Source organism: Pseudophryne corroboree, chromosome 2, assembly GCF_028390025.1.
Source record: "Pseudophryne corroboree isolate aPseCor3 chromosome 2, aPseCor3.hap2, whole genome shotgun sequence".
NCBI lineage: Eukaryota > Metazoa > Chordata > Amphibia > Anura > Myobatrachidae > Pseudophryne > Pseudophryne corroboree.
The window spans coordinates 609,457,062-609,744,785 of NC_086445.1; the positions used below are offsets into that span (position 1 = coordinate 609,457,062).

The 287,724-nt window shown below is 45.5% G+C and overlaps 1 protein-coding gene and 1 pseudogene across 3 annotated transcripts; one reads left to right on the top strand and one right to left on the bottom strand.

The window, feature by feature from the left end:
* Window positions 1-18,302: 18,302 nt before the first annotated feature.
* Window positions 18,303-171,405, bottom strand: CNKSR1 (connector enhancer of kinase suppressor of Ras 1). 3 transcript variants are annotated; one of them, XM_063954744.1, is made up of 21 exons: window positions 171,222-171,405; window positions 170,743-170,900; window positions 156,554-156,756; window positions 156,215-156,299; window positions 144,187-144,228; window positions 143,297-143,413; window positions 139,465-139,524; window positions 138,909-138,977; window positions 124,932-125,561; window positions 74,500-74,552; window positions 74,308-74,426; window positions 73,219-73,322; window positions 72,956-72,986; window positions 67,532-67,701; window positions 57,888-57,967; window positions 57,739-57,810; window positions 57,428-57,501; window positions 36,695-36,750; window positions 34,098-34,218; window positions 27,468-27,640; window positions 18,303-18,738 (listed from the first exon to the last, which is right to left on the bottom strand). In XM_063954744.1, exons 1-21 carry the CDS (start codon window positions 171,271-171,273, stop codon window positions 18,517-18,519), a joined length of 2,691 nt encoding a protein of 896 aa, XP_063810814.1. In that variant the 5' UTR covers window positions 171,274-171,405; the 3' UTR covers window positions 18,303-18,516. The 3 variants fall into 3 exon arrangements, with proteins under 3 accessions (XP_063810814.1, XP_063810813.1, XP_063810815.1); XM_063954743.1 differs by having other exon boundaries at window positions 27,468-27,643; window positions 171,222-171,403; XM_063954745.1 differs by lacking the exons at window positions 156,215-156,299; window positions 156,554-156,756; window positions 170,743-170,900; window positions 171,222-171,405 and adding an exon at window positions 144,493-144,690 and having other exon boundaries at window positions 27,468-27,643.
* LOC135051366 (5S ribosomal RNA) lies at window positions 95,785-95,903 on the top strand (annotated as a pseudogene).
* Window positions 171,406-287,724: the final 116,319 nt, after the last annotated feature.

Consider the following 287,724-nt stretch of genomic DNA (forward strand, 5'->3'; position numbering starts at 1 on the left):
GAGCAGATGTTTTAAGGGCCGATATGGGGAAGAAGTGGTAGCTACGCATGTTATTTGCATTGATACCACTTTTCCCCCACGTATTAATGCAGCATTTTAGTTCACTCGCCCGCTCCGGTGGACAAGATGTTAATACATCTTGTTGGTGTTCATTCCTACTTCTCCTAAGTAATTAGGCAAAGCAGGAAGTGCTATAGTGGCACGATATGTGCGGCTATAATAAATGTCCCCAAGTGCTCTAGCTGAGGTCCGTTAGGCATGTAGGTTTATTCTGACGCCTTGGGGAATTGGGGGAATATTTTTTACCGTCATATGCTAAACAAGGGCAACGCTGTGTATGTTTCAGAGCATAAATGTTATTCTTGGAATTACTGTAAATAAATTCATGACTGGTACAGTAACTGAGTGAGGCAAATGTGGTAGCTGAGCCCTCAGTGGTGCCACCAAAGGGGATCCGGTCAGGACGGCTGTCGAAATACCGATGCTGGACTCCCAACACTGATCAAAATGCCAGCACCAGCATCCCGACTGCCGGGATCCCGATCAAGTGACTGGTGTGCTGCCAGAAAGGTAAGCTGGGAAGAGGGGGGGGGGGAGGAGGAGGTGTTGGCAAAGGTTAGGTTTAAGCTGCAGTAGAAGGTGGGGGTTAGGTTTAGACTGCGGGGAGGGGTGGTTATGTTTTCGGCAACCCCAGGGAGGGTTAGGGTTAAGCTGCGGGGAGGGGAGGGAGGATAGGTTTAGGCTGCAGGGAGAAGGGGTTAGGTTTACCCACCACCAGGGAGGGTTAGGATGCTACAGAGCTGAATGCCACGGTCAGTATTGTGACCGCCAGCATTTCAGTCCCAACTTCACTAGTTGAGAGTCCAGCACCAGTCCACAGGGCTCCTTGTCGCCCAGAGCCTCTTTTCACCTTATCAACCCTATACACCTTAACCACTTGACTGATTATTTTTTTACCCTAAGAAATTGTTGTTATTTTTTTTATTACTTAGTAAAGTTTAAAAAGTATTTAATAAAATATTAAATAAAAATAATATATATATATATATATATATATATATATATAGCATTTAGTGGCTGTTTTGCACCTCCCCCCCCCCCCATACCATCCGTAGACCCCCATTATAAAATAACTTTCCCCCCCCACTGACAATAGACCCACAGTGGTCTTAATTTCTAACAATAGAAACCCTCCACGGGATCCGGTAAGGAATCCTGGCAGACAAAATATCGACACCAGAGTCCCGACACAACTCGGAATGCTGACACCGAAATCCCGAACGCCTGAATCCCGAACAAGCTTGTGCCGACCTGTCTGAGGTAGGCCGTGGGGAAGGGGAGGTTAGGTTTAGGCTGCGGGGGAGGGTTAGGGTTAGGCTGTAGGAAGGATGGGGGGGGGGGGGGGGTTAGGTTTAGTTTAAGATTGTGGGAAGGGGAGGGGGGGGTTAGGTTTAGGCACCCCAGTGGAGGGTTAGGCTGGGGGAGGGGTGGGGGGAGATAGGGGTTAGGTTTAGGCTGCTGAGGGTTAGGGGCCATAAGTATACTTACTTTCCCCTTGTCGGGATTCTCAACATCTGGATGCCGCGGTCGGTATTCTGACCGCCGGAATATCAATCCCAACCCCCCTCCGTACCTCCTTAGTAGTAAAAAAAAAAAACTCATGTCCCCCCTGCTGCAGCTGATCACTGCATCATTGCTGCACCATCGATTTAAAAACAAAACAACAAAAAAACACTTACCTTTGGCCATAGACCATCAATGGTCATCCATACTCCTAATTTTAAACAGTTTTTAGTACATATAGAAATTGCCCATCCCTAATCAGTGGTCCCATCTTGATATACTGTACTTGACTGACCAGGAATCGTGAAATTAGCTCAATTATAAGTACAAATTTTTATAAAATATCAGTACATTTTCGATATAGCAGTATGCCAATATTAATCGCTGATCAGGGCACACTGGGGGATAGCGCTGCATTTACATTTCCCATGTGGCTGCTCTTCTCTTAGCCAAAGGGTGGGAGTGCCGCCGGGCTGCCAATAACTCTGCAACTAGCAGTGATCAGTACACACTGGGGGGAGGATCCAAAAGTGCAGAGGGGCCAGGAGGTCCCTCTGAAATTCGTGGCTAGAGGAATATTCCTGCAGCTGCCCAGTGGGCATTTCTGACCAGTTGCATCAGACGCGATTGTTTCAGGGAATGCGCAGTCAGACGGGGTCGTATCTGATGTGACCACACCAGGCAAGTGGTTAAATCACAGTGGACTAAGTCATAACAAGCCAGAGACGAGGGAACATGTGACTTAATCTAGGGTTATAGCTTTTTTTTTTTTTTTTTAACCAATTGGTAACCAGTTTCATTGCTATTACCTTAATAAGGCAGTAGAATGTTTATTTTATTTTTATAGAGGCAACATTTTATTACTTTAGTTGGGGGCATTAGAGTTTTTTTTTTTTTTTTTGTTTGTTTTTTAAATAGGACAGATCCCAAATCCTGATGTATGGAAGATGGGAATTAATATTATCACTCTGCAATTTACATGATAGGTACAGTAAGTATCTATATCACCCAGTACATTGACGCCACCTGTGAAAAACCAGGCCCCCTATCATATGTTTTTAGTTACAGTCACACAGTTTATGTGACATAAACGGTCACTGAGGTAAGTATTCCCACAATAACATTTACAGTATCAATAATAGTTGTACAGTAATGAAAATAATGAAAATGTTACAAAAATAGATACCACATGTATAGTGATTCAAAATAAATAAACAGGGTTATGTCTTCCACCAGCTTGTGTGTCAGCCGCAGTTTCCTAATATGTAATTGATCACCAAAAGCTAACACAGAGCACGCAATGGCAACACCTTTTAAAACCTACACAACACCTCTATAGCAGCGTCATCCCCAACTCTCCAGTGACTGGCTGGTTGATGAGATGCTCTTATGACGACTTGGAATGCCCACCTTGTTTCTACCTTAAATCCAGAAAATTATACAGCCTGCATTGTGTAGGGGGAGACTTGGAAAATTGTATTTTTAAACTATTTCTCATAAATGAATCTCTAAAACGATACCAATAATTGCTGTATGGAGAGAATGAGGGCAGACATGCACAATTTATTTCATCCTTCAGGTGCTATAGGCTCCCCTATTTGCATCATTTTAGCACATAAGCTTGCTACAAATTTCAATTAGAAATTTTTAGCTACATTATAATCCAAAAATAGATTAAACATTTGCTGCCTTTGGTTCTCTCAAGATAGTTTTGACACATGCCCTTTGGGGTTCAGTTGTGTCTGGAAACAGGCATTCCTGTTAAGTTTGTGCAAAGTAAAGGCCCGTACACACTGGTCGATATATCGGCCGTTCTACTGAACGGCCGATATATCGCGGGACCGTCGGCCAGTGTGTACGGCCGATACGTCTGTGAACTCCGTCGTTCACAGACATATCGCGTCGGCCCCGCAGCACAGCCGACGGCCAATATATCTACCGATATATATTGGCGCGTCGCTGTGTGTGTACGGGGCGGTCGGCTGACCGCCCGTACACATGCTGCGGTGGCTGGCGGTGATTGACAGCTGAACTGAGTTCATGACGTCAGTCCCCGACGGATCGGGCAGTATGTATGCTGAACACACTGCTCGATCCGTCCATAGATATATCTGCAGATCAATTGATATGCAGATATATCTACTAGTGTGTACCCACCTTAAGTGAAAAGAATCTATATGTGGAACCTGGGCAAATATAAGATATTAAGGATTGATGGTCTATTTCAGTTTCCTTATACCTGGCGTAAATTAGTCTGTATACTTAATTATTTATTTATCCCTAGTAACACAAGATACAAAACATAAGTTATATTCTAATAGAATACCTATAAAAAGCTCTACCACTTCATTGCTTTTACTGTGGGTACTTGCAATGTAATTGACATACCATTATACTTTGGTATGTGCAGATGATTATATATATCTCCTATATAATAGCCCAGATCTGTGACTTTGTGCTTGTGTGTATAACGCTGGGCGTGGCTAGGAGCTCTCATTGGGTTAGCAGGATGTCTATTACACCCAGTCCACAGCTGATTGGGCGAGAAACGCCCTCCCACAGAGGTTACATCCAATGGGAGGCTCTGCCCTTTGGCTGCTGTTTTCCCAGAGCAGGATTAACAATGGGGCTGATGTAGCTGCAGCTCAGGACCACACCACAAAATAGACCCACTGCATCTGCAGCAACATACCCTCCAACAATTTACACCTAAAAATTGCTACGATAGCGAAAAGGGGCGTGGCCACGGGTACAGTGCCATGGCCACGCCCCTTTACCTATACTTTCAATGGAAGCTTGGAGAGACAAAAATCGGTACAGACCATAAAAAAAAAAGGGACTGTACGTGCCAAAAAGGTACCGCTGGAGGGTATGCCACTGCATCTGCAGCAAGTCTCTGCGCTGTAGATAGGGGAAAAAATCCCTTTATTGCAGCGTCCTAGGGATCATTCCGACCCATTCGCACGCTGAACTTTTTCGCAGACGTGTGAATGGGTCAGAACTGCGCATGCACAAGGGCGGAAATGCGCAGACGCATCGCTGCCTGGCGACGCCCGTTGCCGGGCAGCTACAAGAATAACGAAGAAAGCGTTCACACCAGCAAACACAAGAAGATTGACAGGCAGAGGCGTCAACTGACCATTTTCAGGGAGTGTCCGTCCGAACGCAGGCGTGCCCAGCCGTTTCCAGGGAGGGATCCTGACGTCAGCTCCATCCTGGATGATTGTAGCAGGTGAATAAGTCCTGAGCTGTGCAGAGACTGCAAAAACTTTTGTTTGTGCAGCTCTCTGCACAAGCGTTTGCAGCACTGCACAGCGATTCCCCCCTCCCCTGTAGGCGGCGACTACCTGATCGCAGCAGTGCTAAAAGTAGCCTGCTAGCGATCAGGTCGGAATGACCCCCTATGTCTTGCTGCAAGTCCACCTGCCCCCTCTGGCATCAATAATCCCCAATCTCTAGCCACGGCGCTGGTGGAACAAAAGCTGCTGCGGCCACCGGCATAGATGTATATGAAAGCGGTGCAGCGGGAGGCTTTCAGAGGCCTCCCTGCGCCGCATACTCTCTAAGCCCCGGAGCCTACTATGCGCGTGATGTCACAGAAGTGCCTCCCAGCCACAGCCCGCCCAGAGCCCCAGAGGCCCTGACTCCGCAACATAGCACCTGGGATGCTGGCCTGGAAGCCCAGAGATGGCTAATGTAACAGATAGAGTGGGTAATATTGCGGAGGGTAATGTCTGGATGCTGAATTAATATAAAATGTGGCAGTGCTGTGCAGTGCAGTGCAGTGCAGTGGGTGTGCAGTGTCACTGACACTGCACAGCACTCTCACCTTTTACATTGATTCAGCGAGTCAGTCAGTTCTGCCAGCCAGTCACTATTGTTAGCACCAGTGTCCCAATGCACCGCATTACGGGGAAGTAGAAGCACTAAATAAACTACAACTGCGGCGCTAAGGGCTGCTGGGAGCTGTAGTTTATTGAGTGCATCTTTTTCCCTGTAATGCAGTGCGTTGGGACACCGGCGCTAACAATAGTCACTGGCTGCTTGGCTGCTGTGCGAGTCTCCGGGAGAGCCACTGCCAAAGGGAGGACAGCAGCTTAGCTGCTTCCAGGAGGAGAAGCAGGAGAAGCATTACCCGCCCCTCCCCCACTCGCAGAACCTCCAGGCCCCATCTGTGGCACCCCCACACCCCCCCTCCACCACCCACGGTGGCTCTGGTCCCTCTCCCCCACCCGCAGCACCCCCGCAACAGCCCCTTCCCCATCCGCGGCACCACCGCACCTGCCCCTCCCCCACCCACGACACCCCCGCAACCGCTCCTTCCCCACCTGCGGTGGCTCCAAACCCCCTCCCCCACCCACAGCATCCACGCACCCGCCTCTCCCCCACCCGCACCAACACCGCATCTGCCCCACCCACGGCACCACCGCAACCACCCCTCCCCCACCCGTGGCTCCCCTGGACCCCCTTCACCATCGCGACACCCCCAGACCCCCACCCCCATCTGCGCCTCCCTCGCATCCACCACTCTCCCGACCACAGCACCTACTAGGTGATTAATCAGGCCCTGCATGCGCTGTTCACGCCGTTGCAAGGGGCTACAACCCCTTAACCATCGCACGCCCTTTGTCCATGCAATATTTAACCACTCACACAATTATGATTGGAGGTAATACTCCATATAATACAAATATTGCATGCCACAATGGCGTGCAAGGGTTAAAGGGGCGTAGCCCCTTACGGCGGTGTGAAAAGCGCCCGTAGGGCGCGATGAATCACCTAGTATATATATATATATATATATATATATAGGAAAGAAAAACTGCGGCACTCGGGGACTGAGGAAAAGATGATGTATTCAGCAATACATGATTTACATCAACGTTTCGGGGATTTTAACCCCTTTTTCAAGATGTACCTGTGTGAAAAAAGAAGGAGAACCCACTCACCTTTTATGCAGAGACAGAGACCCGCCACAACACCCGTGCACGTGAAGTCCCGAGCGTCCCCGTCCGGCGTGTGCGGAGGCGCCAGGGGATGACGTGGCCCGACGTCCGTGCTACGCTCGTCCGTCAGTTGCCCGGCAACGCCTGACGCTAAACCCGCAGTCCGGAAGCTGGGGAGAGGGGACACAGATACCACAGACACCAATGTTAAAGATATCCACAGAACATGTAAATAGCAAACAATGAAATTAGAAGTAAAAAATGAAATTAGAAGTAAAAAAGACTCCCAACAGACCTAGCATGCAAAGGAAAGACACCATGTAGGTGTCTCAGGGAAAAGACAGAACAGTCCCCATCATGTAAAGAAATAGGGGAAGCAGCAATTATTGTAGATAGCCAGTTGTGTCAGTATGACCCAAAGGGTGGACAGAAGAAATAGAGCAAAACAGTAAAGAAATAAAAAATAATAATAAAAATAAATATAAAGAAAAAAGAAAATATATGAAACAAGAGGCGACATATTGTGTCACATGATGTCAAGTCCCTGGTCTTGGTTATCCGAAGGTACTCCACACAATTCTTTCATTAAGGCCAGTTGGATGGATGGTATTAAGCCTGAAGATCCAGGACGCCTCTTTGCGGAGGAGAGCTCCATCACGGTCGCCCCCTCGGGCAGATTTTGGAATGTGATCAATGATAATATGTTTCAAATCGCCCAACAGGTGTTTGGCCTCCTGGAAGTGCCTGGCTACTGGCTGATCAGAGGGGGACCCCGCAATGGCGGCCTTTATGGATGACCGGTGGAGGGCCATACGTTCTCTCAAAGTTCTGATCGTTTTCCCTACATAACAAAGATTGCAGGGACAAATAATGAGGTATATGATATGCGTAGATGTACAGGAAACAACATGCCTGATGGTGATTCTCGTTCCCGTAATGGGGATAATAAAGGAGGACCCGGTGATCATATGGCTACAGGTGGTACATCCCAAGCAGCGGTAACATCCTGGTTTCCTTGACAAAAAGGTCCCTTTGGTTGAATTAGAGAAATTTGAAATATCAGTCCGGACCACTAGGTCCTTGATGTTGCGTCCCCTCCTATAGCACATCATAGGAGTGGAATGTTTAAATGGGAGGGAAGGGTCAGTGGACACTATAGGCCAAAGTGCACGACTTGCTCTATTCAACACCGGGCTGGAGGTGTCGAATGTCGTGATCCATGGGATTCTGTCGCCCATAGATCTCGCCGAGGGGCGTAAGAGCTCATCTCGCTTCTGTGCCAGAACCTCTTTTTTGATGCATACCAGAGCTGACCTGTCGTATCCTCTTTCGGTAAATTTGGTGACCATCTTGTCCAATTCGCCCTCAATCTTGTCTGGCTGGTTACAAATGCGTGCCACTCTCAGCATCTGGGATCTGGGTAAACCCTGTTTCAAGGGACGGGGATGATGGCTATTAGCCCGCAGCAGGGTGTTCTTGTCTGTTGGTTTGCTGTAGATATTGGTCAATAATTTCCCTGCATCCAAGGACACCAGGACATCTAGGTAATTAATGGATGACGGGGACCACTGATAAGTGATCCTGATGGGGGAAGCTCTGGTGTTGATGGACTCAAGTAAATTTGTCAGAGCTTGTTCACCCCCGGTCCAAAGGATGAAGATGTCATCAATATACCTGGTGAAGAGAGCGATGGACTGGGCAACAGTGGGGTCTTGAAAAAACATCGACTTCTCTTCTTGCAACATAAAAATGTTGGCATACGAGGGTGCTACGTTGCTTCCCATAGCACAGCCCGATTTTTGTACATAAAATCTGCCGTCAAACAAGAAATAGTTTCTAGTTAAGGTTAACTCCAGCAAGGTCATAAAAAAGTCCAGGTCCACATCCTGCATGCCCTCCCTAAGTAAAAATGATCTCATGGCACCCAGGCCTCCATCATGGGGGATGCTGGTGTACAAACTGCAGATGTCGATCGTACATAGGAGGGTCCCATCGGGTACACTCCCTATGGAATCCAAGAGCAGCAAAAAAGACGTAGTGTCTTTTAGACAACTAGGTTGCCTTGGAACAAGTGGTTGTAGAACACAGTCCAAGAATTGGGACACAGGTTGGTATAAGGATTGGCGTGCGGAAATGATTGGACGACCAGGGGGTTTACTGAGATCTTTATGTATTTTTGGGACTGTGAAAAAGATGGGGACCAGAGGAAAATCCTGTGTCAATGCCTTGTGTATCTTGTCGGATATAATGCCGGAATCCTTGGCTTCAGCTAAAATCCCATCCAACTCTAGTTTGTATTCTAAGGATGGATCTGTGTCCAATTGACCGTACGTGTCAAGATCTGAAAGTTGAGCCAAGATTTCCGTTCTATAGTAGGCCAAGTCGAGGATAACAATCCCGCCCCCCTTATCCGCGGGGCGGATAACAACATCAGTGTATGATCCTAAGTCCTTAAGAGCCGTCAGCTGTTGTTTGGAAAGATTCTGATGTTGTATTTTAGATGCTTTAGTGTATTTATTCATTGATTCGTCCATCAGTCTGATAAACGATTTGATGGACGAATTAGACGACTGGGGGTCGAACATGGAACTGCTTCTTTTATTGAGAAAAGGTTGAAAAATAGTAGGGGTAGTAGTAACATTGGTAGAAGTGGGGTGTAATGAAAAAAATTCTTGTCTCCTCAGTTTACGAGAAAATTGATATAGGTCGATCTTCCAGTCCAGCTCCTTGTGCTGATTGGTAGGGACGAAAGAAAGTCCGTGCCCCAAGACCTCCAATTCTGCTGGAGAGAAAGTGCGCTTGGACAAGTTGTAGACTGTTTTGTTTTTTGCGGCCCGATCGAAGGAGTCGCGTGTTCTGACCGGCCCTGCGGGTGGCCGACCTCTTCCTTTTGGTGCCGCAGCTGGTAAGGTCCCTAAAGGGGCCGAGGGACTGTCCAGAGCTCCATCTGAATCACCCATCGCAAATTCACTGTCACTATTAGAGGAGGCTCCAGATCTTTGCTTGTTCTCTCTGCGTCTTCGCCATCCTTGTCTGGGTTTGGGCTGAGCTGTGTGTTGATTACCGGGGTTGCCCCCCATCAGCCAGCGGTGTACCCTGTTGGTATCGTAGTCCTCCTGAACAGTGTGGAGCTTGTTTTTCTTAAATTTGATCAGGTCCCGGCGGTATGCATCACACTGTGATTGCAATTTCTGCTGTAAGCTGTGGAACCCCTCCTGTGATAGCGCAGCAGCATGTGTTGTTTCAAATGCATAGATCTTTTCTTTGGTGGCTGACAGTTCCTTACCAGCCTCCTCTATTACCAGCAACATGAGATCTAAACTGCATTTGTTAGTGATACCAATCCATTTCTTGCAGAACTCTGGATTGTATCTGCCAATTATGGGGGTGTTCCTTACCCTGAATCCCCTGGGGATCATGCATTCCCGGTGGTAGTCGGAGAGGGAAATGCCGTGAAGCATGAAGTCTATTTCCCTGCGCTTCATTTTAAATAGCTGTTGAAAAAGATCCTCTGCACTATATTGTTGGTCTGCGGATGACAATTGCTCTTTAAAACGTAGACGTTCAGCGTCGTCATCTGTAAATCCAAACACTTCCCATCTGTTGATATTCAAATGTGCATATCCTTTAGTGCCATCGGAGGTAAAAGTGGAGGGGTGGACATCCATATTGATTGGCGCTGTGTTGCTGTGTCTCCCCGTAAAGTGCAGATGCTGAAGTGTGCACTGTCTTTTCCCTGAGACACCTACATGGTGTCTTTCCTTTGCATGCTAGGTCTGTTGGGAGTCTTTTTTACTTCTAATTTCATTTTTTACTTCTAATTTCATTGTTTGCTATTTACATGTTCTGTGGACATCTTTAACATTGGTGTCTGTGGTATCTGTGTCCCCTCTCCCCAGCTTCCGGACTGCGGGTTTAGCGTCAGGCGTTGCCGGGCAACTGACGGACGAGCGTAGCACGGACGTCGGGCCACGTCATCCCCTGGCGCCTCCGCACACGCCGGACGGGGACGCTCGGGACTTCACGTGCACGGGTGTTGTGGCGGGTCTCTGTCTCTGCATAAAAGGTGAGTGGGTTCTCCATCTTTTTTCACACAGGTACATCTTGAAAAAGGGGTTAAAATCCCCGAAACGTTGAGGTAAATCATGTATTGCTGAATACATCATCTTTTCCTCAGTCCCCGAGTGCCGCAGTTTTTCTTTCCTATGTTAGTCGTTCCTGAGGGCACCGGGGCAAGTTGATATTTTTTGTGGGAGTGCCGGGCTTTTTGTTCCAATATCCTTTTAGGAGTTGTCGCATCTGGACATCACCTACCTGAGTCAGAGCACCCCTTCTGTTCAACTCTACATTTTTTCAGGCTTAAGCCTTTTGCTTCCGACCTTCTTTTTAAAGAGACAGTGTGCCGGCCGAACTTTACTGCAGTGTTCCACTTGGGACACTATTTTGATTTTAGCACACCAGCACTAAGCACTTTACACTGCAGTCTTTGGGGAGACACAGCAACACAGCGCCAATCAATATGGATGTCCACCCCTCCACTTCTACCTCCGATGGCACTAAAGGATATGCACATTTGAATATCAACAGACGGGAAGTGTTTGGATTTACAGATGACGACGCTGAACGTCTACGTTTTAAAGAGCAATTGTCATCCGCAGACCAACAATATAGTGCAGAGGATCTTTTTCAACAGCTATTTAAAATGAAGCGCAGGGAAATAGACTTCATGCTTCACGGCATTTCCCTCTCCGACTACCATCGGGAATGCATGATCCCCAGGGGATTCAGGGTAAGGAACACCCCCATAATTGGCAGATACAATCCAGAGTTCTGCAAGAAATGGATTGGTATCACTAACAAATGCAGTTTAGATCTCATGTTGCTGGTAATAGAGGAGGCTTGTAAGGAACTGTCAGCCACCAAAGAAAAGATCTATGCATTTGAAACAACACATGCTGCTGCGCTATCACAGGAGGGGTTCCACAGCTTACAGCAGAAATTGCAATCACAGTGTGATGCATACCGCCGGGACCTGATCAAATTTAAGAAAAACAAGCTCCACACTGTTCAGGAGGACTACGATACCAACAGGGTACACCGCTGGCTGATGGGGGGCAACCCCGGTAATCAACACACAGCTCAGCCCAAACCCAGACAAGGATGGCGAAGACGCAGAGAGAACAAGCAAAGATCTGGAGCCTCCTCTAATAGTGACAGTGAATTTGCGATGGGTGATTCAGATGGAGCTCTGGACAGTCCCTCGGCCCCTTTAGGGACCTTACCAGCTGCGGCACCAAAAGGAAGAGGTCGGCCACCCGCAGGGCCGGTCAGAACACGCGACTCCTTCGATCGGGCCGCAAAAAAACAAAACTTAGTCTACAACTTGTCCAAGCGCACTTTCTCTCCAGCAGAATTGGAGGTCTTGGGGCACGGACTTTCTTTCGTCCCTACCAATCAGCACAATGAGCTGGACTGGAAGATCGACCTATATCAATTTTCTCGTAAACTGAGGAGACAAGAATTTTTTTCATTACATCCCACTTCTACCAATGTTACTACTACCCCTACTATTTTTCAACCTTTTCTCAATAAAAGAAGCAGTTCCATGTTCGACCCCCAGTCGTCTAATTCGTCCATCAAATCGTTTATCAGACTGATGGACGAATCAATGAATAAATACACTAAAGCATCTAAAATACAACATCAGAATCTTTCCAAACAACAGCTGACGGCTCTTAAGGACTTAGGATCATACACTGATGTTGTTATCCGCCCCGCGGATAAGGGGGGCGGGATTGTTATCCTCGACTTGGCCTACTATAGAACGGAAATCTTGGCTCAACTTTCAGATCTTGACACGTACGGTCAATTGGACACAGATCCATCCTTAGAATACAAACTAGAGTTGGATGGGATTTTAGCTGAAGCCAAGGATTCCGGCATTATATCCGACAAGATACACAAGGCATTGACACAGGATTTTCCTCTGGTCCCCATCTTTTTCACAGTCCCAAAAATACATAAAGATCTCAGTAAACCCCCTGGTCGTCCAATCATTTCCGCACGCCAATCCTTATACCAACCTGTGTCCCAATTCTTGGACTGTGTTCTACAACCACTTGTTCTAAGGCAACCTAGTTGTCTAAAAGACACTACGTCTTTTTTGCTGCTCTTGGATTCCATAGGGAGTGTACCCGACGGGACCCTCCTATGTACGATCGACATCTGCAGTTTGTACACCAGCATCCCCCATGATGGAGGCCTGGGTGCCATGAGATCATTTTTACTTAGGGAGGGCATGCAGGATGTGGACCTGGACTTTTTTATGACCTTGCTGGAGTTAACCTTAACTAGAAACTATTTCTTGTTTGACGGCAGATTTTATGTACAAAAATCGGGCTGTGCTATGGGAAGCAACGTAGCACCCTCGTATGCCAACATTTTTATGTTGCAAGAAGAGAAGTCGATGTTTTTTCAAGACCCCACGGTTGCCCAGTCCATCGCTCTCTTCACCAGGTATATTGATGACATCTTCATCCTTTGGACCGGGGGTGAACAAGCTCTGACAAATTTACTTGAGTCCATCAACACCAGAGCTTCCCCCATCAGGATCACTTATCAGTGGTCCCCGTCATCCATTAATTACCTAGATGTCCTGGTGTCCTTGGATGCAGGGAAATTATTGACCAATATCTACAGCAAACCAACAGACAAGAACACCCTGCTGCGGGCTAATAGCCATCATCCCCGTCCCTTGAAACAGGGTTTACCCAGATCCCAGATGCTGAGAGTGGCACGCATTTGTAACCAGCCAGACAAGATTGAGGGCGAATTGGACAAGATGGTCACCAAATTTACCGAAAGAGGATACGACAGGTCAGCTCTGGTATGCATCAAAAAAGAGGTTCTGGCACAGAAGCGAGATGAGCTCTTACGCCCCTCGGCGAGATCTATGGGCGACAGAATCCCTTGGATCATGACATTCGACACCTCCAGCCCGGTGTTGAATAGAGCAAGTCGTGCACTTTGGCCTATAGTGTCCACTGACCCTTCCCTCCCGTTTAAACATTCCACTCCTATGATGTGCTATAGGAGGGGACGCAACATCAAGGACCTAGTGGTCCGGACTGATATTTCAAATTTCTCTAATTCAACCAAAGGGACCTTTTTGTCAAGGAAACCAGGATGTTACCGCTGCTTGGGATGTACCACCTGTAGCCATATGATCACCGGGTCCTCCTTTATTATCCCCATTACGGGAACGAGAATCACCATCAGGCATGTTGTTTCCTGTACATCTACGCATATCATATACCTCATTATTTGTCCCTGCAATCTTTGTTATGTAGGGAAAACGATCAGAACTTTGAGAGAACGTATGGCCCTCCACCGGTCAGCCATAAAGGCCGCCATTGCGGGGTCCCCCTCTGATCAGCCAGTAGCCAGGCACTTCCAGGAGGCCAAACACCTGTTGGACGATTTGAAACATATTATCATTGATCACATTCCAAAATCTGCCCGAGGGGGGCGACCGTGATGGAGCTCTCCTCCGCAAAGAGGCGTCCTGGATCTTCAGGCTTAATACCATCCATCCAACTGGCCTTAATGAAAGAATTGTGTGGAGTACCTTCGGATAACCAAGACCAGGGACTTGACATCATGTGACACAATATGTCGCCTCTTGTTTCATATATTTTCTTTTTTCTTTATATTTATTTTTATTATTATTTTTTATTTCTTTACTGTTTTGCTCTATTTCTTCTGTCCACCCTTTGGGTCATACTGACACAACTGGCTATCTACAATAATTGCTGCTTCCCCTATTTCTTTACATGATGGGGACTGTTCTGTCTTTTCCCTGAGACACCTACATGGTGTCTTCCCTTTGCATGCTAGGTCTGTTGGGAGTCTTTTTTACTTCTAATTTCATTTTTTACTTCTAATTTCATTGTTTGCTATTTACATGTTCTGTGGATATCTTTAACATTGGTGTCTGTGGTATCTGTGTCCCCTCTCCCCAGCTTCCGGACTGCGGGTTTAGCGTCAGGCGTTGCCGGGCAACTGACGGACGAGCGTAGCACGGACGTCGGGCCACGTCATCCCCTGGCGCCTCCGCACACGCCGGACGGGGACGCTCGGGACTTCACGTGCACGGGTGTTGTGGCGGGTCTCTGTCTCTGCATAAAAGGTGAGTGGGTTCTCCTTTTTTCACACAGGTACATCTTGAAAAAGGGGTTAAAATCCCCGAAACGTTGATGTAAATCATGTATTGCTGAATACATCATCTTTTCCTCAGTCCCCGAGTGCCGCAGTTTTTCTTTCCTATGTTAGTCGTTCCTGAGGGCACCGGGGCAAGTTGATATTTTTTGTGGGAGTGCCGGGCTTTTTGTTCCAATATATATATATATATATATATATATATATATATATATATATATATATATATATACAAAAAGTCCATGGCAGCCGGCACTCCGCAGTAAATGGAAAACTTCTCTCCGTGCCAGATAAACAGCAGTTACACAATGTCCAAAAGTAACGGCACTGGAGACTGTCAGCGAATATAAATGCTGTATTTAGCAGGTAAACGAACGTTTCGGAGTATAGACTCCGTCCTCAGTACCACATACAATGTGATTGTATGTGGTACTGAGGACGGAGTCTATACTCCGAAACGTTCGTTTACCTGCTAAATACAGCATTTATATTCGCTGACAGTCTCCAGTGCCGTTACTTTTGGACATTATATATATATATATATATATATATATATATATATATATATATATATATATATATAATGCTCAAAAAAAATAAAGGGAACACTAAAATAACACATCCTAGATCTGAATGAATGAAATATTCTTATTAAATACTTTGTTCTTTACATAGTTGAATGTGCTGACAACAAAATCACACAAAAATGATCAATGGAAATCAAATTTATTAACCCATGGAGGTCTGGATTTGGAGTCACACTCAAAATTAAAGTTGAAAAACACACTACAGGCTGATCCAACTTTGATGTAATGTCCTTAAAACAAGTCAAAATGAGGCTCAGTAGTGTGTGTGGCCTCCACGTGCCTGTATGACCTCCCTACAACGCCTGGGCATACTCCTGATGAGGTGGCGGATGGTCTCCTGAGGGATCTCCTCCCAGACCTGGACTAAAGCATCCGCCAACTCCTGGATAGTCTGTGGTGCAACGTGGAGTTGGTGGATGGAGCGAGACATGATGTCCCAGATGTGCTCAATTGGATTCAGGTCTGGGGAACGGGCGGGCCAGTCCATAGCATCAATGCCTTCGTCTTGCAGGAACTGCTGACACACTCCAGCCTCATGAGGTCTAGCACTGTCTTGCATTAGGAGGAACCCAGGGCCAACCGCACCAGCATATGGTCTCACAAGGGGTCTGAGGATCTCATCTTGGTACCTAATGGCAGTCAGGCTACCTCTGGCGAGCACATGGAGGGCTGTGCGGCCCCCCCAAAGAAATGCCACCCCACACCATTACTGACCCACTGCCAAACCGGTCATGCTGGAGGATGTTGCAGGCAGCAGAACGTTCTCCTTGGCATCTCCAGACTCTGTCACATGTGCTCAGTGAGAACCTGCTTTCATCTGTGAAGAGCACAGGGCGCCAGTGGCAAATTTGCCAATCTTGGTGTTCTCTGGCAAATGCCAAACGTCCTGCACAGTGTTGGGCTGTAAGCACAACCCCCACCTGTGGACGTCGGGCCCTCATACCACCCTCATGGAGCCTGTTTCTGATTGTTTGAGTAGACACATGCACATTTGTGGCTTGCTGGAGGTCATTTTGCAGGGCTCTGGCAGTGCTCCTCCTGTTCCTCCTTGCACAAAGGCAGAGGAAGCGGTCCTGCTGCTGGGTTGTTGCCCTCCTACGGCCTCCTCCATGTCTCCTGATGTACTGGCCTGTCTCCTGGTAGCCCCTCCATGCTCTGGACACTACGCTGACAGACACAGCAAACCTTCTTGCCACAGCTCGCATTGATGTGCCATCCTAGATGAGCTGCACTACCTGAGCCACTTGTGTGGGTTGTAGACTCCGTCTCATGCTACCACTAGAGTGAAAGCACCGCCAGCTTTCAAAAGTGACCAAAACATCAGCCAGAAAGCATAGGAGCTGAGAAGTGGTCTGTGGTCACCACCTGCAGAACAACTCCTTTATTGAGGGTGTCTTGCTAATTGCCTATAATTTCCACCTGTTGTCTATTCCATTTGCACAACAGTATGTGAAATTGATTGTCAATCATTGTTGCTTCCTAAGTGGACAGTTTGATTTCACAGAAGTGTGATTGACTTGGAGTTACATTGTGTTGTTTAAGTGTTCCCTTTATTTTTTTGGGCAGTGCGTGTGTATATGTATGTATATACATATATATATATATATATATATATATAATTATTTTAAATGAAGCACAATTGTTTTAATGTCCTGGCACCCACATGGGTACTAGGAAGCACTTATAACAACCAATAATTTGAATAAAGAACACTGAAGAAACTGCAATCGCAGGCAACCCTTTAATTGGCCATGCTGCCTAGTTTCGGCTAGGTACTGTATGAATGTGTATATAAGTTGTATTCTGAATAAATTTATCATAAAAGCTGTTAATTAAAATAAATGGAGTCAAATATAGCAGCATTATGTGATTTTATTAAAGAAAATAAATACTTTAACATTATAAATCCTGCAATTGTACTTATGCAAAATTCAAGCGCTTCTTTTTCTTTTTATCAGGTAGTTTATTATAACTAATCATTTGCTTTCCTTATTAAACGTGAGTCTCTGATGCTAAATGATGTATTAATATGATTTGTGCCAATGCAGTTATCTGTCACAGAAATTTCTTACCGAACACGCTCCATTTCCAGTTATTTAGTGAACAGTTTGAAAATACAAGGTTTCCTATTCTGAGTCACACATGAAGTGTCCGCAAATGCGGCAGTCAGAAATACTGCCTTATGCTAATGTATCTGTCTGTCTATACGAGTGTCCGTGTGGTTATTCAGGATGACTGGGGAATTTACGGTGCTGGCTTCAACATGCACAGAAAACAGGTGCGACATGCCCCTGTTTGCTGTAACGCTGCCTGTTGCCACTCCCACGCGACCCCCAAAGAGGCGCAACCTGTAAATCAGGCTGTGGTGTTCAGGGGGGTGTAGTATGTCTGACCGGCGGTCAGGAGACTGCCGGTCAGAATACCGACGCCGGGATCCCGGCAGCATACCGACGCCGGGATCCCGGCGGGGAGGGGCGAGTGCAGCAAGTCCCTTGCGGGCTCGCTGCGCTTGCCACGGGCTCGGTCCACGGGTTCTATTCCCACTCTATGGGTGTCGTGGACACCCACAAGTGGAAATAGTCCCTGTTGGTCGGCATGCCGACCATCGGGATAGTGAGGGGGCGGGATGTTGGTGGAGGTCATGTGACCGCCGGTCTCCCGACCGCCGGTCACATGAATACCACCCGTTCAGGGCACTGCAAGCGATTTTGCAGTGCTGCATATGTGCTTGTGCAGATTCCACACCATCGGAGGTGTACATAAACCATTGGGTTTGTGTACATCTCTGAATTAGGCCCTTATGTCGAACTCCGAATCAGACCCAATGGGCAATAAAGTACAGTCATTGTTTTCTAATATATCCAATCATCTGCAGCCACAAAGTGTGGTTTCTCTGACCTTAATGGTCCAAATTAGACTACTTAAAGAAAACAAAGGCCTCTTAGCTGGATTTAAAGCAATAATGATATGCAATATACAAAAATGGAAGTTAGATAAACTGGGGTATATGCAAGTCCCACAGGGAAATTACATATTTTTTTATTTTTTTTAAAAAGTGGTACAATATACAATAAACAACTTACAATATATCAGTTCTTGATAAAAAGTTATACCACTATGGTCATCAATCTCTTCAGTTAAGTACGAGTTTTGATTAAGAGCCTTATAAATCACTGAACAGTACATTATCAATGGATCATATTTCAGTCACTTGCTTCACTTTCCTCACTGTCCTGTTTGCTTTTGAGGTTATCGGTTGCTCCTTCTTGATGCATGTCACCCCCACTCTTTCTTGGTGCCTGAGGGCTACTTCCTATAGTACCATAGAGTTGCTCATGCTCAGACTTCCACTTCTGAAATGTTGCAGAGTTTAAGTTTGGACTCTCCAGAATTTGGTTCAGTGCCTGTAGTTCTATCAGTTTTGCCTTAAGAAAACCAAAAGATTATTAAGGATATGTCACAATAAAAGGAACAGCTATGACCCAATCTTAAATATGCTATTGGTAATGCTGGTCATATACTGTGTGCCAAAACACTTCATTAGACAGATAGTCATACACTGTTTGGTAATCGGTCTGTCCGTTTAATGGTGAGTATATCCACCCTCAGATCCGAGCACCAATTTTTGCATTGTTATGATGGGTACACACTGGCTGATATATCGTTCAATTAAGCGGATTGGCCGTTTAACTGAGCGGTCGATATACCATGGGCAATCGGCAGGTGTGTAACAACGATATGTCTGTGAACAAAGTGATTCATAGGCATATCGCGTCTGCCCTGCAGCACAGATAAGGCCCGTACACACTGGTCGATGTATCGGCCGTTCTCTTGAACGGCCGATACATCGCGGGACCGTCGGCCAGTGTGTACGGGCGATACGTCTGTTAACTCCGTCGTTCACAGACGTATCGCGTCGGCCGCGCAGCACAGCCGACAGCCAATATATCTAACGATATATTGGCGCGTCGCTGTGTGTGTACGGGGAGGTCGCCCGACCGCCCGTACACATGCTGCGGCGGCCGGCGGTGATTGACAGGTGAACTGGGCGGGCGCGAGCGCCCGCCCAGTTCATGACGTCAGTCCCCCGACGGATCGGGCTGTGTGTATGCACAGCACACTGCCCGATCAGTACATAGATATATCTGCAGATCAATTGATCTGCAGATATATCTAATAGTGTGTACCCACCTATAGTCGATATATCTGCAGATATATCTTTATTTATTTATTTATTTATTAGCAGTTTCTTATATAGCGCAGCATATGCCGTTGCGCTTTACAATTAGAACAACAGTTATAGAACAAAACTGGGCAAATACAGACAGACATAGAGGTAGGAAGGCCCTGCTCACAAGCTTACAATCTATAGGACATATATATCGGCACATTGTGCTGTGTGTACTTTGCTACGGGTGGCGACGTCACAGTTGGTCGGGCAAATTCAAATGCCCGTCTAGCTGCATGACAGGGACCGACATATCAAGCGGCCAATCTGTAAGTATACACACTTACCTTGATCAGCAAAATGGTGGGTCCACCAATATATGTGTCATGTCTGTGCCCAACAGCTATAATCTGTGCTCAGTCGCAGCCATACACTGTACAATTATCAGTCTGATCAGCTGATATTAGCTGGTTGGACTGATAATTTCAGTTTATGGCTGCCTTCACATTTGGAGAGCGAAATGACTGCATAGGAATAGAGAGAGTTAAACCTCCTGTGAGGGGTGGACCTAGCTGTGAGGAAAGTACAGCCCATGGTGAGAGGGGAGGGTCAATATATATAGGGAATGCTAGGCCAGCTTGGTCTCTCTTGTTGCTGAATTGCCTTTGGTGAGTGCTGCATAGCAGAGTTTCCACATTGTTAGCCTTGTTTGCTATAGCTTCGTTATTACCACTTCCCTTCAAAGTTATACTCTGTCAGTGATGGCCGCATCTCGACCTCGCCGTACCGCCGGGACCCCAGCCCGTTACCGCTCATCAGGTGGTGGGTCTGGGCCCGAGGACGGGCTGGCTGGCGCTGCTGTCGGCTTCCCGTCTTCTTGGGCCTACGCGGGCGCTGGTGCGGACGGGGCGCGGCGGACCCGGTACTCATTGCCGCTGGGTTCCGGGCCGGTCTTGCCGGCCAGGCGCGGGCGGCGGGGAGGGCTGGGGGCATAGGCAGGACGCCCGGAGGTGGACGGGCATCGGCCCTCACCTCCGGGTGCAGTGTTGGCGGCTTCGGTGCTGCGTTCGGGCGCCCGCGGGCCACGTTGGGCGGCCAACGGAGGCTGCCGTTTCGTCCCCCTTTTCTTCCCCCTTGTCGCGGCCGAGAGGCGGTGCCAGGCGAGGGGGGCAGAGCGGGCGGGCGGCGGTGGCGGCAAGTCGGACGAGGCCTGTCGCGGGGTCTCGTCCGACAGTTATCCCTGCAGACACTGACGGAGGGGTAGTGGCGGGAAGCGGCGGGCCGCGCGCGCAGGGTGCGCGCACGCCCGCGCTCTCCACAGGTGGTGCCGTTCGCGCACGTGTCCTTGTCTCCCCTGCTGCCTCCCTTGCAGCCGGAGTCCGGCGGGAAGCGGTGGCAGGGGGGGGCGCAGCAGAAGCGAGCAGGGCAGCAGGGAGTCCCGCCGCGGCACCCTCCCAGCGGGCGGAGGGAGCTCCGGCCTGTGGGGGGAGGGCGCGCGCGGGGGGTCAGACAGTGGAAGCAGCGCTGGCGGCGAAAGGCAGGCACTGGTGGGGAGCAGTGACTGGTGGGGGACCGGGCCGCTGATGGTCAGGGGCGCTGCCGGTTCCCCATCGGGCCAGTCTGGGCTTCGGGCATCGGGCCCCCTGTTGGCGCCTGTTGGGCGACGGGCAGGGAGGCACGCGCTGGCATCTTCGGGGGCTCCCGCGGGTGCCGGCAGTGAGTTTTGGGGTGGTCAGGACCCCTCCGGAGAACTGGCGTCGGCCCGGTCAACGGTGGTGGCGGCATTGGGTCCGCTGGCCGCTGCCGCATCCCCGGGGGTGGCAAGGCATTCCGGCACGCACGCAGTAGCAAGCGGGTCCGGTGCGCGGCCGGGGTCGGCGGCGCAGCAAGTTGCTCGTGCTTGCCGCGAGCTGGGGGCGGCAGCGGCGCAGCTAAGTCGTCGTTCCGTGTGGAATGAGCAAGGGCGCGAAGTGGGGACGCCTTCGCCCCGGGGTGCTAGACATACGCCTCGATTGGTTTCTGGGTCCTTTGCTCCGTCTTCTACTACAGGTGATCGCGGCGAAGTTGAGATGGTGGGGAGCGAGTAAGAGGATGTCGCAGTGGCCACACCGGAGGATTCCCTGTCCGAGCAGTCGACAGCATCAGGTGAGGTTGAGCAGTCGGTGTCGAGCTCCAGCACGCGCTCTAGTTCTCGCAGCTCTTCCTCTTCTTCTTCCCTGTCGTCGCCGGCGTCCGAAGTCAGTAGCACGACTAGGGCAAAAAAGCGCGCGACAAAATATGCCAAGAGGGCGGCGGGTCAGCAGGAGAGGCGGAAGAGATGTAAGCGGCTTAGCGAGGACGCTCGCAGGGCCAAGAAGCGCTGCGATTTGCCTGGGGTAGTCCACTGCGATTACACTGCCGTGATGCGGGGACTGCGGGATAGCTGCCGTAGGAAAATCTGCAGGGGCGATTACGTTGATATGTTCGTCTTGACGAAGGACGCAAAGAAGGACTATAAGTCGGCGTCAGCGAAGAAGGGCATCGGGGCCGAGGGTTTCCGTACCTTCGACAACTGGCTGGCCGGTTTTTGCGTCTTCGCGGCTTGTTACCTAGAAGATAGGCCTGACGAACATATGAACGTCATTAGATACCTGCATTTAATACACGTTATGCAGCGCACATAGTCAGGCATCGAATGGCGGATGTATGACGAGAAATTCCGGGAAAAACAGGACTGCTTGCAGGTGATTGACTTTGGTTGCAAGGACGTGGAAGTCTGGCTCCAAGTCACCCGGGCTTCTCAACCTGCTAGGGAGCCCCTGAATCCGGGGGCGGACGGGCACCGCGCAGGGTCGTCCGCCCAAGGGACCGGCGCGGACGGCGGATCGGGCAAGACAGGTAGGTTGGCCGTCCGTGGGGGGGGCAGGCCGCCGCAAAAGGGAAGTGCTTCGCATTTAACAATGCGTCCTGTTCCTTTGGCAAGCAGTGTCGGTTTCGACATTTGTGCTTGCAATGTGGCGGCTCCCACCCAGCCTCTACCTGTTTTAAAGGCATTCGCCAGGGTGCGCAGGGTAAGCAAAGTTACCCAAGACCTGGCGCGAGCGGGAGCGCTCTGCAGGGCGCCAACGCCAATTAATTTGGATACAATGGCCAAGTGGTTGGATTGGTATCCAAATAAGGCGGACGCTCAGTTTTTGTTTCACGGTTTTCAGTTTGGGTTTCGCTTGCCTGTTGCGAGCAAGGTTTCGGTCCGGGCCCAACGGAATCTCCAGTCTGCTCGTGCCTTGCCATCGGTTCTGCGGGAGAAAGTGGATAAGGAGGTACGGCTGGGTAGGATGGAGGGACCGTTTATCTCACCCCCGGTGGATGACTTGGTCATCTCCCCAGTGGGGGTAGTTCCCAAGAAGACTCCAGGTGCTTTTAGGCTCATTCAGCATCTTTCTTACCCGTCGGGGTCGTCGGTCAACGACGCGATACCGCCGGCTCATTGCTCGGTGGTGTATCAGTCGTTTGACGAGGCGCTAGAGTTGGTCCGTAGTTACGGCCCTGGGGCCCTGATGGCTAAGATCGATGTGGAATCCGCGTTTCGGTTGCTGCCGTTGCATCCGGACTCATTCCGTTTTATGGGTTTTCGGATTGGAGCGGAGTATTTCATCGACAAATGTTTGCCGATGGGATGTTCCGTTTCCTGCTCGTTTTTCGAACAGTTTAGCACATTCTTACATTGGTGCGTGGAGTCTTCATCAGGGGGTCACGGAGTCGCCCATTACCTCGATGACTTCCTGTGTGTGGGTCCAGCGAATTCGCCACGCTGCGGCGACTTGCTGTTCAGCATCCGAGCTCTGTTTTTTCACTTTGGCGTTCCTGTGGCCGAGGATAAAACGGAGGGGCCGGTCTCCTGTTTGTCATTCTTGGGGATAGAAATTGACATGGTGGCGGGATTGTGTCGACTGCCTCCGGACAAGGTTGCGAAGCTCCGCGAGGCTATCTGCCGGTTCGTAAGGTCGCGCAAAGTCACGCTGCGGCAGGCGCAGTCCTTGCTGGGCCTTTTTAACTTTGCTTGTCGGGTAATCCCAATGGGCAGGGTTTTCTGCCGGAAGCTGGAGAGGACGACTGCGGGGTGTGCCAGGCCGCATTATTTCGTATGCTTGTCCTCCGAGATTAAGAGGGATTTGGCCGTATGGGCCTCGTTCCTGGAGGACTTCAACGGGGTGTGTATCTGGCAGGCCCCAACAGTCGACAGCGCTGGGCTGCAGCTGTTTACCGACGCGGCGGGTTCCTCTGGGTTCGGTTGCTACCTTGAGGGATCTTGGTGCGCGGCCTTGTGGCCGGCGGAATGGCATCGCGAGGGTTTAACTAAGGACCTTTTGCTGCTGGAGCTTTTCCCCATTATGGTGGCGCTGGAGGTTTGGGGCGATCGTCTGGCGCATCGCAGCATCTTGTTTAGATGTGACAATCTGGGCGTGGTGCATGCGATAAATAACCAGAGGGCGAAGTCGCTGGTGGTCCTGAGGGTGCTGGGGCAGTTGCTGTTGACATGCTTGCATAGGAATGTGTGGTTCCGCGCGCAGCATGTGCCTGGTCTGGAGAACGGAATTGCCGACGCGTTGTCACGAGGTCAATGGGAGAGGTTTTGTTTGTTGGCACCCGAGGCCGATGAGCAAGGGTTTCAATGTCCCGGTTATGTCTGGCAGGTGATCGGGCCGGACTGGAGGGTCTAGCGATGCGGTCAGTCGCTCCGAACACGCTCAAGGCTTACGGACAAGCTTGGAGCGAGTAGGAGGAGTTTGTCCGAGGACGAAGTCAACAAGGTAAGAACGGGCATCGGATGATGCTTTCTTTTATTTGGCAGCTGCTTGTTACGGGTAGGTCCAGAGCGGTGGTATCCCGGTACTTAGCTGGTATTTCGTTCTTTAACAAAATCAAGGGTGTCCCTGACGTGACAAAGAGCGAGATTCTGCTTAAGGCGATGAAGGGGTGGGCGCGCGTGGCGCCAACGCCGCCTGATAGGAGGCGGCCCATTGATGCGGCCTTGCTTCCGGCTGTCATCATGGCGGTTGGCAGTATCGCGTCGTCTATTTTTGAGTCGCTGCTGTTCCGTTTGGCGTTCTCAATGGCTTACCACGGTGCCTTTCGGGTTTCGGAGCTGGTGGCGCCATCTAAGCGAGCAGATTCGCGCATGCTTCTCGAGGACGTGGTGGTTGGTGAGAGGTCCTTGCTGTGCAGATTGCGTCGCTCTAAGACGGACCAAGTAGGTAGAGGTCGATGGGTCACCTTGGTTTCGGCGCTGGAGGAGAGCATTTGCCCAGTGAGGTTGGCAGTACAATATGCGGCAGTGCGGCCCGATGGTCGGGGGTCGTGGTTGCTGCATTATGACGGTCTGCCAGTGACGAAATATCAGTTTCGTTGGATGCTGGGTCGCTGTCTGACGAGCTTCGGCCTTCCACCCGCTGCTTTCGGGACTCATTCCTTCCGCATCGGGGCTGCGACGTCGGCTGCGTCGGCAGGGTTTTCCGTGGCTGAAATCCAGGCGGTGGGGCGATGGAAGTCGTTGAGTTACAGACGATATATTCGCCCCGTTGCATGATATGTTTGCTTGAATATGGTTTTGTTTATTTGTAGTTGTATAAGTCCTGTTGTAAAGTTCAGTACGTCCTTGTGTGGTGTATCTGTTTGTCTCCCCTGTTTATCCTACTCAGGGATTAGCCACTCGCTGCTGCTGGCAGCGGGGGTCTGGAGTTCTTTTACGATTTTTTGCCTGACTTGACGGACTGAATTCTAATCTACAATTCGGCTGATCAGTTCTAATCAAAGTCCCTCAGCAGGTTTTTACGCTTTCACCTCCAGCTGAGTTCTTACATGTTTTTCCCATTTTATACCCCCCTCCCCCCCCCATTTATTTTCTTAATTTAATTTTTATTTTTCTCATTGTGTGTTTATGTTCTGCTTCAATTGGCTGGAAGCTTGTGCAGATCGGCTAGGCCGTTACTTCTGCAAGACACGAAAATCCATTTTTTCTTTTGGCAGATCCTTCAGGTTAATGCATTTAATAAATTCTGCTTTAGATTCTTATTAACCGAATTTTTACCCCTTTCCTTCTCTTCAGGTTGGGTAGACGATGATTTGGCAGTCTGGGTGGTTGGCCACTCTTATGTGTACTGGGCAGCCAGGTTTTTGGCCTCGGAGGGGGCGCAGATGTTTCCTAGGGCTCATGGCGTTTGTTGGCTTGGTTGGCGGGGGATGATGTGGAAAGATATGAAGAGTAGATTAGTCAGTCAGGTCAGCGAGCATGGAGCCCCTAGGGTGCTGGTTGTCCATTTAGGTGGCAACGACCTGGGGAAGAGGACATCTTTGGAGCTGCGGTGGGCCATGATGAAGGATCTGGCCAGTGTGGCCGCAGCGTGGACCAATTGTGTTTTGGTGTTCTCTATGATGGTGCCAAGGTTGAGTTGGCGAGGTGTGGTGGACGGTCGCCTGATTGATGAGGCCAGGCAAAAGGTGAATGGGGCGGTGGCGAAGTGGGTGTTGTCCCACGGAGGCAAAGTGGTTCGCCACCCTAGGATTCGGTTTCGAGACAGTCACCTTTTTCGGCCTGATGGTGTGCATCTGTCCAATGAGAGGATGATGTTTTTCCTGGAGGATCTGTTTCTAGTGTTGCAGGAGTTAGGTTGAGATTATGGTGGCGGTGCGAAGACTCTGGGGAGGAGTCTTTCGCTGTTGGCGGAAAAGAACGGCAGGTTGTAGTTTGTCTTGTTAGTTGTAGTGATTTACAGTTTGGTGTGGTTTAGGTGCACTCACCTCCATTTACTTTTAAGGCCGCTCGACCACCCGCCCGGGGGCAGCGGCATCACCCATCCGGGTGGGTATGAGTCGGGCACCTATTACCTATTTTATAGTTTGTGTTTAAATTAGGATAGTTTTGAATTTTAATGTTTTAAGGTTAGCGTTAGTTGAATAGAGCCGTTCTTTTTTCTGCCACCATATGCCGGCTGAATCGGCATGTTAACTAAAATTTTCAATTTACAGGTTTGCTAATGGTTAGGGTACAATAAATAGCTAACAATTTTCTGCCAAATTCAAGTCTCCGTGTCATTATTTCTTGGTATTAAAGGTACTGAATGCTTTACTTTTGAATAAGGGGTTCACACATTATCATTAGGAGGTTAAGGAGAGCGAAATGACTGCATAGGAATAGAGAGAGTTAAACCTCCTGTGAGGGGTGGACCTAGCTGTGAGGAAAGTACAGCCCATGGCGAGAGGGGAGGGTCAATATATATAGGGAATGCTAGGCCAGCTTGGTCTCTCTTGCTGCTGAATTGCCTTCCCGCCCTCCCACCCTGTTTGGTAGAGGTTCTGGCACGGAGTGCCTTGGCTTTGAATTGTTAGTCTGGTGTTATCGTTGGCTATTTGTTGGCGGAAAAGAACGGCAGGTTGTAGTTTGTCTTGTTAGTTGTAGTGATTTACAGTTTGGTGTGGTTTAGCTGCACTCACCTCCATTGACTTTTAAGGCCACTCGACCACCTGTCCGGGGGCAGCGGCATCACCCATCCGGGTGGGTAGTCACCGTGGGGGTATGAGTCGGGCACCTATTACCTATTTTATAGTTTGTGTTTAAATTAGGATAGTTTTGAATTTTAATGTTTTAAGGTTAGCGTCAGTTGAATAGAGCCATTCTTTTTTCTGCCACCATATGCCGGCTGAATCGGCATGTTAACTAAAATTTTCAATTTACAGGTTTGCTAATGGTTAGGGTACAATAAATAGCTAACAATTTTCTGCCAAATTCAAGTCTCCGTGTCATTATTTCTTGGTATTAAAGGTACTGAATGCTTTACTTTTGAATAAGGGGTCCACACATTATCATTAGGAGGTTTAATTTATATTCTCTGTATACCTTGTATACTGGTACACACAACCAGTAACCATTTCTTGCATGAAGGGTTGCATAAATTTGTCCATACAATAACAAGGTGTTGCAGGCACCTGTTCTGAAATGATCCTGCTCACCTTTAGTGTGCTGTGCATAACCCGTAAAGTGTGCGCTTTTTGGTTTATTTCTGGATTTTTGTTGCGACGGATGAAGGATTTACGATATTCATCTTGTGTCATTGCAGTTTTCTTTCCAATAAGTGAAACGCCTCCTTGTTTCAGGCAAGACATCATTATGTGAAGATCATCGACTACTTTAAGTACAAAGAAAAATTGCTTAGAATTACACGTTTTTCAATATTTTACATTAAGAGTAAACAGGAAATTACGGATAGTACATAAATTATTCTACAAACTTTACTTATGGGAACGGAAAAAAAGGCTCATTTAGGTGCAAAATTTACAGTGAATAATAGCAGTAAATTGCATTACTTGCTTGTAATACCTATCATTCATAATACAGATAAAAGCTAAATCATGAATTTGTAGTCTGACGCAAATTTTGAAAATAAATGCAATGCTAATGAGATTTCTCTCCTGTTTGTCATATGCAGTCTCTTCCAGATAAGTCCGTGCTCACCTGAAAGAGCACTTTAATGAACTCCAGTAATGCCAGATTTTATGAATGTGTGGAAATGAAGCTGCTAACAGTCTCAAGGTTACAAGGATAAGAACGGATTCGGTATGAAATACCAAATGTCAGGATTTTGTATATAATGGGCCATATGCAATTGCGGTTGAATTGCCGCAAATGTCGAAAAACGGGGCATTTGACACAAAAAAATGATTCGACAATAAAACGGACGTTTCAGATTCGACTTTTTGCAATTCGACAGTTGTCAAATTCGACATGTCTGCAATAGTAAAAATGCGGCTTTTCGACAAAAGTATATTCAATTGAAGAATGTCGATTCGACAACAGTGCTTTTCGACAGTCATTTCGTCAATTTCAGTCCGCCTCATTTTGCTGGCGGGATCAAATAAAAAATTTTAAAAACATGTTTTTTTGTTGTTGTTAATAGCATATCTATTTATATTAGAAGGGGTTATCTACTTGGTTTGTCTATTAGGAGTCACAAGTATTATTTAATATATTTAAAAAAAAAATTTTTTTTTTTACTGACTAAAATAATATGGAGAGATCAGAGCATGTTTTTCAGTGGGAAGGGGTGGGAATGGGTTAAAAACCCTGAAAAAAAATGCGTGGGGTCCCCCCTCCTAAGCATAACCAGCCTCGGGCTCTTCGAGCTGGTCCTGGTTGTAAAAATACGTGGAAAAAATTGACAGGGGATCCCCCGTATTTGAACAACCAGCACCAGGCTCTGTGTCCGGTCCTGGTGCAAAAAATATGGGGGACAAAAGACGTAGGGCTCCCCCGTATTTTTCACACCAGCACCGGGCTCTACTAGCTGGAGAGATAATGCCACAGCCGGGGGACACTTTTATATCGGTCCCTGCGGCCGTGGCATTAAATCCCCAACTAGTCACCCCTGGCCGGGGTATCCTGGAGGAGTGGGGACCCCTTAAATCAAGGGGTCCCCCCCTCCGGCTACCCAAGGGCCAGGGGTGAAGCCCGAGGCTGTCCCCCCCCCCCCCCATCCAAGGGCGGCGGATGGGAGGCTGATAGCCTTGGGTCAGAATAAAGAATATTGTTTTTTGTAGCAGAACTATAAGTCCCAGCAAGCCTCCCCCGCAAGCTGGTACTTGGAGAACCACAAGTACCAGCATGCGGGGGGGGAAACGGGCCCGCTGGTACCTGCAGTTCTACTGCAAAAAAAATACCCAAATAAAAACAGTACACACACACCGTGATAGTAAAACTTTCTTACATACATGCACACCGACACACACATACTTACCTATGTTGACACGCCGACTCGGTCCCCTTCACCAGTAGAATCCACGGTTGTACCTGTAAATATAATTATACTCACAAAAATCCAGTGTAGATAGGTCCTCTTCTGCTTGTAATCTACGTACTTGGAAAAATAATAAAACGCAAAACCCGATCCACGCACTGAAAGGGGTCCCATGTTTACACATGGGACCCCTTAAACATGGGACCCCTTTCAGTGCGTGGTCCGGGTTTTGCGTTTTATTATTTTGCCAAGTACGTGAATTACAAGCAGAAGAGGACAGATCTACACTGGATTTTTGTGAGTATAATTTTATTTACAGGTACACCGTGGATTCTACTGGTGAAGGGGACAGAGTCGGCGTGTCAACATAGGTAAGTGTGTCTGTGTGCATGTACGTAATAAAGTTTTACTATCACGGTGTGTGTGTGTACTGTTTTTATTTGGGTATTTTTTTTGCAGTAGAACTACAGGTACCGGCAGGCCCGTTTCCCCCCCGCTTGCTGGTACTTGTAGTTCTGCTACAAAAAACAATATTCTTTATTTTGACACAAGGCTATCAGCCCTCCATCCGCCGCCCTTGGATGGGGGGGGGGGCAGCCTCGGGCTTCACCCCTGGTCCTTGGGTGGCTGGAGGGCGGGACCCCTTGATTTAAGGGGTCCTCACTCCTCCAGGGTACCCCGGCCAGGGGTGACTAGTTGGGGATTTAATGCCACGGCCGCAGGGACCTGTATTAAAAGTGTCCCCCGGCTGTGGCATTATCTCTCCAGCTAGTGGAGCCCGGTGCTGGTGTGAAAAATACGGGGGAGCAGAGCCGGCCTTAGGCATAGGCAAACGAGGCAAATGCCTAGGGCATTTGGTATGCTTAGGGGCACCAGCAGCTTCTGCTGATTAAAATGATATGCGACATGCCTATATTCTGTGTGTGACTGCGGCTGTATCTGCATACGAAATGCTACGTTGCAGTGTATTCCTGGAAATCACTGTAATGTAGCATTTCGTATGCACATACAGCCACAGTTGCACACAGAATATAGGCATGCAACATATCATTTTAATCAGCAGAAGCTGCTTGTGCATCCTAGCCACATAGTAATGCAAATAATATGATGCATTTTCATAAACAAAAGGCACCCGACGTTAGCAGAGCTGCCAGCTGACTCATGCCAGGCATCTCCTGCAGAATTAGCGGCTGTGCTAGGGGGCACCAGCCAAAATCTTGCCTAGGGCATCATATTGGTTAGGGCTGGCTCTGCGGGGGAGCCCTACGTCTTTTGTCCCCCGTATTTTTTGCACCAGGACCGGACGCAGAGGCCGGTGCTGGTTGTTCAAATACGGGGGATCCCCTGTCAATTTTCCCCCCGTATTTTTACAACCAGGACCGGCTCGAAGAGCCCGAGGCTGGTTATGCTTAGGAGGGGGGACCCCACGCATTTTTTTTCTTGATTTTTTTTAAACACTTTTGTGCTGTCCATGAAGTCGAATCCAGAACGCGCACTATCGTCCATTGGTCCATTTTTCGACAGCGGGACTGTCGAATCCGTTTTTTATTGAATATGTCGAATTCGGGTCCCGGCGGGAGGGTATGTGACTGTCGAATTGTGTCGAATTTTAAAACGGTCGAATTCCAGCTGGAATTTGACCTCAATTGCATATACCTAAATGTCTCTTGTAAATCTATATGCTATTAAATAATAATAGGATTTTATACATTTAGAACAATTATTCCACCAATCATTGTATTACCATACAGTGCTCGAAGTTGTCCGGTATACAATGGTATGGTATACATACTGGCACTCCAGCGAGCACTGTCCCCCTCCGGGTTGCCGCCGCATCGAGCTGACCGCAGTGCTACTATTTCAAATCTGCTGCGGACCAGCAGCCAATCAGGAGCGGCCGCTCCTGATTGGCTGCCGGTCCACGGCAGATTTGAAATAGTACAGTGCCTGGCTCCTGTCCCTTGGCCATGACAAGTACGGCTGCAAGGCTCAGCTCCTGCATGATTACACCACGGCTCCACTCTACAGCGCAGCTGCCTGGCTCCAGCTCCCGTATGCTGTTACCCGGCAAAACTGGTGAGCAGAGGGGAACTGATGGAGAAGAGTGTCAGGGTGGGGACAGTGTCTACGTGTGTGTGTGTGTGTGTGTGTGTGTGTGTGTGTGTGTGAGTATATATATATATATATATATATATATGTGACTGTGTGTGTGTGTGTGTGTATGTATGTGTGTGTGTGTATGTGTATATATATATATATATATATATATGCATTTGTGTATATATGTGTGTGTGTATACTGTAAGTGGCTGTGAGTATGTAGATATGTGGCTATGTCTGTGATGTAATGTGTGTGCGCGTGTGTGTACGTATGTGGGGTTGGGTGTGTATTTGTATATGTGAGTGTGTATGTGTGTGTATACCCTAAACTGGGGGGGGTCATTATAATCTTTTTTTTTTTGCCAAAGGCCGTCGATCACAGCCTCCTCCTCTGTTGTACCACCGCCGCCCCCAGCCACCTTCAGTCCTTCTTTGCACCTCCGCACCATCTCCAAAGCCAACAGCCTCCTCATGCACCACAGTTGCTAAATAGGTGATATTACCCTGCTGCCTTTCTCTCTCCCTATGTCCCTGCTGTCACTTCCCCTGTCACTCTCCCTATGTCCCTGCTGTCACTTTCCCCTGTCACTCTCCCTATGTCCCTGCTGTCATCTTCCCCTGTCACTCTCCCTATGTCCCTGCTGTCACTTTCCCCTGTCACTCTCCCTATGTCCCTGCTATCATCTTCCCCTGTCACTTTCCCTATGTCCTTGCTGTCACTTTCCCTATGTCCCTGCTGTCACTCTCCCCTGTCACTCGCCCTATGTCCCTGCTGTCACCTTCCCCTGTCACTCTCCCTGAATTTTGTCTCATACCATGTGGCATAATGTGAATTTCGGCTCATACCGTGTGCTATAATGTGAAAGGGGCACCAGTACTAGATAGGATAAGGGGTCCTTCTATTGTGGTGCAAAATGTGTATAAGGGGTGGTAAACTACACTGAAGGACGCGCCCCCTTGAGTGGACACCCCCCCTTTGTGAGCGCATAATTACAACCTTCACTTTTCCATACCCCCACTTCAACCACCGTTACCATAGAGATATCTTGTTACTGCTTAAAAAGGGGTAGTTTTATTGGCATGTGATGCATGTGACATTTATTGCTTACACATGAGAAACACAGGGCAATCATAGGATGTTCATGCATTAGATGGCTCATGCATTTTGATATCTATATAATAATCAGCTACGGCATGTCCTGAGATTTATTTCCTATTTATTCTGTGACAAACGACTATTTTTTAATTCTTTTGGAAGATAATTTTTTGTTTTCTTAAGATGGATACACACTACACGATGTGTAAACCCAGCAGCATCACGGGTGATGGGATCCGGTAGGGGAGTCTGCATCGGCAAGTGGGTACACACTTGCTGATGCCTGCAGATACGGGACAACGGCCTTGCTGCATTCGGCAGCATGTCGCTCGCTAGGGATGTCTTTCGCCGGCCCTGCATGCAAGGCTGACGGAGGATGTTATTGTTGGCAACAAGGTGCATACACACTTGACGATTTGAACATTGTGTCTTTCAGATCCGTTGGAATGTCGCACATAATTCACAGTATCGTCTAGTGTGTACCCAGCATTAGAGTTTATTGGATTCTTTCTGGTTCTTTTGGTCATACCCAAACCTCTCCTATTGCTCTCGACACTTGAAAAGGGCATATACCTAGAGTTCTAATGAATGCATATGAGTCATAACTGCGGACAAAAAAAAAGGTGAAAATTAAAATGAAATAAAAATATTAACATCAAAAGTGGTTTGGCACACATCAGTGATGGCAAGTTGTCCTGGTCCCATGACAGGAAAATAGCCTCAAACCATACTGCCACGTTTCACAGTTCAGATGAGGTCAATGGTTTTCTCCAAACATAACATCTCTCATTTAAGTCAAGTTCTAGTTTAGACTCATCAATCCATATAGTATTCTTCCAGTAGTCTACTCGTGGTCTCTAGCAAGCTGTATATGAGCAGATATGTTCTCCTTGTAGAGTAGTGGCTTCCTCATTGCTATCAACACTATAATTCAGTGTATGCCTGCTGCAGCAACAAAGCAGTGTGTATGCATATGTCTGAAATGACTTGTATTTTATACTGTATGTTCTACAACTGGTAGCACCATTGTGCTTATATTCTTTATGCATTTATAGTACTGTGGATGTAGCCTGTCCAGCTGTCAAAATAGAGATCAGGATGTGCGTTGTTAATACAGGTTGAGTATCCCATATCCAAATATTCCGAAATACGGAATATTCCGAAATACGGACTTTTCTGAGTGAGAGTGAGATAGTGAAACCTTTGTTTTCTGATGGCTCAATGTACACAAACTTTGTTTAATACACAAAGTTATTAAAAATATGTATTAAATGACCTTCAGGCTGTGTGTATAAGGTGTATATGAAACATAAATGAATTGTGTGAATGTACACACACTTTGTTTAATGCACAAAGTTATAAAAAAATATTGGCTAAAATGATCTTCAGGCTGTGTGTATAAGGTGTATATGAAACATAAATGCATTCTATGCTTAGATTTAGGTCCCATCACCATGATATCTCATTATGGTATGCAATTATTCCAAAATACGGAAAAATCCGATATCCAAAATACCTCTGGTCCCAAGCATTTTAGATAAGGGATACTCAACCTGTATACTCTAGAGCCATACTGTGATCATAATTGGCAATTAAAAATGTGGACATTATGTGGAAAATGCAGAAAATTCCTGTGTCATTATTTGCATTATACCTTGACTTTGGGCATTACTGGATTTAGGCAACTGTCCCCCTTCTGCCCCCTCTTCACTTGCCGATGGTGACCATGCTCCCGGAATGTTCTTATTAGGTGACTGTACCAACTGTTTCTTTATCTGAAACATGGAGTTAGGGGAATATGTTAGACTAATAACCTGCCACAGTTTGCATGCAATTTACAGGACATGGAGATATACAGATGTGTCCCTTTAGTGCGCATCATAGGCTTAACGGTGCAGAAGATACCAGGGGAGCCAGCGGAGGTAGCGATGCTCCCGCTACCCTTAATAGCAAGGGGGGAGAAAGGGTCATTCAGTGTCAAATCAACACACTTAGTTTACCTCATCTCAGAATTTTATAAAATTTTGGTATATGGAGAGTATATATGTAGTCTACGAAAAATATTAAATATTATTTAAATATCTCATGCCGTTTCGGAAATATGGCTATGTAAAGTTTTCAAAAATCTGTCAAAAACGCACAACCAGCATATTTTCATATCGCCATAGCAGCTCCCCTAATTAAGATAGAGAGGTTGGAGTGGTGTCATTTTACGGGTTTTTTTTTTTGTGCCCTTTTTCTACGATATATATGCTTTTTGAGGAAAAACTTTTCTAAATTGAAACTGAAATTTTTGATCATGATTAGCTCAAAAAGTGTTTCAACAAAAAAATTCTAAAAATTTCAGGAAATAGTCTAATAGTTAAATGTTTGACAAAAATTAAAAGTGGGAAGATAATGGGTTCATAGTTAAAAAAAATTATTTTAATTAAAGCAAAATAGTTTATTAAAAAAAAACGTCTATGTTACAAGTAGTAATATGTAATAATAGATTTGATGGCCTGCCGTCCATCTAATGGAGGTCTTATGCAAAGTTGACCCTATAACTCCAACTGGAAGAATTTATGTTATGTCTTCTGATAACACTGTTGACTGACTAATAAAATGTCAAGTATTTCTATTCAACTTGATTTATATTATTAAAGTAATGAAGCCATCAAATCTATTATACCTATTACTACTTGTAATATACCTGGCTTTTTTTAATAAACTACTTTGCTTTAAAATTATTTTTAACTATGAAATCATTACCCTCCCAGTTTAAAATTTTGAAAAACATTTAACATTAGTATAGCCTATAGCAGGCTCCAAAAGGTGGTCAGAACGGCAGAGAAGATCATCGGGGCCGACCTTCCCTCAGTCCAGGACCTGTACCTGTCCAGAGCTAAAAAGCGGTAAACGAAGATAGTAAAGGACCAGCTACACTCCGGCCACAGCATGTTTAACTTGCTTCCTTCAGGCAGGCGTTACAGGGCCGTCCCCGCCAGGTCCACCAGAAGCCTCAAAAGTTTCTTTCCCCAAGCGGTCCGCCTGCTGAACTCCTGAACATTGACTGACTAGACGTACATGTAACTAACTTGTGTCCCTACGGTATACCTATCTGTGTGACTAAATCCCCCCCCCCCAACCACCACCACCTGCTTATCTGTCACCTACTTGGCTGTTGTATAGCAAACCGAAGACAAATTCCTAGTATACGCAAGTATACCTGGCCAATAAAGCTGATTTCTGAATTTTTTAAAAACTTTTTTTTATCGACGCACTTTTGAGCTGATCATGATCAAAAATTTCAGTTTAAATTTGGAAAGATTTTCCTCAAAAAGCCTGTATATCGTAGGAAAGGGCACAACAAACACAGTAAAATGACACCACTCCCATCTCTCTAGCTTAATTAGAAAAGCCGCTATGGTGATTTGAAAATATGCTAGTTGAGCGTTTGACAGATTTTTGAAACGTTACATAGCCATAATTTGGAAACTGCATAAGATATTTAAATAAAATTTTGTATTTTTCTTAGACTACATATATACTCTCCATTTACCAAATTTGAACAAAATCTGAGCTGGTGAGGTAAAATTTTTACCAAAAAGTGTGTTGATTTGACACAGAATGACCCACAAGTAAAGGGGTCTCCAGTGGGAGTATGCTCCAGCTGCCCTTAGATTTTTCACCCAGTGGTGGCGGCAGTCGTGGGGAGCATGTGTAAGCACGCTCCCGCTAACACAGTATTGTATGGGGAGCTAGACGCTGCAGGACGATATGCTGCCTCCCACAGCAACATTATAATAGGATACATCTGTAATAACACCTATAGATATGTCTTCATACAATTGTCAAGCACCATCTTTTTTTTTTTTTTTGTCAAAAATTATTCTTAGTCCCAACACTAGGAAGCACAAGGAGACTCTGCTGATTAATTTGATAATATATGACTTTTGTATCTTGTAAGTGACTGAGACTGTATACAGAGTAGAGCAGAACAGAACTTGTATTACAAAAAAGTTACGGCTCCTACATTGAACGAAGCACACATATCAAATTCATCTGCACAGTCTCCCTGTGCATCCTAGTAAGATTATCAGCAAAAAGGACACAAAAAAGACACCCGACGGTAGAAAATTCTCACGCGACCTGGCATGTCAATATGGGCTGTTTGGCGCGAATGCAGCAATAATGTATTAGGACACATCTGTATTTTACAAATGAGGGAACACACATAGAAGTGAATGGTAAGGATCATAGTGGACTTACCACATCTTGTGCTTTCATGTGATCATCATCCTCTGCCTCGGTCTCACTGTAACAATCTGAGAACAACAATATACAGCTCTGTGAAAATATAACAGATGTTACCTAGAACAATATTGTGTAGATAGTTGTTTAATGCTGTGGTTCCCAAACTTGGTGTTCAAGGCACAGTCCAGGTTTTAAATATATCCATAGCTCAGCACAGATGGTAAATTCAAACCGCGCCCCCCCCACCCCACCCCACACACACACACACACACACACACACACATACCGGAAGCTAACGCTAACCCCCCACCCCAAAGCCTAACCATACTCTCCTGCACCTCCCCGCAGCCTAACCCTAACCCTCCCAGGCATACTTATGTACGGGATTCCGGTTGTCGAGATTCCGGCGTCAGCATTCTGACAGCTGTCGGGATTACAGCGCCACAAATCTGACCTTTGGAATCCTGTCCGCTGGCATGTCAACTACATCCCTTTCCCAGTCTATTCGCATCACGCTTAATTGAATTGCTTGCACCCTAGGACCAATGGATGGTGCAGAATATACGTAGTTATGGTAGACTTACCGTCGATAACTCTATTTCTTCTAACTCCACGGTATCCACAGGATAAACATTTAGATATAAAGTAGCATCAGTGGAATGGCACCAATCGATCAAAACTTTCGGCCTCCCAGAATGCAAAGGGCCAGTCTCCTATAACCCTGCCTCCTGGCTCAGGCAATTCAGTTATTTTCCAAAGCTCAAGGCAGGAGACATAGGTGGTCATTCCGAGTTGATCGCTAGCTGCATTCGTTCGCTGTGCAGCGATGAGGCTAAAATAATTGCACTTCTGCGCATGCGTAGCAATGCGCACAAACAACGTACTATTACAACGAACGATGTAGTTTCACACAGGGTCTAGCGAAGCTTTTCAGTCTCACTGCTGGCTGCAGAGTGATTGACATGAAGTGGGCGTTTGTGGGTGTCAACTGACCGTTTTCAGGGAGTGTTCGGAAAAATGCAGGCGTGCCAGAAAAAACGCAGGCGTGGCTGGGCGAACGCAGGGTGTGTTTGTGACGTCAAAACAGGAACTAAACAGTCTGAAGTGATCGCAAGCGCTGACTAGGTTTAGGGCTACTCAGAAACTACACAAAATAACTTTGTAGCCGCTCTGCAATCCATTTGTTCGCACTTCTGCTAAGCTAAAATACACTCCCAGTGGGCGGCGGCATAGCGTTTGCACGGCTGCTAAAAACTGCTAGCGAGCGAACAACTCGGAATGACCCGCATTAGCTCTACGAGTAAAGTAAGCAGAGACATTGGGCCTAATTCAGAGTTGATCGCAGCAGCAAATTTGTTAGCAGTTGGGCAAAACCATGTGCACTGCAGGGGGGGGGGCGGCAGATATTACATTTGCAGAGAGAGAGTTAGATTTGGGTAGGTTATTTTGTTCCTGTGCAGGGTAAATACTGGCTGCTTTATTTTGACACTAGCAGAGATGTACTGGATCGCACAGACACAATATAATAAAGTAAATACGTTGTATAGAATTGACTCTTCCTCATTTAGAAAAAATAATTATATGTATAAATAATACATCTATTGGGGGGTGCTCCTAGGAATAAAGTTTTAGTACATAGTATTAATCAAGAAGAAGAAAAGCATTCCTTGGTTAGGGCACACTTGGTTATTTTTACACTGCAATTTAGATTTCAGTTTGAACTCACCCCACCCAAATCTAACTCTCTCTGCACATGTTATATCTGCCCCCCCTTGAGTGCACATGGTTTTGCCCAACTGCTAACAAATTTGCTGCTGCGATCAATGCTGAATTAGGCCCATTAGCTGGAATAGGGAGATCAGCTTGAAAGTATGCTTCTGAAATAGTCATCCGAAGCCACCTCGCCAGTGTCTGCTTGTCAGCAGACCATCCTCTCTTGTGAAATCTGTAGAGAACGAAGAGTGTGTCTGTCTTTCTGATGGCACTGGTACGATCCACGTAGATCCTTAACGCATGGACTACGTTCAATGATGCATCTCCCGCAGAGAAGTCTGGTTCCTGTAAAGCCGGAACAACAATCTCTTCATTAAGGTGTAATTTAGAGATAACCATAGGAAGATAACCAGATCTAGTTAGAGCAGTTCTCCTATCTGGATGAAATATCAGAAAAGGAGGGCGACATGATAATGTCCCTAAATCTGAGACTCTTCTAGCTGAGGCAATTGCCAGTAGAAAGAAAAAACTTTTGCTGTCAATCATTTCAAATCCACTTTATTCAGTGGTTCAAATGGGGCAACTTGAAACGCCCTAAGGACAATTTCTAGATCCCAAGGGGCTGAAGGAGGAACAAAAGGAGGTTGGATGTGAAGCATTCCTTGGAAAAAAGTGCGAACATCCTGTAGGCTAGCAATTTTCTTTTGAAACCATACAGTCAATGCTGACACCTGAACTCTCAAGGAAGCCACCCGTAAACCTTTATCCATTCCTGCCTGAAGGAATGCTAAAACTCTTGAATCTCTGAAAGACCTTGGGTCATAATTTCTGGAAGTACACCACTGAATATAAGCATGCAATAACCAATAATACATGCGAGCCGAGGATGGATTCCTTGCCCTAAGCATTGTTTAAATTACCTGTTGTGAAAATAGTTTTGTTTTCAGGATGGATGTCTCAAAAGCCACGCCGTCAAAGACGGCCAATCCAGGTGTTTGTAATGACAAGGACCCCGAGACAATAGATCTGGACGTTGAAGCAGTAGAAACGGAATATCCCCAGACAGCCTCTGCAGATCTGTGTACTAATGTCTTCTTGGCCACACCGGAGCTATTAGTATCACAGCGCCCTTTCCTTGTTTGATTTTCCAAATCACCCTGGGCAACAGGTAATTGTCTCACTGACAGAGCATCCACGAAGATCGCTTTGGGATCCTTTGTCCTTGACCCGTATGTGGGAACTTTGTTGTTCTGACGAGAAGCCATGAGGTCTATGGCAGCCGCCACTTGTCTACCAGAATCTGGAAGACTTCTGGGTGTAAAGCCCACTTGATAACATGAATGGCATGTCGACTGCAAAAATCTTCTTCCCAGTTTTGGACTCCCGGAACGAACACTGCGGACAATGCCGGATGATGAAGTTCTGCCCACCTTAACTTGCGGCTTACTTCCTTCATTGCCTTTGGCTGCGAGTTCCTCCCTAATTATTGAAATACGCTACTGCCGTTGTATTGTCCCAGCAAATCTAAACCGGTTTTCCTTGAAGTATGTCATTTACCTGAGTGAATGCCATACATATGGCCCGAAGTTCCAATATATTTATTGGCAGGCAACTTTATTCCTTGGTCCACTGCCCCTGGAAGCAACACTTTTCTGACACTGCTCCCCAGCCCTGAAGACTTGCGTCCATTGTCAGAATCTCCCACTCTGAGATCCAAAAGGGTTGGCCTTTGTCCAGATGGGATGTCTGTAGTCACCAGGCCAATGACCTCTGTACTTCCTGAGAAAGGACCATAGTTTGGGTTTTTATCGTCTGATGCAGTTCATTCCATCTAAAAAGAATTAGACGTCGAAGGGGCCTCGAGAGGTTAAGCCTGCTTTGCATGACAACCGTGATATCAATGTAGGTACAGCTGTGGAGAGTGTATCCTCCTCACCCTTGCCTCTCTTTGACATGATAAACAAATCAAACATCTGACTGGTGTTAACTACACAATTTGTGACTGAAATCACTTTAATGCTTGCTAAAGTGATATACAATACGACCCCTCCACGCTTTGCACAAACAGTAATCCCAAGCACAAGGCCATAGAGTGGTTGAACAATGGCAATGTTAAAGTCCAGATCTCAATCCAATTGACAATCTGTGGCACTATTTGAACACTGCAGTCCACAAGTGTCACCCAAAAAACCTGAATATACTGGAGCAGGTCTGCATGCCAGATTTATTATTATTACTATTATCATCATCATCATCATCCTTTATTTATATGGTACCACAAGGGTTCCACAGCACCTAACAAAGTGTATAAACAAATGAGCAGCACATGAAAAGAGCAATATACGGTTCAAGACAATGTAGGACAAGTACATGGTATATAAACATTTCTGTATCAGCAGACATGACACTGAAATAAGCATAAGGGTGGCAGAAGATAGTCTAAGAGACAGAAAAGAACATGAGGGTAGAGGGCGCTGCTCGTGAGAGCTTACAGACTAAGGGGGAGGGGCAGACAAACATGGGTGACACAGTCTGGAATACACATTGAACAGAAGGTTAGGATGAGATGGCTGGGTTTGATGAAGAAGTGGGCCTTGAGAGCCCGTCTGAAGTTTTGTAGAGAGATGGAGAGTCTGACAGGGGGAGAGAGAGAGAGAATTCCAGAGATACAGATGTACCCTCATACTTCTAGCTTCAATACGCAAGGCACTGCGAGATGCCTTGCGTTAGTGAGCTGGCATCTCCCATGCAACTCTGCTAACGATGGGCATCTTTTTTTGGCCAAAAACATGTCTTATTCGCATCACTGTTTTCCAGGAAAACATTGTAACGTAGCATTTTAGATGCACATACAGTCGCACACAAACTATAGGAATATCAAATATTATTTTAAACAGCCGCGTCTGCTTGTGCATCTTATTCACATAACAATGCAAATAGGATTTTAGTTACATACCGGTAAATCCTTTTCTCGTAGTCCGTAGGGGATACTGGGAATCCATTTAGTACCATGGGGTATAGACGGTTCCACTAGGAGCCATGGGCACTTTAAGAAATTGATAGCGTGCTCTGGCCCCTCCCTCTATGCCCCTCCTACCAGACTAGGAAACTGTGCCCGAAGAGACGGACATACTTTGAGAGAAGGATTGATAAGGAAAGTGGTGAGATTATGAACCAACACACACAAACAAGAGGAAAGCCATGCTAACCAAACTTGAAACATGATCAGCAACAGCTGAACAAACCAGAATACTTAACCAAGAAACAATGCAGGAAGAACGAAGTACCGGGCAGGTGCCCAGTATCCCCTACGGACTGCGAGAAATGGATTTACCGGTAGGTAACTAAAATCTTATTTTCTCTTACGTCCTAGGGGATACTGGGAATCCATTTAGTACCATGGGGAAGTACCAAAGGTCCTCAGAAGCCAAAGTATCGAACTTGTAAAACTTAGCAAACGTGTTCGAACCAGACCAAGTAGCTCCTCGGCTGTAAAGCCGAGACACCCTGGGCGGCCGCCCAAAGAGAACCCACTGACCTAGCAGAGTGGGCTTTTACAGATTTTGGAACCGGCAAGCCTTCCGTGGAATAAGCAAGCTGGATAGTGAGCTTGATCCAGCATGCAACAGACTGCTTTGAAGCAGGACACCCAATTTTATTGGGATCATAGAGAACGAACAGCAAGTCCGATTTTCTATGACAAGCTGTTCTCTTTACATACACCTTCAAAGCCCTTACAACATCCAAAGACTTTGATGTAGCAGAGGTGTCTGTAACAACCGGAACCACAATAGGTTGGTTGATGTGAAACGCAGACACCACCTTAGGAAGTAATTGCTGATGAGTTCTGAGTTCAGCTCTGTCCTCATGGAAAATTAAGTAGGGGCTCTTGTGAGACAACGCCCCTAGCTCCGACACACGTCCTGCTGAAGCCAAGGCCAAAAGTGTGTCCATGTAAGGTACTTAACATCAACCTCCTGTAATGGTTCAAACTAGTCCGATTGGAGGAACTGCAGCACCAAATTGAGATCCCAAGGTGCCGTGGGAGGCACAAAGGGAGGTTGGATGTGCAGAACACCTTTCAAGAACGTCAGAACTTCAGGGAAAGAAGCCATATGTTTCTGAAAGAAAACAGACAAGGCCGAAATCTGGACTTTTATGGAGCCTAGACGTAGGCCCACGTCCACTCCCGACTGAAGAAAAAACAGGTAACGTCCCAGATTAAATTCTACCACAGAATATTGTATGCTCTCACACAAGAAAAATATTTCCTCCAGATACGGTGGTAATGTTTAGATGTTGCACCCTTCCTGGCTTGGATCATAGTCGGGATGACCTTGTCAGGAATCCCTCTCCTGGCTAGAATCAGCCGTTCAACTTCCATGCCGTTAAACGTAGCCACGGTAAGTCTTGAAAGATGAACAGGCCCTGTTGCAGAAGATCCTCGCGAAGAGGTAGAGGCCACGGATCTTCGAGCAGCATCTCGAGAAGATCCGCGTACCAGGCACTTCGTTTCCAGTCCGGAGCAATGAGGATTGCTTGAACCTTTTCCCTTTATATTCTTTTTTAGAATTCTTGGTATCAGAGGAAGTGGAGGAAACATGTACACCAGCTGGTAGACCCACTGTTTGTGGGTCCCTTGACGTGGAACAATACCGCTTGAGCTTCTTGTTGAGTCGAAAGGCCATCACATCGATTTGTGGATATCCCCGCCAACGTGTCAACCACCGGAACACCTCCGGGTGAAGGCCCCACTTTCCCGGGTGCAGGTTGTGTGCTGAGGAAATCTGCTTCCCAGTTGTCTACTACTGGAATGAAGACCGCCGACAACATCACGGCGTGTTTTTCCGCCCAGATGAGAATTCTCGACACCTCTGACATTGCTGCTATGCTTTTTGTTCTGCCCTGTCGGTTTATGTACGTTACCGCCATCACATTGTCCGACTGGATTTGAATGGCCTGATTCCGAAGTAGAGATGAGGCCTGCAGAAGGGCGTTGTAGATAGCCCTGAGTTCCAGGATGTTTATCGGAAGGACGACTTCCTGACTTGACCATCTTCCTTGAAACTGCACCCACTTGGTGACTGCTCCCCAACCTCTGAGGCTTGTGTCTGTGGTTAGCAGGATCCAATTCTGAATCCCGACCCTCGATGAGCTGAGACGTCTGAAGCCACCACAGAAGGGAGGTCCTGGCTTTTGGTGACAGACGGATCCTCTGGTGCATGTGAAGATGCGATCCATACCATTTATCCAATAGATCTAGTTGGAAGGGCCTCGCATGAAACCTTTTCATACTGAAGCACCTCGTAAGAGGCCACCATTTTCCCCAGAAGACGAATGCACAGATGCGCCGAGATCCGGGTTGGCTTCAGGACAGCCCGAACCATCGACTGGATTACCATAGCCTTTTCCAAGGGAAGGAACACTCTCTGAGACTCTGTGTCCAGTATCATTACCAGGAAAGAAAGCCTCTGTGTCGGTTCCAGGTGAGATTTTGGTAGGTTCAGAATCCACCCGTGATCCAGGAGTAGTCTGGTTGAGAGGCCAATCCTGTCCAACAACCGCTCCCTGGACGGTGCCTTTATCAGAAGATCGTCCAGGTACGGAATAATGTTCACTCCCTGTTTGCGAAGTAGCAACATCATCTCTGCCATCACTTTGGTGATCACTCTCGGTACCGCGGAGAGACCAAATGGCAGGGCCTGGAACTGGTAGTGACAGTCCTGCAGTGCAAACTGTAGACAAGCCTGATGAGGCGGCCAGATCGGAATGTGAAGGTACGCATCCTTGATATCCAGAGACACTAGGAATTCCCCCTCCACCAAACCTGAGATCACCGCTCTCAGAGACTCCATCTTGAATTTGAACACTCATAAGTACAGGTTCAACAACTTGAGGTTCAGAATTGGCCTCACTGACCGTCCGGTTTCTGTACTACATACAAGTTGGAATAGTACCCCTTGTTTTGCAGATGAGGTGGAACTGGAACAATGACATGGGTCTGTACTTGCCTCTGGTGAAACTGGTAAGCCTGATTTGAAGAATCTGTGAGGTGGGAGCTCCTGGAACTCCAGTCTGTAGCCCTGGGAAATCCTGGCACAATGTTGTCCAGATGTGACTGAAGATTTTTAGACGGGCTCTCACCTGCCAGTCTTCCAGGCATCTCGGTCCACCGCCATGCTGAAGGTTTTGAGGAAGCAGAGCTTGAGCCCTGTTCCTGTGTTGCCGGTTTGCGTGATTTCCCTCTAGCGCCTCTGGTGGTGGTAGAAGAACCTCTGGACTTGCCCCTAAACTTGGCAGTCCAAAAGGACTGTAAATTGGGTCCTGAGTAGGCCATCCTAGCTGGGGGAGCTGCATAAGGAAGGTATGTGGACTTACCCGCATTAGCTTTGGAGATCCATTTGTCTAGTTAATCTCCAAATAAGGCCTCGCCTGTGAAAGGTAGGTCTTCCATGCCTTTCCTGGAGTCTGCATTCACTGTCCACTGGCATAGCCATAGACCCCTGCGTGCAGACACTGCCATGGCTATTTCTTTTATGGCTTCCACCATAAAGTTTGCAGAGTCCTGTATATGTTGCAGGAGCAAAACAATCTCCCCTTGAGGTAAGGTATCTAACCCCTAAATTAGGTTACCCCGAACATTTAGCAATGGCTCGCGTAATCCACCCACATGACATAGTGGGTCTCTGGGCCACCCCCACAGCTGTATAAAGATTTGAGCGTAGTCTCAATCTTGCGGTCAGCCGTCTCTTTCAGGGAGGCTGCACCTGGGACAGGCAACACAATTTTCAGAGAGAGCCTGGATACTGATGCATCCACTATTGGTGGATTTTCCCATTTCTTCCTATCCTCAGGAGGAAAAGGAAAGGATGATAATAACCGTTTAGGGATTTGAAATTTCCTATCAGGGATTTGAAATTTCAAACAGGGTATTGAATTTCTTTGACACAGGAAAAGTGGCTGAGGATTTCTTTTTTGTATTAAAATAAGATTCCTCACTCTCCTCTGTCAATTTATCAGGGATATTCGGAACTTCTCTGATTGCCTCAATAAGAGCCTCTATTCCCTGCGACAGAGTACCCTCCCCCACCTCACCTTCCTCCATGTCTGACCCTTCATCATCCGAGTCAGACTGCAGGATATGGGCCAAAGTGCGTTTTTGCGGACAAATGGCTGGTTTGGGTACTGAGTTTCTTTTCATAAAATCAGTCATAGATTGTCTTAAATATTGCGTCTCTTTCTCATTCCTAGATAACTTGGATTGTGGAAATCATTGCCCTAATGAAGTCCAGCCATGCTGGTTCTGCCCCACTAGCCTGGGAAGGGACACTACATTCAGTACACACTAGTGAACCCCCTGGGGAAGAGGAACACTGTGCTTTACATGAGCCTGACATACTGTATAGTGACAGCACACACACACACACACACACACACACACACACACAGAGGAAAAGGTTAAATGCACAATTCACCCACAAAGAGCCCTTCCAGGGAGACACAGAGAGAGTATATGAACCAACACACGGCACCCTTAACGCTAATGCCAAGCTTAGCCGATTCACAGACTAAGGGGTAGATTTATTAAAATGCACATAAGGTTCTTTATAAGCAGGGTCCCGCTTCACCGCATTATCGTGGTGAAGCGGGACCTCTTTTCCAGTGAATTTACTAACCCTGCCTTGTTCGTTATGGGAGCACGTTATCTCACCCTTCTGGTGATACGTGTCCTCCCATAACATGCGTCCGCTTCGGCTGCAGTATCTACTTCCACGCCTGCGCCGTCCAGTAACTCCCAGCGTGCCTTTCGGGAGTTAAGCTGGCGCATGCGCACTTTCATTCTGTGGATGCCGGAGCTTGTCGTGTGTGTAGTGGGAGGAACTGCTTGTACACCCACAGCGCTGGATCTGGGAGGCGAAGAGGAACAGGGTAGGAGTGACTAACGTTCGGGCACACCGAACGTTCATAAGTTAGCAAGCTTATCGGTGTTCTATCTAACAGATAGAGGCGCCGATAAGGCAGCGGGCGCATAGCGCCCCAGCCTTCTATACCGCATTGCCGGGATACTACATCAGGGGATGCGCTATCTGCGGCACATAACGTGTGCAGATAGCGCTTTAACCCCTAAAGAACTTTAATAAATCTACCACTAAGAACCTAGATTAGGGACACTAACAATGCTCCCCCCCTGCTATGACCCCCTGGTACCGCTGAGGTAATCTGGAGTCTCTCCGGAGGAGCTGCACATCCCTGTCAGTCAGTATCTGTGTCAGCTGCAGAGAGAAAATGGCGCTGGTGAGCTGGTGGATCCGCTCATAGTGAAGCCCCGCCCCTTCAATGGCGCGTGGTCTTCCCGCACTTTTTTATACTTGCTGTATGTGTCTAAGTACATAAAATGGAGACAGACTCCTTTTATGGCTTTGTTGCCAGTCTGGGTACTATGTCCGCTGTTCAGCGTCTGTGTCCGTACAAAGCGAGAGACGCAGTCCGCCCCGTTTAGAAGATATGCGTCTCCGTGCCATCATGCCGCCATAATGGCTGGTGACCCGCTAACCGGGACGCCGGCTTAGTACTCACCACTCTTCATTCTTCTGGCTCTGTTAGGGGTGGCTGCGTGCTGCGGGAATGGTGGGGCTTGCGAATAGTTCCCTCAGGAGCTAGTGTCCTGTCAGCAGGGAATGGGACCATTAACCCTTCAAGAGGTTGGGCCTTTTCCCCCCTTAAGTCCTACGAAGAAGGCAGGCTGGTGCCATCCAGTCCTGCCTGAAAATAACAAACACATAAAATAAATGCAGAAACCTCTTCAGGAGCTTCCATAGACGTGACCGGCACCTCCAGACAAATCTTCTAAACTGAGTCTGGTAGGAGGGGCATAGAGGGAGGAGCCAGCGCACACTATCAATTTCTTAAAGTGCCTATGGCTCCAAATGGACCAGTCTATACCCCATAGTACTAAATGGATTCCCAGCATCCCCTAGGACATAAGAGAAAAATGCACAAAAAGACGCCCAGCGTTAGTAAACGCAATAACGACTAGGTGCGGCTAGAAGTGCTGTTTAACGTGACTACAGCAATGATGAGACACATCTGTAGGGAGCAGCACGTGCACGGTGGGAGTGGGAGAAAGTAATCAGTAGGCAAAAGAGGTAGATGGGCAAAACATCACTCCCAAGTAGTGTGCAACAGTAGAAACTTACCCAAACACACTTAAACTGGGTACACACTGGTGCGACAGGCATTCAAACAAATGACTGTCAGCCCAGACTGTGTGTACATACTGGAGCAATGATAATAAAGGACTGAGGGTCATGCTCAGTCCCCCAGTAGCATATCAAAGGACGCTACTGTAGCAAGAGCGTTAGGTTTGTTGTGCAGTACATCAAACCTGATAATGTCGCTAGCAACCGCGGGAGTGTGCATATTGAGCGTACACACTGAGCAATGTAGGCGATTTGTCTTTACGAAACGACAAATTGACCCAACATCGCTTCAGTGTGTACCCAGCTAGTGTTTAATATGTATGTAAGCAGCATTTAAATTTATTTTATTTTTTTTTAAATCTGCAGACAAATAATAAATTCAGAGTTTGAAAATGTACTTTAACAGCTTACTGGTTAACGTTAAAAATACTATCTGGAACAATATGTGCAAGTGTAATTTGTACTACAAACAAATCTATTGACTTTCTAGAGAGTTGAATACTTTGAAAGCCACTGTATATGCAGTGTATTAGGGATTTCTTACAAATAACCACATAACTGGAGCAGTCGCATTGGATGTGACTACAACCAGATGGGCATTCTCTGCAACCGTAACCTATTTTCTTATATTCCCCAGTAGTGATGTAGTGGTCGCTGATTGCCAACATCACATGATGATTTTGAAATCCAGAATGCCATGCAATCTGTGCATCTTACAAAAGTGCAAAGAGGACTATTAGGCTGATCTCTGCGGGCAGAGATGGACTGGGGCTCTAAACCAGCCCTGGCATTGCAGTCTGCACGCAACGGGGCCTGACCTTGCGCCACTCCCCATCTCACTGTACGCCAGGCGACGAGCAGATCACCAAGAGGAGGAGCTGCTTGGCCAGCCCGTGTCTCTCTGGGTACCATGCGCCCGATCACAGCTGCTTGGCCAGGCTTTTAGGTAGCACCAGCCCATCAGGCAATTGGCCCTTCTGGCATTTGCCAGAAGTGCCAGATGGCCAGTCTGGCCTTGTCTGTGAGTGCAGAGATCAGCTGCAGCATAGGGCATTGCAAGAGATATGTTCTACATTAAGGGAAGAGGAAGGGGTTTATTCTATCCACTTCTTCTCCCCTCTACACAGTGCACACAAAATGTGCATGTGTTCTTTTGCAAAATGCTGTAGAACTGCCACTAGGGGGAGGGAGGTAATGCTTCAGTAAAGACATATGGACACTAGCAGATTTTTTTTTTTGCTAAGATATTTAAATACAGGTTGAGTATCCCTTATCCAAAATGGTTGGGACCAGAGGTATTTTGGATATCAGATTTTTCTGTATTTTGGAATAATTGCATACCATAATGAGATATCATGGCGATGGGACCTAAATCGAAGCACAGAATGCATTTATGCTACATATACACCTTATACACACAGACTGAAGGTAATTTTAGCCAATATTTTTTTATAACTTTTTGCATTTAACAAAGTGTGTGTACATTCACACAATTCATTTATGTTTCATATACACCTTATACTAGGGGTGGGCAACATGGGCCCGCGGGCCTGATGCGGCCCGCGGACCGATCCTGCCTGGCCCGCTGTGCCCCATCAGAGTGCAATGACACGCGGCCCGTCAGGCTGAGCCGCTTGTCATTGCGCTACACTGCTCCCAGATGCAGCGCCGCTGAGGAAATCCCGGTCACGTCACAGGGTCAGCTGACCGGGATTTCCTCTGTTATGCGCTGGGCGGCACGGGGGAACAGGCAGTGAGCAGTAGCGGCGGCCAGGCCCCAAGCCCCAAGGTCCAGCGGCGGCAGCAGCATGGCATAGATTTAAATAATTGTATAGGTCACGGCATTGCGCCAGCCGCGAACCGCCCGCTGTGTAATTGAAAGCATTTAGTAGTATCTGCAGGCCCGTGGTCGCCCCTCACTACCCCCAGCTGAGAGCTCAGCCTCAGGTCAGTGTGTGGAGGGGGTGTTGGATGCCGGCTGCTGTGTGTATAGGGGGGTGTCGGATGCTGGCTGCTGTGTGTGGAGTGGGGGAGGGGGTGTCGGATGCTGGCTGTTGTATGTGGAGTGGGAGAGGGGGCTGTCAAATGCAGTGGGTGGGGGGTCTCTCTGGCTGCAGCTATACTGAAAGGGGGTATCTCTTTGGCCACTGTTATGCACTGGAGGGATGATGGATTGGGGTGCTGGATGCTGCCTGTTGTGTGCTGTGGGGGAGAGGAAGGGGGGTGTATTGTGATTGTGACTCCAGCCACTGCTCTGTACTGGAGGGGGAGGTAATGTTGGCCACTGCTGTGAGTTTGGAAGACGGGGGTTGTGTAGGACGGCTGCTGTGTGTGATGGTGGGGTGTGCTTACCGCTAAGGTTGGGGGTCAAGGGTAAGGGGGGGTATGACAAGGGGGCCCCCAGAGACATCAGTGTATCGGGCCCCAATATTTCTGTTGCCAGCCCTGGCAGCGGTCAGTGACTGAGGAGAAGAGCGCACGGGGGAGAAGGAGGAGGGAGCCGCAGCAGCACTGTGTAATTGGTAGAGGCGCTGCTGCTGCTGTCCCTCTGCTTCACCATAGGCTGCCCTCCGCCGCTGTGAATGCTGGGAAGCGCATCCCAGCATTCGCAGCGGCGGAGAACAGCCTATGGTGAAGCAGAGGGACAGCAGCAGCAGCGCCTCCACCAATTACACAGCGCTGCTGCGGCTCCCTCCTCCCCTTCCCTCCTTGCCCGGGATCTCTGCAGAAGCTGCACCGAGGAGCCTGAGCCAGCGGAAAGAGTAAGTATAATTCTTTCTCTTTCTTTCCTGTCTGCCGTAATGTGTAAAAACGGGGGCGCTGTCTGCTGTAATGTGCAAAAAGGGCACGCTGTCTGCCGTAATGTGTAAAAAAGGGCACGCTGTCTGGCGTAACGTGTAAAAAAAGGGCACGCTGTCTGCCGTAATGTGTAAAAAAGGGGGACGCTGTCTGCCGTAATGTGTAAAAAGGGGGACGCTGTCTGCCGTAACGTGTAAAAAAGGGCACGCTGTCTGCCGTAATGTGTAAAAAAGGGGGACGCTGTCTGCCGTAATGTGTAAAAAGGGGGACGCTGTCTGCCGTAATGTGTAAAAAAGGGGACGCTGTCTGCCGTATTGTGTAAAAAAGGGGACGCTGTCTGCCGTAATGTGTAAAAAGGGGGACGCTGTCTGCCGTAATGTGTAAAAAGGGGGACACTGTCTGCCGTAATGTGTAAAAAGGGGACGCTGTCTGCCGTAATGTGTAAAAAGGGGGACGCTGTCTGCTGTAATGTGTAAAAAGTAGTGATGAGCGGGTTCGGTTCCTCGGAAACCGAACCCCCCCCGAACTTCACCCATTTTACACGGGTCAGAGGCATACTCGGATTCTCCCGTATGGCTCGGTTAACCCGAGCGCGCCCGAACGTCATCATCCCGCTGTCAGATTCTCGCGAGATTCGGATTCTATATAAGGAGCCGCACGTCGCCGCCATTTTCACTCGTGCATTGGAAATGTTAGGGAGAGGACGTGGCTGGCGTCCTCTCCGTTTATTAATGTTGATGCAAATATTTGTGCTTATTGCTAAATTGTGGGGACTGGGGAGCAGCTGTATTATATAGGAGGAGTACAGTGCAGAGTTTTGCTGACAGTGACCACCAGTATATGTTGTCTGCCTGAAAAACACTCCATATCTGTGCTCAGTGTGCTGCATATATCTGTGCTCACACTGCTTAATTGTGGTGACTGGGGAGCAGCTGTATTATATAGGAGGAGTACAGTGCAGAGTTTTGCTGACAGTGACCACCAGTATACGTTGTCTGCCTGAAAAACACTCCATATCTGTGCTCAGTGTGCTGCATATATCTGTGCTCACACTGCTTAATTGTGGGGACTGTGGAGCAGCTGTATTATATAGGAGGAGTACAGTGCAGAGTTTTGCTGACAGTGACCACCAGTATACGTTGTCTGCCTGAAAAACACTCCATGGGGGTCATTCCGAGTTGTTCGCTCGGTATTTTTTTCTCGCAACGGAGCGATTAGTCGCTAATGCGCATGCGCAATGCCCGCAGTGCGACTGCGCCAAGTAAATTTGCTATGCAGTTAGGTATTTTACTCACGGCATTACGAGGTTTTTTCTTCGTTCTGGTGATCGTAATGTGATTGACAGGAAGTGGGTGTTTCTGGGCGGAAACTGGCCGTTTTATGGGAGTGTGCGAAAAAAACGCTACCGTTTCTGGGAAAAACGCGGGAGTGGCTGGAGAAACGGAGGAGTGTCTGGGCGAACGCTGGGTGTGTTTGTGACGTCAAACCAGGAACGACAAGCACTGAACTGATCGCAGATGCCGAGTAAGTGTGGAGCTACTCAGAAACTGCTAAGAAGTGTCTATTCGCTATTTTGCTAATCTTTCCTTCGCAATTTTGATAAGCTAAGATTCACTCCCAGTAGGCGGCGGCTTAGCGTGTGCAAAGCTGCTAAAAGCAGCTTGCAAGCTAACAACTCGGAATGACCCCCCATATCTGTGCTCAGTGTGCTGCATATATCTGTGCTCACACTGCTTTATTGTGGGGACTGGGGACCAGCAGTATTATATAGGAGGAGTACAGTGCAGAGTTTTGCTGCAGTATACGTTGTCTGCCTGAAAAACACTCCATATCTGTGCTCAGTGTGCTGCATATATCTGTGCTCACACTGCTTTATTGTGGGGACTGGGGACCACCAGTATATTATATAGGAGGAGTACAGTGCAGAGTTTTGCTGACCAGTGACCACCAGTATACGTTGTCTCTCTGAAAAACACTCCATATCTGTGCTCAGTGTGCTGCATATATCTGTGCTCACACTGCTTTATTGTGGGGACTGGAGACCAGCAGTATTATATAGGAGGAGTACAGTGCAGAGTTTTGCGGACAGTGACCACCAGTATATATAGCAGTACGGTACGGAAGGCCACTGCTCTACCTACCTCTGTGTCGTCAAGTATACTATCCATCTAGATTCTACACCTGTGGTGCATTTTAGTTTTGCAGTTTGCGGACAGTGACCACCAGTATATATAGCAGTACAGTACGGAAGGCCACTGCTCTACCTACCTCTGTGTCGTCAAGTATACTATCCATCCATACCTGTGGTGCATTTCAGTTGTGCGCAGTATATATAGTAGTAGGCCATTGCTATTGATACTGGCATATAATTCCACACATTAAAAAATGGAGAACAAAAATGTGGAGGTTAAAATAGGGAAAGATCAAGATCCACTTCCACCTCGTGCTGAAGCTGCTGCCACTAGTCATGGCCGAGATGATGAAATGCCATCAATGTCGTCTGCCAAGGCCGATGCCCAATGTCATAGTAGAGAGCATGTAAAATCCCAAAAAAAAAAGTTCAGTAAAATGACCCAAAAATCAAAATTGAAAGCGTCTGATGAGAAGCGTAAACTTGCCAATATGCCATTTACGACACGGAGTGGCAAGGAACGGCTGGGGCCCTGGCCTATGTTCATGGCTAGTGGTTCAGATTCACATGAGGATGGAAGCACTCATCCTCTCGCTAGAAAAATGAAAAGACTTAAACTGGCAAAAGCACAGCAAAGAACTGTGCGTTCTTCGAAATCACAAATCCCCAAGGAGAGTCCAATTGTGTCGGTTGCGATGCCTGACCTTCCCAACACTGGACGGGAAGAGCTTGCACCTTCCACCATTTGCACGCCCCCTGCAAGTGCTGGAAGGAGCACCCGCAGTACAGTTCCTGATAGTCAAATTGAAGATGTCACTGTTGAAATACACCAGGATGAGGATATGGGTGTAGCTGGCGCTGGGGAGGAAATTGACAAGGAGGATTCTGATGGTGAGGTGGTTTGTTTAAGTCAGGCACCTGGGGAGACACCTGTTGTCCGTGGGACGAATATGGCCATTGACATGCCTGGTCAAAATACAAAAAAAATCACCTCTTCGGTGTGGAATTATTTCAACACAAATGCGGACAATAGGTGTCAAGCCATGTGTTGCCTTTGTCAAGCTGTAATAAGTAGGGGTAAGGATGTTAACCACCTAGGAACATCCTCCCTTATACGTCACCTGGTCCGCATTCATCAGAAGTCAGTGACAAGTTCAAAAACTTGGGATGACAGCAGAAGCAGTCCACTGACCACTAAATCCCTTCCTCTTGTAACCAAGCTCCTGCAAACCACACCACCAACTCCCTCAGTGTCAATTTCCACCTTACACAGGAAAGCCAATAGTCCTGCAGGGCATGTCACTGGCAAGTCTGACGAGTCCTCTCCTGCCTGGGATTCCTCCGATGCATCCTTGAGTGTAACGCCTACTGCTGCTGGCGCTGCTGTTGTTGCTGCTGGGAGTCGATCGTCATCCCAGAGGGGAAGTCGGAAGACCACTTGTACTACTTCCAGTAAGCAATTGACTGTCCAACAGTCCTTTCCGAGGAAGATGAAATATCACAGCAATCATCCTGCTGCAAAGCGGATAACTCAGGTCTTGTCAGCCTGGGTGGTGAGAAACGTGGTTCCGGTATCCACCGTTAATTCACAGGCAACTAGAGACTTGTTTGAGGTACTGTGTCCCCGGTACCAAATACCATCTAGGTTCCATTTCTCTAGGCAGGCGATACCGAAAATGTACATAGACCTCAGAAAAAGAGTCACCAGTGTCCTAAAAAATGCAGTTGTACCCAATGTCCACTTAACCACGGACATGTGGACAAGTGGAGCAGGGCAGACTCAGGACTATATGACTGTGACAGCCCACTGGGTAGATGTATTGCCTCCCGCAGCAAGAACAGCAGCGGCGGCACCAGTAGCAGCATCTCGCAAACGCCAACTCGTTCCTAGGCAGGCTACGCTTTGTATCACCGCTTTCCATAAGAGGCACACAGCTGACAACCTCTTACGGAAACTGCGGAGCAAAATGGCTTACCCAAATTGGACTCTCCTGGGGATTTGTGACATCGGACAACGCCACCAATATTGTGCGTGCATTACATGTGGGCAAATTCCAGCACGTCCCATGTTTTGCACATACATTGAATTTGGTGGTGCAGAATTATTTAAAAAACGACATGGGCGTGCAAAAGATGCTGTCGGTGGCCCGAAGAATTGCGGGCCACTTTCGGCATTCAGCCACTGCGTGCCGAAAACTGGAGCACCACCAAACAGTCCTGAACCTGCCCTGCCCTCATCTGAAGCAAGAGGTGGTAACAAGGTGGATTTCAACCCTCTATATGCTTCAGAGGATGGAGGAGCAGCAAAAGGCCATTCAAGCCTATACATCTGCCCACGATATAGGCAAAGGAGGGGGAATGCACCTGACTCAAGCGCAGTGGAGAATGATTTCAACGTTGTGCAAGGTTCTGCAACCCTTTGAACTTGCCACACGTGAAGTCAGTTCAGACACTGCCAGCCTGAGTCAGGTCATTCCCCTCATCAGGCTTTTGCAGAAGAAGCTGGAGACATTGAAGGAGGAGCTAAAACAGAGCGATTCCGCTAGGCATGTAGGACTTGTGGATGGAGCCCTTAAATCGCTTAACCAGGATTCACGGGTGGTCAATCTGTTGAAATAAGACCACTACATTTTGGCCACCGTGCTCGATCCTAGATTTAAAACCTACGTTGTATCTCTCTTTCCGGCAGACACAAGTCTGCAGAGGTTCAAAGACCTGCTGGTGAGAAAATTGTCAAGTCAAGCGGAATGTGACCCGTCAACAGCTCCTCCTTCACATTCTCCCGCAACTGGGGGTGCGAGGAAAAGGCTAAGAATTCAGAGCCCACCCGCTGGCGGTGATGCAGGGCAGTCTGGAGCGAGTGCTGACATCTGCTCCGAACTGAAGGACCTGGCAACGATTACTGACATGTCGTCTACTGTCACTGCATATGATTCTCTCACCATTGAAAGAATGGTGGAGGATTATATGAGTGACCGCATCCAAGTAGGCACGTCAGACAGTCCGTACGTATACTGGCAGGAAAAAGAGGCAATTTGGAGGCCCTTGCACAAACTGGCTTTATCCTACCTAAGTTGCCCTCCCTCCAGTGTGTACTCCGAAAGAGTGTTTAGTGCAGTCGCTCACCTTGTCAGCAATCGGCGTACGAGGTTACTTCCAGAAAATGTGGAGAAGATGATGTTCATCAAAATTAATTATAATCAATTCCTCCATGGAGACATTCACCAGCAATTGCCTCCAGAAAGTACACAGGGACCTGAGATGGTGGATTCCAGTGGGGATGAATTAATAACCTGTGAGGAGGGGGATGTACACAGTGAAAGGGGTGAGGAATCAGACGATGAGGAGGAGGTGGACATCTTGCCTCTGTAGAGCCAGTTTGTGCAAGGAGAGATTGATTGCTTCTTTTTTGGTGAGGGCCCAAACCAACCAGTCATTTCAGTCACAGTTGTGTGGCAGACCCTGTCGCTGAAATGATGGGTTTGTTAAAGTGTGCATGTCCTGTTTATACAACATAACGGTGGGTGGGAGGGCCCAAGGACAATTCCATCTTGCACCTCTTTTTTCTTTCATTTTTCTTTGCATCATGTGCTGTTTGGGGACTATTTTTTTAAGTGCCATCCTGTCTGACACTGCAGTGCCACTCCTAGATGGGCCAGGTGTTTGTGTCGGCCACTTGTGTCGCTTAGCTTAGTCACACAGCGACCTTGGTGCGCCTCTTTTTTTCTTTGCATCATGTGCTGTTTGGGGACAATTTTTTTGAAGTGCCATCCTGTCTGACACTGCAGTGCCACTCCTAGATGGGCCAGGTGTTTGTGTCGGCCACTTGTGTCGCTTAGCTTAGCCATCCGGCGACCTCGGTGCAAATTTTAGGACTAAAAATAATATTGTGAGGTGTTCAGAATAGACTGAAAATGAGTGGAAATTATGGTTATTGAGGTTAATAATACTATGGGATCAAAATGACCCCCAAATTCTATGATTTAAGATGTTTTTGAGGGTTTTTTGTAAAAAAACACCAGAATCAAAAACACACCCGAATCCGCCCAAAAATTTTCAGGGAGGTTTTGCCAAAACGCGTCCGAATCCAAAACACGGCCGCGGAACCGAATCCAAAACCAAAACACAAAACCCGAAAAATTTCCGGTGCACATCACTAGTAAAAAGGGGATTATTTTTGTGTATTTTGTGTGTGGCCCTCGAATATTCGCTGGAAGTGTTAAGCGGCCCCCCAGCTGAAATAATTGCCCACCCCTGCCTTATACACACAGCCTGAAGGTCATTTAATACAATATGTATAATAACTTTGTGTATTAAACAAAGTTTGTGTACATTGAGCCATCAAAAAACAAAGGTTTCACTATCTCACTTTCACTCAAAAAAGTCCATATTTCGGAAATATTCCGTATTTCGGAATATTTGGATATGGGATACTCAACCTGTACATATTTAAAAAGATGGTTTTAACTTAATTAAATCAAGACTAACATTTTTTATGGTTTCTCTCGATTAAGCTACATATGTTCCAGAGCATGGAAATGAGACAGTGATCATGTTCCTTACAGTGTGTGTGTGTGTGTGTGTGTGTGTGTGTGTATATATATATATATATATATATATATATATATATGTATATGTGTATATATATATGTGTGTGTATATATATATATTTTATCTTTTAAAATAAAAATGCTCATAAGCATTTCAGCATTTAGTTTTCAGATAACTATTGAAGTGTAAGTAAAGAATTTCAAGAGTAATTTAAGAGCACCTAAAGCTTTTAAATACTGAAAAAATGGGTATCTGAATGCAATGTTGCTAAAATATAATCCTGTACAGAGCAATTATTTTAATAGTTGCCAAATATATCAACAGTGGGCCAATCGGCACTAGGGACATAAATACCTTCCTCTTTTGAATGGTTGGAGTTTGGCGGAGCTTTAAATTTCTGCAGAGCTTTGATCAGACAGGTCACCCACCTGTGCAAGGACACAATGAGTAACACACAGGCTAAGAAAAATCACTGTACTGAGTATAATATAACAATAGGAAGAATGTGTTGAAGTATACAGATTTTATAGTGTAACAGCTAAATACATGAGCTATAAAGAAAGAATGGCAATGAAGAAGGGCAGTCTATATAGTATTATCTATTTAAAAAAATATTAAAAGGTTGATTAAAAAAAATATAGCTTAGAAGAATAAGTTCCACTCACTTTTTCATGTCAGTCAAATTATCTGCAGCAAAGACAAATGGTTTGTATGTGGGATGAGTCAGCTGAAATTCACTGGAAGACAGAATAAAATCTGATCACTCATACTTTCTCAGTTTATTGATCCTTGCATACCTCTTTCACATACTCACTATTTCTTTTTGGGCTTCGCTTCCAATGGACTCTCGAGTTTATATAAAGACATGTTAAGTAGTCCCAGGGCTTTCTCATCCTACAGGATAGTTTTAAATATAGGAGGAAGTGAAACACCATTATAATAGCATATTTTCTATATACACATGCATGTAAAGAAAAGTAACTGGACACCCCCGCACAAGCGAAATGGTGTGCTCCTGCAGCAGACACATGTTTGTGAAGGTACTGTATATATATGTTATGGTAAGAACTTACCGTTGATAACGGTATTTCACAGGATAACATTGGGATATGATGACGCGACAGCGGATTTGCACGAAACAGTCAAAGCTTTCGGACCCCCAGCATGCAAAGGGGTGTGGTATAGCTCATAGACAGTTAAAAGATAGACAGTCATTAGTTAGACACTATATGGTCGACAGTCAAAAGTCAGACAGGGTCAAAAGTCAGACAGTCAAAAGTCAGTCAAAAGTCAGACAGGGTCAAAAGTCAGACACACACAAAAATATTTTTTTTTTTGTGTTTTTAAACATTTTTAACCCAAAATTGGTGAAATTTGTCCGCTCGCCATGCTTCGGGCTCGGTGTCTCATTCCGCTCCGCTTCGCTCACCACAACTTTACTAAAAGATAATAGTTTGTGTGACATGGATAGTAAATGAGGCAAAAGTTGTAAAAAACAGAAAAATCAAACATTTTTTTTTGTGTCTGACTTTTGACCCTGTCTGACTTTTGACTGTCGACCATATAGTGTCTAACTAATGACTGTCTATCTTTTAACTATCTGTCTATAGACAGGAACCCCATGCAAAGGGCCCGTCCATACATCCCTGCCTCCTGGCTCAGGCAAATCAGTTGTTTTCTCAGAAGCTCAAGGCAGGAGCATCATAGAGAGCCCTAATCAGGCGAGAAGAACACACATGCACACCCTTCCGTACAAAAAGGAAGATGTTAGTGAGTAAAAGGATCCTCAAATCAGGTGCGTCAGGGTGGGATCGCTGTGGACTTAGGAGAAATACCGCTATCAATGGTAAGTTCTTACCATAACGTATATTTCTCCGTCAGGGTCCACAGGTTATCCACAGGATAACATTGGGATGTCCAAAGCAATTTAGTGGTTGGGGCGCTCCTGATTGGACAGGAGAATCCTTTGCCCGAATTAAGCGTCCTGAGAGGCAAAGGTATCCAAGGCATAATGTCTAATGAATGTGTTAATGGAAGACCATGTGGCTGCCTTACATATCTGTTCTGCTGAAGCACCACATTGTGCTTCCCATGATGGACCTACCTTACGAGTAGAGTGAGCAGAGACATTAGCCGGAATAGGGACATCAGCTTGAGAATATGCTTCTGAAATAGTCATCCGAAGACACCTCGCCAGAGTCTGCTTATCAGATGGCCCTCCTCTCTTGTGAAATCCATAGAGAACGAAGCGAGAATCTGTCTTTTTGATGGCACTGGTACGATGTATGTAGATCCTTAAGGCACGGACTACGCCCAATGATGCATCTCCCGCCGAAAGGTCCGGCCCCTGGAAGGCCGGGACTACAATTTCTTCGTTAAGGTGGAACTTAGACACCACCTTAGGAAGATACCCAGATTTAGTTCTGAGAACTGCTCTATCTGGATAATAAAAAAATAATCAGAAATGGAGGATGACACAACAATGCCCCTAAATCTGAAGCTCTTCTAGTTGAAGCAATGGCCAGTAGAAAGAACTTTTGCTGTCAACCATTTAAGATCCACTCTTTTAAGTGTTTTAAATGGGGCATCCTGAAGGGCCTTTAGGACTAAATTTAAATCGCAAGGCACTGTAGGAGAAACAAAAGGAGGTTGAATGTGCAGAATTCCCTGGAAAAAAGTGCTCACATCCTGTAGGTTAGCCATTTTCTTTAGGAGGCATACAGTCAATGCTGACACTTGCACTCTCAAGCAAGCCACCATTAAACAGTTATCCATTCCTGCCTGAAGGAATGCTAAGACCCTGGAAACACTGAAAGACCTAGGGTTAAATTTCCGATCACTGCAACATTGAATATAGGCTTGCCATATTTGGTGATAAATGAGGAAGGTTTCCTTGCTCTGAGCATTGTTTGAATTACCTGTTGTGAAAATCCTCTTGACTTCAGGATGGTAGTCTCAAGAGCCACGCTGTCAAAGACAGTCGATCCAGGTGTCTGTGATAACAAGGGCCCTGAGACAGTAGATCTGGATGTTGAGGGAGTAGGAATGGAGCATCCATCGACATCCTCTGCAGATCTGTGTACCAATGTCTTCTGGGCCAAGTCGGAGCTATTAGTATCACGGCACCCTTTCCATGTTTTGCCTTTCTCATCACCCTGGGTAATAGGGCGATTGGTGGAAACACATAGACCAGATGAAAGTCGCATCTAACTGACAGGGCATCCACAAAGATCGATTTGGGATCCTTTGCTCTTGACCCGTATGCGGGAACTTTGTTGTTCTGAAGGGACACCATGAGATCTATCTCCGGCAACCCCCACCTGTCAACCAGGGTCTGGAAGACCTCGGTGTGTAAAGCCCATTCGTTTGCATGAATGGCGTGTCAACTGAGAAAATCTGCTTCCCAGTTTAGGACTCCCGGAACGAAAACTGAGGACATGACTGGATGATGAAATTCTGCCCAGTTTAATGTGTGACTTACCTCCTTCATTGCTTTCTGGCTGCTAGTTCCTTCCTGATGGTTGAGGTACACTACTGCCGTCGCATTGTCTGAGCAGATCTGAACTGGTTTCCCCTGAAGGATTTCCTTTGCCTGAATCAGTGCCATGTATATGGCCCGAAGTTCCAATATATTTATTGGCAGGCAACTTTCTTGCTTGGTCTACTGCCCCTAGAAACAAACCCTTCCTGACACTGCTCCCCAGCCCTGAAGGCTGGCATCCGTTGTCAGAATTTCCCAATCTGATATCCAAAAGGGTCTGCCTGTGTCCAGATGAGATGTCTGTAGCCACCAGCCTAATGACCTCCGTACTTCCAGAGTAAGGACTATTGTCTGCGTTTTTATTGTCTAATGAAAACCATTCCATTTGGTAAGGAAACTGTGCATACTCTACCATGTCGACTGTTGACACCATCATTCCCATCACATGCATTGCTGTGTGAATGGATACCTTTCGACTGTGTAGCAGCTCCTGAATCTTTGACTGAACTTTGGATATTTTGTTCAGAGGTAAAGTTGCTCTCTGAAGACCTGAACCCAATACAGCCACCAAGTGAGTCATCCGCTGTGACGGAACCAGAGACGACTTTGCCCAATTTATGAGCTAACCGTGCTTCTGCAGACAAGCCATTGTCTGTTGCAGATGACACAGATGCAATTCCTGAGACTGTGCTAGGATTAAAAGATCATCAAGGTATGGAAAAATTCTTATCCCCTGCTGGCGGAGATTAGCTGCTACTACCACCATAATCTTAGTAAATACTCTGGGGGCTGTGGCCAATCCAAATGGAAGGGCCTGGAACTGAAAATGCTGTTGGAGGATAGCAAACCTGAGATAGCGCTGATGGGACAGGCTATAGGAACATGATGGTAAGCATCATGGATATCCAGGATACCATAAAATCCCCTGGCTCCATGGCCAAAATGATGGAACGTAAAGTCTCCATATGAAACCGAGGCACCTAAATATACTTGTTCAGCACTTTGAGATTGAGTATGGGCTGGAACGACCCATTTGGCATCTGGACTAGAAACAGGTTAGAGTAAAAACCCTGTCCTCGTTGTGCAGGAGGAACTGGAATGATTACTCCTGACTGAAGCAATTTCTGAACTGCCTCTTGCAAAGCCCTGGCCTTCGTTTCCACTGAAGACTGGGTGGTACAAAAAAACCTTTGAGGAGGGTGTTTCTTGAAAGCAAATGCATAACCATGAGATACCGCTTCTTGCACCCAGTCACCTGTGGTAGACTGCCGCCAGATCTATGCAAATTGAAGAAGTCCGCCTCCCACCCTGGGATCCCCCAGGTGGAGGCCCGCACCAGGCTGATGGCTTATCTTCTGATTTAGAAGCCGGTCCTCTGGTAGCCCAATGCTTTTTAGTCTTACCAGACTTGTTGTATTGGGACTGTTTGCCATCACCTTTTTCTTTTGCTTTCCCTTGAGACCGAAAGGGCCGAAAAGCTGGAAATTTAGACTTGAATTTGTGGAAGGAAACTTCACTTTCCTGGAGTCTGCTTCTGACTCCAAAATACTGGTTAATTCTTTACCAAAAAGAATATCTACAGTAAATGGTTAAGCCTACAAAACCTTTTTGGATTCCGAATTAGCTTTCCATGTACATAGCCAAACTGCACTGCGAGCAGCTACTGCTAAAGCTGATGTCTGAGAGGGAATTGTACCCATATCCAAGGCTGCTTCTTCCCAAAACATTGCAGCCTGTTTGATATGTGCAACATGGGATTTTTGCTCTCTAGATGCCATTGAAAGATCCCCTTCCAATGCACCAGACCAGGCAGCCACTGCTTTTGCCATCCAGGCTGAAGCCATGGCTGGTCTTATGATTGCCCCCAGACAGGGAAAAAATGTTTTCTTAGAAAACCATCAACTCTCCTGTCTGTGACATCATTTAAAGGCAGAGTTAATGTAGATTTTCGCACTAATCGAATGACATGCGTATCTACTTTGGGACCTACCTCCCTCTTTAAACAGTCCCCAGCCGGAAGAGGATAATTGGAATTCCATGTTCTTGGAATTCTAAACTTCTTACTGGGCGTAACCCAAGCCTCTTGCATAATTTCCGTCAGCTGTTCAGACCCAGGAAACTCAGTCCTACTGTAACTGTTTTGGGATGTTTAAACACAGGTGCCTTAGATTTTAAGACAGGCTCTGCTGATTCTTCTAAGGATAGAATGGCTTTCATCACATTAACTCAGATATGTCTACTGGGCTGAGACCTTCCTCCTCGTCTCCGTATGCAGAACCGGAGTATAATGAGTCTTCATCCTCTGACGAATCCTCATCTGAAACATGTGTAGACTGTGAAGATGTTGTTTCATGTCTATGTGATTTACTTACCACTGGCCTTTCAGCCTGTTTTTGTTGAGAGGCTGCAGCTTCCCCTGCTGGAAGTAATAAACCCCAGGTGGAATACTGCATGTAAGGGTTAATAGTGTAATCTATCCCTGGTACAGAAGTTGGAATTATCCGCTCAGCTGTACTGGATAATGTCTGTGCAAACGCAGCCAATGGGAGTTCAACTTACACCTGTGTCTGCCTTGGATTTTTCAAGAGACTTTGGTGAAAGCTAAAACAATTTACTCAGAGACCATTCTGAACCAGATCCTGAGAGGTTAAACAAGCTTTGCAAGACAAACATGAGTGTTGGTGCAGCTGTGAGTGTATTTTCCTCACCCTTGCCGCTCTTAAACATGATAAATAATCACACACTTGCACAGTGTAACTACACAATTTGTGACTGTAATCACTTTAAATTTTGTTAAAGTGACATACAATCCAACCCTACCCTGCTTTGCACCAGCATTGAGGATCAGAATAGACAGAAAAACTGACAGAATTATAGTAAAGTCAGCAATCACACTAGCAATATATCACAGGTTATACATTAGTATAATAAGCAATATGAGCACATAATCAACTACAAATACATTTCAAGTACATAGGAGAAATATATTACTGCATTACCTTATATAGGATTTACCCTTATTCAGTCGCACAGAGAAAGAAAACAACATTAATAATTATCAGACTCATATGCATTAGGCACTTATCCAACTCATCGTACTCAAAAGGCAGATAGAGACTGTGGGGGTAATTCAGAGATGATCACAGCAGCAAATTTGTTAGCAGTTGGGCAAAACCATGGCCCTCATTCCGAGTTGTTCGCTCGTTCTTTTTCATCGCATCGCAGTGAAAATCCGCTTAGTACGCATGCGCAAAGTTCGCACTGCGACTGCGCCAAGTAACTTTACTATGAAGAAAGTATTTTTACTCACGGCTTTTTCTTCGCTCCGGCGATCGTAATGTGATTGACAGGAAATGGGTGTTACTGGGCAGAAACACGGCGTTTCAGGGGCGTGTGGCTGAAAACGCTACCGTTTCCGGAAAAAACGCAGGAGTGGCCGGAGAAACGGTGGGAGTGCCTGGGCGAACGCTGGGTGTGTTTGTGACGTCAACCAGGAACGACAAGCACTGAACTGATCGCACAGGCAGAGTAAGTCTGGAGCTACTCTGAAACTGCTAAGTAGTTAGTAATCGCAATATTGCGAATACATCGGTCGCAATTTTAAGAAGCTAAGATTCACTCCCAGTAGGCGGCGGCTTAGCGTGTGTAACTCTGCTAAATTCGCCTTGCGACCGATCAACTCGGAATGAGGGCCCATGTGCACTGCAGGTGTGGCAGATATAACATTTGCAGAGAGAAATACATTTGGGTGGGTTATTTTGTTTCTGTGCGGGGTAAATACTGGCTGCTTTAAACTGCAATTTATATTTCAGTTTGAACACACCCCACCCAAATCTAACTCTCTCTGCACATGTTACATCTGCCCCCCTGCAGTGCACATGGTTTTGCCCAACTGCTAACAAATTTGCTACTGCGATCAACTCTGAATTACCCCCTTAGTGCTGTATTACTTGTGCTCAGTAGAGTGGGATACAGGGAGACTCACCCCGCTTCCAGGATCGATCATTATGTTAGCGAACGCTGAGTGGATCCAGACGCTAATAGTGTACACACTCGCCCTGTGAACCTACGGTGAACACAGACGCCCAAGTGAATACATACGCACCAGTCACACAGCTGCCTATGCTGCGACTGGGTCCCCTTATCTACACAGCGTCTCAGACGGAAGCAGGAAAACAGTTCATGGCGGGAGAATTAGAAGAAACTGTTCATGAACCGCGGGGAGGGGTGACAAGGAGAGCGTCTGACTCCCTACTGCTGACATCAACCCTAGGGATCGCGGCCTCATACTAGCCCCCCTGGAGCCTATGATCCCTAGGGCCTAGCGCTAGTGCACCCTAGGTGGCAGCCGCATCAGTGACTGTTTAGTAGTCTCCTCCCAAAACAGTGCAGCTGTGTCCGTGTTCCCCCTCTAAGCAGAACCGATGCCTTACCTTCTCCTCGTGCTCCAGCCACAACCTGGTAACGTCTACTAGACTTGCTAGTACATCCAACACAGATGCCCGCCGAAACAGCACTGTACTCGTGGGTAAGCATTGTCGCGACCTGGCAGGGAATTGTTGGAGCAACTATCTCTCTAAGGTATGTATAAGATGCTTTTTAGAAAGATCACTCCAAAAAATAGTAAGACTATAAAAATAAAATAAAAAAGCTTATGGCTGCTAAAAAACAACAGCCCTCTTGACCATAGACCGGCTCCTGCCGCACAAAACAAAAACTGATTTGCCTGAGCCACAAGGCAGGGATAAATGGACGAGCCCGTTGCATGCTGGGAGGCCGAAAACTTTGACCGTTTGGTGCAAATCTGCTGTCGTGTCATCATATCCCAATGTTATCCTGTGGATAACCTGTGGACACTGCCGGAGAAAATACGGGTGGAGGGGCACTGATACGATCATTTGCTAACAAACTGGCTTGCCGGAAGGAGCTAGCAGAGTTTGAGAGGGGGATCATCGTAGGCTGCTCAATCTGAGTTATGAGTGTGAGAAGCATTGCCGATGTTAGAAAGGTTCCTAAATCCACTGTATCTGTTGTCATTAATGCAAAGAACGGTCATTGCAGGAATGCACTTAACCCTGGAAAACCCTCAAAACTGCAACTCAGGAACCAGAATGCTAACCAGAGAGCTGCGAAAGAACAGGGGTCATCCCATGCATACCACTGCACATAAGTTCCAAATGGCCTCTAATGACCCGGTTTCAACGAGAACACTTTGTAGGAAGGCCCATGTTCTTGGATATTATGTGTGAGCAGCTGCTCATAAACCTCTAATCATGAAGAATACAGCCCATCGCTAACAATGGTTTACAGAGCTCAAAAACTGGACAGTGGAACAATGGTGGAGAGTGTTATGTAGTGATAAATCACAGTTTACACTGTTCAGATCAGATGGACGTTTTGGGATTTGGCAATTGACAGGAGAATGTGTGATGCCAGAGTGTACAGTACCTACAGCAAAGCATGGTGGTGGTGGCATTATGCTGTGGGTCTGTTTCTGCTAGTTTGGCATGGGTCCACTAGTTGCAATGCATGGTCACATTAACTCTGAGAAGTATAGAAATGTTCTCTCGATAACTCTGTGTCCTTACATTGTGCCAGTTCTAAGTAAACTACAAATGTTTTTATCAGGATGAAAATGCCACCTGCTGTTGTCCAGGAACTTGTGCACAGTTTGCCAAGAAGGGTGTAATCACTGCACGTGGTGGACCTTCAAAGTACTAATGTCAATAAAATCTTGTTGATCTCTTTGTCGTTAGTATCCAATCACTGTTATCAACATACTGTAGTGTACAAACACACATTTATGAAAAGTTTGGAATTACCAAGATATGTATATACAAAAATGCAGGAATGTGGAGGAATTATATTATGACAGTTATAAAGAACAGTAGAGGAAAGAGAGAAATACGTGGACATTTAATATTTGTAATGGGCATATAGTTTTTAGAGAAATAATATAGATAAAACAATTGGTTAACAAGTGTCTGAAGGCCTTAAGAACTAAATATTTGATAGAAAAAGGTTTATGCATACTGTACAGTATACCAGGCATGTCCAAACTGTGGCCCTCCAGCTGTTGAGAAACTACACATCCCAGCATGCCCTGACACAGCTTTAGCATTCTCTGACAGCAAAACTGTGTCAGGGCATGCTGGGATATGTAGTTTCACAACAGCTGGAGGGCCGCAGTTTGGACATTCCTGCTGTATACAGATATCTCCACTCACATCTAGCCTCCAGGCACATTAAACAGCCCTTTTAGTCAGGCCATGCTGTGATGTGACTTGTAGGACTTTTTGTTTAAAATGCTTCTTACAGTATTCGCAAACAGCTAATAGACTCTGATTAAAATTATATGCAGCATGCCTATATTCTGTGTGTGACCAAGCCTGTGTCTGAATACTAAATGCTAAGCTAAAGTGTTTTCCTAGAAAAATATAATTGTAGCATACAATTTCGTATGCAGATAAAGCAGCAGTCGCAAACAGAATATAGGCATGCCGCATAGTATTTTAATCAGAAGAGTCTCCTTGTGCATCTTATTCACATAGGAATGCAAATAAGAAGCATTTTCTGCCAAAAAAAAAAAAAGATGCTAACAGGGCCTGTCAGCTCACTCATGCCAGGTACAGTATCTCCTGCTGCACTGTGTATTGAGACAAGATGTATAAGGACACATCTGTAAGTTAAGGTCTGCACATCAATTAGGAGAAGTAACACAACACAGCTACAGTAAGTGTATAATGAAAGCAAGAAGATTAACTTTAAATATAATCTCTGCTCAAGAATAAACTAGGCAATTGATATTTTAAATTACTTACAATTCATAATACAAATATTCACTTATCATGTAAAGAGGCAGTCCTATGGATAGAATGTAGTCATTATAATGCTAAAATATTATATGACAGTTGTTTAACAATTATAAATACTGCAGAGTATATAAAATCTAAACACTTAATAAATATATAACATACTTGTGGTGCATTGTACCAGAAAAATCTATCTTTCTTCAGGACACACCAGCAACGTTTCCACTTCTGGGACATGAAACCAACATTTTCTTTTTTCTTCCAGAGCCAGCCATCACAATCTGGACTAGCCAAATCGCGGCAGGATACCCGTCTACGACTCAGCTTGTTTACCCCTGGATGCAAAACAGATAGAGAATGGAAGCTAATTGAAGATTAAAAAGGAAAGAAATGCTGGAAAAAAGGCACAATTATTTATTTCGTTTTAGTGTATAGGAAACCTCCCTCACACAACAAGGCTTTCTTCTAGCATCCAAAACTTCAAGCATACCCTGGGAACCTACCCCTTCAAACAAAACGATCAAATTCCTGAGCTACCCACAAAAGAAATTCTATCCAATTACCTCCCCTCTATACAGTTCACACAAAACCTATATGTATTCTCTTTTTTGACAAAGCTCTGACCTGAGGACAACACTGCAGTGTGACTGGATCATACAGCCCCACCAAGCACTTTTTATCCTTGCAATCTGACTGGGCCAATATGCAATATGAAGCACTTATCCTCATGTATCAAATTCCTATTCCCCTATAGATTGTAAGCTTGCAAGCTAGACCCTCTTACCCCTCTGACTAAAAATAATAATGTCTTATTCCCAATTGTAAATTACAAAGGAATATGCTGACACTCAGGGGCGTCAAAACCTTTTTCAGTTGAGGGGGAACAAGATAAAATCTCAGTTTGGCACCCCTAATTTATGGCCACCTTAGACGGGTCACTTGTACCTGTACGGAACTCTATGGAGCAGCTGGGAGTGAGTGACCCCTTATATACATTATGTCTGGTAGAGCTCCCTTACACACAATATGCCTGGTAAAGCCCCTTATATACATTATGACTGGTAGAGCCTCTTACACACATTATGCCTAACAGAGAGCATTATATAAATTGTAGAGCACCCCCTCCTCCTCCTCATTACTCTCTCCTCTCTCCTTCTCATTCCTGTGCTCCACTTCCATACCCCTTCGCCATGGTCAGCAACTATGCAGCTGAGAAAAAATTATGTTTTCTCTGGCGCGCAAAATGGGGTCAGCCTTAACAATTAGTACACTTGTGGGGCGCTTCCCACACCCCAGTGAGCAGTAACAAAAAGAAATTGTGCATCAATTGTTCCAGGCGCTCCATTCTAAGATACATCCACAATATTGCATCAATAATACAGATCAATTGGGCAAACTTATTCAGGTATAAACAGATATAATGCAGTAATTATATACGTTCCTGTCATAGGCTTTTTCCTTTGCATGTAATTACAACTTTAGGTGCTGCTCCTGCAAATCCCTTTTTCCCTTGCGATGTCACTCAAAGTCATCATACAAAAAACAAGAATATATAGAGATCTTATGCAATACGTTTTTTAATTTGGACGATCAAACAGACAAATTCCATACGTCACATAAAAAAAATGACACAAACAACAGTGTACAAATTCTATAAAAAGGGTCTTCTAGACCATATAATCACAAAGCACACATCGCACAGGTGAGGTCCCAGTATTGGACCAAGAGGTGGAAATTACCAAAAGGGTTGAGAACTGAACCAGTCCTCAAACAGATGTAAAACAATGACTCCAGATGGCCTCCCGTATAAGCTACATTATGGATTTCGATACAGAGCCCCTCTGGATCCAAATGTGGTAGTCTCCTGTGCATCACCAACACGTTTCAAGCCTTACTAGGCCATTTTCAAGACAATTTGACGCCAATTTTCACCTGTGCAATGTGTGTTTTGTGATTATATGGTCTAGAGCAGTGGTTCTCAAACTCTATCCTCAGGACACCACACAGTGCATGTTTTGCAGGTAACCCAGCAAGTGCACAGGTGTATTCATTATTCACTGACACATTTTAAAAGGTCCATAGGTGGAGCAAATTATTTAACTTGTGATTCTGTGAGGAGACCTGCAAAACATGCACTGTGTGGGGTCCTGAGGACCGAGTTTGAGAACCTGTGGTCTAGAGGACCATTTTTATAGAATTGTTACACTGTTTGTTACGTGATACACATATGTGCCTGGATAGTACCAGATACACATATACCTCCAGTGCCAGATACACATATGCCCCCAGAGTGCCAGATACGCATATGCCTCACAATGCTAGATACACATATGGCCCCAGTGCCAGATACGCATATGCCCCCACAGTGCCAGATACGCATATGCCCCCACAGTGCTAGATATGCATATGCCCCATAGTGCTAGACACACACATGATCCCAGTGCCAGATACACATATGATCCCAGTGCCAGATACACACATGGTCCCAGTGCCAGATACACACATGGTCCCAGTGCCAGATACACACATGGTCCCAGTGCCAGATACACATATGATCCCAGTGCCAGATACACATATGCCCCCACAGTGCCAGATACGCATATGCCCCCACAGTGCCAGATACGCATATGCCCCCACAGTGCCGGATACGCATATACCCCCAGTGCTGGATACGCATATGACCCCACAGTGCTGAATACACATATGTCCCCACAGTGCCAGATACACATATGCCCCACCCCAGTGCCAGATACACATATGCCCCCCCAGTGCCAGATACACATATGCCCCCACAGCGCCAGATACACATATGCCCCCCACAGTGCCAGATTCACATATACCCCCACAGTGCTACATACACATATACCCCCACAGTGCTACATACATATATACCCCCACAGTGATACATACACATATAACCCCAGTGCAAACATAAATGCACACTTCTCGTACTTACCTCCACCTCCCCTCTCTCCAGCATCTCAGCTCCATTATTACTTACCTATGCTAACAGAATGCACCTTCTTCACCCTCCTCACTTTCTGGACTACCCTCACACCCACATATACAGAGGAGTCCTCATACATCTTTGTTGCAGTCAAGCAAAACAACCTCACTTGGCAGACCAGGTACATTTTTGTCGAAAATACATTTCAGTCACAACACAATGCAACTAGGACGCACAAGGAACCTGTGCTGATTAATTTGATATGCGATACTTTTATATCTGTGTGCGACTGAGTCTCTGAATCTGCATATGAAGTGCTACGATGCATCAGCCATGGTTTTTTTTTCATCCCAAGTTCTGTTGTGCTTCACATACAGACTCTTTTGCACACATATGCACAGGACCTGTCAGCTCACTCGTACAAGGCGTCTGCAGCTGTGTGGGGTATTGAGGCTAGATATACGAGGAGGACACATCTGTAACAGTTCCTGGTCATCTTTTCCACCCACATCCTTGTCATGGCTGCTTGGTACATTCCCCACAAGCATGGAACTATGAAATCTCCTCTATTCCTTTATGCTCCTCCTTACATTTTGCATTCACCATGTACCAAACTCCATCACTTTTCTTCCACACTCTGGAATGATTGATCTGTCTGTAATAAACATTTACCTATGACCTACTTCTCTCTAAGGATCCCATTTATCAATAAATATTTGCGGCTTATTCCCCGAAAAGAGGGACTGCGCATGAACACTACAGTAGCCCCAGCAGCACGCTGAGCACATCTCAGGGACGGGCTCCTTTAGGTTCAATGATACATCCCACCAGAAGAATTGTATCCTGCAATGCGATCTTCGTTGCTAACACTGCAAATTTTTAATAAACATCCCCTGTCAGCTCCACCTTTTGCAATTACCGATACATGCCACTCCCCACAGTAAAGTATATGAAGAGGAGAGACAGAAAGAAAACTCCTTTGTGAAGCACACGTGTTAAAATATAAATATTAAGTTATAACTTTTTTAGCTTCAAAAATGAAAAAGTTTTCAAATACAACAAACAACATAAACACATCTATTAAATATTAAAATAATACATGAGTTTTTCTCTGGCAGAGTGGCTCTGCTACAATGTATATCAATAATGATATTCATATAAATTAGATGATCTTTTATAATTCCAATATACATACTAAAACAAATTTGGACGCTGCATAGCAAGAACTTTTTGGGCCCCTTAGCAATAATTTGAAAGGATCCTAGTTCATTTTATGCCCCAGAGTAGTGCCCTAGTTCACATTATACCATACAGTTTCACTAGTGCATATTATGTCACATTGTAATGCCCCAAATTAACAATATGCTACATTGTACTGGTGCCAATATACAGGCCACACTGTGCCCTCAGTTCACTCTATACACACAGTGCTTAGGGACAACATTATGACCCTGGGCAACGCATAGCTACCATAGGTGCAGGAGTGCTGCTGCTGTGGGGCCAAGACTTGAGAAGGGCCACCTTCCCTGTCACAGTTAGATGTGTTATATACATTTTGACCATTGGGTGGTACATGGGAGCCATTCTAAACTTTTGCCTGGGTGCCTACAATATATCTAGTTACGCCCTGATCTGCTCATTGTAAATGTGGTACAAAATTAACTTGAGGGCATTATTATGTTATATTACATAATATGAAATGGGTCACTGCAATGGGGCACAGTGTGAAGTGGGTAAACTGTACTGTGGCATAATATGAACTGGGGACACTAATGAACCAGGAGAATTGTGTTGCAAAATGTGTACTGGCAGCCATGCAACGTGACTTAGGGGGTAATTCAAATGTTTAAAAAGTTGGTTGGGTGTCTGTTTTTTCCTGTCTATTAGATAGGAAAAAGCAGACACCCAACTGACTTTTCAAACATTTGAATTCCACCCTTAATGTGAACTAGAGCACTACTATGGCTCATAAAATAAACTAGGGCACTAGTATGGGGCATAACATGGTACTACTACGCAGAAAATGAACTAGGGCACTGGGACAATAGTTGCTATGGTGCAGGGGTGTGCAGTGAGGTAAATGGCTCAGGAGGCACTGGCTTATACCAGAGTCGAAGTTACACACAATATATGAGCCCATGGGTATATACTGCTAGAAATTTGGTGAGCTTTGATCAGAGATGTGCGGAAAAGATAGGCAGGGGAAGCACTGCCTCACCAGCCATAGATTTTTTGCTCCAGAGTTTTGACTATAAAAATGATCCGAATAATACAAAGAAGATATTTATAATATATTCTTTGTATTTTTCATATATTTTATATAGTCAAAACTCATATACGTATATTAGTATTACAGGAAAGGTTCTGCCTCACCTCACCACACACCACTGCTGTAGGGCCCACAAAATTCTTGCTATGCCCCTGGACCTGAGTGCAGTTGATTCAGGCGGCCACCTAAGCCTACTGTATGTGCCCCATAGCAAAGGCACCCCCTGCACCCACTATAGTTACGCCCATCTTAAAAGAGGTTGTTGAGGACACCTTCTTCCTACATAACACTTATTGTTAGAGTTTATGAAAAGTATGCAAAATACTTCACACCGACAAAAAATGTGAAAGACATGTTAACAAAATATAATTACGTTTCTGATGTTGGCGAGATCCAGATGTTGTCTGTAATAAAATTGGAGGAAAATACAAATTAACAATAAAATTAAGTCCGAAACATAACTACAGCTGATCATCCTAATATACATACAAAGAGAAACCATACACAGCTGGAATAGACACAGTAACAAAAACATTTTGTTGTTTTGCAGGGAAAACACAATAGCAGTCACCTAAAGGTAATAATCCCTATGCCAAATAGGTTGTTCATCAAATATTAAAATATTTACAGAGGTACCTCTTTATCAGTCTTTGGCCGACTGTTGCTCTGTGAATCTTGTCTCTTATCACTATGTTGATCTTTGGAGCTCACAATCCCCTCTTCTAAACTCTTGTAAACATCTAGGAGGTAAGAAAACATCGGCTTCATATCAAGTTAACAGCATCGTGCCATGCTGGATTTATACTATCTGCAAGCCAAAAGCTGCACAGCACAACCCTATATGCACAGAGTGGATACTTACAGGCACATATACCTAAGCAAGCTATTATATACAGTAGTTTTATCATTTTTATATTTTATTCCGCTTTTGATTAATTAAGCAGAATGTCTGTCACAAGAGGTTTTCTCTTTTTGTGGAATTTTGGGAAGTGGACATTCTTGGATTGAGGTCTGGTAACAGAAGAAGACACTGCATTAAGGTAAATTCACTGTTATGTCCTCAGAATCATACCAGAACTCTCCTACCTTGATGCATGGAACATTATACTGCTGCCATAAAAGGAAGCACATGATCATCCAGGTTAAGATATCATGTAGCATTTAAACTTTGCATTGTTCATATTAAGCATCCGATTGAGGCACATGAAAACACACTGCACCCCATTACAGTACCAAAAAACGGCATTGTTGAGACAGCAGCATAGATTCATGGAGTCATGTGGTTTTCTAAACATCCTGGTCTGTGATAAGAGTAATACCCCATTCAGACATAAGACCTGGAAAATTCCAGGGTTTATCAAGCCAGGAAAATCCTGAGTCTCAGCCTGACCCTGGTCACAAGCAGAGAAAAGCTCTGGGCTTACGACCAGTGCTGGTCATCTTTAGGGAGGCAACTCCACTTGAGTGTGGATTCCAGACTTAGGCCCATACTGCAAAAAAACTCTCTCTCACTCATCGTAAAGAGGAAAGGCACTCCCTCAAGTATTAGTATGAATATACTATTTAAGTTCTGAAATACTCTATTTCCCATTGACATTCTAATGTTCCAGTGCGTCCTAACCCCACCAACCTTGGGAACAGACACGGAGAAGATGAGCAACAAATACTGTAGATCCCTGACTAGTCAAGCAGCTAATTATATCCACATTAAAGGTTACTTCTTACCTTCTTTCCTCTCTTCAAGCTGAAATTTTGGAATGGCTTTCAGATTTGTTGGAGTAACCAAATTACTGTCAGAGATTGAAGGCCTCAGGACCCCAGGAGACAATGGAACAGAGAGCAGACTATAAATAAGAAATAAATTAGAAAGTGTAGAGATAGTGAGAGGCAGGCAGCATATGGTGCAACTGTGTGTACCTGATTGTAGGAGCAGATGAAGAATCCGAGTCACTTCTTGGACGTATAGTGTACTGAAATATATGAAAGAAGAGATATGCAAGTAATATATACAATTTCACAAATGAAGTTGATTTTGGTATATGCCAAATGTAAAATATGGGAGAAGTCTAACACACGCACCAAAAGTAATAAGGCAAATGTATGCTGCTACTAGTAATTCTATTTTCCAAAATTCTCCATGGTACCGCAGGCAACAAAATATATCCCTACTAGGGTGGCCAATCCCGGGATCAGTATCGGAAGGAATCCGGCCTAAAATTGTCCGGGATTCAATCCCAAGGATTTCGGGACTGGCCAGCAACCTATTTTTGGATATGTTGGGCAGCGTTGACGTAACCTCTGACTTTACTTCACGCTGTGCTGCTGCACTGTCTGCCCAGCTGCCAGAACGTGATGGAAGTGTCCCTCCTGCCCACCCAGTGAGATTGTTGTGATTTATCTGGCCTGGGCAGAGCGGGGGTGGGACACTGAAATGCAACCAATCACGGGATTGAACATTTTTCAATCCTGATTCCCGGGATTGAAAAAATGGCCCGGGATTGGCCACCCTAATCCCTACTGCCTAAGGTAATTTTTCCATTCACATCCTTTGTAAATTGTCACTGCCTTGGACACAGTTGGCTATCCTCTCCTTTTCCAAACCCTGTACACCTCCTTCTCTCTCTACTGTATATATCAAGCGACCGCGGAGGAAGTCATGCTCTAATGCAGACTTTCAAATGCCATTTCAAATGTATGTTCTCGGCCTACAGTGCATCCCAAATAACGAAATTGAGAGAGGTAAGGTTATCTATTGACAGCACAACCATCTCTTCAAGCCTGCAAGTATGATGTCTCGGAGTTATTCAGTTTCCCAGTCCTGCCGTTTCCATCTCAAAAATATGTCCAGGACCAGACCCTCTCTCAGCCTGGAGCCAATTAACTCACTGGTCATCTCTAGACTGGACTGCTGTAACCTCCTCTTAACTGGCCTTGCTGTCTCCTATCTCTCTCCAATCTGTCCTCAATGCAGCTGCCCAGTTTATCTTCCTCAACAAAAGTACGTTTGCCTCCCCTCTCCTACAAGCCCTACACTGGTCCCCCCTCCCCTTCAGAACCCAATTCCAACTGCTTACACTCGCTTACAAATCAGTTATCTAATCTTCTTCTCCAATACCAACCACAGCACTAAACTTTTGGGTTTGGACTAGAGATGAGCGCCTGAAATTTTTCGGGTTTTGTGTTTTGGTTTTGGGTTCGGTTCCGCGGCCGTGTTTTGGGTTCGAACGCGTTTTGGCAAAACCTCACCGAATTTTTTTTGTCGGATTCGGGTGTGTTTTGGATTCGGGTGTTTTTTTCAAAAAACACTAAAAAACAGCTTAAATCATAGAATTTGGGGGTCATTTTGATCCCAAAGTATTATTAACCTCAAAAACCATAATTTACACTCATTTTCAGTCTATTCTGAATACCTCACACCTCACAATATTATTTTTAGTCCTAAAATTTGCACCGAGGTCGCTGTGTAAGATAAGCGACCCTAGTGGCCGACACAAACACCGGGCCCATCTAGGAGTGGCACTGCAGTGTCACGCAGGATGTCCCTTCCAAAAAACCCTCCCCAAACAGCACATGACGCAAAGAAAAAAAGAGGCGCAATGAGGTAGCTGTGTGAGTAAGATTAGCGACCCTAGTGGCCGACACAAACACCGGGCCCATCTAGGAGTGGCACTGCAGTGTCACGCAGGATGGCCCTTCCAAAAAACCCTCCCCAAACAGCACATGACGCAAAGAAAAAAAGAGGCGCAATGAGGTAGCTGTGTGAGTAAGATTAGCGACCCTAGTGGCCGACACAAACACCGGGCCCATCTAGGAGTGGCACTGCAGTGTCACGCAGGATGGCCCTTCCAAAAAACCCTCCCCAAACAGCACATGACGCAAAGAAAAAAAGAGGCGCAATGAGGTAGCTGTGTGAGTAAGATTAGCGACCCTAGTGGCCGACACAAACACCGGGCCCATCTAGGAGTGGCACTGCAGTGTCACGCAGGATGGCCCTTCCAAAAAACCCTCCCCAAACAGCACATGACGCAAAGAAAAAAAGAGGCGCAATGAGGTAGCTGTGTGAGTAAGATTAGCGACCCTAGTGGCCGACACAAACACCGGGCCCATCTAGGAGTGGCACTGCAGTGTCACGCAGGATGTCCCTTCCAAAAAACCCTCCCCAAACAGCACATGACGCAAAGAAAAAAAGAGGCGCAATGAGGTAGCTGTGTGAGTAAGATTAGCGACCCTAGTGGCCGACACAAACACCGGGCCCATCTAGGAGTGGCACTGCAGTGTCACGCAGGATGTCCCTTCCAAAAAACCCTCCCCAAACAGCACATGACGCAAAGAAAAAAAGAGGCGCAATGAGGTAGCTGTGTGAGTAAGATTAGCGACCCTAGTGGCCGACACAAACACCGGGCCCATCTAGGAGTGGCACTGCAGTGTCACGCAGGATGTCCCTTCCAAAAACCCTCCCCAAACAGCACATGACGCAAAGAAAAAAAGAGGCGCAATGAGGTAGCTGACTGTGTGAGTAAGATTAGCGACCCTAGTGGCCGACACAAACACCGGGCCCATCTAGGAGTGGCACTGCAGTGTCACGCAGGATGTCCCTTCCAAAAAAAACCTCCCCAATCAGCACATGATGCAAAGAAAAAGAAAAGAAAAAAGAGGTGCAAGATGGAATTGTCCTTGGGCCCTCCCACCCACCCTTATGTTGTATAAACAAAACAGGACATGCACACTTTAACCAACCCATCATTTCAGTGACAGGGTCTGCCACACGACTGTGACTGATATGACGGGTTGGTTTGGACCCCCCCCCAAAAAAGAAGCAATTAATCTCTCCTTGCACAAACTGGCTCTACAGAGGCAAGATGTCCACCTCATCTTCACCCTCCGATATATCACCGTGTACATCCCCCTCCTCACAGATTATCAATTCGTCCCCACTGGAATCCACCATCTCAGCTCCCTGTGTACTTTGTGGAGGCAATTGCTGCTGGTCAATGTCTCCGCGGAGGAATTGATTATAATTCATTTTAATGAACATCATCTTCTCCACATTTTCTGGATGTAACCTCGTACGCCGATTGCTGACAAGGTGAGCGGCGGCACTAAACACTCTTTCGGAGTACACACTTGTGGGAGGGCAACTTAGGTAGAATAAAGCCAGTTTGTGCAAGGGCCTCCAAATTGCCTCTTTTTCCTGCCAGTATAAGTACGGACTGTGTGACGTGCCTACTTGGATGCGGTCACTCATATAATCCTCCACCATTCTATCAATGTTGAGAGAATCATATGCAGTGACAGTAGACGACATGTCCGTAATCGTTGTCAGGTCCTTCAGTCCGGACCAGATGTCAGCATCAGCAGTCGCTCCAGACTGCCCTGCATCACCGCCAGCGGGTGGGCTCGGAATTCTGAGCCTTTTCCTCGCACCCCCAGTTGCGGGAGAATGTGAAGGAGGAGATGTTGACAGGTCGCGTTCCGCTTGACTTGACAATTTTGTCACCAGCAGGTCTTTCAACCCCAGCAGACCTGTGTCTGCCGGAAAGAGAGATCCAAGGTAGGCTTTAAATCTAGGATCGAGCACGGTGGCCAAAATGTAGTGCTCTGATTTCAACAGATTGACCACCCGTGAATCCTTGTTAAGCGAATTAAGGGCTGCATCCACAAGTCCCACATGCCTAGCGGAATCGCTCCCTTTTAGCTCCTTCTTCAATGCCTCCAGCTTCTTCTGCAAAAGCCTGATGAGGGGAATGACCTGACTCAGGCTGGCAGTGTCTGAACTGACTTCACGTGTGGCAAGTTCAAAGGGCATCAGAACCTTGCACAACGTTGAAATCATTCTCCACTGCACTTGAGACAGGTGCATTCCACCTACTATATCGTGCTCAATTGTATAGGCTTGAATGGCCTTTTGCTGCTCCTCCAACCTCTGAAGCATATAGAGGGTTGAATTCCACCTCGTTACCACTTCTTGCTTCAGATGATGGCAGGGCAGGTTCAGTAGTTTTTGGTGGTGCTCCAGTTTTCTGTACGTGGTGCCTGTACGCCGAAAGTGTCCCGCAATTCTTCTGGCCACCGACAGCATCTCTTGCACGCCCCTGTCGTTTTTTAAAAAATTCTGCACCACCAAATTCAAGGTATGTGCAAAACATGGGACGTGCTGGAATTGGCCCAGATTTAATGCACACACAATATTGCTGGCGTTGTCCGATGCCACAAATCCACAGGAGAGTCCAATTGGGGTAAGCCATTCCGCGATGATCTTCCTCAGTTGCCGTAAGAGGTTTTCAGCTGTGTGCGTATTCTGGAAAGCGGTGATACAAAGCGTAGCCTGCCTAGGAAAGAGTTGGCGTTTGCGAGATGCTGCTACTGGTGCCGCCGCTGCTGTTCTTGCGGCGGGAGTCCATACATCTACCCAGTGGGCTGTCACAGTCATATAGTCCTGACCCTGCCCTGCTCCACTTGTCCACATGTCCGTGGTTAAGTGGACATTGGGTACAGCTGCATTTTTTAGGACACTGGTGACTCTTTTTCTGAGGTCTGTGTACATTTTCGGTATCGCCTGCCTAGAGAAATGGAACCTAGATGGTATTTGGTACCGGGGACACAGTACCTCCAACAAGTCTCTAGTTGGCTCTGCAGTAATGATGGATACCGGAACCACGTTTCTCACCACCCAGGATGCCAAGGCCTCAGTTATCCGCTTTGCAGTAGGATGACTGCTGTGATATTTCATCTTCCTCGCAAAGGACTGTTGAACAGTCAATTGCTTACTGGAAGTAGTACAAGTGGGCTTACGACTTCCCCTCTGGGATGACCATCGACTCCCAGCGGCAACAACAGCAGCGCCAGCAGCAGTAGGCGTTACACGCAAGGATGCATCGGAGGAATCCCAGGCAGGAGAGGACTCGTCAGAATTGCCAGTGACATGGCCTGCAGGACTATTGGCATTCCTGGGGAAGGAGGAAATTGACACTGAGGGAGTTGGTGGGGTGGTTTGCGTGAGCTTGGTTACAAGAGGAAGGGATTTACTGGTCAGTGGACTGCTTCCGCTGTCACCCAAAGTTTTTGAACTTGTCACTGACTTATTATGAATGCGCTGCAGGTGACGTATAAGGGAGGATGTTCCGAGGTGGTTAACGTCCTTACCCCTACTTATTACAGCTTGACAAAGGGAACACACGGCTTGACACCTGTTGTCCGCATTTCTGGTGAAATACCTCCACACCGAAGAGCTGATTTTTTTGGTATTTTCACCTGGCATGTCAACGGCCATATTCCTCCCACGGACAACAGGTGTCTCCCCGGGTGCCTGACTTAAACAAACCACCTCACCATCAGAATCCTCCTGGTCAATTTCCTCCCCAGCGCCAGCAACACCCATATCCTCCTCATCCTGGTGTACTTCAACACTGACATCTTCAATCTGACTATCAGGAACTGGACTGCGGGTGCTCCTTCCAGCACTTGCAGGGGGCGTGCAAATGGTGGAAGGCGCATGCTCTTCACGTCCAGTGTTGGGAAGGTCAGGCATCGCAACCGACACAATTGGACTCTCCTTGTGGATTTGGGATTTCAAAGAACGCACAGTTCTTTGCGGTGCTTTGCCTTTTGCCAGCTTGAGTCTTTTCAGTTTTCTAGCGAGAGGCTGAGTGCTTCCATCCTCATGTGAAGCTGAACCACTAGCCATGAACATAGGCCAGGGCCTCAGCCGTTCCTTGCCACTCCGTGTGGTAAATGGCATATTGGCAAGTTTACGCTTCTCCTCCGACAATTTTATTTTAGGTTTTGGAGTCCTTTTTTTACTGATATTTGGTGTTTTGGTTTTGACATGCTCTGTACTATGCCATTGGGCATCGGCCTTGGCAGACGACGTTGCTGGCATTTCATCGTCTCGGCCATGACTAGTGGCAGCAGCTTCAGCACGAGGTGGAAGTGGATCTTGATCTTTCCCTAATTTTGGAACCTCAACATTTTTGTTCTCCATATTTTAATAGGCACAACTAAAAGGCACCTCAGGTAAACAATGGAGATGGATGGATTGGATACTAGTATACAATTATGGACGGGCTGCCGAGTGCCGACACAGAGGTAGCCACAGCCGTGAACTACCGCACTGTACTGTGTCTGCTGCTAATATATAGACTGGTTGATAAAGAGATAGTATACTCGTAACTAGTATGTATGTATAAAGAAAGAAAAAAAAACCACGGTTAGGTGGTATATACAATTATGGACGGGCTGCCGAGTGCCGACACAGAGGTAGCCACAGCCGTGAACTACCGCACTGTACTGTGTCTGCTGCTAATATATAGACTGGTTGATAAAGAGATAGTATACTCGTAACTAGTATGTATGTATAAAGAAAGAAAAAAAAACCACGGTTAGGTGGTATATACAATTATGGACGGGCTGCCGAGTGCCGACACAGAGGTAGCCACAGCCGTGAACTACCGCACTGTACTGTGTCTGCTGCTAATATATAGACTGGTTGATAAAGAGATAGTATACTCGTAACTAGTATGTATGTATAAAGAAAGAAAAAAAAAACACGGTTAGGTGGTATATACAATTATGGACGGGCTGCCGAGTGCCGACACAGAGGTAGCCACAGCCGTGAACTACCGCACTGTACTGTGTCTGCTGCTAATATATAGACTGGTTGATAAAGAGATAGTATACTCGTAACTAGTATGTATGTATAAAGAAAAAAAAAAAACCACGGTTAGGTGGTATATACAATTATGGACGGGCTGCCGAGTGCCGACACAGAGGTAGCCACAGCCGTGAACTACCGCACTGTACTGTGTCTGCTGCTAATATATAGACTGGTTGATAAAGAGATAGTATACTCGTAACTAGTATGTATGTATAAAGAAAGAAAAAAAAACCACGGTTAGGTGGTATATACAATTATGGACGGGCTGCCGAGTGCCGACACAGAGGTAGCCACAGCCGTGAACTACCGCACTGTACTGTGTCTGCTGCTAATATATAGACTGGTTGATAAAGAGATAGTATACTCGTAACTAGTATGTATGTATAAAGAAAGAAAAAAAAAACACGGTTAGGTGGTATATACAATTATGGACGGGCTGCCGAGTGCCGACACAGAGGTAGCCACAGCCGTGAACTACCGCACTGTACTGTGTCTGCTGCTAATATATAGACTGGTTGATAAAGAGATAGTATACTCGTAACTAGTATGTATGTATAAAGAAAGAAAAAAAAACCACGGTTAGGTGGTATATACAATTATGGACGGGCTGCCGAGTGCCGACACAGAGGTAGCCACAGCCGTGAACTACCGCACTGTACTGTGTCTGCTGCTAATATAGACTGGTTGATAAAGAGATAGTATACTCGTAACTAGTATGTATGTATAAAGAAAGAAAAAAAAACCACGGTTAGGTGGTATATACAATTATGGACGGGCTGCCGAGTGCCGACACAGAGGTAGCCACAGCCGTGAACTACCGCACTGTACTGTGTCTGCTGCTAATATATAGACTGGTTGATAAAGAGATAGTATACTCGTAACTAGTATGTATGTATAAAGAAAGAAAAAAAAACCACGGTTAGGTGGTATATACAATTATGGACGGGCTGCCGAGTGCCGACACAGAGGTAGCCACAGCCGTGAACTACCGCACTGTACTGTGTCTGCTGCTAATATATAGACTGGTTGATAAAGAGATAGTATACTCGTAACTAGTATGTATGTATAAAGAAAGAAAAAAAAAAACACGGTTAGGTGGTATATACAATTATGGACGGGCTGCCGAGTGCCGACACAGAGGTAGCCACAGCCGTGAACTACCGCACTGTACTGTGTCTGCTGCTAATATAGACTGGTTGATAAAGAGATAGTATACTACTAATATTATATACTGGTGGTCAGGTCACTGGTCACTAGTCACACTGGCAGTGGCACTCCTGCAGCAAAAGTGTGCACTGTTTAATTTTAATATAATATTATGTACTCCTGGCTCCTGCTATAACCTATAACTGGCACTGCAGTAGTGCTCCCCAGTCTCCCCCACAATTATAAGCTGTGTGAGCTGAGCAGTCAGACAGATATATAATATATATAGTAGAGATGAGCGGGTTCGGTTTCTCTGAATCCGAACCCGCCAGAACTTCATGTTTTTTTTCACGGGTCCGAGCGATCTTCCCGCCTTGCTCGGTTAACCCGAGCGCGCCCGAACGTCATCATGACGCTGTCGGATTCTCGCGAGGCTCGGATTCTATCGCGAGACTCGGATTCTATATAAGGAGCCGCGCGTCGCCGCCATTTTCACACGTGCATTGAGATTGATAGGGAGAGGACGTGGCTGGCGTCCTCTCCGTTTAGACACTTGATTTACTAATTTTGGGGAGCATTAGGAGTACTCAGTAGTGTACAGTGCAGAGTTTTGCTGATAGTGACCAGTGACCACCACTTTTATTTATAATCCGTTCTCTGCCTGAAAAAAGCGATACACAGCACACAGTGACTCAGTCACATACCATATCTGTGTGCACTGCTCAGGCTCAGGCCAGTGTGCTGCATCATCTATTATCTATATATAATATTATATATCTGTCTGACTGCTCAGCTCACACAGCTTATAATTGTGGGGGAGACTGGGGAGCACTACTGCAGTGCCAGTTATAGGTTATAGCAGGAGCCAGGAGTACATAATATATTATATAGTGAGTATACGAGTATACTATCTCTTTATCAACCAGTCTATATATTAGCAGCAGACACAGTACAGTGCGGTAGTTCACGGCTGTGGCTACCTCTGTGTCGGCACTCGGCAGCCCGTCCATAATTGTATATACCACCTAACCGTGGTTTTTTTTTCTTTCTTTATACATACATACTAGTTACGAGTATACTATCTCTTTATCAACCAGTCTATATATTAGCAGCAGACACAGTACAGTGCGGTAGTTCACGGCTGTGGCTACCTCTGTGTCGGCACTCGGCAGCCCGTCCATAATTGTATATACCACCTAACCGTGGTTTTTTTTTCTTTCTTTATACATACATACTAGTTACGAGTATACTATCTCTTTATCAACCAGTCAATATATTAGCAGCAGACACAGTACAGTGCGGTAGTTCACGGCTGTGGCTACCTCTGTGTCGGCACTCGGCAGCCCGTCCATAATTGTATACTAGTATCCAATCCATCCATCTCCATTGTTTACCTGAGGTGCCTTTTAGTTGTGCCTATTAAAATATGGAGAACAAAAATGTTGAGGTTCCAAAATTAGGGAAAGATCAAGATCCACTTCCACCTCGTGCTGAAGCTGCTGCCACTAGTCATGGCCGAGACGATGAAATGCCAGCAACGTCGTCTGCCAAGGCCGATGCCCAATGGCATAGTACAGAGCATGTCAAAACCAAAACACCAAATATCAGTAAAAAAAGGACTCCAAAACCTAAAATAAAATTGTCGGAGGAGATGCGTAAACTTGCCAATATGCCATTTACCACACGGAGTGGCAAGGAACGGCTGAGGCCCTGGCCTATGTTCATGGCTAGTGGTTCAGCTTCACATGAGGATGGAAGCACTCAGCCTCTCGCTAGAAAACTGAAAAGACTCAAGCTGGCAAAAGGCAAAGCACCGCAAAGAACTGTGCGTTCTTTGAAATCCCAAATCCACAAGGAGAGTCCAATTGTGTCGGTTGCGATGCCTGACCTTCCCAACACTGGACGTGAAGAGCATGCGCCTTCCACCATTTGCACGCCCCCTGCAAGTGCTGGAAGGAGCACCCGCAGTCCAGTTCCTGATAGTCAGATTGAAGATGTCAGTGTTGAAGTACACCAGGATGAGGAGGATATGGGTGTTGCTGGCGCTGGGGAGGAAATTGACCAGGAGGATTCTGATGGTGAGGTGGTTTGTTTAAGTCAGGCACCCGGGGAGACACCTGTTGTCCGTGGGAGGAATATGGCCGTTGACATGCCAGGTGAAAATACCAAAAAAATCAGCTCTTCGGTGTGGAGGTATTTCACCAGAAATGCGGACAACAGGTGTCAAGCCGTGTGTTCCCTTTGTCAAGCTGTAATAAGTAGGGGTAAGGACGTTAACCACCTCGGAACATCCTCCCTTATACGTCACCTGCAGCGCATTCATAATAAGTCAGTGACAAGTTCAAAAACTTTGGGTGACAGCGGAAGCAGTCCACTGACCAGTAAATCCCTTCCTCTTGTAACCAAGCTCACGCAAACCACCCCACCAACTCCCTCAGTGTCAATTTCCTCCTTCCCCAGGAATGCCAATAGTCCTGCAGGCCATGTCACTGGCAATTCTGACGAGTCCTCTCCTGCCTGGGATTCCTCCGATGCATCCTTGCGTGTAACGCCTACTGCTGCTGGCGCTGCTGTTGTTGCCGCTGGGAGTCGATGGTCATCCCAGAGGGGAAGTCGTAAGCCCACTTGTACTACTTCCAGTAAGCAATTGACTGTTCAACAGTCCTTTGCGAGGAAGATGAAATATCACAGCAGTCATCCTACTGCAAAGCGGATAACTGAGGCCTTGGCATCCTGGGTGGTGAGAAACGTGGTTCCGGTATCCATCATTACTGCAGAGCCAACTAGAGACTTGTTGGAGGTACTGTGTCCCCGGTACCAAATACCATCTAGGTTCCATTTCTCTAGGCAGGCGATACCGAAAATGTACACAGACCTCAGAAAAAGAGTCACCAGTGTCCTAAAAAATGCAGCTGTACCCAATGTCCACTTAACCACGGACATGTGGACAAGTGGAGCAGGGCAGGGTCAGGACTATATGACTGTGACAGCCCACTGGGTAGATGTATGGACTCCCGCCGCAAGAACAGCAGCGGCGGCACCAGTAGCAGCATCTCGCAAACGCCAACTCTTTCCTAGGCAGGCTACGCTTTGTATCACCGCTTTCCAGAATACGCACACAGCTGAAAACCTCTTACGGCAACTGAGGAAGATCATCGCGGAATGGCTTACCCCAATTGGACTCTCCTGTGGATTTGTGGCATCGGACAACGCCAGCAATATTGTGTGTGCATTAAATCTGGGCCAATTCCAGCACGTCCCATGTTTTGCACATACCTTGAATTTGGTGGTGCAGAATTTTTTAAAAAACGACAGGGGCGTGCAAGAGATGCTGTCGGTGGCCAGAAGAATTGCGGGACACTTTCGGCGTACAGGCACCACGTACAGAAAACTGGAGCACCACCAAAAACTACTGAACCTGCCCTGCCATCATCTGAAGCAAGAAGTGGTAACGAGGTGGAATTCAACCCTCTATATGCTTCAGAGGTTGGAGGAGCAGCAAAAGGCCATTCAAGCCTATACAATTGAGCACGATATAGTAGGTGGAATGCACCTGTCTCAAGTGCAGTGGAGAATGATTTCAACGTTGTGCAAGGTTCTGATGCCCTTTGAACTTGCCACACGTGAAGTCAGTTCAGACACTGCCAGCCTGAGTCAGGTCATTCCCCTCATCAGGCTTTTGCAGAAGAAGCTGGAGGCATTGAAGAAGGAGCTAAAAGGGAGCGATTCCGCTAGGCATGTGGGACTTGTGGATGCAGCCCTTAATTCGCTTAACAAGGATTCACGGGTGGTCAATCTGTTGAAATCAGAGCACTACATTTTGGCCACCGTGCTCGATCCTAGATTTAAAGCCTACCTTGGATCTCTCTTTCCGGCAGACACAGGTCTGCTGGGGTTGAAAGACCTGCTGGTGACAAAATTGTCAAGTCAAGCGGAACGCGACCTGTCAACATCTCCTCCTTCACATTCTCCCGCAACTGGGGGTGCGAGGAAAAGGCTCAGAATTCCGAGCCCACCCGCTGGCGGTGATGCAGGGCAGTCTGGAGCGACTGCTGATGCTGACATCTGGTCCGGACTGAAGGACCTGACAACGATTACGGACATGTCGTCTACTGTCACTGCATATGATTCTCTCAACATTGATAGAATGGTGGAGGATTATATGAGTGACCGCATCCAAGTAGGCACGTCACACAGTCCGTACTTATACTGGCAGGAAAAAGAGGCAATTTGGAGGCCCTTGCACAAACTGGCTTTATTCTACCTAAGTTGCCCTCCCACAAGTGTGTACTCCGAAAGAGTGTTTAGTGCCGCCGCTCACCTTGTCAGCAATCGGCGTACGAGGTTACATCCAGAAAATGTGGAGAAGATGATGTTCATTAAAATGAATTATAATCAATTCCTCCGCGGAGACATTGACCAGCAGCAATTGCCTCCACAAAGTACACAGGGAGCTGAGATGGTGGATTCCAGTGGGGACGAATTGATAATCTGTGAGGAGGGGGATGTACACGGTGATATATCGGAGGGTGAAGATGAGGTGGACATCTTGCCTCTGTAGAGCCAGTTTGTGCAAGGAGAGATTAATTGCTTCTTTTTTGGGGGGGGGGTCCAAACCAACCCGTCATATCAGTCACAGTCGTGTGGCAGACCCTGTCACTGAAATGATGGGTTGGTTAAAGTGTGCATGTCCTGTTTTGTTTATACAACATAAGGGTGGGTGGGAGGGCCCAAGGACAATTCCATCTTGCACCTCTTTTTTCTTTTCTTTTTCTTTGCATCATGTGCTGATTGGGGAGGGTTTTTTTGGAAGGGACATCCTGCGTGACACTGCAGTGCCACTCCTAGATGGGCCCGGTGTTTGTGTCGGCCACTAGGGTCGCTAATCTTACTCACACAGTCAGCTACCTCATTGCGCCTCTTTTTTTCTTTGCGTCATGTGCTGTTTGGGGAGGGTTTTTTGGAAGGGACATCCTGCGTGACACTGCAGTGCCACTCCTAGATGGGCCCGGTGTTTGTGTCGGCCACTAGGGTCGCTAATCTTACTCACACAGCTACCTCATTGCGCCTCTTTTTTCTTTGCGTCATGTGCTGTTTGGGGAGGGTTTTTTGGAAGGGACATCCTGCGTGACACTGCAGTGCCACTCCTAGATGGGCCCGGTGTTTGTGTCGGCCACTAGGGTCGCTAATCTTACTCACACAGCTACCTCATTGCGCCTCTTTTTTTCTTTGCGTCATGTGCTGTTTGGGGAGGGTTTTTTGGAAGGGACATCCTGCGTGACACTGCAGTGCCACTCCTAGATGGGCCCGGTGTTTGTGTCGGCCACTAGGGTCGCTAATCTTACTCACACAGCTACCTCATTGCGCCTCTTTTTTTCTTTGCGTCATGTGCTGTTTGGGGAGGGTTTTTTGGAAGGGCCATCCTGCGTGACACTGCAGTGCCACTCCTAGATGGGCCCGGTGTTTGTGTCGGCCACTAGGGTCGCTAATCTTACTCACACAGCTACCTCATTGCGCCTCTTTTTTTCTTTGCGTCATGTGCTGTTTGGGGAGGGTTTTTTGGAAGGGCCATCCTGCGTGACACTGCAGTGCCACTCCTAGATGGGCCCGGTGTTTGTGTCGGCCACTAGGGTCGCTAATCTTACTCACACAGCTACCTCATTGCGCCTCTTTTTTTCTTTGCGTCATGTGCTGTTTGGGGAGGGTTTTTTGGAAGGGCCATCCTGCGTGACACTGCAGTGCCACTCCTAGATGGGCCCGGTGTTTGTGTCGGCCACTAGGGTCGCTAATCTTACTCACACAGCTACCTCATTGCGCCTCTTTTTTTCTTTGCGTCATGTGCTGTTTGGGGAGGGTTTTTTGGAAGGGACATCCTGCGTGACACTGCAGTGCCACTCCTAGATGGGCCCGGCGTTTGTGTCGGCCACTAGGGTCGCTTATCTTACTCACACAGCGACCTCGGTGCAAATTTTAGGACTAAAAATAATATTGTGAGGTGTGAGGTATTCAGAATAGACTGAAAATGAGTGTAAATTATGGTTTTTGAGGTTAATAATACTTTGGGATCAAAATGACCCCCAAATTCTATGATTTAAGCTGTTTTTTAGTGTTTTTTGAAAAAAACACCCGAATCCAAAACACACCCGAATCCGACAAAAAAAATTCGGTGAGGTTTTGCCAAAACGCGTTCGAACCCAAAACACGGCCGCGGAACCGAACCCAAAACCAAAACACAAAACCCGAAAAATTTCAGGCGCTCATCTCTAATATATAGATGATGCAGCACACTGGCCTGAGCCTGAGCAGTGCACACAGATATGGTATGTGACTGACTGAGTCACTGTGTGTATCGCTTTTTTCAGGCAGAGAACGGATATATTAAATAAACTGCACTGTGTGTCTGGTGGTCACTCACTATATAATATATTATGTACTCCTGGCTCCTGCTATAACCTATAACTGGCACTGCAGTAGTGCTCCCCAGTCTCCCCCACAATTATAAGCTGTGTGAGCTGAGCAGTCAGACAGATATATAATATTATATATAGATAATAGATGATGCAGCACACTGGCCTGAGCCTGAGCAGTGCACACAGATATGGTATGTGACTGAGTCACTGTGTGCTGTGTATCGCTTTTTTCAGGCAGAGAACGGATTATAAATAAAAGTGGTGGTCACTGGTCACTATCAGCAAAACTCTGCACTGTACACTACTGAGTACTCCTAATGCTCCCCAAAATTAGTAAATCAAGTGTCTAAACGGAGAGGACGCCAGCCACGTCCTTTCCCTATCAATCTCAATGCACGTGTGAAAATGGCGGCGACGCGCGGCTCCTTATATAGAATCCGAGTCTCGCGATAGAATCCGAGCCTCGCGAGAATCCGACAGCGTCATGATGACGTTCGGGCGCGCTCGGGTTAACCGAGCAAGGCGGGAAGATCCGAGTCGCTCGGACCCGTGAAAAAAAACATGAAGTTCAGAGAAACCGAACCCGCTCATCTCTAGTTTGGACACACTTCTGCTTAATTGAGTACTGTATTTTGACTGCTGATGTAGCAAAGTTTATGAACCCTGTCCATATTCTTCAATGTTTTGCGCTGTAAGACATTTTGGTCAGGATATAAAGAGAGACGGTAATGGCAAAATGTCAAATGGCTATTGCCGCAAACATTGGGCATTTTGCAAAGTCAGCTAATGTATTAACGTCCGCAAAATGGCTTTGTCTGATGCTTTCGACTCGGATAAAAAGTCGGATCCAGATGTTTTGCCCATGTTAAGTATACAACTTGGCCAATGTCAAAAGTCTGCTATTGCAAGTCATACACAAAACAGCTCTAAAACTCTCAAATAATTGAGATGGGTTGTTTTTGGCTGAGTTTGTTATAAAAAAAAGGATTTTAATTACCTACCAGTAAATCCTTTCCTCATAGTCCGTAGGGGATACTGGGAATCCATTCAGTACCATGGGGTATAGACGGGTCCACTAGGAGCCATGGGCACTTTAAGAAATTGATAGTTTAGGAAACTGTGCCCGAGGAGACGGAAATACTTTGAGAGAGGCTAGATAAGGAAAGTGGTGAGATTACGAACCAGCACACACAAAACAAGAGGAAAGCCATGCTAACCAAACTTGAAAACGGGAACAGCAACAGCTGAACCAAACAACAGTAGTTAAACATGTAACCGGGCAGAAAGAACGAAGCACCGGGCGGGCATCCAGTATCCCCTACGGACTACAAGAAAAGGATTTACCGGTAGGTAATTAAAATCCTATTTTCTCTTACATCCTAGGGGATACTGGGAATCCATTTAGTACCATGGGGAAGTACCAAAGCTCCCAAACCAGGTGGGAGAGTGCTGAGGTTCCTGCAGAACTGACTGACCAAACTGAAGGTCCTCAGAGGCCAAGGTTTCGAACTTGTAAAACTTGGCAAATGTGTTTGAACCTGACCAAGTAGCTGCTCAGAAGAGCTGTAAAGCCGAGACACCCCGGGCAGCCGCCCAGGAAGAACCCACCGACCTACTAGAGTGGGCCTGTACAGATTTTGGAACCGGCAAACCTGTCGTGGAATAAGCATGCTGGATAGTGAGCCTGATCCAGCGCATAACTGACTGCTTTGAAGCAGGACACCCAATTTTATTGGGATCATAAAGAACGAACCGCGAATCCAATTTCCTGTGGTGAGCTGTTCTCTTTACATACACCTTCAAAGCCCTCATAACATCCAAAAACTTTTTTGAAATAGCAGAAGTGTCCGTAACAACGGGAACCACAATAGGTTGTTTGATGTGAATCGTGGACACCACATTAGGAAGAAACTGCTGACGAGTCCTGAGCTCAGCTCTGTCCTCATGGAAAATGAGGTAGGGGCTCTTGTAAAACAACTCCCCCCAACTCAGACTAACGTCTCGCTGAAGCCAAGGCCAATAGTGTGATGGTCTTCCATGTAAGGTACTTTACGTCTACCTCCTGTAACGGTTCAAACCAGTCCGACTGGAGGAACTGTAGCACCAAATTGAGATCCCAAGGTGCCGTGGGAGGCACAAAGGGAGGTTGGATGTGCAGAACGCCTTCCAAGAATGTCTGGAGCTCAGGGAGAGAAGCCAATTGTTTCTGAAAGAAAATAGACAAGGCCAAAATCTGGACTTTTAAAGAGCCTAGACGTAGGCCCACATCCACTCCCGACTGCAGAAAAAGCAGGAAACGTCCCAGATGGAATTCTACCGCAGAATATTGTCTACTCTCACACCAAGAGACATATTTCTTCCAAATACGATGGTAATGTTTAAACGTTACTTGGATCATAGTTGGGATGACCTTGTCAGGAATCTCTCTCCTGGCTAGAATCAGCCGTTCAACTTCCATGCCATTAAACGTAGCCGCGGTAAGTTTTGATAGACGAACGGGCCCTGTTGCAGAAGATCCTCGCAAAGAGGCAGGGGCCACGGATCTTCGATCAGCATTTCGAGGCCAGTCCAGAGCAATGAGGAATGCTTGAACCTTTTCCCTTTTTATTCTTTTTAGAATTCTTGGGATCAGAGGAAGTGGAGGAAACACGTACACCAGCTGGTAGACCCACGGAGTTGTCAGAGCGTCTACCGCTACTGCTTGTGGGTCTCTCGACCTGGAACAACACCGCTTGAGTTTCTTGTTGAGTCGAGAGGCCATCATGTCGATCTGTGGCTATCCCCACCGACGTGTCAACCACCGGAAAGCCTCCGGGTGAAGGCCCCACTCCCCTGGGTGAAGGTAGTGTCTGCTGAGGAAGTCTGCTTCCCAGTTGTCTACTCCCGGAATGAAGACCGCCGACAATACCACGGCGTGTTTTTCCGCCCAGAGGAGAATTCTGGCCACCTCTGACATTGCTGCTCTGCTTTTCGTTCTGCCCTGTTGGTTTATGTATGTTACCGCCATCACATCGTCCGACTGGACTTGAATGGCCTGATTGCGAAGTAGAGATGAGGGCTGCAGAAGGGCGTTGTAGATAGCCCTGAGCTCCAGGATGTTTATTGGAAAGACGACTTCCTGACTTGACCATCTTCCCTGAAACTGCACCTCCTGAGTGACTGCTCCCCAACCTCTGAGGCTTGCGTCTGTGGTTAGCAGAATCCAATTCTGAATCCCGAACCTCCGACCCTCGACGAGGTGAGAAGTCTGAAGCCACCACAGAAGGGAGATCCTGGCTATTGGCGACAGACGGATCCTCTGGTGCATGAAAAGATGCGATCCGGACCATTTGTCTAATAGATCTAGCTGGAAGGGACTCGCATGAAATCTTCCATACTGAAGAGCCTTGTAAGAGGCCATTTTTCCCAGAAGGCGAATGCTCAGATGCACCGAGATCCAGGTTGGCTTCAGGACAGCCCAAACCCTCAACTGGATTACCATAGCCTTTTCCAAGGGAAGAAACACTCTCTGAGACTCTGTGTCCAGTATCATTCCCAGGAAAGGAAGCCTGTGTGTCGGTTCCAGGTGAGATTTTGGTAGGTTCAGAATCCACCCGTGATCCAGGAGTAGTCTGGTTGAGAGGCCAACAGTGTCCAACAACCACTCCCTGGACGGTGCCTTTATCAGAAGATCGTCCAGGTACGAATTTATGTTCACATCCTGTTTGCGGAGTAGAAACATCATCTCTGCCATCACTTTGGTGAACACTCTCGGTGCCGTGGAGAGACCAAATGGCAGGGCCTGGAACTGGTAGTGACAGTCCTGCAGTGCAAACTGTAGATAAGAAAAAGAAGGAAAAGTATATCTGCACACTTGGTGATCTGAAATAGAGATTTAATTTGTAAATGACTCAATGGAGCCCCAATATACGTGTGTCTGAATTAGACTTCAAGCCTCTCTGGTGGTGCGACCCTGTTACAACCAAGATATGGCAACGTGTAAGAAGAACTAGAAAAGCGGTTGTTAAGTTGGGTGCACACTATCTATTTGTTGATTTAGTTGTCAAATTTAAAACGTAGCTTTTATTGCTTATATTAATATCAAGAAGGTCCTTGTCATGGGACACATACAGCAAAATATAGGGGTTAAAAACATGACATTTACAAACATATACGTGATAAAGAGAGAAAGGTTGTGTAAGACAGATTCTTAAAAAGTGGGGTCACCACAGTAACTCCTGCAACTTGTATAATTGTTTATTTCTGTGTGGAACAGAAACCACTCAGGACACAAACTGGATAGGGTTTTCACGTCCCTAAATATACTTAATGTCATGTGGGGAATTAAATATAGCCACCATTGAATAAATATTATATTGGGACTGTGAACCTACCTGTACGTTATACCCCTATCTCTGAGTATCTGTCACCTAAAGCTAACTTTAATGTTGGTACTGCCACTGATACATAGATGCAGTGAGATATATTAAATACCACAGTTGGGACTCCTTTCCTACCTAAAAGCATTGCAGGTAAGTTATTTTTTAATAGATGACAAGGACTACATTAGCATTGGTGGTTAGGGCATGAAGGGAAATGTGCCACTAGTGCCCTATATTGCACTAAGCTGTGTAAAAGAAAATCTAGTTTGATACTGCGGTTATAGCTGTTTATAAATATGGGCACAGAATATATCCACTTTAGTCCACACTGTTGAAATGTGAGGAAAGGGATGTTACAAAATGTCCTTGGACTGATGTTACTAAAGAGCAACAATTGTTGCAATACAGATTCATGAGATAGGGTGAGAGTTTGTAATGTGATACTTCACTAGTGTGTCTAGTATTAGAATCGTTCTTAGTGATTAATATCTTGCTGTGTAAATCTATAACACACTATTATCTTTGTGGATCATACACATATATGTTTATTGAGAAGTCAATCGCTTACGTTATATATACGTGACACACTATTAACTTGCAGATCATACAAGTAAATACTAGTACATTGTGGTATTAAAGTAATAATCCTATCAGCCTTAGTGGTCAGTAGTCCCTAATATAAGGAGACGCAGAGCCGGCCCTAGCCAATTTGATGCCCTAGGCAAAATTTTGTCTGGTGCCCCCTAGCTCCGCCGCTAGTTCTGCATCTGTACCTGCAACGCTCAGGTAGTGGGGCCCACCGGGGGGTTACCCTGTGGGCCAGTTCAACTCTGCACAATGCCACACAGTAATGACCATAATACATATAATTCCACACAGTAAAGGAACCTTACACATATGCCCCACATTAGTAATGCCCATAATACACATAATGCCACACAGTAATGCACCTTACACATATGCCCCACATTAGTAATGCCCATAATACACATATACTGCCACAGATACTGCCACACTTGCTGGTTATACAAAAAGACCAGTATCAAACATGTAGAAACTGTCCATTCTCTTCACTATTCAGTGTGTTTGCTGGTGTCTGTTACTGCATGCCCTTTACTTTATACTGTGGGAGTGATATGCTCTGCCCTCCAGTCTGATGTGTCCGAAAGTCATGCTGCACTGATGTTTCATATAGAAAAGCACAACGCAACTTACTGACCACGTTACAGTGCTGGGTGGCAGGGGAATTTTAAAGGCATGGACTGACTAGGAAATAAAGTATGGGGAGAACATTGCCCATGTTATGTCCCTGCAGACACCTGGGAATTGCACAGGGATAAGGGACACAGGATAACAGGGTCCCCCTCCCCTATGTTACATAAGCAGTATAGGTGATGTCAGGTTTCTGTGAAGCAGTCTTCCAAAATACACATGTGTTATTATAGAAGCCATCCAGTAATAACCTTATATAGTCAGTGAAAATGTCACAGGTCCAGGAATTGCATTTACTTGGCTTCTGCTGTCTGAGGTCTCACAAGTCAGGGGCATTCAAGCATGTCAGAGGAAGTTTAAGGCCCAGTGTGCATTTTTTTTTTACAAATGTAAACAGCAGTGTATACAAGTACTGATTGAATACATTTGGAAAGTAACAGTTAGTTTGCGGACTGTCCCTCCCAGCATGAGATACTGCAGGGACATGCTTGGATGCCCCTAGACATGCTTGGATGCCCTAGGCAAATGCCTAGCCTGCCTATAGCTAAGGCCGGCTCTGAGGAGACGGGTCCCCTCTATAAGGATTGTTGTGCTGGTTAATTCCGCTGCTGCTGACTAGAAATGACCCCTAGAATGTAGTGTAGCTTTAATCCAATAACTGCTGTGAGATTCCTGATCCCTGCAGTTTTCTTCTGGGTAATGCGATTGCTGTTTAACACAGGTTAAATATCTCTGTATAAGGTGCTTCACTATGCTAAATTGCCATTGTAGATGATATTATGCTTCAGCAACTGATTAAATAATCGAGTTATCCACAAATGTGTGCTATATAATACAACAGATGATTGATTCCTCTAATACAAAAGTCATCTTGGGTAATCCCCTTTGCTACTATCTTGAGTGGTTTTTGCAGAATTTCCTAAACTCCTGCACACAGCCTGCTGAGCGGATCCTGAAAGCTATCTTGAGATCGGTGCTGGTGCTGGTGCTGGTGAAAACAAATATATATTACACGAGATACAACATTGCTATAACTTTCAAGGAGTGTGGTGGCCCACTGAAAGGCCGACATGCATGTTTCGCTGTACGGGCAGCTTTTATTAGCTGGAATTTGGGTATGTATTAGGGAACTTTAAGATATCTGTGTAATTCCACACTTATTTTTCAATAAGCCCAGGTAACCTGCCCCTCTCATCCACTGTCCGCTATACTTCATATGACAGTGGACAGTAGAAGGCAGGCCCTGTACTTATCTGTTTCCTATATCTTACTTACTCAGTACTCTCTCATCCGAATGCCAGTCATATAATTTCTCTGCAATACATCAGTAACAGAGAGACTGTGCACACCAATGGACAGCAGAGGTACTCTTTTGGTATGTGCCAATAACCACACACTCTCTCATTCACAACCCATGTGACATTACTGCCATATCCCACTGGTTACGCCCAACCTCGCCTGATCTTGGAAGCTAAGCAGTGATGAGCCTGAATAGTACCTAGATGGGAGACCACTAGGGAATCTCAGGTGCAGTAACCAATACCTTGATTTTCGTGTGAAAAGCAGAAGTGTTGGAGCAACCTTTGACCCTACTGATTTCATATCCTTTTTCTTCTTTAAAATTTGTCTGATCTTAGACCTGCACTTAGCTCTTATCCTTCATCTCACCTACTGACTAGAAACCCAGAAATAGCAGCCTAACCTCAACCAAGATACCAGGACACACCATCACAATTGGCATTGGTTAATGAACCTAAACTCCTAATCGAAATTTTCATATTGAATGCCATTGTGACATATATTGGAAATTTTCCTTTCTATGTAGAAATATAATCTCTGATATTTTCATCTCAGGTGTCACTGTTACCTCATTTATTATATTGTTTGAGAATATTTACTCATAACTTTAATCTGTTTCCAGATTCTTAAGATATGAGTGGAGAGAGGTTAAAATTCCTTTTGTCCTCCTCCTAAAATACTATATGTGTGTTTGTCGGTGTACTACAGTCTTATCTTATTCTAATTAAAAGTTAAGGTTTATTTAAACGTGCCCCAGCACAGAGTCTCTCTTTTCTCTTTCAAATATTGCTACGTATTCTTGACTCTGGGTGCACCACCAACAACAATAACTCCTTGAATACCGAATACAGGCATCTCTTATACAAATGCACTGTTGGTTACAAGGGACAAATTCATTAAGAGCCCTTCCTAAAAAGATTATTTTAGTCCTGTGCGGCACCAAACCAATCCCTTTTTCATCTATAAAAGTAACAGAACACTCAGCTAGGGTTCTGCTCTCATTAGCTCAAAAGTATCACTATGCATCAAAACTTACAGATGATTAGCGGTACTCTGTCTTGCTTTATGTAGTACTTTGGATTAATACAGCATTAGCATTTCATAACTTTATTCCATACTTATATAACTAATTTATATGCAGTTCCTTAATTATACATATGGATTAATGTCCCCAGGTGCTTATACCATACATTAATGCACTTATGATTAAAGGACTGAGTGATGACTTAAGCTTTGATATCTTTACTTTTGAGACCATAGATATGACTACTTTCTGTTTTCTTTCTATTTCTGGACCAACCATACATACTTTACCATTTAAGTGAAAAGAAACATGCATACAGTAGGTTAAGAGTTTCACAGATCAGTGCAGGTTCAAAGAGGGATATAGGATAGGAGAAATGCAAGGGATATAAGAACAGGAGGAAGTAAGAGGAGCATGAATGAGAAATACAAGGAGAGGTGTAGGGGTGATAGAGGAAAGAAGGCAGTAAGAGGTACAGGGGGGAAGAGATGGAAGGAGGAAGTAAGGTGTATGGGGGAGGGATGGAAGGAGGGAGTAAGAGGAGCAGGGGTGATAGAGGGAAGGAGGGAGTGAGATGTGCTGGAGGGAGAGACGGAAGAAGGGAGTGAGAATTACAGGGGGAAGGTGAAAGCAGGGAGGTGAAGGGGGTGGAGACGGAGACTGAAGGAGGGAGTCAGAGGTGCAAGTATGGCGGCCAATCCCGGGATCGGCGGGATCCCGGCCTAAAATTGTCCGGCTTCCAATCCCGGGGATTTCGGGATTGGCCAGCAACCTATTTTTGGATATGTTGGGCAGCATTGCTCCCTCTGCTCACCTCCTCTAGCTCCAGCGGTGAGATCCGGCAGCTGCGCAGCGTGACCTCTGACTTTACTTCATGCTGCGCAGCCACAGGACCTCACCGCAGCACGGCCTGCCCAGCCGCCAGAACGTGACTGAAGTGTCCCTCCCTCCCGCCGATAGTTGTGATTTATCTGACCTGGGCAGAGCGGGTGGGACACTGAAATGCAGCCAATTCCGGGTATCCCGCGATTCCCAGGATTGAACATTTTTAAATCCCGATTCCCAGGACTGAAAAAATGGCCCGGGATTGGCCACCCTAGGTGCAGGGCTAAAGAGGGATAAAGGGTATGAGAGGCTCAGAGGGTAATTAAGGGAATGGGGCAGTAAAAGGAGGGTGACAGTGTAAGACATTAAAGAAGGGGGAAATAAAACAGATATGGGGAGGAAGATGATGGACACAGCTCCCCACACAGGGAACACAGGTTGGATAACGTTATATCATATAATATGGTTTCTTTTATACTATATAGTGTTAAAAAATAACTAAAATTGCTTTTACAGTATCAAAATCCCTACAGTTTCTGGTGTACCCTAAATCCCAGGCCATTCTATTACATTTTCCATACCATTACCCACACTTCTAAATTCCCACTTCGACCACTGTGGCTGATCGTAAGTCATCATGAGGAGTGAATATACATGGGTACAGTCAAGGATTTGTAGCACAGGGATAACCACTAGTTTTATTTCTATATTTCCATTGCAGCACCAAAAATATAAAGAAAAACAAAATAATGTGGGAAATTAGCCTGTAAAAGGTTTACCAAAGAAAGCTCAAGATCAATTTGACTATCCACAGCACTGTGTTTATAGAAAAATAACCCTGCAATATGCTTAAATACGTCACGGATGTATAGACCATGAGAATGGTACAGGTTAAGTCAGTGGTTCTCAAACTGTGTGCAGTGGCATCCTGGGGGGCCTCAGGACACTTGCAGGGGTGCCCTGGGTTGGTGGTCCAAGACCAATTAAAATTATTTATGGTCAATGTAATAGGCAAAACCAGTGCTGGTGGCTGCCAATCATAAAATATGTGGACAAACAGAAGAAAATCTTGTCCCGCACCACACAATTGAACCTAAGGATGACATGTAAACACAATTTACTTAATTAAATATTTATTTCTAAATTTCTCAGTAAGAAAGTTTTGGCCTAGGGGTGACGTGAAAAAAATTCTGATACTCTAGGGCACCATGATTCAAAAAACTTTGTGAACCACTGGGTTAAGCACATTAAGATAATCTATTTACAGTCAAAATAACCTATTAATATCAATAATAAAGCAATTTAGTGATTAAGAGGCTTTAAAACTTTAGACTAACTTTGGAAAATATAGTTTTTCCAAGCTTGAAGAACAAGAGACCAAAAAGATTGCATATTAAAAATGGGTTACAATTTACACAGAAAGATAAATCATAAAGCACAAGTGAGGCATAAACTTAACATTCATTAGAAACCATCACATGGTTAGACTAATGGCCCAGAAACCCACAGCTGTCCCTGGCCAGTAGGCCAGAGAAATCTCCGGCTGACTCATTATCCTAATATAGAACAGTTAGACCAACTGGAAAATTCCTCATAATATCATAATATGGGTGTGGTCAGACTTGTTTACAGTCATCAGGTCGACATAAGAACATCGAAAAGGACCAAACTGTCGACATACAACATGACAGCATTTTAGATGTTGACACTGTAAACCTGTCGACAGTTTGAAGAGGTCAACCTCGTGCACGTTGACAGTTTGAACCATGACAACGTTCTGATCTCACTGTGGTGCTGACATTATGAACGACAACATGGCTACTGGATACCAATATCAATGACAATACAATGGCCAAAATACAGTGAACCATAGGTATAGTTAAAATAACAAAGTAGCAAGCATGATAGGGCTTGCTGGAACCTGTAGCACGCCAGTAAAAAAAAAAATTTTTAACAATACTTATATCAATAATTAGTACTCAGCACCCACAGCTCAGGTGGTGTGAATGGCCTTAGTGCTAACAGCATAAGTCTTGCTTTTCCTAGGAGGGTGGCCTACATTTTTTTCCTTGGACCAATCTCCTTAGAGAATACAGACTCATTCTGACAGGCCTAACACTGGTATGCACATCAGACAGTCTTACGCTACCAGAGGAATTCAATTAGCCATAAAAAGGCAGTAATTTACCGCAAACAGACTTTTCACGAACATCACCAAAAATATGACAGCGAAAAGCAGCTTATCGAGGGTTTGCATGCTCCCGCAACTTACAAAATAGGAATATTGTGATAATTCTTGCCATCAATACCAGAGAAACGAGTAGAAGGAAATGGGGAAATCTGCTTGTACCCCCAAAAAAGCAGTATAGAAGTCTATTAGCGGTCATGATAAAAAGACTTAAGGTACTTGAATTGGGTCAAACGGCTGTTATATGCATTGGGGATCAGTACGAGATACCGCTGGACGGGATCCCGACGGTCGGAATACCGACACCGGAATCCCGACCGGCACAATCCCGACAGGGGGGGCCAGCGCAATGCAGCCCCTTGCGGGCTCGCTGCGCTTGCCACACTAATTTATTCTCCCTCTGTGGGTGTCGTGGACACCCACAGGGGGAGAACATGTCGGGATTGTGCCAGTCGGAATTCTGGTGTTGGTATTCCGACCACTGGGATTCCGTCCGGCGGGATCTTGACCGCATTCCATGCATTGTTCTAAAAAAGTAAAAAAATGATAGAAAGCAAGTGTTTTTTCACAAAATAATTGCTTGAACTGAATTGGATGGTACATAATAAGGGGTACGTATAACTGTATATTTGGGTCATTTAAGACACTTTTAAAAAACTTCCAAAAAAAATAAAACCCCACTTGACCCACTTACAAATCTCCCCAATAAACCTGTCCATCACCTTGTACCCAAATTTCCATAATTTTGCATTTTTTTACCCCAGGAATTACATTACTGGCTAATTAATAATACTGAAAACCAGGGACGTGCAGTCAGGGGAGGCAGTGCTTCCCCTGTCATTAATGATTAAAATAATACAAAGAAGATACTTATGACACATTCTGTGTCATAAGTATCTCCTTTATATTAAACTAATCATTACTACTGTTTAAATGTGTTTGTGAGGCACCGATAGTGGTGCTTCCCGTTGTGAATGGCAAAGGGGCCGGAGCGGGGGACGGGCACGGGCGGGGCCAAGCCATGGGCATTAAAATAAGATCTTACTTACCGGTAAATCTATTTCTCGTAGTCCGTAGTGGATGCTGGGGACTCCGTAAGGACCATGGGGAATAGACGGGCTCCGCAGGAGACATGGGCACTTTAAGAAAGAATTTAGATTCTGGTGTGCTCTGGCTCCTCCCTCTATGTCCCTCCTCCAGACCTCAGTTAGAGAAACTGTGCCCGGAAGAGCTGACAGTACAAGGAAAGGATTTTGGAAATCCAGGGCAAGACTCATACCAGCCACACCAATCACACCGTATAACTTGTGATAAACTTACCCAGTCAACAGTATGAACAACAACAGAGCATCAGTTCAACCCTGATGCAACAATAACATAGCCCTTATTGCAGCAATAACTATATACAAGTATTGCAGAAGAAGTCCGCACTTGGGACGGGCGCCCAGCATCCACTACGGACTACGAGAAATAGATTTACCGGTAAGTAAAATCTTATTTTCTCTAACGTCCTAGTGGATGCTGGGGACTCCGTAAGGACCATGGGGATTATACCAAAGCTCCCAAACGGGCGGGAGAGTGCGGATGACTCTGCAGCACCGAATGAGCAAACACAAGGTCCTCCTCAGCCAGGGTATCAAACTTGTAGAACTTTGCAAACGTGTTTGCACCTGACCAAGTAGCCGCTGAAGGGGTTAACCCTCAGTGACCGGCGCCATATTCAAGGACAATGGGTGCTTGGCGCCACTTTTAAACTGTGCACTGGTGCTAAGCGCCATCTTTAAATGTAGTGTGGGTGCTAGGCACCGGGTATTTAAAAATATATTTAATACTGTGTTTTCACCAATGTTATATTTAATGCAATAGGCACAGTTGTAGGATTGCACATTTGCATTGCATGCAAATGCCAGCACTTATAATGAATGTGTAAACTGTGTTGGTTTTAAAATGCATTTACGTTTGTGGACAAATGGCTTGGAAGCTTCTCACCTAGGAATTGAGATGCTGATGACCCTGGCACCTGGAAAGGGGTGTATGGACAAGCCATTTCTTTGAGATTGAGATGTGTCTCTGTGTAACTTTATAGACACATGCAGGTGAAAGGATTTGTTTGCTGTCTTCTCTGAATATTGTGTGAACTGGGTTTGCATGGAGATGTTAGAGAAGACAGGAACATGTTAATCAGATTGTGTTTTACAAATGCAAACTAGTGAGTTTCATTTAACAACAGTTTGATGTAACATTTCTTAGGCTGCATTATGTGTGATGCAGATTATGTTTAATTTACAGTATAAGAACGTTGTCTATGTGTGAGAGGGTGAATGCAATTGAAATGCAAGTTACATTTACATTTGTGAAAGAGACAGGAACATGATAATCAGATTGTGTTTGGGAAAGCACACTGGTTTGGTTATATATGAAGAGGAGCAGGAATGTGCTTTATCTAATTCTTAACTTTTGAAATGTAACTTGTATTTATTTATATTTTCTGCGATAACCTGATTGGTTGGAGAAGACAGGGAGGGCTTACCCCCCTGTGGTACTGTGTGTAGAACTGAGATAAAAAGAGGATGCCTGTGAGCCTCCAGGTTGTAATTGTACCATCTTATTCTGCTGGAACATCTTGCTGTATGCTGTTGCCCCTAGCAATAGGGATGAGTCTTTTTTAAGGCTATTATTGAGCAAATAAACATCTCATCTACCTCAAGAAGATTGCTTCATCTTGTGACCTACAGGGTTATGCCAAACATAGCCGCGTCCTACGAGCTGTCCAGGGAAGCACCTAACGTCTCCAAGTTCCACCTTCCGCCAGCTACCGGTAGAGGCCTAGCAAGTGGCTAGTGGGGATTCGTCAACACCACACAGGTGTGGTAAGGCAGTGCGTCAGCACATACAGAGCAGAACCGTGGTTCCAAACGCCACGGCAGGTTAGGAGTTTGGTGGTGGCAGCATAAACCCGCCCACAGCGCAGTGGGTGGAGTCAGTAACAGGCGGTTACTGATGGTAAGCGGGAATCCCCTATGTGGTCAGGCCTCGTGTGACCTAACCTTCCATTCTGTGCACAGGGGACGGGACGCGAAAGCGGTGAGTGCTTTCGTACGGAACCGTCCTGTCACACTGACCCTAGCCGTTCTGGCTACATAAACCTTCAAAGCCCTGACCACATCAAGTAACTCGGAATCCTCCAAAGTCAGTAGTAGCCACTGGCACCACAATAGGTTGGTTTATATGAAAGGTTGAAAACACTTTTGGCAGAAATTGTGGACGGGTCCGCAATTCTGCTCCATCCGCATGGAAAACCAGATAGGGGCTTTTATGTGACAAAGCCGCTAATTCTGACACACGCCTAGCCGAAGCCAATGCTAGTAGCATGACCACCTTCCACGTGAGATATTTCAATTCCACTGTTTTGAGTGGTTCAAACCAGTGGGATTTCAGGAAACTCAACACCACGTTAAGATCCCAAGGTGCCACCGGGGGCACAAAAGGGGGCTAAATACGCAGCACTCCCTTCACAAACGTCTGAACTTCAGGTAGAGAAGCCAGCTCTTTTTGAAAGAAAATGGATAGGGCCGAAATCTGGACCTTAATGGAACCCAATTTTAGGTCCAAAGTCACTCCTGACTGTAGGAAGTGAAGGAAACAGCCCAGCTGGAATTCCTCTGTAGGGGCATTCCTGGCCTCACACCAAGCAACATATTTTCGCCATATACGGTGATAATGTTGAGCTGTCACGTCCTTCCTAGCCTTTATCAGCGTAGGAATGACCTCATCTGGAATGCCTTTTTTCCGCTAGGATCCGGTGTTCAACCGCCATGCCGTCAAACGCAGCCGCGGTAAGTCTTGGAACAGACAGGGCCCTTGTTGCAACAAGTCCTGTCTTAGAGGAAGAGGCCACGGGTCCTCTGTGAGCATTTCTTGCAGATCTGGATACTAAGTCCTTCTTGGCCAAACCGGAACAATGAGTATTGTTCTCACTCCTCTTTTTCTTATGGGTATGAGAGGAAGAGGAGAAAATACATAGACCGACTGGAACACCCACGGTGTCACCAGTGCGTCCACAGCTATCGCCTGAGGGTCTCATGACCTGGCGCAATACCTCTGTAGCTTTTTGTTGAGGCGGGATGCCATCATGTCCACCTGTGGCAGTTCCCACCGACTTGCAATCTGCGTGAAGACTTCTTGATGAAGTCCCCACTCTCCCGGGTGGAGGTCGTGCCTGCTGAGGAAGTCTGCTTCCCAGTTGTCCACTCCTGGGATGAAAACTGCTGACAGTGCGCTTACGTGCTTCTCCGCCCAGCGAAGAATTCTGGTGGCTTCTGACTGAATCAGAACCGGTTGGTCGCGAAGCAGGGTCTCCGCTTGACGTAGGGCTTTGTATACGGCCCTTAGTTCCAGGATGTTGATGTGAAGGCAAGTCTCCTGACTTGACCACAAACCTTGGAAATTTCTTCCCTGTGTGACTGCTCCCCACCCTCGGAGGCTTGCATCCGTGGTCACCAGGACCCAGTCCTGAATGCCGAATCTGCGGCCCTCGAGAAGGTGAGCACTCTGCAGCCACCACAGGTGAGACACCCTGGCCCTGGGGGATAGGGTGATTAACCGATGCATCTGAAGATGTGATCCGGACCACTTGTCCAGTAAGTCCCATTGAAAGGTCCTCGCATGGAACCTGCCGAAGGGAATGGCCTCGTATGATGCTTAGAGATGAGCGGGTTCGGTTTCTCTGAATCCGAACCCGCCAGAACTTCATGTTTTTTTTCACGGGTCCGAGCGACTCGGATCTTCCCGCCTTGCTCGGTTAACCCGAGCGCGCCCGAACGTCATCATGACGCTGTCGGATTCTCGCGAGGCTCGGATTCTATCGCGAGACTCGGATTCTATATAAGGAGCCGCGCGTCGCCGCCATTTTCACACGTGCATTGAGATTGATAGGGAGAGGACGTGGCTGGCGTCCTCTCCGTTTAGAATAGATTAGAGAGACACTTGATTTACTAATTTTGGGGAGCATTAGGAGTACTCAGTACAGTGCAGAGTTTTGCTGATAGTGACCAGTGACCACCAGTTTTATTTATAATCCGTTCTCTGCCTGAAAAAAGCGATACACAGCACACAGTGACTCAGTCACATACCATATCTGTGTGCACTGCTCAGGCTCAGGCCAGTGTGCTGCATCATCTATTATCTATATATAATATTATATATATCTGTCTGACTGCTCAGCTCACACAGCTTATAATTGTGGGGGAGACTGGGGAGCACTACTGCAGTGCCAGTTATAGGTTATAGCAGGAGCCAGGAGTACATAATATATTATATAGTGAGTGACCACCAGACACACAGTGCAGTTTATTTAATATATCCGTTCTCTGCCTGAAAAAAGCGATACACACAGTGACTCAGTCAGTCACATACCATATCTGTGTGCACTGCTCAGGCTCAGGCCAGTGTGCTGCATCATCTATATATATTATATATCTGTCTGACTGCTCAGCTCACACAGCTTATAATTGTGGGGGAGACTGGGGAGCACTACTGCAGTGCCAGTTATAGGTTATAGCAGGAGCCAGGAGTACATAATATTATATTAAAATTAAACAGTGCACACTTTTGCTGCAGGAGTGCCACTGCCAGTGTGACTAGTGACCAGTGACCTGACCACCAGTATATATAATATTAGTAGTATACTATCTCTTTATCAACCAGTCTATATTAGCAGCAGACACAGTACAGTGCGGTAGTTCACGGCTGTGGCTACCTCTGTGTCGGCACTCGGCAGCCCGTCCATAATTGTATATACCACCTAACCGTGGTTTTTTTTTCTTTCTTTATACATACATACTAGTTACGAGTATACTATCTCTTTATCAACCAGTCTATATATTAGCAGCAGACACAGTACAGTGCGGTAGTTCACGGCTGTGGCTTCCTCTGTGTCGGCACTCGGCAGCCCGTCCATAATTGTATATACCACCTAACCGTGTTTTTTTTTTCTTTCTTTATACATACATACTAGTTACGAGTATACTATCTCTTTATCAACCAGTCTATATATTAGCAGCAGACACAGTACAGTGCGGTAGTTCACGGCTGTGGCTACCTCTGTGTCGGCACTCGGCAGCCCGTCCATAATTGTATATACCACCTAACCGTGGTTTTTTTTTCTTTCTTTATACATACATACTAGTTACGAGTATACTATCTCTTTATCAACCAGTCTATATATTAGCAGCAGACACAGTACAGTGCGGTAGTTCACGGCTGTGGCTACCTCTGTGTCGGCACTCGGCAGCCCGTCCATAATTGTATATACCACCTAACCGTGGTTTTTTTTTCTTTCTTTATACATACATACTAGTTACGAGTATACTATCTCTTTATCAACCAGTCTATATATTAGCAGCAGACACAGTACAGTGCGGTAGTTCACGGCTGTGGCTACCTCTGTGTCGGCACTCGGCAGCCCGTCCATAATTGTATATACCACCTAACCGTGGTTTTTTTTTCTTTCTTTATACATACATACTAGTTACGAGTATACTATCTCTTTATCAACCAGTCTATATATTAGCAGCAGACACAGTACAGTGCGGTAGTTCACGGCTGTGGCTACCTCTGTGTCGGCACTCGGCAGCCCGTCCATAATTGTATATACCACCTAACCGTGGTTTTTTTTTCTTTCTTTATACATACATACTAGTTACGAGTATACTATCTCTTTATCAACCAGTCTATATATTAGCAGCAGACACAGTACAGTGCGGTAGTTCACGGCTGTGGCTACCTCTGTGTCGGCACTCGGCAGCCCGTCCATAATTGTATATACCACCTAACCGTGGTTTTTTTTTCTTTCTTTATACATACATACTAGTTACGAGTATACTATCTCTTTATCAACCAGTCTATATATTAGCAGCAGACACAGTACAGTGCGGTAGTTCACGGCTGTGGCTACCTCTGTGTCGGCACTCGGCAGCCCGTCCATAATTGTATATACCACCTAACCGTGGTTTTTTTTTCTTTCTTTATACATACATACTAGTTACGAGTATACTATCTCTTTATCAACCAGTCTATATATTAGCAGCAGACACAGTACAGTGCGGTAGTTCACGGCTGTGGCTACCTCTGTGTCGGCACTCGGCAGCCCGTCCATAATTGTATATACCACCTAACCGTGGTTTTTTTTTCTTTCTTTATACATACATACTAGTTACGAGTATACTATCTCTTTATCAACCAGTCTATATATTAGCAGCAGACACAGTACAGTGCGGTAGTTCACGGCTGTGGCTACCTCTGTGTCGGCACTCGGCAGCCCGTCCATAATTGTATATACCACCTAACCGTGTTTTTTTTTTCTTTCTTTATACATACATACTAGTTACGAGTATACTATCTCTTTATCAACCAGTCTATATATTAGCAGCAGACACAGTACAGTGCGGTAGTTCACGGCTGTGGCTACCTCTGTGTCGGCACTCGGCAGCCCGTCCATAATTGTATATACCACCTAACCGTGGTTTTTTTTTCTTTCTTTATACATACATACTAGTTACGAGTATACTATCTCTTTATCAACCAGTCTATATATTAGCAGCAGACACAGTACAGTGCGGTAGTTCACGGCTTTGGCTACCTCTGTGTCGGCACTCGGCAGCCCGTCCATAATTGTATACTAGTATCCAATCCATCCATCTCCATTGTTTACCTGAGGTGCCTTTTAGTTGTGCCTATTAAAATATGGAGAACAAAAATGTTGAGGTTCCAAAATTAGGGAAAGATCAAGATCCACTTCCACCTCGTGCTGAAGCTGCTGCCACTAGTCATGGCCGAGACGATGAAATGCCAGCAACGTCGTCTGCCAAGGCCGATGCCCAATGTCATAGTACAGAGCATGTCAAATCCAAAACACCAAATATCAGTAAAAAAAGGACTCCAAAACCTAAAATAAAATTGTCGGAGGAGAAGCGTAAACTTGCCAATATGCCATTTACCACACGGAGTGGCAAGGAACGGCTGAGGCCCTGGCCTATGTTCATGGCTAGTGGTTCAGCTTCACATGAGGATGGAAGCACTCAGCCTCTCGCTAGAAAAATGAAAAGACTCAAGCTGGCAAAAGCAGCACAGCAAAGAACTGTGCATTCTTCGAAATCCCAAATCCACAAGGAGAGTCCAATTGTGTCGGTTGCGATGCCTGACCTTCCCAACACTGGACGTGAAGAGCATGCGCCTTCCACCATTTGCACGCCCCCTGCAAGTGCTGGAAGGAGCACCCGCAGTCCAGTTCCTGATAGTCAGATTGAAGATGTCAGTGTTGAAGTACACCAGGATGAGGAGGATATGGGTGTTGCTGGCGCTGGGGAGGAAATTGACCAGGAGGATTCTGATGGTGAGGTGGTTTGTTTAAGTCAGGCACCCGGGGAGACACCTGTTGTCCGTGGGAGGAATATGGCCGTTGACATGCCAGGTGAAAATACCAAAAAAATCAGCTCTTCGGTGTGGAGGTATTTCACCAGAAATGCGGACAACAGGTGTCAAGCCGTGTGTTCCCTTTGTCAAGCTGTAATAAGTAGGGGTAAGGACGTTAACCACCTCGGAACATCCTCCCTTATACGTCACCTGCAGCGCATTCATAATAAGTCAGTGACAAGTTCAAAAACTTTGGGTGACAGCGGAAGCAGTCCACTGACCAGTAAATCCCTTCCTCTTGTAACCAAGCTCACGCAAACCACCCCACCAACTCCCTCAGTGTCAATTTCCTCCTTCCCCAGGAATGCCAATAGTCCTGCAGGCCATGTCACTGGCAATTCTGACGAGTCCTCTCCTGCCTGGGATTCCTCCGATGCATCCTTGCGTGTAACGCCTACTGCTGCTGGCGCTGCTGTTGTTGCCGCTGGGAGTCGATGGTCATCCCAGAGGGGAAGTCGTAAGCCCACTTGTACTACTTCCAGTAAGCAATTGACTGTTCAACAGTCCTTTGCGAGGAAGATGAAATATCACAGCAGTCATCCTACTGCAAAGCGGATAACTGAGTCCTTGACAACTATGTTGGTGTTAGACGTGCGTCCGGTATCCGCCGTTAGTTCACAGGGAACTAGACAATTTATTGAGGCAGTGTGCCCCCGTTACCAAATACCATCTAGGTTCCACTTCTGTAGGCAGGCGATACCGAGAATGTACACGGACGTCAGAAAAAGACTCACCAGTGTCCTAAAAAATGCAGTTGTACCCAATGTCCACTTAACCACGGACATGTGGACAAGTGGAGCAGGGCAGGGTCAGGACTATATGACTGTGACAGCCCACTGGGTAGATGTATGGACTCCCGCCGCAAGAACAGCAGCGGCGGCACCAGTAGCAGCATCTCGCAAACGCCAACTCTTTCCTAGGCAGGCTACGCTTTGTATCACCGCTTTCCAGAATACGCACACAGCTGAAAACCTCTTACGGCAACTGAGGAAGATCATCGCGGAATGGCTTACCCCAATTGGACTCTCCTGTGGATTTGTGGCATCGGACAACGCCAGCAATATTGTGTGTGCATTAAATATGGGCAAATTCCAGCACGTCCCATGTTTTGCACATACCTTGAATTTGGTGGTGCAGAATTTTTTAAAAAACGACAGGGGCGTGCAAGAGATGCTGTCGGTGGCCAGAAAAATTGCGGGACACTTTCGGCGTACAGGCACCACGTACAGAAGACTGGAGCACCACCAAAAACTACTGAACCTGCCCTGCCATCATCTGAAGCAAGAAGTGGTAACGAGGTGGAATTCAACCCTCTATATGCTTCAGAGGTTGGAGGAGCAGCAAAAGGCCATTCAAGCCTATACAATTGAGCACGATATAGTAGGTGGAATGCACCTGTCTCAAGTGCAGTGGAGAATGATTTCAACGTTGTGCAAGGTTCTGATGCCCTTTGAACTTGCCACACGTGAAGTCAGTTCAGACACTGCCAGCCTGAGTCAGGTCATTCCCCTCATCAGGCTTTTGCAGAAGAAGCTGGAGGCATTGAAGAAGGAGCTAAAAGGGAGCGATTCCGCTAGGCATGTGGGACTTGTGGATGCAGCCCTTAATTCGCTTAACAAGGATTCACGGGTGGTCAATCTGTTGAAATCAGAGCACTACATTTTGGCCACCGTGCTCGATCCTAGATTTAAAGCCTACCTTGGATCTCTCTTTCCGGCAGACACAGGTCTGCTGGGGTTGAAAGACCTGCTGGTGACAAAATTGTCAAGTCAAGCGGAACGCGACCTGTCAACATCTCCTCCTTCACATTCTCCCGCAACTGGGGGTGCGAGGAAAAGGCTCAGAATTCCGAGCCCACCCGCTGGCGGTGATGCAGGGCAGTCTGGAGCGACTGCTGATGCTGACATCTGGTCCGGACTGAAGGACCTGACAACGATTACGGACATGTCGTCTACTGTCACTGCATATGATTCTCTCAACATTGATAGAATGGTGGAGGATTATATGAGTGACCGCATCCAAGTAGGCACGTCACACAGTCCGTACTTATACTGGCAGGAAAAAGAGGCAATTTGGAGGCCCTTGCACAAACTGGCTTTATTCTACCTAAGTTGCCCTCCCACAAGTGTGTACTCCGAAAGAGTGTTTAGTGCCGCCGCTCACCTTGTCAGCAATCGGCGTACGAGGTTACATCCAGAAAATGTGGAGAAGTTGATGTTCATTAAAATGAATTATAATCAATTCCTCCGCGGAGACATTGACCAGCAGCAATTGCCTCCACAAAGTACACAGGGAGCTGAGATGGTGGATTCCAGTGGGGACGAATTGATAATCTGTGAGGAGGGGGATGTACACGGTGATATATCGGAGGGTGAAGATGAGGTGGACATCTTGCCTCTGTAGAGCCAGTTTGTGCAAGGAGAGATTAATTGCTTCTTTTTTGGGGGGGGTCCAAACCAACCCGTCATATCAGTCACAGTCGTGTGGCAGACCCTGTCACTGAAATGATGGGTTGGTTAAAGTGTGCATGTCCTGTTTTGTTTATACAACATAAGGGTGGGTGGGAGGGCCCAAGGACAATTCCATCTTGCACCTCTTTTTTCTTTTCTTTTTCTTTGCATCATGTGCTGATTGGGGAGGGTTTTTTGGAAGGGACATCCTGCGTGACACTGCAGTGCCACTCCTAGATGGGCCCGGTGTTTGTGTCGGCCACTAGGGTCGCTAATCTTACTCACACAGTCAGCTACCTCATTGCGCCTCTTTTTTTCTTTGCGTCATGTGCTGTTTGGGGAGGGTTTTTTGGAAGGGACATCCTGCGTGACACTGCAGTGCCACTCCTAGATGGGCCCGGTGTTTGTGTCGGCCACTAGGGTCGCTAATCTTACTCACACAGCTACCTCATTGCGCCTCTTTTTTTCTTTGCGTCATGTGCTGTTTGGGGAGGGTTTTTTGGAAGGGACATCCTGCGTGACACTGCAGTGCCACTCCTAGATGGGCCCGGTGTTTGTGTCGGCCACTAGGGTCGCTAATCTTACTCACACAGCTACCTCATTGCGCCTCTTTTTTTCTTTGCGTCATGTGCTGTTTGGGGAGGGTTTTTTGGAAGGGCCATCCTGCGTGACACTGCAGTGCCACTCCTAGATGGGCCCGGTGTTTGTGTCGGCCACTAGGGTCGCTAATCTTACTCACACAGCTACCTCATTGCGCCTCTTTTTTTCTTTGCGTCATGTGCTGTTTGGGGAGGGTTTTTTGGAAGGGACATCCTGCGTGACACTGCAGTGCCACTCCTAGATGGGCCCGGTGTTTGTGTCGGCCACTAGGGTCGCTTATCTTACTCACACAGCGACCTCGGTGCAAATTTTAGGACTAAAAATAATATTGTGAGGTGTGAGGTATTCAGAATAGACTGAAAATGAGTGTAAATTATGGCTTTTGAGGTTAATAATACTTTGGGATCAAAATGACCCCCAAATTCTATGATTTAAGCTGTTTTTTAGTGTTTTTTGAAAAAAACACCCGAATCCAAAACACACCCGAATCCGACAAAAAAAATTCGGTGAGGTTTTGCCAAAACGCGTTCGAACCCAAAACACGGCCGCGGAACCGAACCCAAAACCAAAACCCGAAAAATTTCAGGCGCTCATCTCTAATGATGCTGCCATCCTTCCCAGGACTCGAGTGCAGTGATGCACTGACACCTGTTTTGGTTTTAATAGGTTCCTGACCAGTGTCATGAGCTCCTGAGCTCTCTCTATCGGGAGATAAACCCTTTTCTGGTCTGTGTCTAGAATCATGCCTAGGAAAGGCAGATGAGCCGTAGGAACCAACTGCGACTTTGGAATATTTAGAATCCAGCCGTGTTGCCGTTACACTTCCAGAGAAAGTGATACGCTGTTCAGCAACTGCTCTCTTGATCTCGCTTTTATGAGGAGATCGTCCAAGTACGGGATAATTGTGACACCTTGCTTCCGCAGGAGCACCATCATTTCCGCCATTACCTTGGTGAAGATTCTCGGGGCCGTGGAGAGACCAAACGGCAACGTCTGAAATTGGTAATGACAATCCTGTACCGCAAATCTGAGGTACGCCTGATGAGGTGGATAAATGGGGACATGAAGGTATGCATCCTTTATGTCCAGAGACACCATAAATTCTCCCCCTTTCAGGCTTGCGATGACCGCTCTTAGCGATTCCATCTTGAACTTGAACCTTTTCAGGTATATGTTCAGGGATTTTAATTCAATATGGGTCTGACCGAACCGTCCGGTTTCGGGACTACAACATGGTCGAATAATAACCCCCTCCTTGTTGAAGGAGGGGAACCTTGACCACCACCTGTTGAAGATACAATTTGTGTATTGCAGTTAACACTATTTCCCTCTCGTGGGGGGAAGCCGGCAGGGCCGTTGGTGAGGGGGCATCTCATCAAAGTCCAGCTTGTATCCCTGAGACACAATATCAATTGCCCAGGGATCCAACAGGGAGTGAACCCACTTGTGGCTGAAATTACGAAGACGTGCCCCCACCGGGCCTAGCTCCGCCTGTGGAGCTCCAGTGACATGCGGTGGATTTTGTAGAGGCCGGGGAGGACTTCTGTTCCTGGGAACTAGCTGTGTTGTGCAGCTTCTTTCCTCTGCCCCTGCCTCTGGCAAGAAAGGACGCACCTCGGACTTTGTTTCTTTGTGATCGAAAGGCTGCATTTGATATTGTCGTGCTTTCCTAGGCTGTGCAAGAATATAAGGCAAAAGATCAGAATTACCAGCTATAGCTGTGGAGACCAGGTCCGAGATCCCTTCTCCACACAATCCTCAGCCTTCCATATGCCTCTTAAGTCGGCATCACCTGTCCATTGCATATTCAACAGGACACGTCAAGCAGAAATCGACATAGCGTTGACTCTAGAAACCAGTAGAGTAATGTCTCTTTGGGCATGTTTTATATATATATATATATATATATATCTTAAGACAGCATCTTTAATATATATATCTATATATATATACATATATATATATATATATATATATATACATACTAGGGTCTCAATCTCTGCTGATAAGGTACCTGTCCACGCTGCTACAGCGCTATAAACCCATGCCGACACAATCGCCGGTCTGAGTAGTGTACCAGAATGTGCACGCTATCTGCAGGATCCCTGAGGATAGCTGTTAAGTCATGGCTACCTTTTGGGCAAACGTGACACCCTAGGGGAAGATTCCCATCGTATCCTGGCCCTAGTAGGGAAAGGATACTCCCTGAGAAATCTTTGTGGGAAACTGCAGTCTCTTGTCTGGAGATTCCCGCTCTTTTTCATCATGAGAGGAGGGAAAATTACCTCAGCTTTCTTCCCCTTAAACATGTGTACCCTTGTGTCAGGGACAGATGAGTCATCAGTGATATGCAAATCATCTTTTATTACAATAATCATATATTGAATACTTTCCTGCCATTTTGGCTGTAACTTTGCATTATCGTAGTCGACACTGGAGTCAGACTCCGTGTCGATATCAGTGTCTATTATTTTGGATAGTGAGCATTGAGAGACTCTGAAGGTCTCTGCGACATAGGGACAAACATGGGTAGATTCCCTGTCTGTTCTCTAATCTTTTGTGCAATACATTTACCTTAGCACTTAATTACACATATCCAAATAGGTGTCGGCGTTGTCGACGGAGACACCCCTCACACACACATTTGCTCCATCTCCTCCTTAGGGGAGCCTTTTACCTCAAACATGTCGACACCCACGTACCGACACACCACACACTCAGGGAATGCTCATCTGAAGACAATTCCTCCACTAGGCCCTTTGGAGAGACAGAGAGAGAGAGTATGCCAGCACACACCCCAGCGCTATTAACCCAGTAATAACACAGTAACTTAGTGTTAACCCAGTAGCTGCTGTTTATATTGATTTTTGCGCCTAATTATGTGCCCCCCCTCTCTTTTTACCCTCTTCTACCGTGTATCTGCAGGGGAGAGGCTGGGGAGCTTCCTCTCAGTGGTGCTGTGGAGAAAAAACATGGCGCTGGTGAGTGCTGAGGAAGAAGCCCCGCCCCCTCGATGGCGGGCTTCTGTCCAGCTTAAATATACATTTTCTTGGCGGGTGCTCATACATATATACAGTGCCCAACTGTATATATGTGTACTTTTGCCAAAAGAGGTCCATATGCTGCCCAGGGCGCCCCCCCCCCCCCCCCTGCGCCCTACACCCTTACAGTGACCGGAGTATGTGAGGTGTGTTTGGAGCAATGGCGCACAGCTGCAGTGAAGTACGGAGTCTTCTGCCGCCGATTTCGAAGTCTTCTTGCTTCTCATACTCACCCGGCTTCTGTCTTCCGGCTCTGCGAGGGGGACGGCGGCGCGGCTCTGGGATCGGACGACGAGGGTGAGATCCTGTGTATGATCCCTCTGGAGCTAATGGTGTCCAGTAGCCTAAGAAGCAGGACCTAGCTTCAGAGAGTAGGGCTGATTCTCACCCCTCAGTCCCACGATGCAGGGAGTCTGTTGCCAGCAGAGCTCCCTGAAAATAAAAAACCTAACAAAATACTTTCTTACAGCAAGCTCAGGAGAGCTCACTGAACAGCACCCAGCTCGTCCGGGCACAGATTCAAACTGAGGTCTGGAGGAGGAACATAGAGGGAGGAGCCAGAGCACACCAGAATCTAAATTCTTTCTTAAAGTGCCCATGTCTCCTGCGGAGCCCGTCTATTCCCCATGGTCCTTACGGAGTACCCAGCATCCACTAGGACGTTAGAGAAAGCCCATTGAAAATACATAGGAAAGCGGCACCATTAGACGTGCCGCTTTCATACAGGGACGTGCTTTCAACCAATGAAAGCATGCCCTTGTCAGTGAGGCCACAGTGATTGGCCAGAGGATCCGTCACTGGATCCGCTGGCATCGCTGTATGGGCGCGGCGGAGGTGCGGGCAGCAAAGTCAGCGGGATGCGGCGGAGGTGCGGGCGGGCAGCGGCGGAGGGGAGAGTTTTAGCGGCAGGCATCAGAGATCCCTGCCTGCCATTCTACAGAGTTTGGCAGCGGAGCGGTACCAATTTCAAAAATGGCACCTCAGCGTCATTTTTGAAATTCAAGATGGCCGCGCCAAATCCCCACATATTTACCTGAAAATTGTCATATGCCCCACGTTTATCACCTGCTCAGAGATGGTGAAGCAAACTTTGCGGTAAACCTATAGAGAATTATCACCGCTAATTTTTTTAAGGACAAATGAACAGGGGCTTATCGCGGACTGCGATAAAATCTCAGTTTTTAATGCAAAAATATTATGCAGCTAATAGAATTCTCCCCTGTGGGTGTCACACTATGTGGCATCAGCCCTGTATAGTAATACCTAGTGCTGATAACTGAACTTTTAGGCAGACACCATACTCTTTGTATCCCATATTTTAACATTACCAGCTTAGGATGAAGCTCTGCTGCTGGTTTAATATTTGAAGGGCCCACATTTTATTTTTAAATACTTTTTCTATTTTTAAACACACACAGAAAGGATTAGTGCAGCACTAACAAAACACTGTGTTTTGCATCTGCTGTTTGGTAACCGGCAGAGATCAGTGGCAAGTTCAGTTAAGAAGGTCAAAATGACCTTTAGTAAACACTGTGATGTTGAGCTGTAACCTGGTGTCGATCTACTCTGTATCCCATCGGATTCCTACCCCTGCCAACATGCTGCTGTTCAGTATTCTGTTAAGTTACATGTCCATACAAATGTGTCCTTATATCTGCTTACATAAACCATAGTATTTGGTATGACAAAGGGGAAATCACTGCTGTGCATATTTATATGCATGGGCGTGCCCACAGGGGGTGCCTTCTGCTGCTGCCGCCAAGTCCCGTCTCTGACACTGAAGGAAGGAAAGTGCAGCGTGCGTCTCTCCTGCCCCTCACTGTGTAGCCGTCTCCTTCAGTCATTTAAAATGTCTCTCGACTGTCAGCCAATCAGAATTCGCGGACGGGCTCTTGACTGGTTGCCAGCCCGTGAGCTTTGATTGGCTGACAGCCAGAGACACAGTGAGTGAGGTGAGGCACAGGAGAGATGCGCGCTGCGCTCTCCTCCCCTCAGCGTCAGAGACGGGAATTGGCGGCAGCAGAGGAGGGTGAGCACCGCAGGGGGCATTTGTGTATCTGGCAGCACTGAGGGCATATGTATCTGGCACCGCTGGGGGCATATATGTATCTGGCAGCACTGGGGGCATTTATGTATCTGGCAGCACTGGGGACATTTATGTATCTGGCAGCTTGGGGGCATTTATGTATCTGGTAGCTTGCAGGCTTTTATGTATCTAGCACCGCTGGGGGCATACAGTATGTGTACCTGGCACCGCTGGGGGCATATGTGTATCAGGCACCGCTGGGGGCATTTATGTATCCGGCACAGCTGGGGGCATATATGTATCTGGCAGCTTGATGGCCTATATGTGTCTGGCAGCACTCGGGGCATATATGTATTTGGCAGCACTGGGGGCATATGTGTATCTGGTACTATGAGGGCATATGTTTATCTGGCACCACTGGGGGCATATGTGTATATAGCACCACACTGGGGGGCATATGTATATCTGGCATTACTGGGGGCATATGTGTAAGGGGCACTAGACACAGAATGAAGGGAGGTGAAGGCTAATAGACACAGAGTGCAGAGGGCAGGCTGAGTGGCAGAGTGCAGGGTGGGAGGCTGAGAGGCACAGAGTGAAGGAGGAGACAGAGATACAAAGTGAGGTGGATTGAAAGAGATGTGTGACAGAGATGCAGGCAGGAGATGAACGTGGTTGAAAGACAACGCTGGGAGGGGATGATGATGGGGGTGAAAGACAACGCAGGGAGAGGAGGAGATGTTGTGGCTGGGAGGTGAGGGTGTGGCTGAAAGACACAGGGAGGAGATGAGGGTGTAGCTTAGAGACACAGGGGGTAGGAGATGACACGAGTCTGGTTGAACCTCTGTTGCATGATGATGATTTTGGTTATATTCCTACACAAACATGCATCTTCTGGACCATGTAATTTCCTACATGAATAACGAGATTTATGGTAAGAACTTACCGTTGTTAAATCTCTTTCTGCGAGGTACACTGGGCTCCACAGGGAATAACATCGGGGTGTAGAGTAGGATCTTGATCCGAGGCACCAACAGGCTCAAAGCTTTGACTATTCCCAAGATGCATAGCGCAGCCTCCTCTATTACCCCGCCTCCGTGCACAGGAGCTCAGTTTTTGTTAACCAGTCCAATGCAGTAGCAGGTAAAAGACGAGAATCGTTAGTAGCCACATACACCACAAACTCACGACAGGAGAGGGTGTCAGCGGCTAATGCCATACCAACCCAAAGAAGCTAAATGCGTGAGGGTGGGCGCCCTGTGGAGCCCAGTGTACCTCGCAGAAAGAGATTTAACAACAGTAAGTTCTTACCATAAATCTTGTTTTCTGCTGCGGGGTACACTGGGCTTCACAAGGAATATCATCGGGGATGTCCTAAAGCAGTTCCTTATGGGAGAGAACACACTGTAGCGGGCACAAGAACCCGGCGTCCAAAGGAAGCATCCTGGGAGGCGGACGTATCGAAGGCATGGAACCTTATGAACGTGTTCACTGAGGACCACGGAGCCGCCTTGCACAATTGTTCAAGGGTCACACCACGGCGGGCCCCCCAAGAAGGTCCAACAGACCGAGCAGAATGGGCCTTAATGGTAGCAGGAGCTGGAAGACCAGCCTGCACATAAGAATGTGCAATCACCATTCTAATCCAACTGGCCAAGGTCTGCTTATTAGCAGGCCAGCCACGTTTGTGAAAACCAAATAGTACAAAGAGAGAATCAGACTTCCTAAGGGACGCAGTACTCTTCACATAGATAGAGAGAGCCCGTACCACATCCAAAGATCGCTCTTTGGTAGACAAGTCAGGAGAGGCAAAGGCCGGAACCATGATCTCCTGATTAAGGTGGAAAGAAGGCACCTTAGGTAAGTACCCGGGACGTGTTCTAAGAACCACCCAGTCACGGTGAAAAATCAGATATGGGGACCTACAAGACAAGGCACCCAGATCCGACACCCGTCTAGCAGAGGCAATAGCCAGCAGAAACAATACCTTAAGAGAAAGCCACTTAAGGTCTGCAGATTCAAGAGACTCAAATGGAGACCCTTGAAATGCCTCTAGAACCACCGACAAGTTCCAAGGAGCCACAGGCGGAACATAAGGAGGTTGAATCCGCAACACACCCTGAGTGAACGTATGAACATCAGGTAAAGTTGCAATTTTTCTCTGAAACCATACCGACAAGGCAGAAATATGTACCTTGAGGGAGGCAAGACGAAAACCTAAGTCCAGGCCTTGCTGTAGAAAAGCCAAAAGTGTGGCTGTACAAAGCTTGTAAGCGTCATGATTGTTATTTGCGCACCAAGCAAAGTAAAAATTCTAGACCATATGGTAAATCCGAGCAGAAGCCGGCTTACGGGCCTTCAACATAGTTTGAATGACCGCCTCCGAAAAACCTTTGGCCCTCAGTACGGAAGCTTCAAGAGCCATGCCGTCAAAGCCAGTCGGGCCAGATCCTGGTAGACACAAGGGCCCTGAACGAGGAGGTCTGGTCATTGTGGAAGTAGAAGGGGACGCCCTAGTGAGAGGCCCTGGAGGTCTGAGAACCAATGCCACCTGGGCCATGCGGGAGCAATCAGAAGTAGTATGCCTCCTTCTTGTTTGAGCTTCCTTATCACTCTGGGCAGTAGAGACACTGGAGGGAACACATATGGCAACCGAAAGTTCCACGGGATTGCCAGTGCGTCCGCGAATGCTGCTTGAGGATCCCTTGTTCTTGCTCCGAAGACCGGAACCTTGTGGTTGTGTCGAGACGCCATCAGATCTACATCCGGAGTGCCCCACTTGTCCACGAGGAGTTGAAATACTTCTGGATGGAGGCTCCACTCTCCGGCGTGCACGTCGTGACGACTGAGAAAGTCCGCTTCCCAGTTGAGGACCCCCGGAATGAACACCGCCGATATGGCTGGTAGATGGCATTCCGCCCATTCAAGAATCCTTGATACTTCCCTCATTGCCATGCGGATGCGGAGATCCAGAAGGGACGACCCCCGCTCAAACATTGGTCCTGCAGCCACCAGCTCAGTGACAGACGGACCTCCAGAAACAAGTAGATTATGTGAGACCTGATCCGGTGAGGCAGGCCGTCCCATTTGGCAAGAATCCGTTTCTGCAGATGGCGTGAATGGAATTGAGCATACTCCACCATGTCAAAAGCCAACACCATGAGACCTAGCACTTGCATCGCCGAATGTATTGACACTTGCAGATGAGATAGGAAGTATCAAATCTTGTCCTGAAGCTTCAGGACCTTCTCCTGAGACAAGAACAACCACTGGTTGTGGGTGTCCAGCAACGCTCCCAGGTGTACCATGCTCTGCGCAAGGACCAGGGAAGATTTCTTCCAGTTGATGAGCCACCCGTGGGCTTGCAGAAACTGGATAGTCAGATCCAGATGGCATAGGAGAACTTCAGGAGAATTTGCCAGGATCAACAAGTCGTCCAGATACGGTAGGATCCTGATCTCTTGACGGCGGAGTACAGCCGTCATTACCGCCATGACCTTGGTGAAGACTCGCGGAGCTATGGTCAAACCAAAAGGTAACGCCCGAAATTGGTAATGGAGGTTGCTCACAGTAAACCTCAGGTACTGCTGATGTGACATTGCAATAGGAATATGCAGGTGAGCATCCTGTATGTCCAGGGAGACCATATAATCCCCAGGTTTCAAGGCCAGAACAATAGAGCAAAGGGTTTCCATACGAAACTTGGAAACCCAGACAAATTTGTTCAAGGACTTGAAGTTGAGAATGGGCCGGAAAGACCCATTCAGTTTCGGGACTAGGAACACCGGTGAATAGTACCCCTTGCCTCTCTGAGCCAGAGGCACTGTACTAACACTCCTGTGTCCAGGAGGGACCGTACCACCAAATGAAGAGTTTTTGCCCTCACCTGATCCGAAGGGACGTCTGTCAGGCAAAATCGATGAGGGGGACGTTTCTTGAAGGATACGGCGTAACCTCGAATGACGACTTCCCGTACCCAGGCATCGGAAGTGGTCTTCAACCATTCCTGGGTTAACCCTAGAAGTCAGCCCCCCACCCTGGGATCCCCCAGGGGGAGGACCGCCCCGTCATGCGGCAGGCTTGTCAGTTTTGTTAGCAGGCTGATGGGCTGCCCAAGCCCGCTTGGGTTTGGGCTTAGTAGGTTTGGAAGTGCGACCGTGTTTCTGGTCCTCCTGACCTTTTGCTTTTCCCGGAGGACGAAAGGAACGAGAGGAAGTACTCTTAGCCTTCGGCGCCAAAGAAGCAGTACTAGGCAGACATGCCGTTTTAGCAGAGGCTAAGTCAGCCACTATCTTATTGAGGTCTTTCCCAAAAAGAATGTCTCCCTTAAAAGGGAGCACCTCCAGGGTTTTCTTGGAGTCCAGATCAACGGACCAGGACCACAACCAAAGAATCCGCCGAGCCAGAATAGATGTAGTAGAAGCCTTGGCCGCAAGAATACCGGCATCAGAAGCCGCCTCCTTCACATAATGTGAAGCTGTGAGAATATACAATAAGCATTGTCTAGCGTTATCAGAAGCATTGGAAGGCAACTCTGCCTCCAACTCCTGGGCCCACGCCTCAATGGCCTCTGCAGCCCAAGTTGCTGCAATAGTGGGCCTATGCGCAGCACCAGTTAGGGTATAAATTGCCTTTAAACCCTCCACACGCTTATCCGTCGGTTCCTTCAGAGATGTGACGGTAGTCACAGGCAGAGCTGAGGATACTATCAGCAGCGTCACTTGCGAATCCACTGGCGGGGGTGTTTCCCAATTTTTACTTAGCTCCGCATCAAGAGGATAGCGAGCCAGCATCTTCTTGTGAGGTGTGAATTTCTTACCTGGAGTTTCCCAGAATTCCTGACGTATGTCCACTAATTGGTCAGAGTGAGGTAAAACTTGCTTAACCACTTTCTTACATTTGAACCTGTCCGGTTTCTCAGGAACGGCATCAGGCTCTGCGTCATCAGTGATCTGAAGAATCATCCTGATCGCCTCCAACAAGTCAGGAACATCTACCTGCGAACCAGCCTCCCCATCAGAACTATCAGGATCAGAATCTGAGGGGCCAGTATAAATACCAGCCTCATCAGATGGAGGTGTCTGGGACAGTGGTAGACTGTGAGGAAGTCTTAGATGACCCCTTGGTCTTAGGCGGGCGAGTCAGATTTCTTTTTAGTCAGTGACTGGTTTAATTGCTGTAACTGACTGGAGATTTGATCTGCCCAGGGCGGATTAACTGCAGGGACCATAATTGGTTGTACCGGCACAGGAGGTCCCACAGGAGGCGTAAGTTTAGTTACAAGCGTAGTTAATAAAGAGGAAAATGTAGCCCAAGGTGGGTCATTTTGAAAGCCATTGCCACTATTCCACTGGGGAGTAGTGAACCCCCAGAACCCGAACTCTCTGCTGCCAAGTTTTCCTCAAACATGCCTGCAGCGTCACCTCCGCACACTGTGGGATCAGCTCCAGCCCTGTTGCCCCCTGTAGCTGACATAGCCAAAAGCACAATCTCAGGTAACACAGTACAATATCAGTACAATATCAGCTGCAATATACCTGACAAGCACCCCCTGTGCAGCTTATATATTCCGCAAACAGGGAATTCAAGAGGTATATGGTGACTAAAGATCACAAAGAAATATACACAATGAGCCCCCTCAGGTCATAGAATATAGGGATAGCAATCCGAGTAAGAGACACAAAACGGAGGTCACACAGCAGCTACATGCACACACATATAGTCACAATGTACAATGCAGAAATTATGACATGCAATAAAACTACACAGGACTAGTAATACAAAGTAATAGTATAGCTATATAATTATTAGATACATCAATGCACAGTAAAGACTGGATGTATATCACAGGGTACTTGTACTATATAACCCTGACCAAATGCAGTATTTCTTAACTAACACTGTCAACAGAAATGTAGAATACTTAAGTGTCTTGTAAAATGCACAGCGCTGACATGCAGGCGGCTTTATAAAGGAGGATTTGCCCAAACAGTCCCAGGAACAGTGCTGCTCTGTGTAATGGCGCCCAAACACTGACTGGGAGTGAGGGAGAGAGAGATATGCAGCTCCAGGGCGGGAACATTACTGTAAATGGCGCCCTGGGGCTGGAGGAGGGGCTACAGGTCTAAGCCTTATCCCCCTGCTGGACCTCACCACTGGTACTATGGGCTGTAATAAAAACGTTTTTTATGAGGAAAAAAACGACCTGTGCCCTTGCCCTGGTGGTTTAGTGGAGTCCCTGCTCGACCACAGTGTCCACGCCAGCGTGCGCAGCCCGCCTCCCACTGGCCGTGCCGGACCACGATTTCAGCAGGACCCGCCTAGGGTACCCACTTACCTCCTCCCTGAGTGCAGCCACGCGATCCAGGAAAACTGCGGCGAGTGTGTGACTAACGGGGAGCAAACCAGAGCCTCCGCTGTAAGTACCCAGCAACCAGGGCGCGGGAGTATACAGCGCCGCTGGGGGGAGGTGATGGAGCTGCAGCAGGAGATGTGAGACTGACTTCTATCACTGCTGCAGCCCTTTAAGTCTTCTATTCTTCACTTAGAAAAGCTCTCTCTGGGCTGCTGGAGCAGCCCACCTGTTGTATGCCTGCTTACTGCATCAACTGAGCTCCTGTGCATGGAGGCGGGGTTATAGAGGAGGCGGCGCTATGCATCTTGGGAACAGTCAAAGCTTTGAGCCTGTTGGTGCCTCGGATCAAGATCCTACTCTACACCCCAATGTTATTCCCTGTGGAGCCTAGTGTACGCCGCAGCAGAAAGTGATTAATGATAGAAGATGCTGTCTGCCCAGGGAGGACATTTCTTCAGAGGTTCCCCATTGTGAGAAACCACCATATTCTGTAAGTACGGTGCATATGGAATGGAAAGGAATGCTCCCAGAGTAATGAGAAACAGGTGGTGTGTCATGCTGACATGCTCACATGTGCAGCGGCCACGCCCCTTGTGGTATGTGATTTATATTGCTTTGAGCGCCAATAGGCGGTGATAGACACGCCCAATAGGTGGTGCTAAACACCCCCCTCCGACGGTGCACCCCCTAATAAAATGTTCTGCGCACGCCTATGTTTATATGTGAGCTACATATTACACTAAATATGGACTTAATAGATGGCCTCTACAGCCACAATTCAATAGAAAGCATGATAACTGGTTATAATGCCATTGTGGTAATGGGAACAGAAAAGTAATGCGATTAGGTCAGGGCTCAACAAATACTTTGGCCTCTACAGTAGGTGTCAGCTTAAAAATGTAGGCGCAAGTCAAAGTTTTAACACATTATTATGTGGTATCCATTAGAGGACCATGGGGGTCATTCCGAGTTGATCGCTTGCTGCCGATTTTTGCAGCGCAGCGATCAGGTGAAAAAAACAGCATTTCTGTGCATGCGTATGCTCCGCAATGCGCACGCGCGACGTATGGGTACAAAGCCCTTTGTGGTTGTGCTCAGGTTCTAGAAAAGTTTTCAGTCGCACTGACGGCCGCAAGAAGATTGCCAGGAAGGGTGCGTTTCTGGGTGTCAACTGACCGTTTTCAGGGAGTGTTTGCAAAAACGCAGGCGTGTCTGAAAAAACGCAGGTGTGGCTGGGCGTTCGCTGGGCGGGTGTATGACGTCAAATCCGGACACGAATAGGCTGAAGTGATCGCAAGCGCTGAGTAGGTTCAGAGCTACTCTGAAACTGCACAAACTGTTTTTGCAAAGCTCGGCTGCACATGCATTCGCACTTCTGCTAAGCTAAAATACACTCCCCAGTGGGCGGCGGCATAGCGTTTGCATGGCTGCTAAAAACTGCTAGCGAGCGATCAACTCGGAATGACCCCCCATATACATAGCCCTCCCACCCACCTAGACATTATGCCACTTTCAATCTACTTTATTACATTGTTCTTTTAATTCCAGCATTCACTTAATTTTATGCAATTATACTCTTCTCAAATCCACTCTCTCTGTTCCCTCTCTTTCCTCAAACCCATTTCCTCAGCATCACCACTGCCAAATACATTTCCTTCTGCATCCCACTGTCCCGCTTATTATCCTTTGATTTGCCTTGTCAAGACGTCAGGCAAAATGTAATAGCCTGCAATGTGGGCTGTGCGGGAAGTTTTGACAGTCTGCCCATATTCGTAAAGAGGCAAAACCAGTAAGGGCAGACTTGCAGAACTTCCCAAATTGCCCTTCATCTCAATTATTATTTCCACACTGTCCTGACATCACTATAATCATGATCATTAACACACAGCCACACACTTCCAACCCCTGCATCAATCAATATTACACCATCTCCTTCACCAACCATCCTATAATAAACATCACTCGTTATATTAACCCACCCTCAATGAGGAAAAGAAGAAATGCCCTGATTAATGCGGGCGGGGCATGAATCCCCAGGGGTAATTGTTGGCTTAATTTTTAGGCACCTGGACAACCAACTATCTGGGGCATGTCCAGCCTTGGACTAAGTACAGGCTAAATTTGATTAAAACAAAAAGCCAACATAAACATCTACCCATATAATCAGACACAAAACATGTTACAAATAACAATTCTGGCAATGCAGAGACTGATGGCAAACCACACATCTGAATTTGGCAATACAAGCAAAAATAAAATATGCAATAAATAAAAAAATAATACCAACCTTTAAATCTTGTGGATCAACCACTGGAGAAAGTTGTGCAACTGGAGTCAGCGTTTTGGCATATATAGTTGAGGACATATTCTGGAGACTTGTTGGGTCAGAAGAGCATGGAGAAATGGACAATGAGGAAAAAACGGAGGATGCGTGAGGTTTGCAATGTGATGGAGCACCAGGAAACGGCCAGGTGTTATGCATTGGTGAAGAAGACTCACTAGGCTGATTATGCTTTTCTTCAGCAAGGTTTTTACCTGAAGAAGAGACTGTACCAGAATGTTCTAGTGAAGCATAAACTCCACTCTCTGACTTTAAAACAAGTGAGTAATTGTCTGTCAGGATGGTGGGTGCACTTTGTGTTGGCAGAAGTTTTTCGTGCTTTATCAGCAAATTGGGAACGCTGTTTGCTTTCAGTATGGAAACAGTTTTATGTTCTGAAGATGAAGAAAGTACACTGTAAGTTGGCGAGACTGGAGCACTGTGTGCTGACACTGAACTGAATATTCCGTGCACAGTCTTTTTGTTTGGTGAAACAGGCGTTTTGGACGGGAATATAGAGACTTTCTTTAATACAAGAGTCACAAAATTTGATCTTTCCTGTAGTTTCAACACAAGATTTTTCTGTGGCCAGCCAACCTAAAAAAATGCAAATCGAATGAACTTGAATGTAAAATTCCATGATATGTTACACATATGTACTTAGCATATATCTAAAAATTATTCCATGCAAAAAAAACAAGTTGATGTATAACATATTTATTATAAAATTATATATACATACATACATACATACATACATACATACAAACAGAAAGTTCAGCACTCACCATAGCAAGCTCACTTATCCTCACAACATCAATAAATAAATGATGGGGGTTTAGTTAGTGAATTGGCCAATGCACAGAAGCCTGCAAACCGCTCGCCAAGGTACCCCACCTTCATGCAGGTCCTACACTATCACAAAGTCTCAAAAATTATATATATATGTACATCCCGACAAACAGCCACACCGTGAATCAGTATAATAGACCCCGCGGTGCTCAACCCAAATGGGTAGATATACAAAGACAGACTAGTGGCACTCCAGCGGACTTGTAAAGAAATACAGGACACAGCTCTGATGGTCGACGTTTCGGATGTTAAGCCTTTTTCAAGACAAACAGGAAACCTGTATGTCTTGAAAAAGGAGCAACATCCGAAACGTCGACCATCAGACCTGTGTCCTGTATGATTTACAAGTCTGCTAGAGTGCCACTAGTCTAACTTGTGTGTGTGTGTGTGTGTGTGTGTGTGTGTGTGTGTGTGTGTGTGTGTGTGTGTGTGTGTGTGTACATGTATGTGTGTGTATATATATTTCTGTCTTGTTACAAAATGCCTCTTTTTGGGGAACCCTCCTGTAATATCACCTGAAGACAGCAGCTTTCTATTCAGCTCTAAGGGAAAGGACTGGACAAGACTTCCTCCTCCTGCACTGCTAGCTAGCAGCAAATCGTTTAATCAGCATAAGATGTTTGTGCATCCTATTCACATCGTTTTGTGAATAAGATGCATTTTAATGGGAAAAAGTTGCATGAAAAGCTGATTGGTGCTACCAAGTAATGCCATAGCATGGCGTGACTAAAGGGGCTGTTTAATGTGCAGGGGGGCTAGATGTAAGTGCACACATCTGTTGCTTGCTTTTAATGGTTAGCATACAAGTCTGATGGTGGGGTCACTGCGCATGTGCAGGACATATTCTGCACATGTGCAGAACAGGTCCTGCATTCTCGCACACAGTGACCCCTAAGCCTCAGCCTGATTGACAGGCTGAAGGCGTTTGTGGGCAGGGAAGGGGTGGTGACCAGAATCATTCCTCAAAACAGACATGTGTCACCTCCTTTTTCTAGGAGTGCCGAGGTCAGCGTCCGGCAATGCAGATTTACTGACCTCTATGAAGATTTACCGACCTCGATGCAGATTTACTGACCTCGATGCAGATTTACTGACCTCGGCTGCAGACATGAGACGGCCATCCTGAGTCACCTGAAAGTTACTCAAATGACTTATGAGCAAGCAGTGTGATCCAATGGTGACATAAATAGCACATAAAAAGTGATAGTATCACTTTCACATTTTTGCAACCTTATGAAGATAACACAAGTATTAAATATGCGGCTCTACCGCACAGTTTTACTTATAATCATGGCTCTCATTAGAAGGCATCCTTTATGGATTTCAAGAAAGGGACAATGTCACTTAGTTACAGAACATCTTAGTTACTAATTGGTTCTCACTTCCCATGTGTTAGATTCTCCATACTTTACTTATCTAAAACATGGATATAAAAATAGGATTTTAATACCTACCGGTAAATCCTTATCTCCTAGTCCGTAGAGGATGCTGGGGACTCCAAAAGGACAATGGGGTATAGACGGGATCCGCAGGAGACATGGGCACACTATAAGACTTTGAATGGATGTGAACTGGCTCCTCCCTCTATGCCCCTCCTCCAGACCTCAGTTATAGGAACTGTGCCCAGGGAAATGGACATTTCGAGGAAAAGGATTTCTGTTACACTAAAGGTGAGATACATACCAGCTCACAACACAACACACCGTAAAACTGGATCACCAGGAAAACCAGAGAACAGTACGAACTAAAAAAACAGCAACAAGCTGAAGATAACAGATACACAACCTTCGTGTAACCGAAAACAACAACTAACAATACAACTGCAAGTAACAGTCCGCACTGGGATGGGCGCCCAGCATCCTCTACGGACTAGGAGAAAAGGATTTACCGGTAGGTATTAAAATCCTATTTTCTCTTACGTCCTAGAGGATGCTGGGGACTCCAAAAGGACCATGGGGTCTATACCAAAGCTCCAGACCGGGCGGGAGAGTGCGGACGACTATGCAGCACCGATTGAGCAAACATGAGGTCCTCATCAGCCAGGGTATCAAACTTGTAGAACTTAGCAAAAGTGTTTGAACCTGACCACGTAGCTGCTCTGCAAAGTTGAAGAGCCGAGACCCCTCGGGCAGCGGCCCAAGATGAGCCCACCTTCCTGGTAGAATGGGCCTTCACTGACTTCAGCAACGGCAGTCCAGCCGTAGAATGAGCGTGCTGAATCGTATTACAATTCAGTAATAGGCTGCTTGGAAGCAGGATTTCCAATCTTGTTGGAAGCATACAGGACAAACAGAGCCTCCGTTTGGCGACATAAATTTTCAAAGCTCTTACGACGTCGAGACTTTGGCACCGTCACGGCATCCGTAGCCACAGGCACCACAATAGGTTGATTTATGTGAAATGAAGAAACCACCTTTGGCAGAAATTGATGCAGAGTCCTCAATTCCGCTCTATCCACAAGGAAAATCAAATATGGGCACTTATGAGACAGAGCCGCCAATTCCGACACCCGTCTAGCGGACGCCAATGCCAAAAGCATGACCACTTTCCAAGTGAGTAATTTCAACTCCACCTTCCGCAAAGGTTCAAACCAGTGAGACATAAGAAAATGCAGTGGCGTAACTACTGCCCCCGCAGCCCTCGCGGTGGCTTGGGGGCGAAGGGCTGCGGGGGCGCCACTGATTTACAGCAGACTGACATGCGGACGAGCGTCCGCATGTCAGTCTGCAGTCTCCTTCCCTCCGCCGCTTGTTGGAGGGACACGGTCACGGCGGGCACAGCGCGCCTCCCTGTGTCCCTCCTGCATCATCTCCGGCAGCCGCGGGTCTAATAGGGGGAAGTGCCGTCCGTGAGCTCTAATTGGCTCACGAACCGGCACTTCCCCCTATTAGACCCGCGGCCGCCGGAGATGATGCAGCAGGAGGGACACAGGAGAGGCGAGCTGTGCCCTCCGTGTCCTTCCAAAAAGCGGGGGGGGGGGGGGGGGCATATATGGCACTGGAAGGGGGATATCTGGCACTGGGGCATATATGGTATTGGGGGGAATATCTGGCACTGGGGGGGGGGGATATCTGGCAATGGGGCATATATGGCACTGGGGGGGGAATATCTGGCACTGGGGGCATATATGGCACTGGGGGGGAATATCTGGCACTGGGGGCATATATGGCACGGGGGGAATATCTGGCACTTGGGGGGGGAATATCTGGCACTGGGGGCATATATGGCACTGGGGGCATATTTGGCACTGGGGGGAATATCTGGCACTGGGGGCATATCTGGCACTGGGGGCATATGTGGCACTGGGGGGGAATATCTGGCACTGGGGGCATATGTGGCACGGGGGGAATATCTGGCACTTGGGGGGGAATATCTGGCACTTGGGGGGGAATATCTGGCACTGGGGGCATATTTGGCACTGGGGGGGAATATATGGCACTGGGGGCATATCTGGCACTGGGGGCATATGTGGCACTGGGGGGGAATATCTGGCACTGGGGGCATATGTGGCACTGGGGGGGTATATGTGTACATGGCACATGGGGGGGGGGGCTATATTTGGCACTGGGGCATGTGAGTACCTGGCACCGTGGGGGAATATCTGGCACTGGGGACATATGTGGCACTGGGAGCACAGCCCTAGCAACAAGGACTACCACCTAGCAACGAGCATGACACCCAGTGCATGAAACACCTGGCAACGAGCATGACACCCAGTGCATGAAACCCCTGGCAACGAGCATGACACCCAGTGCATGAAACCCCTGGCAACGAGCATGACACCCTGAGCATGAAAACCCCTGGCACCGTGCATGGAACCAAGAGCATGAAACCCCTGGCAACGAGCATGACACCCAGTGCATGAAACCCCTGACAACGAGCAGGTAATTGAAAAGTAATTAGAAGCCTTACTGTAGGACTTAATGTGTAATGGGCATTACGGTGTGTGGCATAATGTATCATGGACATTGCGGTGTGTGTCATAATGCGTCACAGGCATTACAGTGTATGGTATACTATATCGCGGGCATTGTGATATGTGGTATAATGTCTCAGGGTCATTGCAGTGTGTGGCATAATGTATCACGGACATTGCGGTGTGTGTCATAATGTGTCAGGCATTACGGTGTGTGGTATACTATATCACGGGCATTGTGGTATGTGGTATAATGTCTCAGGGTCATTGCAGTGTGGCACAATACATAACGGGCATTGCGGTGTGTGGCATAGGGTATAACGGGTAGGGCATTGCGATATGTGTCACAGGCATTACGGTGTATGGTATACTATATCACGGGCATTGTGGTATAATGTCTCAAGGTCATTGCAGTGTGTGGCATAATGTGTCACAGGCATTGTATGTGCTATAATGTATCGGGCATTGCAGTGTGTGGCATAATGTATCACGGACATTGCGGTGTGTGTCATAATGTGTCACAGACATTGTATGTGCTATAATGTATCAGGGGCATTGCAGTGTGTAGCATAATGTATAACGGGCATTGCGATTCCTGTCATAATGTGTCACAGGCATTACGGTGTGTGGCATAATGTGTCACAGGCATTACGGTGTGTGGCATAATGTGTCGGGGGCATTACAGTGTGTGCATATTGTGTCATGTGCATTATTGTGTGCGGCATAATGTCTAAGGGCCATTGCAGTATGTGGCATAATGCATACTGGGCATTACTATAAGGAGGAAAAATGACAAATAATGTAAGGGGCATGAATCAGGATTATTTTTCTTTCCTGTGGTGGCCAACGTATGGGCGTGCAGGTTGCAAAACTGGGGTATAAGGTAGTCTTTTCCTGCAATGCCACGCCCTTTATACGAAACCACGCCCATACCAACGAAACCACGCCCCTTTTTGACGCGCGCGCTTGGGGGAGAAAAATTTCTAGTTACGCCACTGAGAAAATGTAACACTACGTCAAGATCCCACGGTGCCACGGGTGGCACAAACGGAGGATGTATATGCAGCACTCCCTTCACAAAAGTCTGAACTTCAGGAAGGGCGCCCAATTCTTTTTGAAAGAAAATAGTTAAAGCCGAAATCTGCACTTTGATGGAACCCAATTTCAGGCCTGCATCCACACCTGCCTGAAAAAAATGGAGGAAACGACCCAGCTGAAACTCCTCCGTAGGAGCTTTCTTGGCTTCACACCACGACACATATTTTCTCCAAATACGCTGATAATGCTTCGCCGTGACCTCCTTTCTAGCCTTAAGGAGAGTGGGGATGACTTCCCCGGGAATACCCTTTTGAGCAAGGATTTGGCGTTCAACCTCCACGCCGTCAAACGCAGCCACGGTAAGCCTTGAAATACGCACGGCCCCTGGAGTAACAGGTCCTCTCTGAGAGGAAGCGGCCAAGGATCTTCTATGAGCAATTCCTGAAGATCCGGATACCAGGCCCTCCATGGCCAATCTGGAACGACGAGCACCGCCGGAACCCTCGTTCGTCTTATGATCCTCAACACTTTTGGAATGAGAGGAAGTGGAGGGAACACATACACCGAATGAAACCAAATTGTGTAAGGCTATAAATACAGAGGAGGATGCCGAGTCTCTTCAGAACGACTTAGTTAAATTAGAAGCATGGGCAGCCAAATGGAGAATGCGCTTCAACACAGACAAGTGTAAGGTAATGCACTGTGGTAACAAGAACATAAATTACACCTACCTACTAAATGGGGTAAAATTAGGGGATTCTGTACTGGAAAAAGACTTAGGTGTCCTCATAGATAGCAAGCTAAGCAGTAGTACCCAAAGTAGGACTGCAGCAAAGAAGGCTAATAAGATATTAGCATGCATAAAACGGGGTATTGATGCTAGGGACGAGAGTATTATACTCCCGTTATATAAATCACTAGTGAGGCCACACCTTGAATACTGTGTACAATTCTGGGCACCGTACTACAAAAAGGATATCCTGGAGCTTGAAAAGGTACAGAGGAGGGCGACCAAACTAATTAAGGGCATGGAGACGATGGAATACAAGGAAAGGCTTGAAAGACTAGGCATGTTTACATTGGAAAAGCGGAGACTAAGAGGGGATATGATCAACATCTACAAATATATAAGGGGACAATACACAGAGCTTGCGCGGGACCTGTTTTTGGTTAGATCAACACAGAGGACTCGTGGACACTCGCTCAGGTTAGAGGAGAGGAGATTCCGCACAATACGGCGTAAAGGCTTTTTCACGGTAAGGACAATACATGTTTGGAATTCCCTGCCCGAGGGAGTTGTAATGGCGGAATCTGTCAACACCTTTAAGAATGGGTTAGATAAATTCCTAATGGATAAGGATATCCAGGGGTATGGTGCATAGTCATGCATTATAGTTACTATAAATAGGGATAAAATGTAACGGCTGACAGCAGCATCAGTCAGAAACTTTATTCAAATCATCATGCATAGGAGACCACAAATAGGTTGAACTCGATGGACAATTGTCTTTTTTCAACCTCAGATACTATGTTACTATGTTACTAAACACCCACGGAGTTACCAGGGCGTCCACTGCACTGGCTTGGGGGTCCCTTGACCTGGAACAATACCTCGGAAGCTTCTTGTTGAGGCGAGACGCCATCATGTCTATTTGAGGAATCCCCCAACGCCTTGTCACTTCTGCAAATACCTCTTGATGAAGAGCCCACTCTCCTGGGTGGAGATCATGTCTGTTGAGGAAGTCTGCTTCCCAGTTGTCCACGCCCGGAAGGCAGACTGCAGACAGAGCGCTCACGTGCTTTTCCCGCCATCGCCGCTCTGCTCTTTGTTTCGCCCTGGCGGTTTACGTGCGCCACCGCTGTTATGTTGTCCGACTGAATCAGGACAGGTAAACCTCGAAGAAGGATTTCCGCTTGCAGAAGACCGTTGTAAATGGCTCTTAACTCCAGAACATTTATGTGGAGACAAGATTCCTGGCTTGACCATTTTACCTGGAAACATCTTCCTTGTGTGACTGCTCCCCAGCCTCAGAGACTTGCATCCGTGGTCAGCAGGACCCAATCCTGGATCCCGAACCTGCGTCCCTCTAGAACAAGCATGTCCAAACTGCGGCCCTCCAGCTGTTGAGAAACTACACTTCCCAGCATGCCCTGACACAGCTTTAGCATTCTCTGACAGCAAAACTGTGTCAGGGCATGCTGGGATATGTAGTTTCACAACAGCTGGAGGGCCGCAGTTTGGACATGCCTGCTCTATAAGGTGAGAACTCTGCAGTCACCACAGGAGAGAAATTCTGGACCTGGAAGATAGACTTATTTTCCGGTGCATGTGTAGGTGAGACCCGGACCATTTGTCCAGCAGGTCCCACTGAAACACCCGGGTATGAAACCTGCCAAACGGAATAACTTTGTACGCCGCAACCATCTTCCCTAGCACTCGAGTGCATTGATGAATCGACACTCTTGCCGGTTTCAGAATCTCTTTCACCATGCCTTGGATATACAGAGCTTTTTCCGCCGGAAGAAACACTCTTGGCGGTTCCGTGTCCAGGATCATGCCCAAGTAAGGTAGCCGAGTTGTCGGAATCAACTGGGACTTTGGCAAATTTAGAATCCAACCATGATGTTGCAGAACAGTCAGGGAGAGCTCCACATTTCTTAGCAACTGCTCCTTCGATCTCGCCCTTATCAGGAGATCGTCCAAGTATGGGATAATTGTGACACCCTGCTTGCGTAGGAGTACCATAATTTCTGCCATGACTTTTGTGAAGACCCTCGGGGCCGTGGAAAGCCCAAACGGCAATATCTGAAATTGGTAATGAGAATCCTGCACCGCAAATCTCAGGAAAACTTGATGTGGAGGATATATCGGGACGTGTAAGTAGGCATCTTTTATGTCGACTGACGCCATAAAATCCCCCCTTCTAGACTGGAAATCACAGCTCGAAGAGATTCCATCTTGAACTTGAAAGTTTTCAAATACAGATTGAGGGATTTTAGGTTCAGGATCGGTTTGACCGAGCCGTCTGGCTTTGGCACGACAAAGAGGCTCGAATAGAACCCTTCTCCCCGTTGGGACGGGGGAACCGGGACAATGACACTCTGTTGACACAGCTATTGTATCGCAGCATTTACTACTTCCCTTTCTGGGATAGAAACTGGCAAGGCTGATTTGAAAAATCGGTGGGGGGGGGGCATCTCCTGAAACTCCAGTTTGTACCCTTGGGACACTATGTCTAAGACCCAAGGATCTAGGCCCGATTGAAACCAGACCTGACTGAAGATTCGGAGACGGGCCCCCATCGGCACGGACTCCCGTAGGGGAGCCCCAGCGTCATGCGGTGGACTTGGCAGAGGCCGGGGAGGACTTTTGGTCCTGGGCGCCAGACACCGCAGGCGACCTTTTTCCCCTTCCTCTACCTTTTGAAGCGAGGAAGGACGAGCCCCTTCCTTTTTTGTATTTATTTGGCCGAAAGGACTGCATCTGATAATGGGGCCCCTTTTTCTGTTGTGCGGGAACATAAGGAAGAAAAGATGACTTACCCGCTGTAGCGGTAGACACCAGGTCAGCGAGGCCGTCACCAAACAAGACACTACCTTTATAAGGGAGAGTTCCATTGCTTTCTTGGAGTCGGCATCCGCATTCCATTAAAGAATCCACAGCGCTCTCCTGGCCGAGACTGCCATGGCATTGGCCCTTGATCCCAAGAGGCCAATATCCCTTGCCGCATCCTTTAGGTAAGCTGCAGCGTCCCTGATATAACCGAGAGTCAAAAGAATGTTATCCCTATCTAGGGTATCCATGTCAGATGCCAAATTATCAGCCCACTTAGCAATAGCACTACTCACCCATGCCGACGCCACGGCAGGTCTGAGGAGTGCACCCGTAGTGACATAAATGGCCTTTAATGTCGTTTCCTGCTTACGTTTTCGCAGGATCCTTGAGGGCAGCAGTGTCAGGAGACGGAAGCGCCACTTTCTTGGACAGCCGGAACAGAGCCTTGTCCACATTGGGAGATGACTCCCACTTTTCCCTGTCATCAGAGGGGAAAGGATATGCCATAAAAATTCTCTTGGGAATCTGCCACCTTTTGTCAGGCGACTCCCAAACCTTTTCACAAAGAGCGTTCAGTTCATGAGAGGGGGGAAACGTCGCCTCAGGCTTTTTCTCTTTAAATAAGCAAACCCTTGTATCTGGAACAGGAGGCACCTCAGAAATATGTAAAACATATTTAATTGCCACAATCATGTACTGAATACTCTTAACCAATTTTGGATGTAAACTGGCCTCACTAAAGTCGACACTGGAATCAGAGTCCGTGTCGGTATTCGTATCTGCCATCTGGGTAAATGAACGTTTCTGTGACCCTGAGGGGGTCTGTACCTGAGACAAGGCGTCCTCCATGGATTTTCTCCACGTTTGTGTCTGAGAATCAGATTTATCCAGCCTCTTAGACAATAACGCCACATTTGCAGTCAATGTACTCAACATATTCACCCAATCAGCAGTCGGCGGTGCCGACAGAGTCACTCCCAAATCCTTCTCTGCGCCCCCAGTAACTTCCTCCGTGGAGGAGCACTCGGCCTCAGACATGTCGACACACTGTACCGACACACACACACACACACACTCACTGGCAATAGGGGACAGACCCACAGGGAAGCCTGTTAGAGAGAACACAGAGGGAGTATACCAGCTCACACCCCAGTGCCCATATACTACTAAAAAATAATATATGATCACTGCGCTGTTTTATATACATACATATAGCATCAATTGACTGTGCCCCCTCCCCCCCGTTTTGATCCCTGTACGTGTTAAGGAGAGTGGAGGTCCGGGCCAGCGTCTCTGCAATGTCTGTGAAGAGAGAAAATGGCGCTGGTAAGCTGTGCGGGCTAAGCCACGCCCCCACCCGGCGCGCTGTAGTCCCGCTCAAATTCAAAAAATTATACTGGCAGGGGTCTTATATTTAGTGCCCAGGCACCGATAATATGCTCTTTGCCAGTGAAAAACTCCAGTAACCTGTTGCCCAGGGTGCCCCCCTGCGCCCTGCACCCTGTGAGTGCCGTTGGTGTGTGTGTGGGAGCAAAGAGCGCAGCGCGACCGCTGCGCTGTACCTCCATTACTGAAGTCTTCTGCCGTCACTGAAGTCTTCTGTCTTCTGTATTCTCACCCGACTTCTTTCTTCTGGCTTCTGTGAGGGGTTGACGGCGCGGCCCCGGGAACAAGCAGCTAGGCGCACCAAGTGATCGAACCCTCTGGAGCTAATGGTGTCCAGTAGCCTAAGAAGCAGAGCCTTTAACTCACAGAAGTAGGTCTGACTTCTCTCCCCTCACTCCCACAAAGCAGAGAGCCTGTAGCCAGCAGGTCTCTCTGAAAATTAAAAACCTAACAGTCTTTTCAGAGAAACTCAGGAGAGCTTCCCTAGTGAGTGTCCAGTCTCTCTGGGCACAGAATCTAACTAACTGAGGTCTGGAGGAGGGGCATAGAGGGAGGAGCCAGTTCACACCCATTCAAAGTCTTATAGTGTGCCCATGTCTCCTGCGGATCCCGTCTATACCTCATGGTCCTTTTGGAGTCCCCAGCATCCTCTAGGACGTAAGAGAAAAATATTATAAACATCAAAGTAATATTTATATCTGATTGACTTCGGCCTCATGTCTTATAGGTGTTATTTTGTATTTATACTATATATACTTTTAACATTACCATAAAATAACTGAGCAGCTTCCTTGGCTGCTGCATTGCCTATATACAGGTTATCAATTCCCTCCTCCTACTCTCTGCCACTATTGTGGCAGAGGTTTATATTCCCCAGTTAAGCAGAGAGTTTGACACACAATTGCAGAGGGCAGTTATCCCTGGATTTCTGCAACCGATCATAGCGCTATAAGGAGCGCATGGCACGGACAGTGTTAATGAGCTGTCAGCACTAATCTCCCCCTCATACATCCCTCCCCCACTATAATAGGTGCCTACATACCCGTGTCAATCAGTAGTGATTGACACACACATGCAGAAGGTAAGCGCCACCTCCAGATGTCCGTAACCAGAAATAGTGCTATAAGGAGCGCTTCATGCTGAACACGTCTGTGAGCTGTTCTTCATTGTGAGCATGCCCCCCTACGGTGAAACGTACGTCAAAGAAGCTTCAAGGCGGTCACACTGATTGCGCACGGCGGGCCGCCCGCTACACAGGTTTTCCATGGTGGTATATGTGATATAATTTAATGCAATGGAGGTGTTTTTCACAACTAGTTATAGATTGTTTATGTTAATGACAGAAGCAGAGCTATTATGATGTTGGAATGGTCATCATTGGCATGATTCAGACACGGGCAGCAGTGTGCACGTATAGACCAAGAGATTTTATATATTGTGGTGAAGATAGAGATGTCAGTAGCACAGATGGTATTATAGCTGGTGCATTTACTTTCTAGAACGGTTGATTGTATCAGCAGCCTGGATCATACAAGCTTTAATGAGAAGGGATACATTAAAAAAAAAAATACACTTTTAACTAACAATGTTTCCAACAACTGCACTAGAAAAGTAACAGTGCTCTCTATCCATTACAATTGTTTGAACATGCTTCATGGATAGAGATTGTTTAACCCTGTGATATTCAGTCCATATAATCTGCCTCAACTATACCCTCTCTTCCCATTCCTTACCTGGGTTCCCAGGGGGCAAGTAGTTCTCTCATCGGCTGCGCTGGTATTCTAGCCATCAGCCGAAAGCAGAAACAAAGTTACACACCTGTATATCCCAGGTAATCTACTGCGTTTCCAAAGGCTGGTGCAAGTACAGATCTCTTATCCCGTATTCAATGCCAAGGCAAATGCAGGGCAGCAGAATCGAGAAAACACTTTGAATAGCCTTGCCTGTCTATCTTTATTGCTTTACAAGGACTAGTGAACACCAATGCATGTCTACTAGCTGAGGCCAAAAATGAGACACCAAACCTGTGTACAATTTTAACTATGTTGTTTATATATGTTATATGTCTATATTTCGCCTTTTTAATCATGTTGTGGGTTAAATTGTCACTCCAGTATTATCTTGAAGTAAACCATTAAAAGTTACATTTTTTATATTAAACCCTAAGTATCCAGTAATCCATTAGTAGGTATATCAGAGTGCCCAACCCCAAGAGAGTCTACTAAGGCGCATCCTAGCGTCTTCCTCCCTTTTTGATCCAATGGTGCGTCTTGAGACGCACCAGCGGATCACGGAAGCAGACAGGAGGCGTCTTTACACCAGACGCCTCCTGCTGCATTTGCATATGAGCTGTACAGTATTGCGCAGCCACTTCCTTGCAGCTGTGCAATACCGTACAACCCTGAATCAGGCCCTATATCCACAAGGTAAAAAGATAAGGGTTCTATTTATGAAATTAATAGAATGCTTCTCTCCAGCTAAAATCCCTATATTTAATTTCTACAAACATGAGAGAAGCAGCGAGGAGTGGAGACAGATCTCTTTGAGCTTTTTTTCATGGAGCACCTGTTGACCTTCCCCTCAGTCTTTTGGGCAGCCTCTGGTTGATTTACATTAAAAAAAAAAACCCAAAAAGGTTAAATACTTTCCTTTATTACTCATTTCCAAAGACATTGAAGAGTGGCTGCCCACTTTGTCTTCCCTAACAAAGTTTGAGTGAAAGCAATGAAATGTTGTATATGCATGTGAGGCATGGAACTTGCGTACAGTTCTGAGGATCATTGAAAAAGTATTTTGCATTTGCAAAAGTCTGGTAAAAAAACATCACTAGCCACAAAAGTTGGTAGAGAAAGCACTTGTGGGCTATTTACATTGTGTCGCGGGCTGGGTTTGGCCAATGGGCCACAAGATTAATGAAGTTACTGTAGAACATTACATCTCAAGACAGTCATCTTACATTCCAATCAAATGTGGCAGCATCAGATACTGACAAAATCCTGTTACCTAGCTGCAAATTACGAATACTTTGTTTACTTACATACATTAGATGCATACTAGCAGTGAAAAAAAATACAGACACAAGCAATCAAAACATTGCTTCAAGCATGTTGAAAAACTGCTATGTGTATAGAAGAGGTACATTGTCAACACTGCTGACCCATTTTAGTGTCATATTTTTCTCACAAATTGTACTTACCACTACCTGATCATTTACTTTAATTATCTCATCCCCTGGTAATATCTGTCCACAAAGTCTTGCTGGAGACTTGAAAACATAAGAGAATGGACATAAAAATAAAAATATGGGTAGGAAAATAGAGTAAAAAGAGAAAATATATAGAATAAACAAACAGAAAGACAGATTCCCTTTTATACAAAAAATAAATAAATAAATAAAAATCATCTTTTGGGACAAGTAAACTTTCATATATCTATGTAGCTTTGCAGTATATCAGCCACTGTAGATTGTATAATACTCTCCAATTAATATAGTCATAATGTACTCAACATAGCCAGAGTAGTCTTCAAACATTGTGTGCTTAGGATATGTGAGAAGAGAGTGACACAAATCAGTAATAAGGACAGTTTTAAAAGGGTACATACTGTATGATGACAGAACTGTAAAACATGAGACCAGATAAGGTATATATACTGTATGATGGGATGCAAGACGTTTTGATTTGTTTGCAGACAAATGTTTGAAACAGAATGAACAAATTTCATTTGTGGTTTGCAAAAAGTTAACAACTAACCTCAGCTGTCGTCAGGCAGACAAAATGCTGTCCAGAAGATGTGGACTTAATTTCAATTCCCTAAGGTATAAAAAAAAATGATATATTTGAAAACAAAAATATTGAAAGTTTCTTTAAGAGTACACAATTTGGGGGTCACATCTGAATGTAGCGTTCACAGGGAAGGTGCATAGGGCGTGGTTCAGATTAGCAAATTGACCCAATGGTTTATGTACTAATCCAATGTTTTTGAGTCTGCACACGTGCAGGATGATTGACATGCTGCAACACTTGGGGGACGGAGCAGGGATGAAGGACCGTTCTATAAAATGGGAGCATGTCAAGTCCAGACTCTGCATCATCGGAAGCAAACTTCATGGAGCCGGCTGACCAGTTCCAATGGTCAGTCTGAGTAAGCTTCATCTTATACAGACTGGCCAAAGGCAGTGACCATCATGACTAGTGGTTATGATAGTGATCCAATGCAGCACTCAGATCGCAGATGCAGGCAAGCAGCATCTTTTTCTTAGACACCTCTAGCTGCATTTCTATTTTATTTGTACAGTATTGAACAGCTGCTTACATGCGGCTGTGCAATACCATGCAAATTAGAATCAGGTCCATAGGTAACACAACTGTTTTGGTCTGTTGATTGATAGTAGACCTTGTGAATTATGGGATGCTCCACACCAAAGTTAAATGGAGCTCTGCAATTTCTCCATACAATTTAAAGATTTAAGTGTCATTTCAAGTTTTCTAAAGTATATGTTCTAGTGAAAACAAAAATGTAACAAAAAAATCCCTAGATAAACCTACCAAATGACAAACTTGTGCATACACAGCATAGCTCTCAATGCTGCAATCTAAACTGAAATGCAAAAAGTATAATTTGCGCACCATTTCCCTTAAGCGTCATTAATATGGGTCTCTATCTCCAATGCATAGCTCCCATTCCTGAGCCCAATTCATATGTCCAGTGTGTAATCCAACCCCTATTACATGTCCCCAATGCTTAACCCCAACCCCATATCCTGTACTGGAATTCCTAAATCTAGTCCCTGGTGCCAGATCCGAATCCCTAACTTTTCACCAATGCCTATGTCAAATCACTCAGGTTTTTCATGTCTCACTTCAAAAATCCAGGTTCCAATAACTAATAATAATCTCTAGTCCTAGTCCTTAGTGGATGAACAACATTCCTCCCAACATGACCCTCTCCAGGAGGGACAGAATACTCTGCTCCTGGACTTCCCTCTTAATTTATGATTGCCGTCACCTGTGCTGAAACACCTTTCTTATCCATTAATTTGTTCAACACAGGTGCCGGCAATCATAAATGAAGAGAAAAGTCCAGAAGCAGAGCATTGTGTCCCTCCTGGAGAGGGTCATGTTGGGAGGTATGGAACAATCACACAACAACAACAACAAAACGATAGTCACATGACATGGCGGCTATATTAACTGTTTTGAAGATAAGTCTATGATTTCACAGCCACTCCTTCGTAATGTCATTTTTTTTTTACCTTAGGGCCCGATTCAGAGAAACATGCGGAATGCACAGCAGCTATGTCTTGGGGCGCAGCTGCTGTGTAAAAATATGCTAATGCCATAAGAGGCATGTAAAAAGACACCTTCTGCCAGTTTCTGTGAGCAATTGGTGTGTCCAAAAATGCAGCATCAGTTCATCTGTGTGATATCGGCCATCTGAGTAACCAACAGGTTACTCAGGATGGCCGTTGTAATCACGCAGCAGAGGCCTGGAAATGTGAGGTATAATCTACAGACCTTGGCCTCGGCACGTCTACAAATCGGGGACAACAATACTCACTGTTGCTGCCCCCGGACCGCCCTCAAATGGTCGCAGCATGTCATTAATGCTGCGGCTTAGGGGGCAATTTTACTGTCGTCGCAGCCACTGACCTGCACATGCACAGTTCTGTTACATAGAAACACAGAAATTGACAGCAGATAAGAACCACTTGGCCCATCTAGTCTGCCCCTTTTGAACCATATTGTTACCTCAAACCTTATTTGATCCTTATTTCTTGGTAAGGATATTCAAATGTCTGTCCCATGCATGTTTAAATTGCTCTAATGTCTTAGCCTCCACCACTAACGGGAGACTATTCCACTTGTCCACTACCCTTTCTGTGAAGTAATCTTTCCTCAAATTTCCCCTGAACTTACCTCCCTCCAGTCACTGTGCATGTCCTCGTGTTCTAATACTTCTCTTTCTTTAAAGAATGGTTTCCATCCTAGACCTTGTTAAAACCCTTGATATATTTGAAAGTTTCTATTATGCCTCCCTCCGCCCCCCCCCCCCCCTCCTTCTCTGCTCCAAACTATACATATTAAGATCCTTTAGTATTTCCTGTGTAAGGTTTTGTGATATAGACCATGCACCATTTTAGTTGCCCTTTGTACTCTAATGTATTTATATCTTTCTGAAGATATGGTCTGCAGAACTGAACACCATATTCTAGATGAGGCCGTACCAATGACCTATACAGTGGCATTATTAGTTGTTCTTCCCTGCTACTGATTACTTTCCCTATGCAACCAAGCATCTGACTAGCCTTCCTCATTGCTTTGTTACATTGTTTATCAGTCTTCAAGTCATCTGAAATGGTGACTCCTAAATAACTTTCCTCCTCAGTAGTTTCCATTATAGTACCATTGATACTATATTTGGCCTTTGGGTTTTTGAGACCTAAGTGCACAAATTAGTATTTTCTGGCATTTGCTGCCATGTTCTTGCCCATCCTCAATCATTTGTGTTACCCTCCTGGTGTGTCAACCCTGCTAAATACTTTTGTGTCATCAGCAAAAAGCATATTTTCCCTTTTGATACAATTTGCAATGTCCCTAACAAAGATTTTAAAAAGCACTGGTCCAATTACAGATCCCTGGGGTACACTTCTTGTAACCTCTCTCTCCTGAGACTGCACTCCATTTACTAGGGCCCTTTGTTTCCTATCTTACAACCAAATTCTTAACCAGTAATCCATTTTAAAATACTCTTCCAGCGCATGGAGATTAGTAACCATTGGAGATGTACACAAACGGTTTCATCTCTGAATCAGGCTCTTAGACATTCATACCAAGCTACTTTTCACTCATTCATAAAACTGCATTAACCCGCTAAGATACTTGTTCTAACTGATTACAATGGAGTATGGAATCTAAGGAAAAACATTCTCAAAAAAGTTATAAAATGAAAATACATATATAATTTAATCTTCTACAGTGTGCGTCAAGCTTCTTCCTCCAGTGCTGTCAGGACAGGACTGTTCCCTCTTGTCATCACCTGCAGCCAGCACCAATCCCCTTGCCCCCTTCAACTGCAGTTGCTGAAAGGAAGTAACAGTCCTGTCCTAACAGCAGTGTCTCCCTATGCGCCAACATTCATCCTGCACCGGAAAGGAGGAATTTGGGACATAGAAGAGAGAACGGACATTTGAGACATATGACAGTGTAGGAGATGGGGAAGGAGGGGACAGGAGGGGGGGGGGGAGAAGGGGACAGAGATGAGAGATATGGGTAAAATTTAGGTGACCAGAGAAGAAAGTCAGGGAAATGAAAGTAGTGAAGGGAACAGAGATGAGAGAAGGGAAGAAGGGAGGTGAGGGGTACAGAGATAAAAGACAATGTGAAGTGGAGGGGGAGGGAGATAGACATGAGAGACTGGGGTGTGAGTATGACAGTTATGAGAGACAGCGAGACGGAGAGGTATGGGGACATAAGAGACAGAGGGGGTTGTGAGGACAAATAAGAGACAGATATGTTGGGTCCAAAAAAATAGTAATAAAATAATCAGGTTACACAACATAATTCCAAAACCCCTTTCTCTCACCAGACTCTGTGAAAGTTCTGAGCATATCTGCACTGGCTCAAGTGTTGCTGTCTGAGCAAGGAGACTCTCTGGGCTGCAGTTCAGAATACTCCTACATATCTCACAAATATTTTCACACTGCAAAAAAAGAATGTAATCAGTTGAAGTTTGTGCAATAAGGCAGGACTAAAGGAGTCAGCAGGAGCGAGGACTGGCTGAAGAGAATATAGAAGGGGTTAGAAAGATGTAAGAAAAAAAAAGAGCATATAAGAAATAAAGTGTAGCGAGCAGCAAATAAGCAGGATGACAATTAAATGAGAAAGGCTGTAGCTGAAGGTTGAAGCATCACTATATATGGCTGACATCTTAAAAACTAGCATAAGCAGTGGTGGATTTCCCCTAGGCACACGAGGCACGTGCCTAGGATTGCCACTTGCTGGGGGGCGCAGTACACCATGCTTCCCTTGCACAAGAGCCCCGCTAGGCCGCTGTCATTATAACTGTATTTTTTATGGCAATTGACTGCAAATTGTGGTGGAGTAGGTAGAGGGGGTGAGATTGGGGCTACTTTGGCAGTCTGATGCATCAGAATCTGCCCTGACATGAAGGGGGGGAGGGTGAAAGTGATGTCATGGGGGACACAGTAATGTTTGCCTGACCCCCAAAACTGCCTGTGAGCATAAGAAAAAGGAGATAAAGGTCATGCAATCAGGTGTTAAATGTCCAAGCACAGATTTTCATTATAGTACATTATGAAATCACAAAAGATATAGCACAAAAAAAGTACTATCATATCATACTGTCATCTTTTGATAACTTTCTATATTTACATTATGCGGTCATTAATAGAAAAATGGCAAAGAGCAATTAACCCAATATTAGCAGAGCAGCAGGGCATGCTGGGCACTCACGATAGTTAGAATCCTATTCTCAACCTGTGGATCTGCCCAATCCTGAAAGAAAGAAACGGTGAACCATATTATAAAGTTCACTTCTCACAGTGCATAGGTAAATCATTGTTTTGTAAGCACACTTGTATGGAGTCTTGCTTTTGCAAATCACCTGAAGGATAGAAAGGATTTGAATTCTATATACATGATTGAAATAATGAGCTTCTCTTGTAATTGCTGGTCAATTGACAGGCGACAGCTGCCTTTCACAATACCTGGGAGAAGATCTAGCACTCTTTCCCTTTACAAGTAGTTGCTGCCACTCACCGTACCTGGAAGAAGATCTAGCACTTTTTCCCCTGTATTGTTTATTCTCTTCTGAATTAACCGCACAAGGAAAATGGCCTTTGCTTCTAGTTGCAGCAGCGTTGGTTTAGTCCTGAGTTTTTTTTTGCTGATGTTGTTCTGAGAAATTGGACCCAGAGTGATAAAAATAAACTGCTCTCTCATAACACTACCAGAACATACAAACAAAACGGGAATGTACACTGCCAATCACACTTCTAAGGAAGACAGACATGAGGATCAAAGCAGTACTATTCTGCAGGTTTTAGATAAATCCAAAATAGTTGTATGAATAATGGCAAGTCACTTCATTGCAGGCGCCCCATCTGTGCTATGCATTACCACTTAACTGGCATGGTCAGATCACATGCGACTGTGATGCCTCGCAAATCTTCCGTTGCTAGATCAGATCAGCAGAACGGGGAACTGAGGCCTTAGATGTATGAGTTGCATTACACTAGGCTGCAATGATTTCTGAAGCAAAACTATGTCTGTTTAGATAATATAAGTCATTTTTAAAAGGGTTAGAATACTGATAAACCAACAGTAATACTTTGCAGTAACTATGCAATACAGTCAGAAGGTTCCTGGTTTCTGAAAGGCTCTTATAGAGGGCTGGTGCAAGGTTTCTTGGCACCCTAAGCAAAACTTCAGCCTACTACCCCCAACCACCACCAAGACCCACTTCCCAACCCTTCAGTGCAACTTACAAGTTCCACAGCAATCATATGCATAATTATGCTTAATCCCTGATAAGTGCCGAGTATCTTCATATAATACCAAAACGCATTATCCATGTATCAATAAAATGGACATATGAACACTACTCACAATTTTTAATTTACAACTCTGGTTAGGCAAAAAAGCATTTCTGTCAGACTACTGTATTAGTAGACTGGGTGTGGTATGATATGTAGACAGTTGTAATGTTGACATGGTCATGTCAACATTTACCATATCAACATTCATCATGTAGACACTAATGAAATGTTGACATGCGAAAATGTTGCATATCGTTCCTGGTGGCACAGCGGTCACCTATCTGCTTCTGACAGCTGTAGCGGCACCAGCGTGGCTTCCGGGTCTTGGCAGACATGTGACCTTCACTTCTCGCACAGATCCTCCAGCATTCTTTCCCTATCCCTAAACCTAATACCTAACCGTCCCTCCAATGCATAACCCCTTTCCCCCCACAGCCTAACCTTCCAGTCCCCCTATTGCCTAACTCTTACCCTCTGGTCCCGCTGCCTAACCCTAATATGGGCAGTCTGACAATGTTGACACTTCACATATTGACATTCAGGAGCGCCGTTTGGGTTCAAGTGGGAGAGAGAAGTACAAGTGGAGGGAAAAGTTAGTTTGAAGAGGTGCGGAACATTGTAAATGTTGACCTGGTGACAACATACCTACTAGACTGTAATGATAACAGAGACAGAACGGTTATTTAAATTACTTACAGAAAAAAGTTCTTAAACACTTTATTATTACCAATACTAAAACTGTAGGTGTAGTGCAGGGGCAGATTGGGATCGAAAACCAGCCCGGGAAATTTATGGAAGCAGCCCTAATAGGGGGTGGGGTCTGTTGAGGGGGTGGAGTCTGTCAAGTGGGTGGGATTACTGCTCAGAAGGCCCAACTATATTCATGAATGGAAAGTGCGCACCATAGGGGCGTGGCTTAATGGGGAAAGGGTGTGGCCACATAATAGTGCCAATTCACATTACCCCACACAGTAGTGCCGCTTATACACATTGCACCAGGTAGAATCTTCTATACACTCTGCGCCAGGTAGAGCATGTTATACATTTTGCGCCAGATAGAGCACGTCTACACTTTGTGCCAGGCAGAGCACATTATACACATTGCACCAGGTAAAGCGCATTATACACTTTGCGCCAGGCAGAGCACATTATACACATTGGACTAGGTAAAGCACATTATATACATTGCACCAGGTAAAGCACATTATACATATTGCACCAGGCAGAGCACATTTTAGATATTGCACCAGGCAGAGCACATTATACACATTGCACCAGGTAGAGCACGTTATACACTATGCGCCAGGTAGAGCACGTTATACACATTGCACCAGGAAAAGCACGTTATACACTTATACATATATACTGTATATAACTGCAGCAGAGCCCGGCACTCCTGACAGACGTTACCAACGGCCCCGGTGCCATCCTAAAGAAGTTAGACAGGCAATTTGTTAGAGGCGGCACTCACCGAACTTATACTTACAAATAAAGACACTGCACTACCACCAGCACAGTACTAACGTTTCGGAGTTTAATCCTCCATCAGAGTACTCTGATGAAGAATTAAACTTCAAAACATTAGTACTGTTCTGGTGGTAGTGCAGTGTCTTTATTTGTAAGTATAAGTCCGGTGAGTGCCGCCACTAACAAAATGCTATATATATATATATATATATATATATATATATATATATATTTATCCCATTTGTGAGTGTGGCACTCTGATACTTCCACACTCACGTTTAAATTAAGCAAACATGTGCTTTTGTTCGTCAACCGTGTGTTATTTCCTGATGAAGAGATAATAAATATATATATTTTTTTTAATAGGATTTTGGTTACCTACCGGTAAATCGTTTTCTCGTAGTCCGTAGAGGATGCTGGGGTCCACATTAGTACTATGGGGTATAGACAGGTCCACCAGGAGTCATTGGCACTTTAAGAGTTTGAGAGTGTGGGCTGGCTCCTCCCTCTATGTCCCTCCTACCAGACTCAGTCTAGAAACTGTGCCCGAGGAGACGGACATCTTCGAGAGAACGATTATACACAGATAGTGGCGAGATTCGTACCAGCTCACACCGACAAGGCACGTCAAGCCAAAGTAGATTGAACACGCAGCAACCGCTGAAACATTACTTACCAAGTAACAATGCAGTATTCAACTAAAACGAAGTTGTACTGAACCAAATAACATTTGCAGGAAAACTAAGCGCTCGGCGGGTGCCCAGCATCCTCTACGGATTGCGAGAAAAGGATTTACCGGTAGGTAACCAAAATCCTATTTTCTCTTACGTCCTAGTGGATGCTGGGGTCCACATTAGTACCATGGGGATGTACCAAAGCTCCCAGAATAGGAGGGAGAGCGCGGAGGCTCCTGCAGAACTGATTGACTGAACTTCAGATCATCAGAGGCCAAAGTATCAAACTTGTAAAACTTTGCAAACGTGTTCGACCCAGACCAGGTTTCAGCTCGGCAACGTTGCACTGCTGAGACACCCCGGGCAGCCGCCCAGGAAGACCTCACCTTACGAGTAGAGTGGGCCTTAACAGATTTTGGATACGGCAGTCCTGCCGTAGAATAAGCGTGCTGGATAGTGAACCGAATCCAATGAGAAATAGTCTGCTTAGAAGCAGGACAACCAATTTTCTTGGGATCACATAGGACAAAGAGTCCAACTTTCTGTGACGAGAAGTTCTCTTCACATATATCTTCAGAGCCCTTACAACAGCCAAGGACTTTGATGTAATTGAGGAGTCAGTAGCCACTGGCACCACAATAGGTTGGTTGATATGAAATGCCGACACAACCTTCGGAAGAAACTGCTGACGTGTCCGGAGCTCAGCTCTATCTTCGTGGAAGATCAAGTAAGGGCTTTTACAGGATAAAGCCGCCAACTCGGACACACATCTAGCAGAAGCTAAGGACAACAACGTGACCACCTTCCATGTAAGAAATTTGACTTCAACCTCCTGTAGAGGCTCAAACCAATCCGACTGGAGGAACTGCAACACCACGTTAAGGTCCCACGGCGCCGTAGGCGGTACAAAGGGAGGTTGGATGTGCAGAACTCCCTTCAAAAAAGTCCGAACCTCAGGGAGGACAGCCAATTGTTTTTGAAACAAAATGGATAGGGCCGAATCTGGACCTTCACAGATCCTAAGCTCAGACCCATATCCACACCTGCTTGCAGGAAGAGGAGAAAACGTCCGAGTTGAAACTCCACCGTAGGAAGCTTCTTGAATTCACACCAAGAGACATATTTTTACCAAATACGATGTTAATGTTTAGTCGTTATTCCTTTCCTAGCCTGTATCAGGGTAGGAATGACCTTCTTCGGAATGCGCTTCCAAGCGAGTATCAGGCGCTCAACTCCCATGTCGTTAAACGTAGCCGCGGTCAGTCTTGATAGGGGAACGGCCCCTGCTGCAGCAGGTCTTCCCGAAGAGGAAGAGGCCTCGGATCTTCTTGCAGTAGATACAGAAGGTCCGCATACCAAGCCCTTCTTGGCCAGTCTGGGGCAATGAGGATCGCTTGAACCCTTGTTCTCCTTATGAGCATTAGGATTCTTAGGATGAGTGGAAGTGGTGGAAACACGTACACTGACTGGAACACCCACGGAGAAACCAGGGCGTCCACTGCCACTGCCTGTGGGTCCCTCGACCTGGAACAATAACGCCGAAGCTTCTTGTTGAGACGAGAGGCCATCATGTCTATTTGGGGTAATCCCCAAAGGTCTGTTATATCCTTGAACACCTCTGGATGGAGACCCCACTCCCCTGGATGGAGATCTTGTCTGCTGAGGAAGTCTGCTTCCCAGTTGTCTACTCCCGGAATGAAGATGGCTGACAGCGCCAACTCGTGCTTTTCTGTCCAGAGGAGTATTCTTGTCACCTCTGACATTGCCGCTCTGCTCTTCATTCCGCCTTGTTGGTTTATGTAAGACACTGTTGTTAAGTTGTCCGACTGCACTTGAATGGCCCGATTTTGTAGAAGAGGGGCCGCCTGAAGAAGACCGTTGTAGACTGCTCTTAGTTCCAGGATGTTATAGGCAGGCCGGCTTCCAGGCTTGACCACCGTCCTTGGAAGGTTGCTCCTTGAGTGACTGCTCCCCAGCCCCGAAGGCTCGCATCCGTGGTTAGAAGGACCCAGTCCTGAATCCTGAACCTGCGGCCCTCCAGAATGTGAGGCAATTGGAGCCACCAGAGGAGTGAAATCCTGGCCTTTGGCGACCGACGAATTCTCTGGTGCATGTGGAGATGAGATTCCGATCACTTGTCCAGGAGATCCAGTTGGAAGGTCCGAGCGTGGAAGGTCCGAGCGTGGAACCTCCCATACTGGAGAGCCTCGTAAGAGGCCATCATCTTTCCCAAAAGGCGAATTCATTGATGAACAGACACCGGGGCTGGCTTCAGGACATCCCGGACCATAGCTTGTATCACCAACACCTTTTCCTGCGGAAGAAACACCTTCTGCACTTCCGTATCCAGGATCATTCCCAGAAAGGACAACCTCTGGGTTGGTTCCAAATGTGACTTTGGAAGGTTCAGAATCCAACCATAACTCTTGAGGAGGCGTGTTGTGAGAACAATGGACTGCAGCAGCTTCTCCTTGGACAATGCCTTTATCAGCAGATCGTCCAGATATGGAATGATGTTCACACCCTGTTTGCGGAAGAGAACCATAAATTTCTGCCATCACCTTGGTAAACACCCTTGGTGCTGTGGAGAGGCGGAATGGCAGGGCCTGAAACTGGAAATGACAGTCCAGCAATACGAAACGGAGATAAGCCTGATGCGGCAGCCAGATCGGAATGTGGAGGTACGCATCCTTGATATCTAGTGATACTAGGAATTCCCCCTATTCCAGATCTGATATCACCGCCCTGAGAGACTCCATCTTGAACTTGAACTCTTTTAGAAAGGGGTTCAATGATTTTAGGTTCAGAATGGGCCTGACTGAACCATCCGGTTTCGGTACCATAAAAAGGTTGAATAGTAACCTTTGTTCTGCATGTGAGGTGGTACTGGCACAATCACCTGTGCCTCCACCAGTTTTTGGACAGAGTCTTGTAGTACAGTGCTGTCTGCCAATAGAATTGGTAAGCCTGATTTGAAAAAACGAAAAAGACTTTGAAATTTCAGTCTGTATCCCTGGGATACAATACCTATTACCCAGGGATCCAGGTCGTACAATACCCGGACGTGACTGAAGTGTCTGAGTTTCGCTCCCACCGGCCCCACCTCCAGGCCGCGCGATCCACCGTCATGCGGAGGACTTTGGCATACCTGAAGCAGGCTTTTATTCCTGGGAACAGCAGCGGCTGGTTTCTTGGACTTAACTCGACCTCCCCTAAAGAAGGTATTGGACGTTCTGGCCTTTCTAGGCTTGTTGGGCTGAAAGGACTGCGTTTCAGAAGAAGAGAAGGATTTCTTCGGAGCAGGTGCTGCTAAGGGAAGAAACGTAGACTTACCCACTGTAGACATAGATATCCACGCGTCTAGAGCTTCCCCAAAGAGAGCCTGACCTGTATAGGGTAGGGACTCCACACTTCTTATGGATTCCGCGTCAGCCAACCACTGGCGCAGCCACAGTCCCCGATGAGCTGAAACGGACATGGAAGATATTCCCGCAGCCATGGAATCCAGGTCTTTCATGGATTCTACCATAAAACCTGCTAAATCATGTATGTTGCATAAATATAATGCAACGTCATCCCTATCCATCGTATCCAAATCCTCAAGTAAGGTAGCCGACCACTTTACTATTGCCTTTGCAATCCATGCACTAGCAATAGTGGGACGTAATATGGCCCCTGAAGCAGTGTACATTGATTTAAGCGTGTTATCAATTTTTCTATCAGCCGGCTCCTTTAAGGCGGTAGATCCTGGAACAGGTAAAACCACCTTCTTTGAGAGTCTGGACACAGATGCGTCAACAATCGGCGGGTTTTCACATTTTCTCCTATCATCCTCAGGGAAAGGAAACGCCACCTGGACCATTTTAGGGACCTGGATTTTTTTATTTTTTTCTCAGGGTTTTCCCATGCTTTTTCAAATATAGCATTCAATTCCTTTGACGCATGGAAGGTTAGCGAGGCATTTTTATTTTCAGTGAAAAAGGCCTCCTCAACCTGCTCAGGTGTGGTATCATTAACATTCAACACATCCCTGATAGCCTCTATCAACAATTGCACCCCCTTTACAAGAGATCCGGACCCCCGCAACACATCCCCATCACCGTCTGTGGTGTCAGAATCAGTATCCGTGTCGTCTTGTGTGACATGCACAAGCACACGTTTGTGGAGGTATATAGCGGGGCGTCCTGAGGTACCAGAAACGGGCCATACTGCCATAGAGCTCTGCAATACCTGGTTTGCAGATTCATTACTTGCAACCCTGTCAGAAATCTGAGAAATCCAAGATTTGATAGAGGAAAACTACTCAGGTTCCCTTGCTAAACCAGGTTCTGTGCTAAACCAGTGCTAACCTGATTACATGGAATGGGATCATCCTGGGAGGATAAATCCTCTGCAGCATATGACAGTGTCCCTGGACATAGCTAAAGGAGATCACCAAACACTCTATACACACACACACACACACACACACACACACACACACACACACACACACGTGAGGTCAGACAGAGTTTTCCCCCAAGAATGGCAAGAGAGACACAGAGATTGGAGCCAACCCACACACAGCGCTTTTAGCAAAGGGAGACCCCTTGTCAGCGCTGACTGTGCACCTTAATAGGACACACAGTCGTATTACAGCCTCCCCTCCCTTCTACAACCCCCTGGTACCGTGTACAGATAGCTGGAGTTGCTGTGGAGGGACCTGTTTTTCCTCTCAGCGCTGTGCAGGCAGGAAAATGGCACTGAAACGCTGCTGGGTCCGCTCTGAGGAGATGCTCTGCCCCCTTAATGGCGCTGTCTTCCCGCTCTTCATGGATTATATTGGCCTGAGGAATTAGTGCTGGCTGAAATCCAAGGACCCCGACAGGCTTCTGGACCAGTGTAGGGGGTAAGCGCTGGCCCAGGGCGCCCCTCACAGCGCCGAGCCATGTACCACTGAGCCTTCCCAGGAGCGCAGTTAATACTGCGCTCCCTCCCCGCTGCCGCCATCTTCACACCAGCCCCCCGCTTGCTAGGGGGGTCGGTGTCTCACTCACCACTTCTTCAGCTCTGTAAGGGGTTGGCGGCATGCTGCTGGGGCGAGCGGTCCCCTGTGGCAGAGAATGATCAGACCCCCCTGGAGCTCAGTGTCCAGTCAGCGGAGACAGTAGCTCAGACCCCGCAGGGCGGACACTGCTCCCCCCCTTAGTCAAACGCTTCAGGGAGGCTGTTGCCAGCAGCCTCCCTGTAAAATAAAAAACTCTAAGTTAAACTTTTCTAGAAAAGCTCTGTAGAGCTCCCCTAGCTGTGACCGGCTCCTCCGGGCACATTTTCTAAACCGAGTCTGGTAAAGGGGCATAGAGGGAGGAGCCAGTCCACACTCTCAAACTCTTAAAGTGCCAATGGCTCCTGGTGGACCAGTCTATACCCCATTGTACTAATGTGGACCCCAGCATCCTCTAGGACGTAAGAGAGAGAGAGAGAAAAAAAAATATATATATATATATATATATATATAGATATAGATATATAGATATATAGATATATATATATATATATATATATATATATATAGATATATATATATAGATATATATATAGATATATATATTTATATATATATACACACACACACATACAGGTTGAGTATCCCTTATCCAAAATTCAAAATCCCACATTTTTGGTTTCCCTACTGAGATAAAGAGACGTGTATAGATATATTATATTATATATCTATATAATATATCTATACATACACATAATATATACGTCATTATCTCAGTAGGGGACTCAAAAATGTGGGATTTAGAATTTTGGATAAGGGATACTCAACCTGTATATATATATATATCAGGGCCGTAACTACGTGTGTGCCAAGGGGGCTTGGCACACAGCGCAGTTGCCCTGATGGCGCAACGGCCAGCGGCATGTAATGAGTCAAATTGACTCATTACATGCCGCCGAAGTCTGCGCCGTGCGCCCCGCTGTGTAGGGAGAAGAGGACCAGCGCCGGGCAGCGGAGAGAAGGAGGAGGAGGGAGGGGGAGCAGTGAGCCGCAGCAGCGCTATTTGATTGGTAGTAAGCGCCGCTGCAGCATCCCCCTCTCCTCCTGTATTGGCTGCCCGGCGCTGCTAAGGATGCTGGGATGCGGTTCCCCAGCATCCACAGCAGCGCCAGGCAACCAATACAGGAGGAGAGGGGGATGCTGCAGCGGCGCTTACTACCAATCAAATAGCGCTGCTGCGGCTCACTGCTCCCCCTCCCTCCTTCTCCTTCTCACCTCACACAGCCTGCACCGAGAGGAAGCTGCACGAGGAGCCTGTCAGCGGGGAGAAGGTAAGTATATCCTCCCTCCCTCTCTCTCTCTCTCACCGTCTGCCGCAATGTGTAAAATGGGGTCTCGTCTGCCGCAATGTGTAAAATGGGGTCTCGTCTGCCGCAATGTGTAAAATGGGGTCTCGTCTGCCGCAATGTGTAAAATGGGGTCTCGTCTGCCGCAATGTGTAAAAAGGGGTCCCGGCTGCCGCAATGTGTAAAATGGGGTCCCGGCTGCCGCAATGTGTAAAAAGGGGTCCCGGCTGCCGCAATGTGTAAAAAGGGGTCCCGGCAGCCGCAATGTGTAAAATGGGGTCCCGGCTGCCGCAATGTGTAAAAAGGAGGCCTGGCTGCCGCAATGTGTAAAAAGGGGTCCTGGATGCCGCAATGTGTAAAATGGGGTCTCGTCTGACGCAATGTGTAAAATGGGGTCTCGTCTGCCGCAATGTGTAAAATGGGGTCCCAGCTGCCGCAATGTGTAAAAAGGGGTCCCGGCTGCCGCAATGTGTAAAATGGGATCCCGGCTGCCGCAATGTGTAAAAAGGGGTCCCGGCTGCCGCAATGTGTAAAATGGGGTCCCGGCTGCCGCAATGTGTAAAAAGGAGGCCTGGCTGCCGCAATGTGTAAAAAGGGGTCCTGGATGCCGCAATGTGTAAAAATGGGGACTGGCTGCCGCAATGTGTAAAAAGGGGGACTGGATGCCGCAATGTGTAAAAATGGGGACTGGCTGCCGCAATGTGTAAAAAGGGGGACTGGATGCCGCAATGTGTAAAAATGGGGACTGGCTGCCGCAATGTGTAAAAAGGGGGACTGGATGCCGCAGTGTGTAAAAAGGAGGACAGGCTGCCGTAATGTGTAAAGAGGGGGCCTGGCTGCCGCAATGTGTAAAAAGGGGGACTGGATGCCGCAATGTGTAAAAATGGGGACTGGCTGCCGCAATGTGTAAAAAGGGGGACTGGATGCCGCAATGTGTAAAAATGGGGACTGGCTGCCGCAATGTGTAAAAAGGGGGACTGGATGCCGCAGTGTGTAAAAAGGAGGACAGGCTGCCGTAATGTGTAAAGAGGGGGCCTGGCTGCCGCAATGTGTAAAAAGGGGTCCTGGATGCCGCAATGTGTAAAAATGGGGACTGGCTGTCGCAATGTGTAAAAAGGGGGACTGGATGCCGCAATGTGTAAAGAGGGGGACTGGCTGCCGTAATGTGTAAAAAGGGGGCCTGGATGCCGCAATGTGTAAAAAGGGGGACTGGCTGCCGCAATGTGTAAAAAGGGGGACTGGCTGCTGTAATGTGTAAAAAGGGGGACGCTGTCTATTGTAATGTATAAAAGGGGCTCTACCTGGTGTAGTGGCGCTACTGTGCAGCGTAATTTGAATAATGTAGACTACTGTGCACCGTAGTATGAATTGCTATTATTTTGTGGCCACGCCCCTTCCCCATTAAGCCACGCCCCTATAAATTTTTGGCGCGCCTACGGCGTGCACTGCCCCTATCTTACATCGGGGGGGGGGCGCCACTATCGTTTCTTGCACACAGCGCTAAAATGCCTAGTTACGGCACTGATATATATTATAGATTTTATATTATTGCACCTGATGAAAAGGCCAGTGGGCCTTGAAATGTCGTCTTACATAAACAAGCACTAGCTTATTTTGAACCAAGTCCTGAGGAGTGCACCTGTTCCTTGCTTCATTGGGGGGACACCTGCATTTGTCTATCATCTCCTAGGAAGGCACCCCGACATATACACTGGATATCCCAGAGTGCCCTTTTCCAGCGAGTGTGTGTGTGTGTGTGTGTGTATGTATGTATGTATGTATGTATGTATGTATGTATGTATGTATATATATATATATATATATATATATATATATATATATATATATATACACACACACATATACATATACACACTCCATATACATGATGGTACTCACAGTCATGCTACACACCTAATGTGACACAGCATTTGATGGGCGCTGGGTCTTATTGTTAAATAGCTGTAGCAGGCAGCACAGCATGCTTGGTTGTGAGGGGAGGCCGGGCTCTGTGAAGGCTTATGGGGGAGCTGCTGCGGCCATGTTTTTCATCTTTATTGAGCTTCTGCGCATGCACAGAAGCTCTCGTTTAACGCTGTTGGATCGGAACGGAGCTCCGATCGCGGCAGCGGTCGGGAGGTGGGGTGACGGGAGGTGGGGTGACGGGCGGCCGGTGAGGGGACAACGGGACCGGCCAACCAGGATCTGGCATGGCGTCCCGGTGGCCCAATCTGCCTCTGGTGTAGTGGGCTTAATATAGTATGTCTCATTTAGCAAAATTAGTTATTGTATTATGAAAAAATAAACTGTAGAATAGTATTATAGGCTAACCCTAGGTTTATGAATTACCATACAACCATGTAGCAAAAACATTCTGTCATAGCTTCTATATGTAAGTATGGTTTTAGATGGGAGCATGACAGGTTCACTGAAAATATAGAAATGATTGAATAAATCACATATTGTACATACCTTATGCAAGGTATCCGCCAACTCTATGCAAAAAGCAATAACATCTCGACAGGCAGAGTAATCATTCAACCGAGTGAACAGATACCTATGTATACAAGTATTCATGAACTGTAAATATGCACAAACCATGCTAAGTAGTCACTAAACAGATTGTGTAGTTTATTAAATGTTTGTTTTGTCAAATAAAGCATTTCTTGCAGCATTATGTATATAATAAATAAAAAAAATTCATCCATAGAAATTTTGTAACGTTTAAGTTACTTTACGTAAATAAAAAGTTTGGAGAGGGGTAAGTAAATCATTGGTAAAATTATTAACAATATTAACAACGTTAACTACCTATTAAGCCAAGAGAAGAGGCCCCGTGCTGCAGATACAATGTCTATGATGCAGGCCAACTGTTTACGAGTAGGAGACTGAGCAGAGGTTTGGGAGACCGAAGAGACTCTCTTGAGGGCAAGGATGTGCGAGCTTAACATCTGAGCGACTCCATAGAGCTTATCTGTGAGGGTGCACAGACTTTCACTTTGCAGGTCATAGTGCTATAGAAAGTTGAATACATCAGAAGGAGAGAAAGTAAAGAAAAATGGTTAAAAATAAATATCTGGGAAAGCTGAAATATGCAAACCCAGAGAATTAACTTAAAATCTGAACTTTTTACAGCTAAACAATAATGTTTTTAAGAAAAACATCCATTTCAGCTTGTAGTGCTGAATTACAATTAATGGTAGGCCTACATAGTGGGATCCGGTCTCTAGGTCGACAGTAACTAGGTCGACAGGGTTTCTAGGTCGACATGTAGGTCGACAGGTCAAAAGGTCGACATGCGTTTTTCACAATTTTTTCCTTTTTTTTTTTAACCTTTTCATACTTAACGATCCACGTGGACTACGATTGGAACGGTAATCAGTGCCGAGCGAAGTGGTAGCGGAGCGAGGCACCTTGCCCGAAGCATGGCGAGCGAAGGGGACACGGTGCACTAATTGGGGTTCCCAGTCAGTCTACGAAGAAAACGACACCAAAAAAACATAAAAAACTCAAGTCATCCTTTTGACCTGTCGTCCTAGACACTGTCGACCTAGAAACCCTGTCAACCTAGTTACTGTCGACCAATCGTGGTTGACCTAGTTACTATCAACCTTCCATACCACACCCCTACATAGTATATTTGCAAAAATGTTACATAGGTGATTTTCTGAAATGTGCTGTTCATGGCAATTATGTGTGCAACGGAATATTGCAGCAATGACAGACGGTGGCACACCAAGCCTAATGGTGGACATACATTAGGACGATCAGCATCGTCTCACGATTTCCCCCACAGCTCTGCGGCAGCTCCTGGAGTACGAAATCATTAGAAAAGTATCTATCGTAAGCCCTGTAATTCAGTGCTACCCAGATCGCCTGATCTTATGTGTAGCATGTAAGATCCGAGGATCAAGCATACAACCAGAGAAACGCGCATTGGATCGTCATGGCTAGTGAAATGCAAAATGATTTGTACTTTCACTAACAATATATTGATCAGATATATCTATAATCGTGAGCATCAGCCCGATGGTCTTTCTGGTGTGTAAGGGACTTAACTTAATTGACCCCTAACAGTCCAATCTGACTTTAAAAGACATGTACTGTAGATGTACCCACAAAGAGCCTGATAAACAGCGAGTGCTAATGATTACCCGGACCCGGGTTTTTTGGAGGGGCCAGACTTCAATGGTGATGTCCCGCTTATTTTTGGAGGTAGGTGTTCACATCTCCTAAATGGGTCATACATCAGTACCCGTGCCCTGTTCAGCTCTTGGTGGACTTGTATACACTTGAGGTCATTTTGGTATCATAAGCCAAATGACCTACCAGTATGTATTTGACGATGAATCCCACACAAAGAGTGATGAAACAAACAATACACAGACACCAAAATCAAACCTTTGTGCTCTGTGCTTTGAGACTGTAATGCTAATCACTGTGCCACACAAAACCTGTATATTCATGTCCTGCTTATCCTGTGTATTACAGCAGGTCATCATCAAAGAATAGACTGGCTCTGTATATGTACTGTTCGCACTGTACAAAATGATTGTTTCAGAAACCTGTTGTATCATTAGCCTATAGCGCTCTAGTAGTTTTGCCTACAAAAGACTTCACCAAAGAGATATCATACATTGACAAAGCAAGTTGTTCTAAATTAATGAAAATGGTGGACTTGGCCATTTTTGGACATAAAATTTGGAATTGGATAAATAGTTTTGTTGGGCACGAAATCCTGACACTCAGGGTTAGGCACCTAAAAGGGAGGGTTAGGGTAGGGTACAGGGTGGGTTAGAACACTAACCAAACCCTGGGGTCTGTTTACTAAGCCTTGGATGTAGATAAAGTGGCTGAAGTTAAAGTCCCAACTAACCAGCTCCTGTCAATTTTCAAACACAGCCTGTAACATGGCAGTTAGGAGCTGATTGGCTGGTACTTTATCTCTCTCCACTTTATCTCCATCCAAGACTTAGTAATAGACACCAATGTCGGGATTTCTGCTGCCGGGATGCCGCTGTTTGTCTCCAGACCGTCTGCATCCTGTTAGCCGGCATTTTATACCATACATTCTGGCCACTGGGATTACGCTGTTGGTCTTCTGACTGCTGGAATCCCGACTGCCAGTATTTTTACCGCATCCCGTTTTACTTTGCACAATTATCGCCAGAAATGTAAATGAATTGTATATCCTCTCTGTTCGAAGATGTAGTTTCTTGTTTCTAAATGGAAACTTTATTCATCTACTATGACAATAACTGACCTCTGCACTTTCCAAAATTAGGCCACTATTCCCTTTCAAAAGTAAAAATCAGCATTTTCAGAGAGGAAGGGTGTACAACTCCATCTTAAATGCTACATTAAATATTGATCATCAGCTTAACAATGAGCACAAGAATGGACTGTACCTTTTATAATTTATTCTGAATTTTCCAACTCCACCATTACAGTCCAGGTTTAAGGCTGTACAGGTGACTAAGGGGGTAATTCAGACCCGATCGCACGCAGGCTATTTTTTGCACTGCTGCGACCAGGTAATCGCCGCCTACAGGGGAGGGGGTAGTTGATGTGCAGGGCTGCAAACGCTTGTGCAGAGAGCTACCCAAACAAAAAGTTTGTGCAGTTTCTGCACAACTCAGGACTTACTCACCCACTGAGATGATCCAGGAAGCAGCTGACGTCAGGGACCCTCCTCTGCAACGGCTGGGCACGCCTGCGTTTCTTCCGACACTCCCAGAAAACGGCGAGTTGCTGCCCAGGAACACCTTCTGTGTCAATCTTCTTGCGTTCGCCCCTGTGATCGCTTTCTTCGTAGAAGTCGTCACTCTCCGGTGACCCCCGTCGCCATGCAACGACACACCTGTGCATTGCGGGTCACATGCATACGCAGTTCAGACCAGTTCGTGCAGCTGCGAGAAAATGCAGCGTGCGAACGGGACTGAATGAAGCCCTTAGTACCTCAGTCAATTTGACTGATTCATCTGGACTCAAGCATGGATATGCCTAAAACCTGGACTGTAATGGCAGAGTTTGGAAAAATTAGATTTATGGTGGACTTACCATTGTTAAATCTCTTTCTGCAAGGTACACTGGATTCCACAGGGAATAACATTGGGGTGTAGAGTTGGATCTTGATCCGAGGCACCAACAGGCTATAAAGCTTTGACTGCTCCTAGGATGCACTGCACCGCCTCCTCTATAGCCCCGCCTCCAGGCCCTGGAGATCAGTTTTGTTAACCAGTCCAATGCAGTAGCAGGTAAGAGAGACGGTAGATGTTAGTCACATAGACCCACATTCTCACAACAGGAGAAGGGACTAGCGGCTAATGCCATACAAAAAAAAAGGGAATGGTACACAGTACCTCCTGGCGCCAATTTAAATGCTCAGTATTTTAAATAATCTGTCTGCAGCTCTCCTAAATTAGAGGGACACCCATGCCCTCCATAGATAGACAATACAAAAAGAAAAAAGCTAGAAAAGCGCTGACAAACTGAACAATATTAAAATTCAATTAATTTTATTAAAATATAGAAAATACATAAAAGACTGTCCCTAAACCTTTTATTGAAACACAGCACTAAATGATTCTAATAAATCCTTGTATTATTTTTATAGGCAAACAATTTCTCCTCACTAGCAACACTAGTATAATATGCTTTTTAGCAGAGAAAATATGTTTACAAATTTATGCAACAATATTGATACACTCAATACCACAAGATTCTAGATGTATCACTTAGCAATAAAGTAATCACTGTTGCAATATTAGTTCCTGTGGCACAGATGGTTACAAGTTCAAGAGATTATCTCCAGATATATAGCAAGTGTTCCAGTGGCTAGATGTTAATTTGCCAAGCAACTGAAATTACTATGCATGCATTGTTTAAACTATATTGCGGGATTATAATTAGTAAACTCTGTTGAGCATGGCCATGCTGGTAATAACAATTAGTTTTACCGCGTCCTCCCTTTGGTAAACGGGCTCCTATTCACTCCCGGCTCTGGTGCTCCACGACCTTGTATCGAGCCTTATCCGGAGTTGCAGACGGTCCCAGCAGCAGAGGACGACGTGCGCGGCACAAGAAGAGAATAGCAGTGCAGGTCTCGGGTCACAGTCAGTATGATAACAAGGTCATGGAGCACCAGAGCCGGGAGTGAATAGGAGCCCGTTTACCAAAGGGAGGACGTGGTAAAACTAATTGTTATTACCAGCATGGCCATGCTCAATAAAGATTGCTAATTATAATCCCGTAATACAGTTTAAACAATGCATGCATAGTAATTTCATCTGCTTGGCAAATTAACATCTAGCCACTGGAACACTTGCTATATATCTGGAGATAATCTCTTGAACTTGTAACCATCTGTGCCACAGGAACTAATATTGCAACAGTGATTACTTTATTGCTAAGTGATACATCTAGAATCTTGTGGTATTGAGTGTATAAATATTGTTGCATAAATTTGTAAACATATTTTCTCTGCTAAAAAGCATATTATACTAGTGTTGCTAGTGAGGAAAAATTGTTTGCCTATAAAAAATATTACAAGGATTTATTAGAATCATTTAGTGCTGTGTTTCAATAAAAGGTTTAGGGACAGTCTTATGTATTTTCTATATTTTAATAAAATTAATTGAATTTTAGTATTGTTCAGTTTGTCAGCGCTTTTCTAGCTTTTTTTCTTTTTGTAATGCCATACAAACCCAAAGAAGCTAAGTGCGTCAGGGTGGGTGCCCTTCGGAATCCAGTGTACCTCGCAGAAAGATTTAACAATGGTAAATCTTACCATGAATCTCCTTTTCTGCAGCGGGGTACACTGGTATTCCACAGGGAATAACATCGGGGATGTCCTAAAGCAGTTCCTCATGGGAGGGGACGCACTATAGCGGGCACAAGAACCCGGCGTCCAAAGGAAGCATCCTGGGAGGCAGAAGTATCAAAGGTATAGAACCTGATGAATGTGTTCAATGAGGACCACGTAGCCGCCTTGCACAATTGTTCTGCGGACACGCCACGGCGGGCCGCCCAAGAAGGTCCAACAGACCAAATAGAATGGGCTTTGATAGCAGCAGGAGCTGGGAGCCGAAGCATGCGCATAGGCTTGTGCAATCACCATTCTAATCCATCTGGGAAGGTCTGCTTATTCGCAGGTCAGCCACGTTTGTGAAAACCAAAAAGTACAAAAAGGGAATCTGACCTCCTGACAGAGGCAGTCCTCTCCACATAAATACGGAGAGCCCATACCACATCCAAAGATCTTTCTTCGGAGGACAAACCAAAAGAGATGAAGGCCGGAACTACAATCTCCTGGTTAAGGTGAAAAGATACCACCTTAGGCAAATAACCTTGGCGAGTTCGAAGAACTGGCCGGTCACAGTGAAAAATCAGAAAAGGTGGACGACAGGACAAAGAGCCCAAGTCTGACACCCTCCTAGCAGAGGCAATAGCCAATAGAAATACAACCTTAAGCGCAAGGCATTTAAGGTCCACAGACTCAAGAGGTTCAAATGGAGACTCTTGTAGGGCATACAGAACAACAGACAGATCCCATGGAGCCACAGGAGGGACATAGGGAAATTGAAGTCGTATAACACCCTGAGTGAAAGTGTGATGTCAGGAAAAGATGCAATTTTTCTCTGAAACCACACTGACAAGGCAGATATATGGACCTTGAGGGAGGCCAGATGAAGGCCCAAGTCTAGGCCTTGTTGTAGAAAAGCCAGAGGCCTGGAAGTTCTGAAAGTATATGCATCATAATTCTTAGCAGCACACCAGGTGAAGAAGAATTCCAGACCCTGCAATAAATCCGAGCCGAAGCCAGTTTACGGGCTTCAGCATAGTTTGAATGACCGCCTCAGAGAATCCTTTTGCTCTCAGGAGTGAAGCTTCAAGAGCCACGTCGTCAAAGCCAGTCTGGCCAGGGCCCTGAACAAGGAGGTCTGGGCGTTGAGGAAGTAGAAGAGGATGCTCTATCGATAGACCCTGCAGGTCCGAGAACCAATGCAGTCTGGGCCACGCTGGAGCGACTAGAAGTAGTATTCCTCCTTCTTGTTTGAACTACCGTATTACCATGAGCAAAAGTGACACTGGAGGGAACACGTATGGCAGCCGAAAGTTACATGGAATCACCAGTGCGTCCACGAATGCTGCTTGAGGATCCCTTGTCCTTGATCCGAAGACTGGAACCTTGTGATTGTGTCGAGACGCCATCAGGTCTACGTCTGGTAGGCCCCACTTGTCCACTAGGAGTTGAAAGACTTCCGGATGAAGACTCCACTCTCCGGCTTGCACTTCCTGACGACTGAGGAAATCCGCTTCCCAGTTGAAGACTCCCGGAATGAACACTGCCAATATGGCTGGTAGAGGACGTTCCACCCATTGGAGGATTTTTGACACTTCCATCATTGCCATGCGGCTTCGAGTGCCACCCTGATGATGTATCTACGCCACCGTGGTGGCGTTGTCTGATTGTACTTGAACAGGCCTGTTCTGTACCAGAGGCAGGACCAATGTCAACGCATTGAACACTGCCCGCAATTCCAGAATGTTTATCGGGAGGGGAGATTCCTTCCTGGTCCACCGACCGTGGAGAGAGAGTTGCTCCAACACGGTGCCCATACCTCGCAGACTGGCGTCCATTGTGAGGAGGACGCAGTTGGAGATCCAGAAGGACGACCCCTGCTCAATTGTTGGTCCTGTAGCCACCAGGTCAGCGACAGACGGACCTCCAGAGACAAGGAGATCATTTGAGACCTGATCCGATGAGGCAGGCCGTCCCACTTGGAAAGGATTAACCTCTGCAGAGGGTGGGAATGAAATTGAGCGTACTCTACCATGTTGAAAACCGACACCATGAGGCCTAGTACTTGCATCGCCGAGTGTACCGACACTCTCGGGCGAGAGAGGAAGTATCTGATCTTGTCCTGAAGTTTCAGGACCTTCTTCCGAGACAGAAACAGTCTTTGGCTGTGCGTGTCCAGCAGAGCCCCCAGGTGAACCATGCTCTGAGCAGGGACCAGTGAGGACTTCTTACAATTGATGAGCCACCCGAGGGCTTGTAGGAATTGGACCGACATCTCAGGTTGGTTGAGGAGGACCTCCTGGGAGTTTGCCAGAATCAGCAAGTCATCCAGATACAGCAGGATCCCGATTCCCTGACGACGGAGGAAAGACGTCATGACGGCCATGACCTTGGTGAAAATCCAAGGTGCCATGGAGAGTCCAAACAGTAGAGCTTGGAATTGAAAATGAAGGTTGCCAATAGCAAACCGCAGATATTGCTGATGAGAGATGGCAATAGGCATGTGCAGGTAAGCATCCTGTATGTCCAGGGATACCATATAGTCCTTGGGTTCCATGGCCAGCACAATAGAGTGCAGGGTTTCCATACGGAATGTGAACACTCTCACAAACTTGTTCAATGATTTGAGGTTGAGGATAGGCCGGAAAGACCCATTTGGTTTTGGAACAAGAAACAGGGTCGAATAGTAACCCCTGCCACTCTGGGACAGATGTACCGGCACCACCATTCCTGTTTCCAGGAGGAATTGTAAAACCAGTTGTAGAGCTTGTGCTTTCAACGGATCCAAGGGGATAACCGTTAAACAGAACTGGCGAGGAGGACGTTGCTTGAAAGAGATTGTGTACCCGTGAGAGACAACTTACCGCACTAAAGTGTTTAAACAGGCCTGGGCGAACTGCAGAAGTCGGCCTCCCATCCTGGGGTCCCCCAGGGGGAGGACCGCCCCATCATGCAGCAGGCTTGTCTTGTTTGGAAGCAGGCTGGCGGGCGGTCCAGGATTGTTTAGATTTGGGCTTAGTGGTTTTGGAAGTATGAGCCTGTCTCGGGTACGCCTACCTTTTGCTTTACCTGGAGGTCGAAAGGAACAAAAAGCTGTACTCCTAGCCTTTGGAGCAGAAGGATTAGTACTAGGGAGAAACGCAGTCTTGGCTGTCGCCAAGTCAGTCACAATCTTGTTCAGATCATCTCCAAATAGTATGTCTCCCTTGAAAGGAAGCACCTCCACGGTCTTTTTAGAGTCCAGGTCCACTTTCCAGGACCTTAACCACAGAATCCAGTGAGCCAGGATAGACGTAGTAGATGCCTTGGCCGCCATGACATCTGCATCAGAGGTCGCCTCCTGAATATAGTGAGAGGCTGTGCTAATATAGGATAGATATTGTCTGGCAGTGTCATAAAAATCCTGAGGCAGCTCATCCTCAATTGCCTGAACCCATGCGTCAATTCCTTTTTGCCGCCCAAGAGGCAGCCATAGTGGGTCTATGTACAGCACCGGTAAGAGTGTAAATAGACTTCAGGCATCCCTCCACACACTTATCTGTCGGTTCCTGAGGTGACAGTGGTGACAGGCATAGAAGTAGATACCACAAGACAGGCGACATGAGAGTCCACCGGCGGTGACGTTTCCCACTTGTTACTCAACTCCGCAGGAAAAGGAAAACGAGCTAGCATCTTTTTAGATAGGGAAAACTTCTTCCTGGAGATGACCAGGATTCCTGACGTATGTCAATTAAAAGGTCAGAATATGGTAAAACTACTTTAGCAACCTTCTGACGTTTGAACTTACCAGGTTTCTTCAATTTGGAGAATCAGCTCGATAGCCTCCACTAGGTCAGGAACATCAACTTGAGTTGTAGATTCCTTATCAGAAACAATTGTATCAGTGTCTTACGGATCAGTATAATCCCCATCCTCATTGGAAGAATCATCCGAAATATTAGTGGATTGTGAGGAAGAAATGGCCCGCTGAGATGACCCCATGGCCCCAGCAGGGCGAGGGGTAGGTTTTTGTCTAACCAAAGACTGATTTAATTGTTGTAACTGGGTAGACAGAGTATCTGCCCAAGGCGGGTTAACTACAGGGACAATATGTGGCTGTAATGGAACAGGAGGTCCCACAGGGGGCATAAGCCGTGTTACAAGCATAGTCAACATATTTGAAAATGCAGCCCAAGGTGGGTCTTGATGTACCACAGGTGCTGCAGACTGACTGGAAGGTACAGGGCACCCAGTACCTGAACCCTCGGCTGAAACCTTTTCCTCAGTCAAATCTGTGGTGCCAGCACTGCATGATAAAGGAGTGTCTGCGGATTTCCCGCCATGTGTAGCAGACATTATTGGGAATGTGGCCTTAGGGCGCAACAGTACAATATAACCAGACAAACACAGTACCTGCAAAAAAAAAAAAAAACCTGTGTTATGTGACAGCAAATGCAGAGCACAAACAGAGGATTTAAGCGCTGTGAGGTGACTGAAACACACAGTGAAAAATACCAAACAGTATCTCCTGCGGCACACTATATGTTATATGAGACCAGGACACACGTAGCCCCCCAGGGTACAGAATATAGTGATAGCAAAACGTGTGATACACAGAATAGAAACCACACAGCAGCTATAGGCACACTCGGTCACAAGTACAATGCAGAAATTATCATATATAATACAATACAATAAAACTGCACTGGACTAGCAAATCTACAAACAGATTTGTATGTATACAGATATAAAAATGCACAGTAAACATTGGATGTATATCACAGAATACTTGTACTAAATATTCATATAGCAGTACACTTGTTCTTAACTAACACTGTTTAAATTGACATGTAGAATACTTAAGTGTCTGTAAAAACACAGCGCTGACAAGGCAGGCGGTTTTACAGAGGAGACAGTGCCCAGCAGTCCCAGAGATCAGCCCAGCTAGTAGTGAAGATGGCACCAAAATCTCAGCAGGGAGTGAGGGGGAGAGAAATGCAGCTCCAGGGCGGGAACACCAGCAGTAGATGGCGCCCGGAGCTGGGGAAGGAGCTACAGGTCAGCGCCTTATCCCCTCTGCTGGACTTTACCACCGGGTACTGTGGAGCCTATTACAAATGGATTTTAGTAAATCCGGCCTGTGCTCCCTGCCCTGGTGGATATAGTGGGATCCCTGTACGGTCACAGTGTCCACGCCAGCGGTGCAGTCTGTCTCCTGGAATCGCGTCCGGATCGCGAATTACCGGCGAGTCCCACCTGGGGGACCCTCTTACCTCCTCCCTGTCATGCAGCCACGCGATCCAGGAGAGCAGCAGCAGTGGTGTGCCTTGAAACCGGTGCGTCCCTGCTGCAAGTACCCGGGAACCAAGCCGCGGGAGTATGCAGCGCCGCTGAGGGAGGTGATGGAGCCGCAGCACAGCATGTCAGAATGACATAGAAAGTACTGCGGCCCTTAAAGTCTTCTAAAAAAGCTCTTTTCAGGGCTGCCTAGCGCAGCCTCACCTGTTAGCTACAAAGAAAAAAGAAAAGCAACACACTAGGTGTATCCTGGAGCCTATCAGAAAAAGAAAAGCTCAGTATATATAGTTATTTAATTAATAATATGCCTGCTGCTCTCTACCATCAAAGGGACCACTCCACCCTTTAAATCTAAATACCATCCAAACAGAATACAGATAGCGCTGGCATATTAAAATATATTCCTTTTATTACTATTTTACACTAATTTAGTAAAAAGATAAAAATAAAAATAGTACCACTCTAGAACATAGCTGGTTTACACACAGCCTTAAAACAGTTAATTTCTCAGTCATATAGTATTAAATACAATGACAATATGCACAGATGGACAGACTTTTCTTATTGACTTCTATAAACAACACACTGCAATTATGTTTGAGCTAACTTTGTGTCCGTTTAGTATGTAACAGATCTGTGGCAATGATCGATACAATGTTGGTGCTCTGCAGTCTGTATCCAGTTAGCACTATAATCAGCCACTGTATTATTGATTTCTTTTGCAGTGGTATAAAGAACTTATTACTGCCAATTTTAAGGAAAACAGTTCACAGTAGATTTTATCAACTTCCCTCTAGACGAGGTATTAGCTAGCTGTATAACATGGCCATGTTAAAGTATAGATAATTGCTTTACCACATCCTTTCTCTGGGTTTCGTGAGCAATCCCTTGTCTCCCGGCTCTGGCGCTGTATACCTTTCTGTGAGCCTTATATGGAGGTCAGGTAGCAAGTCCCGGTAATTTGGGCAGAGTTTGGTTCAGTGGTACCTGTTAGCTGCCTGCACTGCAGGCACCAACATACAAACTGAGCTCCAGTGCGTGGAGGCGGGGCTATAGAGGAGGCGGAGCAGTGCATCCTGGGAACAGTCAAAGCTTTAGCCTGTTGGTGCCTCAGATCAAGTTCCAACTCTGCACCCCGATGTTATTCCCTGTGGAATACCAGTATACCCCACTGCAGATACTCTGCATTATGTAGTGAAAATTAGGCTGCATGACAGTTTGCCCATGGGACGATGTAATACTGCTATTAACTGAGTTCACTTAGCACAGTATGCATTTAAAAAAAACAACAACACATAAGTTTATTATCTGCACTATCCAATGTGGTATCCGTTTGGATGGTCGACCGTGTTATGGTCGACAGTCATTAGATCGACCACTATTGGTCGACATTGACATGGTCGACATGTGAAAATGGTTGCCACATGAAAAAGTCGACATGAGTTATTCACATTTTTTTCTTTTGTGGAACTTTTCCATACTTTACGATCCACGTGGACTACGATTGGGAACGGTAATCTGTGCCAAGCACAGCGGTAGCGGAGTGAGAAACCTTGCCCGAAGCTCGCGAGCCATGCAAGGGGATGCGGTGCACTAATTGGGGCTCCCAGTCACTTTACGCAGAAAACTACACCAAAAAAAGTTAAAAAAAACTCACGTCGATCTTTTCATGTGTCAACCATTTGTCCATGTCGACCAATAGTGGTCGACCTAATGACTGACGGGCATAACATGGTCGACCATTCATACCGGAACCATCCAATGTACAGCCGTTCAGGCATGTCACTTCTTCCATACCATGCTGTGTTTATTGGCCATGACAGCAATAACTGACAAAAACTATGGGCCTAATTCAGATCTGATCGCAGGGCTACGTTTTTTGCTGTCCTGCGATCAAATAGTCCGGCCTACAGGGGGGATTGTGTTTTCTCTGTGCAAGTGTGCGTTCCTATGTGTAGTAGAGATTCTAAAAACCGGTTTGTGCAGTCTCTGCGAGCCCAGGACTTAAGGCCCCTACACATTGACCGATCCGCCGCCGAGCTGCCCGACGGCGGGGTTTTTTTTGGGCAGTGACGGGGGGAGTGAAGTTTCTTCACTCCCCCGTCACACGACCCCATAGAAGTGCAGGCAAATATGGACGAGATCGTCCACATTGGCCTGCATGCACAGCCGACGGGGCACCAGTGATGAACGAGCGCAGGGCCGCGCATCGTTCATCGTTGGTGCCTCCACACTCAAAGATAGGAACGGTATCTCGTTCATTTATGAATGAGATCGTTCATATCTTTGACTCATATCGCCCAGTGTGTAGGGCCTATTACTCTTCCAGTGCGATTGAATCATGCTGATCAGGGCCGGAGCTGACGTCAGACACCCTCCCTGAAAACGCTTGGACACGCCTGCGTTATTCCGGACACTCCCTGTAAACGCTCAGTTGCCACCCACAAACGACCTCTTCCTGTCAATCACCTTGCGCATGCCCGTGCGAATGGATCCTTCGCATCATCCCGTCGCTGACCGCCAATGCCTGTTGTAGCCGTCCGACGCGCGTGCACATTGCGGCTCAGACGCATGCGTAGTTAGGATCTGATCGCCCACTGTGAGAAAACAAACAGCAGCGATCAGATCGGAATTAGGCACTGTGGGAGTCATTCCGAGTTGATCGCTCGCTAGCTGTTTTTACAGCCATACGAACGCATAATCACCGCCCACAGGGGAGTGTATTGTAGCTTTGCAAGTGTACGATCGCATGTGCAGCCGAGCTCTGAAAAAACATTTTGTGCAGTTTCTCTTTCTCAGTAGCTCTGAACTTACTCAGCTGCTGCGATCACTTCAGCCTGTCCGGTCCCGGAATTGACGTCAGACACTCGCCCTGCAGACGCTTGGACACACCTGCGTTTTTCCAACCACTCCCTGAAAACGGTCAGTTGACACCCATAATGCCTTCTTCCTGTCAATCTTCTTGCGATCGGCCGTGCAAATGGATTCTTCATTAAATCCATCGCCCAGAAACGATCCGCTTTGTACCCGTACAACACACCTGCGCATTGCGGTGCATACGCATGCACAGTAGTGACCTGATCACTGCGTGCGATCAGGTCGGAATGACTCCCTATGTTCATTCGATCTTAACTTATCCAGTGAAAACACCCATTTTCACCAGTTTTCTGTTAACACTATTTAATGAATAGGTCCCTTGCCTTCTTTGTGAGTGACTTCTAACATGTTTAGGACTGATGTGGGCCATATATCTGAGCCATGATCCTCCTTCTGCCAATACCGATCCGCAGAATGGTGAATGGGGCCCATACTGTTCATTAAGCAGCTATCAGGGCAATTCTTGCCAGAATCGGCGAGTCAGGGATGTTTAACACGCTGTATTTTGCAGATTCTCTGATGCAGGCCTGGACAACCTGTGGCTCGCCAGCTGTTGTAAAACTACACATCCCAACATGCCCTGCCACAGTTTTAGCACCCCTATTAGCAAATCTGTGGCAGGGTATGCAGGGTGTTGTAGTTCCACAACAGCTGGCGAGCTACAGGTTGGCCAGGCCTGGTCTGATGGATCACAGCTCATCGATGTCCATCAATCTGCATTTTTGATTGACAATCAGCAAATATGGCATCGTCAGAATGGTGAATCACGGCTGAGATGTTGGCAGCGGCCACTGTATCTCAGCTTCTAGTGGTCAGGCTGACCAAATAACCCATAAAAAACAGATTGCACTGTAATTTTTAAACAGAGTTGGAAAAAAAACTTACAGTATTTATTATTGACAGCAACTTCAAGTACACGGATTGTAGTTTCTGTCAGCATAATAAATATTAGCAGCATCACTCTTCATATGGCTCAAAGTGACCTCTTCTCACCAATATGTTCTATGTAAAGCACTGTATTATTCCTAATGCTTTGTTTTACCAGGGCACACAGCTGTTCCACTGCCTCCAAAATAATCTCCTGGTGTCCTATGCTTCTCACTCCTAGGCCATCAAGATGCTGGGGGGACAGGTCCAGGAGATCCTGCCCTGTGATGTTCCATTCTTGGAATGGGTAGTGCTGAACTGAAGGGTCCAACCCTAGGGGAGAGAACTGTGTCACGATATACATAAAGCAGTAGTACGTAGAGCATTACTGAAAAGGAAATCAATAGTATACAATTCCAGTATTGGGTTCGGATCACCCTAACATCTAATGTTTCCTGACGTCACTAGTGCACTCACTGTGACATTACGTTAAAGTTAACACGTATCTTTCATCATTTTAGAGTCACTCCCCAAACTCACGTTACAGCCACACACACTACGGCAGTTTTGCACTCTGGTTTCTCTAACTTTACAACACAATAGTTTTACTCCAGGCGTTCATGGAGCAAACATACCGTCACATTAATTCCCCACCTTCCAAATATGCCCTCACGGTGTCCGAACTCCAAGAGGATATGGGCTCCATTCGTGCAGCACTTCCTGGCGGATCGCCCCTCTGACGTCACGCAGGTAAAGTCTGCCCATGTCGTCCTACTTGCGGGAGCGCCTCTCATTCACAGGGAGGGTGCCTGGTCACATCCCGCCTCCACATTCTCTGTGCACTGCCATAAGCTGTGGTATGTAATACAAAACGAAAAAAATGGAAGGGTATTTAATTTATGCCGCAGAAATCTGTGAACAGCCTACTCGCCACTATTTAATAAGTTTTATGTCACTTTATAATTGACTGGTGTCATCCATATCCATATAACTTTCTAGGTAGGTGTCATGATTGTGGACGTTTTAAAAAGAATTTACAAGGGAGCACTTGCAAATGAACTGGTGCATGTATACTCCATAAGGACCTCAATGTTTAATTAATGTAGCTCAATTGTAGAGTCAGCACATTTAAAACATATTCCATTCAGTAAATATAAATCTAGAGCACATAGGTGGTCATTCAGAGATGGACACAGATTTGGCTCTCTCAGCAAAATCTGCGCCCATATACTCACATTCTGGGGGCTGCCCAACATGTGTGGTGCCACCTCGCGATGCGTTCACAATTTAATTGCAAACACATCTCTAGAGGTCAACATGCAGTGTGGCCATTGTGCGTGTGCAGACCCTGTGGACGCGGCTGCTGAATGCGAATGCAGCGTCTGCGTCCAACTCTGAATAAGGCCCATATAGAGTATAGAGAGAGATTGCGAGAGTTAAATGTAATATTCAGAAAAAGAAAAAAAAAATCTCATTGCAGGCCCAGCGACAGGTGGTCTTTATAAAAGTATAGTAAGAAATATAATTAGCTACGAATGAATATAATGGTAGTTTCATGCAGTATCGCGACCCTACACCTACACAAGGCAATTGACAGCGGTGGGCATTCGTGGGGCAGCATTGTGCCCGAAACGGGAGCGTGTCGCGAGCGTTTTCAGTGCGGTTGTGTGACGTCACACCAGAGGCATAACTAGCATGGTTCGAGCAAGGCACGTGCCCTAGGCACCATGGTAGGCCTAACAGAGGGGGCGCCACCGGCACCTACATGGCCTGCTCGCCCCACTGTGCACCATTGCGCTCATAACTGCCACGGCCCGCCGGAGCTCCGCCAGTCCTCCGCCACCCGCTACTCGGCTGTTGTCCTCTTGCTGCAGGGAGCGTGACCGTGATGTGTAACGCTCCCTGTTTGATCAGCTCGCTGCCCTTCACCAGCTTCCCGCCACCTCACCCCGCTAGCTCCTGGTGCTCAGATCGTGGCTTCCAGCCCCCTCAGGTCCCGGCTCCCAGCCACCTCACCTCGACAGCTCCCGAGTCCCTTATGGTAAGTGGAGGAAGAGAGGTGACCCTGTTATATTATTAGAAAGTGGGGGGAGTGCGAGAAGAGACACATTGAGAGGCATGGAGGGTTGAGATACTGAGAGACATAGAAGGGGGGGGGAGACACCGAGAGACATAGAAAGGGGAGAGACTTAGAAGTGGGTAGAGAGAGGCACTAAGAGACATAGAAAGGGGAGAGAGAGAGACACTGATACCCCTTTCACATTGCACAAATAACCTGGTATCGACCCGGCATATTGACGGGTCGCTGTGCGGTGTGAAAGGGCCATCGTCGAATTCCTGGGCCGCCTGACCCAGTAATTCAACCTGGAAATAAAGCAGTGTTATTGTCACTGAGAGACATAGGGCTAGATGCATCATCGCTTTGAAAGTGATAAAATGGAGAGTGAAAAAGTACCAGCCAATCAGCTCCTAACTGACATTTTTCAAACACAGCCTGTGACATGGCAGGTAGGAGCTGATTGGCTGGCACTTTTTCACTCTCCATTTTATCACTACAGACACAGTAGGGAGAGACACACTGAGAGACATAGAAGGCGGTGAGAGCCACACTGAGAGACAAAGAAAGGAGACACACACACTGAGAGACATAGAAGGGGGGAGAGAGAGAGACATTGAGCACGATTCAATTTGATGACAGTTGAATAGCGCCGGGAATTAGCTCCCAGTGCTATTCAATACAGCGCGCTGTGACACCCGACGACGGGATTTTTTCTCGCACCCATGGTGGGGTGCGAGCAGAAATCTGACAAAAGTTCCGGCGTGATGCAGATTTCTGCCTAGCGCGACAGAAACAGCGCCGCATCGGGCACTTAAGTCGGAGAATGTCGGTTCTTCTTACAAAACACCCTGTTTATTCCAGGAGAACGGACATTCCATTCTCTGACTACTTCCCAGTGCTATTCAACTGTCATCAAATTGAATCGTGCCCATAGAAGGTGGGACACACACAGAGACATAGACGGGGAATAAGAGACATAGAAAAAGGGTGAAGACACACTGAGAGACAAAATGAAGGGGAGGGGAGACACAGACTTAGAATGTGATGGTGTGCTGAGAGACTTTGCAAGGAGAGGTGATGGTGTGCTGAAAGACGATGTAGGGGGTAGGTGATGGTGTGCTGAGTGACGATGCAGGGGGAGGTGATGGTGTGCTGGAAGACATTGCTGGGGTAGGTGATGGTGTGCTGAGTGACGATGTAGGGGGAGGTGATGGTGTGCTGAGTGACGACACAGGGGGTGGTGATGGTGTGCTGAGTGACGACACAGGGGGGAGGTGATGGTGTGCTGAGAGATGACACAGGGGGGAGGCGATGGTGTGCTGGGAGATGTTGCCAGGGGAGGTGATGGTGTGCTGAGAGACGTTGCAGGGGGAGGTGATGGTGTGCTGGAAGACGTTGCCGGGGGAGGTGATGGTGTGCTGAGAGACGATGCAGGGGGTAGGTGATGGTGTGCTGAGAGACTTCGCAGGGGGAGGTGATGGTGTGCTGAGTGACGATGCAGGGGGTAGGTGATGGTGTGCTGAGAGACGTCGCAGTGGGAGGTGATGGTGTGCTGAGTGACGATGCAGGGGGTAGGTGATGGTGTGCTGGAAGACGTTGCCGGGGGAGGTGATGGTGTACTGAGTGACGATGCTGGGGGAAGTGATGGTTTGCTGAGAGACGATGGTGGGGTAAGGGGATGGTGTGCTGAGAGACGCAGGGTGAGATGGTGTGGCTGAGAGACACAGGGGGCAGGATGTGACACGGGGCAGAATGTGAGTGTGGTTGAACCGCTGTTGTATGATGCTGACCTTGTTAATATTACTACACAAACAGGCGTCTTCTGGACAATGTGATCTCCTACATAAATAGAGAACAACAACTGAAGATGACATCTGCCTTAGAGGATACATTTCTTCAGAGGTTCCACAGTGTGAGAAACCAACATATAGGTAAGGTGCACGTGGAATTGAAAAGAACGATGCCAATGTGATGTGAATCAGGTGGCGTGTCAGGTTGGCACGCCCCATTTTCAGTGGCCATGCCCCTTCTGGCATGTGACCACACCCTTCTGGTGCGTGGCCACGCCCATACACATAGTTAGTTTTATAGGTTTTTGTTCGTTTTTTTGTTTGTTTGTTTGTTTGTTTGTTTGTTTGTTTTTTGGGGCGGCGCCACTCTTCATGTTGCCCTGGGCTCCGAAAACCCTAGTTACCCCTCTGCGTCACACACAGCCACTACGATAAAAAACAAGAAAAAATTGCTCACCTCAATTCTGACAGAACACAGGCCCTCATTCCGAGTTGTTCGCTCGCTAGCTGCTTTTAGCAGCAGTGCAAACGCTAAGCCACCGCCCTCTGGGAGTGTATCTTAGCTTAGCAGAAGTGCGTACTAAAGGATCGCAGCGCTGCTACAAAAACAAATTGTGCAGTTTCAGAGTAGCTGCAGACCAACTCCTACCTTGCGATCACTTGAGACTATTTAGTTCCTGTTTTGACGTCACAAACACGCTTTGCGTTCGGCCAGCCACTCCCCCGTTTCCCCAGCTACTCCTGCGTTTTTATCTGGCACGCCTACGTTTTTACACACACTCCCCGAAAACGGTCAGTTACCACCCAGAAACACCCACTTCCTGTCAATCACTCAATGATCAGCAGTGCGACTGAAAAGCGTCGCTAGAGCTTGTGTAAAACTGCATTGGCTTTTGTGAAAGTACGTCGCGCACCATACGCATGCTCAGAAGTGCAGATTTTCAGCCCGTTCGCTGCGCTGCGAACAACGGCAGCTAGCGATCAACTCAGAATGACCCCCACTTTTGCTACCTGAGAACAGCCTGTTGCCACTGAGTTACACTGACTCATTCTCAGCTTAGTGAAAATGCAGCTTAGTTGCATATGACTGAACTGCAGTTACTCAAAGTTGCATATGTTCAGCTACCAAGATTGTGAGTTGTGCAGAAATTGCAAGTGCCGTCTAACATACACCTCTGAATTATATAACAAATATGCTTTAAAAAAGCTATTTTACAAGATCAGAGGGGCCCCAAGGATCAAGGACACAGAAAACGGGACCTCAACATCTAGTAATGCTTTTGAAACTGCCCGCTCTTTCCCCACGAATTAACTAACAAAATGAATTAGCCTGCACTCTCTGCCCCCTTCTCCAGTTACCCCCATCACTTGGTCCTGTCCCTGTGGTGCTAATGTGTCACCGTCATGACACTGACACTGTGCCGGGCCTTCCCTCTCTCTACTGCCACCGCCACCTAAGAGCAGCCCAAGACCGCCTCCCTCCAGGCACACTGCCACAAAGAGACTCAGTTAGAGGATGTTTATAGACAGTAGTAGCCGGCTGCAGCCCCACCGCTGTCTGTACATACACTAGTCACCCGGCCAGTGGAGAGTCACTCCTGGGTCCTGGTACACTCCACAGTTTAACTGACAGTCAATGATTCTAGTAAAAAATCAAAATTAATCACTTGAACACACCCACACCCACACACATATATATATAAAATTTGTGTGTGTGTATGTGGGAGACACAGAGGGGATGCGTCCCTAAACGAGGAATCCCTTACCTTACGCCTCCAATCCCCACCTTCAGTCCATCGTGGCGACTTGGACGGCACTGAAACGCATTTAGGAAACGGACAGGAGCCTCCTGGGGTAACCTGGAAGGAATGGGACATACGCTGCACAGGGGTGACCTCAACTGGGCTCAGTGAATGGTCATCATTGGCACTTCTGGCCTTAGACACAATTATGCTAACCGGAGGTAACCTCGGTTTCCTGCCAGACGACTGGCTCTTCTTTTCCTTCACTCCTGTATTAGAACACAACGATGCAGCCCACCGACATTGTGCTGCTTACACGATACAACGGGGAGACACTATGCAGAGGTTATGACATAATACGGTTATACTGTTTCAAACTTTAAAAAAAACAATAGGAGGGGGCACCAGTGTGTCAACTGTGTGATATTGGACCTTCACAGTACTGTAGAAAACTCAATCAATACCGTCACAGACTGCAGCTACAGTTATTTGAGGCAGAGGCGGAACTACCGGCAGTGCAGGCAGTGCACTGCACTGGGGCCCGCCTCTGTCCAGGGGCCCAAGCATGTAATGAGTCAAACTGACTCATTACATGCCGCTGTGCGCTGCGGGCAACCGCTGCCCGCAGCGCACAGCCGCCCGGCGAAGAGAGGAGAGGAGCAGCGGTACTACAGACGGGGGAAGGAGGAGGAGGGAGGCTGCGAAGGGAGCCGCAGCAGCGCTTTGTTACTGGTGGAGGCGCTGCTGCTGCTGCCCCTCTGCTTCCCTATAGGCTGTCTTCCGAGAACAGCCTATAGGGAAGCAGAGGGGCAGCAGCAGCAGCGCCTCCACCAGTAACACAGCGCTGCTGCGGCTCCCTTCTCAGCCTCCCTCCTCCTCCTTCTCTCCAGCCCGGGAATCGTCTCTGACGCTGCACCGACGAGGAGCCTGAGCCAGCGGAGAGGGTAAGTATAATTCTTCTTTCTTTCTTTCTTTCTTTCTTTCTTTCTTTCTTTCTTTCTTTCTTTCTTTCTTTCTTTCTTTCTTTCTTTCTTTCTTTCTTTCTTTCTTTCTTTCCTTCTTTCTTTCCTTCTTTCTTGTGCCTGCCTGCCGCAATGTGTAAAAATGGGGGACTACCTGCCGCACTGTGTAAAAAGGGGGGACTGCCTGCCGCAATGTGTAAAAAGGGGGGACTGCCTGCCGCAATGTGTAAAAAGGGGGGACTGCCTGCCGCAATGTGTAAAAAGGGGTAATCTGCCCGACGCAATGTGTAAAAAGGGGAATCTGCCTGCCGTAATGTGTAAAAAAGGGGGACTGCCTGACGCTATGTGTAAAACAGGGGGACTGCCTGACGCTATGTGTAAAAATGGGGAATCTGCCTGCTGCTATGTGTAAAAATGGGGAATCTGCCTGCCGTAATGTGTAAAAATGGGGACGCTGTCTGCCGTAATGTGTAACAAGGGCACGCTGTCTGCCGTAATGTGTAAAAATGGGGACGCTGTCTGCCGTAATGTGTAACAAGGGCACGCTGTCTGCCGTAATGTGTAACAAGGGCACGCTGTCTGCCGTAATGTGTAACAAGGGCACGCGGTCTGCCGTAATGTGTAACAAGGGCACGCGGTCTGCCGTAATGTGTAACAAGGGCACGCTGTCTGCCGTAATGTGTAACAAGGGCACGCGGTCTGCCGTAATGTGTAACAAGGGCACGCTGTCTGCCGTAATGTGTAAAAAGGGCACGCTGTCTGCCGCTATGTGTAACAAGGGCACGCTGTCTGCTGTAATGTGTAAAAAGGGCACGCTGTCTGCCGTAATGTGTAACAAGGGCACGCGGTCTGCCGTAATGTGTAACAAGGGCACGCTGTCTGCCGTAATGTGTAACAAGGGCACGCGGTCTGCCGTAATGTGTAACAAGGGCACGCTGTCTGCCGTAATGTGTAAAAAGGGCACGCTGTCTGCCGCTATGTGTAACAAGGGCACGCTGTCTGCTGTAATGTGTAAAAAGGGCACGCTGTCTGCCGTAATGTGTAACAAGGGCACGCGGTCTGTCGTTATGTGTAAAAAGGGCACGCTGTCTGCTGTAATGTGTAAAAAGAGGAATCTGTTCGCTGTAAGGTGTAAAAGGGTCTCTACCTGGTGTAGTGGTGCTACTGTGCGGCGTAATTTGAATAATGGAGACTACTGTGTTGGTATTATTTTGTGGCCACACCCCTTCCCCACGAAGCCACGCCACTATGTATTTTTGCGCGCGCCTACGGCGCGCACTGCCCCTGGGGTGGACTTGGATGGGGGGGGGGCCCAAAGCATTTTGTCGCACCTGGGCCCACCGCTTGCTTGTTCTGCCACTGATTTGAGGAGCTGTACCTCAAAAAGATTTTATACAATTAAAACATTTTTTTTTTAGCTCTGTACGTGAGGATATTTTCATTAAAAAAATTTATTTTATTTTTAACAAAAAACTCACATATCACATATAAAGTAAAATCACAATAATTAAAAAAACAGTTCTCACATAGGGGTATATGCAATTCCGGATGAATTGCGCCTTTTTTTTTGACCGTTTTAGGATTCGACTGTACTCGACAGCCGAAACCCTCCACCCGGGACCATGAATTCGACATATTCAATACAAAACGCATTCGACACTCCCCTTGTCGAATAACGGACCAGTCGTCGAGTAGTGGGCGTCCTGGATTCGACTTCCCGCCGTTTTGAGCCATTTATAGGGCTTGTTTGCTGCGTGCTCAGCAGCCATTTTGTGAACCTGCAGAGAGGTGTGTGGAGGTGCAGAGCTAGCAAATTGGTTGTTGTTTGCTGTGGTATCGTTTGGACACCCAGCAGGCTTTAATCCAGGATGGACAGGAGGATACCTGCTACCCCGGAGGAGAGTCGTTTTTGGAGCGATTTCTTCATTTGTAGGTAAGTACCACATGTGGTCTGGCGTTGCATGTATGTGTTTGTGTAGTGGGGGGGTGCCATGAGGTGTACATGTGGCATTGCTTTGGGGTGTTTGGGGTATGTATATGTGTGCAGGTATGTGTATATAGCTCCTGCTTGTATTGCTGCATGTTGTTTTTTTGGAGTTTTGTGTTTGGGGGTAGTTTTTCACGTTTTTTTTTCCATAAAATGTTTTCTCTTACGTCCTAGAGGATGCTGGGGACTTTGTAAGGACCATGGGGTCCATGGGGTATAGACGGGCTCCGCAGGAGATAGAGCACCTAAAAAGAACTTTGACTATGGGTGTGCACTGGCTCCTCCCTCTATGCCCCTCCTCCAGACCTCAGTTAGATCTTGTGCCCAGAGGAGAATGGGTGCACTGCAGAGAGCTCTCCAGAGTTTTCTGTGGAAAAATAATTTTGTTAGGTTTTTTATTTTCAGGGAGTCCTGTTGGCAACAGGCTCCCTGCATCATGGGACCGAGGAGAGAGAAGCAGAGCTGGCTTGTCAAGTTGGGCACTGCTTCTAAGGCTACTGGACACCATTAGCTCCAGAGGGAGTCGGAACACAGGTCTCACCTGGGGTTCGTCCCGGAGCCGCGCCGCCGTCCTCCTCACAGATGCCGAAGATAGAAGCCGGATGAGAAGACAGAAGACATCTTAGGCGGCAGAAGACATCAGATCTTCATGAGGTAAGGCGCGCAGCGGTAAGCTGCGCGCCATTGCTCCCAGTCACACACACCCTGAGCAGCACTGAAGGGTGCAGGGCGCAGGGGGGAGGGGGCGCCCTGGGCAGCAATAAACCTCACATTTTGACCAAATACAGTTTGATTAGGCTGCGGAGGCAGTAAATCTATGATCCCCCGCCATTTTATTGAAAAATCACTGGGACCGAAGCCCGCCGTCGGGTGGGCGGTGCTTGATCCTCAGCACTATCCAGCGCCATTTTCTCCACAGAAGCTGCATGAGGAAAACGCTGGCTCCCTGGTCTCTCCCCTGCTGAACTTCACAGGCTGGAAAAAAGAGGAGGGGGGCACATTAGCGACGCAGTGAGTGGGAATTGGCTTATTATATATAAAAAAGCGCTATCTGGACATATTTTTTCCAGTGTTTTTAAGCGCTGGTGTGTGCTGGCATACTCTCTCTCTGTCTCTCCTTAGGACCTGGTTGGGGTTTTGTCCCCTTATAGGTTAATCCCTGTGTGTGTGGGGTGTCGGTACGTGTGTGTCGACATGTCTGAGGCGGAAGGCTTCTCCAAGGAGGAGGTGGAGCAAATGAGTGGTGTGTCCCCGTCGGTTGTGCCGACTCCAGATTGGATGGACATGTGGCATATGTTGAATGCAAGTGTGGCATCTTTACATAAAAGGCTTGATAAGGCTGATTTAGGGGGGACATCAGGGGGTCAATCCTCGGATTGGACCGACTCACAGGGCCCGTCGGGGTCTCAAAAGCGTCCCTAAACACAAGACACTACTACCGACATGGATTCTGATTCCAGTGTCGACTATGACAAAGTAAAATTGCACCCTAGGGTGACTAAAACCATTCAGTGTATGATTGTGGCAATAAGGGATGTGTTGCATATTGTGGATGAACCCTCGGTCCCCGACACAAGGGTACACATGTTTAAGGAAAAGAAACAGATTATTAACTTTCCCACATCTCATGAATTAAATGAATTCTTTGGAAAAGCTTGGGAGACTCCGGATAAGAGACCGCAGATCCCCAAAAGAATTTATATGGCATACCCTTTCCCTAAGAAGGACAGGGAGATTTGGGAATCACCCCCAACTGTGGACAAGGCCCTGACGCGCTTGTCCAAGAAAGTGGCGCTACCGTCTCCTGACACATCGGCCCTTAAGGACCCTGCAGATCGCAGGCAAGAAACTACCTTAAAGTGTATTTATTCTCATACGGGTGCTGTGCTAAGACCGACAATTGCGTCGGCATGGGTGTGTAGCGCAATTGCAGCTTGGACAGATGAGCTGACAGATCAATTTGATAATATGGATAAGGATACTATATTCCTAACTCTAGCCCATTTTAAAGACGCAGTCTTATTTATGAGGGATGCTCAAAGGGACATTGGATTGCTAGCTTCTAGGGCCAATGCCATGTCTGTCTCAGCGAGAAGACCCTTATGGACTCGCCAATGGATGGGTGATGCGGATTCCAAAAAACATATGGAAGTACTACCCTATAAGGGTGATGTATTGTTTGGGGATGGGCTGACGGACCTGGTTTCCACAGCTACAGCAGGTAAATCAAATTTTTTATCATATATTCCCCAACAGCAAAAGAAAGTAACACCCTATCAGATGCAGTACTTTCGGTCGCACAAGTCCAAAAGAGGTCGGGGATCCTCTTTCCTCGCCAGAGGTAAGGGCAGAGGCAAGAGAGCACCTGCTTCGGCAGGTGCCCAGGAACAAAAGTCCTCCCCGGCTGCTCCAAAACCCACAGCATGACGCTGGGGCTCCCCTGAGGGAGTCCGCACCGGTGAGGGCACGTCTTCGACTTTTCAGTCAGGCCTGGGTCAGTTCGGACCTGAATCCCTGGGTGTAGGAAATAGTTTCCCAGGGTTACAAATTGGAATTCGAGGAGGTGCCCCCGCGCCGATTTTTCAAATCGGCCCTACCAGCTTCCAGATCGGAAAGGGATATAGTGTTAGCTGCAATTCAAACGCTGTGTATACAGCAAGTGATAATCAAGGTTCCCCTGCACCAGCAGGGAAGAGGTTACTACTCAACACTCTTTGTGGTCCCAAAACCGGACGGTTCGGTCAGACCTATTTTGAATCTGAAATCCTTAAACCTGTACATAAAAAGATTCAAATTCAAAATGGAATCTCTCAGAGCGATAATAGCCAACATGGAGGAGGGGGAGTTTATGGTGTCTCTGGACATAAAGGATGCGTACCTTCATGTCCCCATATATGCCCCCATCAGGAATACCTGAGATTCGCTGTACAGGATTGTCATTACCAATTTCAGACGTTGCCGTTTGGACTCTCCACGGCCCCGAGGATTTTCACCAAGATAATTGCGGAAATGATGGTGGTCCTGCGCAAGCATGGAGTCACAATTATCCCATACTCGGACGATCTCCTGATAAAAGCGAGATCAAGGGAGAAATTGCTGAGCAGTGTGGCGCTCTCGCTGAGAGTGCTCCAGCAACACGGTTGGATTCTAAATCTACCAAAGTCACAGTTGATTCCGACAACTCGACTACCGTTCCTAGGTATGATACTGGATACGGAACAAATGAAGGTCTTCCTCCCAATAGAGAAAGCCCAGGACATCCAGAACATGGTCAGATACCTGCTTAAACCGAAAAGGGTGTCAGTTCACCAATGCACTTGAGTTCTGGGGGAAATGGTGGCGGCCTACGAGGCCATTCCCTTCGGAAGGTTCCATGCAAGGACTTTTCAATGGGACCTTCTGGACAAGTGGTCCGGGTCCCATCTGCACTTACATTGGAAAATAACTCTGTCCCCAGGGACCAGAGTGTCCCTCCTGTGGTGGTTGCAAAGTGCTCACCTCCTGGAGGGTCGCAGGTTCGGAATTCAGGATTGGATCCTGGTTACCACGGACGCGAGCCTCCGAGGATGGGGAGCGGTCACACAGGGAAAAAATTTTCAGGGTCTTTGGTCAGACCAGGAGTCCTGTCTACACATCAATGTGTTGGAACTCAGGGCCATTTACAACGGCCTATGACAAGCGGAGAGTTTTCTTCTAAACCTACCGGTTCTGATTCAGTCAGACAATGTCACAGCAGTGGCTCATGTGAACCGCCAAGGTGGGACAAAAAGCAGAGTCGCGATGGCGGAAGCCACAAGGATCCTTCGCTGGGCGGAAAATCATGTAAGCGCTCTGTCAGCTGTCTTCATTCCGGGAGTGGACAACTGGGAAGCAGACTTCCTCAGCAGACATGATCTCCATCCAGGAGAGTGGGGACTTCATCAAGAAGTCTTTGCAGAAGTAACACGTCTTTGGGGAACTCCTCAAATAGACATGATGGCGTCACGCCTCAACAAAAAACTTCGGAGGTACTGCGCCAGGTCTCGGGACCCACAGACAATAGCAGTAGACGCTCTGGTAACACCGTGGGTGTTCAAATCGGTCTACGTGTTTCCTCCTCTTCCTCTCATCACAAAAGTGTTGAGGATCATAAGACGAAGAAGAGTACGAACGATACTCGTTGTCCCAGACTGGCCTCGAAGGGCCTGGTACTCGGATCTACAAGAGATGCTCACAGGAGATCCCTGGCCTCTTTCTCTGAGGTAAGACCTGTTGCAGCAGGGGCCCTGTGTATTTCAAGACTTACCGCGGTTACGTTTGATGGCATGGCGGTTGAACGCCGAATCCTAGCGAAAAAGGGGATTCCGGATGAGGTCATCCCTACTTTAATAAAGGCTAGGAAGGAGGTGACGGTTAAGCATTATCACCGTATCTGGCGAAAGTATGTGTCTTGGTGTGAAACCAAGAATGCACCTACGGAAGATTTTCATCTGGGTCGTTTTCTCCACTTCCTACAGACAGGAGTGGATATGGGCCTGAAATTAGGCTCTGTTAAGGTACAGATTTTGGCCCTCTCGATTTTCTTTCAGAAGGAATTGGCTTCTCTTCCAGAAGTCCAGACGTTTGTAAAGGGAGTGCTGCACATCCAGCCCCCTTTTGTGCCTCCAGTGGCACCATGGGACCTGAACGTGGTGTTGCAGTTCCTAAAATCACACTGGTTTGAACCGCTTAACAAGGTTGAGTTGAAATTTCTTACCTGGAAGGTGGTCATGTTGTTGGCCTTAGCATCAGCAAGGCAAGTGTCAGAATTGGCGGCTTTGTCACACAAGAGCCCCTACTTGATTTTTCATGTCGATCGAGCTGAATTGAGGACACGTCCGCAATTTTTGCCTAAAGTGTTTTCTTCGTTCCATATAAATCAACCTATTGTGGTGCCTGTGGCTACAAGTGACCTGGAGGATTCCAGATCCCTGGATGTAGTCAGGGCCTTAAAAATTTATGTATCCAGGACGGCTAGAATTAGGAAAACAGAGGCTCTGTTTGTCCTGTATGCGGCCAATAAGATTGGCGCTCCTGCTTCGAAGCAGACTATTGCTCGCTGGATCTGTAATACGATTCAGCAGGCTCACTCTACGGCTGGATTGCCGGTACCAGATTCGGGTAAGGCCCATTCCACTAGGCAGGTGGGCTCTTCTTGGGCGGCTGCCCGAGGCGTCTCGGCATTACAACTTTGCCGAGCGGCGACTTGGTCGGGGTCAAACACTTTTGCTAAATTCTACAAGTTTGATACTCTGGCTGATGAGGACCTAGCGTTTGCTCAGTCGGTGTTGCGGTGTCATACGCACTCTCCCGCCCGATTGGATGCTTTGGTATAAACCCCATGGTCCTTACGGAGTCCCCAGCATCCTCTAGGACGTAAGAGAAAATAAGATTTTAAACCTACCGGTAAATCTATTTCTCCTAGTCCGTAGAGGATGCTGGGCGCCCGTCCCAGTGCGGAAACTCTGCAAGACTTGTATATAGTTGTTGCTTACATAAGGGTTATGTTACAGTTGACATCGGTCTTGGACCGTTACTGTCGTTTGTTCATACTGTTAACTGGTTATGTATGTTCCAGGTTACATGGTATGATTGGTGTGGGCTGGTATGAATCTTGCCCTTGGATTGCTAAATCCTGCCTTGTATTGTCCATCTCCTCTGGGCACAGTTCTCTAACTGAGGTCTGGAGGAGGGGCATAGAGGGAGGAGCCAGTGCACACCCATAGTCAAAGTTCGTTTTAGGTGCCCTATCTCCTGCGGAGCCCGTCTATACCCCATGGACCCCATGGTCCTTACGGAGTCCCCAGCATCCTCTACGGACGTAAGAGAAATAGATTTACCGGTAGGTTTAAAATCTTATTTTTTGGGTCATGCTTTTGCATTGGTGTACCTCCAGCATGTGCAGGAATGCTTTTTGGCTTGTTTGGGGTGATTTTAGAGCGTGTCGGTATCCACCATGTGGCCGACATGTGATGTCGTTTGTTCCCAAAACATGTTTTTTTGCTCCTACTTTAGCACTGGTTGACCTCCAGCATGTGCAGGGATGCTTTTTTGGCTTGTTTGGGCTGACTTTTCAGTGTGTCGGTATCTGCCATGTGGCCGACATGTTGTCGTTTGTTCCCAAAACATGTTTTTTTGCTCCTATTTTAGCACTGGTGCATCCCTGCACATGCTGGAGGTACTTTTTGGCTTGTTTGGGCTGACTTTTACTGTGTCGGTATCTGCCATGTGGCCATGTGGTGTCGTTTGTTTCCAAAACATGTTTTTTTGCTCCTACTTTAGCACTGGTTGACCTCCAGCATGTACAGGGATGCTTTTTGGCTTGTTTGGGCTGACTTTTCAGTGTGTCGGTATCTGCCATGTGGCCGACATGTGTTGTCGTTTGTTCCCAAAACATGTTTTTTTGCTCCTATTTTAGCACTGGTGCATCCCTGCACATGCTGGAGGTACTTTTTGGCTTGTTTGGGCTGACTTTGAGCGTGTCAGTATCTGCCATGTTGCCGACATGTGTGTCGTTTGTTTTCAAAATGTTTTTTTGCTCCTAATTTAGCACTGGGTGACCTCCAGCATGTGCAGGGATGCTTGTATGGGGGTTTTGGCTTGTTTGGCTGAGGTTTTTTTCAATTTTTTTCTTTTTTTTGTTGTGTTTGGTCCTGCTTGAGCACTGGGGTCCCAACAGCATGACGTGTGGTTGCATGTAATTATGTAATGTGTGTTTAACTTTGTAAAAATAATTTTTCTTTTTACAACAGAGATTTCCAGGGACAAGCGCCCCCCCCCCCTTCCCCCGACCCCCCAGAAGAATTTTCCCTGCACAGCAATGAGGAGTGGGAGCCGACCCAGGAGGAGGATACGACCGACCAGGCATGCAGTGACCAGCCGCGGTCGTCAAGGGACCAAAGGGAGAAGCAAAAGAAAAAGAAAAGGCCTAGACAGGTAAATACTGTCAACACCTTCAGACACAATAGCATCAAACTTGACACACCCTAGTTTGCGCACTGCCATGCACACCTACAGGTATCTTTGCGCACTGCCAGGGATACTGACACACTCACAGGTACATACCGATCTTATTAAATGCATGGTTTTTTTTTATCCCTAAAGGCAAGAAGCCAGCCAGAGGATCAGTCGGAGGAGGAAGCCTCTGGTGGAGACGCAGGACAGAAGAAGCCGCGTGGACCCAGATACACTGAGGCGGAAAACTGTGCCCTAGTGGATGGCGTCGACAGGTCCTACGACGTTCTGTATGGACCAAGGGCACAGAGCACAGCAGCTAAGACCAAGCGAAACATCTGGGATGCCATCGCGAGACAAGTCACTGCAGTATCTGGAAACCGCCGGAGCACCAGAAACTGCATGAAGCGGTACAGTGATTGCCGCAGACAGACCAAGAAGAAGATGGGGATTCAGCGCCGACATGAGACAGCTACGGGAGGTGGTCCGGCTCTCAATCTGAAGTGGCTACCCTGGGAGAACGTTATTAGAAGGCGCATGAACCCTGTTATGGTCCAAGGAGTTCGCGGAGGTGTGGACTCCAGCCATCCTGCTGGCTTTCCCGAGGAGGAAGAACCGCCCAGAAGATGGAAGACGGCGGGAGACAAGCAGTCCAAAAGGAGGCCTGATGGTAAGAATACATTCAGATGAGCTGTACTAAATCTTTTTTTTTTATTTATTTGCTAATGTGTTTGTTCTTTTTCTCCAGACACGCCTGCCCAGAGGACATCACCTGCACGCAGGACATCGCCAGCGCGCGGACCATAACCTGCGCAGCAGGCATCGGCAGCAGCGCGCGGACCATCACCTGCGCAGCAAGCATCACACATCGTCAGCGCGCAGAAAGTCACCTGCGCGCCAGACGTCATCAGCGCGCAGAAAGTCACTTGTGCGCCAGACACCGTCGGCGACCACACCACCAGCTGGGCGCCAAACTACATCTCCTGCACGCAGGCCATCACCAGCTCATCATCTCTCCAGGAGCTCCGGGACTGTGACCGTAGAGCCTCAACAAGACACTACCCTTGTGGACCCATCACCCGAACTGTTTGAGTCAACAGGGTTAACGGACAAGACTTTTCTTGGGTTTGAAGACAGCCGTGCAGACGTATCCAGCCATACCCTTGAAAAGTCTCCAGAATTGAGGACAAATGAAGCTCCTGGAGCAGCGGCACCACAGGATGGAGAAGGTTTTTATTTTTGGTTTTTTTTTTTGGGGGGGGGGGGGGGTCGCCATTTTTGTATAGTTTATTAACTTTATTTTATTTTTTTCTTCTTTTGCAAACAGAGGTGCCACGGACCAGCAGCGGACTTGCGTCGGGGATTGGTCCCTTCTTCAGGCCGGATCTCCTACAGGATTCGTCGGACGACGAGGTGGAAGTGCAGCAGCCCGCTGTTTCTACATCCCTGTGTGAGTAATTATCAAATTGTGAGCCTTCAAACAAATGTATGAATGTGTATACTAATTTCTAATTTTCTTTTCAGCTTCACAAATGCAATTGGTGGCAGACGTACAGCAAGGGCAGGATCCCTCAAATATTCAGAGGGTAAACACCCTGGCAGCAGAGATGAATGTCAGCCAGGATAGTTTTCGGGTTGTCGTTGGAACCAGACTGGACGCCATTGAGAGGACAATGGATAAGATGGCAAACGGTTTGGTTGCCATGCAAAAGGCTCTTACCGACAGCACGGCAGAAACGCAAAAGACCAGACGAGAAGATCACAGGGAGACTACGGACATCCTTCACATTCTGGCCACATCCATCAACCGGCTGGTGGATAACACATCATGCCTGGCACACAGCCTTGACAACAAGTCGGAGAGCCAACGACATTCCGCATCCAGCCACCAGATCATCGCAACAACGCTACAGATGATCTATGATAAGCTCCCAGAGCCAGCTCAACAACACGCTGGTGAACCACCACATCCGCCACCAGAAGCCACACTGACGCCTCCTGCCCTTGCTCCACCACGATCCTGGTATGGACGGTCACAGCTGTACCAAGGATATACAGGGATTTACCCCACCTACCAGATGCATCCACCACCAACACCGGCTGCATCATCTACACCAGCACGGCCACCGAGGCCAAGTCAACGCACTCCACAGCCGCCCAGGGCATCGACGCCCCATCAGGAGGAAGAAGAGGATCCAGACAGACAACCACCATAAGCCCGGTCATATTGTTTTATTATTTACTCTTATGTTTTTCATGTTTCCCTTTCTCCCCCTCCCATTAGTTTTTTTTTTTCTTAATATTGTTTTATATTTGTGTTGGGCTCCCCCACCCCCGACCAGATACTACCAAGGAGCTTTATGTCTAGGCATACATGCGCGGGCGTGTATGCGGGCGCATGTGGTAACTGATGAAAGCTCCTTGTGGTTACATGTATGATGGGCCAAAGAGCTATTCTGATACCACTTTTTAAAAAAACAAAAAACTCTTTTTGTATTGGTGTAAAATAGGCTTTCACTGTTGTGTGAATTTACTATTCACTAGTGTTTATTTTTGGCTTCTTCATAGGATTGGGTGGACAATTGAAGTGGATGGCGTAGTTCGTGTTGTGCGTACCAAGGTGAGTAAAGCCATGTTTCAATGTATATATTCAAGAAACTTTGGACCGCCTGCCCTTGGGGAACACAGTCCAGCAATGGGTCATGCTGGGCTGTGTGGTTCCACAAGTGCAGGCATGTCAAAGTGCTGACCACTGACACCACTCTGCCACTTTGGACCGCCTGCCCTTGGGGAACAACACAGTCCAGCAATGGGTCATGCTGGGCTGTGTGGTTCCACAAGTGCAGGCGTGTCAAAGTGCTGACCACTGACACCACTCTGCCACTTTGGACTGCCTGACCTTGGGGAACAACACAATCCAGCAATGGGTCATGCTGGGCTGTGTGGTTCCACAAATGTTCTTGGGAAAGGAATGAACATGACATCACTAGTGTCTTTACTTAATATGGAATTTCTTTTTTTTCACAGATCTCTACACAAGAAAAGAATGTAAAGAACAAACACTACTTTTTTTGTTTTTATTTCAATTTATTTTTTAATCCACAAATATTTTTTTTTTTATTCTTCAATAAATTTTTAAAATGAGAAGTTTTGTGTGGTTTCTCTTTAAATTATTAGTTGATAAAATTTAAAATATGGCATTTCAGAGATGCAGTGGTATTGTGGTAGGTCGCCCATGGTACAGCAGGGGAACTGTCTTGTCCCTTGACATCCACGCTGGTTCCTGTACCTTGGGAAGGATACTCCGCAAGACCTGTGGAAGAGAATAGTATGAGGTTCCAGGTATTTGTGTCATCCAAAGACAAGGTACAAGCAGGTTACATCGGCCTTTGTCCTAAATGCAACCCTCCGGCACTTGAAAAACTAGACATCCAAACATTCCATGACACAGCATAAGCATTGCAGTGTCAGGGCATGATTGGATGTGTAGTTTTACAAATGCCGGAGGGCTGCACTTTGGACATGCCGTGGTTACTTGGTCAAGAGGGAGTTTTGGGCAATACATCTCACCTGAGGGTGTTGTCTGCTACATGGCCGAGGTTCAGGTCCACATCACAAGTAGCTCGCCCATGGTACATCAGGGGAACAGTCGTGTCCCTTCACATCCACGCAACTTGGGAAGGATACTCCGCAAGACCTGTGGAAGAGAATAGTATGAGGTTCCAGGTATTTGTGTCATCCAAAGACAAGGTACAAGCAGGTTACATCGGCCTTTGTCCCAAATGCAACCCTCCGGCACTTGAGAAACTAGACATCCAAACATTCCCTGAAACAGCGTAAGCATTGCTGTGTCATGGCATGATTGGATGTGCAGTTTTACAAATACCGGAGGGCTGCACTTTGGACATGCCGGGGTTACTTGGTCAAGAGGGAGTTTTGGGCAATACATCTCACCTGAGGGGGGTGTCTGCTACATGGCGGAGGTTCAGGTCCACATCACAAGTAGGTCGCCCATGGTACAGCAGGGGAACTGTCCGGTCCCTTCATCCACGCTGGTTCCTGCACCTTGGGAAGAATACTCCGCAAGACCTGTGGAAGAGAATAGTATGGTGTCATCCAAAGACAAGGTACAAGCAACACTTGGAAACAAGCAGGTTACATCGGCCTTTGTCCCAAATGCAACCCTCCGGCACTTGAGAAACTACACATCCAAGCATGCCCTGACACAGCGTAAGCATTGCTGTGTCAGGGCATGATTGGATATGCAGTTTTGCAAATGCCGGAGGGCCGCAGTTGGGACATGCCTGGCTTACTTAGACAAGAGGGAGTTTTGGGCAATGCATCTCACCTGAGGGGGGGGGGGGGGTGTCTGCAACATGGCGGAGGTTCAGGTCCACATCACAAGTAGGTCGTCCATGGTACAGCAGGGGAACTGTCCGGTCCCTTCAAATCCAGGCTGGTTCCTGCAAATCGGGAAGGATACTCCACAAGACCTGCGAAAGAGAATAAGGAGATAATTTGAGAGTGTTTCCTCCACCCTGGGATAGAACAAAAAGGTCCCAGCAACACTGCGCATATACACAGGTTACTCAGACAAGATGGAGTTTTGACCAATACATCTCACCTGAAAGAGTGGCTCTAACATGGTGGTGGTTCAGGTCCACATCACAAGTAGGACGTCCATGGTAGAGTGGGGTAAACTGGTCCAATACTGGAGTGGCTTTGCAGAAGTGTATCCTGGGTAAAACTGTTGAATCATGGGTACATTACCCTCAGCAGAGTGAAGAAAAAAATATTCTTTTTAAAAATCTATTAAAAAATACTTGTGGGTCAAAAATTGACAAACCAAGTAGATAATCCCTTCTAATATAAATAGATATGCTATTAGCAACAAAAAAAAAAACACAAAAAAAAATGTTTTTAAATTGTTTTATTAGATTCCGCCAGCAAAGTGAGGGAATGAAATTGACGAAATTGCTGTCGAAAAGCACGTCTGGAGGAGGGACATAGAGGGAGGAGCCAGTGCACACCCAGAATCCAAAGCTTTCTTAAAGTGCCCTATCTCCTGCGGAGCCCTTCTATTCCCCATGGTCCTTACGGAGTCCCCAGCATCCTCTACGGACTACGAGAAATAGATTTACCGGTAAGTAAAATCCTATTTTTTGATGGTCTATTTGTTAAAATGGAATCCTCATACACTTTTCGTAGAAACTACAAATTTCATAAATATGGAAACAAGTCGAGTAAGATTCTAACCAACCTCCTGAAGGGTCAACGTCCTCTTTCAGTCATTTACCTGTTGAAATTGTCGAACGGTGGCCTTTGATCTAATAATGCTCAAACAGCTGCGGTTTTGTCTGACTATAATATAACCCTCTATGCTGCAACTTCCCCTGACACTGGTGCAGATTTTTGGTCTGACTTGCCGGTCCCACAGATAACCCCTGACCACGGCAATTCGCTGGATTCCCCCATAACGGAGGAGGAAGTATCAAAGGCCATTTCGGGTCTCAAATTGGGAAAAGCACCTGGCCCTGATGGCTTTATGGCAGATTATTATAAACTTCTTGACCCAAAGATAATCCCGACCCTTACTAAAGTTTTTAATGCCATTCTTTATGATAACAAAATGCCGGCTTATTTTATTTCGGCGGTTTTAAGAGTACTCCCCAAACCAAGACGAGACTTATCTGACCCGGGTTCTTACCGCCCGATTTCTTTATTAACTACTTGCCTGGCATGATCGCATCAGATGTGACCATGCCTGCAAGTGCTCTATCTGACCTGGTCGCACAGGATGCGACCAGTCATATAGAGAGTGTTAGCAGCGGCATGGAAGATAAACTTCCCTCCGCTGCTGCTGTCAGAGGGACCGGAAGACCCCTCTGTCTCCCCACACTCTCCCCTACTGATTGCCATGCTGCCGATCACTGCTGATCGGTCACCACGGCAGGATCCCCCCCTCCAGCAGCTGCAGACAATGGCAGCCGCTGGGAAGTGTAAATGAATCCTCGTAAGCCACCCCCAGACCCCCCTTCCTGTATACCTGCAGGCTGTCCCGGCATTCAAAATGAAAGCCGCGATGTTCCGATGGTCACAATGTTCCTGATCGATGTTTGGAGAGAGAAAAAAATTGAAAAATTAAAAAAAATATATATTTTTTTCCTTCTTTTTTTTTAACTAAAATCATTTGCGATAGGGATAAATTCATGTTCTTCACCTAATTCACTCGTTAAAAAAAACTGACAATTTCAGAGTGGTTTTTGGCAAAATAAATCATAAGTTAAGTGGTTTAATATTGACTATAAATTATTGACAAAAATTTTAGCAGAACGCCTAAAACTAATATTACCCAGGGTGATACATTCAGACCAGATGGGCTTTATTATGGGAAGAAACCCGGTAGTGAATATTAGGAGAGTTTTTGCGGTGATATGTGAGTAGCGGTGCGCCATGTCAAATACCCCGAAAGCTATTCTCTCCTTGGACGCCGAAAAGGCCTTTGACATGGTGCACTGGGAACATCTTTATGACTCCCTTCTCAGGTTTGGCTTCCCCCCACTTTTTATATCCTTCCTACGTACACTCTACTCCAATTCGACCTCCCAGATAATTTGTAATGGAATGTTATCTAAAGGTTTCCCTATTTTGAGAGGCACCAGGCAGGGATGTCCTTTATCCCCACTCTTATTCGCCCTGGCCCTAGAACCCTTAGCGATATCATTGAGACAGTCACCTCTTTTCCAAGGTATACAAATAGGAAATATAGATCTAGGATTAGCGTTATACGCAGATGACATCCTTTTGTTCCTCTCCTTCCCGGAACAATCTATCCCTACTGCTTTTGATATAATACGCAAATGTCAAAGTCGAAAAATATTGCAGTACACACATCATGTACAAACCACACAGATGGCCTCCGTGCGCGTACTTGCTCTGCTGTGCGTGCACATATCCGCAATTTGCGTATGGTCGCTCCCGCGGTCCTGCGCATTAGCGCGTGGTATGGGTATTTACGGTAGAGTTTGTGAACGCATGGAAAGCTATCAAAACACATTACATATTTAATCCAAATAGTGCACAATGTACACATAACCTCCCTGCACCACATCAGAAAGTAACAACAGTTTGAATGGTTTCAGAACAAAGGGATGCACCTTTACAGAATAGGAGGGGACAGAACAAGGTCATAAGGTAGTGTTTGGTATCCAGCTGAAGGGTATTTTAAGGATAACATTCCGGTGTTGGTTTGAGAAAGATCACATGTTCCTGCGGATAGTTATGTGCAGGAGCAGAATATAGATATAAACTGTATTTACTGTACATTATGTATGCGGCGGGAATCCAGAGTAGACCACCCACAAGAGCAGTTGGGAAAGACATCGCCTACCTATTCAAACAGACCTATGACCTCTCCTGTACTGTAAATGACCATCCCTGTGTCCAATGGACAAAGAGATTACAGTATCCATTGTGTTATGTTTTGGATGAAGTGAATAAAGAGAGCCTGCAGCAGGCCTGGTCAGACACAAGACTCACAACGTTATCTATCAGATGGCGGAGGACCGTACCGGGTAGCGCAAGCGAATCCACTCACGTATGTAACATTGACTGTAGCCATTTACTCTGTTATATTGTATTGTATTGTTTGTATTGTAACCCCCTTTCAGCAATAATACGCTGTGGTGTCGGAACCCAGTGGTTTAACTACAGACTGGTGTCGTGTATTTCTTTCCCTGCTAAGGTTTAAAGTGTAATAGCATCACACTGCATTGCTGCATAAGGTTTAAAGTGTAATAGCATCACACTGCATTGCTGCATAAGGTTTAAAGTGTAATAGCATCACACTGCATTGCTGCATAAGGTTTAAAGTGTATTCATTGGGTGTGTACGCGCTGTGTGTACTTTGTACCGTCAGCGCAGCGTTTCTACGCAAAGTCCGTACACGATACGGGACTCTGTATGCTAACAGCGTAAAAACTAAAGTACGTAAAATGTGTTTAAGGTATAGCTTTCATTCCTGTATATAAATCAGCATTGTCAATTGGGGGCTCTCACGGGATATCACGTTCTTAATGATGCACTGTACATTACAAACGCGGCTGTAATTGACCGGCTCCAATGGATGCATTGAGAAGCTGATGAAAATAAAATCCACGTTAATGTAATTTTGTGGTATCAGTAAGCCGCAGGTATGCAATTCAAGGGACAATGCGTTTCTCATAATATTTAAGATGCTAAAATGTATTTTTATTGTTGCAAAACAAGGTTCAAATAAGTAATATTGTGTTTGATTCAGATTGGATTGCTTATCTGTTAAGTAGGTTTAAAAGTATATTTAAAAGTTGCTGCATAGCTTTGATATAGTTTTTATTTTTAACTCAGGCCTAAAATAACATCAGGTGCTTGAATGATGTGTGATCTCTTTGTGACAAAGGAAGCCACATGGTCTGTCCTCCATTTTGGACTAACCACATTGCCTGTCCACCATTTTGTGTAACCCTCATGGATGTGGAAGGGGGAGGAGCAGTGGCCATTTTGGGAAGGTCATTTTCTAAATGGCTGATTTTCACTGCTCAGAATAATCAGCTTTCCTTGGTCACATCAAAAACACCATTTATGAGTTACCAATGCATTTATTTAACCCATGCCATAGTCAATTACAAATAGTTTCAGCTGGGCCTAGTGAAAGTTAATAGTGAGATGAATACTTGATGTAAGAATTACTCAAAAAAAAAAGTTTTTTTTTCTTTTACCTCTAGGATTTAGTTAAAATCTGCTTGCTAGTTTAGGATAGCCATTGAAGTGCAAATTAACCTGTGTAACTGCTTTTTCCTAGCAGTGAAAAACCACCTTTACAGGCAGCCAAAAGCACATAGCATTGATATGCAAATTAGAAGCACTGAATGGGTAAATGAGTCCCATAGGAGACCAGTGAATAGTACATATATTTAATATTATAATTATGTGTGTGTTTATATCAATGTATGTTCTGCAAGATGGCTATCCAATCTGAATCATATCATTTAAATTATTGATTATTGCTAGAGTCATTATAGATCTGTGTGAAATAGGATACATTTGTTGCTATATAGGTAAATTTATAGGTAAATCTGAAATAACAGTATTTTAAGGAAGTAAGCGTAAAGCACAAAAACAGTCTGGCCTAGTTGTAAAGGTTTATACGGAACAAGTGTGTGTTGTGTTTAGTGGGCAATAGTAGTTTTTATTGCTCACATTTATAGAAGCTGTGTGATTTGTTTTATTGCAGACGCAGGGTTTTGTACACGTGTCTTGGGCAAAGTAAAGGACTGCGCACGCAGCGTAAGAGACACGCACGGTCGCGTGTTTGCGCAAAGTGCGTAAGAATGCGGGCGCTGAGTACAAATTATACAATAGTGTCGTTTAGTTCAAAGGTGGGATAGTAGACATTTAATACAATAGCACATAACTATCAGATTTCAAAAGCAGGTTACTCTAAATTTAGTTTAAAAACTGTATTGTCTCTGGGGTAAAGCTGCCTATCTGAATGAATCCAAAATTTCTGTACAGAAAAGACAAAGTGTACTTGAGCGAGCGAACATAGGAGTGAGTGGAACTGAACCCCGGAAGTCGGGTCCCGTGGTACATCAAGTAAGAGGAGGTTTGGTGGCGTGAAGTGGCTGACTCACGTTAATATAGATTGAAATACGCAAATCGTGAAGTGATTTGTAGAGGAGCGTGATAGTGCATTGTATTGCGAAGTATTGAAGTAAAAAGGTTTGTTTGGTATTACGCTCTGGACTGCGGTTCCCAGTTTGTACAACGACCCGTGGTCGTACGGCAGATAAGTAACAAGTACCTATATGCTGTGCGATTGGACTGCGCATTTGTGGGTGCAATATATATAGCGCAACTGGATACCCCTTTACGAGCTTTTGCGTAAAATCGCGGTACCATTAGCGCTGTATAGAGCATACGCAAGTGTGATTTGTGTATAAGGTTATAGGGAGTTTTCGCTGGTCTCTCTCAGGAAAATCTCCAGCGGTGTATATTTACTGGAATAGGTAAGTCACTCCTAAACACTTCCAGTAAATAGAAACTAGATAGGGCCTCACTCACTCACTATTGGAGTGAGTCGTGGTACTCAGCGGAGATGGAGCGAGTGAAAGCGCTAGGTGTCTTTCACCGTCTATCTGCAGTGTGCATTGGGGATTGCGTTTATTGGCAAAAAGTCCGCAATGGGATCCAATTGCACAAGCAGTGGGCGTTTAGAAACTAGGGTTCAGGTTGAGGTGCCGCGGCCCAGGGGGTCAGCGAGGTTTATTATGTGTGAAAAGTATGGTTCACACACGGAGGCTTTTTGCAATGAATGGGTATGTATGACTGACAAAGATAGGGTACCATTCCCTAAGGTGAGCAGCTTTGAACCAGAGGTATTACAGAACTTAAGGATATGTCTGATAAAATCCAAGAAACAAAGGAGTAGACATACAGATTGTTTAAATTTATAGCAACAGGAGGGAGACGTGCAAAGGGAATTAGCTCGCGCTGCAGGTTCCAAACCTAGCGGGAAAATAATGGCGACTGCACCAGCACCACTACCGTATATTGTGGGGGAGAAGATGGCTACAGTCAATGGTATATCCGTAAAATATAGTAGTATGTAAAAACAATGTATTAACCCTAATTATTTTCTGCAAGATGTATCCTTTTTTTTTTAAGTCTTTTCAAGGTTATAGGTCACAAGAGGATGATGGACTTGCTGGCAGATCAGTTCCTGTATTTATTTACAGAGAGAGTGAGACATAAGATGCATTGGAGGGAATGGTAATTGTATCGCTGGCCTGTAACTGTAATTGTATGTAACTGTATGTTTTAACTGCTTACTGTATGAGTTGTAACTATAGGTATACTGTACTTTGTAATATATATATTGAATCTATATCTTTTTTTTTTTATAACAAATATATCCAGCCAAATCGCAGCTCTCCTCCAAGCAGTCACCTTGCTGCAGAAAACTCAGGTGGGGCCTGTCCAACCAGGTAGAACAGTAACAATATTCCCCAATGAAAGAACTAGCGAGGTCACAGCTACCGGTAAGTGTGAGACAGTTCATTGCACAGAGACAACAACACCTCACAGTAAACAGATTAGGAACGGAATGGTAGGATTACACCCTGTCTTGGAAATAGTAACCCCCAATGGGGGAACCGATAGTCAGGGAATAATCCTCACAAGGAATAATGCAATGTATTGCCCGTGGCCCAGAGATGAGCTGCGATCAATCATTTCAGAATTCCCCGACCCTCGGAAGCATTTAGCCAGATGTCAGAAATTTTTCAGAGATCTGGGTAATGCGCATGAACCGACAAACAAACACTGGCGGATATTTTTGAAAGCGTGCCTACCTCCTAATATTGACACCCAAAAATGTATCACTGATTGTAGATTAGAGTCAGATAGTCTTATGACTGACAAAACACAATCAGGAGAACTTAGAGCAAATTAACATGCAACTAGAGTTGTATATCCCCACAACTGTTAAGTGGAGAAAACATTTTCTCCATAAAACAGAGGGAAAATGAAATGACATCTGAATACTTCCATCAGGACCTGCAAATAATAGATAGATACATAGGGGTATCAGATACAGGGAACGATGTGAATTACAGGAAGGTAGCTGATTCTGTATTAATGGACGGACTCAATCAGACAGTAAGGGACAGGGTGCAAACATTTTTTGCCTGATTGGAGAGGGGCCACAGTAGCTTGTCGTAGAGAGTGCGCGATTGAACACCATAAGAATATTGCTAGGCGTTGAGAACTGCAGGAGGAGAGGCTGGGGATTGAAAGTATACAGGCTCTTACACCAGAGTCTCATCAGCCTAAACCCCAAAAACCCTGGTGGTAAGAAAAGACCGAGAAATTGTTACATTTGTAAAAAAAATAAAGGACATTTTGCTAGAGATTGCAAGAGTAGTAGAGCACATAGCCAATATAGACCCCTAGACAGAGAAAACAAGCCACATTATTAAACACATAGACGGGATCAAGGGACATATAGTAAGGATCACCTACAAAAAATGAATCTCACAATGGCGCATATCACTAAACAAAGTACTTTCCTCATGTAATTCTTTTAGTAGTAATTGAGTTCCACTTTCGTGTATCAAAGAGTGACGTGATTCTCAGTTATGCACCATGAGGATATCCACTTGGAATTTCCAGTTTATGTTCCAATCTCAAAGATAAAGGAAAATAGTCTAGTGCAATATTGTCTGATAAACAAGACAACAATGAATGTTTATTACATCAAACTCACAATAACATAGAATTAAAACAGCATATCACCACTATATAGTGGTACAGGATCACATAGGCTCAAATATCCACTTCGTTAGCCGTCACAGATGGAATAAGGGATTGGAGAATGACGGCCCGGGTTCCTCACACCTCCTCAGGTAAGTATTGGACAAGAACAGCTCTCCCTTTGGATGTCCTCACCAGCAGCTTAAAGCTTTTCGGACGCCAGGTCCTTCATCAGAAGCATGGTGAGTAATACTAAACCTCCTATATTTATACCCCTTCTAATTGGGTTAAATTTTCCCGCCACAGCATCCTAAATGACATCAGCGGAAATGACAACATAAAAAGTCCGTCAGCAATAGATGTCCATAACATTAGTAGGAACTTCCTGTCCCCGAGTATCTTTAAGCGTCCGGCAAAGCCACCAGGAAACTATCCAAACAGACACTCCTCCCGGACGTGACGTCGCGTCTAACTCCGTTTCTCAAGCGGAAGTGACGTCACGCCGGATATCCTTTTTGCGTTTCAGCCGGAGTCCGATTGCGTTCCAATGGTGGTATTGATCCCGGAATTAGCCGCGTATATTGCCGGAGGTAATTCAAAGTGCCGTGCATCAATAAATAGTCATTAAGAATTCACCAAAGTCCATAAAATCTTTATAAAAAGTCCATAAATATATAAGAGAAGAAAAAAGGGAATAGAAAAATATTAAAATATTAAAATATATATATTATAAAAATATATGTTATAAAAACCATTTCATTTCAAATTCTCCATTTAACCCATTAGGAACTAATGTTTTCAACTTTAAAATCCATTTAATTTCGGCTTTAGCCAACCTTGATTCTAGATCCCTATGTCTCCAGTTGGTTAAAATGGTCAGTATCCCAAAAAAGGACTTAATTCCATTTGGGTTACAATTATGTTTAGTTTTACAGTGCATTGAAAAAGTATGGGACTCAAGACCTTTCTTAACATTATATACGTGCTCAGCAAGGCGGGTCTTTAGATTCCTTGTGGTTTTGCCCACATAAAACAGGCCACATGTACATTCCATAATATATATAACGTTTTTCGTATTACACGTGATGAAGTCCTTAATAGGGTACTTCACTCCATTTATCTCAAAATCTTTGATTTTACTTGGCCCTTTTACATTGCGGCACATCACACACATTCCACACCTATGAAAGCCCTGAGTCCTAACACTAAATCTCTTGGTATCTTCTATTGCACTATGGACCAATTTATCCTTTAGTGTTTTGGCTCGCCTATAAATAAAAGCAGGTTTTTCAGGAATTTGATCTTTTAAAAAGGGATCCTCTCTCAGAATGTTCCAATGCTTTTTAAAAACATGTTCAATTTCTTTATGTTGATTATTAAAATCACATATAAATGCCCACTGATTAGAACTTTTCTGTTCGCCTTTTTGTTTATCCTCTAGCAGCTTCTCTCTCTCTATATTGTCAACTCTTCCTCGAGCCCTCTTCACTACAATTGGATCATAGCCCTTATCTGTAAATCGTAATTCCATCTCGTTCAATTGCTGACTGCAGACTTCTTTATCTGTGCAGTTTCTTTTCACACGAAGGAACTGTCCATAAGGCACTCCATCTAACCAGTTATCATGATGCATACTTGTTCTATCAATAAAAGAATTTGAATCTGTACTTTTTCTAAAGATTTTTGTTTGTAACTTCCCATTCTGGTTTATAAATTGACAAATCCAAAAAATGTATTTCAATGGCACTTACTGAAAAAACTAATTTAATATTCATATCATTTATATTCAAAGAGTCACAGAAATTTCTGAGGTCAACCTCCGATCTATCCCATATAAAAAGGACATCATCGATATACCTGGTCCATGTCACCAGGCCCGCCCCCAGCTTGTCACCATTCCAGATGACTGAGTCTTCCCAATAAGCCATAAATAAATTGGCATAGCTGGGGGCGAACCTGGTGCCCATGGCCGTACCGATATTCTGGACATAGTATGTCCCGTTAAAATAAAAATAGTTATTCTTCAGAATAAATTTTATTCCATCTAAAACAAATTCCTTCACTTCCCTTGTAAGATCCGATTTTTCCAAAAAGTATGCCACCGCCCGCAATCCTATGTCCATATCAATTATCATGTATAAAGTAGATACATCCCCACTTGCCAGAAATAAACCTTCTTTCCACTCTATTTTATCTAACATATTGAGGACATCTTTAGTGTCCTTAAGAAATGCTTTCGTTTGTCTAACAAGTGGCTGTACTTAGAAATCAATTACTGCAGATAAGTTTGACGTCAAACTATTAATGCCTGCTATAATTGGCCTTCCTGGGGGGTGGAGGGGGTCTTTATGGATTTTGGGTAATATATAAATAGTGGGTGTTGAGGGGTTTTTAATATTTACAAAATCATACTCTGATTTTGTAAGTGCTCCACTCTGTAACGCCCCACTTAAAAATTCCTGTAATGCTTTCATTATTATTTGTAGGTGATCGATTGTTATGGTGAAATTGTGAAGTGCCATTTGTTTCTCCTAGGCTGCAATTCACGGTATAGCGCATTCAAGATCAACATTTATTTTTCCATATAGTAAGGAGTCACGAGCCATATAGAAAACACAGATTCGGTTAATGGGAAGAATGGAATAAATGCAACTTTACCCTTTTGACAGAACTTACTGGGGTTAGGAGGAGGTCTCTAAACTTCTGCTTCTTTCTCTAGCTGAAGTGACCTCTAATTAATTTAGCAGAAGTTTTGTTAGAGATGGTATACATATAGCGTGCTCCCGCCCAGGAAGTACGAATTATGTTGGATACCCATGAAGACTAAGGTTGCATTTCGCTGTTCTAGATACATGTCCATCACAGGTAGAGGAAATTATCTCAAAGATACCGGGTTCCCTATGAATTTAGAATGGACAGGACACTGGATTGATGGCTGGGATAGTCCCAGTAGAGATATAACACAGATTTTTTTTATTTTTGGGGGGGAGCAGACCGAGTAGAGAATCATTCCCCTTAGTGCCCAATCCAGATGTCAAACTTTGTAAAATCTTCTTTGCCTCTACCAACTTATCTGTTACTAAACTCTATGTGATTTGTCTTCAAAGCTTCCTCTTCATCTCTTACGTTCACCGACAGGGTTACAGTTCAGACGCCACAGGCCTACTCGGTCTTTCAGAGTTCTGCCCAAATCCAGTATATCTCACCAACATATGGACACCAGTATCAGTGTGCCTGGTCATGCACAAAGGGTGGAGAATGGGAATACGGGTGAAGGGAGACTGTATATAGACACCGATATGCATGATGGCGTGGCAGCCTGATGGTGAACGCAAATCTGAAAAATTTTCTTTTTATTATTTCCTTTCTCTTTTCGCTTTCCACAGATGGTTTACTTCACACAACTGATAATACACAACAGTTAAACACATTGAAATACAAGATTTATGTTCCCTACAGAAAGGCCGCTGACCCGGAGAGAACTTGTGACAAAGAGCAGAGTGTAGAGAACCTCGTATCACTGGAGTGTCTGTTCCGGGAAGGTTGAGAGGCAGGACTGTTGAAGGGCATCCGAGCACAGATCTAGAACGGTTGTAGTATCATTCCTTGTTATCACCTCCCCCTGCATTTTCCTGTCTTTTCCCCTTCTTATTTTCCTCCTTTCCCTAAACGAAATGGATCGATCACAAGAGACTGCGTTTAGGGTTCTATTAGTAATTCTGGTTTTGATCAAGACAGTTTGTTTTGGTGAGGGTCCCAGAGAGATCGAGTAGGGATCTGGAATGGGTTCTGATGACGAGTATGAATTTGTAGAATCTCAGGAGCGGCACATCGCTCAAGTAAAGGCTAGCATCAGTAAGCGCTCTGGTAGTCAGGGAGCTCGGAAGCACTGTGAAGGGTTATTGTCTGATGAATATTGTATTTGTAGGAATTGTGAGAATATAGTTGAGGATGGGTGCATCCAGAGATGTCTGTCCAACCTTAATATTGACATGGACCGTCATCTGTTGAGTGATTACCACTCACTAGTGGGTAAGATCTTAAACCAGACAGAATGCTGGGTGTGCTCACAGGTACCTCAAGGTCAGAGCAAGTCAGGATTAGTACCGTACCCTTTAGCAATAGATGAGGTACTCGAATTACGGGGTGGGAGACCGGTGGACAAGAAATTCAATATCTCTAGGCCCCCTAGTTTGAAGCTCCACCAGTATCATGTAGACAGATCCTTATTATGTTTTAATATTTCCAATTACCGAAAACCGGGAAATTGGGAAGTGACGTGGAATAACCAGACAATGACCTTTTCACAGAGAGTTGATAGTATACCCATAGACTCTGAACTTGTACACCAAATAGCCAACAGTGGGAGGTATTTTCGGTATAGGTATACTCGTGGAAGCAAGACCATGTGGGTTGGAAAAGTATCGCCAGGGTATTGTGCCCATATCATCCAGCCCAATACTTGTACTGAGCAGATGGGAGAACTAGGGATTGGTTTCTTCACTTGGAAAGTTTGTAATATGGTGATGTCATATTTTGTCCCCTATGTTCTCCCAGATGATGCCTAATTCATATGTGGGAGGAAGGCGTACAAGTGGCTTGCCCAGAGCTCAGAGGGATTGTGTTATATTGGGAGAGTACTGCCAGAGGTCATGACCATAACCCATGATAAAATGAAAGACGTTCACCGCAGTGCTCAGGCTCCTTATACTCATACTCACTATGAACACATCATCAAGAGACACCTCATAGATAGGACAGAGCACGCAGCCTCTGATTTAATCCACGAATCCACCGGGATTCAATTCCTTCTCGCATTAGACATCACCCATACTGTCAGAGGAATTATAAATTATAGGTATATCCATGCGCTAGCGAACTTGATAGATAATATCACTGAGATGTATGACGACACCTTCAGGTATATGGGAAGGGAGTTACAAGCTTACAAGCAGGAACTGATTCCACGCAATTGGTTCTCAGGTTTAGGAGAGTGGGCTCAAAATGTCATCATGAGTGTAGGGAAGTTTCTCCTTTATATCCTTGGAGGCGTCTTAATTATTGGTTTGATATTTAGGTGTGTTCGAATTCTGACGCAGCGCAAGCACGGCACAAAAATTGATGAGTCTAAGGAGCAAGGGTACTGTTACAGCAGCAGATTTAGTTTACGACCCATCCATAGAGACTGTGATATGATAAGGATTGCAAATGAATTTCATGGCCTGTTTCGTTCACCCGTTTTTCTTTTGTCTCCCCCTCTGCCCAGATACATCCATCCGGAAAAAGACATCAGCCCTACCCAAAATGTTTATGTGAATGTATTTTATTTATATGTCTTATCTTCATCTCTGCAATCTCCAGTTAATGGCACACATAGTCAACAGGTGATATCCACATACTAGCACTCACATATGTTCCCCCTCCATGTATCATCAAATAAATGTGCACCCCATTTGTTGGAACAAGAAGCCAAAAAGAGCTCGGTAGTGTTTGTTGGCCCATTTACAGACCCTTAGTACGGGATGAGAAGGATTTAATGTATACTTCGCAATACCTTGAAGCTTATGTAGAACATATACGGCACGATGATACATGCCCCTCAGACATGGATTCATACATACATACTTTTACTATCCCACTAGGTCATACATTTCCCACCTACATTTCTCCTCCGACAACTCCAAGCTTCTGTAGATATTGTGTAGATATTTTTCTGTTTTTAGTGATTAGATAGTGGCAGTTATTGGTGACTGCCAAAGGGTGGACTGTCAATGTCGAAAAATATTGCAGTACACACATCATGTACAAACTACACACAGATGGCCTCCGTGCGGGTACTTGCTCTGCTGTGCGTGCACATATCCGCAATTTGCGTATGGACGCTCCCGCGGTCCTGCGCATTAGCGCGTGGTATGGGTATTTACGGTAGAGTTTGTGAACGCATGGAAAGCTATCAAAACACATTACATATTTAATCCAAATAGTGCACAATGTACACATAGCCTCCCTGCACCACATCAGAAAGTAACAACAGTTTGAATGGTTTCAGAACAAAGGGATGCACCTTTACAGAATAGGAGGGGACAGAACAAGGTCATAAGGTGGTGTTTGGTATCCAGCTGAAGGGTATATTAAGGGTAACATTCCGGTGTTGGTTTGGGAAAGATCGCATGTTCTTGCGGATAGTTATGTGCAGGAGCAGAATATAGATATAAACTGTATTTACTGTACATTATGTATGCGGCGGGAATCCAGAGGAGACCACCCACAAGAGCAGTTGGGAAAGACATCGCCTACCTATTCAAACAGACCTATGACCTCTCCTGTACTGTAAATGACCATCCCTGTGTCCAATGGACAAAGAGATTACAGTATCCATTGTGTTATGTTTTGGATGAAGTGAATAAAGAGAGCCTGCAGCAGGCCTGGTCAGACACAAGACTCACAACATTATCTATCAGATGGCGGAGGACCGGACCGGGTAGCGCAAGCGAATCCACTCACGTATGTAACATTGACTGTAGCCATTTACTCTGTTATATTGTATTGTATTGTTTGTATTGTAACCCCCTTTCAGCAATAATACGCTGTGGTGTCAGAACCCAGTGCTTTAACTACAGACTGGTGTCATGTATTTCTTTCCCTGCTAAGGTTTGAAGTGTAATAGCATCACACTGCATTGCTGCATAAGGTTTAAAGTGTAATAGCATCACACTGCATTGCTGCATAAGGTTTAAAGTGTAATAGCATCACACTGCATTGCTGCATAAGGTTTAAAGTGTAATAGCATCACACTGCATTGCTGCATAAGGTTTAAAGTGTAATAGCATCACACTGCATTGCTGCATAAGGTTTAAAGTGTAATAGCATCACACTGCATTGCTGCATAAGGTTTAAAGTGTATTCATTGGGTGTGTATGCGCTGTGTGTACTTTGTACTGTCAGCGCGGCGTTTGTACGCAAAGTCTGTACACGATACGGGACTCTGTACGCTAACAGCGTAAAAAGTACGTAAAATGTGTTTGAGGTATAGCTTTCATTCCTGTATATAAATCAGCATTGTCACAAATTTAGTAGTTTCTCAGGTTATAGAATAAATGTTAATAAATCATAACTACTGGTTTTAAAAGGCCCACCTCCTACCCTCCCGCTGCAAGATCACTTGAACACGATTAAAATCATGCCTTCCCATATTAAATATCTAGGTATAAACGTCCCCAGTAACCCTAAACATGTCTACAAACTTAATTTTACTCCAGCTTTATCTCAAGCAGCTAAGTCTTTAGTCAATTGGAAGAATCTACCCCTTTCCCTCCTGGGAAGAATTGAAGTGGTTAAATCTATGATTTTCCTCAAACTTACATATGTAATGCAAATGCTGCCAATCCGTCTCTACAATACTGATATTAAGGCAGCTACGACAATGTTCCAGAGATTTGTATGGAATTTTAGAAAATCCAGAATATCCCATTCTAAATTACAGGTGGCAAAGCAGGATGGAGGTTTGGGTTTCCCGGATCTCTTACAATATTCGAAGGCTTTGTCTTTCAGATATGCAGTGGATTGGTTGTTTGAGACTAGTAACTACACGGTTTATGACTTCGATTGTGCACTTTTTGCTCCTTACGCTCCAGGCGCACTTTTACACATCAAGAAAGCTTTAATACCGGCTAACATATATGCACATATTTTCTTTAAAGACACATATGATCCCTGGAGACAGGTAAATAAAATTATGGATAGAGAGTGAGACCCTGGCATTTCAGCGTGGATTCCCTTATGGGGAAATCCTACATTCTTACCAGGCTTGGATAGCTCGCTTCTACACAGATTGAGACTAAAGTGCCTTAGATCTACTTCCCAAGTTTATGACCCAGGTGGCAGAATTTACTCATTTTCAGACGTTCAGAAACAGTATGGGATTTCGTCACATTACATGTTTGCATATATGCAGATTACACATTATGCTACCTCTCTTCCTCGACCTATGTCTGATCCCACTTTGGCAGACCCCCTCCTTCCCTTGATTGCCAGACTTACTAAGTCTCATTATAAAACTAGACACGTGTACACTTGTCCTGATAGATCCTGCTACCCCTGATATTTGGGAAGCTACAGCCTCCCTTTGGCAAAACGATATTCCCTCACTGTTGCGGGGCGAGGCCTTCTTTAAATATTACCACAAGGTGATGAGTATACTTTAATCCTCATTGCTCCAAGAGGTACATGTCAAAACAATATATCGTGCCTACATCTCGCAGAAAGAGAGGAGTTTTTATGTTGATGGGGAACAGAGTGTGTGTCCACAACGCTGTTCCACAATTTATGGGAATGTGGACGTATCAAACGTTTTTGAAACAAAATTCTTCAGTTTATTAACATCTCTTTTTTTCTGCGAGATTTCCTCTTGACCCCATTCCATCTATCTTTGTCAACTTTCATAGCTGGGACCTATAGCCTTTCCAAAAGGCACTAATTCATTTTTGGACTATTATAGAGACAGTGGCAAAGAAATAGCTTCTCAAAGCATGGATCTCTAAATTTTCTCCCTCCTTAAATTCAGTACATGGAATGCTGATGAAGTCTATGTATTTTGACCGCTTTTCCTTTTCCACCGCTTCACATCAAGGGGTGAATGGTTTCCTCAGTAAATGGGATGCCTATATCTCCACAAAACCAGTTATAGTACAAGCGGAAATTACTGCTATTTTCCACTAGTCTCCATAATTATGTCTCACTTCTGTTGATGTACATATGCTAAAGTGTGCTATGATTCTTTACCAGCTATTTGGGTCTCCCCCCCACACACACACACTTTTTTCCTTCCCTATTTCTTCTGTCAGGTTCTAACTGTTTTTCATTGATATTAGTAGTGCTGGTTAATGAACACAGGATGTAAACTACATTTAGTCAGACATAGTTGTTATACTGTGTATAAGAAACAGACAGACTTTATTTTTCACTGCTGGATCTCTTTTATTGATTGTCAGATGTTACAAGCTCAATCCTCTATGTCACTGTGAATGTTCAGTTTTTCTATACATCCTTGTATCACTGACGTTTTGTAAACACACTAACTCATCTCCCCTTTTTGCTCTTGTTTTATATATAAACGTTTACAAAAACTCAATAAAATATATTTAAAAAAAAAAGTATCATGAAGTTTAAAGCACAGTCTCAGTATCGCTGTAGACAGATTCTGGTTCATTTATAAACACAGGAAAAGAAGTCCCTCAGCATAAAATAGATTTTTATGTCTCCGCTCCCGATAACCACTTAATGTAAATTGGTTTGTTAGGTCCAATAGATGGTATTGCAATGGTTAATAATTATTCCACTCTGGATGGACTTTCATGCACAGCATACTATGGTGGGAAATTAACTGTGACAACAACGGGATAATGTGAAAGTGCTAATGCTGGTGCTCAATAGCAATCGCTTTCCCGCTTCTTGATGGAAACCACTGGCGGTCTCGTTAGTGGATCCCGTAGTCAGACTGCACAGCATTACAATCACGCTCCCCTCAATGTTGGGAGTGAAGGACCGGGACCTCGGTGGTATAGCTGGTCAAGCACAATTGCAGAGCGGACTGTCTTGGGTCCGGTGAAGATCCGTGCGCCTCGGCGGCTGGCGCCGGGTATGAAGACAAAGTGCAATCACTGCCAGAGACTGGGAGCTCAGGGTAAGCTGTGTGGCTCAAAGGTGTCTGCAGGAGTCATGTATAGGGCTTAACTTGACGCATTTCTCAGCCTCTGGAGTGGGGCTGATTCATCAGACGTAAAGCCCTACTGAATCTCCTGCTATTTAAACCCTCTTGGGGTCATCATTAATCACATAATTATTTAATCAATCAATCAATCAATCAATCAATCAAGGTGTTTTATTCCATTCAGTTGTTAGGACCAATGTACAGAATGGTATTACTACAATTAGCTTGAACAATATATTTATTAAATGTATATAGCAAACAAATCTTTCGTGTCCAATATCACACAATCTCACTATCATCATAAAATTACCGGAGAAGCAATGCCAATATTAAAATAAAAAGTGTATATAAAATCTATAGTAAAGATAAAAATAAAAAATATAAACATAGGAATCAATAATCATATATATCTCTCTAAAGATATAAAAATAATTTGTTTAAAATGTACATCAAATAATTTATTTGGTAAATGTAAATGACCTATTTCATACTTCTAATACAGTTAGAATTATTATGCTCAACATTTTTATTTATTTATATATAACTATCAATCAAAGCCTAAGTTCAACCATGGCTTCTAATTATGCGTAACATATATCTCCAAGATGTAATAATATACAGCCACATATAGTTGATAATAAACGTACATGTTTAGGAGCTACCCATTCTATCTAAGTTTCAATTTCAATAAAGGAATTAACTAAAAAAATCCCTTATGGTGAGAGAATGGGGGCATTCCGAGTTGATCGCTCGCTAGCAGTTTTTATCAGCCGTGCAAACGCTATGCCGCCGCCCACTGGGAGTGTATTTTAGCTTAGCAGAAGTGCGAACGTTTTTATCGCAGAGAACCTGCAATACATTTTTGTGTAGTTTCAGAGTAGCTCAAAACCTACTCAGCGCTTGCGATCACTTCAGACTATTCAGTTCCGGATTTGACGTCACACACCCGCCCAGCGTTCGCCCAGCCATGCCTGCGTTCTCCCTGGCACGCCTGCGTTTTTCCAAACACTCCCTGAAAACGGTCAGTTGCCACCCAGAAACGCCCACTTCATGTCAATCACTCTGCGGCAACCAGTGCGACTGAAATGCATCACTAGACCCTGTGCAAAACTGCATCGTTCGTTGTGCCCGTACGTCGCACGTGCGCATTGCGCCGCATACACATGTGCAGAACTGCCGTTGTTTAGCCTGATCGCTGCGCTGCGAACAAATGCAGCTAGCGATCAACTCGGAATGACCACCAATGTCCTGTAGGTATTTAAAAACGACTGCCTCTATACTAATGAAAGTATGCACCTGGGGGTAATGAATATTATGATTTATTTATTAACAGTTTCTTATATAGCGTAGCAAATTCCGTTGCGCTTTACAATTTGAAATAACAATAACAAAGTGGGTGATAACAGTCATAGAGGTAGGAAGGCCCTTCTCGCAAGCTTACAATCTATAGAGAAATAGCACCTTTCCTTATATACATATGCCTATCTATTGCATAGAATGAGAAGACATGTGAGGATATGTGTGGACTGTACAGAGTGGATGCAATTTGATAGGAAGGTTTATGAAAGTTATGTGTGCGGTTCTGGAATTTGATACGCTTGCCTAAAGAGGTGAGTTTTCAGGGACCGCTTGAAGGTTTGGAGACTAGAGGAGAGTCTTATTGTGCGTGGTAGGGCATTCCACAGAGTGGGTGCAGCCCGATGAAAGTCCTGCAGTCGTGAGTGGGAGCGAGTAATGAGTGTGGATGAGAGACGCAGGTCTTGTGAAGAGCGAAGAGGTCGGGTTGGGAGATATTTTGTGATAAGCGAAGTGATGTACGTTGGTGTAGTTTGGTTAATGGCCTTGTGTGTGAGTAAAAGTATTTTATATTGAATGCGGTAGAGTACAGGTAACCAATGGAGGGACTGACAGCCATCACAGTGTTATGGATAACAATAAAAATTAAATAATACAACTCCTAAGCCTATTAATATGGAGACAAAGAAATGAAGAGAAAGGCAAATGTAAAAAGGGGGGGGAGTAATTGGTAAATGTGAATGAACAATACCCACTGACTCAGGGAACCCTCCGTTAAATAATATTTCTGCAGCAGGGTACACTGGTATTCCACAGGGAATAACATTGGGGTGTAGAGTTGGATCTTGATCCGAGGCACCAACAGGCTAAAGCTCTAACTGTTCCCAGGATGCACTGCACTGCCTCCTCTACAGCCCCGCCTCCAGGCACTGGAGCTCAGTTTGTGAGTTGGTGTCTGCAGTGCAGGCAGTTAACAGGTGGGGCTGCGCTAGGCAGCCCTAATACGAGCTTTTTGAGAATAAATTTATAGTAAGAACTTACCGTTGTTAAATCTCTTTCTGCGGGGTACACTTGGCTCCACAAGGATTAACATCGGGGGGGGGGTGTAGAGTAGGATCTTGATTCGAGGTACCGACCAGTCCAATGCAGTAGCAAGTACCAGAGACGACAACCGTGAGTAGCCACACACACCACACACTCACTACAGGAGAGGGTGTCAGCAGCTAATGCCATACAAACCCTAAGAAGCCAAGTGCGTCAGGATGGGCGCCTTGTGGAGCCCAGTGTACCTCGTAGAAAGAGATTTAACAATGGTAAGTTCTTACCATAAATCTCATTTTCTGCTGCGGGGTACACTGGGCTCCACAAGGATTAACACCTGGGATGTCCTAAAACCGTTCCTTATGGGAGGGGACGCACTGTAGCGTGCACAAGAACCCGGCGTCCAAAGGAAGCATCCTGGGAGGCAGAAGTATCAAAGGTATAGACCCTGATGAACGTGTTAACTGAGGACCACGTAGCCGCCTTGCACAATTGTTCAAGGGTCGAACCTCTTCACATAGATACGGAGAGCCCGTACCACATCCAAAGACCGCTCTTTAGATGACAACTAAGAAGAATTAAAGGCTGGAACCACAATCTCCTGGTTAAGGTGGAAGGAAGATGCCACCTTGGGTAAATAACCCGGACGCGTTCTAAGAACCGCCCGGTCACGGTGAAAAATCAGATAGGGGGACTTACAGGATAAAGCACCCAAGTCTGAAAACTTTCTAGCTGAAGCGATAGCCAGCAAATCAAAACCTTAAGGGAAAGCCACTTAAGGTCTGCAGACGCAAGAGGTTCAAACGGAGACACTTGCAAGGCCTCCAGAACCACTGACAGATCCCATGGGGCCACAGGTGGTACATAAGGAGGCTGAATCCGCAACACGCCCTGAGTGAAGATATGAACATCAGGTAGGGCAGCAATCTTTCTCTGAAACCAAACCGACAAGGCAGAAATGTGAACCTTGAGGGAGGCCAGACGAAGGCCTAAGTCCAGGCCCTGTTGTAGGAAGGCCAACAGTTTGGCCGTACTAAACTTGAAAACGTCATGATTATGAGACTCACACCAAGTAAAGTAATAATTCCAGACCCTATGGTAAATCCGAGCAGAAGCCGGCTTACGGGCCTTCAACATAGTTTGAATGACCGCCTCAGAAAAACCCTTGGCCCTCAAGACGGAAGCTTCAAGAGCCACGCCCTCAAAGCCAGACGGGCCAAGTCCTGGTAAACACAAGGAACGAGGAGGTCTGGTGAGGTCGTTGTGGAAGTAGAAGGGGACGACCTAGCAAGAGGACCTGTAGATCGGAGAACCAGTGCTGTCTGGGCCACGCTGGAGCGATCAGAAGTAGGTTTCCTCCTTCTTGCTTGAACTTCCGTATTACTCTGGGCAGGAGTGACACTGGAGAGAACACGTATGGCAGCCGAAAGTTCCATGATATGGCCAGAGTGTCCACAAACGTTGCTTGAGGATCCCTTGTCCTTGCTTCGAAGACCGGAACCTTGTGATTGTGTTGAGACGCCATTAGGTCCACATCGGGAAGGCCCCACTTGTCCACGAGAAGTTAAAAAGACCTCCGGATGGAGTCCCCACTCTCTGGCGTGTACGTCCTGACGACTGAGAAAGTCCGCTTCCCAGTTTAGGATTCCCGGAATGAACACTGTGGATATGGCCGGCAGATGGCGTTCTGCCCACTGAAGAATCCGTGATACTTCCCTCATTGCCATGATTGATGTACAACACCATGGTGGCGTCCGATTGTACTTGAACAGGTCTGCTCTGTATCAAATACTGGGCTAGGGTCAGTGTATTGAACATCGCCTGCAGTTCCAGAATGTTCATCGGGAGTAGAGACTCCTCCTCGGTCCACCGACCCTGAAGGGAGTGTTGTTCCAACACCGCTCCCCAACCTCTCAGACTGACATCCGTCGTCAGCAGGACCCAGTTGGATATCCAGAAGGGACGACCCCTGCTCAATCGATGGTCCTGAAGCCACCAGTTCAGTGACCTGTGGACCTCCAGAGACAAGGAGATCATTTGAGATCTGATCCGGTGAGGCAGGCCATCCCACTTGGCAAGAATTAACTTCTGCAGAGGGCGAGAATGGAATTGAGCATACTCCACCATGTCGAAAGCCGACACCATGAGACCTAGCACTTGCATTGCCGAATGTATCAACACTTGCTGACGAGATTGGAAGCATCGAATCCTGTCCTGAAGCTTCAGGACTTTCTCCTGAGACAAGAACAACCACTGGTTGTGCATGTCCAATAACGCTCCCAGGTGCACCATGCTCCGAGCAGGAACCAGGGAAGATTTCTTCCAGTTGACTAGCCACCCATGGGCTTTCATGAACTGGACAGTCAGATCTAGATGACGCAGGAGAATTTCTGGGGAATTTGCCAGGATCAACAAATCGTCCAGGTACGGCAGGATCCTGACCCCTTGACGGCGGAGTACAGCCATCATTACCGCCATTACTTTGGTGAAAACTCGTGGAGCCATGGTCAAACCAAAAGGTAACGCCCAAAATTGGTAATGAAGGTTGCCCACTGCAAACCTCAGGTACTGCTGATGTGACATTGCAATAGGAATATGCAGGTAGGCATCCTGTATGTCAGGGAGACCATATAGTCCCCAGGCTCCAAGGCCAGAACACTAGAGCGTAGAGTTTCCATACGAAACTTGAAGACCCTCACATACTTGTTCAAGGACTTGAGATTGAGAATGGGCGGCGAGGACCCGTTGGGTTACGGGACTAGAAACAGCGGTGAATAGAACCCCCTTGCCTCTCTGAGCCAGAGGCACCTGTACTACCACTCCTGTGGTCAGGAGGGATTGTACCACTGAATAAAGAGTGTTTGCCTTCACCGCTTCCAAAGGGACATCTGTCAGGCAAAATCGATGAGGGGGACATTTCTTGAAGGATACCGCATAACCTCGAGTGATGACTTCCCTTACCCAGGCATCGGAAGTGGTCTTCAACCATTCCCGGGCAAAACCCAGAAGCCGGGCACCCACCCTGGGATCCCCCAGGGGGAGGCCCTCCCCGTCATGCAGCAGGCTTGTCAGTTTTGGTAGCAGGCTGACGGGCAGCTTAGGCCCGCTTTGGTCTGGGCTTGGCAGGTTTGGAAGTACAAACTTGTTTTGGGTACGCCTGACCTTTTGCTTTACCTGGAGGACGAAAGGGCCGAGAGAAAGTACTTTTCGCCTTCTGTGCGGAAAGAGCCGTACTTGGTAGGCAAGCTGTTTTAGCAGAAGCCAGGTCAGCCACAATCTTATTGAGGTCTTCTCCAAAAAGAATGTAACCCTCAATAGGAAGCACCTCCAGGGTTTTCTTAGAATCCATATCCACGACCAGGATCTCAACCAAAGGATACGTCAAGCCAAGATGGACGTAGTGGCAGCCTTGGCCGCCAGCACCCCGGCATCGGAAGCCGCATCCTTAAGGTGAAGAGAAGCCGTGGCAATATATGAGAGACATTGTCTGGCATGATCAGAAGCGTGGAAGGTAGCTCCACCTCCAGCTCCTGAGCCCATGCTTCAACAGCATCAGCAGCCCATGTTGCTGCAATGGTTGGTCTATGCACAGCCCCGTTAGGGTGTAAATTGTTTTCAAACAACCCTCCACACGTCTATCCGTCTGTTCCTTCAGAGAGGTGATGGTAGTCACTGGCAGAGCTGAGGAAACTACCATATGTGCAACATGAGAATCTACAGGCAGAGGAGTTTCCCAATTCTTACTTAGCTCCGCAGAGAGAGGATAGCAAGCCAACAGTCTCTTATGCGGTGTGGATTTTGATCCCGTATTTTCCCAGGATTCCTGACGTATGTCAGCCAGGTGTTGAGAATGAGGTAAAACTTGTTTAACCACCTTCTTACGTTTAAATCTGACCGGATTTTTAGAGACAGCCTCAGGCACAGGATCATCAGAGACCTGAAGAATGAGCCTGATAGCCTCAATCAAATCAGGGACATCCACCAGTGACTTCTCTTCCCCATCAGAAGCATCTGAGTCAGTGTCTGTGGGGTCAGTATATGCGCCATCCTCCTCAGAGGATGTGTCCGGAGCAGCGGTGGATTGTGAGGACGTAGCAACCCGTTTAGAAGACTTCTTAGTCCTAGGCGGGCGAGAGTGAGAATTATTTTTAGTCAGTGATCGGTTCAAGTGCTGTTTCTGAGATGAGATTTGATCTGCCCATGGCGGATTTACTGCAGGGACCATAAACTGCTGCACTGGCATAGAAGGTCCCACAGGGGGTATGTTTTGTTACCAACGTATTTAATAACGTGGAGAAGGTAGCCCAAGGTGGGTCATTAGTGGCCCCCGGTGCTACAGACCCACTGGGAGGTAAGGAACCCCTGAATCTAAACTCTCTGCTGCCATGTTGTCCCCAAAAGTGTCTGCAGCATCACCACCACGCAATGTGGGAGAAGCCCCAGATCCATTGCCACGTGTAGCTGACATAACGATAAGCTCAATATCAGGCAACCCAGTACAATAGTAGCAGCGATATACCTAGCAAGAACTCCCAGTGCAGTTTGTCAGCACAAACCGGGAATCCAAGAGATATATGGTGACTATAAATCACAAAGAAAAATACACAATAAGTATATCTTGTGAAATACCTATACCAGTTAATAAACCTGACGCACTTAGCCCCCTCAGGTTACAGGATATAGGAGTAGCAAGCTGAGTGAAATACATGAGATGGAAGCCACGCAGCAGCTACATGCACACACACATATATAGTCACAAGTGTACAATGCAGAAGTTATTCCAAACAATAAGACTGCACTGGACTAACAATACAAAGTGATACTCATTATAGCTATATAGATATATATGTGTGTGTAAACAGTAGATATAACAAAACACAGTAAGTACTGGATGTATATCACAGGGTGGGGAATTATATAATCTATGTCCAGGGCGCATATAAAATGATCAACATTAGAAATACATCCCTTATTATTGAAGATAAATGGTTTCCTTCGGATAGAGATTAGGAGTGTCTTTATTCAGAGTAATCTTCTCCTTAATGTATCATGGATTTTTCCCGATTCATGTAGAGGGATGAAAAGTAACAAAATAAAAAACACATGTGTAGAACAGTTTTATATAAATCAGATAATTTCGTGAGAATTTGCAAAAGAAGGGCATACCACACTCACACAGAAGCAAGTGAGCGGAAACCCATAAAGGTATCTTTAAATAAAAACGGTGTTGGAGCAACACTCTCTCCAGGGTCGGTGGACCAGGGAGGAATCTCTCCTCCCGATAAACATTCTGGAATTGCGGGCAGTGTTCAATGCATTGACACGGCCCTGCCTTTCATACAGAACAGGCCTGTTCAAGTACAATCAAACAACACCACCACGGTGGCGTACATAAATCATAAAGGTAGCACTCAAAGCCGCATGTCAATGATGGGCGAAACGCCATCTGCCAGCGTTATCGGCAGTGTTCATTCCAGGAGTCATCAACTGGGAAGCGGACTTTCTTAGTCGTCAGGACGTACACGACAGGGAGTGGAGTCTTCATCTGGAGGTCTTCCAACTCCTTGTGGACAAGTGGGGTCTACCAGATGTAAACCTGATGGCGTCTCGACACAATCACAAGGTTCCAGTCTTCGGAGCAAGGACAAGGGATCCTCAAGCAGCGTTCATGGATGCACTGGCAATTCCATGGAACTTTCGGCTGCCATACGTGTTCCCTCCAGTGTCACTCCTGCCCAGGGTAATACGGAAGTTCAAGCAAGATGGAGGAATACTACTTGAGCGAGCGTCCTCTTCTACTTCCTCAGCCCCCAGACCTCCTCATTCAGGGCCCTTGCGTCTACACGGACCTGGCCAGATTAGCTTTGATGGCGTGGCTCTTGAAGCTTCACTCCTGAGGCCCGAAGGATTTTCTGAGTCGGTTATTCAAACTATGTTGAAGGCCCGCAAACCGGCTTCTGCACGGATTTATTATAGGGTCTGGAATTATTATTTCATCTTGTGTGCTGCTAAGAATTATGATGCATACAAGTTTAGTACTTCCAGACTTCTGGCTTTTGCCAGTGCATCTCCTGTGGAATACCAGTGTACCCCGCTGCAGAAAAGGAGATTTATGGTAAGACTTACCATTGTTAAATCTCTTTCTGTGAGGTACACTGGTTTTTCCACAGGGTGCCCACCCTGATGCACTTAGCTTCTTTGGGTTTGTATGGCATTAGCCGATAGTCCCTTCTCCTGTCGTGAGAATGTGGGTCTATGTGACTAACATCTACTGTCTCTCTTACCTGCTACTGCATTGGACTGGTTAACGAAACTGAGCTCCAGTGCCTGGAGGCGGGGCTATAGAGAAGGCGGTGCAGTGCATCCTGGGAACAGTCAAAACTTTAGCCTGTTGGTACCTCGGATCAAGATCCAACTCTATACCCGATGTTATTCCCTGTGGAATACCAGTGTACCTCGCAGAAAGAGATTTAACAATGGTAAGTCTTACCATAAATCTCCTTTTATGGTAAATTTACTAGACCTTCTATACTACACATTAAAATCATTGGGCATATAAAATCCCTTTGTAATATAAAGAGGACCAATTAAATAAAAAAGCAGAGTCCACCGGGTGAGCCCATGTGGACCTATGGTGCTCATCCCATGTGGAATCAGCATCTCTACATACCAAAGGTCATATATTATTGAGTTCTATGGTCTCATTGAGACCCTTAGGAACTAGGGTCCCTAGTCTAAAAATCCACAATGTTTCCTTTTTGCAATTTGAACCTGTCCCCACCATGACCAGTTTTAGGTATCTGTTCAATCACCTGAATTTTCATATTTATAAGGCTACCCATAGTGCATTCGGACACATGTCGGGGTAAGCTGCGTGTCTGAATGTCTTTTATAATGTTTCTTCTGTGTCCTAAAAACCGAAAGTTGGTCATCCTGATTGTACGACCAACATATTGAATGCCACATCCGTACATAATAACATAGATAACATAATGTGATTGACCGTTCAAAAAAGTGTCAATCTCGTATGTATTCTTGTTGGCAAAAGATGTTACGGTATTACTCTTGTGGATTGCATGTAAACATGTCAAACATCTAGGCTTCTTACACCTATAGAAACCTTTTGGTTTTGGAGCTACATTGAGCCAATTTGTTGGATTCTCGGAAATTATGTTAGTCGCTCTCAACATACTGGGTGCCAAGTTCTGTTTGAGACTATTCGCTTTTCTAAATATAACTTTACAGGAACCTTGTAAATCCTTTTCTAAATATTTGTCTAATTTTAAGAGCACAAAGTTTTTATTAACAATCTTCCTGATCTCTGTAGCGGATGTATTAAATTTCGTTATAAGTGCAGCTTGTTCATTTTTCTCATTTTCATATATATCCTTCTTTGGACAACATGCAACTTTTGTTTTAAAGAGTGTGTCACGATCCATTCTATTGACTTCCAAAAGTGTGGCATCCAAAAGGTCACTCGGATAACCTTGACTTAGAAATGATTGGTACATGGTATCAGCTTGTTTGCTGAAAGTTTCAAAACTTGAACAGTTTCAGCGAATGCACATAAATTGTCCCTTTGGGATGTTATCCTTCCAACTCTTACTATGACAGCCCTTATAATGAAGATATTTGTTACAATCCACTTTTTTGACATAGGTGGAAGTTCTAATCTCTCCATTACTCGCTGTCACAGAAATATCCAAATAATTTACTGTTGTGTCACTCACGGTATGTGTAAATTTTAAATTAAAATCATTGTGATTAAGGTGATTAACGAAATTAGTGAAAGAAGTATAATCCCCATCCCAAATGAAGAATAAATCGTCAATATAGTGCCCATAGAGAACCAGGTTCACCCCATATTCACCACTCCAAATAAACTGATCTTCAAAACACCCCATATATAGGTTGTCGAAACTTGGGGCGAACCTGGTTCCCATAGCTGTGCCAAGTGACTGTGCCAAGTGACTGTAAATAAAACTGTGATTCAAACAAGAAATAATTGAGATTGTGAGATTTGAATTGAATGGAAGATAATCTAAAATCACGTGACGTCTCTGTCATAGTGAGATTATTTATTATTTATTTATTTATTACCAGTTATTTATATAGCGCACACATATTCCGCAGCGCTTTACAGAGAATATTTTGGCCATTCACATCAGTCCCTGCCCCAGTGGAGCTTACAATCTATATTCCCTACCACATGTACACACACACACATTCACGCTAGGGTTAATTTTTTGTAGGGAGCCAATTAACCTACCGGTATATTTTTGGATTGTGGGAGGAAACCCACGCAAGTACGGGGAGAATATACAAACTCCACACAGTTAGAGCAATGGTGGGAATCGAACCCATGACCTCAGTGCTGTGAGGCAGTAACGCTAACCATTACACTATCCGTACTGCCCAATCTTGTTCCAAATAATGATGTACAGCTCTTAATCCTTTGTCATGTGGGATGTTTGTATATAAAGCCTCTACATCACATGTAATTAATTTATAGGATTCTTTCCAGATTACATTATTAATTTTGTGCAAAAAGTCCGATGTATCTTTTATATATGCTTTAAGAGACGTCATGTGACTCTGCAAATGTGCATCAACATAAAAAGACAAATTTGTGGTTAAAGACCCTATTCCCAAAATTGTAGGATGCCCTAGTGGTGAAGTGACAAGTTTATGAATTTTAGGCAAATGATAATAAATTAGAATAATCAGGTGAACTGTAAATAAAAAGTTCCAGGTTTCTTTGGAAATGATTCCATCCAAAAGGGCTGAATTCAAGAGTTCTTTCAATTCTTGTTGAAAATCCGAAGTCGGGTCTCCAGTAAGTTTTAGGTAAAAGTGCTAGAAGTATTCAGGTTTAAAGAAAGATCTTCCTAATTAGTGGCTCAAATTACATTTGAAACTGTAGCCGTCTAACGACTTATTTCTGTATGTTGTTTTATTGTGTAATATGTATGTACATTATGTGAGAACTGTGTTTTAATTATTGTGATTTTACTTCATATGTGATATGTGAGTTTTATTGTTAAAAATAAAATAACTTTTTTTATGAAAATATTCTCACAGTCAGCGCTCATTTACTGAAATCACCAAATGCTTTAGGCCTGTTGCCTGCCTACCGGAGCCTATACAATATCGTTGGGCCTAATGCCCGCTGTGCCCCAACCTATTGCTGCCATTGGAGGCCAAAGATTCTATCCACGGGCCTAGTGCCCGAACCCTGGTGGTCTCCCTTGTGCTGCATGAGCATAGATAGCTCCCCCCACCTGGAGCCTTCACCTGGGCACGGGTGGCCGGTGCCCGCTCTTTTTTGTCGCACACCGCCACTCCGGGACTTCCGGCATCTTCACCAACTGGTGTCGGCTCTTGTGTCTTCACGGGGCAGCCGGCAGCCTGTGTCAGCTCTTTTACAATGGCCTCCGCCCTCTGGGACTTCCAGCGCCTTCCCCAGCATCTTATTTCTTCTATCTTCAGGAGCTTCCGCACCCAGGCTAATGTAAGCCAGTGCCAGGGTGCGAGGCTATGATGTGGCAAGCCGGGATTGGCTCGCCACCACCACTCCTGATTGCCCGTGATTGGCTCACAGTTGGCGCTGGATTTGAATCGCGGCTTTGGGATTGGTGGGGCCTGAATCCTGGCAAATGTAGGCCTACCGCCATTACCCACCAGGCCCTTCCACGGCCACTGCCATCTCTACAGCAAGTTGAGCAGGTGGGGATTGGACCACACATGGTCCAGGTCCTGGGTGCTGCCTGGTGCCACTGCCGGATCTTGCCACATAGGACGGCGCCAGGATCCCACCAGATCCCGGCCCATCCCAGGCAAGGAGGAAAATGGCACACAGTAGCAGGGCCAGTGACCGCACTAGTACACTGGCCCTTGCTACATGTACATATGTGTGTTTATTTAGATAGATTATATACACACACATGTATTGGCACAAGCAGGGAAGGGATGTTTGGAGGAGGGGTTGGTGAAGCCTCAGAGATATCAGTGTATGGGGCCCCAAGATTTCTGTTGCCAGCCCTGGTGATACCCCACAGTCATCGGGTATCACAGTCTACAATTCTCTGCAGTGGAAACAGGTGACAGTGGGAGAGAGGACAGAGTGGCAGTAAACATCACCAGATTATGGAGATGCTCCCTGATGCTCAGGCAGACACCTGAGATGGCAGTTAGAAACCAGAGGAGCATTAGGAACCTTAGGAGTGGTGGGGCCATCTTGTTTTAGAGCTGAAGTCGACAGAAACACAGATGTGTTTCTGACAATCTATTGCTGCCTGATCTGCATATGCAGTGGCTGTCCATACATATACACAGTGTTTTAACCTGATGTGTGTGGTGGTGGTGGTGGGGGTTTGTTTAAATTACTACTTTGCCCCGGGTAACAGTGGGTGACACAGAGAGAACCCGAGTAACAGTGGGTGACACAGAGAGAATAGCCACAGGCAATAAACTGTAGTTTCAGGCTGAGACATATTACTCAAGTGATGCTGATACCTGTGACTGCAGCCATACCATGAGAGCTCTATACCAAAAGGGGAGTTAATATTTGTCAAAGTCGAAAAATATCATAATACATATGCCTTGTACTAACCCCATGCACATACCCGCTGCTCGTGCACTTAGTCCGCAGTGCGTGCACATATCCGCAATTTGCGTAAGATCGCTCCGGCGATCATGTGCATGATATGGGTATTTACGGCGGAGTTTGTGAGCGTGTAGCGTGTTATTAGAACATAGCATATTTAACCCAAATAGCGTATATTGTAGATATAGTTCCCCTAGACCATGACAGCGAGTATTATTAGTTTAAACAGTTCCTGGACAGAGAGATTCGCCTTTGCATGATAGGAAGGGTCAGATAAAGGTTGGAAGGTGATGTCTAGTATCCAGCTGTAGGGTATTTTGAGGGTAACATTCCGATGGTAGTTAGAGAAAGATCGCTTGCTCCTGCGTATAGTTATGTGCAAAAGTAGATTATGAACATTAACTGTATTTACTGTAAATTACATATGCGGGGGGAATCCAGAGGAGACCACCCACAGGAGCAGTTGAGAAAGACATAGCCCACCTTTTCAAATCAACCTATGACCCCTCCCATAATGAAAAGGTACATCTCTGTGTCCATCAGACAAGGGGATTACAGTGACCATTGTATTGTTTTGGATGAAGTGAATAAAGAGAGCTTGCAGCAGGCTTGGGGACACAAGACTCTGAACGCTATCTGTATGACCAGCGGAGGGCCGACTCGGGTTGCGCTTGCAAAACATTCTCACGTATGTACATTCTCTGTATGTACATTCTCATTTACTTGTTAGTCTGTAGTGTATAACTTGTACTGTTTTACCTTTTTGGAATCAATCCACGGAGGCCTTAGAACCCAGTAGTTTCAACTACAAACGGTGTTGTGTTTTCACTTTCCTGCCTGGGCTTTAAAGTAGTTTAACCTGTTTAAAGGTGTATAAGCATTGTTAAGGTGTACGAACTGTGAGTACTTTGTATCGCTAGTGCTACTTAAGGTTTAAAGGTATAACATCATTGCAGTATTTTGCTGCCAAAGGTTTAAAGTGTAATCATATCATTGCATTGTATAACTGTATAAGGTTTTAAGGTGTATTAATTGTGTGTGCGCACGCTGTGTGTGCTTTGTACCCACAGTGCGGCGTTTGTACGCTGAGTGCGTATACGGTACGGGACTCTGTGCGCAAATAGCGTACGAAGTACGTAGCGTGAGCTAGCGACCGCAGCAGCTCCATGGTAAAGGTGTGTTTAAAGGCATAGCTTTATGGTTTAAGATAATATCAACATTATCAATTGGGGGCTACGTCCTGGTTTTCCTCATACCCACAGCCTAGCAGGTTAAAGCAGACTCTATCTATCAGCAAAAGGGCGGACAGGTATCCTACGTAAGCTTTTTTTTGGCTGTAGAATACACTGGTAAACCCTATTTCATTGCTGATAAGATGGTGTCTGCTCTGCAAGGTTTGTTGGGATGCTGGTGGGATCCGGAAGGTAAGAACGCAAAGCTACTTTAAAATCTGTAAATTTCTGTTTGGGCGCCAAATGCGCACACAATACAAGCATACACTTGTACTCTGCATATCTGACCATATTGTTGCAAAACAAGGTTCAAATGAGTCATGTTGTGTTTGATTCAGATTGGATTGCTTATCTGTTAAGTAGGGTAAAAGTACATTTAAAAGTTGCTGAAAAAGCCTTGATATAGTGTTTTTTTTTTTTTTTTTTACTCAGGCCTAAAATAACTTCAGGGGCTTGCATGGTGTGTGATTTCTTTGTGACAAAGGAAGCCGCATGGTTTGTCCTCCATTTTGGACTAACCACATGGCCTGTCCACCATTTTGTGTAACCCTCATGAATGTGGAAGGGGGAGGAGCAGCGGCCATGTTGGGAAGGTCATTTTTCTAAATGGCTGATTTTCAGTCTGCTCAAGAATAATCAGCCGTCCTTGGTCAAAAAGAAATCACCATTTATGAGTTACCAATGCATTTATTTAACCCATGCCATAGTCAATTACAAATAGTTTCAGATGGGGCCTAGTGAAAGTTAATTGTGAGATGGATACTTGATGTAAGAACGACACACAGATATATAAAAAAAAAGTTTTTTTTACCTTCTACCTCTAGGATTCAGTTAACTCTGCTTGCTGTAAGATAGCCATTGAAATGCAAATTAACCTGTGTAACTGCTTTTTCTTAGCAGTTAACAACCCTCTTGAACAGGCAGTCAAAAGCACACAGCATTCATATGCAAATTAGAAGCACTTAATGAGTAAATGAGTCTCAGGAGACCAGTGAATGGTACATATATATAATATAATAATTATGTGTGTTTATATCAATGTATGTTCTGCAAGATAGCTATCCAATCTGAATCATACCATTTGAATTATTTAAGGATTACTAGATTCATTTTGACCTGTACTGAGAAAATTTGTTGCTATTTAGTTAAAATATAGAGTTAATAGTTAAGGAAATAAGTGTAAGACGCACACGCAGCCTGGCCTAGTAAAGGTTTATACAGTGGAAACTGTGTGGTGTGTTAAGTGAGCGATTATAGTTAAATATCGCTTACATTTATAGAAGTGTGGGATTTGTAGTATTGCGGATGTACGGCCTTTGTACACGTGTCTCGGACAGCGTGCGGGACTGCGTACGCAATGTAAAGGCCTACGCACGTGGCGTGTTTACGCAATATGCGTAACAGTACGACCGCTAAAATACAAAACACACAATAGCATTGTTTTAGTTTAAGCGCGAGACGGTAGCCACGCGATAATAGCACAAATTTGTTCAGTTTCCAATATTTAGTTTAAAAACCTTTTTTTCTGTATTACCTCTGTTAACAGGAAAGGATTTTACCTCTGTTAACAGTTAACAGGAAAGGATTTTTCTGATCAGAAAACTATAGAATGTTAGTGTGGGCTGAATAGGGTGTGAATATATTGAACCCCGCTTGGTGAACTTGGTGATCTTGGTGAATCTTGGTGAAGCACGGTCTAGGTGAAAATGTGGTGAGCACCGTCTAGGTGAATACGTGCAACGGAGTGTGATAAAGTTTTCGTGGTATTACGCTCCGGCTGTTTTGGAGCACAGTGTGGAGACTCCAGTGATCCTACCACTAATACCACTTTTACACTCGCACTCCCGGGTCACTCCCGGGATGCTTCCCGGGATGCATCCCGGGATGCATTCCCGGGACTGACCCCTTTCACACTGCATTAAGACCTGGGATCGACCCGGGACAGCCCCATTTACACTGATCCCGGGATATCCCTGCAAATGCATTAGTATGTCATTAGAAATGGCCTTGGGCTCAGAAAAGATGACATCAGCTTTTCTGAGCCCAAGAAAGCTCCAATCCGAGTCCTTTTAACAGTCCCGGGATAGTGAATCCCGGGACGGACCCTTTCACACTACCCAGCTTCCCGGGACGGTCCCGGGACCAACCCTGCTTTTGACCTGGGATGAAATCCCGGGATGCTCGTCCCGGGAAATTGTCCCTGTACCCATTTACACTGAGAAGAATCCCGGGATGATGCGCGTTCACGTGCAATATCCCGGGATTTTTCTGCGAGTGTAAAAGGGGTATTATAGATAGCAAGTGTCTATGAGCGGTATGATTGGACCGCACAGTTGTGTGGGCAATACGTGGCACAACGTGATACGAAGTTTTGCATATTTGTGCGTAAATCTCGTCATCATAAGCGTTCTGTGAAGCACATACAAGCGTGATTTGTGTAAAGTAAAGGTTTAGGGAGTTTTCGCTGGTCTCTCTGGAAAATCTCCAGAGGCAGATATTCACTGAGTACCTAAAGGCCCAGGGGATATAGGTCGAAGTAGGGCCTGCAACGGCTACACGTGTCTGCTAAAAGGTGGATCCGTGATACTCGGAGCAGAAGAAGTTAGTGGAAGAACTTTGAGGACTTCCACCGGTAGACTACTGTGTTTGGTGCATTTTAGGAAGTTTTCCCGTGTTAAAAAGGTCCACAATGGAAGCCAAGTGCACAACACAGGGACGTTCAGCAGTCAGGGTTCAGACTGCAGATTTCAGACCCAGGGGGTCAGCTCGGTTAGTAATGTGGGGGAAGTATGGTCCCCACACTGAGACCTTTTGTGATGAATGGACACGAATGACTGTGGGGGATAAAGCACCATTTCCTGGGATAGGTAGTTTTGACTCAGAGGTATTGCATAATCTAAGGCTTAGGATCTGTCTGATAAAATCTCAAAAACAAAGGATTAGACACACAAACTGTTTAAATGTATGGCAGCAAGAGGGTTATATGCAGAGGGAACTAGCTTACACAGCCGGTTCCAACCCTAGCAGGAAACTGATGGCAACCGCACCACCACCACCGTATATTACAGGGAAGAAAGTGGCTACAGACAATGGCATACCGATATATGATAAGAGTAAAGTTGATAAATGTATTAATGATGATAAGAGTAAAGTTGATAAATGTATTAATGACGATAAGAGTAAAACTGATAAATGTATTAATTCTAACCCATGCAAGTTGTACCCCATTTTAAACTTCCCTCAGAATTACAAGCAAGAAGATGAACCCAGCACGATGTCGGCACTTTCCCTTGCAGCCACTATACAGGACACCCAGGTGGGCACGGCCCAACCGGTAAGAGCAGTAGTAAAGCCCCCTAGCGGAGGGATAAGTGAGGTCGTGTCCACAGGTAAGTATGGTACTGTACATTATGCAGAGATAATAGCACCTCACATTGTAGAGTCAACACAAAATGGTGTAATTGAACACAATCCCTCTCACTAAGAACCAGGGTACAAACCTCTCTACCTAACTGGAGAGGTATTTCGGTGGCTGCATTAAGAGAGTCCGCTATCGAGCATGACCGTAATATCCAAAGAACCAGGGAAGCACAGGGAGAGCGGTTGATGGTGATGAGCATCCAAGCACTGGAAGAAGCATCAACTCGACCAAAACCCCAGGCCCCTGGCACATGAAGGAAGCCAAGAGTTTGTTATCTGTGTAAAAGGGAAGGGCATTATGCCATCAACTGTAACAGCACACATAAATTCAGACCCCCTAGACAAGAACACGAGCAAAGTTATGATACACGTAATTGGGATCAGGGATCATATAGAAAAAATTTTGGGCCACACCTGTAGTCTGCAGCCAGTGAAGTTGATTGCTAGCCTTGGTAGTAAACCTGAGGTCACAGTTGATGTAGTTGGTAGATCATTTCTTGTAGATACAGGGGCGGCCAGGTAAACTCTGTGATTTATCTTTAAAGTTTCCTCTTCATCTCTGACGTTCACTGACAGATTTACAGCTCAAACGTCACATATCTACTCGGTCTTTTCAGAGGTCTGCCCAACCCCAGTATATCTCACTAGCATCATTGTGCCTGGCCATGCACAGAGGGTGGGGAGTGGAAATACTGGTGAAGGGAGAATGTGCAGAGATACCAATAGACATGATGGTGTGACAGCCTGATGGTGAACGCAAATCTGACAAATTTTCTTTTTATTATTCTCTCTCTCTTTTTTCATTTTCTACGGATGGTTTATTTCACACAACAGTTAAACACATGGTAATGCAAGATTTATGTTCCCTACAGAAAGGTCGCTGACTCGGAGAGAACATCGTATCACTGGAGTGTCTGTTCCAGGAAGACTGAGAGGCAGCACTGTTGAGACGGCATCTGAGCAAGGAGAACAACAAGACTAGAGGCGGTTGTCGTACCAGTTTTCTTTTTCCTTTTTATTATTTTCTCCATCTCCAATTACCCTCCTTTCCTCCCCCTTTCCTTGCTCCTTTTTCTCTCCCCTTAACAAGATGGACTTACCCCAAGAGACTGCATTCCGGATTTTCCTGTTGACCCTGTTTTTGACCAGAGCAGTCTGTTTCGGTGAGAGTACCAGAGAGGTCGAGAAAGGATCTGGAATGGGTTCTGATGGCAAGGACGGATTTGTAGAATTCCAAGAGCAACACATTCACTGAGCAAAGGCGAGTGTCAGAAAACGATCTAGTAGTCAAGAAACCTACATTGTGAAGGGTTATTGGCTGAAGAGAATTGTATCTGTAGAAATTGTGAAAACATAGTTGAGGACGGGTGCATCCAGAGATGTCAGTCCAGCCTTAATATCAACATGGACCGTCATCCATTGAGTGACTATCACTCATTAGTGGGTAAGGTTTTAAACCAAACAGAATGCTGGGTGTGCTCACAAGTACCTCAAGGTCAGAGCAAGTCAGGACTAGTACCGTATCCCTTAACAATAGATGAGGTACTTGAATTAAGGGGTGGGAGACCGGTGGACAAGAAATTTTATATTTCTAGGCCCCCTAGTTTCAAGCTCCACCAATATCATGTGGATAGGTCCTTAGTATGTTTCAACATTTCCAATCCCCGAAAGCCGGCAAAATTGGGAAGTGACATAGAATAACCAAACCATGGCATTTTCACACAGAGCCGACAGAATGCCTGTAGACTCAGAACTTATACGCCAAATAGCTGACGGTGGGAGGTATTTTCGGTACAGGTATACTCTAGGAAGTAGGACCATGCGGGTTGGAGAAGTATCTCCAGGGTACTGTGCGCATATCATACAGCCTGATACGTGTACTGAACAGATGAGAGAGTTAGGGATAGGATTTTTCACCTGGAAGATTTGCAATATAGTAATGTCATATTCTGTCCCATATGTTCTCCCCGATGATGCATATTTCATATGCGGGAAGAAGGCATATAAGTGGCTTGCCCCAAACTCAGAGGGATTGTGTTACATTGGAAGAGTGTTGCCAGAAGTAATGACCATAACCCATAATAAGATGAAAGACGTTCACCGCAATGCTCAAGCTCCATATACTCACACTCATTATGAACACATCGTTAAGAGACACCTTATAGATAGGACAGAGCACGCAGCCTCTGATTTGATCCACGAATCCACCGGGATTCAATTCCTACTCGCGTTAGATATCACCCGTACCGCCAGAGGAATTATAAATTTTAGGTATATTCATGCGCTAGCGAACCTGATAGATAATATCCCCGAGATGTATGATGACACCTTCAGGTATACAGGGAGGGAGTTGCAAGCTTACAAAACGGAACTGATCCAGCACAGGATGGTTCTCAATTACATCACAGCGGTGACAGGCGGGTATTATGTCACCCTAGCAACTCAGTATGGTGTGAAGTGCTGCACGTACATTACAAACAGCACTGATGACCCAACCGAGGTCATAGATCAAAAGATGGACGATATCTTGCAGTTGAAATGGGAGTTCCGAAGGAGACACAACCTTACCCTTACGGCTGTGAGTAATGAACTGACCGGCTGGGTCTCATGGTTGAACCCACGCAATTGGTTCTCAGGTTTAGGAGAATGGGGTCAAAATGTTATCGTGAGTGTAGGAAAGTTTCTCCTTTGTATCCTCGGAGTTGTCATAATGATTGGTTTGATATTTAGGTGTGTTCGAGTTTTAATGCGGCGCAAGCGCAGTACCAAAGTGATGAGTTTGAGGAGCGGGGACATTGTTACAACTACTGATTTAATTTATGACCCATCAATAGAGACAATGTTGTGATAAAACGTGATTCCACGGTCCGTTTCTTTCACCCGTTTCTCCTTTGTTTTTCTCCCAAGCAAAAATACATCCATTCGGAAGAAGACTTTGATGAACATGCTACAGACTTTGATGGACATTCTACAGACTTTGATGGACACTCAAAAGACTTTAATGGACACTCTAAAGACTTTAATGGACACTTTAAAGACTTTTTATGGACACTTGAAAGACTTTGATTACCACCCACAGCAAGGATACACCCATCCGGACAAGACTTCAACCCACACCCAAGGACGATTGCACACATTATTATGTGAATGTATTTGTGATATGTTTCTTATCTTCAGCTCTACAACCTTCAGGTAGTATCCCACATAGTCGACAGGTGATATCCACATATTAGCATTCACATATGTTCCCCCTCCATGTATCATCAACTAAATGTGCACCCCATTTGTTGGAACAAGAAGCCGAAAAGAGCTCGGTAGTGTTTGTTGGCCCACTTACAGACCCTTAATACGGGATAAGAAGGATTTAATGTATACTTTGCAATACCTCGAAGCTTATCTAGAACATGTACGGCACGATGATACTGTACATGCCCCTCAGACATGAATACCATACATACATGCTTTTACTATCCCACTAGGTCATACATTTCCTGCCTACTCCGTTCTTCCTACCACCCAATCATTTATAGGTATTGTATTGTATTGTATATTTTTCTGTTTGATGTTCAGATAGTGGCAGTTATTGTTGACTGCCAAAGGGTGGACTGTCAAAGTCGAAAAATATCATAATACATATGCCTTGTACTAACCCCATGCACATGCCCGCTGCTCATGCACTTAGTCCGCCGTGCGTGCACATATCCGCAATTTGCGTAAGATCGCTCCGGCGATCATGCGCATGATATGGGTATTTACGGCGGAGTTTGTGAGCATGTAGCGTGTTATTAGAACATAGCATATTTAACCCAAATAGCGTATATTGTAGATATAGTTCCCCTAGACCATGACAGCGAGTATTATTAGTTTAAACAGTTCCTGGACAGAGAGATTCGCCTTTGCATGATAGGAAGGGTCAGATAAAGGTTGGAAGGTGATGTCTAGTATCCAGCTGTAGGGTATTTTGAGGGTAACATTCCGGTGGTAGTTAGAGAAAGATCGCTTGCTCCTGCGTATAGTTATGTGCAAAAGTAGATTACGAACATTAACTGTATTTACTGTAAATTACATATGCGGGGGGAATCCAGAGGAGACCACCCACAGGAGCAGTTGAGAAAGACATAGCCCACCTTTTCAAATCAACCTATGACCCCTCCCGTAATGAAAAGGTACATCTCTGTGTCCAACAGACAAGGGGATTACAGTGACCATTGTATTGTTTTGGATGAAGTGAATAAAGAGAGCTTGCAGCAGGCTTGGGGACACAAGACTCTGAACGCTATCTGTATGACCAGCGGAGGACCGACTCGGGTTGCGCTTGCGAAACATTCTCACGTATGTACATTCTCTGTAGCCATTATTCTGTTTAGATTTACTTGTTAGTCTGTAGTGTATAACTTGTATTGTTTTACCTTTTTGGAATCAATCCACAGAGGCCTTAGAACCCTGTGGTTTCAACTACAAACGGTGTTGTGTTTTCACTTTCCTGCCTGGGCTTTAAAGTAGTTTAACCTGTTTAAAGGTGTATAAGCATTGTTAAGGTGTACGCACTGTGAGTACTTTATATCGCTAGTGCTACTTAAGGTTTAAAGGTATAACATCATTGCAGTATTTTGCTGCCAAAGGTTTAAAGTGTAATCATATCATTGCATTGTATAACTGTATAAGGTTTTAAGGTGTATTAATTGTGTGTGCGCACGCTGTGTGTGCTTTGTACCCACAGTGCGGCGTTTATACGCTGAGTGCGTATACGGTACGGGACTCTGTACGCAAATAGCGTACGAAGTACGTAGCGTGAGCTAGCGACCGCAGCAGCTCCATGGTAAAGGTGTGTTTAAAGGTATAGCTTTATGGTTTAAGATAATATCAATATTATCATATTGAATCCACCTTGTACCTTTATTTCAGACAGCACTGCGACTGTGCATATTACTGGACAGAACTTTGAGGGTACTGCAGTGCAGTTTGCCGATGGATGCGACTGCAATGTGATTGACAGGCGAGGCTGTTGCGGGGGCGGAGTTTTGTCATTGCGCAGCCGCTCTGAAAACAAAATGGCCTCTAACCGAGCAGCCAGGAGTCAACCTTAGATCCGATGCATTCACAATTAGATTGCGGACGCATCGGGAGGCGGCCCCACACATTCTGGTCGGTCCTCAGCATGTGCAGAAATGAACGCAGATCTGGATGCGTATGCAGCCATCTGCGTTCATCCCTGAATAACTCCCTTTAAGCGTTACTATTATGCGAGCCAACATATAGAGGCAATTCAATTGTTATCACCCCCTAATCTCCTGACTAAAGAGAAGGGAGATCGCAGGGGCGATATTCAATTGATCCCAGTTATCACGCCATTAGTGTCTGGTTTAGCCGCATAAAGCAGCTGAACCCAACTAAACTAATGTGCACGATTCCCGAAAAGTGCCGTTTGGGTCCCAGAGGGTGCGAGCTGAAATGTCAACATTGGCAGCAGATCGCGCCCAAACGGAGCTACAAATGAATAGCTCCATTGGGCGCCATCTGCTAGCTGCCAGCCGCCTGTACAATTTCGCCCTTAGTGTGCACCACTGGCCGCAATAAATATTGTGGTTTGAGCGCTAAAATTCTAATTATGATTTATAAGTGGCACCTGTAAAATAATTGATTTATTCGTTTTTAGTAAAAAAAATGTTTACAGCTCGTTTTTGATAAGTTGGTGGTATAGAGGTTGCTGCCAGTCCGCGTTACCTGTCTGTCCCTGTCTAGTGTTACGGTAGAGCGTTCCTGTTCACAAAGGGCTAGCTCCTGCTTTTCTTCTCTGTTTTACCACTGCGTCCAGCGGCTGTCACGAACCGGTCTCTCACCTTTGCGGGTTCTGGGGTTCATCCGTTGCCGGTGCGGTTGCTCGCGGTGCTGTGCAACCCGTGTGGGGACGCGGTGTGATCAGTGGCACAGGTAATGCTGAATCTGGGAACTGTGAGTGCGGGGACCAAATGGCCTAAGGCACTGCGGTGTGTCTGCTGTATAGGAGGTGGCCATGTTGGAGACCAAATAGGTAATACAGAGCACTTGTGAAAACACCTGTGGGCAGGTGTAAGCCAATCCCGTGCTTGTGCTGCCTTTAAGTAGGCTGGGATTATGTTACTCTGGGCCAGTGCTTTGTTGTATCAACGCTGTGCTCTAGCTCTGAGCTCTCTCCGTGCATTCCTGTGTGATTCCCGTGGTCCAGATATCGCCTCCGTTCCCAGAGGCCTGTCGGCAGCCTTCACTGCTAAAGATCCATAGGCTCCCCGCTGTGCTGTCAGTTAATCACGCACCTACTGGTAACAATTGGATTCCCAGAGTCTTGCATGAGGAAACCCTGTCTGCCTGCTTTCAACCATACAGAGTTTGGAGGATTCCACTAACTTCAGCTGTTCGTTTGTTCTGCTCTGCATTTAACCCGTTCATCACTTATATCATCTGCTACAGTCTCACAGTGATCTCCGGAACTCGCAAGTAACCCAATTTAGTACTTTTACTTTCTATGTTGCCATTACAAGGATAATTCTTCACAGTCTCTCAGTTACCTCTCAAAACTTCATTGCAAATCCTCACAGTTATTTCTTCATGTCTGCATTACCCAGTTAAACACATTCTACAGTTCAGCATCAAAGCTTGTTTATATTTGGACAATTCAACATTCTTTTTCCAGCCTGTTTTAAACGCAATTCCATGAACATTTCTTTTATTTTTTCTTTAAGATATATCCTGCATATTATTTCTATTATTCATGCAATACGTCAGTATACTATGGTGATTAATAACTTGCCATTTACCACTTTACCGAATTGTTATTTTCAATAAATATATGAAACGGAACTTTCTTCGTCCTCCCTGCTTTCTTCATACCCCAGCACCTACACCTGTGGTTGGTCCCGGGTTTATGGATTCACAAAAACACCCGGACCTGACAGTAAGCACTGGCCACATGGATCCGTCAAGTGACCAATTCGCAGGAGGCGGTGCTACGTCAGATATCCTTTCCCGTCTGGAAAACCAGGAGTCTATACAGACACAAATAGTGCAGTTTATGCAAACTATGGCAGACCGTTTAGAGACTCTTCATACGGCTATTAAATCGTCTCAAGTCCTGATTCCAACTCCGGTTGTCCCAGTTACCACTACAGCTTCTCCTGTGACGCTGCCTACGTCCCGCTTGCAGTTACCCTCTCTGAGTAAGTTTGACGGAACTCCAAAACTTTGCAGAGGATTCCTGAATCAATGCGAGATCCAGTTCGAACTGTTGTCCGCCAGTTTCCCATCAGCTCGTTCTAAGGTTGCATATATTATTGCCCTCCTTTCCGGTCAGGCTCTGGAGTGGGCATCACCATTATGGGAAAGAGGTGATTCTATCCTCTCTAATTACAAGGAGTTCGTATCATCCTTCCGGAGAATCTTTGACGAACCAGGCAAGACCACCTCAGCATCTTTGGAGATTCTCCGTCTACGTCAAGGTTTACGTCCTGTCAGTCAATATATTATTCAGTTTCGCACGTTGTCTTCAGAGTTAAACTGGAATGAGGAGGCCCTGATCGCCGCGTTTTGGAATGGACTTTCAGAGAATATCAAGGATGTTTTAATTATCCGGGATGTGCCAACTAAACTGGATGAATTGATTTCTCTCTGTAACAAACTTGACCTACGCTACAGGGAGCGATGTTTAGAGAAATCCAGGGCAGAGCAATCCAGTCCACGTTATCATCCTAGGCCTCGACAAGATTCTTCATCACAGTCTCCGGTAACGACAGAAGAACCTATGCAGATTGGGCGCTCTCGCCTCACAGAGGAGGAACGACTTCGTTGTCGACAGGGTAACCTCTGCATGTACTGTGGGTCCTCCGAACACTTAGTTAAATTCTGCAAACTCCGACCGGGAAACTCTCGCTCCTAGCTTATTCAAGAGAGGTTAAGCTAGGAGTTACTTTAGAATCACGTTCTGGGAAAGAGCCGACCTTGTCTATTCAATTAGAAGTTCCAAGTTCTACAGTGAAAGTTTCAGCTCTCCTAGATTCCGGGGCAGCCGAGAACTTCATCTCCTCAGCCTTTGTCTTACGGTCTAAAGTTCAAACCATGCCTCTGGAAGCAGCAGTTGCTGTTACAGCAGTGGATGGAAGTCGAATTCCAGATGGTATAATTACTCATCGAACCGTATGTCTCAAGATGAAAGTTGGTGTGCTCCATTCCGAATACATCTCCTTCTACGTGATTCCCAAAGCCTCTCAAGATGTGATACTTGGTTTACCTTGGCTGCAGAAGCATAATCCTCAACTTAATTGGCAAACCTTGGAAGTCCTTTCATGGGGTAAATCTTGTACCAATGACTGTTTAGCCTCAATTGTACCTCTCCGGTCAATCAGCCTTCCCGACCTACCTCCGGTGTATCAATCCTTTGCGGATGTTTTCAGTAAACAAGCAGCAGACTCTCTACCTCCTCATCGCGAATGGGACTGCCCAATCGTCCTGGTTCCGGGTAAAACACCTCCTAGGGGACGAATTTATCCGCTATCCATCCCAGAGACGCAAGCTATGTCTGATTATATACAGGAAAATCTAACCAAAGGATTTATCAGACCATCTTCTTCACCTGCAGGAGCCGGATTCTTCTTCGTTAAGAAGAAGGACGGTGGGTTACGACCATGCATAGATTACCGTGGACTCAATGAGATCACTGTGAAAAACAAGTACCCATTACCCTTAATTCCAGAATTATTTGACCGGGTAAAGGGAGCTACTGTGTTTACAAAATTGGATCTCCGAGGGGACTACAATTTAATCCGTATCCGGGCAGGGGACGAGTGGAAGACTGCTTTTAATACGCGGGATGGGCATTACGAATACCTTGTAATGCCTTTTGGTCTTTGTAATGCACCTGCAGTTTTTCAAAGCTATGTGAATGAACTTTTTCGTGATCTTCTCTACAAGTGTCTAGTAGTGTACCTGGATGATATCCTAATATTCTCTATGGATTTAAAGTCTCACCGTCACCAAGTTAAAGAGGTACTGACACGTCTGAGGAAAAATCAACTTTATTGTAAGTTAGAGAAGTGCACTTTTGAAGTATCTTCCATACCGTTCCTTGGTTACATCATTTCTGGATCAGAGCTATGTATGGATCCCGGTAAGGTACAAGCTATCCGAGATTGGTCCACTCCTACAACTCTCAAGGGGATTCAGCGATTTCTTGGCTTTGCTAATTTCTATAGGAGATTCATTAAGAATTATTCTTCGTTAGCTGCTCCCATCACAGCCCTAACTCGCAAGGGAGCAAATCCTACGAACTGGTCTTCTGAAGCAATCAAAGCCTTCTCTGATTTAAAGCAAGCCTTTGGGTCAGCTCCCATTCTTCGACAGCCTGATTTGAATCGTCCCTTTCTACTAGAGGTGGATGCATCTACAGAAGCAGTAGGAGCTGTGTTATCACAAGTCTTTGAAGATAAAAAGGTCCATCCCTGCGGATATTTCTCCCGTAAGTTCCTCCCGGCAGAACGTAATTATGCAATCGGTGAGCAAGAATTACTTGCCATCAAGTTGGCATTTGAGGAGTGGAGATACCTTCTAGAAGGAGCACAACATCGCATTACAGTTTATACTGATCATAAGAATCTTCTGTATCTGCAGTCAGCTCAGTGTTTGAATCCACGACAAGCTCGATGGGCGCTTTTCTTCACACGATTTGATTTCAAGCTCACCTATCGTCCAGGGTCTCAGAACAAAAAGGCAGATGCCCTTTCCCGGTCCTTTGCTTCTTCTGAATTAAATGATGCTACCACGAATCAAGCCATTGTGAATCCTACGTCCTTTTTAATGACTAGAACCTCTCCAGTTCCTCCGCCTGGCAAGACCTTTGTTGCCACAAGTCTTCGAAAACGGCTGCTTACCTGGGCTCATTCCTCTTCCTTCATGGGTCATCCTGGGGTTCTAAATAGAGATGAGCGGATTCGGTTTTACTCGGTTTTACTCGGTTCTCAAAACCGAATCTTATTGGCTATCCAAAACACGTGACATCCGTGAGCCAATTAGATGCCGTTTTGAGAACCGAGTAAAACCGAGTAAAACCGAACCCGCTCATCTCTAGTTCTAAAGACTCTCAAATTTATTCAACAGTCTTATTGGTGGCCACGTCTCAAAGCCGATGTCCAAGAGTTTATAGCAGCATGTCCTAAATGTGCCCAACATAAGAGTCCAAGAAGTTCTCCACTAGGTTTATTACATCCATTATCCATACCCAAACAACCATGGACTCATATCTCAATGGATTTCGTGACCGATCTACCTCCATCAAAAGGGCGAAATACCATTTGGGTGATAGTGGATCGATTTTCGAAAATGGCACATTTCATTCCATTAACTGGGTTACCATCAGCCCCTTTACTAGCCAGATTGTTCATCTCTGAAATCTTCAAGTTGCATGGCCTTCCTCGAGAGATTATCTCTGATCGGGGAACACAGTTTGTGGCCAAGTTTTGGAGGTCGCTTTGTTCATCTTTTAAATGTCAAGTTGAATTTTTCTTCTGCATATCATCCTCAGACAGATGGACAAACTGAGAGAGTCAACCAAGACCTTGAAACATTTCTCCGGCTATATATATCGTCCTCACAGGATGACTGGGTTGACTACCTTCCATTGGCAGAATTTGCTCATAATAATCTCTTCCATTCATCTTCAGAATCTACGCCCTTTTACATTAACTTCGGCTTTCATCCTCGTGTGCCAGAGTTCCATCCATTGCCAGCCCTAGAGGTTCCAGCGGCAGATCAAGAGCTTCAACGTCTATCTAGAATCTGGAGTTGTGTACGTAAGTCCTTGGTCAAAACTTCAGCTCGTTATAAATCTTTTGCAGATAGAAAACGTAAAGCTGTACCGAATTACAAAGTGGGAGACCAAGTTTGGATTTCTACGCGCAATCTCAGGTTCAAAGTTCCTTCTAAGAAATTTGCTCCCAAGTTTATTGGTCCATTTCCCATTGTAAAGGTACTCAACCCTGTGTCATACAAAGTCAAGTTGCCACCGTCTTTGAGAATTCCTAACGCCTTTCATACATCTTTACTGAAGCCTTTGATTCTCAATAAGTTCCGTACTACCCAGTCCAAATCTCCTAAAGTTCACTCTTTGCAGAATGAGGAATTTGAAGTTAAAGAGATTGTGGACTCACGTTCCCGATATGGACGTTTACAGTTCTTGGTCGACTGGAAGGGTTACGGTCCGGAGGAGAGATCCTGGGTTTTCTCTGAAGATGTCCATGCTCCAAGACTGGTACAGAAATACTTCTCCAAAAATCCTGACAAGGTTCAAAGGTGTTCGGAGACCACCCGTAGAAGAGGGGGTACTGTCACGAACCGGTCTCTCACCTTTGCGGGTTCTGAGGTTCATCCGTTGCCGGTGCGGTTGCTCGCGGTGCTGTGCGCCCGTGTGGGGACGCGGTGTGATCAGTGGCACAGGTAATGCTGAATCTGGGAACTGTGAGTGCGGGGACCAAATGGCCTAAGGCACTGCGGTGTGTCTGCTGTATAGGAGGTGGCCATGTTGGAGACCAAATAGGTAATACAGAGCACTTGTGAAAACACCTGTGGGCAGGTGTAAGCCAATCCCGTGCTTGTGCTGCCTTTAAGTAGGCTGGGATTATGTTACTCTGGGCCAGTGCTTTGTTGTATCAACGCTGTGCTCTAGCTCTGAGCTCTCTCCGTGCATTCCTGTGTGATTCCCGTGGTCCAGATATCGCCTCCGTTCCCAGAGGCCCGTCGGCAGCCTTCACTGCTAAAGATCCATAGGCTCCCCGCTGTGCTGTCAGTTAATCACGCACCTACTGGTAACAATTGGATTCCCAGAGTCTTGCATGAGGAAATCCTGTCTGCCTGCTTTCAACCATACAGAGTTTGGAGGATTCCACTAACTTCAGCTGTTCGTTTGTTCTGCTCTGCATTTAACCCGTTCATCACTTATATCATCTGCTACAGTCTCACAGTGATCTCCGGAACTCGCAAGTAACCCAATTTAGTACTTTTACTTTCTATGTTGCCATTACAAGGATAATTCTTCACAGTCTCTCAGTTACCTCTCAAAACTTCATTGCAAATCCTCACAGTTATTTCTTCATGTCTGCATTACCCAGTTAAACACATTCTACAGTTCAGCATCAAAGCTTGTTTATATTTGGACAATTCAACATTTATTTTCCAGCCTGTTTAAAACGCAATTCCATGAACATTTCTTTTATTTTTTCTTTAAGATATATCCTGCATATTATTTCTATTATTCATGCAATACGTCAGTATACTATGGTGATTAATAACTTGCCATTTACCACTTTACCGAATTGTTATTTTCAATAAATATATGAAACGGAACTTTCTTCGTCCTCCCTGCTTTCTTCATACCCCAGCACCTACACCTGTGGTTGGTCCCGGGTTAACGGATTCACAAAAACACCCGGACCTGACAGCGGCGAGGCAGAGAGTGGGTGGATGACGTCACTCGGCGGGCGTCTAGGCTGTCAGATGGCGGCGGCCGTTCTTCCTCATTCTCCCACTGTACACTAATGCGTTTCGTGCATTCCTTGCACTTTTCCGAGGTGATTTGAAGTACTCTAATGCGCTGTATTGTTGAGACTATTTCTTGCATAATTGGCTATTTTGTGTAGGACTTCATTGTCATTTCTTTTATATAGATAAATTAAGATATAACTTTGATTATTTATATTGTGATTAGTATAGGCCTTATACCTAATTGCTATACAAACTGTGTTATTCATTTGCATGATATCTGTGTTCCTATCTCCATTGACCTGTGGGAAACCTTGCCTCTCTGTCAGGGCAGTTGTGAATCTGTAGCAGTAAAATATTTGCAGAAAAGGAGCATACTACATCCAGGTACCTCCACTCTGTTACCCATTGCTCCACTCCCCCGCAACAAGCTACTTGTTTGTCACAACAGTAAATTCACAGACAATCTTTGAAACTTATATCCCAGTTTATAAAATTCATCCTAAAATATCTCCATGTAACCTTTTTACACTTAGACCTTAATTTTGGAGGGTAGTAGGGGTATATGTACAGTGCAGGTTTTAGAAGTGGAGATGTTGCCCATAGCAACCAACCAGATTCTACTTATCATTTATCTAGCACCATCTAGAAGATAATGGCTAGAATCTGATTGGTTGCAATGGGCAATATCTCCACTTCTAAAAACTGGCACATAAGTAAATATACCCCGTAACAGGGCTGCCATCAGAAATTGTGGAGCTCGGGACTGCCAGAATAGGCAGAGCCGCTTCACCTTTTGCTCCTACTGCAGCCCACACAACTTACTGACCTGGTCTCTGATTGCCGCCAGAGCCGGCCCTAGGCATAGGCAAACTAGGCAAATGCCTAGGGCATTTGGAATGCCTAAGGGCACAAGCAGCTTCTGCTGATTAAAATGATATGCAGCATGCCTATATTCCGTGTGTGACTGTGGCTCTGTCTGCATATGAAATGCTTTACTAATGTGCGACATTATGTGTATAAGGTGTACTACAGTACTTTGTGGCGTAACGTAAAGAAAGGGCATTACTGCGTGGTCTATTGTGAATAAAGAGCAATATGGAGTGGTGTAATGTGAATAAGGGGCACTACTGAGAGGAGTAATGTGGTACTACCGTGTGATGTAACGAGAATAAGACACACTATTGCATGATATAATGTGAATAAAGTTGCACTACTGTGTGGCGTAATTTCAACTGGGGGTATTATTGTGTGGCCATGCCCCTTCCCAGCAAGAACATGCACAGTTCTGGGCTGGCACTGAATGTGCACACTGTTTCTATTTAAAACATAGGGGGTAAGAGCACCAAAATGAGCACTGGTATGGGTGAAGGGTGATGGTGCTGGGAAAGAGGTACAGGGTTAGAGGCGGAACTAGCATCTGTGCAAGGGGGCACCAGCCAAAATCTTGCCTAGGGCATCATATTGGTTAGGGCCGTCTCTGGTTGCTGTTCCCGGAACAAGGCCGCAGAACGCCAGGTGGCGCCCCTAGGGATGACCGCAGTGGACTGGGACTACAGCAGCAGCACAGGGAAGGAGTCTAGAGCAGGCAGCCAAAGGACAGCACCAGCACCATTTCAAATTTAGAGCAGGCCACGAACCACTGCAAATTCAAAATGCCATCTGTGCTGCCCCTCTGTGGCAGTCTGTGGTGCGCTGCAATCCACACCGCAGGCCCTCTCGTGGTCAGTGCCGAGGACACGAGTCCCACCAGTCCTCCCCTGATGGAAGCTATGCCCTGTAATATCTATTAATGTGGCAAGAGAACAGTTAGGCAAAATGACACAAAGAAACATGGCTCAGGGCAACATTCTGTCTTTGCATCTACTCTAGAAAAATAAAAGTGTAAGCAGTATATATGATTAGAGCTCATAGGGTAATGCAATAACTGAATGGAGCAAATTCATGTTATACTGTATGTAACTGATATACTCCAAATTACGGGGTCTAGTCTATTAGCACCAATTATATCATCAAACCATTGCATTAAAGATAATACATTTCTGTTAATATATAATCCACATTACATTGTTTATTTTAAGACAGGCCACTCACAGCCAATCAGTGGCCTATCACTATAGTAACGGGCGCTAATTGGCTAGTGGCCATACAAATGACAGAACACACGTGGGCTCTGTCATTTGCAGGAAGAAGAGCTAAATGTTTATATAGCAGTTCCCAGTCTGGTGGATCAGGTCATGCAGTTTATTTTTAACCCCTGAGATGCCTACAGGAGAAGACCGACCTGCGCTAAGGATGTTTGGCACCAAGGACAAGGTGAATATAATTTGAGCCTATGGGCTAGATGTAATAGGTAGTGATTTTGGAAAACGTGCAATTTTTACAGCAAAATCGCAAATGTAATAGGGAGCGGTAATGAAAAAAATCTCATGTTTTCAGCCTCTACGAAAAATCGCAAGGGAAGAATTGCATCCAAATGTTTTCCTACTGGAAACAAGCAAAACTGCAAATGTAGTAGGGTGCCATTGTTCAAATGGCACACCAAACATTACCAAAAATCACCAGAAAAATTGACCAGTTTGTGAATGGCGAGTTTGACAGAAGAATGCACAGATCAGTGAGATCCGTGCATGCTTCTGTCTGTAAAAGTAAAGCAAGAGTTAAAAAACGTGCAGGTCCCCCCCACAAGCATAAGCAGCTATGGGCTCTTTAAACCAGTCCTGGTTGCTTAAATACAGGGAAAAAAATGTGTAGGTGTTCCCCGTTTTTAACAACCAGCACCGGGCTCTTGGACTGGTCCTGGTTCCAAAAATATGGGGAGAAAAATACATAGTCCCCCGTATTTTTTGAACAAGCATCGGGCTCCACTTGCCAGAGAGGTAAGGCCGAAGCTGGGGGACACTTTTATACAGGTCCCTGCGGCTGCAGTATCACCCCCCCAACTATTCACCCCTTGCCGGGGTTCCCTGGGGGGTCCGCTGTAATAAAGAGGTCCTCCCCTCCAGGGTGCCAGGGATGAAGCCCGGGGCTGTCCCCGCCATCTGTGGCCGGTGGATGGTGGGCTGATAGCTGTAAATTGTGTAAGAAAAGAATAAATAAATATTGTCTTTTGCTGTGGAACTACAGGTCCCAGCAAGTCTCCCCCACACGCTGGTACTTGGAGAACCACAAGTACCAGCATGCGGGGCATTAAAGGGCTCGTTGGTAGCTGTAGTTCAACAACCAAATAAATATTCAAATAAACACACAGACACCATGATAGTACAAGTTTATTATAACACACGCACTTACATATACTTGCCTAGTGTCCCACGGAACTTCTCAGTCCCCTTGTCCCCGTAGAATACCTGTATTTTCCCTGTCCATGACACCCATAGAGTGGGAAAAGAACCTGTGGCGAGTGCAGCGAACCACCGAGCCAGCAAGGGGCTTTCTAGCGCTCGCCCCGCTGCCAGCATACTAGCAGCCGGGATGCCGTTGTCTGCATACTGACGGCCGGCATTCCGGGCATCGGTAATACATACTGATCCCCTTTTGCACATGCATAAGGGTAGAAACTGAAACTCAAAAAGGCAGTAACTTATCTAATACATACTTTAAGAATGGAATTAAAGATCTTATGCATATACATATCTTCTGATGAACCACCAGACAGTCTGCCGTGAAGTAAGGGGTGGGGGATGGCTGTATATATTTCAGGAGTGAGGACGTATTAAGTGGTAATTTGTTGGGACACATGACTCATACTTTGGGAAGAGATGAGGATTTGATAAAGTATGAATCTTTCTCTCACTATTGATTTTCCAGATGGTTATGATGTGACTTCTGCCTAAACACAGTCTCCTACTGAATGTATGAATAGCTGATGTGAGGTGCCACAATTCCATCTACACTCCCTCTGTGCTGTGATTTTCACCAGTGCTTCTAGATGTAGGGCCAGACAATTTTTCAAGCATTTAAATATTTACCTATGATTGCATGTTGAAACCGGGAAATCTTCAGTAAAAAAAAATAAATGTATCAAATATATTTTCAATAACAAAATGATACTCTGTTTGGAATTAAACTCAATTGACTTCCTTGAGACAGCAATAAATGATTTATACAAGGCATTATATACACATATACACTAATAACGGTTTTAAACAGGGTGACCATGCTGCCATGGTAACAGCACTAGGGGGCATGTTTACACATGTTGAGGCTTCTTGCAATCCTTCTCTGGTTGGCTGCAGGATGTCCCGCAGGATTCGCTCTGCTAACTATAATAGTACTCACTCTGCATCATATTTATGGTACACGCTAGTGATTTTTACAGCTCTGTCCACTTCAAACACTACAATGTTTACAAACCTCTTGCACTGCAGGAAAGATCACAAACATGCATAGCACTCCTTGCAAAATTCTTCCTCTTGTTTTTTGTTTTTTATAGATATTCAGATTTCCTACAGAAACTCAATGCTTTTTTTTATTATTATTTTTTACAAGGAAAAAGTACAAACTTCATCTTCTTAACTGAGTGAATTAAGATAAGAAGTGCCCTGAGCCACAATCCAGTATAGTGAATAAAAAGGCACAAGACAAAAGGATCCATTTATTATTAATCAGTGTTAATTTTGTCAAGGATTTTCAATTTAGTTACAGGGGTATATTCAATTAAGGTCGAAACTGCCGTCTTCATTCAGTCCCGAGCATTTTTATTCGACAAGTTGGGGAATTCAACTTGTCGAATAATACAGGAATTGGCGGTATAGCTGCTGATTCACGTGCTTCTGAGGGAAACTGGGCCAAATTCGACAGGTTTTTGGTCCCGTTTCCGACCATCTAAGTTTGACTTAAAAAACGTCGAACTGAGATGAGGGACCTGAGAGGAGGAGAGGGGGGAGAGCCGCGGGCAGTAGCGGGACAGCAGCACTACAGCACAGTGCTGCAGGAGGATGTGTCATAGCCGCCGCTCACGGCAGCGTCCACCCAGCTCCAGCAAGTGAGGTCCCGCTTGCTGGAGCTGGGTGGACGCTGCCTTGTGGGCTGTGCCACATCCTCCTGCAGCGTTGCTGTCCTCCGTCTGCCCGCAGCTCTCCCCCCTCATCTCAATTCGACTTTTTTAAAGTCGAATTGAGATGGGCATTGAATAGCCCTTATCGGATCCATTCCGACAAATGCATGTCGGAATGGATCCAACCTTAATTGAATATACCCCTTAGTCTTAGTCACTTTCTTAAAATTTGATTAAATTAAAAGTCACATTTTACTCTTTTTTTTTTTTTTTGTCTTTTCGTCTTAGTCAAGATTTAGTCAGTGGATCTCAATTAACATTTGAGTCTAATTTTAGTCAATGTTTTAGTCATAACTTTGCAGTTTAATGAAGTACATTTCTCTATTATTCCCTTGAGTACTTTGTATACATTTCACTATTTTTTTTTGTAATCTAGGTAACAACAAACATGGGCAACACAATGATATTTCCTTCACAGAAGGTAATTTATTTTCTGCAAATATCAATTCAAGAATACAATTGTTCTTTCATTAAAAGTGTTAAAACCTTATCCTACTTAAGTACTGTAAGTAGTAGTTGACGTTAATTTCACACAACAAGATGTAAAAAGTAATGTACATATACATACTGGTAGTACATAATGAAAAAATAAAACTGTATTATTCTCTCTTATGTCCCAGCCTTGCTCCCCCTGTTGCTATGGGTCCAGATCACTCAGGTCCCTTCCCAGTGCCCTGTTACATGACAACAGAAATATACCTGCTTGGCAGGCAAAAACCTGTGATGCAGCAGGCATTGCAACTATTCTAGGTCCAGAGAGGCTTGATAAAAATGTATAAAAAATACAATGTTAATTAAAGAATACAATAAAGCACTAGAAAAATACAACCTATCTCAGAGCTGGCCAAACCAGTCCTCGAGATCTACCAACAGTTCACATTTTCCAGACCACCTAGCTGGTGCTCAGGTGTAGTCATTACTAATTAAGATGTGCTGCATTCATTCCTAACTGACAATTCAACAGATCTCTAGGAGGCCTGGAAAACATGAACTGTTGGTAGATCTCGAGGACCAGTTTGGCCAGCCCTGACCTATCTGATACAAGTAGTAGACTAGTACAGTACTTCTGCCAAAATTAAGCCGTAAGGATGCATATCATCATATGATAATATATAGCTAAACTGAGTGATTTTTATTACTTACAGCTGACATTACTTATCGCTGTTTAATTTCAGGAAGGCACTTCTAAGATGACCCTTGCCCTGTTGCGATGGGCTCTTGTCAGGTCCACTGTTACACTAAACACCTAATCGGCAAAAGCCTGTGATGTAGGCATTGCAAGTAAGTCAGAGGCTTCAAATTCACATATGTCAGAGTGTTCAGTGTCAACCAAAAGTCCATTCCACATTCCAAATTGGAGATCTTCTGAGATGAAAGCTCATCTTTGTATTTCCTTATATCCTGTTGAACACTGGGCTTGGGTGGTTTTGACAGTGAAGATGCCGAATTGGTGGACAAAAATCTAAATCACGTTTGTTTTACTCCTGAGGGCACCTCTTCAACATCTGCATCATCATCCTTCATTGATGTATCCCCATCATCTGTCTTCAACCCATCCTCCACCTGTGTTGTGGATGCACTGAGGACAAATTTTTCGACTTCTTCCAAAAGTTAATTGATTTCATCATCTATGTTTTCAATGAGTGCATCTCCAGCAACTGTTGGGTCAAGAAAACAAGCAGCAGCTGCAAATGGAGAGAACTTTGGGTCATTGGGAAATAGGAAGCAGCTAAAGTGTTGTTCCAGGTTTACTTTAATTTTATCTGCCAGTCCACACAGGTCTCTGTGAGCTAATACCAGAGAAAACTGGGAAAGGTGAGTAATCAAGTCCAGTAAGGCTGGCACTATCAAAGACAGAGACATTGTATCCCTTTGAAATGTTTTTATATGGTCAGCAAAGGGCAGCAAGAGATCTCTTACAGCAGTTAGCTTCATCCACTCACTTGGCAGGAGACAATCCCAACCCATCTCATCTGCAACATGGACCACATAATCTTTTACCGGAAAAAGGCATGAAACCATCTGAAATGTGGTGGACCATCTTGTCACACAATCTTTAATTAGAGTAGATATTCAAAAAGGGAAGTAAAGCTGAACCGGGTGAATATAGACAAGTTAGTCTTACAGCTATAGTGGGGAAAGTACTGGAATGTATTCTAAGAGATAGTATACAGAAGTTCCTTAAAGCCAATAACGTTATTAATAGGAAACAACATGGATTTGTGAAGGATACAATCATGTCAAACAAACTTACTAGGCTTTTATGAAACAGTGCGAACCTTGATCAGGGTAAGGAGGTGGATGTAATCTTTAAAGACTTTGCTAAAGCTTTTGACACAGTACCGGACATGAGCCTTATCTATAAGTTACAAGAACTAGGGCTAGGGAGCACAATATGTACTTGGGTCAGAAATTGATTAGATAATAGGGAGCAGCGTGTTGTGGTAAATGGAACTTTTTCAGATTGGACTGAAGTACAAAGTCGTGTGCCACAAGGGTCTTGTTGAATTCTCTTGGATTAACTAAATTAACCATCTTGTTGCTGTTTGGGTTGTTAGGTAAAAGAATGAATTGAAAATGGATTTATAAAAATCAATTATTATTTATTCAAAGGGCCACGCCCGTATACAGGGGAGAGGTAGCATTCTCTCCTCCTGTGTCAAATCATTTAACAACAACATACACGTATCAACAATGAGTTTTATATAATACACAGTTACACCCCTTTTGTATATTCCTCCCATATGATTTCATACCTCTGGAATACAATGTTAGGCAATAGAGTTATGCAATATTGGGACAATTGTCAAGAATACTAAAAAGACACTCGTGATATTCAACTGTGTCCATATTAGGAATTACATCTGGTCTCTATGAGCTTTTAGAAAGTGCGTAGTTGGAAACAATACTCAGCCAACAAAGTTGTTTTTCTCTCAGGGTGTGTATAAAGTTCAAGATGAATTTGCTATATCATCTAGCTAGAATCAAAATGGATTCTGTTATGCTTTCATATTACACTAGTGAATATGAGAACCCTTTGCTTATTGGATGTATACATAATATACGTACTATCCCGTAGTGCACACACATAACTGTTAAGCCTTCAGCAGGTTGCCTCAGTCACAGTATTCGACAGCTCCACCCTTTGATCAGGGACATTATCCATGTGCCCTGTCATCTCAAGAGAATTTCTGGGAACGTATAGTTAGCTAATAATCACTTCATGTAGTATTGCTATTCTGCGTTTGACAGTAGCCTTCTAAATACAACATAAGCCGCACCTGTATGCGGTGAACATCAAATGAATGTCTATAATCGCATCGGGGTTACCAAAGAATAAACCTCATCACAGAATACATCATCACATACAATATATTTAAAAACATTTTCCTAATCCTGAAATTGAATACTAGGATTTAAACATTTATCTTTTCCAGTCCATATCATAATGCCTTGGTTAAAGTTCTTTTATATCATGGACCTCCTTTATATACTTGGCATTACACGTATCAGGATCCGTAATGTCTTTGGTCAAATAAGCACAGCAGTGAGCTCAAAGTGCTGTTTCCGGACATCAACAATATCCTCCAATTTGTGGTATTAAAAAAAACTGTAGAACAATATGGTATCGTAATAGTTCATGTCCAATGTCCTGGAATCATCACAAATGTCCACAGTTCTGGAATATCCTATCATAAAGATCAATCATGTTATCAATAATTTAATTAAAATAAAACGTCAACTTCCAGTTTATTAATCATACGACTTCATTAGCCATAGGAGAACTTATTAGCCACCTTTACCACTTCGAGGTTTTATTGATACTCTGGTGGCAGGAACATGTTTCCTGATTACTGAGTCAATTACTCTTTTTAGGAATAGTTCATCCTGCAAGAAAACTTTTCTCAAGTTATTATGTGTTTTTGTATAAAATTGCTAAATCAATCTTCTTAAATAACAAACATTTTTAGAATTATAGGTAACCAATTATATATCATATCCTAAGGACATGGTGACAACTACCATTCCCCGTTATGTATGATATCTTCTTTTAACCTTTGAATCTACTCCTAGTAAAATACATATTACATCATAAACTTTAATGAACATCATATGTAACCATTACTATATATATATATATACCTAACTCATTATATCTAGCACATCTAGAAACCTTAGGTTAGTATATTGTAACAATCCTTTCACATTCCCTTAAATCAACCTTTTCTATCTACATAAGATCATTTTTTTTCCTGTATTATTGACCTATTTTATTTCCACTAACTGAAATACACCCGATATGTTTAGCTAATATTATCACCAGTGGTTCTTTCCTGAGATACTGTTGTATCTATACACATGTACCGTGTTTCACTATTATCACGAGTCACGACTCTATAAAGTTTTGGTAATCACATCAAATGTAAATTGCATAGGAGAACTTTGGCCTGCTAGTGTCTATGTATACATATCTAACAATTATAATAGTCTTAAATAATGATTAGCAATACAATTTATATAGCTGCAGTACTTAAAATCTTTCCAACAATTAATGGTATTGCTGGACTGGATACTCCTCAGAATAATATCCTAAATTATTTAAATTACCCATGCATTAATCTATACATCTGTCTTCAAGTGGAGTATAATACTCACAACCACGTTTTTCAAAGTGTGTGTTCGTTACACCAGTCATAAATCCCTCTGGATTTCCTGCTTAGAAAAGAAAAGAGGAAGGAAGGGTCTTATTGAAATAATTCCCATCCACAATAATGGATGAGTACTCATACCTACACCACACGTTTGCTCGCTCTCTCTTCAAAGAAAAATAAATAAATTAAGTCCTAATGCTGTTATAAATAACGTCGCTCCCGTATACTTTCAGAAAAGTTAAAAGTTCTGTAGGATATTAGCTTATAAGCACATAGTCTATTATCAATGATCATAATCATCTCTATCTTGATTGAAGGGTTCATTCAAATACAACTCTGTGGTAGTAACAGTAGTAACAGTCTCTGTATTGTATCTCCATACAATTGTTTTTAGTGTTAGGTTCCTTTAAGCTCTGGTCTCTGACCTTTTCATTTCATTGCAAGCTCATGGATCTAGGTGTCCTTCTTCTGCAGCCTTTGCAACGGCTGTATCAGAGTCAGCGGTACTTGCCAAGGACCATCCTATGCGATCTGTAATGGAACCAAAACATAAGCAACTTCTCACCATAACACCGTCTTCACTCTCTTAGTGATTGTCCTGTGCCGGACTGTGTGTTTTCGTGTTGGTTAAATATCTTTCCAAGGTTCTTGCAGCTTTTGATATTCTTGTAACTGTTTAAATAATTTGTGTGACACATTTGAATCGTCAAATCATTTTGTAGTTTTGAATCAGTCTCTGGATAATATATCTTTGCTGGATAACATATCTTTGCTGGATTCCAAAAAGAATAACAAAACAATGATATAGAAGAGAGACAAAGCAGAGGCTTAGGTGTAATTCTACCACTATTGAACCAACGATTGGACCATGCCATGATTCAAATTCTGCCTTTCCTGTCTCTTTTGTAGATTAATAATGCTTAATTCTTTAAACTTTCCTTGTCACATTATGACTTTTTATTCTCAACATTACACATATTAAACACAAAATATTTTTCAAACTCCTATAAACTCTTTCTATCAGTAAAGAAACTTTACTGTCTTTTGAAACACTATCTCACACCTCTGGCCTTATTATTCATTTCTCAAATAACCCCTTAACACCTGTTACACATACTATAGTTCCTTTTTTTTTTTTGCATTAAACTATGTTGTATTAAAACAATGTTGTTTTTAATCAACCCAACCATCTGCAGTAAACATGTTATAGCTTTCTTTATCACCATCACGATCCCTCTTATTATCACATAAATTATTTTGGTCCCATGCCAAAACACAATGTACACTTCTCCATTAAACTTCATCCCACTATAGAAAGCTTGTGAATCTATTTCAACAACACTTTATTATTAATAATACTAATTCACTAATTCACCATCCCATTATCCCCTATGGATGCTCAAGAAATTATTCTCCTGTTAATCAGTTTTTTTTTTTTTTCAATTCCTTTAAATGCAATGTGAAATGCGATGTAATCATTATAATTGTCTTACTCATCCACATTATATTCCTTATACTCCCCACTTTTGGGGGTGAGGAAGACAAGTATGCAGCTGTATCTAAGTTGTGGTGGATCCTGTGAATCATCAGCAGGAAACACTCTGAGCTGGGCATCACTGTGCCACCAGAGGAAACCCTACCAGGATAGGTTCTTGGACAGGGGAATGGGTGACGAGGATCAGTGAAGGAAGTAAAAGGACTGGTACGCTGAATAAACCATCTGCGGTGGTGCCTAGGCTATTTTCAGCCTCGGACCCATGTTGCTTCTTTAAGCTAGCCCAACGCAATCCCATTATATGGTGAGAGATTTACATCTATCACACGGTCACTTTAACTGGTCCAGATTCACCCATGCACTTTATGTATGTAGTATGTCAGTGAGTTTATGTGTCCTAATAAACACATTTTTCATGGAACAAATCTTTTGTTACAATTTCCCTGTTGGTTCATATATCCCCTATTGAGTGAAGGGATATATCTTCAAATCTGAAATCCTTCTGTAAGCTACACTATTGCATTTTATATCTAAGTTGTATACTGTCAGAGGTAAAATGTACACATCATATACAATCTACTGCTTAACCTCAGTATTAAACCTATATACTCAGTATTAAACATATATGTTCTTGCTTATGCATAAGTGGATGGTTTGGCTCTGACTGTGTATTCATAATGTTTTATTCATGATAAAGTGTAATATTGTATTACCTTCTATAATTTCTTTGGTTATGAACTTGAATGTATGCATATAGCATTTCCAAAAAAAAAATTACTGTATCTAGAGATTTATCATCTGGTCATACATATCTATTTATCAATAAATGTATACCAAGGCTCCACCCTCTAAGGGTTTTAACTATCTTTGGCCTAGCGCCAAATAATGATCTAGGTAGTTAACTATGTCAGCACACCGTTGACTTTTGTCTTGCGACACCTTGTGGTCTTTTCTGTAAAAAAAAACACAACTGTTTAGTATCTGACACCAATACTTCAAATAATTTATAGCACAAAGGTATATCATCCACATACTGGTTACATTTCTTTACTTATCTCAACATATCATTCAGACTGGCCAGTCCACACAAACAATACGTTTTTTTTTTTTTTTTTCATGCACACCCATTACTTCCTGTGCTTCCAAGCAAACTTTTCTTGGACTGTGTCCATCCTATAGAATGCCTTGGCACAAATACATATTCACTGAAAAATCACTTACAAACTTAACAACGCTCCTATTTTTATCTGTGCTTTTGTATACGATTATATCCCCACACTTCCTGGCTACGGAACCTGGTTCATCACTGCCTATTGTGCAGTCCACTAAGAACTTTTGCAACGTATTATATCGATGCCTATACAATGAGATGGATTTTAGCAAGCATATATTTTTTTTTTTTACCTCACGAACCCAGGGTAAGTGATATATAGATATGCTATGCATCCAACTTAATCTGTTCCTACTTTATTCTTCCTGGAATCTTTAGAAATACCTAATCCGTGATGTAGTATATTTTTACACTGTAACTTTTACATTAGGTTTCTTCCACATAACTTTGAAGAATTGTCTAAAAGTATGTTAATACTGGAATCGTAGTGATTAATTGCTTGTTGCAATCTTTGATTTACAGCATATACATTAAAGAATGCGTATTCCTTTATCTTTCCCTATGATTTTAGCTGCTGCTTCTGCTGCCTTGAAAACTTTAGCTCACCAGAGATAGGGCGTTGTCTTCTTGACTGTCTGCCAGATGCAGATCTGTTAGCGTTAACGCTGTTAGCGCTGACATCTCTAGCCCATATCTGTTGCTGGGATTTTTTTGTTCTTATATTTTCTGATTACAGTTATGCTGTAGAAAGAAATTGGCAGCATTTTCTACAGGTTATCTGGTAAAGATATTAGCTTTTTATATTAAAACTAGAGTAGATAGTTTGTATAACAAACATTTCTAGAGTATTGCTTATGCAGAGGTTCCCAAACTGTGTGCCGTAGCTACCTGGGGTGCCTAGGACACTTTCAGGGGTGCCCTGGGTTGATGGTCCAGGACCAATTCAAATTATCCAGTGCTGGTGGCTGCCAGTCATAAAATATGTGGCCAAACAGAAGCAAATATCCCTCACCACACAACTGACTCTAAGGATGACATATAAACGCCATCTACTTAATGTAATATCTATTTTTACATTTCTCAATAATACATTTTTTTTTCCTAGGGGTGCCGTGAAAAAAAATTCTGATATTCTAGGGCCACATGATTAAGAAAAAAATTTGGAAACCACTGACTTATGCTTATTATGATCTATCTTGTTAGATGAAAAAAAAATCAAAGCTCACTGAACACTTTTTTTTTCTTTACTGCGTCATGGCTTACACTGCTGCTGGAAAGGAGGGGGCACGTTTCTGCGCTGTTTCAGCTCTCCGTGCTCCCTGTGCTTCACAGCATTGGAAACTGAAGGGGTTTTCTTTTCTTTTTTCTTTCTGCTGGCAGACTTTCTCACAATATATTGCATTAAAGAATATTTGTGTATTAAACAATACCATATGGAAACTTCACTTCATAGTTAGATAGTAACATTAGATAAACACATATTTTTAACTACAGATCTGCCAAAAGCCATTTGAACACGGACATCAACTGTTGTTTCCTCCGTTCACAAATATATATATATATATATATATATAAACATTATTATTTCAAAACTTGTAACCATGCCAATCACAGACATAAGGTTTCCATTAGACCCAGATCTGAGAATATACTTAACTGAACATTATGTTCCACACACAAAACCATAACACAAAAATTTAAATAGTTTGCAAACTTCAATTTCTTGCAGATTTCAACAGTTTTGCCGATTTCAAAATACGCTTAGTATTGGTTGATCAGGCCAATATTATACAGCATGATTGAAATGCAAAACATAGACTGTACCCTTTGTCACAGTACTATACAAAATTAGTGCTTCTATGGAATATTTCTTCCATACATGATATGCACACTTAGGGTTAATCCTCCCTGCCCTTCCCATACGCTGGAAAAATTCGCAATCCCTGCAATTTTTCACACACGCGACACGTCTGTCAACTGGGAAGCTGCAGTAGATCCTCTTATCACAGACTACTATCACAAAGCAACATGCCATGTTATGCTTAAAACAACCAGCAGCTCTTAGTAGCTCAGTATTGCAATATATTATTACACTCAATTACATATAATCCCTATAACCTCGGGTTGTTCACTCTATTTATTTAAAGTACCCTTCTTACACGTATGTAGCTGACTAACAAGGGGAGGTGGTCTATGTGCTTTTTACTTTATTTGGCTCTTGGTCCAAAGTACTTATTCACGCAATCCTTCATAGAGTGAAAAAAAACCCCGGTTACTGTTTCTTTGCCCAAATACCAACTTTGAATTAATTTTGATATTCTTATTTACATGATCTGTCAATCATCATTTCCGAGTTACTTGGTCCTTCAACCGATTTGGACATAATTTTGGTATTAATTTTACAAACAAGCAACAACAAACAGGTCCCTGAGTTATTTTACTAGTTTTTTGTCAATCTCTCCACTAATTCTCATATTATAAAAAATACAGTCACACAGACAGCTGGCAGGTATAGAAACAGCATGTACTGGAATACAGCACATACCATGGTATTCTATACTTACCAGTGCTGTAATGATTTGGGATGTTCCTTCCATCATCAGCTGCTGGCTGGCTGGCATACCCCTTTGAGAATTTGATGAAGAGATCGAGATCTATAGTTCCAACGATTGCGAGCCCCCATCTGTTGAATTCTCTTGGATTAACTAAATTAACCATCTTGTTGCTGTTTGGGTTGTTAGGTAAAAGAATGAATTGAAAATGGATTTATAAAAATCAATTATTATTTATTCAAAGGGCCACGCCCGTATACAGGGGAGAGGTAGCATTCTCTCCTCCTGTGTCAAATCATTTAACAACAACATACACGTATCAACAATGAGTTTTATATAATACACAGTTACGCCCCTTTTGTATATTCCTCCCATATGATTTCATACCTCTGGAATACAATGTTAGGCAATAGAGTTATGCAATATTGGGACAATTGTCAAGAATACTAAAAAGACACTCGTGATATTCAACTGTGTCCATATTAGGAATTACATCTGGTCTCTATGAGCTTTTAGAAAGTGCGTAGTTGGAAACAATACTCAGCCAACAAAGTTGTTTTTCTCTCAGGGTGTGTATAAAGTTCAAGATGAATTTGCTATATCATCTAGCTAGAATCAAAATGGATTCTGTTATGCTTTCATATTACACTAGTGAATATGAGAACCCTTTGCTTATTGGATGTATACATAATATACGTACTATCCCGTAGTGCACACACATAACTGTTAAGCCTTCAGCAGGTTGCCTCAGTCACAGTATTCGACAGTCTATACTTGGACCACTATTGTTCAACATTTTCATTAACGATCTAGCAGTAGATCTAGAGAGCATGGTGTAAATTTTTGCAGACAATTACAAATTGTGTAAGGTTATAAACACGGAGGAAGATGCTGAGTCTCTTCAGAACAACTTAGTCAAACTGGAAGCATGGGCAGCAAAATGGAGAATGAGCTTCAATACAGACAAGTGTAAGGTAATGCACTTTGGTAGCAAGAACCAAAATAACACCTACATACTAAATGGGGTAAAATTAGGTGATTCTGTACTGGAAAAAGACTTAGGTATTCACATAGATAGCAAACTAAGCAGCAGTACCCAAAGTATAATTACAGCAAAGAAGGCTAACAAGGTATTAGCATGTATAAAGTGGGGAATTGATGCAAGGGATGAGAGTGTTATACTCCCATAAAAATCCCTAGTGAGGCCACATCTTGAATACTGTGCACAATTTTGGGCATCATACTACAAAAAGGATATCCTGGAACTAGAAAAGGTTCAGAGGCGGGCGACCAAACTAATTAAGGGGATGGAGACGCTGGAATACAAGGAAAGGCTTGCAAGGCTAGGCATGTTTACACTGGAAAAGAGGAGACTAAGAGGGGACATGATCAACATTTACAAATATATAAGGGGACAATACACAGAGCTTGTGGGGAATCTGTTTTTGGCAAGATCAACAGAGAGGACACATGGACAGCCGCTTAGGTTAGTGGAGAGGAGATTTTGCACACAGAGACATAAAGGTTTCTTCACAGTAAGGACAAAACGGGTTTGGAATTCCCTGCCTGAGAGAGTAGCAATGGCGGACTCGGTCAACACTTTTAAGAATGGGCTAGATAAATACCTAATGGATAAGGATATACAGGGTTATGGTGTGTAGTCAAAATTAGTCCTAAAAATAATACAGCATAGGAGACCACAAATAGGTTGAACTCAATGGACAAATTCCATGCCACTGAAACACCCTGGCATGGAACCTGCCATACTGAATGGCCTCGTAGGCCGCCGCCATCTTCCCCAGCAACCGAGTTCATTGAAGAATCGACACTCTTGCCGGTCTCAGAATCTGTTTACCATGTTCTGTATTTCCAGAGCCTTTTCCACTGGAAGAAAAACTCTCTGTAATTCTGTATCCAGAATCATACCCAGGAACGACAGCCGTGTCGTCGGAATCAACTGTGATTTTGGCAAGTTTAGGAGCCAACCATGTTGTTGCAGAATCGTCAGTGAGAGTGCAACGTTTTTCAGCAATTGCTCCTTGGATCTCGCCTTTATGAGATCGTCCAAGTACGGGATAATTGTGATTCCCTGCTTGCGCAGGAGAACCATCAATTCCGCCATAACCTTGGTGAAAATCCTCGGAGCCGTGGACAGACCAAACGGCAACGTCTGAAATTGGTAATGACAATCCTGGACAGCAAACCTCAGGTAAGCCTGATGTGGAGGATATATGGGAACGTGGAAGTAGGCATCTTTTATGCCGACCAACACCATTAAATCCCCCTCCTCCAGACTGGAGATCACTGCTCGGAGAGATTCCATCTTGAATTTGAATTTTTTCAGAAAGAAATTGAGGGATTTTAGGTTCAGAATCGGTCTGACAGAGCCATCCGGCTTCGGACCATGAACAGACTCGAATAAAAGCCCTCCCTCTGTTGTGATGGGGGTACCGTGACAATGACTTGATTTTGACACAGCTTTAGTATCGCAGCGCATACAACCTTCCTTTCTGGAAAAGAGGCTGGCAAGGCCGATTTGAAAAATCGGTGAGGGGGCACGTCTTGAAACTCTAATTTGTACCCTTGGGTTACTATTTCTAATATCCAAGGAGCCAGAGCCGAGCGAACCCAGACCTGACTGAAGAGTTTGAGACATGCCCCCATTGGGGCAGACTCCCGCAGAGGAGCCCCAGCGTCATGCGGTGGATTTGGTAGAAGCCGGAGAGGACTTCTTTTCTGGGGAACTTGCTACAGCCTGTGACCTTTTTCCCTTTCCTCTTCCTCTCGCAGCAAGGAAGGAGGATCCTCGTCCTTTTTTGTATTTATTGGGCCGAAAGGACTGCATCTGATAGTGGGGCGTTTTCTTTTGTTGCACAGGAACATAAGGTAAAAATAACGACTTACCCGCGGTAGCCGTAGATACCAGGTCAGTGAGGCCGTCACCAAACAAGACACTACCGTTAAACAGTAGAGACTCCATAGTCTTCTTTGAGTCAGCATCAGCATTCCATTGATGAATCCACAATGCCCTCCTAGCCGAGACTGCCATGGCATTGGCCCTTGATTCCAAAAGGCCAATATCCCTTGCAGCTTCTTTTAAATATGCTGCAGCGTCCCTGATATGACCCAGAGTCAAAAGCACGTTATCCCTGTCCAGGGTATATAGCTCAGATGACAAGTTATCTGCCCACTTTTCAATAGCGCTACTCACCCATGCCGAAGCAACGGCAGGCCTGAGTAGCGAACCTGTAGTGACATAGATGGATTTTAGTGTATTTTCCTGCTTACGAGCCGCAGGATCCTTTAGGGCTGCCGTGTCAGGAGACGGAAGCGCCACCTTTTTGGACAGACGCGATAGAGCTTTGTCCACTGCGGGTGTTGACGCCCACTTTTCCCTGTCCCCAGAGGGGAACGGATATGCCACTGGAATTCTTTTGGGAACCTGTACGTTCTTGTCAGGATTTTCCCAAGCCTTTTCAAAAAGAGCGTTCAGTTCATGAGAGGGAGGAAACATTACCTCTGGTTTCTATCCTTTAAACATACAGACCCTAGTATCAGGAACAGCAGGGTCCTCCGTGATATGTAATACGTCTTTTATCGCCACAATCATGTACTGAATGCTCTTAGCCAGTTTAGGATTCAATCTGGCATCACTATAGTCGACACTGGAATCAGAGTCCGTGTCGGTATTTGTATCTGCTATCTGGGTAAATGTACGTTTCTGTGACCCCAAAGGGGTCTGAGCTTGTGACAATGCATCCTCCATGGATTTCCTCCATGTCTGGTTCATAGACTCAGATTTATCTAATCTCTTAGTCAACCGAGCCACATTTGCACTCAACATATTTACCCACTCAGCAGTTGGCGGTGCCGACAGGGTCACTCCCACCGCCTTTTCTGTCCCCACTCCAGCTTCCTCCTGGGAAGAGCACTCAGCCTCAGACATGTCGACACAGACGTACCGACACCTACAATCACACTGGGCTATAGGGGACAGACCCACAGCAAAGCCTGTTAGAGAGACACAGAGGGAGTTTGCCAGCTCACAACCCAGTGCCTATCCCGATACTGAAACTTTAAATACAATGCCTCAGACCTGTTAGCGCTTTTATAATAAAGATAATAGCACCAAAATTACTGTCCCCCCCCCCCCCCCCCCACACACACACACACACACACCACGTTTTGCACCCTGTTACTTGTACAGCAGTGTGGAGGTCAGGGCCAGCATCTCTGCAGCTTCTATCTGAGCTGTGAGGGCTAAGCCACGCCCCCTCACTGGCGCGCTTCAGTCCCGCTCATTTTAGCATATTTATACTGGTGGGGGTCTATATTGAGTGCCCAGGCACTTTTCATATAACTTTTGCCAGTTTATTTCAGGTCTACATGCTGCCCAGGCGTACCCCCTGCGCCCTGCACCCTGTTAGTGCCGCTGTGTGTGCGGGGGCATGGCGTGCAGCGCGACCGCTGCGCAGTACCTCAAGACCTGAAGTCTTCTGCCGTCACTGAAGTCTTCGGTTCTTCTTTTACTGACCTGGCTCTGCAAGGGTGGTGACGGCGCGGCTCCGGGAACGAGCAGCTAGGCGTACCAAGTGATTGGACCCTCTGGAGCTAATGGTGTCCAGTAGCCTAAGAAGCAGAGCCTTTGTACTCACAGAAGTAGGTCTGCTTCTCTCCCCTCAGTCCCCTGAAGCAGGTAGCCTGTTGCCAGCAGAGCTCCCTGAACATAAAAAACCTAACATAAGTCTTTTTTCAGAGAAACCTGTGTGTGACCAGTCTCCCTGGGCACAGAATCTAACTGGAGTCTAGAGGAGGGGCATAGAGGGGAGAGCCAGTTCACACCCCTTTTAAAGTCTTAAAGTGCTTATGTCTCCTGCGGATCCCGTCTATGCCCCATGGTTCTTGAAGCATCCCCAGGATCCTCTAGGACGTATGAGAAAGTGTTTTATATTATTGGTACAGCCGAGCCCACTGAATTACTTCATAATCAGTCTATGTGGACAATGGGGGTAATTCCAAGTTGATCGCAGCAGGATTTTTGATAGCAATTGGGCAAAACCATGTGCACTGCAGGGGAGGCAGAAATAACATGTGCAGAGAGAGTTAGATTTGGGTGGGGTGTGTTCAATCTGCAATCTAATTTGCAGTGTAAAAATAAAGCAGCCAGTATTTACCCTGCACAGAAACAAAATAACCCACCCAAATCTAACTCTTTCTGCACATGTTATATCTGCCTCCCCTCTGCAGTGCACATGGGGGGTAATTCCAAGTTGATCGCAGCAGGAAATTTTTTAGCAGTTGGGCAAAACCATGTGCACTGCAGGGGGGGGGGCAGATATAACATCTGCAGAGAGAGTTAGATTTGGGTGGGTTATTTTGTTTCTGTGCAGGGTAAATACTGGCTGCTTTATTTTTACACTGCAATTTAGATTGCAGATTGAACTCACCACACCCAAATCTATCTCTCTCTGCACATGTTATATCTGCCTCCCCTGCAGTGCACATGGTTTTGCCCAACTGCTAAAGAATTTCTTGCTGCGATCAACTTGGAATTACCCCCATGGTTTTGCCCAATTGCTAAAAAAAAATCCTGCTGCGATCAACTTGGAATTACCCCCAATGTTCCTCCCCAGATTTATTATCACTATCTGTATTGGTCCACTGAATGCTGCCCTGAACTGAACTGTTGTTAACTGTATACAATAAACACCACAAGCTCGCTGCCTAGGTGGTGTCATTGTTGACTAACTGAATTATCCTTTTGTTCCCCACATTCAATATGTTTTGCCTCAAAATCATGTTACAAATTACAATCTGTCACAGATTACATACAGTCATCCACACACATAAGACTCTCTTACAGTGGCGTAACTAGAAATTTTTCTCCCCCAAGCCAAAAAAATTTTCTGCGCCCCCCCCATCCCCCATAATTGCCACCATTAAAGGGATAAATGCGGGCGTGTGTGGCTTCGTTGGGATGGGCGTGGCTTCACATAAAGGGGCATGGCATTGCAGGAAAAGACTACGTTATACCCCAGTTTTCCAACCTGCACGCCCAGACGTTAGCCACCACTGGAAAGAAAAATAATCCTGATTCATGCCCCTTACATTATTTGTAATTTTTCCTCCTTATAGTAATGCCCAGTATACATTATGCCACATACTGCAATGGCCCTTAGACATTATGCCACACACAATAATGCACATGACACAATATGCACACACCATAATGCCCCCGACACATTATGCCACACACCGTAATGCCCCCGACACATTATGACAGGAATCGCAATGCCCGTTATACATTATGCTACACACTGCAATGCCCCTGATACATTATACCACATACCACAATGCCCGTGATATAGTATACAACACACCGTAACACCTGACACATTATGACAGAAATCGCAATGCCCGTTATACATTATGCTACACACTGCAATGCCCCTGATACATTATACCACATACCACAATGCCCGTGATATAGTATACAACACACCGTAATGCCTGACACATACCGCAATGCCCGTTATACCCTATGCTACACACCGCAATGCCCGTTATACATTATGCCACACTGCAATGACACTGAGACATTATACCACATACCACAATGCCCGTGATACAGTATGCCACACACCGTAATGCCTGTGACACATTATGACACACACCGCAATGTCCGTGATACATTATGCCACACACCGTAATGCCCATTACACATTAAGTCCTACAGTAAGGCTTCTAATTACTTTTAAATTACCTGCTCGTTGCCAGGGGTTTTCATGCTCAGGGTGTCATGCTCGTTGCCAGGGGTATCATGCACTGGGTGTCATGCTCGTTGCCAGGTGTTTCATGCACTGGGTGTCATGCTCGTTGCCAGGGGTTTCATGCACTGGGTGTCATGCTCGTTGCTAGGGGGTAGTGCTTGTTGCTAGGGCTGTGCTCCCAGTGCCACATATGTCCCCAGTGCCAGATATTACCCCAAGGTGCCAGGTACTCACATGACCCCAGTGCACAATATAGCCCCCCCCCCTATGTGCCAGGTACACATATACCCCCCCAGTGCCACATATGCCCCCAGTGCCAGATATTCCCCCTCAGTGCCACATATGCCCCCAGTGCCAGATATCCCCCCCCAGTGCCACATATGCCCCCAGTGCCAGATACCCCCCCCCCAGTGCCAGATATGCTCCCAGTGCCAGATTCCCCCAACCCCCAGTGCCACATATGCCCCCAGTGCCAGATATTCCCCCCCAGTGCCATATATGCCCCCTCCCCCGCCGCCGCTGCTCCCCCGCTGGTTTGTGTTGGAGGGACACGGAGGGCACAGCGCGCGCCTCTCCTGTGTCCCTCCTGCATCATCTCCGGCGGCCGCGGGTCTAATAAACGAAGTGCCGTTCGTGAGCTCTGATTGGCTCACGAACCGGCACTTCTTCTATTAGACCCGCGGCCGCCGGAGATGATGCAGGAGGGACACAGGAGAGGCGCGCGCTGTGCCCTCCGTGTCCCTCCAACACGGCAGGGAGGGTTAGTAGGAGCAGATTGACATGCGGACGCTCGTCCGCATGTCAATCTGTGCTAAATCAGTGGCACCCCCGCAGCCCCTCGCCCCCAAGCCACCGCGAGGGCTGCGGGGGCAGTAGTTACGCCACTGCTCTCTTATTAGTCTCTCAACTCCAAACCTTCAAGTTTAAGCATTTCCTGAGAACTCGCCTCTTCAGGGCAGCTTATTAAATTCCAGAACCACTGACATACGCTTCACAAGCTATCTAATTACATACCCAGCCTACACAGTCCTCCATGATTGTTAGATGAAATCTTGTATGTACATATCGAAATAATAACGGGCAGTCATCCAGGATGTTATCTTTTGCACAGAAGCCTGATTGTATGCTTTAATGATTGGACTTGGATCTTAAGATGGCCTTTCTGTTTATATGGCTTGGCTGTGAGCATTATGCATACTTTTCCTAATTGAAGGATTGAAGTCCTTTTGGCTATCTACACTATATTATCCACAGGTTGTCATACCGTTCTACTTTGGGGTCGGTATTGATTCCTATTTGTGTGGATTATCCTCATAGTTATCATTTCGATATGTACATACAAGATTTCATCTAACAATCGTTGTACATTAGCCGGTCTTGAGAAAGACCCATGTGTTGGGTCGAAACTCGAAACGCCGACTGATGGCATAATCTTGAACTGATTTACACAGATTAAAAATCAATGAACTTTGACCTAATTGAGTCTGTGAGTGCCCCTCCATGCCAGTGCCACACTCTGTATGTGCATGCCCCCTTGCCACAGTTCACATTATACATGCCACTGCAACACACTATACACATATATATATATATATTTACACTATATATATATGCAACACTGCCTGTGCATGCCCCGCCCCATATTAGTCCTTCTTTCGTTTCTTACCCAGCTTGAAATGGTGTTAAACTTAAAAGAATGTCCCACTCCTGAGTCCGACTCCCGGTCAGTGCTCTGGCGCCTATGCTGCTTGAAATTGTGAAAGCAGCCACAGCCTCTCGTCTGTCCGTCCGGTCACAGTGACTCACTTTTCTCCACTCTGAATCTAGACTCCACTCTAGTCACACCACGCCACAAGTCCCGTATCCCATGTCCAGTGTCCTGCAGTGCTTCCTGGGTAGTTACATACTATTGCGAGACTTGCGGATGGGGCCGGTAGCTTCCAAATGAAATAGACACAGCTTTTTTGTCTCATTATTATTCGTCAGGACTTCAATGACTAATATTTCATCATCATTTTCGTTATAATGAATGTCCTGTTTTCGTTATCGTTATAATTTAGTCATGAATAAAACCGATGATGATTAGTTTTAGTTTAAATTTTCGTCAACTTAATCAACACTGTTATTAATTCCATTTTAAATGCAATCTGGACTTGATTTTAAGGACCAAGATCAAAATGCAATAACATTGGGTGAATTTATTGTCATGCACCCACAGGGACAGTGCTGCCATCCCCGTGATGTGCTGTAAGGGCTGCCAGGACTTTTGTGCATGCTTGGTCTTGCTGACCGCACATGCACAGCGTCCGTTTCCAGTGGGAGGTTCCGGAGAAACTCTCCGGACCTAAATCCAAAATGTGCAGCTCATAGGTTAAAACGGGTCACCAAATGGTGGAAGCTGTGGGGATCAAAACTTATGGAGGATGCAGCTGCTAGTGGGAAAGGAGGGATCACAGCAGATATCAGAGATATCTGCTGTGGTCCCTCTGTGATACATTCATGGGATACTTAATATTTGTGGTTAACCATTTTCAGGGATTAAGCCACAAATATACAATGTTAAATGGGCCCCAAAGACTCTCTAATGTTTGATGATAAACAAATACCGATAGCAAGATACAAAAGAGGGAAACAGATGGTGGCTGTTAAACAAAGTTCCTGATCCATTGTCTAACATCACTGCCATGGCTTATGTTCAAGAGATATTTTCCTACTCTGGTCACCATAGCAAAGCTTTTCTCCACCAAACTTTATGGAGGGCCTAAAACGAGAAATTAGCAACAAACTATGTGGAGTGAGTTTTGGAACCATGGGGGTAATTCCAAGTTGATCGCAGCAGGAAATGTTTTAGCAGTTGGGCAAAACCATGTGCACTGCAGGGGAGGCAGATATAACATTTGCAGAGAGAGATAGATTTGGGTGTGGTGAGTTCATTCTGCAATCTAAATTGCAGTGTAAAAATAAAGTAGCCAGTATTTACCCTGCACAGAAACAATATAACCCACCCAAATCTAACTCTTTCTGCAAATGTTATTATGCCCCCCCCTGCAGTGCACATGGTTTTGCCCAACTGCTAAAAAATGTCCTGCTGCGATCAACTTGGAATTACCCATGTTAATACAGTAGACATTGTGGAGGTGGTTCCAGTAAGTAGAAATAAATAAATAATTAATAAATAATAAAATAAGTAGATAAATAGGCAAAGAAGATATGTGTGGAACAAGTGTGTAACATAATATACAGTTAATTTTTGTGTCTAAAACTTTTGTATGTTATTTAAAGATGAGCAGGGTCCATTTACATAAAAGGCTAATGTAAATTTATAGAACGTAACATATAACAAAATAAAACGACTTAGGAAGTACAGGTAAGAGGTAGTCAATATCAACTATAGTGTTAAACTAACGGTAACATCACAATATTCACACAAAATTGGCATTTGTTATATTGCTGCACTGTTTAATTATACTGTAACTATGTGATTTACTATATAAATAGCGGCCATTTTAATACGCATACATTTCTTGTACTGGATAGAACCCTCTTCTGCCTTCAAAATAGCCTGAATTCCAGTTAATTGACATGGGAGGTCATTCAGATCTGATCGCTGCTGTGCGTTTTCGCACAGTGGGCGATCAGATACAAACTGGGCATGCGTATGCAGCGCAATGCATAGGCACGAAGGACGGCTGCAAAGGTGATCGCCGGTCAGCGACGGGATGGTGCAAAGGATCCATTCACACAGGCGTTTGCAAGGAGATTGACAAAAAGAGGCTGTTTGTGGGTGGCAACTAACTGTTTTCAGGGAGTGTCTGGAAAAATGCAGGCGTGTCTAAGCGTTTGAAGGGAGGGTGTCTGACGTCAAATCCGGTCCCAAACAGGCTGATGTGATTGCAGCGGCTGAGTAAGTCCTGGGCTGTTTGTGCAGCTCTGCTACTTATGCGTTCGCACACTTGCACAGCAAAAATACACTCCCCCTGTAGGCGGCGACTATCTGAACGCAGGACAGTAAAAAACGCAGCCCAGAGATCAGATCTGAATTACCCCCATGGTTGTGGAACCTGCTTGAGATGATGTATGATTCAGCCTTGGAAGCAAAGCAAAAAAGACACAACTGGGCAAAACCATGTTGCACTGCAGGTGAGGCAAATTAAACATGTACAGAGAGATTTAGATTTGTGTGGGGTGTGTTCAAACTGAAATGTAAATTGCAGTGTAAAAATAAAGCTGCCCAACATTTGTGGTCTACATGCAATAGCAGCCAGTATTTACCCTGCATAGAAACTCTATAACCCACCAAAATTTAAATCTCTCTGCACATGTTACATCTGCCCCACCTGCAGTGCAACATGGTTTTGCCCAGTTGTGTGCATTTTTGCTTTGCTTACAAACATGGTCAGCAAAAGTAATCAAACGGTGGCATTTAAACAATGCTCAGTTGATATTAAGTGGCCTAATGTGTGCCAAGGAAACATGCTACACCACTAGCCTTAACCACACACATAAGCCTAATTCAGGTTGGCTCGAAAAACGCGATCCAACCGCAAAAATTGCTAAAAGGATGCAGGTGCAAGCGCCCGCATTTTCTGCAGGGGGCAGCAGTAAATGTGAACGCCACTGTCTGTCAATCAGGCAGAGGTGTTCGCAGGGGTGGGGGCAGCAATGCTCTGTTTCTAGTGATGAGCGCCTGAAACTTTTCGGGTTTTGTGTTTTGGTTTTGGGTTCGGTTCCGCGGCCGTGTTTTGGGTTCGACCGCGTTTTGGCAAAACCTCACCGAATTTTTTTTGTCGGATTCGGGTGTGTTTTGGATTCGGGTATTTTTTTCAAAAAACACTAAAAAACAGCTTAAATCATAGAATTTGGGGGTCATTTTGATCCCAAAGTATTATTAACCTCAAAAAACATAATTTACACTCATTTTCAGCCTATTCTGAACACATCACACCTCACAATATTATTTTTAGTCCTAAAATTTGCACCGAGGTCGCTGTGTGAGTAAGATAAGCGACCCTAGTGGCCGACACAAACACCGTGCCCATCTAGGAGTGGCACTGCAGTGTCACGCAGGATGTCCCTTCCAAAAAACCCTCCCCAAACAGCACATGACGCAAAGAAAAAAAGAGGCGCAATGAGGTAGCTGTGTGAGTAAGATTAGCGACCCTAGTGGCCGACACAAACACCGGGCCCATCTAGGAGTGGCACTGCAGTGTCACGCAGGATGTCCCTTCCAAAAAACCCTCCCCAAACAGCACATGACGCAAAGAAAAAAAGAGGCGCAATGAGGTAGCTGACTGTGTGAGAAAGATAAGCGACCTCACAATATTATTTTTAGTCCTAAAATTTGCACCGAGGTCGCTGTGTGAGTAAGATAAGCGACCCTAGTGGCCGACACAAACACCGTGCCCATCTAGGAGTGGCACTGCAGTGTCACGCAGGATGTCCCTTCCAAAAAACCCTCCCCAAACAGCACATGACGCAAAGAAAAAAAGAGGCGCAATGAGGTAGCTGTGTGAGTAAGATTAGCGACCCTAGTGGCCGACACAAACACCGGGCCCATCTAGGAGTGGCACTGCAGTGTCACGCAGGATGTCCCTTCCAAAAAACCCTCCCCAAACAGCACATGACGCAAAGAAAAAAAGAGGCGCAATGAGGTAGCTGACTGTGTGAGAAAGATAAGCGACCCTAGTGGCCGACACAAACACCGGGCCCATCTAGGAGTGGCACTGCAGTGTCACGCAGGATGGCCCTTCCAAAAAACCCTCCCCAAACAGCACATGACGCAAAGAAAAAAAGAGGCGCAATGAGGTAGCTGACTGTGTGAGAAAGATAAGCGACCCTAGTGGCCGACACAAACACCGGGCCCATCTAGGAGTGGCACTGCAGTGTCACGCAGGATGTCCCTTCCAAAAAACCCTCCCCAAACAGCACATGACGCAAAGAAAAAAAGAGGCGCAATGAGGTAGCTGACTGTGTGAGAAAGATAAGCGACCCTAGTGGCCGACACAAACACCGGGCCCATCTAGGAGTGGCACTGCAGTGTCACGCAGGATGGCCCTTCCAAAAAACCCTCCCCAAACAGCACATGACGCAAAGAAAAAAAGAGGCGCAATGAGGTAGCTGACTGTGTGAGAAAGATAAGCGACCCTAGTGGCCGACACAAACACCGGGCCCATCTAGGAGTGGCACTGCAGTGTCACGCAGGATGTCCCTTCCAAAAAACCCTCCCCAAACAGCACATGACGCAAAGAAAAAAAGAGGCGCAATGAGGTAGCTGACTGTGTGAGAAAGATAAGCGACCCTAGTGGCCGACACAAACACCGGGCCCATCTAGGAGTGGCACTGCAGTGTCACGCAGGATGGCCCTTCCAAAAAACCCTCCCCAAACAGCACATGACGCAAAGAAAAAAAGAGGCGCAATGAGGTAGCTGACTGTGTGAGAAAGATAAGCGACCCTAGTGGCCGACACAAACACCGGGCCCATCTAGGAGTGGCACTGCAGTGTCACGCAGGATGGCCCTTCCAAAAAACCCTCCCCAAACAGCACATGACGCAAAGAAAAAGAAAAGAAAAAAGAGGTGCAAGATGGAATTGTCCTTGGGCCCTCCCACCCACCCTTATGTTGTATAAACAGGACATGCACACTTTAACCAACCCATCATTTCAGTGACAGGGTCTGCCACACGACTGTGACTGAAATGACGGGTTGGTTTGGACCCCCACCAAAAAAGAAGCAATTAATCTCTCCTTGCACAAACTGGCTCTACAGAGGCAAGATGTCCACTTCATCATCATCCTCCGATATATCACCGTGTACATCCCCCTCCTCACAGATTATCAATTCGTCCCCACTGGAATCCACCATGTCAGCTCCCTGTGTACTTTGTGGAGGCAATTGCTGCTGGTCAATGTCTCCGCGGAGGAATTGATTATAATTCATTTTAATGAACATCATCTTCTCCACATTTTCTGGATGTAACCTCGTACGCCGATTGCTGACAAGGTGAGCGGCGGCACTAAACACTCTTTCGGAGTACACACTTGTGGGAGGGCAACTTAGGTAGAATAAAGCCAGTTTGTGCAAGGGCCTCCAAATTGCCTCTTTTTCCTGCCAGTATAAGTACGGACTGTGTGACGTGCCTACTTGGATGCGGTCACTCATATAATCCTCCACCATTCTATCAATGGTGAGAGAATCATATGCAGTGACAGTAGACGACATGTCCGTAATGGTTGTCAGGTCCTTCAGTCCGGACCAGATGTCAGCATCAGCAGTCGCTCCAGACTGCCCTGCATCACCGCCAGCGGGTGGGCTCGGAATTCTGAGCCTTTTCCTCGCACCCCCAGTTGCGGGAGAATGTGAAGGAGGAGATGTTGACAGGTCGCGTTCCGCTTGACTTGACAATTTTCTCACCAGCAGGTCTTTGAAACCCAGCAGACTTGTGTGCGCCGGAAAGAGAGATCCAAGGTAGGTTTTAAATCTAGGATCGAGCACGGTGGCCAAAATGTAGTGCTCTGATTTCAACAGATTGACCACCCGTGAATCCTTGTTAAGCGAATTAAGGGCTCCATCCACAAGTCCCACATGCCTAGCGGAATCGCTCTGTCTTAGCTCCTCCTTCAATGTCTCCAGCTTCTTCTGCAAAAGCCTGATGAGGGGAATGACCTGACTCAGGCTGGCAGTGTCTGAACTGACTTCACGTGTGGCAAGTTCAAAAGGTTGCAGAACCTTGCACAACGTTGAAATCATTCTCCACTGCGCTTGAGACAGGTGCATTCCACCTCCTATATCGTGGTCAGTTGTATAGGCTTGAATGGCCTTTTGCTGCTCCTCCAACCTCTGAAGCATATAGAGGGTTGAATTCCACCTCGTTACCACCTCCTGCTTCAGATGATGGCAGGGCAGGTTCAGGCGTTTTTGGTGGTGCTCCAGTCTTCTGTACGTGCTGCCTGTACGCCGAAAGTGTCCCACAATTTTTCTGGCCACCGCCAGCATCTCTTGCACGCCCCTGTCGTTTTTTAAAAAATTCTGCACCACCAAATTCAAGGTATGTGCAAAACATGGGACGTGCTGGAATTTGCCCAGATGTAATGCACGCACAATATTGCTGGCGTTGTCCGATGCCACAAATCCACAGGAGAGTCCAATTGGGGTAAGCCATTCCGCGATGATCTTCCTCAGTTGCCGTAAGAGGTTTTCAGCTGTGTGCGTATTCTGGAAACCGGTGATACAAAGCGTAGCCTGCCTAGGAACGAGTTGGCGTTTGCGAGATGCTGCTACTGGTGCCGCCGCTGCTGTTCTTGCGGCGGGAGTCCATACATCTACCCAGTGGGCTGTCACAGTCATATAGTCCTGACCCTGCCCTGCTCCACTTGTCCACATGTCCGTGGTTAAGTGGACATTGGGTACAGCTGCATTTTTTAGGACACTGGTGACTCTTTTTCTGAGGTCTGTGTACATTTTCGGTATCGCAACCCTAGAGAAATGGAACCTAGATGGTATTTGGTACCGGGGACACAGTACCTCCAACAAGTCTCTAGTTGGCTCTGCAGTAATGATGGATACCGGAACCACGTTTCTCACCACCCAGGATGTCAAGGCCTCAGTTATCCGCTTTGCAGTAGGATGACTGCTGTGATATTTAATCTTCCTCGCAAATGACTGTTGGACAGTCAATTGCTTGGTGGAAGTAGTAAAAGTGGTCTTACGACTTCCCCTCTGGGATGACCATCGACTCCCAGCAGCAACAACAGCAGCGCCAGCAGCAGTAGGCGTTACACGCAAGGATGCATCGGAGGAATCCCAGGCAGGAGAGTACTCGTCAGAATTGCCAGTGACATGGCCTGCAGGACTATTGGCATTCCTGGGGAAGGAGGAAATTGACACTGAGGGAGTTGGTGGGGTGGTTTGCGTGAGCTTGGTTACAAGAGGAAGGGATTTACTGGTCAGTGGAGTGCTTCCGCTGTCACCCAAAGTTTTTGAACTTGTCACTGACTTATTATGAATGCGCTGCAGGTGACGTATAAGGGAGGATGTTCCGAGGTGGTTAACGTCCTTACCCCTACTTATTACAGCTTGACAAAGGGAACACACGGCTTGACACCTGTTGTCCGCATTTCTGGTGAAATACCTCCACACCGAAGAGCTGATTTTTTTTGGTATTTTCACCTGGCATGTCAACGGCCATATTCCTCCCACGGACAACAGGTGTCTCCCCGGGTGCCTGACTTAAACAAACCACCTCACCATCAGAATCCTCCTGGTCAATTTCCCCCCCAGCGCCAGCAACACCCATATCCTCCTCATCCTGGTGGACTTCAACACTGACATCTTCAATCTCACTATCAGGAACTGGACTGCGGGTGCTCCTTCCAGCACTTGCAGGGGGCGTGCAAATGGTGGAAGGCGCATGCTCTTCACGTCCAGTGTTGGGAAGGTCAGGCATCGCAACCGACACAATTGGACTCTCCTTGTGGATTTGGGATTTCGAAGAACGCACAGTTCTTTGCTGTGCTTTTGCCAGCTTGAGTCGTTTCATTTTTCTAGCGAGAGGCTGAGTGCTTCCATCCTCATGTGAAGCTGAACCACTAGCCATGAACATAGGCCAGGGCCTCAGCCGTTCCTTGCCACTCCGTGTGGTAAATGGCATATTGGCAAGTTTACGCTTCTCCTCCGACAATTTTATTTTAGGTTTTGGAGTCCTTTTTTTTCTGATATTTGGTGTTTTGGATTTGACATGCTCTGTACTATGACATTGGGCATCGGCCTTGGCAGACGACGTTGCTGGCATTTCATCGTCTCGGCCATGACTAGTGGCAGCAGCTTCAGCACGAGGTGGAAGTGGATCTTGATCTTTCCCTAATTTTGGAACCTCAACTTTTTTGTTCTCCATATTTTATAGGCAGAACTAAAAGGCACCTCAGGTAAACAATGGAGATGGATGGATTGGATACTAGTATACAATTATGGACGGACTGCCACGGTTAGGTGGTATAAAAAAACCACGGTTAGGTGGTATATAATACAATTATGGATGGACGGACTGCCTGCCGAGTGCCGACACAGAGGTAGCCACAGCCATGAACTACCGCACTGTACACTGGTTGATAAAGAGATAGTAGTATACTCGTAACAACTAGTATGACGACGGTATAAAGAATGAAAAAAAAACCACGGTTAGGTGGTATATAATACAATTATGGTTGGACGGACTGCCTGCCGAGTGCCGACACAGAGGTAGCCACAGCCGTGAACTACCGCACTGTACACTGGTTGATAAAGAGATAGTAGTATACTCGTAACAACTAGTATGACGACGGTATAAAGAATGAAAAAAAAACCACGGTTAGGTGGTATATAATACAATTATGGTTGGACGGACTGCCTGCCGAGTGCCGACACAGAGGTAGCCACAGCCGTGAACTACCGCACTGTACACTGGTTGATAAAGAGATAGTAGTATACTCGTAACAACTAGTATGACGACGGTATAAAGAATGAAAAAAAAACCACGGTTAGGTGGTATATATTATAATACAATTATGGTTGGACGGACTGCCTGCCGAGTGCCGACACAGAGGTAGCCACAGCCGTGAACTACCGCACTGTACACTGGTTGATAAAGAGATAGTAGTATACTCGTAACAACTAGTATGACGACGGTATAAAGAATGAAAAAAAAACCACGGTTAGGTGGTATATATTATAATACAATTATGGATGGACGGACTGCCTGCCGAGTGCCGACACAGAGGTAGCCACAGCCGTGAACTACCGCACTGTACACTGGTTGATAAAGAGATAGTAGTATACTCGTAACAACTAGTATGACGACGGTATAAAGAATGAAAAAAAAACCACGGTTAGGTGGTATATAATACAATTATGGTTGGACGGACTGCCTGCCGAGTGCCGACACAGAGGTAGCCACAGCCGTGAACTACCGCACTGTACACTGGTTGATAAAGAGATAGTAGTATACTCGTAACAACTAGTATGACGACGGTATAAAGAATGAAAAAAAAAACACGGTTAGGTGGTATATATTATAATACAATTATGGTTGGACGGACTGCCTGCCGAGTGCCGACACAGAGGTAGCCACAGCCGTGAACTACCGCACTGTACACTGGTTGATAAAGAGATAGTAGTATACTCGTAACAACTAGTATGACGACGGTATAAAGAATGAAAAAAAAACCACGGTTAGGTGGTATATATTATAATACAATTATGGATGGATGGACTGCCTGCCGAGTGCCGACACAGAGGTAGCCACAGCCGTGAACTACCGCACTGTACACTGGTTGATAAAGAGATAGTAGTATACTCGTAACAACTAGTATGACGACGGTATAAAGAATGAAAAAAAAACCACGGTTAGGTGGTATATAATACAATTATGGTTGGACGGACTGCCTGCCGAGTGCCGACACAGAGGTAGCCACAGCCGTGAACTACCGCACTGTACACTGGTTGATAAAGAGATAGTAGTATACTCGTAACAACTAGTATGACGACGGTATAAAGAACGAAAAAAAAACCACGGTTAGGTGGTATATATTATAATACAATTATGGATGGACGGACTGCCTGCCGAGTTCCGACACAGAGGTAGCCACAGCCGTGAACTACCGCACTGTACACTGGTTGATAAAGAGATAGTAGTATACTCGTAACAACTAGTATGACGACGGTATAAAGAATGAAAAAAAAACCACGGTTAGGTGGTATATATTATAATACAATTATGGATGGACGGACTGCCTGCCGAGTGCCGACACAGAGGTAGCCACAGCCGTGAACTACCGCACTGTACACTGGTTGATAAAGAGATAGTAGTATACTCGTAACAACTAGTATGACGACGGTATAAAGAATGAAAAAAAAACCACGGTTAGGTGGTATATAATACAATTATGGTTGGACGGACTGCCTGCCGAGTGCCGACACAGAGGTAGCCACAGCCGTGAACTACCGCACTGTACACTGGTTGATAAAGAGATAGTAGTATACTCGTAACAACTAGTATGACGACGGTATAAAGAATGAAAAAAAAACCACGGTTAGGTGGTATATAATACAATTATGGTTGGACGGACTGCCTGCCGAGTGCCGACACAGAGGTAGCCACAGCCGTGAACTACCGCACTGTACACTGGTTGATAAAGAGATAGTAGTATACTCGTAACAACTAGTATGACGACGGTATAAAGAACGAAAAAAAAAACCACGGTTAGGTGGTATATATTATAATACAATTATGGATGGACGGACTGCCTGCCGAGTTCCGACACAGAGGTAGCCACAGCCGTGAACTACCGCACTGTACACTGGTTGATAAAGAGATAGTAGTATACTCGTAACAACTAGTATGACGACGGTATAAAGAACGAAAAAAAAACCACGGTTAGGTGGTATATATTATAATACAATTATGGATGGACGGACTGCCTGCCGAGTTCCGACACAGAGGTAGCCACAGCCGTGAACTACCGCACTGTACACTGGTTGATAAAGAGATAGTAGTATACTCGTAACAACTAGTATGACGACGGTATAAAGAATGAAAAAAAAACCACGGTTAGGTGGTATATAATACAATTATGGTTGGACGGACTGCCTGCCGAGTGCCGACACAGAGGTAGCCACAGCCGTGAACTACCGCACTGTACACTGGTTGATAAAGAGATAGTAGTATACTCGTAACAACTAGTATGACGACGGTATAAAGAATGAAAAAAAAACCACGGTTAGGTGGTATATATTATAATACAATTATGGATGGACGGACTGCCTGCCGAGTGCCGACACAGAGGTAGCCACAGCCGTGAACTACCGCACTGTACACTGGTTGATAAAGAGATAGTAGTATACTCGTAACAACTAGTATGACGACGGTATAAAGAATAAAAAAAAACCACGGTTAGGTGGTATATAATACAATTATGGTTGGACGGACTGCCTGCCGAGTGCCGACACAGAGGTAGCCACAGCCGTGAACTGCCGCACTGTACACTGGTTGATAAAGAGATAGTAGTATACTCGTAACAACTAGTATGACGACGGTATAAAGAACGAAAAAAAAAACACGGTTAGGTGGTATATATTATAATACAATTATGGATGGACGGACTGCCTGCCGAGTTCCGACACAGAGGTAGCCACAGCCGTGAACTACCGCACTGTACACTGGTTGATAAAGAGATAGTAGTATACTCGTAACAACTAGTATGACTATGACGACGGTATAAAGAAAGAAAAAAAAACCACGGTTAGGTGGTATATAATACAATTATGGATGGACGGACTGCCTGCCGAGTGCCGACACAGAGGTAGCCACAGCCGTGAACTACCGCACTGTACTGTGTCTGCTGCTAATATAGACTGGTTGATAAAGAGATAGTATACAATACTACTAATATACTGGTGGTCAGGCACTGGTCACCACTAGTCACACTGGCAGTGGCACTCCTGCAGCAAAAGTGTGCACTGTTTAATTTTAATATAATATTATTTATCATGTACTCCTGGCTCCTGCTATAACAACCTGCAGTGCTCCCCAGTCTCCCCCACAATTATAAGCTTTATATACAATACATTGATGTGCAGCACACTGGGCTGAGCAGTGCACACAGACTGAGTCACTGTGTGACTGTGTATCGTTTTTTTCAGGCAGAGAACGGATATATTAAATAAAACAAACAACTGCACTGTCTCTGGTGGTCACTGGTCACTGTGGTCGTCAGTCACTAAACTCTGTCTGCACTCTCTTCTAATCTACAGTATCACAGCAATCTCTCTCTCTCTCTCTCTTCTAAATCTAATCTAAATGGAGAGGACGCCAGCCACGTCCTCTCCCTATCAATCTCAATGCACGTGTGAAAATGGCGGCGACGCGCGGCTCCTTATATAGAATCCGAGTCTCGCGAGAATCCGACAGCGTCATGATGACGTTCGGGCGCGCTCGGGTTAACCGAGCAAGGCGGGAAGATCCGAGTCGCTCGGACCCGTGAAAAAAAAAGTGAAGTTCGTGCGGGTTCGGATTCAAAGAAACCGAACCCGCTCATCTCTATCTGTTTCCTAAGCGGAGATGGAGCATTGCGGGGGCGGCGGCGAGGAAACGGGAGGTGTGGCTTGAATACAGCAGCTGTGTGACGTCACATGCAGCCGCTGCAATCAGTAAGATGATGGCTGGCCTCCTGCAGGCGCCAACAGGAGGCAACCTTAATTTCTACGATGAAGCAGAAATAGCGTTTCAATTGCAATTTCTGCTTCACCAAGAGGGGGAGGCAGCAGTCAGCCCTGCGATGGGCGACCCCCAGCATGCATTCACAAGGACTGCAAATACTGCTAATTAGCAGAATTTGCAATCCTTACTGTATTAGGCTGTTAAGTTCGTTTAACTTCCAGGAAAAAGCAGCACCTTATTTCACAAGTGTTTGGGCCGCTGCGGCCGCTACGTGTATGCAAAAAACCTCTATGAATGTATGTACGTTGCGTAGGCACGCCGACACGCTGTGAGCACAATGCAGCTGCACGTGTGGGTGAATACAATTTAAACCCCTAACAGGAATAGAATGCAACACCAATTGTATATGTTATGTTGTGGTCCAACGCAGCAACAAATATTTACTTAAAAAGGGGGTACAACAGAATACAACAATATAAGAGAAAAGCTACAACCAATGGATACATACGTTTGTTCGCCTGCGCCACCCGGATCCGGTCCTCAGTCAGTCTAGCAAGATGACCTTCAGAGAATTAGACTGGGACCGGCCAGGAGGCTTGGCTTTTATACACTTGTCCAAAACATAGTACAAAGGAAACTGTAATCTCTTCTTTCATAGGTCAAAGGGCTGGTCATTTACAGTACATGAGGGGTCATAGGTCGGTTTGAATAGGTGGGCGATGCCTGGTCCAGGTGTACTTGCAGGTATCCTCCACTGGGTTCCTGCCGAATATCAGGAGTACAGTAAATACAGTGTGATATTAATATTGTATTCCTGTGCATATCTATGCGCAGGAACATGCTACATTCTGCAAACTGCGATCGGAATATTGCCCTTGAAATACTGTACATCTGGATACAAAACACCACATCCTAACCTAATTCTGTCCCCTCATATCCTGTAAAGTTGAATCCCTCTGTTGCTATACCTCTGAAGCAAATGTAACTTGCTGGTGTGGTGCGTGTAGACTATGTGTAAATTATGCACTATGTGGATTAAATTTCAGATATGTCTTTGTGGCTTTTCCATGCGAATGTGTATGCTACCGTATTTACTCATACCATGCACAGGGCTTCGTGAGCCAATGTACGCAACGTACGGTATACGCATGCACGGCAGAACAAGCACCCGCATGGAGGCCACTCTGTGTGGTGTTTGTACGTGATACAGCTGTGTATAATATTTTCCACTTCAACAGTCCACCCTTTGGCAGTAAACAAATAACTGCCACACATAATTAATAACACTGAAAATATTACATTTACAAAATGTACAACGTTTTGGGTAACAGGGGAAGAGTTGTAGGTGGGAAATGTATAGCCTAGTGGGATAGGAAAAAGCATGTATGTATGAATTAATGTCTGAGGGGAATGTATCATCGTGCCGTATATGTTCTAAGTAAGCTTCGAGGTACTGCGAAGTATACATTTAATCCTTCTCATCCCGTATTAAGGGTCTGTACATGGGCAAACAAACATTACCAAGCTCTTTCTAGGCAAAGGCCATTAGCCCTCACCTTGTCTAGCTTCTTATAACAACAAATGGGGAGAAAATTAACCTGATGATACATGTGGGGGAGATGTATGTGTATGCTATTATGTGTGGATAACGTTTATCGATTATGTGTGTTATTAACTGAAGATTGCAGAGATGAGGGTAAGACATATAAAAATACATTCACATAAATCTGTACATTGATGTCGTTTCCAGTTGGATGTCTCTGGGTAGGAGGAAAAACAGAAAAATAATGAAAGAAACAAGCCATGAAATTCATTTACAATCCTTATCATGACACTGTTTTTACAGTTGGGTCATATATCAAATCTGCCGCTGTTACAACGCCCTCGCTCCTTAGACTCATTAAATTTGTCCTGTGTTTGCGCCGCGTCAAAATTCTAACACATCGGAATATCAGACCGATAATTATGACGACACCCAGGATACAGAGGAGAAACTTTCCCACACTTGCAATTACATTTTGTGCCCACTCTCCTAACCCAGAGAACCATTTGAGTGAGTTCAACCATGAGGCCCAGCCGGTCAATTCATTACCCACAGCCATTAAGGTAAGGTTGTGCTTCCTTCTGAACTCCCACTTCAACTGCAAGATCTCGTCCATCTTTTGATCGATGATCTCCATTGGGTCTTCGGTACTGTTTGTAATATACGTACAGCACTTCACACCATACTGAGTTGCCAGAGTAACACAGTACCCACCTGTCACAGCCGTGACGTAATTCAAGACCATCCTGTGCTGGACCAGCTCCTTCTTGTAGGTCTGTAACTCCCTACCTGTATACCGGAAGGTGTCATCATACATCTCAGTTATATTATCTATCAAATTCGCCAGCGCATGGATGTACCTATAATTTATAATTCCTTTGGCAGTATGGGTGATATCTAATGTGAGAAGAATTTGAATCCCGGTGGATTCATGGATCAAATCAGAGGCTGCGGGCTCTGTCCTATCTATGAGGTGTCTCTTGACAATGTGTTCATAATGTATATGAGTATAAGGAGTCTGAGCGTTGCGGTGAATATCTTTCATTTTGTCATGTGCAATGGTCATAACCTCTGGTAATACTCAGCCAATGTAACACAACCCCTCAGAGCTCGGAGTAAGCCACTTGTACGCTTTCCTTCCACATATGAAGTAGGCGTCATCTGGAAGAACATAAGGGACAAAATGTAACAAGACCATATCACAAATTTTCCTTATAAAGAAACCGGTCCCCAGTTCTCCCATTTGTTCAGTACAAGTATCGGGCTTGATGATGTCGGCACAATATCCCTGCAACACTTTTCCAGCCCACATGGTTTTGATCCCACGTGTATACCTGTATTGGAAGTACCTCCCACTTGTGGCTATCTTACGTACAAGTTCGGAGTTGATGGGTACTTTATCAGCTCTATGTGAGAAGGTCATTGTCTGATTGTTCCATGTCACTTCCCAATTTCCTGGTTTTCGGAAATTGGACACGTTAAAGCACAACAGTGACCTATCTACGTGGTACTGGTGGAGCTTCAAGCTAGGGGGCCTAGATATATTGAATTTCTTGTCCACCGGTCCCCCCCCCCTGTAATTCGAGTACCTCATTTATTGTTAAAGGGTATGGCACTAATCTCGACTTACTCTGTCCTTGAGGTACTTCTGAGCCCACCCAGCATTCTGTTTGGTTTAAGACCGTACCCACTAGTGAGTGGTAATCACTCAAAGGATGTCCGCCAATGTCGATATTAGTGTTTGACTGACATCTCTGGATGCACCCATCTTCGACTATGTTTTCGCAGTACTTACATATGCAGTATTCATCAGACAATAACCCTTCACATTGCCTCCGAGCTCCTTGACTACCAGATCTCTTACTGATACCAGCTTTGACCAAAGTGATGGGCTAATCCTGGGGTCCTACGAATCCATCAGAACCCATTTCAGATCCTTGCTCGATGTCTCGGGGGCCCTCACAAAAACAAATTGTCCTGATCAAAAACAGAGTCACAAGAAAAAGCCGAAACACAGTCTCTTGGTGTGGATCCATTTCGACAACGGAAAAAAATAGGACGGGAGAAAAAGAAAAATGCAGTGGGGGGAGGGTGAAAAAAAGAAAAATGTTACGACAACCGTCCTTGATTTTGCTGCTCTCCACGCTCAGGTGCCGTCCAACAGTCCTGCCTCTCAGCTTTCCCGGAATAGATTCTCTAGTGAAACGAGGTTCTCTCCACCTTTCTCTTTGTCACAAGTTTTCTCCGGGTCAGCGACCTTCTTGCAGTCGGACGAGTGGACCCAAGTCTCTCTCTCTGCAACTTTCAGTGCTGTCGTGCTGGTCAACAAAACTTGATTCGGTCCTTTCCACCTGTCAATGAGGCAACCTGAGCGTAGAAAATTTCGAATCATCACATAATCCCCAGGTTCAATGTCATGACAATTACAAAAGGACATATTAACGAGCTAATGATTAATCTATTCATCTATTAACTATTTGCTGTGGTTATAAAATAATGCCGATAGAATAGAATGGGAATGTACCCTAAACCAAGGGAGATGAAGAGTTAATATGAATTATCCAATTGGGAGCCCATGGAGGGGATAAAAAGAGACCATGATAATGAGCCTATCATCCTCTGATGAAACCGCCATCTTTGTGGGCGGAGAAACGCGTCAGTTGACTTATTTTCAAGTGAACCGCAAGTGGAACGCAAAGCCGGAAGCCCGAAACCGAAAGTCGCGGCATGCGACACATACTGGCGTTCCACCCTCCCACAGCCGCCGTGGTTACACACGATCCCGTGGATACAGCTACAACCCCTCCATCCCCTGCACCAGACATCAGGACCCCGACCACTGGGAACCAGGCAGGAGGAATCAATAGGAGGATACACGGGTTCTTTACACTGCAGTAGCGCTCCTGAGACTCACACATGGGTGAAGTATTAACTACACCTTCACAACCAACAACACCTTTCCTATAAGTGGTGTATGCATACCTTTAATTCTGTGATCATTTCAATTTAAAATCAGTACTCAGCTGGTTTTTGAGCCAATGTTGTGTTCATATGTGCGCATGAAATCAAATCAGTTCAGCTGAAGGAGAACTATCCTGCTATTTCCTAATTACATAGGTGCATGCAATTAAGCTCTCTTCTTTGTGATTTAATTTCTGCACAACTAACAGTCTTCGCTTGGGACTAAAAAATCATCGTAATCCTGATTATATGTGCATGGAATCTGATCCTAATTGCTGAAGGAGAACTACCACTTTTTTAGATAGGTGTATGTGGTTAAGTGAATTCTGGAAGGAGTAATTTACTAATCAAATCATCAGTCTGTGTGGAGCCAGTAACATCATGCGGTATTAACTAAATTATTGTTTGTTGGTCTTATGGTAAATGTTATTAATTTTGTTTTATTGTGTGTATTTTAAGATTTTATATCTAATTAGCAATAAATTACTAATTTGCATCAAAACAGCAGTCGGTTATTCTATATATCTGTGCGCCTTTACTTATTTTTTCTTGGTTGCATTTGCATATTGGGTGGATCTCCAGGTCCACATTGGGAAGGCAGCCGATTATAGTTTGTCCTCTCTCTTTTCATAGAGAATAAGTACATATTAATCTAGCGCCAGACACTTTGGTTTTGTTGTTTCTCTTTCAATGTCATGACAACTACTGTTTGGTAGGTCAGGAATCGCCAGTTTCAGATTCCTTTGCTGGTTTCTCAGTTGCTGGCTCATCCTAACCAAATATTGCACAGTCATTTCATTATTGCACTGCAAATCATCCTAGGGGTCTATCATTACATGCGATTGTCGTCCAAAAAGAACTTCGAAGGGTGATAAGTTAAGCGGCGACCTGGGAGTGGTTCTGATGCTGTACAACACTAGTGGCAGTGCTTCTGGCCACAACAGTCCAGTTTCAGCCATCACTTTGCTCAGCTTGTTCTTAATAGTGCTATTCATTCTCTCCACCTTCGCACTGGCCTGTGGCCGGTACGGAGAATGCAGCTTACTATTAATACCCATCAGTTTGCACATGACCTGAAAGACTTCACCTGTAAAATGGATACCCCTATCACTTTCAATCATTTTAGGAATACCATATCTACACACAAATTCTTGCACGATTTTCTTTTCAGTGAATACGGCAGTATTTGTGGCAGCGGGGAATGCTTCTACCCAGTTTGAAAAGACATCGGTACATACTAAAACATACTTTAAATTTCTACAGGGTGGTAACTGTATGAAGTCGATTTGTATTACCTGGAAAGGTCCGTCTGTAGGAGGGATATGGGATGGCTCCGTTGGTATCGTCTTACCAATATTCTTCCTCAAGCAAGTAAGACATGTCATTGCTTTCTTGCTCGCCTGAGAAGAGAACCCTGGTGCACGACAGTAGGCTCTTACCAATTTGCACATACCTTCCTTGCCCAGATGAGTCAGTCCATGTGCCACCTCAGCTAGGCTTGGTAGATATGCCCTGGGGCCACTGGCTTACCGTGTCCATCTCTCCAAAGTCCTGAGGACTCTTGACCATATCCCTTTGCCTTCCAGATGTCTATAACGGTAGAGTGTAACATTAGTCTTGAAGGGGTGTCTAATATATCTTGTACTTCCTGTGCATGGTTCTCAGGTATATCTAAGAACACACCCTCAGGGGTACAGTATACGACACACCGCATTTTACACAACAAATCTCTGCCGAGTAGATTAGTCGGAGCCGATGCAGCCAACAGGAAAGAATGTTTGGTATGCAAGGGCCCTATCATAATCTCTGCAGGTCTACTCAAAGGGTACTGCTGCACTTTTCCCGTTACTCCCATTGCCGAAATCGTTTTACCCGTGGTCGTTACACCTGTGGTGGAGTTTAGCACTGATCTGGCCGCCCCTGTATCTACAAGAAAAGGTTTTGGTATGCCAGCTACATTGACCATGACCTCAGGTACACTTCTAAGGCCAGCAATCAATTTCACCGGCTGCAGACTACAGGTATGACCTGACCTCTTTTGTGTTTTTGGACCCTCCCACAGAGCATTGGCAGCTACAATATGTGCGGGGGATAGCTGTGGGTTTTCGGGGGCCTGCCAGTCCCTCCTCGGTGGGTACCTCCTTGTTTCCCCTCTATGCGGCTCGTACTCTCTTCTATGTGTTCCCTGATCCCGACTATGGGGGTAATTCCAAGTTGATCGCAGCAGGAATTTAGTTAGCAATTGGGCAAAACCATGTGCACTGCAGGGGAGGCAGATATAACATGTGCAGAGAGAGTTAGATTTGGGTGGGTTATTTTGTTTCTGTGCAGGGTAAATACTGGCTGCTTTATTTTTGCACTGCAATTTAGATTGCAGATTGAACACACCCCACCCAAATCTAACTCTCTCTGCACATGTTATATCTGCCTCCCCTGCAGTGCACATGGTTTTGCCCAATTGCTATCAAAAATCCTGCTGCGATCAAATTGGAATTACCCCCTATGTGTCTGGTAACGTGGTTCGTATTCTGGTCTAGGGGGTCTATATCTATTATGTGTCCCGTTATTTTTACAGTCCCTGGCAAAGTGTCCTTCTTTCCTGCAAATGAAACATGTTATTGACCGTTTCCAAACATCAGGGGTCTGGGGTTTAGGTTGGTTGGACATCCCTTCAAGAGCCTGTATACTTACCATCATCAACCTATCCCCTTGCGACTCCCTGTGCTTAATGATGTTTTGGTCATGCTCGATGGCAGACTCTCTTAGTGCAGCTACCGTGATACCTCTCCAATTTCGCAGAGAGGTTTGCACTCTGGTCCTCAATGCCTCCTTTAGTCCGTCCATTAGTACAGATACAGCTACCTCCCTTTGGTTGGCATTATCTTTTATATCCTCTATCCCAGTGTATCTAACCATTTCCTGTAGAGCTCTATGGAAATATTTGGATGCTGTTTCACTGTCCTTCTGTCATATGGAGAAAATTTTGTTCCATTTAACAACAGAGGGGAAATACAATACTAATTGTATGTTAATTTGCCTTACATTCTCCTGGCTATATTCATCAGTGAGAGGCACTTCTACATCTAGTTTGCAGTCAGTTATGAATTTTGCAATGTCAATATTAGAGGGTAGACTCGCTCTTAACACTATCCGCCAATCTTTGTTTGTTTGTGGGCTCATGGGCATTACCCAATTCTTTAATAAATTTCTGGCATCCGACTAGATCCTTTCTGGGATCAGGGAATTCTGACATAATTGACCTCAGTCCTGTTCGGGACCATGGACAATGCATTGCAATGTTCCTGATGGGGGTTACTCCCTGATTATCAGTCTTCCCATTGGGGACTGCAATCACCCTGACTGGGTTTAACTCAACCACTTAATTTCTGTTTGTCTCTATATTACAGGGAGCTATTGTCTCTGCATAATGGCCCTCATTCTGAGTTGTTCGCTCGCTAGCTACTTTTAGCAGCATTGCACACGCTAGGCCGCCGCCCTCTGAGAGTGTATCTTAGCTTAGCAGAATAGCGAACGAAAGATTAGCAGAATTGCAAATAAATAATTCTTAGCAGTTTCTGAGTAGCTCGAGACTTACTCCTACACTGCGATCAGCTCAGCCAGTTTCGTTTCTTGTTTGACGTCACAAACACGCCCTGCGTTCGGCCAGCCACTCCCCCGTTTCTCCAGACACTCCCGCGTTTTATTCTGGCACACCTGCGTTTTTCCGCACACTCCCAGAAAACGGTCAGTTTCCGCCCAGAAACACGCACTTCCTGTCAATCACACTGCGATCACTTCAACGATGAAAATTCTTTGTTTGGACGTGAGTAAATCTACTAATATTTGTTCTAAAATACTTAACGCATGCGCGCTGCGTACCATGCGCATTTTTGCCTTAATCGCTCCGTTGCGAAAATCGGCAACGAGCGAACAACTCGGAATGACGCCCAATGGACGGTTCCATACTTACCGATGGACACGACCTCACTCGTCCCTCCACTGGGGGGCACCATTACTGCCCTTACTGGTTGGGCCATGCCCACCTGAGTGTCCTGTATGGTAGCTGCTAGGGAGAGTGCTGTTATCATGCTAGGCTCGTCGTCTTCTTCACAACCTTGGGGAGAATTCAAAACATGATACAACTTGCAGGGATTAGGGTTAATACAATTATTATGCATGTTAATATTAATTTACCGATGTACCATTGGTTGTAGCTGGTTTCTCTCCATCAACATGTGGTGGTGGTGGTGTGCTCTGTAAATGTTGATTTCTTACAGGACTAAAAGCAACACTTTAAAAAGACATTCAATACAAAATGGAGCCGCTGCTGCCGCTGTAATCAATCCTTAGCCTACGTACTTTTTACCCAGTTTGCGTACAAAGCCCCATACCGTGTATGCACTTTGCGTACAAATGCCGCGATGGTCGTACAAAGTACACGCGGTGCTTACACACACAAAGACACGCCGTGAGCACTTTGCAGCTACACGTGTGACTAGATTACACTTTTATATAACACTAGCAGGGAAAAAGAGACACAACACCAATTTGTATTTCAAAGACTATGTTGGGATCTGACCCACCAACGGTTCTTTACTAGCAGGGGGTTACAAAAACAACAATACAATAAGAAAATGGCTACAGTCAATGGTACATACTGTACGTTTGGTTTCACCTGCGCTTCCCGGTCCGGTCCTCAGTCATCAAGGGTGAAGACCTTCAGAGATTGAGAGAGTGACCTGGCCTGCAGCTGGCTATTTATACATTTGTCCAAAACCTAACACAATGGAAACTGTAATCACTTTGTCCATTGGACACAGGGATGGTCATTTACAGTACAGGAGAGGTCATAGGTCGATTTAAATAGGTGGGCGATGTCTGTTTCAGGTGCAGTTGCAGATGTTCTCCTCTGGGTTCCCGCCGCATATCAAGTGTACAGTAAATACAGTTAATATTTATATTCTGCTCCTGTGCATAACTATTCTCAGGAGCGTGCGATCTTCTGCAAACTAACACCGGAATATTGCTCTTAAAATACCCTACAGTTGGATACCAAACACCACCTTATAACCTAGTTCTGTCCCCTCCTATCCTGTAAAGGTGAATCCATTTGTTCTTGTACCATTTAAACTCGCTGGTGTGGTGCAGGGAGACTATGTGTACATTGTGCACTATTTGGATTAAATATGTCATGTGTTTTTTATGGCTTTTCCATGCAATTACAAACACTACCGTAATTACTCATACCAAGTGCTAATATGCAGGACCACGGGAGCGACCATACGCAAATTGCGAATATGCACACGCATGGCAGAACAAGTATGCGCACGGAGGCCATCTGTGTGTAGTTTGTACGTGATGTGTGTACTGAAATATTTTCGACTTCGACAGCTCGCAATCACATTCCTTTCAGGTTTGGAACTTGCCGTGCGAGCCAGCTCCCTTTGCACATCTCCCTTTTGTTGCCATATATTTAAACAGTCGTTACGTCTGATCCTTTGTTTCTTAGACTTGATCAAACATATTCTATTCCTTACATTCTGCAGTACCTCTGGTTCAAAATTACCCTTCCTAGGGAATGATGCCCTATCATCAGCAGTCATACATACCCATTCATCACAAAAAGCCTCTGCGTGTGGACCATACTTCCCACACATTATCAACCGAGCGGACCCTCTTGGCCTCAGCTCTCCAGCCTGAACCCTGGCTGCCGAACGCCTCTCGCTTGTGCACTTGGCTCCCATTCTGTGCTTTTTAAACACAATCCCCAAATGAACAATACAAGCAGACGGTTAAAGTCCTCAGAGTTCTCCCACCAAGTCCTTCTCCGCTGGCCGTACCATGACTCACTCTAATAGTGACCACTGCGTACCCAGTGAGGTGCCTACCAGCTTCTGGTCTCTACCCACTAGAAGTTTTGTAGGATGAGAAATAACTTATCGTTTAACTTCCAGGAAAAAGCAGCACCTTATTTCACAAGTGTTTGGGCCGCTGCGGCCGCTACGTGTATGCGAAACACCACCTTATAACCTAGTTCTGTCCCCTCCTATCCTGTAAAGGTGAATCCCTTTGTTCTTGTACCATTTAAACATGTGTAACTCGCTGGTGTGGTGCAGGGAGACTATGTGTACATTTTGCACTATTTGGATTAAATATGTAATGTGTTTTTTATGGCTTTTCCATGCGATTACAAACACTACCGTAATTACTCATACCAAGCGCTAATATGCAGGACCACGGGAGCGACCATACGCAAATTGCGAATATGCGCACGCATGGCAGAACAAGTATGCGCACGGAGGCCATCTGTGTGTAGTTTGTACGTGATGTGTGTACTGAAATATTTTCGACTTCAACAGTCCACCCTTCGGCAGTCATCAATAACTGCCACACTTTACTACTAAACAGAAAATATTATCTACACAATATATACAAGTTTGGATGATTGAGGGAGAGTAGTAGGTGGGAAATGTGTAACCTAGTGGGATAGTAAAAAGCATGTATGTATGAATCAATGTCTGAGGGGCATGTATCATCATGCCGTATATGTTCTAAATAAGCTTCAAGGTATTGCGAAGTATACATTAAATCCTTCTCTTCCCATATTAAGGGTCTGTAAATGGGCCAACAAACACTATCGAGCTCTTTTCGGCTTCTTATTCCAACAAATGGGGTGCATATTTAGTTGATGATATATGGAGGGGGAACATATGTGAGTGCTAGTATATGTGGATATCACCTGTCGACTATGTGTGCCATTAACTGGAGGTTGCAGAGATGAAGATAAGACACATATATAAAAATACATTTACATAAACATTTTGGGTAGGGTAGACGTCTTTTCCGGTTGGATGTATCTGGGTAAGGGGGGAAACAGAGAAAAATGGTGAAAGAAACAGGCCATGAAATTCATTTGCAATCCTTATCATAACGCTGTCTCTATGGATGGATAATACCTCAAATCTGCTGCTGTAACAGCGCTCTCGCTCCTTAGACTCATCAAATTTGTGCTGTGCTTGCGCCGCGTTAGAATTTGAACACACCTGAATATCAGAGAAATAATTATGATGACTCCCAGGATACAAAGGAGAAACTTCCCCACACTCATAATGACATTTTGAGCCCACTCTCCTAACCCTGAGAACCATTTGCGTGGGTTCAACCATTAGACCCAGCTGGTCAGTTCATTATCCACAGTCGCTAAGGTAAGGTTGTGCTTCCTCATGAACTCCGACTCCAACTGTAAGATCTCGTCCATCTTCTGATCGATGATCTCCGTGGGGTCGTCAGTGTTGTTTGTAATATATGTACAACACTTCACACCATTTTGAGTTGCCAGAGTAACACAGTACCCACCTGTCACGGCTGTAAAATAATTAAGGATCATTCTGTGCTGGATCAGTTCCTTCTTGTAGGCTTGTAACTCCCTTCCCGTATACCTGAAGGTGTCATCATACATCTCGGTGATATTGTCTATCAAGTTCGCTAGTGCATGGATGTACCTATAATTTATAGTTCCTCTGGCAGTACGGGTGTTATCTATTGCGAGAAGGAACTGAATCCCGGTGGATTCATGGATCAAATCAGAGGCTGCATGCTCTGCCCTATCTATGAGGTGTCTCTTGATGATGTGTTCATAGTGGGTATGAGTATAAGGAGTCTGAGCGCTGCGGTGAACGTCTTTCATCTTATCATGGGTAATGGTCATGACCTCTGGTAGTACCCTTCCAATATAACACAATCCCTCAGAGCTCGGAGTAAGCCACTTGTACGTTTTCCTCCCACATATGAAATAGGCATCATCTGGGAGAACAAAAGGGATGAAATGTAACATCACCATGTTGCAAACTTTCCAGGTAAAGAAACCAATCCCTAGTTCTCTCATTTGCTCAGTACAAGTATCGGGCTGGATGATATGGGCACAATACCCTGACGATACCCACATGGTCTTGCTTCCACGTGTATACCTATACCGAAAATACCTCCCACTGTTGGTTATCTGGCGTACAAGTTCAGAGTCAATAGGAATCCTATCAGGTCTGTGTGAAAAAGTCATTGGTTATTCCAAGTCACTTCCCAATTTCCGGGTTTTCGGTAATTGGAGATATTGAAACACAACAGGGACCTATCTACGCTGTACTGGTGGAGCTTCAAGCTAGGGGGCCTAGAGATATTGAATTTCTTGTCCACCGGTCTCCCACCCCATAATTCGAGTACCTCATCTATTGCTAAAGGGTACGGCACTAATCCTGTCTTACTCTGCCCTTGAGGTACTTGTGAGCACACCCAACATTCCGTCTGGTTTAAGACCTTACCGACTAGTGAGTGGTAATCACTCAACGGATGTCAGTCCATGTCAATATTAATGTTGGACTTACATCTCTGGATGCACCCATCTTGAACTAGATTCTCACAAATCCTTCAAATACAATATTCATCAGACAATAACCCTTCACATTGCCTCCGAGCTCCATGACTACCAGAGCGCTTACTGATACCAGCCTTTACTCGAGTGATGTGCTGCTCATGAGATCCTACATATTCGTACTCGCTATCAGAACCCAGTCCAGATCCTTGCTCGACCTTTCTGGGACCCTCACCAAAACAAATTGTCCTGATCAAAAACAGAATTAATATTAAAACCCGAAATGCAGTCTCTTGTGTTAGATCCATTTCATTAGGGGAATGAAGGAAAATAAGGAGGAGAAAAGAAAGGAAAATGCAGGGGGGGTGAAAAAAGAAAATGGTGCGACAACCGCCTTGGTCTTGTTGCTCTCCGTGCTCAGGTGCCTTTCAACAGTCCTGCCTCTCAACTTTCCCGGAACAAACACTCTAGTGATACGAGGTTCTCTTCACCTTGCTCTTTGTCACGAGTTTTCTCCGGGTCAGCGACCTTCTTGCAGTGGGATGAGTGGACCCAAGTCTCTCTTCGGCGACCTTTAGTGCTGTCGTGCTGGTTAACAAGACTTGGTATGGTCCCTCCCACCTGTCTATGAGGCAACCTGAGCGTAAGAAATTTCGAATCATCACATAATCCCCAGGCTCAATGTCATGACAATTACTGTTCGGTAGGTCAGGAATCACCAGCTTTAGATTTCTTTGTTGATTTCTCAGCTGCCGACTCATCCTAACCAAATATTTAACAGTTATTTCATTATTGCATTTCAAATCATCCTGGGGGTCTATCATTACATGAGGTTGTCGACCAAAAAGAATTTCAAAG

Bases quoted from the DNA above. Each gene is read 5' to 3' on its own strand.
- CNKSR1 (XM_063954743.1), bottom strand. From the start codon at position 171,273: ATGGAGCCCATATCCTCTTGGAGTTCGGACACCGTGAGGGCATATTTG. The intron at 74,553-124,931 runs GTTGGTATTATT...CATATATTTCAG, and splicing joins TTGATCCACAAGATTTAAAG to TACACTATACGTCCAAGAAG. The intron at 18,739-27,467 runs GTGAGCAGGATC...GGTTTTCTTAAG, and splicing joins TTATGCACAGCACACTAAAG to GCAAAACTGATAGAACTACA.